We start from the raw sequence: 288358 nt of genomic DNA on the forward strand, positions 1-288358 counted from the left end.
AAGAAAACTCTGGCGTGTTAGGGCTTGTTTTAGGGCCGTTCTTTAATCTCTGAGAACGAAGCCTGTCTAATTTCGATTAGAATTGCCTAGAAGCCACATCATTCCATCCCGGAATCCCTGGAATACTGGTTCCCAGGGGTACCCGCTGGCTTGCGCCGCCGTGCACTGACACCAGGCGCATCCTGCGCCAGCGCCCCCCTGGGGCCTCTTTAAGGGCGGGCCGCGGCCGACGTGATTCGTGACGTCAGGGCAGGAAGCGTTTGAGGAAGTGGCGCTCGGCTGGCAGGTTTAAGATTCCCGCATTTTAATGTCTTCAGGGTGGTACGAGAGCCCCCAGTTTTGCCGCCCCAGCCCCCGCATCCCCCACCCCGTGTCCCCGCCGACAGGTGAGTCTCCGGGCGGGCTGCGGGGCGCCGGGGTCCGGTGCCACCTGCCGACCCCTCCTTTGCCCAGGAGGGCTCGCACCTTCAGCCTCACTTGAGGCTCCCGAAGAAACTTATGTGGAGTTTAAAAGTCGGAGGAGAGGGCGGGGGGAGTTTCGGGCGTAGAAGCGTTTCTCTTGTGTGGTTGGCATTTGGAGGCCCAACCACCGGGGTAGTTCCAGGTGGCTGCTTCGAGGTGGGTGGCTTTGGGAGAGAGCTGTGATTCATTTAGACCATGTGAAGACACACGTGACCGTGGAGAAACTCAGATTCTCTCCCTTCCACCTTGGGCAGGGCGAGTAGTGCTGGCGTACAGGCTGGGGATCCCTTTTCAAGCCCATGGGGTGTGTGGCATCATCTCCTTGGAGTGACTTTCCTCCCTCCTTGCTTACACAATGGTTGTGGTGGGGGCGGGGAAGGTGAGAAAGACAAAAGTTTGCCACTAAAACCAAAAACAAACCCAACTGGTTTATTTACAAAATGAAAACCAGCTCAGTTTTTCCTTTTCTTACATTGAAGGGCTGTGGTATCTCTTACCTTCCCCATCTCCTTGAGTTCCATTTTTTCTTAACCATAAACTTTTGTCCCCCACCCCAAATTGCTTACAGAGTTATCACAGCATCAGTATGAGCTGGTCACCTTCCCTGCCAACCCAGACATGTGGGGCCTGGGAAATGAAAGAACGACTTGGGACAGGGGGATTTGGAAACGTCATTCGATGGCACAATCAGGTAGGGCCTCTGTGCTACTGGGAAGAGCCATGGGTGGCTGGGATGGGGGCTGGGGGAAGACAGGCCTCCCTGTCACTGCTTCTACCTCAAAATGTGCTGAATGGGTGAATGGGACTCACTTTTGTTCATGGGCTTCTTGGGAGAGAATGAGAAAGGGGACTGAGAAGGGAGCTTCAGGGCTGCAGAGCTGTCTCTAAGCTTTATCGACTATGCTACCTAAATAAATAGGAAAAAAAAATTTAAGTTTTCAGCCTCAATTACATATTTTTAAAATTATGTATCTGCTAACATAAGAATATCATGTACTCATACATTGTATACAGATATATCAGATGTTATAAAACGTACAAAAATAGAAGAACTTTAAAGGATGAGAATAATTAAAATTTTTAAATGTTTTAAAATGAAAAAATAAATATTTACCAATTATGATATCTTCCCAGCATTGTTTGTGGTGCTTCACAGCACAGAATACACAGATCCATGTGAAAGTGAGAATTACCATTAAGAATACTGGATAAAAATCTGTATCTCAAATAATTTTTGTAATTATGAATTATTTGGACAGTTTTTCCTTTAGATCTGATTACAGCCTTATTGTTTTTATTCCTTATGTGTTTGACATGAGTTTCTCACATTAGAAGTGTTAATTCTTCCATCTTTCTGTTTGCTGCGTAGGTGTTACATATGCTGAAATTCACAGGCAGAATCTCTTTAAGCCTTTTGTCCATTTTATGAGAGTTATTTTATTAATATTGGATAATACAATGCATAATTCTACCTAAGCAAAGTACACATAACCTGCAACATAGGTCCCTGTTCACTCCTGCCTGTTGAATGCCCATTTTCCTCAGGATACCTCTAGTACTAGAAGTGGCAAGTGACCTGACACATGGTCTGAAGAGAAATGTCATACAGTTAATAACAGAACAATTTAATTTCTTTTTTTTTTTTTTGTATTTTTGTATTCCAGTCTTGGGTAACCCCGAGAGTGCATTTATCCAATTTGGAGACTGCTGTTCTAGGAAACCCTCACTTACCAAAAGCTAAAATTAGCTTCCTGATCCAAAATTCAGACCCACTGAAGTCTTTGAAGAAAGGCACTGGGTTTTTACTCAAGGGCTCCTGAGCACCTTTTTGGACTGAAGGGATGGCAAATTGCACACCACTTCCCAGGAGCCATACTACAGCGAGCAGGGAGGGTCATCAGGGATACTGGCCAGCCAATACTGCACTCTGCCCTCCAGTGACATTGTCACACACAACTGGGAACCTAGGATTCCAGTGTACTCTATACCTTAAGGGGGCCTTAGAAACTAAATTGGCTCAAATTCGTTCTTGTCAGAGTATACCCAGGATCCTAGCATTTCAATGGAAGAGTCAGATCATTCTACAGCCCCACATATACCTGGGCAGGGCTGCTTCTAGACAGGCCAGGGCTTTTAGAGTCTTGACTGTGGCAAACCTTGCTGCAGCTGAGCTAGGGACGTGTTGGTTTCCTTCAAAAAGAGTTTTGTTCAGATGTGCCACTTGTCTGTCATCTGTAGCTCAAAATGACCCCCACCTGCTCTCTCGGTTTGGAAAGCTATTGTCAGATTAAATTCATTTCTGGCTTCATAGTTATGGGCCTACGAGAGAGAGAGAGAGAGAGAGAGAGAGAGAGAGAGAGAGAGAGAGAGAGAGAGAGAGAAAATTAGTTTTCTAGAATTACTGCTTTCACGTTCCTTCCCTTGTTCAAAAACCTTATTTTTTATTTTGAAAAAGCCAAAAGCCAAACTCTTCATCCTACCTTTTGAGGCTCCCCTGCGATCTGGCCTCCCCCTGTCGTTGTACTCCTTGTTGGCTCCCAATAGGTTTGTTGGCTGAGCCCTCTCTTGGACAAGCCTCTTTCTCATAGATAGCTGTGTATAAATTCTACCCATTTCTCCAGGTTGCTCTAGACCATGTCCTCCTTAAACCCATCACGGACTTCTTCATTCTATGGGAATTAGTTCTCCTATTGAATTTCTTCAGCTCCACTCAGTCGGCATGCCTCATGTAATGGCTTTTGGTCTAGGTGTAGGAGTGTGTCTTGTTAAGGCTCTAAGTTCTTGGTCATCCTGGGCTCTGTCTGGCTTTGGATTTCTTTCTATTCCCCCATAGCAACTATCTTTATGTTATACATGTATTAGGTGCATAAAATCATTCACTCAGTCAACCCTTAAATACTATTTATTATGGATACAGTGGTGAGTAAAACCTTTTTGGCTTTTGATAAAACCTTTTTGGAAAAAAGAAAGCCATTAATCAAAAATTATAAATGTAAACTCCCAAATAATATAAGTACAACACAGGAGAGGGGCCCAGTGCAACGAGACCTTACAGCAGGGAATCAGCGAAGGCTTTCCCAAGGAAGTGGCACTCCAGCAGAGACCTGAGGGATTGATAGAAGTTAGCCAGGCAGAGAAGGTAGGAAGATATTTCCGGGCAGAGGGAGCAGTCTGTTCAGAGGCCGTGTGGAAGGGTAAGTCATGGCCAGCAGGTGAAACTGAAAGATGAGTGTGACAGGAAGGGAGGATGAGGAGAAGGTGAGAGTCAGGCCCTGCCAAGGAGATTTTATTTTGATATTAAGAGTGACAGGAAGCCTTTGAAGGTAGTCTACTCTGAGCACAGGGACAGATTGGAAGGGACCCAAGCAATGGTATACTGGGAAATCGGCTCTCTGCAAAGATGTCCTGATTGGTAGCAGTTACCAATATGCACAGCATAACTATTCCCACCATGGCTTATTTCAAACCACTGACAGTTTAACAACCAGTTCTCACTGAATTCCTGAATATTTATTTAACAATCAGATCTGAGGAGGTGGTACAAGACACCACTGGCATTGCTCTGTCATGTGGGAACATCAGTTATGAGGCTTTTGGAGTATTCCAGGTGAGAGATTCAACTGAGCTGATGGTGGTGGAGATAGAGAGGAGCGGGCAGATTTAAGAGCTAATTTAGTGGTAAAATTGGCAGGACTTAGTGATGGAATAGAGAGTGGAGGGGCTCAGGGAGTCGAGTATTCACAAATACTTAGTGAATGTTTGCTAATGAGCCTGGCTTAGTGCCAGGAAGCTCTCCACCATCCTCCTGGGGTCTCAGTTGAAGAAATCCCTAGGGCTGCTTTGGGTGCTTAGGGGAGGTCCTTTAATTGATGTTCAGGATCAGAACATGAGTAGTGTGTTCTCTGGTGAAGACCCCTCTGTTCAGAGCCTCATGACAAAAGCAGCCAGGGTAGGGTGGTGTCAATTACTTAACTCCAGTCAGGTATAATGATTATACTTAACATAACCATGTATGGTTTCCTAATACTCCATGTTTATCTTGTCTACAAAAGAGACTATTTTTACTTTATTACAAGAAAAATTGCATGAAAGAGCCTAAACATTGACATCCTCAGTCAGCTAAATGATGCCTAATAACAGACCCATTGTTTGTTGAGAACCTACTACATGCTGGCACTGGGCTAGGTATTTTAGATGCTTTATCTCCAATCTGCACAATAACCCCAGGAGTCTTTAATCCCATATTCCAGCTGCAGAAACTGAAGTGAGAAGCCGTCATTTATCCAAAGAGACTTAGTAACTGAAGGCGCTAGAATCTGAACTTACATCTCTGTGAATCCTAGCCTCATGTTTTCTCCACTGTGGTTTGTACCTTCTCCGTGGTGAGAGAGGCCAAGGTGGGGGATGCCCCAAGAGCATTCTCAGTTTGCCATAATCCGTCTAAACCATTTCAAAGCACTAAGGGAAAAACCTCCATTAAAGGACAAAATATATGTCTTTCTTGACAAATATTTATTTTAGAGTTCTGTTAAGAACTCTAAAATAAATATTCCCTAGTGAGGAAGGGCAATGTAACAATTACCACATGCTTGTTTTCCTGGTTTTTTTGATTCTGTTGCTAAGCATGGGCCTTCACAATCCTGGCTGCACCAGTACTCCCTTAAATCTTTACCCTAAGGTCATTACAGTCTGGATAGGCTGATATTTTCAATAAGATCTTTGTTAAATACAAAGGAAGAAGAAAAGGAGATGACCCGAGTGACCTCAGCTTACCACACCATTTGGAAAAAGGAAAAAAATACATGACTTGCAATCACACAGCCCTGGGTTCAAATCCTGGCTCTGTCATTGCTAGCTTCATGACTTTGGGCCACGACTCCCCCTGTGGATTTTGAGGATGCTAAGATACTGATTCCCTCGGCCCTCAGCATGTCCGTGCCCGACATGAGGCAGCTGCTTTCTGGAAGGCTCTGGAAACATCCTGGGTACCTTGTAAATGTTCTCTGTGCACTTTGATATGAAAGAGTCTGGAAAGTGCTACCTTGGGTTCCAAAAGATACTTGGGAGGATAAAATGGGATAATACACTGGCTGTTATACAGATATAAAAGGTGAAGTATTGTCAATCATCCTTTCTATGAAGTAATATTAACTTTTACTGGTCCCCTGACTGGAAAAGACTAAGCGCACTTTAGCTAATCTGTGTGTTTTGAAGTCTTAAAGATTCTAGTCAGTCAGTTTACTAAGAATATATTGAGCACTGACCCAGGCTCCATCAGGGATCCATCAGGGAAAAAATAAATTAAAAAAAGATGACTTTGTCTTTAATGTGCTTATCCTCTAATGGGGAAGATAAAATGAATACTTAAGATTATATCAAGAAAATCTAAATGTACACACCAAATAGTAATTGCTACTGTTTACCAAGAATGTCATGTGCTAGCTGGTCTAGGTGCTTTATCCATATTATTTCTCGAACGCTCAGAGGAGAGGGAAGGCTTCTTGAGGAAACTGAACTTAAGCAGAATCTTCAAAGGAGGTAGATGTAGATAGTCTGATGGGGGAAGAGAAGGCACTTCAGAGGGTAGAGCAACATTTACATAGAGCTAGAGAAAGGAAATGATACTACTGTAATTTACTCAAGGCTCACTACATATCAGACACCTGATCTCATCTTAACTGACAACACCGGAAAGGGTAGAGTCATCTCCATTTTATGGATAAAGACCCAGAAGCTAAATGGACTCAATGTCACATTTACTAGGTGAAGGATAAGGGAGTTACACCTTACCTACTTTACCTCTGAGCCCTGTAGGTGAGTTTGGAAGCCACTGTGTCTGTTGGATGTTTACACCGAAAGGAGTGGGTTGAAGTCAGAGCCCTCTCAGTGTAGATTGGTCAGTGTCCTTGAATTAGGGATGAAGCTGCAGCCAGACCCTGGACCTTTTGACTATCAGGCCTGGGTTCTGTCCCTAGGGTCTCTTTGGGTCCAGCTTTGCACCTTCTTTCTGAAACATTCATCTTGGAGGGCAAGTCCTAAGAAAGAATAAGGAGGTTATGACTACTTGCTCCCTTATATCACAATGGCCTATTGGATGGTTGCCATGGTAACAAGAGACTGGGCTTTATGTGGTAAGGGTTTGAATGTACCATTTGGTTTCCTGTGTTTCCCTAGTCATTAAAAGAAGGCTAACTTTGGGGAGCTTTGCCAGCTCCTGTATAGACTGGCCTTCCAGCTCACTTGTGCTATAGCACCTTTTGGTAGCTCTCAGAAGTCTGAGGATGTGTCTTACTCACAGCCCCACCCTCTTACCTTCTATGCTTTATAATAACTCCCATTTATATATGTTTTATGTTTTTATGTACAAAAAACAAAGACTCACAGAGACTCTTAACAACCTTCATAATGAACTACATTCAATATAGATAGATAACACTATTGGCTCCTTTCTCCATTTTCTCAAAATACAAACCAATTTTAAATTTTGTCCCACATTAATCCACTTACTGGACGTTGAATACTGAGATGGTTTGGATCAAATCTAGGTTTCTAGAGAACCAAGCTGAGACTCTAGGGTGTGCTGGGCCAAATACAGAAAGTCATCCACTGCTGGTTGAGTTTCACTTCTGGTGAGGAACAAACTCCCCAGAGTTTTAAAACCAGTATTCATAGTCTGTTTCTGTACTGAATTTTGCTTTCTAGAGCAGATATGGCTTTAGCAGTAGAAAATATTGTTTGGGTTTGTGTTTCAAATCACACACTACTTATGGTAAAAGTGAATGTCTTAGAATATTAGAAGAACTCTGTGTAAAAATAGTGTGTGTCTATACCTGTACAGGATATCCCCAGGCCTAGGAAGTTAGGGTTTCTCCTGCAACTGTAGGACTAAGGTGAGCTGTCCACAAGTAGAAAGTCAGTTTTGGTCTCCATGCCCAGTTATTTCGGTGTTTATATTGCTAAATTCACTCTTTAGTTTGAATTTAGATATTGAGGACAATATAAAATCTTCAATATTTAACATCAATCTTCAGTGTCAACATCTCTTCCCAGATTCTAAGTTGGGCCAGGTGATAGTTGTGTGTTAGGTCCAATGTTTGCATTGAGCAAATGACTGCAATTATCTACAGTTATCCAATGTATAGATAGGCAGAGTACCTAAAATATTTTGTAAGTCACTTAATAAATCTACCTTTTGGGTTTGATTTATCCGTCATTTTTCAGGAAGCATACTGTTTGTAGGCAGAATAATGGTCCTTCCCAAAGATGGCTACATCCTAATTCCCTGAACCTGTGAATATATGAGGTTTCATGGCAAAGGAGGATTAAGGTTGTAGATGAAATTAAAGTTGCTAATTAGTTAACTTTAGATGGGAAGATTATCCTGGATTATCTAGGTGGGCCTCATACAATCACAGGGTCCTTAAAAGTGAAAGAGGGAGGCAGGAAAGTCAGTGCCAGTGATGCAGTGTGACAAAACTCAACTGATTATTGCTGGCTTTGAGGATGGAAGGAGAGGCCCTGAGCAAAGCAAGGCAGGTAGCCTCTAGAAGTTGGAAAGGCCAAGGAAATGCATTCTCCTCTAGAGCCTCCAGAAAGGAACATGACCCTGCCGACATTCTTGATTTTAGCCCGGTGAGACCCATGCTAGAGTTCTGATCTCTAAACTATAAGTAAACAATTTGTATTGTTTTAAGCCACTAGTGGCAGTTTGTTGTAGCAGCAATATAAAACACACTATTGTGTATTGAAGTTAAAATAGGTGCAGATTTTTAAATATCTTGGTTTAAACTCTCAGAGTCATTCTGAGATAATAAACCACGAGTACTTTTGCTAAACTTTTGCTTATAAGACCGCATATCAAAATATCACATGCCAAGTGGACACTCTTCACACTATTACCTCATTTTACAGCTTGGCCCATCAATCTTCTCTCATTTGTAGAATTCTGCATTCCACAGTCTGAGTTTCTGTGGAAATCCCACTTTATTGGAGATAAACATCTGTAACGGTATGTCAGAGCCACTATTAATGAAGCTACCAGAAAACTGGGCAGTGTTTGAATCTGACTACTAATGGGAAGTGAAACTTGTAACCAAATTCAAATCAGTTAGAGAACAGACATAGAAATCAGTAAGTTCATCATGTAGAGGGTGTAACATTTTGTGAGATGTAACACAGTCTGTACATGGATTGAAGAAGTGACATTAGATAGACATATTCCCTATCTTTTAAAAAGTATTAGATGGACTTTTACCCAAGTTCACTTTTGCTAATTGCTTCAATATCAACAGGTTTTGCAATTTTTTAAAACATCTTCAGGGAAAGCCTTATAATCTAGGCCAAAGATCAGGATTCTAATAGCAAAGTAAGTGAACTTATGTAGATGATACTTATGGCACAATCTGGTTATCAACACCTATTGCCATGGGCTACGCTAGGGAGTCTGTTGTCGCAAAAGTCGGCATGTGGCTACAGCATGGGTAAGCCTTGGAAACATGCTAAATGAAAGATGCCATCACAGAAACCACTTATTATATGATTTCATCTATATGAAATATCCAGAACGGGCAGATCTGTAGAGTCAGAAAGTAGATTGGTGGTTGCCTAGGTTTGGGGGAATTGGAGGGAAAATAGGGAGCAACTGCTAATGGGTATGGAATTTCTTTGGGGACGATGGAAATGTTCTAAAATTGATTGTGTTTTGGTTGTACTACTCTGCATATACCTCAAATCATTAAATTGTATACTTTAAATTGATGAATTGTATGGTATATGAATGATCTCTCAATAGAACTGTTAGAAAAAAAAATAGGCATGTGAAGTAACTGTATGACGGAGTGCTTACCCACAGCAGGACTGAGATTTGATAAAAGTGACTTCTGAGGGTATCTTAGAAGTGTAAGTATCTGTTTTCTGGCATTGGAACTATAAGGAAGCTGTCAGAAGATGCTTCCACCTAATTTCTGAAGCTCGTAGTTCTTGAATGTCAGTTTTAGGGATTGGTTTATTGAGCAGTGATTCAGTGGTCTTATTAGATATCTTCTGCTCACATTCGAAGACTTCCATCTTTCCTCTTTTTTACCGGATAGGTCCTTGTTCCTGCAGGGATCCTGGCTAGTTTGGCAAATGTGTGGCCGTGATGCAGTTCTGCTGCCATAAGGGCAGCCACGTGCACACTGGGGGGCCTTGTCACAATCTTTGACATGTCCTTTTTATGTCCCATTCACCATATGAATTTCTGCACTTAGGAGGTTTATGATTCTTTTCAGTATGCATTTTCATAAAATGAGAAAACGGCCTGACAGGGCCTCTGGACATCCTTCAATTGGGCAACGGTAGGATTTTGGTACTGTTTTGAAATCTTTTCTTATTGTTGGATTACTGTACCATCCTGCTGGCTGTGGCTCTTTCCCAAGTATATGTCAAGTATGGGGCTGTTGGGGAGGTTCTGGCTGTAGGTGCACAGAACACAGAGGGTACTGGTGTAGGTCAACTTGTTCACTACTGGCACAACCAGTTCCCAGGCTGGCACCGCCAAAGCCACAACCAGGGGCAGCTGCTGTCCTGGAGGCCCCCACGGGCCTGAGGAAGTAGCAGCTGCATAGTGGTGACTCTCTTTGTGGCAGCCGGAGTGTCCAAGGCCAGAGCCACTGCCCCTGGGCTGCCAACGGGGTAGCCGTAGGGCCGTCCTCTTTTAGTCTGTCCCCCATGGCTCTGTGGTGCTTTCTAGAGCACCAAGGAAAATGGAAGAGTTAATAATCCTCAGGACCCAGGCAGTCAGTTAATTATTCACAAAAATTTTATCGATTGCCTTCTTTTCCATTCTCAAAACCTCAATTGAGGGCATTATGGTAGTTACTAGAGTAGAGATTAAAGTTCATGAGGATCGACAAGGCTATAATTTAACAAAGTAACCCTATGACCCTACAGAGAATAAGTCTTTGGTAGGGATGTGCAGGAGTTGCCTGTTTAGAGAGGCAGGCAAGCATCCCTTGCGGTGGGAAGACTGCAGTGCCTGTGCACCTACGACGCATAGACTAGAAAAGCGTAGGACTGAGACAGGTGGTCTAACCTAGCTGCAGTGTCAGTTTCCTGTAGAGATGTTGTGGGAGAACAGCTGGACAGGCAGGTTGGAGCCAAGCTTCGGAGGACTTTAAATGCCAGTAGTACCTGCGTGACATGGGTCTTCCCCCAGGAGTGTTATTGAACACCTGTTCAGGTCTGGACGCTGCTACGGGGTCAGCTTCATAACAGTCCTGAAAAGTGGGCACCTGGATTCCCATATTACAGATGAAGAAACGGAGTCAGACCAAGTGTTCTGCCCAAGGTTACACAGCTCGTAAATGGCTAAATTGGAATTTGAATCAGCCTGTGTTCCATCTACTGTGCAAGGCTTATATTCTCTCCGGAGAGACAAAACTGACTTCGGAGAGAGAAACATAAAGAAGAGAACATGAAACATGAAGACAGGGTGGCATTAACTGTTAGGTCGAACCATATGGAAGTGCCATTTGTGTAGGTCCGAATGGTCAAGACCAGCAGTGTCATATGGTTCAACCTAGTATGACAGGAATTGGGGTTCAGGGGAATGAGAAATCTCTGGGAGGAATGGCTACCGCTGGTTTCAAGGAGAAGGTGCGACCTGAGCAAGGCCTTGATACAGACTCTGGATGGATAGAAATGAGGAGAGAGAAAGGCGGGGTAAGAGGTGGGAATGGTGGAGACCAGCCTGATGGGCTGGCAGGCGACTTGAGGATATCAGTGGATACATATGCAGCCTTGGGAGCCCAGAGGTGATTAAGATGCATGTTTTGGGCCCTAGGGAGACAATTTCAGATTTGGCCTGTATATTCTCTGTGTGTTTGGTTGTTAGTTCTACTGATCCTGCCTGTGCATGCTCTCTTTGCAGGAGACAGGTGAGCAGATTGCTATCAAGCAGTGCCGGCAGGAGCTCAGCCCCCGGAATCGAGAACGATGGTGTCTGGAGATTCAGATCATGAGAAAGTGAGGGTCCAGTGCACCAAGCCAATGTGACAGAGCTGCCACTGGAGGGGAGGAAAAAGGGGACTGCAGAAGCTGAGGGGTCATGGGACATTGAAATGAGATCTAGAGAGAACCAGCTGAACTCTGGGATCTGGAGCAACAGCCCCATCTGCTGTGTATCTCAGTCCCTCAATCAGGATACCAGCCAGACTGTCCAGGTAGATGACTTCTAGAGGAAAGGCAGTTAGTGTTGACACTGGGCCTTGTCAAGGGCTTTTGGCCAATTTTATTTGTTATATTAAAGAATTTAATATAGCCATCCCAGTGAAATATGCTTTGTCAGCAGAAATCCTTTTTTCCCCCTATATTTTCAATTCCAAGTTAGTATGTGACTCTCCATCACTGTGAACCTATTGCTGATATTTATTCTTCCGATGTGGAGACAGCGTCTGTCAATCCCTAGATGGATGCTGTCTACCCAGCTAGTAAGGCATTTAAGTAAACTAGCAACCTGGTCACCTTAGAAGACCTCAAACAGGTGATTCTTCTACAAACCTCTTGAAGAGAGAGGTGTCGCCTTGTCTTCATCTGCATGCACACACACACACATCCCACCCCTACTCGAGTGGCATAAGATCGGAAGTCCCTCTACTTTCTCTGCTTTTAGAGGTAGTTTTGAAGTACAATGAGGACTTGATATGGAGCACTCTAAAGAAAATTCGGTTACACATGATGCACTCACAGAGTCATGAGTTCATGGTGCTGAAAGTAGACTGGGTGGATGCTAACTGACCAGGCACCGAGATGAGTCTCCAGTTTCTGATGTCCATCTTCCTACTTACTCCTGAATGCCCTCGGCTATTCCAGCCCTTTGTCGTAAGACAAGTTTTGCTGAGATATGGACAGAGAGGGAAATGGGTTTGAGCCAAAGCTTGGGTTCCTTCTTCATTCTTTCTCATCCTTCATAGGCTGAACCACCCCAATGTGGTGGCCGCCCGGGATGTCCCCGAGGGGATGCAGAACCTGGCTCCCAATGACTTGCCCCTGCTGGCCATGGAGTACTGCCAAGGAGGAGATCTCCGAAAGGTGAGGCTTCTGGGGAGGTGGGGGTACAGCCTGTCTCAGTGGGAGCAGCGGGGAGACCTTTCACTGCTTTTGCCATCGGAAGTTCAGGGAGCCACAGTGACTTCAGCAGGGTTGCTTTTTCCTTCTCAGATCTCCCTTTGATGCCCAGTATGGAGTGATGTGTGAGGTGTGAATCAAGAGACTTAATCAGAAGCTCTTACGAGAAAGCCAGGGAGGGCTCACTGTGCTTACTGTACAGCAATTACTAAAATGACAAGGAAACAATCACTAGATGTCTAGTACAGGGAAGGACTGGATATATTCCAAAACAAACTTTTCCTCCCTCAGCATGTCAGGGCCACTTCAGTCTTTCATGTCAGCATCACCTCTGTCCTTATTAGGAGGGATTTTTTTCTCCTACAGATGTGGCAGTGCCCTCAAGGTCACAGAGTAGAGCAGGAAGGTGGCTGGCTTAGTAATCGGGGAACCGGGCTGGGGTTCCAGAGCCACCACTGACTCATCTTTCGGACTCTGCTTTCTTCCTTCTCACCACATTAACTTCTCTTTATTAGAATGTACACTTCAAGGTGGGCAATGACAGTCCTTCCTAGTCTCAGGGACAGTGGTGTGTATCTACCTCCCTGATGTTCTCTAAAACAGCACTGCACAACCTACTTTTACACATTACCATGTTTGATTTTCAAAAACCCTGCAACATTGGTAAGGGTGGCTGTCATGGCCCAGAGCGGTTACACAGCTGCAGTGGCAGAGCTTGGGCCACAGCCCTCATGAGCCCAACTGGAGGCCACCTCTCCGTCTGTGAAATTGAATAATGCCCCATAGCGTGAGGAAAACTGAGAGCTGTGGACGAAAGATTTGTTTTTGTATTGAAAAAAGTTGTTCTGTTAGCTCTCATCTCCCTCAGTTCTTCACTCTAGAATATTGGGGAGAGGGGCTATCCAGCCATTTCTTCTGTCTTCTTATGGCAGTTTCCTGGATCCAGCATCATGTGCCGTTCTCATTATTCTTCTGGCCCCTTCCACCTCTTCTTTTTCACAAGGAAACTTTCCATGAGGGTTGATCCGCCCCAGTGGTTTTCTCCCACCGTGGGAGGTGGGCACATCCTGGGAGTGTCACAGCAGGATGTGAACACAGTCACTGGCATGACCGCAGGCAGGACACTGATAACGATGAGAAATGTGGAACTTGACAAGGCTTTGCTTTTCCTCTCTCTTTTCCTAACCTCTGACAATCATCTGATTACCAACTACAGTTATTTAAGGAGAGACAGCCATGTTGTAGTTGAGTAGATGGTTCTTAGGGGGGAGTGTAGGAGGTAGGTGGTATGTGACCAGATTGCAGAGGGCTCTGAAGCCAGGCAGAGGACTTTCGACGGGAACTTGTGGGCAGCAAAGAGCCAGTCAGCCAAGGAAGAAGATACGTACTTCAGCGTGATTGACCTGGTGTGGGCGCAGGGTGATCTGGGCAGGTGGGAAGCAGTTGTACCTTAAGGAGCCTCTGTCCATGCTGTCCCTAGGGCAGGGTGAGCTAGCAGCGGTGCTTATGCCCAGAGTGCTCAGGTCCTCTTTTTCCTCCAAATGAGGTGGCCTGTCCTTCTCTCCTTTCCACAGTTCAAAATATACACCCTGGGCATGGAGAGACAAGATTGGCTAGCACATGAGCAAGCATAAAAGCCAGAACTGATTGAAAAAGTGAAGTCCATGCACTTGGCTCAGGAAATAGACTCTTGGACATTTTCAGATATATATGTTAGTTCATGACTGTAGCCTCGGTTGGGAAGTGTTTTTCTCTAGTGTCTTCATTCAAGGCCATATTAAACCTCTTAATAAGTTAAGAGGGCCAGGAGGGCAAAGGGGTTAAGTGTTTGGGCTCGAGCCTCAGATACACATAGCTTCGTACTCCAGCTTGGCTCTGGAATGGCTGTATGAGCAGGGAGGTTGCTGACCTCCTCCAGTCTCAGGTTTCTTACGTCAAAAGGAAATTTCAACACTGCTTACCTCAGTGGCAGTGGGGAGGGTGAAATGACACAATGCAGGTAAAGCTTTATTGACCTAATCTGTGCATTAGCCCAGTGCCAGGCACGTAGTAAGTGCTCATTCAATATTCCCGCCTGTCATCATCACCCCACTGGCAAAGCAATGTTGGGAACTGGTCAGAAGGTGGTTTTCAGTGAGTGCCTTCCACCCTGCCCCCTGTGGGATTCTGTGGGGCAGTGGACTAATTGTGGCTAAGCTTAGACGTTGGCCTAAGAACTGCAGCACAGGTGAGAACAAAAATCCCTCATCCTAGAATGACTCAGACACCTCAGCTATACGTATGCGAGTGCTTCCCAGAGTTCTCAGTGCTGCTTCCTCCACAGGGCAGTTCCTGCCAGTCCTGCTGCCCAGGCTTCCTGTCAGCCCAGGTCCCCAAGCCCAGGGCCAGGGTCAGCACTCAGATGACTTCAGCTGGTAAAAGACACTTGTGGACTTGTTGGTGGTTGGTAACCAGTCACTCTGATGCTTCTTTTCATCTTCTTAACAGTACCTGAACCAGTTCGAGAACTGCTGTGGCCTACGGGAAGGAGCCATCCTCACTTTGCTAAGCGACATTGGTAAATCCCAGCCCTGGGTGTCAGGTCCAGCCCTACAGGGAGAGTACGTGGTGCCCCTGTGAGTCCCATGGAGCACAGAGTGGAGATATTTCAGTCCTCTGGTCTTTACAGAGGGTGGGGTTGAGGGGGGACAGAGAGAGTCAGGAGGTCAAGGGGCTAGTCAGGCAGGCACTGAACTCAAATAGATTACCCTTCCTTCCGGACTAAGTCACGAAGTGAATTATATATATAGAATAACAGAGTTCCTTTCCCATTAAAAAGCTCCACTCCCTACTTTCCTGGAATGGCCAGCAATGGAGTAGGTTGTCATTTGAATGAATTTCATCCCTTGGCAGCAAATTTTTCCACTTCCACATTGGCAGTTCTTTTGCCAACCACAAGCATAGGAAAAACTTCCCTTGTTTAATTCTTTGGTATGATTGGTGTCCTCAGATGAGGGTATCTGTGGCACACTCTGAGGCCTGGCTGGCTTTAAGGAGAAGAGTGACCCCAGACTGTAGAGGTCAGAAGCAATCCCCTAGACCAGTGGTCCCAAACCTTTTTGGCACCAGGGACTGGTGCTTCTATGAAAATCCAATGCCTCACAATCTGAGGTAGAGTTGAGGTGGTGATGCTAATGCTGGGGAGAGGCTGCAAATGCAGATGAAGCTTTGCTTACTCATAAGCTGTTCACTTCCTGCTGTGTGGCCCGGTTCCTAACAGGCCATGGACCAGTACCGGTATTGGTCTGCTGCCCCGGGGTTGGAGGGAATTTGGAGGAGGATCTCCACAAGTCAGCATGTGGCTCCAGCCTAGGGAAACAGACATCAGGAGTCAGAGAGAGATGGCTACGACTTCTTTTTATATTTTTTCTTGTTTTACTCTCCAAGGTTATTGGTACAAGTTGACAGTTTGAGATCTAAAGTTTAGAGTTATCCAGAATTTATCACTGAGCTTTGGGGAATGATAGCATTTTCATCCCTCTCTCACTGCAACCTTTTTGAAGCTGTCTGTTTTTTCTTTTTGTTTGCTCAAACTTTTTTAATTTTTAGAAAAACATCAAGCATATAGAAAAGTCGAAAGAGTAGTACAGTGAAACTCACATACCCTTTACCCAGATTCATCAGTTTGCCACATTTGTAGTTTTGTTCTCTAATACTTGTCCTGGAAGGATAAGTGGGCCTCCAGTCTCTAAAACACTTTGCCTTCCTAGTGTGAGTCTGCCTCTTCCTTACTCTGCCACCTTTCATAGGAGGTAGGCAAGAAGGAAATGAAGGGTGGGAAGTCAATCAATGACATTTAAGCTTAGGATCCAAACAGTCTGACATAGAAAATTCCATCTCCCTCTAAACCCTTAGTCTTTGTCCTTTGGATGGACTTCACAGTGAAGGCAAGGTGACATTGCACAATTTTATCTGACTTGAGTAGGCATCCACCACTGGCCAGAATGATTTCTTCATGCATTGGCTCATATGGGTCTCCTGGAAGGGGCCTGTCTGTCTATCTAGAGGGTCTAATCCATAGGTTAAGAATCTCATTTGTTTTCTTGACACCTTGCCACATGGCTCACCTGTCCACATTTTGCTTAGATATTTACTTGATTGTGTCTTTTTCTCAGTGGCCACATCATTAATTTATTCTCTATTGAGTTGAGCTGAAGGCAAGTTAGTAGGTTGGGGAATATTCTTTTGCTCTTCATGGCAACTTTTGTTTTTTTTTTCTCCATGGTTGGAGCTTTAAGTCATTTTTAAAATGTTATCTCTCAAATTTTTTTCTTTTACTCATTATTTGTTTATTCAGCAAATAGTTAAGAAAGTCTTTAAATTATTGGCTAAGGTACATAAAACTGTCTACTTCCTCAAATAACTTTTTACTTCCTCACGTGCTTCTCTAGTGATATTAATAGAAGAACCTCTGCTGGTCGTGTATTCTTTGTTCTGGGCATATTGTATGTCTAGTAACCATTGACTCGTATGATAGCTTTTGTATTATCTATTATCTGTTACCTACTCAGGTTGTATGTGTGTGTTTAAACTATATGTAAATCAGAATAACTAAGGGCTTATGTTATTTAGTTTTCCTAGAGGTGGATGAATATTAAAATTCTTTAGGTTGCTTATTCCCCATAGTTCTTCTCTGTGATCCCAAATTGGAAATAATGAGGTCTCGAAATACTAGTACACTAGAATTAAATTCTTAAAGGTGAAGACTAGTTGTCACTATATCTTCAACATCTAGAACAGTAGCTTTCTATAGCAGATTCCCTATAAATATTTGTCAAATGAATAAAATAATCCCAAAGGAAATTAAAATAAGTAGGATTTATTTTAAAAAAGAAAAAAGACAGATGTCCACATATATTTAACATACTCAGGTCAAATATCAGATCTTCTACTTATTGGCAGTGTAGCCTTAGGCATGTTACTTAATTTTTAAGAATATCAGTTTTGTTAGCTGTAAAATGGGACCATTACCCACCTTATTAGAATTGTTATAAGGACGAAATGAGATGATGTACATAAAGCTCCTGGCACAGTGCTTTGCTGCTGGCAGAATGTGCAGTCAGCAAACGTTAGTTCCTTTCTCATTTTCTTCCCTCTCTGGATTTGAATTTATACATGCCTTTTGAAAAAGCTCCATTACCCTTATTTGGATGTTGATCTGAGGTTGGGGATCAGGTGAGTAGGCAGATAGTTGTCTTATGAGATTTCTCTTCTTGGAAATGGTTAACCTCCCTCAGACCAATTCCTATCTCAGCCACTTTTAGATTCACTCATATCCTGTGACTTTGTACTTGCAATGGAGGTGGCTGATAAGCTTGTATTTTATTTCATTCCAATTTCTGACTGTGTACAAGATTTATCAAATTTATTTCTTTTGCAAGGATTTCGTCACTGAGCCAAAATTCAAGAGCTTTTCTTGGAGCTCATCTCACATAACTCTTTTGTATTTTGAAACATTTCCTGAGCATATTTTGTTCCAGTTTGTTCCAAGTGCTGGCCCCATGTTCCCTTTGTTGGAGTTGCCACCTCCGTTTTCTACCAGATTGACTTCAGATAAGCACCAGAGCCACACCCTTGACCGCTAGGTCCAGATGCATTGCCTTTTCTTCTGGGTTAAACCTGTTTACTCCTAACCTCTCTATGCCACTAACCTCCCAGAGATGCCCACTCAGAGAGCAGCACCAAGATAATAGATACAGTGAACTTTAAATTGCCTAAGAAGATACTGCAGTGTACCTATGAGAAAATGAGCAGATGCCTGGTGAGCACATGGGAGAGCCCTGTTTCCCATGTCAGGACAGGCCTGTTAGATCATTGCTCATATGCTGGTAGGCGATCCAGAAATAGGTGCAGAGGCAGCTGGAAATTATTTGTCTTCCACCTAATGTGATTTAAAAATAGCTCAAGGAAGTTGTATCTAAGTAGACTCTTGAAATAGTCTTGCTCATTATTCTTCGGAAAACATTTGGCATGTGTTTCCTTATGCCAGCAGAGGAGCAGACTCCTGGGCATTCAGGACTGAGGTACAGATTGCCATACTCGAGTCCAATGTCTCTGCTGAGGGTCCTGCCCATGCCCAGGCCAGCTAGGTGGGCCATCGTCATATAGGATCTTAGATCTGAATTGATCTTCCTTGATTCTCCAGGTGGCCAGTTTACTGTGGTGACTGACCATCCTATCCTCTGAGCCTTTAGGAATCCCACTCCCCATTTTTGTCTGCTTTACTTTCTCAGAGTCACCATCTCTGCCCCTATTAGAGTTGCTACTAGCAGGCAACCAGTACTTGAATGTTAAAGTGCAGAGAGGTTTCAAAGAGAACACAAGGCTTTATGGAAGAGAGCTCCATTCTAAGAATCAGAAAATGGGGCTATTTAGTGTTTCTCTAATTGTGGATTTATAACAAAAAAGGATTACTGGATCTCAGAAATTCAGATAATTTGTATATAAAGTATGTTGGGAAATGTAAGTAATCAGATGAATGAATATAATAACAAAAGAGAAGATAACTGGCTTTCAGTCCTGGCTTTTCTACTTCCCCAGCTCTGTCACCTTTGGCAAGGACCTTTTTGGCGCATTTTTTCTTTCTCTGTCTTCTTTGACAACTATGGTAGTTTTCGGGGCCTACATGTCCTCAACTTTAAAATGAGGGTTTTGGCGAGGTGACCTTAGAGAAGGTCCCTTCTAAATTTAAATATTCCACATTCATTATTTGCAGAATGGTTGCCCCAGAATGTCTGTGAAGTCCACTCCGCTGTCTCATCCTGACAAACTTGCTTCCCTCAGGTTTTTCTCATCCCTCCTTTAATGCATCATCTTTTGCCCAGAGCTTTGCTTGATGCTTTCTTTTTATTCCTGCTCCATCCTATTCATCCCTCTCTGCACCTGGACTGACTACCCACTGCTTCCCACTATTCTTTCTGCCAGCTCATTTTTGTGACATCTTCATCAACCATAGCTCCAAAATCTGTGTATTTAACTATGATTTCCATCCTCAATGCCATATCAACATCTGTACAATATTCTCCCAAAGTCAGTTCCAAATTGAAATCCTAGACTTCTTCTCTAAACTAGATCCATTCCTGACTCCTCTTTCTTGTGCTGCTAGCTCCATCTTTCTACTAGTTACCCAGAAAGAGGGCCACTTTTGGATTTCATTTCTTAGAATTCGCCCCTCTTCCTGCTCCACACCCTCCCATTTGAAAAGTCTTCAAATCCTTTCGACCTTCCTTTGTGTTGTATATCTCATTTTCCCTTTCTGTTCCCACTGCCTCCACTAATTCAACATCATAGCAAATTATTGTAATAACCTCTTATCTCACCTCTTTATTCCCATTTTCTTAATCCATCTTTCATTTGAAAGGATGCTTTCATCATTATTAATAATGATAAGCATCCTTTCACCTTGCATTTATTCCAATCCACTATAGCTAACTTTGCATATACATGGCCCTCAAACCCCATTTTTCAGTTATCATGCTAGCCTTTGCTCACGTTCCTCCTTTCAGAATGCTGCTCTAATACCTCCGCAACAATCCTAAGCCTTCTTATTTTTTGGCACTGCTTTAGACTTGCCCCCTGCAGGGGGACTGCCCTGACTCATCACTCACAGTGGTTCTCCCTCTCACGGGGTTTTCCTTATTGCTTCCTCCTCCACTCACCTGGTATCTCTGCTCTTGGTATGTGATCTCTGACTGTAGTAGTTCTCTGCCTTGACGATAAGAACTGACTTCTTGGTTTGGGGCCTGTTGACCAGACTTTGTGCAGTAAGTGAAGAAAACGCTTCAATTCCCTGGCACGTTTTCCACAAACCTAACAAATAGAAGACGTCACTTTATAAGTACTAATTGAATGAATGAGAGAATGATTTTGCACTTTGCTCTTAGCACTTAGTGTGACTGCCTTGCTACCTTCCTGATTAGTAATGGAGTTATTTTAGCCGAGAAACCTTAAGCTGGACTAAATCTTTCACCACATGTCCACGCTTGGCCTTCCAATCTTTTTTTTTTTTGGAAAGTCCAGTGACACCAAAATGACTGGCACATAGTAGGTACATGGTCACTCAATAGTGAACGAATAGCCTGTTGCCCTTCTTACTCAATGGTGACGTAAATCACCAAGTGGTGACTGTCTTTTCTTTTTCTTCTAATCTCCGTGTCAACTTTTTGGTCTATTTATCTTTCCATTTCTTCTCTATGGAATGTATCCTGAATAAAAATGTTCTTAAAAAGAGCTTAGTGGTTCCTCTGAATTTGGAGTGTACTAAGTAGGGATTCATGGACACTATAAAACTGCTTTTCTACAAGAAAGTGTAGCTCATCCTATCTGTTCCCTAATTTGTGGTTTGTAATATGAAAAAGGGCTGTAATTTGGAATTCTGGCTCATCAATAAGAACTCCAGGAGTGTTGTATTTTTTAGTTATATATTCGTGTCTATCTCACAAGATTGGGGAAAGCTGGGGTCAATATCTAGATGCTGCTCTTGACGAGGATAATAGGAGGAGCCAATTGTTTTCCTGTGATAGACCTTTTGCTTGGACCTCTCTGTGTAGTATCTGTCGTATGAAATGCCACTGCAGAGTTTAAAAGTTCACACAGAGTAGGTGCCTCTTATAATTCTTTTTTACAATTGGAATGTGAGAAATTTTGGGGCTTTAATGCTTTGTGGTATGGTTTTAATTTTTATACATTTGTATATCACTTACTAGGGGTTTAGATTTTTTTATAAATGTTCAGATGTGAAAGTGTTTTTCTTAATCTCAAATGCTCATTTTCTATCCCATTGAAATCAGATTAGGTTCTCTTGGCTTGAGATAATTTTGATTCATTTCATGATGCTCTTCAGGTACTATTTTGTAAAATGCAGTACAGTCAGGCCTATTTAGCTTTTGGAAGACTGCTTCAGTAAGGAGAGCTATTTAAGAGGTCTTGCCTATTAGAATTTTTACTCTTGCACTCAATCTAAGAAACTATATATAACAATACCTGTAGGATTCTTTAATTTTAGACTTTATTAAGTTGGCAAAAATATTTGAGAATAAATGACTGCCCCAAAATAAGTATTAAAGTTTGTTATATACAGTTGCTTAAGCATAATCATAGACAGCTATTAATAGTATAGTAGTCAGTGGATTAGTTACCAGTTTGCCATTCCATCTCACTAAAGATCTAGTGACAACTTTGAATCAGCATGGTGTAGAGAATAGTGCTTTCTGTATAATCCAAATGCTCTTAATCCTCACTGGGAGGCTACTTGGGACATCTCACCTGCTCGTCTTCCGTGTTATTTGTGCTGAGATGTTCACATCCAGCTTCAGAGGCCTTGTCTTAATCTGGACATATGTGCTTGTTCAAAATACAGTGAGTCTCAACTTTCATACACTCTCCTTTTGAATAAACTGACCCACACTTTTATGTATTATACTCTGACACTGTTGTCATATACCCACACAGGCCTTTTGCAAATCAGTCAATACACATTTTGAATTATTGTACAGTTATGTTCCCTGCCAGCCACTAGTTCAGGTTCAACAGTAATACCATCTCTGTGTGCAAGATTGTGTTTGTGCAATTATTATAGTGTTTTCTTATACTTTGATTCTTTAATAAAAGTAATACAATAATGAAAGTGCTGTGAGAAACATTGGTCCTTAAAAGTTAATACAATGGAGAACGAGATGGAGTGGAATTTTTTAGGCATTGAAAGCAACAAGTCTTTCGCTTCATTTGGACAGTCAATGGACCTATACCAATCTACTGTATTCACTTATGAAAGAAAAGAAAAATAAGGAGTAGGTATGAGATGATGGCACAACATGGTCAAAGGCTGGCTTTAAAAGGGCGGACGTAATTAGAAGTTTTCTAATATAATGTAATGTTCTGAGATGGAACTGCCCTAATCAGATGTTAGTGAATTGTTTACTGTCTCAATTTGACTTTCAAAGATGCTTTCAGAAAACATTCAGCATAAAAGTCTTTATGCACTGTGTCCGATTTTTCCTCCTTCTAGCCATGTAGTGAAGGGCCTTTTATTTCACATCTAAAATTCTTTCTGATTGAAGAGGTGAAAAAAAGCATTTCATTGTGCTTTTTAATATGCACTTTTTTGGACTACTCATTACCTCGAGCAGCTTTCTGCAGAATTGTTTACCATTTGCATTTCTTCGGTAAATTGCCCTTTTTCTACTGGGTTGCTTTCTTATTGATTTATAAGACTCTTTGTCTATTCACTCTTTGACATATGTGTTGCAGATATTTTTTTCCCAGCCCTTTTTGTCTTTCAACTATGTGAATGGTATCTTTTGCCATAAACTTTAAAAACCTTTCGATATTGTTCATATTGCTTGTCTTTATGCTATGTACTTTTCTTTACCTACCTACCTAAATATATATATATGTATTTAAATATATATATATATATTTTTTTTTTGCTAAATTTGTCCCTTGGTACTTTAGAGTTTTTGTTGCTAATGCGAATGGGATTTTTTTTTTTCCCAACTGAATATATCTGACATGGAGAAAAATTATTGATTTGTACATACTTCTTTGTTTCCAAATAACTTACTAAATTCTTTCTAGGTTTTAGTCTATTGAGTTTTCTAGCCATATCATCATATCATCTCCAAGCAGAGACACTTTTATCCCCTATTTCATTTTTTTCTTCTGTAGTACAATTAACTAGGACTTCTGTTAAAGTTATTAAACCTCTCATGAGTAAAAATCACATCCGTTGCTCTGTGCCATGACCTCCTGTATAACATCATCATATTTCCTCTTCACAGCAGAAGTTGTTGGTATCAAATGACTTCAAAGCCAGTAGTATCGTGCAGGCCTCTTCCTTCCCAACTAGTTTCTGAGCTCTTTAAAGTAAGGGATCATGTCCCTTATTTTTTGTCCCTCACAAAACTTAGCAGAGAACTGGACATATGATAAACACACATAGAACCGTCAGATGTGTTGAATGTTCTAACTGCGTTAGTGTTCCCCACTTCTTCCTTGAAGCCAGCTCTGACCTTATAGGACTCTAGATCAGATGTCCAAAGTGCTCTTTGCCCAGAGGGCCCTTCTTCCTTACCCATCCTGTAGAATTTAGATTTTTCAGCCTCTACACCAGACAGGTTCCTCTTTTCAAACTTGATTAGCATCAATATCACTTGGAGAGCTTGTTAAAACACAGATGGCAGGGTCACCCCCAAAGTTTCTGATTTCGCAGGTCTGGAGTGTGGGACCTGAGAATACTGCATTTCTGACAAGTTTGGATGCTTCAGGTTCAGGCAATGCAGTTCTAGAACCACTGCTCTATACTGTAGTTGGTGACCTCGTGGATGTGAAGCTATGGGTTCTTTGCATGAAAAAGCCAGATTCTCGTGGTGGTCCCAGTTCTGCTCACATAGCCAGGTCCTCTTCACCCAAGGGCATCTGCTCAGACCTTGTCCCTCTACCACAAGTCCGTGCACTGGCAGTCAGAATATGTGTCAGGGGCACACAATGTTCATCTTTCACAGCATAGGTGATTTTGAAATGAAAAGCATTTTTTAGGCTTAATGGAAATCCACTCCCCTTTCCACCTTCTCAGCCTCCGCACTTAGATACCTTCATGAAAACAGAATCATCCATCGGGATCTAAAGCCAGAAAACATCGTCCTGCAGCAAGGAGAGCAAAGAGTGAGTGACTACCCTGGGACTTGGAAAGTCCTGGAGATTGCCTCAGGGAAGCTGCTCTGGTAGAGAAGGAACAAACTTTGCATGTTTGTTTATATTTGCTTTGATTTTCTGGGAATGCTTTTTGATTTGGATCAAAATTCAGCAAAAAATTCTTGCTTTCAGATTGAAGCAAGTTTGAATGGATCACATTGTTAATTGCCCAAGTTGCAGGAATCTGATAAGGAAAATAATGTTTGTCTTCCCACCTTACCCCCAGCCTTTGGGACTAGCACTTCTTGGAAATAGACTTTTTGTTTTCCGTTTGTTTGAGAGCGTCCACTCTTGATGCTAACATGGAAACCAGCACTAAGTTGGTTCTGGGTGTGGCTGAGAAGAGGCATTTGGAGCTGACACCTGCCCGTGGAGCCTGGTCCAGCCTGCAGTTTCCCCAGAGCTCTCAGTGGCCTTCTTCAGTGGCCCTCCTTCCTAGGTGTGGTGGTAACATCCCATGGGGCTGAGCACTGTGCTCTTCCACAGACTTGTTTTTTTAGCTGGGGGGGATGAACGGGCTCAGCAGAGTGGACTGTAGTAACTCAACTCATGGGTCACTTAATCTCTCTGATGCACCTTCTGTCAGCATTCTAGGCTGGCCCATGATTATCACAGTGCTCACCTTTGTTTCAGTTCACTCATTCTTACCATTGGTTCTAAGAGTTGAGAACTAAAGGTATCCACTGAGAAGGGATTGGCTTGGTCTCTCACATCATGAAGTCCAGGTTTAGCAGTCTTGAGGTCTGATGCATGGCCTGTTAATGATGGCCTTCCTCTGGTGACTCGTCACAGAGCAAGGGAGAACATATGCCTTTTTTCAGCATTTTCACAGTGTGTGTTTCCTTTTGCCCTAAATCTACCATGTTGGAGGCATTCTGTGAATTTGGTAGTTCTGAGGAACTTATGATCTAATGCCACCTGGGATTTCAGAAATATCCTCTGCTCTATCAGCAAACGATCAGAATTTTCATAACCCTCAGATTTTTCTTCCTTCCATTTTTTTCCAGTTAATACACAAAATTATTGACCTAGGATATGCCAAGGAACTGGATCAGGGAAGTCTCTGTACTTCCTTTGTGGGGACCCTGCAGTACCTGGTAAGACATGGGATTTACATGTTTGCTGATCAGTTTCTGTCTGATGGCCATATCTCTGGGGCTCCTGTCTATCCTTGCCTTCTAGCATCTAAGTCTTGCCAGCTCTTTGGATGTTTCTTAGATGCATAAGGATTATTGTGTGAGGTCAGAGGCAGAATCTGTTCAAGTCAGCACTTTTTTTGCCAACAGAGGCCCTATGGAAGGATGTGATCCTCTTCTTTGGTGTCAAAAGAGCTCTTCTAGTGTGCTGTCACACAAATCCCATAACTGCTGAGCTTCAGTATTTTATCTGAAAACGAAGAGTTTAAATTAGATTCATGCTGGTCCGTAGAGGCCACAGTTTTCATGACGCATGTTGGGCCATTGAGGAGGAGCTGAGCTCTGAGATCCCACCCTTTATGTTATTTGGTCTGAATATTGGGGTTCTATTTGAGTCATTCATTCATTCATTCATTCATTCAAGAAATATTGTTCAAGTATGATCTATGTATGTGCCAGGCATTATGCTAGAAGCTGGTGATGCAGTGGGAAAGAAGACAAGCCTTTCTCTGGCTTTGGGAGCTTAGAGTTTAGCAAGGAAGCAGGCATTACTCCGACACACAAATGACTGAGAAAATGCAGTTGTGATAAGTGTGATAAGAATAGGAGGATCTAGGCTAGTGTGAGACCTGAATCGATGGATAAATGAAAAGGGGCTGGAGGAGGGTGGACTGAGAGGAAATTCCAGGCATAAGGATAATATATTAGGAGACCAGAAAGTATGGCTGGAACCTAGAGAAGAAGAGAGTATCTTGAGTTGAAGCTGGAGAGAGGGGTAGGAGAGAGAGAATACAGGGCATTTGGGGCTGGGTTAAAGATTTTAGACTTTATCCTAAAACCTCTGGAGAGACATTGAAGGGTTTTAAGTTGGTGGGGGATCAGGTTTACCTTTTGAAAAGACCACTTTTGGTACAATGGGGAGAATAAATTTCACTGAACAAAAATAAATCTGGTCAGGTAGTAAGGAGGCTGTTATGATAATCTAGAGCTGGTGGCAGCAGTAAGGACGTAGAGAATGATTCATGGAATGCTTAGCAAGAGACTCAGCAAAACTTGGTAATACATTGCTTGTAGGATGGTAACAGCCAGTAAAATGTTGATTGAATGAAGGAGTGTGCAGTTTAAAAAACAAATACAAAAAAAAAAAGGTTGAAAGACATTAAGCTACATGAGCTTAAGTATTCTATCTAGTTCTCAAAAAAAAAAAAAAAAGAAAACCATTTTGAGTGCATTTATACTTCCTACTTATCCCATCAACCATGGTCATGGGCTCCACCAGTTTATCACCTACTCTGAGGAATATAGGTTTCAGAGTGGCGACTCATGGATGGCTATGATTCAGGGGCCTGTGTCCTTATAACATAATCACGTAGGTCCTGCTGTGTGTCCCCTGGAATCCTCATTAATTCAGCCACAGTTAAGTGGGAGGAATCCCATGCTCTGACCAGGATGCTCAAGTCAAATCTTTCACTTGCAGGAGCTAAAACTTCTGTCCATAACCAGACACAGAGACTGACCTGACCATCCCCTAGTTTTTCCTCTTGTTTTGGACTCCTTGGCTCTTTCTTAACTGTCACACTTCTAACCAGACTGTGCACAGTCCTGTCTCTGTGCCTTTGCTTGTGATGGTCATTTCTAGAATGTTTCCTCTCGAACACTCATGTGAGGAGCTTTCTTCTGAGTCTGGTTCCAGTCCTACCTGTGCTTCAACAATTTCCTTGGTCACCCCAGCTCTTTCCACTTGGGCAACAGTCATGCATCTGGCTTTTACCCTGCCCGATTGTATATATTCCATCCCATTGTATGACCATGTCATTCACCACATCAGTTTAGGAGAGTTGGTCAGCATGTGATGCATTATTATGCATTCGGGGTGTATAGCCTGGGATCATTTTCCTTTGTTGTATGCAGCCTATCTTCCTGTCTCCTCACAGAGCCCAAGAGAAGGGTATGCAATATACTCTGGTCTACCTAAAAATACCCCTAAGGGCACTTATATCAGCATTAGGAATGAATGAGGTACAGAAAAGTCCTGTATACTACCACCTAAATGTGGCCACCTCCTCAGCCTTGAGTGGATGTGCCAGTGCCCCATGGTTAGAGCCAGGAAAGTGTGGGGCATGATTAGAAGGGCTGGTTGACCCTTCCTGTGGTGGCTCCTTAGAAGAGGGAGCAGCTCAGGTATGTCTACACCATGCGTCGTTTCAGGCCCCGGAACTGCTGGAGCAGCAGAAGTACACAGTGACCGTCGACTACTGGAGCTTTGGCACCTTGGCTTTCGAGTGCATCACGGGCTTCCGGCCTTTCCTCCCCAACTGGCAGCCTGTGCAGTGGTGAGTGAGAGACCACGGCCCTGGGGCTGGGCCCGGGTGGTCTCCTGAAGGAAGGAGTGTGTTCCTGTCTTTGCCATGTCGCTTCACCTGTTCCCACCTCACTGGACACTCTCAGGCTGAGCCGGAGACATCTGTGATTTGTCTTCCAGAGAGAAAAAGTCCTGTTGGAATGTAGCATGTGGACAGTCCGAGCTCCAAAGCCTAGAAAAGTAGAGCAGTTGTTAAGTATTAACATCTTTAAATGTAATACTATATAAATGACATTTGCCCTGTGTTCAGTAGCAGCAAGTCAGTACATTCACAGACTATTGCGTACATTTGTGCACTTACACTGCAAACGCTTGTGTTTTAGTAAATAAAAGATATGTACACATGACAAATAGGAAATATTTACATAAAAATTTATTGTTGACAAATTTTACTATACCAAAATATAAATTTTTGTTTTAAAAACATAAGAAAGTGGCTTAAAATGTGAACCAAATAAGTTACAAAAAAAGATTTTTTAAATATAAAATAACATGTTATTCCTTATATATATAAAAGTTAATCATTACTGGAATGTATAATTTAAATTTATATTCTCCTAAATTAGTTAGGTTTCATTCAGAATTGTTTCTTGAGAAGGCTATACACTAATTTAAACAATCCTACTGTTGTTCAAAATTTTTTTATTTTCAGGGTTTTTTTTTTTTCAGCAGTAATGGTTCACATGGTTCAAACTTCAAAAAGTATAAAAGAGTATATACAGTGACGAGTCATCTCATACTAGCTCCCAGCCTGGTTTTCTTTCCCACAGGGACCTTGAGTTTTTGGTGTGCTAAAGATGTTTCATACATGTCCAAGCACATTGGCATGTATTGATTTGTTATTTAATTTATGTGTCTCTCTTCTTCTTTACATTAATGGTAGCATAATATGAATTCTGTCCTGTATGTGCTCTTCAAGCATTTTAACACTGTGAGAATTTCTTTCACATATCCTGGAAATAATTATAACCATTTTTGTGTATCTCCAGGCTTTTCAGCATGTGTGTTATACTTAAAAAGACACAAATTACATATTCTCATATAATCTGCTTTTCATATTGATTATTGAAAAAACTTATTTTTTACCATATTGTTCGGTATTCCACCGAGTAAGTTACGCCCATTGTTGGAAACATGGGTGGTTTATAATTTTTACTTCTTAACACCAAGAATAACATCCTTGTAGGGAAATTCTTGTATATCTCATATATTTTTTTCAGGGATAAATTCCTAGAAATGGAATTAATAGATCAAAGATTAAGTACATTTTAAATGTTTTTAGGTGTATATTAACAAAATGCTCAAAAGAAAGGTTATATAAATAGTGTTTCCACCAGGAACATACACAGCTGTCCCTTTCAGCACCCCATTGCCAACACTGGCTGTTGTCATTTTTCTAAATACTTTTCTGGAAGTAGCAAAAACAATTAACTTTTTTCAAAAACAGGTATTAGTATCATGAGAATATTTATTTATAAGAATAAGATGTAGCTTTTGAAATCTGTTCCAGAGGAGTATTTTTATGTGATGGCTGTCCAGTTCAGTCAACATTTATACACCACGTGTTGGAAAAGCAAAGGTAAATGAGGCAAGCAAGGCCCTTGCTCTTGAAGTCTGGTGAAATGGTAAAGTATGGTGACTTATTTTAAAACAAGTGATGCTTATTGGCTTACATAGATTCTGGATATTGAGGAATTAGCTCATTAATTTATAATCATACCTTATAATGTAAGCATCGTAAAAATAACTAAATATCTGTAATCTATAGTGTTTTTAACTAACCAAGGAATTACAACATTTCTCAGTTCAAATGTTGGATTTTTCTGTTATTTATAACAAGAGTTAAAATCCATTAGACCTAGAAGAACACATACTATTAGAAAATATATTCCTACTGGCTCAGCATCTTCATAGTAAGTCTGTTATCTGCACAACCAGCTTCCTAGAGCTCCCCTCATCGGTTCTGGAAGGCCACATGACCACTATAAAGTGGACTTCTCTGATGCCCAATAAGGAGCTGTTTAGTGGACTAGTGTGGAAGAAGTGCCTGTCTCATCTGTCTTGTAATGCTTTAGACAACTTTTTAAAAATTTCACTCTCTCATCTCAAATGACAGTAATTTCAGAACAATGTCATTTCAGCTTTATAATTCTATTATAAAGCTATTTTGAAATATTTATAGGATCTAAGCAATAAGCATTTTATTTACTATGTCTTTTTATTTTTATAATTTCCCATCAACAGACTAAGTTTTCTATTAGAGGACCATCCCACTTGTATGTAATGGCAAAGTGTTAGTGCACCTGCCTTAAAGCTATCAGTTTTAGCCAGAGCCGTAACCCACTGGCCCCTGCCATCCATCCACTAGCTCTTCAGGGTTTGCCATGTGCTCCTGATAAGCCAGTTCACCTCTTACCAATGAGAATTGTGCAGGTGAACACTTTTTATTTGAATTTCCTAGGTGTTCTTGTAGCAGAAGGATTTGGACATTCAGGCAGAGTAGAAAGAACACCAGACTTTGGATTCGAGTCCCCGGTTCAGCCACTCTCTAGTTGTATAACCTTGGGAAAATCACCTGATCTTCATTTGCTTACTACTGATTGGGGGACTAAAGAAGTACATGTTCAGTGTCAAAGTAGTTGGTTATCTATGAAGCATTATTCAAATTATTATCCTTGTTACCAATAAGATTTGAAACCAGTTGGGTTTAAATTTTTTTTCCCTTTATTATTTCAGATGCATCAGTACTTTAAATTGGGAAATAAAAAATTTATTTACCTCTAGAAATAATATTTAACTGTATACATTAAGAAGAAAATGCATTTGTTTGTGCATGTATTGTGCATATTTCCTGTAAATGTGGTATGTATGCTACAATCATGGTTTGGAAGTCCTGATTTTATCCCTCATCTAAACATAAGAGTTTTATATTAGATAAAACAAAAGGTAGAATTAATGATAAGGACAAGATTGAGATAAGGAGTCAGCAAGCAATTCTCTCATTCAGGACTACTGTTCATTCTTAGACTCTCAAAGAACTTATCCTAGCAGGATACAAATGCACTCACTAACTGTTACCTCGAAAGAGTAAATAGTGACTGGGTATGTTGTATAAGTGATATGTTTCTATTTTAAGGGCTATAATTAACAAGAATACATGTCTGCAGGCATTCCAAAGTCCGGCATAAGAGTGAGATGGACATTGTTGTTTTTGAAGACTTGAATGGAGCAGTAAAGTTTTCAAGCTCTTTACCCTATCCCAATAATCTTAACAGGTAAGGCACAGTGATATTTCTCTTCTACATATTTTTCTTTTTTTAGAAACATGTCTGAGGTGACATCTATAGACTTTTTTCTAATAAAAAAATTTGTTTTTCATATTTCTGGAGGTTAAAAGTCCAAGATCAAGGTATCAGCAGGTTTTGTTTCTCTTGAATTCTCCTGCCTTGGCCACCTTCTCACTGTCCTCACATGGCCTTTCCTTTGTGCTACCCATAGACTTTTAAATAGGTTATCAGGTTATCATCCTATGACTAGGAACTTGACATAACCCATCTCAATCTTAGAATGGATTCCCATCACTCACCCTCATCTAGAAATCACCTCTTCTAAATTTACATAACAATTTATCTGTGCCTCTTATTACCCTTAGTAGCTTCTACCTTGTGTTACATTTGGTTTTGCATAGAGTTTATCTCCTACTCAAATGTAAGCATTTTAAGAGTAAGGAATTATACTTCTCTTTGCACTCCTTATGTAGCCTAATACTGTCATAGGCAACAAATAAACCTTTGGAATGGCATTACAATCTAATCCCAGAGCCAGAATACGAACCATTAAATAATAATATCAGAATTGGGTATTAGTACACAAGAAAGTTGCAAGGGAGTCACACAGTTGAGTAGCATGGATAATAATTACCATGAATATTTAGTAGAAAGATATTGAGGGGTCAGCTGAGAGTACTTATAGGAAGCAGGCTGTGGAAGGCCTAGAGTGTGACTTTTGTCATGTGAACCTACCCAGTGCCTTTGAGGAAGGTGATTAACAAAACAAGTCCAGCAGCCTGGGGTCTAGATTGTGTGTGAGTATCACCTAGAGGTCCAGCACACCTATAAAGTACAGTTAAAAAGCTTCACAGCAGCCAGTTGGAGATCAGTCTGCTGACCCATCTGTTGAGAAGTCCCTGATCTGAAGGGGTGTTTTAGCAGATCAGGAGAGGTGATAAGCACCTGAATAATTAATTTGGTTGGAAATGTTCACCCTTTCTCTCAGATTAATTCATTTTCAATAATCATTTATTGACCGCCACCTGTGCATATAATGGTGAAATGCATGTGGGTGTGCGCTTTTCAATTTGCACATTAAGGCAGCCTGAGATTGGCATTGAAAGTGTCTCCTCCTACACTGTGTTCCTCTTCTCAGTGTCCTGGCACAGCTGCTGGAGAAGTGGCTGCAGCTGATGCTGATGTGGCACCCCCGACAAAGGGGCACTGATCCTGCGTACGGACCCAATGGCTGCTTCAAGGCCCTGGATGACATCTTAAACTTAAAGGTGAGCATGGAGCCTTGAGGCAACAGGTCTGGTGCCTGTGGGACATGGCGGTTCTTATGAGAAAGAAATGCTCATTAAAAAGCAGATCATGGGCCACCTGACTGGGAAAATTTAGGTTGCTGTGAGAATATCCCTCTATCTCAGTAAGGGAATAAGACCCCTGTGCTGATTGACATTGGTCCTAAAGTTGTAGCTATGGACAAACGGGAATATTTAAGACTAGAGTATATAAACCACAGCACTCAGACTCCCTTCCTCAAGCTAGGCCCTTGCTTTGTGTGGCTGGGAGGTGTTGGGAGTGGCAGAGGATCGAGACAAAGAGATAGACATCTCTTTAAAGATGGGTTTTTTTTCCAATAACATCTGGGTTATGTTGCAGCTAGTTCATATATTGAACATGGTCACAGGAACCATTCACACCTACCCAGTTTCAGAGGACGAGAGTCTGCAGAGCTTAAAAGCCAGAATCTGTCACGACACAGGAATCCCTGAGGAGGACCAGGAGCTGCTGCAAGAAGCAGGTCTGGCATTGATCCCTGACAAGCCGGCCACTCAGTGTATTTCAGACGGCAAGGTGAGCCCCTGGCTTCTTACAGAATGGCCTGTTTTTCCCTAACTTTGCTTGCAAAGAAACTAATTATGCGTTCAGATTTCAGCTTTATTTTATCAGTTCTATTTATCACACACTACAGATACGTGCCTGTTTTTTTTAAGTCAGAATATAAGATCCTCTGTGTGGCCTAGTGGGACACATGAATCACTTCACTTGTTAGTTCAGACCACTCAGAGTGCCCTTTTTTTGGCTTCGTTGCCAAAGCAATGCTTCATTCTTCTGAGTCAACCAAAACTGTTTATGATGTACCTTTTGTATACAGAACTGAACTGACAATCCAAGCAATGCTAGTCATGGTTCCTGTCCCCAAAAGCTGATAAGGTTAACAGACAGGAAACAATCACTGGAGGGGAAAGGAGATGGCAAACATCTAAATTGTACATTAAAGACAATCAGAGGATAAAATAGAATGTAATAAGTTGTAAATAAGGTGTACATTCAGTTCATAAGTGGAACAGGAACAGGCCAGAGTCATCGAGGGAGGGTCATGGTTGCTCATTACTCACTGGCTGAAGATGCTTTTGGTGAACAGTGAGAAACGCTCTGAAATCTCTTTTTTATTAATTGGAAAGAGGAGGGGTTGGATCCACAAGATCTTATTTTGTTCTTGTCCCTTTGTAGCTAAATGAGGGCCGCACGTTGGACATGGATCTCGTTTTTCTCTTTGACAACAGCAAAATTGCCTATGAGACTCAGATCACCCCACGGCCCCAGCCTGAAAGTGTCAGCTGTATCCGTAAGAACATCATTGCTTAAAAAAAAAACCACTTATAAAGTACAGAATAAGGCCAGAAAGAGAGACGTGGACCAGGGGAGTGGTTCTCACCAAAGAGTTCAGTCCTTGGGGCATCCTTCTTTATAGGGACATGGGAGGGGTGGCCCAGCCCAGAAGGAGTGAAGGAAGTCTTCATTTCAACCTCATAGGTAGAACTTTAAACAGGGGACAGAAAATATACCTACAAGCTACTTACCTTGAATCGGATGACCGACCATTTTATTTATTTTCGAAGTTTTATTTATATTTTAATAATTAATGTATGCACGTGCTACCAAAAAATCAAAAGGTACAAAAGGGTATACAGTGAAAAATAAGCCATCCTCTCTACCCAGTTCCCTAGCATCTTCCAGAGAAACTGCTGCTATCAAATTCTTGGCTATACCTTCCCAGGGTATTCTATTCTATGTATTTATAAATTGTGTGTGTGTGTGTGTATGTGTGTGTGTGTGTGTGTGTGTGTGTATAAAATTTTCCCCCAAACAATTGGTAGCATATAATACATACTGTTCTTACTTGCCTTTTTCATTTCATTTAACAGTATATTTTGGAGATTTTTTTCCCCCTGTTGGTGCCTATGTTTAGATGGACATTTTTATGCATCTCGCACTCTTCTTTCCACACATACACACAGAATAAACAGATCAAGGGTCCAAAGGCTTAGCGATCTCCAGGCTTATTGCTTATTTAATCATCTTCCATTACTGCTGGTTGAAGCTACATTTTTAGATAACTTTGTATGACCTTAAATATTGTAAACATAAGAGTTTTTATTGAAAATATATGAGCCTGTGTACGTGTGACTGTCTCCACGTGGTTCACACAGCGTTACTTTAAATTAACAAGTATTTATTGACTGGTACATGCTTGTGCTATAATGTAGTACAAAAAAATGTATGAAACAGTAACCAGGTGTAGCACGCAAAAAAGTTATGTAATAGCATAGTAGTTACATAACTTTTAAAAACATAAAAGTGCCAGCGATGTCGCAAGGCAGGACGTGGTAATCACAGGGGAGTTGTTCTCTGACAATTGTGTATGTCTTTGTTCCAGTTCAAGAGCCCAAAAGGAACCTGTCCTTCTTCCAGCTGAGGAAAGTGTGGGGCCAGGTCTGGCACAGCATCCAAACCCTGAAGGAGGACTGTAACCGGCTGCAGCTGGGACAGCGGGCTGCCATGTATTGTGCCAGGCGGTTTGGGGATTAACTTATTTAAAATTGCTTGGTGGCTTTTGCCACAGAGAGGTGGTGGAGGCAGGGGCCCAGAAGCAACTGTTAGGAGAGACAAGAGGGAGACACTGGTTTGGATGGGCAGGAAGTGGTCAGCTGAGTTGGATGGAGGGAGCCTTTTTAGACCTGACAGTGTAAGTAAGGTCAGCACATGGAGCAGGAGTGTAAATGGAGGGTTTGGCTGGCTGAACTGGGGGCAGAATTTGGAACGTGGAGGTGCTCATTGCAATTTGGGTCAGCAACATTCCCCTGATTGTCATACCAGGGACTGGCTGACTCTTTCCCCATGGTATGACCAGTTTGGGTTATTGGCCCTTTGTGTAGTACTCTGTCTAGTTCCAAATTTGGTACAGAACATCATACATTACTGAGGGCTTGGAAATTGTCTTTATGGTTATAAGTGGCTGCTCCTATAATAATTATAGGAGGGACCTGCCTTGGCATTTGAGGTGGTTTTGTTATTGTACAGGAAATGGTATTTGGATCCCAAAGATGCCCCAAGGCTCTGTTTCTTGTGGTCCCTGCAGGATGAATCTCCTCCGGAATAACAGCTGCCTCTCCAAGATGAAGAATTCCATGGCTTCCATGTCTCAGCAGCTCAAAGCCAAGTTGGATTTCTTTAAGACTAGCATCCAGATTGACCTGGAGAAGTATAGTGAGCAAACTGAGTTTGGGATCAGTGAGTGTACTCTTTGTAATTAGTTTGGAGAGACCATTTCATTCTTATTTTCTCTTTCTGAGGTTTCTTTTTTTTTTTTTTTTTTTTTTTCTTTTTTTTTTTTTTTATAATTGACTTGGTTATTTCTGTTTTGGTTTTGTGGTGGTTTTGTTTTGTTTTTCATTTTTTTTTTCCTACTTTTTTTTTTCCAGCATCAGATAAATTGCTGCTGGCCTGGAGGGAAATGGAACAGGCTGTGGAGCTCTGTGGGCGGGTAGGAGACTCATTTTAGGTTTATATCTTTATGGGGAAGGAGTGGGGAGCGCGGAGAATGAGGCTTTTTTCTACCATTTTGCAGTTTCTTTTCAAACACTAGGTCAATCTTCTATTTCAGAATTCAAGTTTTCCTCACTGTGCTTTTGACTTTAACTAGGATTTTCTGGAAAGAGGCTGGGAGAGTAGTCAGTAAAGGGGGCCCCACTGTGGAGACCCAAGAACTACACAGATGGACAGAACTGGTCCAGATTTGAATAGGAGCAAAATGTGAAGTGTCCTTGGGTCAAGCCTAAACCTCTTCCTATTAGAAAGGGCCTTGGATGAATAAGCAACATTTCATCTAGTCAAAGGTTTTTGCCTAATTTTGTTGGGACACTAAATCCATAGGGAAGAAACAGTCTAAGCAGAGTCCAAGGACAGTGTAAATTCAGATGCCATTGAAAAATGCTAATTACAAAGGCAAGAGAAGTGTGATTTAGTGAACCTCAAACAAATTGAAGACTTTTGGCTCTGAGGCTTTTTTGTGGACTTTTTCACCATTTTTTCCCTGTGAACTTGGGCAAGGACCTTCACCTTCATGTTTTAATGCCTGTTTCTATCAATCAGCACTGAACACATGCTTTAAGGTGGCTATTATAGAGACAGTACCTGATTTAACTGTGGAGACAATGAGTGCTCCATGCCATCTTGGCGCTCATGTACATAATCTACGAAACAAAGGAGTCCAGGCCTTCCCACATGGGATGGCATTGGATGGCAAGAGAAGAAATATGCATAGGGCATCTTCTGTATGCCAAGTACCATGCCAGATACTTATAACTTTATCTTACCTAACTCCTAAAATGGCCCTATTAGAAGCCTATTTTGTAGTAGAAGAAACTACAGATAAAGGGTTAAACATTTTCCCAAGGGTCACACATCTAGAAAGTAGTAGACCCGAGATCCAAACCCAGGTCATTTTGACTCCAAAGTCCATATTCCTTCAAGCCAGGCAGTCATGAGCCTTGAGTGACTTTGGAGGGTTTGCCCTGAAAATCTGGCATCTCAGAATGCTCTTATTACGTCAGTTGACATTAGCACCGCTTTTTCATTAGGAGAATGAAGTGAAACATCTGGTGGAACGAATGATGGCGCTGCAGACCGATATCGTGGACTTGCAGAGGAGCCCGATGGGTCGGAAGCAGGGGGGGACTCTGGATGATCTGTGAGTACCAACCGGACAGGGAACCGCACGCTGTCCCCAGCACATGCAGAAGCCCTAACCAGAGTTTCCATATGTATTATGTTGAGATCAGGTGAGGTTATTTTGGAAACTCTGTGAGACCACTCTCCTCTAGAATCATTTTGGAATGTTCCAGAGATGAGCGAGGGCAAGTTACCATCACTCTGAACCTGAGTTTCTATATCTATTTAGTGGCCAGAAAAACTGTCTGACTTCCCAGAGTTGTAGGATCAGTTCAGATAATGCATAGAGAAGTGGTTCGTAAACAGTCAAGGCTGTATGGAATGCAAGGAGCCTTTACCATGTATTAGATATCACTGTTCAGCCAGCCCCCCTACCCAGGTGTGGCTCGAAGAGCGGAAAGTCAAGCAGAGAAATCTGGCAACTCCTAGAAGTTTGGACCTGGAAACTGTTCATTTGAATCTTTATCAGGACTTTGGCCTTGGCTCTGGGAGGGGACAAGGGGCCTAGGCAAAGCAGTCCTACTTGTAGGAAATCACACAGGTGTATGCAGCCCCTATGGTGAAGATGGAAGGGAGGCAAGCAAGTGCATCAGCCTCTCAGGAGCTGTCCTATTTGGGTTCATCAGTATCCTCTGATGCTTTTACCATGATTCTCAGGAACAGGAGCCCAAATGTCAGAAATCCGATTTATTTGTTTTCTATATTTTCTCAAATCATTTATTCTCCTGCAGTTTTCAGATGAAGGTCACTTCCGAAAATGTCAGCCAGTCTCACTGTGTTAAGGAGGGAAAGGGATAGGAGTTTGCGTCCACTCTGGGCCTGAGGGGAAGCCATGTTCTCCAGTCCAGCCTCAGGTCCAGTGCTGGCACCTGGAGTCACTGTTGCGGAAGCCAAGTGGATGGGAATTCCGGAAATCTGAGAGACAGAGTGGAAACTCCTTTCCTTAAGATTCTCTCTCATTAAACCTTGGAGATGTTTGATTTTTGATAATGAAGGCGCTCACTCCCTTATTATAGATATCACGTATAATATCACCAGAGATAATCATTTTCTTCAGTCAAGACATATTACCAGTCTTGCTTCTAGAAATTAGTAATTATGCTCGCAGGAATTAGCTCATCAGTGCTTCAAATGTGCTTATTTGGCCTCAGATCTAGACAGAGCTTCTTTTTTGTATATTTCAGAGAAGAGCAAGCGAGGGAGCTTTACAGGAGACTAAGGGAAAAACCAAGAGGTAAGTGGGCTTTTATGCCTGCCTCGGGTGCCTTGTTATCTCAAGTATGAGGCATTGGTACTCTCTGCCAGCCACCTGGAGGAACTGTGCAGCTCCTTTCCTCTTTTCAGACCAACGAACTGAAGGTGACAGTCAGGAAATGGTACGGCTGCTACTTCAGGCAATCCAAGGCTTTGAAAAGAAAGTGCGAGTGATTTATACCCAGCTCAGGTATAAGCCCTGACTTTCCTACTTGAGGTGGAATGTGGAGAAGCAGCGAGACTGTGTGAAGCCATTTCCTCACTCCCCTCTGATGTGCTTAAACCACCTGAAGAAAATTTATTTGCAGCTGCTGATTGGATGCATAATTGACAGAAATTATGTTCTCCTGCTTTCTCCAACCCAAATGCCACTGGAATTTGTCTTGTTTATTCTTTACAGTAAAACCGTGGTTTGCAAGCAGAAGGCTCTGGAATTGTTGCCCAAGGTGGAAGAGGTGGTGAGTTTAATGAATGAGGATGAGAAGACTGTTGTTCGGCTTCAGGAGAAGCGACAGAAGGAACTCTGGAATCTCCTGAAGATTGCTTGTGTGAGTGAGCCCCTGTAGCCCAGCCCACAGCCCTCTGTCTGCCAGTGCTCTGTGCCTTCCCACCTCTGTGCAGCTGTCACCACCCCACAAGGGACACCGCAAAGCCACAGACAAACCACTCAGCTGCCGCTGCTCAATTTTCTCTTCTCCATGACTTACAGTGAGCAGGGAGGGGCAGAGTTAGCGCCTGGGCCTGTTTTTATTTATGCATATATTCATTTCCTGTGGCTACTGTGATAAATTACCACAAAGTATTCTGTCCTAGTTCTGGGGGTCAGAAGTCTGAAATCAAGGTGTTGGCAGGGCTGGGCTGCTTCTGTAAGCTCTAGGGGAGAATCCCTTTCTGCTCCTCTAGCTTCTGGTGGCTCCAGGCATTCCTTGGCTTGTGACAGCATCACTCCATCCTTTGCCTATCTTCACATGGCCTTCTCTGTGTCTCTCTTCTGGGTATCTCTTATAAGACCACTTGTCATTGGATTTTGGTCACATCTGAATAGTCCAGGATGATGTCATCTGGGGATCCTTAACTATATCTGTAAAGACTATTTTTTCCAATAAGGTCACATTCCCAGGTTCCTAGAGTTAAATATAGACAGACCTTTTGAGGGTCCGCTTGTCAGCATAATGTGGTTGACCCTCATCTGTGTCTGCTGCTTAGTATTGTAACTCATACATCCTGTGCCCACCATCTCAGTGTAGCTGCGATTCCACTGAATGTTGCTCAGAAAGAAATGTAACACAAAAAAGAGAGCCCAGGACAGAGAAAGGAAAAGAGCCAGGCAAAAGCCATGGAAACCAAAGCCAATGGGAGAGTGACCCCCACTCTGAAGACTGCAGAAAGGTTAAAAAGGTTGAAAGGAGAGCTATGTAGTTATCGATAGCCTTTAAGAGCAAGGAATAGAATGGAAAGGAAGATAGTTGCTTAAGGTGGAAGCAGGACACACAGATGGTGTTTTTTCAGGTCATGAGATAAGCATATTTGTAGGCCGAGCAGAAGGAGACAGTGTACTGGGGGATTCATAGTATCAAAGAGATAGGAGACAGTGAGTTTCTAGTCCTGAGACCAGTGGAGAGATCCACATCATGAGCATGAGTGGAAGTCTTGGCCTTGGGAAGGGGTGAGTGACATTTCCTCCTGTAAGTAAGGAGGGAAAGAAGAGAGATGACAAAAACAGGGAAGGTTTAAGATGGAGAGAGAAGTCGAGCTATTCACAGGTGATGGCCTGACCTGCCTTGTCTATTTATTTGGTATTTTTTGAGTGTTGACTATGCCCAGCAGTGTGATGAAAACTAGAGATAAAGGAGGGAGAAAAAAGCATGGTGCCTGACCCAAGGAGCTCATACTCTAGTGAGGGGCACAGACAGGGACCTGAATGAGAACAATTTCGAATGGAAAGTGCTATATAGCAGCTGTAGGAAGCAGGAGCTAAAGCACGAATGCAGAGGAGGTATGCCAGCTTGTCTTAGAGGTGAGGGAACCATGGGAGATGTTCCCAAGGAGGTGCCGTTTCACCTGAAGAATGAATAGGAGGTAGGTGGCTAGGTGGCGATGAAGACAAAATTGGGTGCTGGAATAGCTGGTTGAGATTAGACCTTGACATTCAGATGGAAGAGAGGGCGTGGAGCCGGGATGGGTCCCCTAGCTTGAGAAGCTGAAAGGGATGAAGAACAGCAGGCTATAGTGAGGGCAAGAAAAGGGGTCAGTGAGCAGTAGGTGAGGCCAGCACATGAGAGTGTGTTGGGGACTCAACGAGGAGAGGTGGCTTGAGGTGCTGAGAAAATTGGCCATAGATCATGTCTGTGGGCTGCAGGCGTAAGGAAGTACAAGTAGCTGGAGCAGGAGCCATTAGTTTAGCATCTTGGCTTTGAGGCGGAGTGGTTACAGCATCCTAGGAGTGAGAATATCTTGGTTTTCTTCTCAGCTGCCCCACAGATGGGTGATTCAGTCACTGATAACTTTTTTGTGTGTTTCAGTCTTCTGCTTGGAAAAAAATAAAAACCTCTCCCTTTCAGTTTCCTTATAAGTGTTCACTAAGCAATCCAACTAATGAAATAAAGCCTACAAATACAGGCACTCAAATCTCTGTATTTAGAATCTTTTATCAAAAAGTACACCTGTAAATAGAGACACATTTACTAAACTTAAATGCAAACTATTAGCTATTGTCACAGATAGAGATGTTGACCAATATTCTCTAGGGATAGCATGTGTCTTATGGCCAGTTGTCTTGTGAGAAAATGCTATACTGTGAATGCACAATTTGAATCAGCCCTTTGCTCCAAAATTTTGTTGACTTTCTTTCTGGTTTTGTCCTTTAGAGCAAGGTCCGTGGCCCTGTCAGTGGAAGCCCGGATAGCATGAATGCGTCTCGCCTTAGTCACTCTGGTCAGCTGATGTCTCAGCCTCCCAATGCCCCCTACAGCTTGCCTGAGACAGTCAACAAAAGGTAAGTCAATGTCATCAGTAACAATGCCAAGTGTAATATTCAAGGGCACACTAGGAGGTCATGGGATAGAAATGCAGCAATGCACCATTTTGTCTGTCCGATGATCTTGTGCGTGTTTTTCCTTTGTGTTTGTTACATATGCTAGGCCCTGTGGGGACAAATGTCTCATAGTCCCTTGTAACTTGCTAACTAAAGTTTCCTTATCTTAGGGTTGGATTACTAATTGCTCAATAAGAATATTGAAAGTGCTAGTCAGTCACATGCTGTAATATAGTCCATCAATCATTGCCTGTTCTTCAAAACCAGCTTCCCTGCAGGGAGAGCCCTAGTCGTGCCCCCTGAGTTCTCTCCTCCTCCCTTTCACCCTCCATCCCTTTGGGTTACCATCTTCCCATCTTCCTCCCATGGCATCTCATCACCTCTCATTCATCCCTTCCTTCCCCTCCTGTCACCTGTACCGCTGCTGCAGAGGTAAACAGAACACTTCAGCCCTTTCTAGCAAGCCTTTTTACCTCCCTGCTTCATATCTTTACTTCCTTCAAGCCCTCTCTGATCAAATTAGTCTTCACGAAACGCCATTTGAAGTTATTCCTTGGTCAGTAACTAGCAATGGCTTCCCATTCCCTAGCGTATCCAGCCTGAGCCTTTTCAAGGCATTCACGGGCACCTCACAGTGGCTGTCCAAGAGGATCCACTGTTCCCACACAAGTTCTTGCTCGAGCTCAGTTTACCTTTAAGTCTGGTCCAGACCAGCAGCATCAACAGCATCTTGTTAGAAATGCAGATTCTGAATCACAAGCTCAGGGATGTGCACAGTGGCCCATGTTTCACTAGCCCTGGCAGATTCTGATGCACACTCAAGTTTGAGAGCCACTCTCTGGCCGATGCCCTTCCCTGGAGCAGTCCTGCCATCTGGAGGGCACATCTGCTTCCTGCCTCCTCCGAAGCCCTGAGCGCACATGCACACAGGGATTGTTTCTTTCTTGGATCACCTGTGAGGATTGTTTGTTTCTAATTCAGTCCCATACCTATTTATTCAGCACCTTCTATGTGCCAGGCCCTAGGCAGTGGAGGTATTCAGATCACTTCCTGTCTACGGCCATGCCACCCTGAACAAGCCCAATCCTGTCTGATCTTGGAAGATAAGCAGGGTAGGGCCTGGTTAGTACTTGGATGGGAGACCACCTAGGAAGACCAGGTACTGTAGGCATAAGAAAAAAAATTGTAAGCTGACAAGGTCCTTGAAATCTGTGAGGTCAACCAAGGGTTGCCTCGCCTGAAAAAAAAAAAATTCAGTTCCTGTAGGCGAATCTACAGACATAGAAAATAGATTAATGATTGCATATGGCAGGTAGGGAAGGAGGATGGGAAGTAGCTAATATTGGTACAAGATTTCTTTTTGGGTGATGAAAATGTTCTAAAAGTGGATTATCATGATGGTCGTATAACTCTGTAAATATGCTGAAACTATCAAATTGTATACTTTAAATGGGTGAACTTTATGTTATATAAATTTATCTCAATAAAACTGTTTTTAAAAAGTCCTGTTCCTGTATTTGAGGAGTTCATACCCTATACTGTTTTGGTATTTAATCATATATGGCCTTAGGTCCTTAATTCTCTCTCCAACCTACTGTGAGTTCTTTGAAGATAGTAACCAGGTCCTGTTCCTCTTACATTGCCCTCTGGAGATGGCATTGAGCCTTTAACCTGGTTAGTAGCCCCATAGAAGAGGCTAAGGAAAAAGATGTCCTCTGTGCCTACCATCAGAGTGTCACACTTTGCAAGGTGAGAGGAGTTTCAAGACACTGTCTTCCTGGATTTGTCACATTCCCTCTAATGATATCCTCAAAGCCTTAGAAAAGTCATCCTGGGAGCACAGGTTGCCAGTTGTCTTTCCATATCATAGAGCTGAGGTTAAAAAAGGACGAATAACTTATTATATTCTCCCCTATTTCACCATGGCCTGTTCTTGATAGGACACGTGCATTTCTTATTATAGAAAAGAGAGAACACAGGTTAATGAAATTAGTTCCCAGAACTTACTTTCTGCAGACCTCAAGGAACTGTGGAAATTGCTTGGTTTGTATATATTTTCTCCACTTCAAAAATTGAAAAACAGGTGATTTGGGAGGTTTCTTTAGATTTTGGTAGTTTGGAGAGAATTAATAAATTCAGCTGTCTAGTTAAGTCTGAAAGAACTCTTAATTTTTTATTAAGCAGGGATCTGTTTGCTTTTTCACATTGTGATGAGTGATACTTCTGGCTGGATTTGGGCTTCTGAAAATGCTTAATTAGATGCATGAAGTCAATAATCAATGACATGGTGTTTTAAGACATTCAGAACCAAAATAATTATTATTTAATTCTTAGAATCTTGCCAAAGCTATTTAAAAATATGCTAAACAGTAAGTTTATCTCTGAAAAAAATAATACTGACCACTTTCTAATAATTTGATCATTTTCTTTAGTGAAGAGTTGATGGCTGAAGCACATACCCTCTGCACGCAGCTAGAAAATGCAATGCAAGACACCATGAAAGAACAGGACCAGAGTTTACGGGTAATGGCCTCTGAATCTCAGCTGTCCCATTCCTTTCTACAACAGACTAGAAAAATAAAATGGAAAGGCAATCTAGCATTTTCTTGACCTCAGCATACACTTAGGATTTTCTAGTACAGCTGACCCTTGAAAAACGCAAGGGTTAGGGGGACCGACACCCTGCACAGTCAAAAATCCACATATAATTTTTTGGCTCCCTCAAAACTTAACTACTAATAACCTACTGTTGACAGGAAGCCTTACCAATAACATAAACAGTCAATTAACACATATTTTGTATGTTATATATACTACATACTGTATTCTTATAATAAAGTAAGCTAGAGAAAAGAAAATGTTATTAAGAAAGTTATAAGAGAAAATACATTCACTGTATTTATGGGAAAAAATTCACATGTAAGCGGACCCGCGCAAACTGTACATATTTATTCATCATCATCATCATAATGCTAACAATTATTGGATGGATACAAGTACTTTATGTGTACTATCTCATTTTATCCTTACAACACTTGATCCTTATGAAGAAGGTAACATTATTCTAAGGCCTTCCACCCTCCACCTGCCCCTGCAACTTTTGTACAATTGCTGAGCATCTGTAGGTGTGTGTGTGTGTGTGGTGGGGCGGGGCGGGGGGGCGGGTGCTGTTCTAGGCTTCAGAGATAAAACAAGAACCTGCCTTGGCCCTGCTTCCCAGGGACTCAGAGCTTAGCTTTAAGTAGTACTAGTTATAGGGAAGCTAACATAAAGGAAAACTAGTTACAATACATGTACGTTAACACAAAGCTAACATTGTGTGAGGATCTTAAGTCATTCCCTCAGCTCTTTAAATAGCCTTTTTCTGCAGATACAGTCACCTGCTAGCCTCCAATTTCTGAGTTTTTCAGAAGAATCAGAGGGGATACTGCTAATTATAATCACCTATTTATTCAGGTGTCTTCTCCAATACTTGGGGCTTTGCATATGTTTTGTTGCTGTTCTTCCCCTTCCTGGCACCGCAAAATTTAACTTTTTCATTGCTAATTTGCATTTCTGCCAGAGGAAAAGGAAGTCTAATCAGGCTATTTCATCTGGAAATCAATAGCTGAGATTTACTCTTGGTGCCACCTACGCACTGTGAGCATAAATAAGTGCTATGAGCACAAGTAATATTAAAATTGGCTTTCCAGTTTCCATAGTCACAGAATCTTAGGGACTCCAAGCTAGTCCAAAGAAAAGATCCTTTATGGTTTTGAATATGTTACTTCAGCTCAAGGGTACCGTGCAATAACAACACTATTATTAATGAGAGGATTTAAATTTTCTTCTAAATTGTACTGGTTGTCTCCTGAAAATGAAAAACAACTTGAAGTATATTGGTGGCCATTGTATTTTAACCTGCCTGTTGACTTTCAGTCTCTAGACTGGAGCTGGTTACAGATGGAAGAAGAGGAGCAGAATAGCCTGGAGCAGGCCTCCTGACTGCAGTGGGTGGCCTGGACCACCTGATGGGGCCGACTGGCCTGGAGCTCTCCCACGGTGGCCCCTGCTATAATGACATCCCAGCAGTCTTTGACACCTAGACATTCACCGTGGACCAAGGGCCGTCATGGGCACCGCCAACAACTTGTCTGCACACTGGAAATTCTCCACCAGAGGCCCAGCAAACGCTAATGTCAGGCACAAGCTTTTAAGGAGACCAAGCCACAGCAGCTACTTTCTCTGCTCTGAAAAAAAAGTGCTTCAAGTACAGTTGCCCCACAGACCACTGGACAAATGTCTAATCTGAATCTTTCAGGACAAAGTATGATCCACACTTGGTGCCAGCTTGTCTTCTCCTGACCCCTCCTGATCTCCAAAAGCCTTGATCTACCTGTTCTCACAGCTAGAATTCCATTGGATTTAGCTTCTCTTAAACAGACTTTTAAATCATGGACTTGATCTGGCCCCATCCTTACTCTTCCTGTTTTCATTTCACTGCTGCTAACATTTTCCTTTACCTACACTTTGGTGGTTGTCCTCCCTTGGGGAGTGTTGTAGATAAATGCTAAGGTCCCCCTGTATGTAGTCCTTTGAGCCACAGAATGACGCAGTAGAGCCAGCATGGAAGAGCAATTCCATTCCTTTGGATTCCAAAGATTACCTGAGAGTGAGTTGTTATGGAGAAGGAGAAAAGGTTATCTGTCAGCCACAGTGCCCACACGCCCTGTCCTTGTTCAGACACATCTGTGTGCAGTTGTGATGGGATGGGGAGGCCCTGCATCTCATATCATCTAGCAGTATTATTAAATTGATTTATTTAAAAGTTTCTATGTCTTGTAACATGAACCAAACACATATATTAGGTCCCACAATCCATTTTTACGATACTTATGGTTAAGACTCAAAATCCAGCTTCATAGAAATTTTATAAACTAGAATAGTGCCTAGATCAAACAATGTCACAGCACTAGCACTGCTTTTCTGACATTTCACAAAATTCACCTTTATATAAAATAAAGGAGGAATGCAAAACAAGTTCAAGGTAGCAGTGGTAGAGGTAGTGAGAAGTAATCCAGCTCGAATATATATTCTGGAGACAGATTAGACAAGATTTGCAAACAGACTGGATGTCTAGTGTGAAAAGAGCAATTAAGTATGACTCCTAGGGTTTTGGCCTGATGGCAGGGTGGATTAAAGCATCATTTAACTAAGATGGGGAAAAGTTAAGAAGCTAGTGGGGCAAGAGTTCTATTGGATATTTTATCTTCGAGGTGCCTATTAAGGACAACTAGAGATAATCCAGTGGGCAGTTTGATATATGGAACTAGAACTCAAGGGAGATAAGGAGTAGAAACATAGATTTAGGAGCCTTCAAACTAGATATGACATTTAAAAACTGAAACTGGACAAAGTGGAAAAGCTAGTTAGAAGATCAAGGCCTGAGGCATTTTCCCATAGAGGTTGAAGAGTAGAAGAGGAGCTGCGGAACCGGCCCACTCTCGAAACAACAAACTTGAGGAGTGGCTAGTAAGGAAGAAGGAAAACAGCATGTGCTATCTTAGAAGCCAATTGGATACCTTATTTCATGAAGAGAGCATTAAGTGGATCAGATGTTATTGATTAATCCAAGAAGATGAGGACAGAGAATTGATTATTTTCCATGGATTTTCTAGCACTGATTTTTTTTTTTTTGGATTAGTGTGATACTATAGAAAAATGATCTCACAATTCCCTAGAGTAACTTTCATTATTCAGAGGTAATAACGTTTTTTATTTAATGAGAGATGATGATTCTTCAGAACAAAATAATATGAAATTTTATTTTGCCTGGAATAGAGATTGGATGGGGAAAAAAACAAAAAAAGTAAGAAGACTCATCATATCTAAATGAAGGTAGACATCAAGGTGTTAAGCTGCGGAATAAAGTTAAAAGGCAAGGGATAAGGGAATATACAAATATTTTTAAAAATATACAAATGTGTAAAAAGGATTAGTAATATATTAAAAATCTAACAAATGACTATTCCACTAGAAAATGAACAAAGGATATAAATAGGAAATTCACACACAAAAAGAAATACAAATGTCCATAACTTAAAATGTACACTAATATTGTAAAAAAAATACAACCAGGTACAACCTAATTAAAGAAACTAATAGCTAAAGCATTATTCCATCATTGAAAAATAATGGGAATTTAAAGAGGACTGGATTAGAAGACTAAAAATATATGTCCCAAAATATTAACATTGGTTAAACTGGATGGTTTGATGATCATTGATTTCAATTTTCTCCTTTTATACATTTTTCAGATTTTTCTACAGCAACTATATCATTTTGTAATAAGTAATTTTATTTGCATAGCAAGCAATTGCCTGGAATTGGCAGCTTAGTGTAAACTCCAGGAGTTACACTTGGGAAAGAAAATTCTGCTAATGTCACATTTTCATTTCTCAAGCAGACCTGTAAATTTCCCAGATACAGGTCATCATGTTGTAATGATAGTTTGATTGCTAATTAGATGAAGCACTTCTCCCTCCCTAATGGTTTTTTCACTTTAGTCCATGCCGGAAAAGGCAAGAGGATAAAAAAATATATTTTGACATTGGTTGGCATATCTGCTTAAAAGTTTTGTATGGGAGGCTTTCCTCTTATTGGCATATTTCATTCCAGGCTCCTGCTGCACCTAGCACAGGAGAATGCCATTGAAGTTTGGACTGCGCTGTATTTTTACAGAAAGTTTTGACAGTATGACGCAGGTGTTGCCTCATATCACATAAAACACGCCATGCATTCAGTAACTATTATTGTGCACATATAATTCGTGCACTGAGCAGTTGTCAGTATTCTCTCACTCCAACCACCACCTTATATAACCCACCATCCGAGGTTGTGAAGTCAAAATCGGACTCCTGTACAAGGAAGAGGATTTCGGAGAAGCTCACTGGGAAAACCCATAATGTCTTAGGTTAGCAATCCAGGTCTTCCCATAGGAACCCCATCGGGATGTAATTCGGAGGTATCCACTTTCCAGCTGCCAAATTCAAGTTTCAGGTCCCCTCTACCCTCTCGGTTTCCTTTTCTCACACGCCGACGCGGCGCCGCTCAAGCCCGGCCGCCGGCACCGGCCCTGGCGTGACGTCACCACGCGCGCCGCGCGCCGCGCCTCCTGTCAGAGGCAGCCATTGTTCAGCGGCTCACGCTGTCCGTGCCGGGGCTGGGCTGGTCCAACCCGCCTCTCCAAGTCCCTGCCCCTCCTTAAAGCTGGGAGAGGGGGGCAGTCCCTGGCTCTGAGCACTCAGGGGTTTTTGGGTGCGGGCCACCATGAGCAAACGGAAGGCGCCACAGGAGACTCTCAACGGGGGAATCACCGATATGCTCACAGGTTAGCAGGGCGCCGGGGGCCGCTGGCTTCTCCTTTCCTCCCACCCTCTCTCTCCACCTTCTCTCGCGTCCCCGCAGCCCAGTGAATGGGATCGTCCCCTCGCAGCGGGTAGTCAGTCTTCTGTGCGGATCTTCCTTCCGCGCGGGTGGGAGGTGGCTGATTGTCAGTCCTGCTGAGGACTCATGTGTCATCGCTTGTAGAAGTGGGAAGTCATTGTTTTTTAAAAGGCTGTTAAGGCTCCTTCCGGGAAACTCAGTTCTCGTTTGTTTACTCACGGTTCTTGTTCACCAGAGCCTTTTGTTGCCTTTTCAGAACTCGCAAACTTTGAGAAGAACGTGAACCAGGCTATCCACAAGTACAATGCTTACAGGTGGGACGGTGTAGCATTCTCTGGTAGCATGCATTCTGGGATGTGCGGCAATTAAAAGGGCTGAGGGTCCAGTGGATATTTGGAACATCTGCACGGGAAGAAAAAAAGCAAGAACTGAGAGTGTTTGACCCTGCGGTGGTACTTTACTGCAACATTTGTGAGAGAACTTGGGCAGAGTTCTGTAGGATCAATTCTGACTCCCAGCTCTTGACTGAAAATAGGCTGATACATATTTTTCCCATCATCACACACAAATTACTGAAAATACAGTTTGATTTTAAGCCATAATGAAAGGCAATGGATGAGGTCTCTGCTGTGAAATAGAGGTGGTTCAAGGAATCAGCTCTTTCCATCTGGTTGGTCTGCGACAGATCCTGTCACCTTTTTGGATCCCATCCTTGTTCATCTAACCAGGGCCTTATCCTATACATTATTCTCACACCCACCTATTTCTGATCCTTAGCCTATAAACATGTCCCAATCCAAAGCAAAAACAACTAGCTAGCAACTACCATATGTCTTTCCTCCATTTTACTATGAACTTTCTTGAATACTCTGTATTCCTTGTCGGGACTCCCACATCTCTAGTCATGCCTTATCTCATTGCAGTATACTTTATGTTTTACTATTCCTCTGAAAATGTTATTGGACTCATCATATTGGACTCTCAGTAACATTCACTACTAGCTCATTCCATTCAAGTCTTACCCCTGACTTGTGGGATGGCACAACCTTCTGTCACCTCTTCCAGCTTATCTTTTCATGTTGGTAGTTCTAGAGGTCTGCCCTTAGCCATCTTTTCTTACTTTCATACTTTCTCTGGCAATCTTACCATCTTTGGCAGCTTTGGATACTGGTTATGTTAATGACTCCAAGTCTATATCTCGCTGGGCTTTTCTCCAGATTTTTAGGCCTACGTTCACTTTATCTCTGCGTTTCAAAATGAAACTAAACTTCCTCCTTCCCTTCCCAGTGAGCATAATTCAAAGATGATAACACTCCCTCCTCTCTTTACCTCCTGTGACTTCCTTTGTAAACTAATTGTATTATTAGCCGCACATTTGATGATCTAAAAATCAGAGAGATATTCAACCCTATAATTTGAGTCACAGTAGGTTTCAGAGAGTAGTTTAGTCTTGAAGGAGCCCATCGGGGGATAAGCGAGGGGAAGAACAATCTAGAGAAGCAATCTAAACATGCCAAGGCATTGAGACATAAAGGGATATAACATTTTCTGGGAAGTTATTAATTCAGTTTGCTTAAGGGGTATGGTCTGAGTTGGAAATAAGTCTGGAAAAAGCAGTAGCTTTGATTGTGGCCAAAGTATTCTTTTGAAAATAGCTATGTGACCTTGTCATTCTTCCATATCAAATAATTAAATATTTCCTCTTAACTTTTATAAAGTTCAAACATATAACATACAAAAGGCCTTCCATGAACTAATTCTTCCCTTTCAGGCTTTATCCTATAGTGTCAATTATCTGGAACTACTTGCCTTTACTGAAACTATTCCTTCCACAAACTGCCCTCAACCTACTTTTCCAGACTGATCATCAGTATTATGCTAATAAAGAAGTTGAAATCCAAGACTAAATATTTACATGTGTTAGAGTAGAATGAGAAACAAGAACTCTAAAGACTATCCAATATTTATGCTTTAGACTTAGATGTATTACTGGCTTTTTATCAGCATCAATGCTAAACCACATTTAGTATTGAAATTATAGACAAGATACCATCAGTGAGCTTCCAGGGTGTACTGAATCTGTCACCAGATTCCTGAGCTGGATATGTGTGGAGGTGGGCAACCATCACACATCAGTACCTTATGTGGAACTGAAATGAGAGCGGGGGGGGGGGGGGCAGAGAGGGGTGGGTAGGACTGGTATTAAGGGCATAGGAAAAAGCAGTTTAAACCATTAATTTAAAAATAGCCTTCCATGAGCCAATTGGGTTTCTAGTGGTCTGAATTCTACTAGGTGGCACATTTTTCTGAGAGTTATGAATAATTTTTATAAACTAGCTATTTTAAAAAAAGGCCCAATGATGTTTCCCACTTAATTCCAAAAAGGGAAGACAACTTGTTTCCTTTATCTCCCTGGTTTTAAATATACAGCTATCCTCAAATGTGACGATATTCCAAGAGATACTTTTAAAAATTAGAGACGTCGGTGGTCTGCCAGCTCATCTAAGTTTTTTATAAGTTTTACATGAATATGGAAAATTAATTTCTTGGTGAAAGTTTAAGTTGCATATTTGCTTGTATGTACATTCCAATTTAAGAAAAATTAAGACCTTCTTGGATTTCTAATTGGTTTTCCTTTGTTTTTCTTTTATAGAAAAGCAGCATCTGTGATAGCAAAGTACCCACACAAAATAAAGAGTGGAGCAGAAGCTAAGAAATTGGTAAGTTTAGTGAGAAAGCTGATTGAAGAATTCACATATGTACAAATTTGGTGGACTCCCACAGAACTAAATTTGCCTCTCTAAAGTTGCCTTGACCCACACAAGCAGATTGCACTGCTCCTCATTTCTTGGAATAATATTTATGCTGTTGCAAGCATAATTTTTCAAGCTCAAAGTATTTTGATTGGGAGATCAGGTAGATTTTTAAAAATTAAATAGACATAATTACAATTTTCTTTATATATAATGTACTCACTCTCATTTTCAGCTTGAGTGTAGAACTGAAGGAGAGTATGGTGACAGAGTGGTACAAGCATATCTGGTCCCCCGCTACTTTTTTCTGATCCCCAGGTATAGAAACTTATGTGAGTTATTGTTCCCGAAGAGATCTTACCCACTTATAAGCACATGATTAAACCCATTTCTGTATTATGGCATTTAGCCTTATCCTCTGCAAATTCCATAAAGTCCTGTATGGAAGTAGTGTCACAATTTCTAGAGGGTCTCCTCTCTTGGTAATTTGTAATAATATTGCTAAAAATATCCTGGGAAAGTTTACCTATTGATAATCAGATTATTCTCTTATCTAAATCCCACTAAAAGATTCTAAGTTCTTCAAAACTAAGGACCATATATATATATTTTTTTCCTTCAAAGATATCAAACTGACATGGCTTCGATTAGTCTAGGTCTCAATAGTTATTATCTTCTGTTGTTCTTTACCCACTTGTGTTTCACAAAAGTCCTCTAGAATTTAGGTATTAATATCTGATTGTCCTTAATTTTCTCATGAGAGCCTTCAGAATATAAATTATAACTGTCTTTGTATTTTCATCTTTCAGAGTCTTACCATTACTATAAATCTTATACTACTTATGATTACATGACAAATTATCCACATTAGTCATGTACTACATCTTCATCTTAAATTTATTACTCAATACAAATCATGCTCTGGTGTATAGGTTTTAATCCTTTGTGCCATAAATAGTTCTCAACATCAGTATATCTTCCCCAAATAGATTAGCCAAGCAAGTTATAAATACATTAGACTTTAATTCTGAATTTCTATATTGGCGAACTTACCCTCAGGAGCCACTAATACTTCCATTCTGTTCCCCTTTTATCACCATTGAATTTCCTAAGGAGCCACTAATACTTCCATTCTGTTCCCCTTTTATCACCATTGAATTTCCTTTTTTATGTTAATTGCAAATAGTCTGTTCATTGCCTCAAACTGAGGCAAACTTCTATCAAGCTCTGATGCACTTCATCTCCAATCTGAGTTTATGTTTATGATATATCCCAGAAAGAATACAAAAATACCCATAATTCCTTTTGCATAAGACTGGACTTAATATGAAAATGCCATCATTATTCTTTTTAACTATTGTTTTTAAAACAGCCCTACTTTCTAGTGCCTATGAGTGCTTCTTAATAATTCTAGAAATTTCCAGAATGAGTATTTTGCCTTTTATTCTTTAATGTTAGGTACGAAAAATAGCCTCACCTAAATTGCTTTAGATCAATGTATCTCTTCTGACATAGGAAATGAGAAACCTGAGCAGTTTCCCTTTTCAAACCTATTCTACTTACTAAATCTTATTTATACTATCTAGTATTTGCTATTTTCAAAACTTGAATATATATTCAATAGTCTTGGGATACTTATTAAATATAAAATAAAGCAAGACTATAAAAGGGTAAAAAAAAAAAAAAAGAAAAAAACAAAAAGAAAAGACCAAAACAAACAGAAAGAATATAGAAGGGTGAACTTAAGGCTAGGAGAGAATAGGAAATAACTGGCACCCATGTTATGCATGTTGAAACATTTAACTGTAAGCATGAGAAAAAAGTTCAACTTCACTAATCAGAGCTGCAAATTAAAGTAAGGTGCTACATAGTACCTGTTAAACTGTCAAGTATAATATGCTGTATGGATAAAGATGTGGGAAAAAAGACACTCATTTACTGCTGATCCAAAGAGTTAGTTGTTTACAACCTTTCTGAAAGATACTGTGGCAGAACGTTGTGGCAAAATGTATATATCCTTCATCTCAGCAATTCCACTTTGAGGAACATATCCTAAAGAAACCAGTAGAGCTATATGTATACAAGAATTCACTAGTTCATAATTTTTGAGCACTCATTTGCCAGGTATTCCTCCAGGTGTTGGGATAAAGCAGTGAAAAGACAGAACCTCTGCTCTCTTAGGGCTTATTTTCTAGAGCAGTGCTGTCTGTCTAATTCATAATGTAACCATAAGTCACATTTGGCTAGTGAGCTCTTGAAATGTGGTTAATGTGACTGAGGAAATGAATTTTAATTGTAATGTAAACTTAAATTGTCATAGCTGGTTGGCTGCTGTGCAGTTAGACTGTACAGTTCTAGGACAGTGGTGTTTCAAGTGTGTTACCTAGACCAGCAGCATCAGCATCACCTGGGAACTTGTTAGAAATGCAGTCTACTGAATCAGATATTCTAAGGTGGGACTTGACATTCTGTGTTTTAACATATCCTCCAGGTGATGCCGATATATGCAAAAGCTTGAGAATCTCTGTTCCAGATAAAATTCATGATAACATCGTTATAATATTAAAAAGTGGAAACCATCTAAATGTTCACCTGTAGGGTATTTAAGTAAATTACATTTATACAATGATATGCTGTGCAGCCATTAAAAATATTATAGTTGTATTTATTTATTGATGTGGAAATTTTTTTCAGGATGTATTTTTAAGTTGAAAAAAAGCACTTTACAAAGACGTATGATTCTGTTTTTGAAAGAAAAAAGTATGTGTATACATATGTAGTAATCTGCTTTTTTAGGTAAGCAGAAAAGAAGTCAATATATAGGAGATGTTAAACAATAGATTATAGTTTAATTTTCAGAGCGATGAAATTAACAAGTGATTTTTTAATATTTTTCTTTATGCAACTTATATTTTCTAATTTTTCTACAACCAAAGTTAATTTAAATTGCAGGAGTCACTTAGAATTGTTTAATAAGGCTTCTCTTTTGCCAATCATTTAAATATTTTATCTTTGGAAGACTATGTTGTTACTGGGGCTTGATTCTCTGTCCTTTGTTTCAGTACTGGCTATGTGATGATCATTTGTTTTTCATTTGTCATTTTGTACTTTTTAGTGATTCATTTAGTAAACATTATATTTATATGACTTTGTATTTTAAATTTTCTATGTAGCCTGGAGTAGGAACAAAAATTGCTGAAAAGATTGATGAGTTTTTAGCAACTGGAAAATTGCGTAAACTGGAAAAGGTAAAACTATAACTTATTTGTTTGCTTATTTGATTATAGCATCTGCCTTTATAGCAACTAACATAGAGCACCATTGCAATTCATTGATGTCACTCTAGGGAGACTCAGGAGGAAAAGAGAGGAAGGGAATTTACAGCTTTTAAGTGTTCTGTTTTAAAAATTTGAATATTGTTTTTATAAAATGTTTTCTTATTTTATGTGGCGTTTAAGAGGCTGTTAGCATATATGATAGAATTACCTCCTGTTTTCAGTACTATTCAGAAGGGAGATTATAAACTTTGACTAAAAGATTTTATCTTTTAAAATTCCTATATTTAAACTCTCCCAAGCATTTGTAAGGTTCTATTTCACCCATGATGATGCTGATTATATCACTTATAATCTTTTACAACTAAGTCTTTTAAAAGTATTAGATAAATTAGAAATGAGACCTCTTCAGAAACTCTGTTATTTACCTAGAACTGCCTAGATTATGTATAAATACTTCTGTATGGGTTATCCAAGCAAATGTAAATGGCTCTTCTGGTCCCTTAGCAGACTGCTACATTTCCAATAAGATCATTTGAGCCCTTAAAGCATTCCTAAATCATTGTTATGCTTCTTTTCCCCCCCTTAAAGATTCGGCAGGATGATACAAGTTCATCCATCAATTTCCTGACTCGAGTTACTGGCATTGGGTAAGAACTATTTTTAAAGAGATGCAATAGTAGAGTTGGTTTAATTTTTTTTTTGTCAACTGAACTAAAGTCCATGCTATTTCCTTTCAAACCCAATACCTTTCCACCTCTGTGCCTTTGCCCATGCAGTTCACTGGTCCTCCAGATGCTGCTTCTACTGTAAAAGCCCCATCTAAGGAAAATGTTACCTCCTTTATGAGACCAATTTGATTCCCCAGCCAGAAATAATCTCTCCTTCCTCTAAACTCCACTAACTCTTGCTCTTTGTACATCTTGTCACTCCCTCCAGATTATGTCTCTTTTGCTTCTCTGAGCGTAATATTTATCTTAAGCATTTATGCTTTTTTCCATAACACCAAGCATAGTACCTTATGAATTAGAAACAAACATTCAAGCATTTTTTAATGAAGGCATCTTTATCTTAAAATCTGAACTAGTATGAAAGGAGGCTACTTTCGCACTGGGCAAAGTAAAGATGAGCCTTGAACTATTAATAAGGCTGTAATGCTTTACTTAACTCATCTTCATGGAATTTTTTGAGGTATATGATGATCCTTTAAATGGCAACATTTTGATGAAAGTTACTCCAAAAATAGATTAAATTCCTAAATCTAGTATACTGAAAATGAACTTGACTCCTTGGGGACCCAAGGCTATTATAATGTTAGTTAGAAGGTGTTTTAAAGAGCATCTGTTATATTATCCTTTTTTTCCAGGCAAGAAAATAATACAGAAAGCAATAACTATGGCAGACTCAGAATTAGAACCCGTATCTCCTGACTCCCATTTCAGTTCTATTGTTTTATGCTATATTACCTTCTTGACATGAATATCAGTTTCTGTACCACACTGTTTCTGTACAAAGTCTCTTTGTTAAATATAATCTCAGGGGTCATCCCTCACCATCCAGTCTAAAGTAGGACCCAGCCACTCTGTCATATTACCCTATTTTAATTCATTTACATGATATTTTTCTTATTTGTTCATGTATCTATTTATTCTCTCTCTCTACCCACTAGACTGTAAATAGTTAAGGCCAGGTCCCTTATTTGTCTTATTTCTATTGTATTTTCAGCACCTAGAAGAGTATCTGACACATAAAAGGCCCTCAGTAAATCTCATGAAATGAATGAACAGTTTTCAGATACCTTTATGTCTGTTTTATGAATAAAGTACTGTGCACTATAACACCTAGCTATTTAGACATTTCTTTCATGTCCAAGTTCATGGTTGTCTTGATAGAGTTCAGTAATTTTTCCCTTTGAATAAAACTGAACATTACCAAAATAACTATGCAATTGTAGCAGGTCTTATTCAGCTCAATAGTAACTCTATATTTTTGACAAGAAAAGGCATTACTGGTTATTTGTTACAAGGATCCTGAGTTTCACTTAATATTGAAATAATGCTTTGCTTTCTTTCTAGTCCATCTGCTGCAAGGAAGTTCGTAGATGAAGGAATTAAAACATTAGAAGGTGAGTATGTAAAATAGATCACTAATTCCAGATTAAATATGGTTCTGAAGGACTGTTAATGCTCTAACAAATTAGAACTTGAAAAACCCTTTTTCTCAATTAGTAGATACAAACGGTAAGATTTCTTTTTAACTCTACAGTAGAGAGTAGATATAAAGAGTAGTTTGTATTTCCATCTTAAACATATTTAGGTTTGTAACTCAGAATAAAATCAAGACGAACAAGAAATTCCTTTTTGGTTTTAAGACAGTGATTTCACTTGCAGATTTTTAGATGATTTAAATTCCATTTGTTTCTTTAACAAAATTTTAGACAATAATAAAGTCCTACACATTCAGCTGAAAAGCTATTTTATATTTCGAGAAAGATTCTGTAAGAGGCTTGTAGTGCTTGTCGAATGAATTTTTGCTTTCAAAGAAGTGATAAAAATAGAGCCTAAGTAATTATGAAACACTTCTCTTCAACTTAATATAGCCATCCTTTAAATATAATTTATTTCTTCATACATTTCAAGATATACATATAGACTCATTATAGTACATCTGTGGCATTTGGGGTTTAATATTTGTAGTTTCAACTACGTGCAAGCAACCCAAAATGGTTAGTTGTCAGGTTTCAGAAACTGACCTGGGTTTGAATCCATTCTCGACCACTTTAATAGAACGAATGACTGTGGTGCCTTGGTTTGTATCTACAAAATGACATAATCATTTCTGCCTCATGATTTAATGAAATAATGTATGTAAAGCACTAAACAGAGTGCTTAGTATCTAGTAAATACTTAAAGATAGTAACTGACTCTTAAGGGGCATGATTAATTAGAATTTATGTGAGCCATGTGTCTAGAGAATGAACTCTGCTACATCTGCATCTCAGAGAGGGTTTGTGCTTTTCTGCTTGTGGCATATATAGTTTATCTGAGTGAAATATTGAATAAAGTGTTCAAGAATTTGTTTCTCAGAAGTATTCAGTTGCATCCCTTGGGAATGCTAAGGATCTACTGTAATGGTTTTTATATTATTTCACAGTTCAGAGATATGTAATGTAATAACTGTTGATACATCTGTGTATAACAAACTCAATATTCCTGTTTCATTTTCACTCATATACTTTAGTGTTTTCTGTGTACACACAACTATGAGAAATACTAAGTGCTCCATGCATCATAAAGATACTTATTTTTCTCCATTTTACATTTCTGGAGAGATGTGATTATAGGAATTACTTTTGAAGTATACTTACCTTGCTGTTTCTTTAACAAGGCTTACTCCTGTACTCGTGCCCAGTAAAGGAACATCCAAATGGACTAAGTCACTTTTAGATTTAACATATGATGTTATAATGTGACAGTTTTTTAATTAAAAAAATGAAGATTATACCTCTCCTTTCAACAGGATTTTTAGCACAGTGCCTATACAAATCGTACTCAACATATACTAACTGAATGAAGGAGTGAATAAACAAGCAAACAATATGAATGGACTTAGTTACTCATAATACATTCAGAAGTTATGGTTACTACTGCTGCTATTAACCATAAATTTAAGGAATATAGGTTCTTAGAGAGCTGCTCTTTGCTTTAGTTAGTGAAATTTGATGTGATTTTGGTATGTTTTATCTACTATTTCATGTAACTATAATTGAAACTTTGATTCGGTAAGTAAAAATGATCATGAAATAACTGTTAGGTTTTACTACATTAATTTGAAGAGTCATTTTTATCTAATTCTTAATATCTGAACATATTTTTTCATTGTTTTTTCAAAGTCATCTCAATGTATTTTCCAGGTAGTTCTTTGTAAAAAGGATCACTGAATTTAGCACTTTTTTCCAAAAATGTTTAAATTGGTACTTCAACTTTTTTAATCTTCTATACAGATCTCAGAAAAAATGAAGATAAATTGAACCATCATCAGCGAATTGGGCTGAAGTAAGATAGCAAGTTCTCTTTTGACACTTAAGATGTAAAAGTAAAAATGTGTAGCCATTGTCCATACATCATAATAGTTCTTCAAACTAGCTAAACACAATCATTTTTCTATTCAGATGTGCTAAGATTTGTGGCAGACTCCCATAGAGAATATGCCTATATTCATGTGTTTTATTATTGCTTTCTAGTTTGTTTGCCTGTTTTGAGTGTTTCCCTCATTCTGTTGACTTTAGGAGGGAAATGTCCTCTGAAAATACATAGAACTAAGTATGTCAGTCAACAGGTATTTATTTCATGCTTACATTGTACAAAGCACTGCATTAGGTCTGAGGTAAGGATATAAACAGGCACAGTGTAGCTCTTAAGTTTAGAGTCTACCTGAGGAGATAGGTCATAAACACAAAACGCTAAATTTAAATAAAAGAAAGAAGAAACATGCGCATAAGCTATGTACATGCATAAGCATGTATCTCTTCTAATCATACAGAGTCTTGTTGGCAATTCAGTCCTAATAACCTCTTGAACCTGATGCCTTACCATAATATTGTTAAACTTATACTTCCCATCCAAAACTTTGAGCCAGTAAGAGACCAGGATGGTAATAGTTCTCACTTTCCTTGTATTTACATAGTAAATAGGAATCTTCTAAAGAACTTGGTTGTTGTGAGAATTGGTTTTGAATGGTGCTTTATTCTTAGATGTTATTTCCTACTGAGGTACTATTTTTACAACAACCTTATTGAAGTATGAGTCATATACCGTAAAATTGACCCATTTAAAGTAAACAATTCAATGGCTTCAGGATAGTCAGAGTTGTACAACCATCACTGCAATCAATTTTGGAGCATTTTTGTTACCCTCAAAAGAGCCCATACCCATTGGCAATCACTCCTCATTTTTCTCCACCCCCCAGCTTCTGGAAAACCTGTAGATTTGCTTATTCTGGATATTTCATGTAAATGAAATTATGTAATATGTGGTCTTTTATGATTGGCTTCTTTCACTTAGCATAATGCTGTAGGGCCATGCTAGGATAACATTTTAAAAGAAAATAATTCTGCAAGATTTAAGAATAAGCTGTATCCCCTTGACTTGACAATAGGAAGCAGACTAATTTGGAAATATACTAACTTAAATGTATTTATTTACTCTTGGTATATGAATGAGAAATTTATTTATAAATAAGTTTAGATGGAGTATCTGAAATATCACAAAGGATGACACCTAATGAATTTTAATCTTGATTTTTGAACTTATGGTGTAAGGACACTTGATATGGCAGGAATTTAATTTTTAAGATTTAAATGTCACAAAAATTTTTTCCCTATTCTGTCTTTATAGATATTTTGAAGACTTTGAGAAAAGAATTCCTCGTGAAGAGATGTTACAAATGCAAGTAAGAATATGCTAAATTGTATTTGATTAGAATTGAGAATGTTACTTGGTGAAAGCTGTTTTTAGAATACTGACTTAATTTTTCTTCTATTAGGATATTGTACTAAACGAAGTTAAAAAAGTGGATTCTGAATACATTGCTACAGTCTGTGGCAGTTTCAGACGAGGTAATATGCTTCCTAACTTTGATCATTCATGCCTTGATGTTAAAATTGTATGAGAAACATGGATTAAAAAGATATAACTTGTGTTACTTCATAGACTTACTAAGATCCTGTAGTTTATTTGTTTATAGATGGAAATAAATATGTGTGAAAAATTAGAGGAAATTCGTATTGAATTTATTATAGAATAATATTTTAATGACTAATTTTAATGAAAATTTATAAAATAATTTTAGGTATGTTAAAATCCTAATAGTGGTTGTCTGGCTAGATGATTGTGAAGCTGTGGGTAGGTTTTTTTGTTTGTTTGTTTGTTTGTTTTATTTTTTGTATTTTCTAAGTTTTCCATAATGGATCTAAGAGTAATGTCTCAGAAGCACCAGTTCAAAACTAGTTCTCACAACAACCATATTCTGCAGATCTCCATTTACTATGTAAATACGAGCAAAGTGGGAACCACACAATCATGGTCTGCTATTGGCTCAAAACTTTGGAAGGGTGCTATAAGTTTTAAAATACTAGTTTTAAAAATTGACATAGAAAAACTTCATTTAAAATTTTTAGAATAGATATCTGACTGAACTTCCGGCCACCTTTGGAGTTTTGCTTAGGAAGTACATGATAGGCTATCAGAAATTCGCTGGGTAGCTGCTATAATAATCTAGTTGGGGAGAGAAAAGGACTAAATCCATAATTGCTGATAAGTAGAAAGAACATTGGATTGGGGCCAAAGGCCTGGGTTCTTTTTGACCTCGAGCCAAACCTATCACTATATGATTTTAAGTAGGTCTGTCTCTTCACATCCTATATTCCATATTTGCAAAATGAGAGGATTAAAGTTAACCAGGTGTTTAAGTCTGTCTGTGCATCAGAAATACCTTGTTTTTAAAAAATATACACATTACTGTACCCTACTATAAACTTACTAAATGAAAATCTTCTTTGATGGGGCTTTGGAATCTGTATTTTCAAAACATAGACTTTGATGCACAGCAAGCCACATGCCGTTGATTATGACAACCTTTCTGGATACAGACTCACACACATATATATATTTTTTTACTTTTATTATTGAGTAGGTTATATGGTTATGTGCTTTAATATAAAAAAGATATACACTAATAAGTCTCTCTTCTTACCCTGACCCTGTTTACTCTCTTCCCTCCCTCTCTCCCACCACTGTCCCATTAACAACCACTTTCTTGTATATTCTTCCAATGTACCTGCATGCAAATATAACTAAATGTGAATATATATTCTTGGCTTCCTCCTTTCTCTCTCTTTCACAAAGGTAATATAATATATACACAGTACTACTGGACCTTACTTTTTTCACTTAAAAATACATCCTGGAGACCTTTCCACATCAGTATATAGAAAGCTCCTTATTCTTTTTTGTAATCACATAACATTTGATCACATGAATGTTTCATAGTTTATCTAGTCCTCTATTAATGGACCTTCATGCTGTTTCCTGATTTTTTGCTCAAGTAATTTGTTTTCAAATGGATAGAGTAGTACATTTTTGGTGGTAGGTACACGGTGGAAGACATTCAAGCTTTTAGGAGAAAAAATGAGAAGAAAAGACAATTTTTTTTTGTTAAAATAGCTTCTATTAATGTCCTGGGATCAGCATACATTTGATCTAGTCTTCCTTATGTTTAAATATCTGATCAAAGATTATTAATATACAGGGCGATGATCCAAAGATACTGCAGGGTTTTCAGTGACTAACAGTATGTTTTACATATATTATACCTGTAACAATGAAAAGAGAGGCAACAATTATTTTATGCCAGCTGTGTGCCAGGTACGGTTCTAGATGCTTTTACATATGTTCTTATTTAGTTGTACAATGGCCTACAAAGTAGTATTTAGTAGTTTGTAGATAAGGAAACTGAGGTCTAATGGAATATTGTTTTATTTGCAATACTGAAAAAAAAAGACATTTAAAGTGGAAAAAAAATCCATCTAAATGGAGACAAAATTTCATGGTATTATAGCGAAAGGTTTAAACAATTATATGTAATCTACCTGAAGTTATGAGGTTTTAGAGTGGAGATCAAATGAAAGCCTAAGCCATTATAATGTGCTATGTAATTTTTACCAATATTTGTTAAATAAGTTCAGTCATAAGAATTGAATTGAGTTTTCTGATTAAACTTTATACAGTTAGAACATATTGTTTAATTTTAGATTTTTAGATATATAGTATATATAGATATATTTTAAAGCTATTTTTAAATGTTTTTACTCTTTTGAATACTTATGTACATTTTTAATAAATTAACCAAGTGTGTGCAATATCTAATGCCAGTTACTGTTCTTATTACCAGATTCTGATGACATCTTCAATTTCCTGGATAGTTGGGCAGAAAATTGAAATCTTTTAACTAATTGTGAATATGAAGCACAGTGAAATAGAAAGTTAGGCTATAAGTAAGGCTCTTCTATGTGTGTCATTACCTTGGTTCTATGTTTGCCTAATGGATAAATGTACATGAAGAATTCCATTCATTTTCTTTGTTGTCATAGGTGCAGAATCCAGTGGTGACATGGATGTTCTTCTGACCCATCCAAGCTTTACCTCTGAATCAACCAAACAGGTTCTTCAGAATTTGTAATCAATGTGATCAGTTGTACCTAGCAGTGAATATCATTTTCTACGTGATAGTTGAGTATATTCAGAATAAGTTTTTGTTTTAATCTTTCTGAGAAGTCAGTTTAAGTGTTTCATACTGATTAAATTCTGTGAAAGGCAAAGTAAGTTGTGAAAGGGGATGCACGTTGTTTTTCTGCAAGGAATTGGAAGGATAATCTAACATTTGAAAGAGGTAAAATTTAGTAAAATATTTCCAGAATTATTGCCTATCAGATATTTTTCTATTAAAATATATTAAGAAACTTTAAGTCTCTTAGAAAACTCATGAAAGCAAAATGTTTTTGATTTTGGAATATATACCTTTTAAAGATGAAGCAGTTAACTTTTTGATTTAATGAAACAGATAAACACAAATGATGTTTTTGGGCATATCATTATATTGATGAAAGATGGTGGTATCTAAAAATAAGTTTCATTTGAGAAGATAAATTTTCTATTAGAAGAAAAAAGTACTTACTCAGAACATAAGAAAACTTGGCAATTTCTCTGTAGATAATCAAAAAACATAAAAAATGTTTTTTTGCTGTAACAAAGTAATCGCTCTTTTTTTATTTCCCTTATTATGTTTCTACAGCCAAAGCTGTTACATCGTGTTGTGGAGCAGTTACAGAAAGTTCATTTTATTACAGATACTCTGTCAAAAGGTGAAACGAAGTTCATGGTAAGTACTCCTTTGAGTTTACACATCTGACTATTTAGTAACCATTCTGAATATGTGACTCACTGTAGCTTAATATTGCAGTCAATAAATATCCATTTAGACCTTAGAGAAGAATTACAGGATGCTAATCTCAAAATATTTTAGTAAAGAATTTTGTTTTAAATTTACCACTTGTAAATAATCTGTGCCAACAGAGTAGATCACTAGGCATAATCTGCTATTTTAAAAATATCCATAATGACTTTGACATATAAGCTTTTCCATAAAAAAGCAAATGTTTTTATATTCTGTGACTCTGAATTCTTAAATGAGATTAGAATTGTTTGAAGTGTATTAATATGTTATAACACTAAGGAAAAAAAGGAATCAAAGTATGTGATAGAAGGCACGGGGGAAGAAACACATGTGGAATGATAAGTAGAAGAGTTAATAGAGGGGGACACGTACAGAGATTTTCAAAGTGAAACCCATCATGATGAACTGTCAAAATCCTGTAGTCTTCCTAGGAATTAAGATTTGAAGATTCAAGACAAATGGCAAATGGATTAAGAACATATTAATAAATGGCCCTGTATAAAAACCGACAGGAAGGCAAATAGAAATCTAGAACTAAGGTAATAAAGGCTTTCCTTTATTCTACTGCTCACCTAAATATATCATTTGGATATCCTTTTCTCTGTGCCTCCCCCCTTTCCAAGATATATGATTAAAACGTGTTTTTAAAGAGTGGACATGCTAGAATTAGCAAGTCTCAGTGCATAAATTTGAGAGAAGTTTTAACCAAAAAGTAGAAGAAGATGGTTGAAATAATTGATGAAATATCATGTCATTCAGAGAGTAGAATGGTGATTGCCAGGGCCTGGGGGGAGTTAGTGTTTACTGGATACAGGATTTCATTTGGGGAAGATGAAGAATTTCTGGAGATGGATACTGGTAATAGTTGCACAACAATATGACTATACTTAGTGCCCCAGAACCACACATTTTAAAATGGTTAAAATGGTAAATTTTATGTTATGTATATTTAATCATAAAAAAAAAAAATCATGTCATTAAATTCAGCCTGGTGATTATAATGGGCTATGGAAGTATATTGCCTTAGTTGGTCAAACATGTGTGTTTTCAAAAGAACTTTGGGAAAGGTAAAAATAAAAATTCTAGTCAATCTTTGGATTAAATCTGTGGTCTTTTCTCCTGAATCTGACATATTTCAAGCCCATATTCTATGTCCAAAAGTATATACACATATGAGATCTTATTTAAAATAGGGTTTAAATGTCCCATGACACCCTTTTAAAATTTATATTGATTTTTAATTCTCTCAAAATGAGTATGTATAAATCTTACATTTAAAGAACATTCAATCAGATAAAATCCTAAAAATAATACGAGCTAGAAAAGTTGTTTGTTGGTTGGTTGGTTGGTTGGTTGGTTAGTTTCATAAGAGGAGAGCGTTCTTATAAGTCTGGGCATATTCTGGGTATCCCTTCTGGTCTTACTCTCCTCCAGTAGTTGTCTCTGTGAAAGGCACTGGGATTCCATACTGGGGAAGTGCATCAACTGTTTTCAGAATTAGCAACCAGGAAGGTGTTTGCACAGTACAATAGCAGAAGTATTTTTTTTAATTCTGAGCAGTATTTTGCTGGTACTCAACAGAGGCTGTAGTAATCCAGCTAGCAAGAATACAAGGAAAAATTAATAAGTTGTTGGGCCCAAAGTAACCTGAAAAGGAAAGATGGGTAGCCAAGTACGTGTGAACATGGAGTTGCTGACAGTGGTGAAACTAGGTTATCCTAGGAGCTGCTCAATCAAAAATGAGAAGACCTTTGCCTAGAAAGTACATGAGAGCCAAATCCTAGTGACTGCTCCAGACTAGGTCGGTCCAGACCTTGTCGTATGTGATATGAAAGAACAAAATGGTGAGAGTGAGTGTCAGTAGAACAAGAGGTGTACTCAGTCATTTCAAATATGTATTAAGCATGTACTACATTCTAGACACTGTTCTAGGAAGTTGGGCTATATTGGTGAATTTAAGTAGAACTTATATTTAAGGAGTGTAGGAAGGGACTGATAGTTATGAATGTAATAGGTAAAGTGTATGATATGTTAGGTTAATATAATAAGTACTAGTTTTAAAAAAGAAAGGGAGAGCAGGGTATGGGGAGATGGGCATGCAAGAGAAAGTATTAAATAGGATGGTCAGAGGCAGCCTTGTTGAGGAGATGAGACTTGGGGAGAGACTTGAGGTAAGGGATTCAGCCAAGCAGATACCTAGGGGAAGGGATGGGCAAGAGTCAAGAGCAATGGCCCTAAGTCCATGCACATTAGCAGATAGCCAAAGAAATTAAAATCTCTAGGTTTCTAAAAGGAAATTGGCTGCAAAATAAATTCAGTTTATAAGGTGGAATAAACCATTCTCACTCCATATATATTTGATTTCAAAACCTCTTGTTGGTATAACCACTGACTAAATAGTTTCAAAGATATGACCATTTGTGTATTTTTCAAGTTATCTTCAAAACATGAATTCCCTTAATAGTAATCAAACCTTAGGAAAGCCAGGGTTATCCAAATATTCTTATAAAATCATGGTCTTTAGGTAATTGAGCTATTTTTCCTGTGAATATAATAGTATTTCAAAGAAAAACACATTTTTCTCTACATTTAGATGGCAGTTTGCTTTATATATGCTTAGTACCATTCAAATTTTAGCATTTTGTGCAAGTTTGGCCTTGGATGATTTTCTGTGAACCATCTATAGTAAGAATTCAAGGGACAATAGAAGATACCTTGACTACCCTGAGGAAATGAGAGAGGCTTTATTTCAGACACACAGCATGAAGCTACCTAACTGAAATGCCAAACAAAACTAATCCACTCAATCAAATGAAAAATTTACAGTAATACAGAGAAATTCTTTAACATTAGCACTTAAGAAAAAGTACAGGAAATAAAATTAGCCTTGAGGAAAGGAACAAAGCCATTCGATGAAATCTTATTACTGATGTGTAAAACAGCAAGATCATTGCCTGTGGCATGCAAACAGCCATATCCCTAAGGTAATACCTCATGGTAATTCCAGATGGAATTAAATTCTGATCCATCTGAAGGTTGAGTTGGAACATGTTAATGCCTACGAAGGTAGTTTTCATATTTTGAAGATAAATAGGAATCATTAATCTTTCAGCTATAGGAACAGTTAAAGAAAATACCCATTTTAGATTTTAATTTTTCTAGGTTGCTGAGTAAAAAACAGTGGCTTTTAGTGATATGTGTATCAACTAGTCTGCTTTTTAGGACCAGAAGCCTGTCACTGTGTATTTTTCTTAGAATGTAGCACTTGAAACCTTTATTTTGAAATTTGGCAATATTTGTAGCTCTTTTTTATATATTAATGGGTTGCCCATTTTTCTGGAAAAGGAAAAGGTAACAAAACAGACTTTGATAATATCCGTTTGAAAACTATAGAAGTATAATGAAAACTCACCTGTAGAGAAGGAAGAAAATGATCCCCTAATTTTCTTGTCTTTTAAAATTTTCTTATTTTTCATCTGTCTTCTAATTTCTGGGAGATTTCCTCAATTTCAGACTCTTCTACTTTTGCTGTCATATATTTTATTTTGATTTCAACCTTTCATAGTATTCAGCTTTTCATGTTTGATACTTTCCTTGAATAGCTTGTTTTTTAGGATCACACAAATACCAAATCCTCGTAACTATAATTTCTACCTGCTGTTTCATGTAATTCTTTAATAATCATAAAGTATATAGGAAGGTAGTGATAATATATAGTACATAGAAAATCCACTAAGCTAAAGTGCTCCCAATTCAAAAACTGCCTCCATTAACACAAAAATAACCTCACATTAACATTTGATTAAAATTAAGCCTTAAGTTTAAAAACATATTTAAGCATTCTTTTAAATATCCATTTTAGGGTGTATGCCAGCTTCCCAATAAAAATGATGAAAAGGAGTATCCACACAGGAGAATCGATATCAGGTATTACCCAAAACTTGTTGCTGACCTGTTAACTATTTCTTCCCTTCTTTTCTCCTTCTCCCCCTTCCTCTGTATACCTTGGAATTCACAAAAATGTCTAGAATGTCTTTTCACTCTGAAGTGTCAGAAGTTCCTGCTACAGACAGTGTTTAGCCTGAAACTGTAAATAATGACTGTTTACAGAATCTAATTTATTTTCTCTAGATTTGCATCTCATCACAATGCCTTCCACAGCTCAAAGTAGTTTCCTGCATAAGGAAAGTTAGTTGTAATAAGTGATACTGCTTTTTCTCCACACCTTTTGCAGAGCTGAGTTTACTAAAATCTAAACTGCAAGATTGGAATAATATGAATGGTCTACCTAATGATAGTCTCCTCTTCAGGTTATTAGGCCACATAGACTTATTTTAGGTCTTTTGTGTCTTACTGATTTTAAGAGTCTTATTTTTGCTAAATTTGAAATGTATAGTAGAAGATTTATCTTTTTTTTTTTTTTTTTTTTTTAGATTGATACCCAAGGATCAATATTACTGTGGTGTTCTTTATTTCACGGGCAGTGATATTTTCAATAAGAATATGAGAGCTCATGCCCTAGAAAAGGGCTTCACGATCAATGAGTACACAATCCGTCCCTTGGGAGTCACTGGTGAGTATTTGTGTCCATTAGAGATAATAATCCCAGTCATCTGGAGAGGAAGTTATTTTCAGAGATACTTTGGTCTAGCAACTTTAATTTCTCTAAAAAGCTTTGAACTACGGCAGTTAATTGTAATTTCTTTGTAGTCACTCAGGCAACAAAAGGGGTTTCAGTCCATACATGCTCCCAGGCCCTCAGCTGAAGGCCTCTGATGACAAGAACTATTTCTAGTAGCCCCATCAGAATGGATTAAATTCTTTCTACCTATGATGGTCAGTGAAAAAAATATTACTGACCTAAAGTGTTTTTGTTTTTTTAAATGTATCTCTAAGACTTATGAAGAACCCAGGTATCATTGCTGTTAGTGCCAGGCCAAACCTGGTAGCTTCAGCCCCATGCTTTTCAAGTTTAAAGAGCAAGAATTGCTTAATCTCTGCTTTAGGGATCTTCTTAACATTACACAATATATTCTGTGGTTTACTATTCTCTGCTAGGAAAATGAAAATTTTGTCATTTTGTCCTATAAATGTAAAATAGGGTTTTTCATCCTTTGTAGACTACAGCAGTGCTTCACACATGTCAGAGGGCATATAAACCATGTGGAGACCTCATTAAATGCAGATTCTAATTCAGTGGGCTTTGTAATAGGGCCCCAGATTTCTGCATTTCTAGTGAGTTTCCAGGTGATACCAGTACTGCTAGTCCAAGGACCACATTTTTATTTGTAACTAACTAGAGTATATTTCATATAATACATGTTAGCTACAATGGAGATCCAGCAGAGAGAAAAATGAATTACAGTCACTTCAGTGGCCACTTCAGGTTCCTTTTGTAGCACTGGTACATATGTGACAAACACCAACCCGTGTAGGAGGATTAGGGCAGCCAATATCTTTTTTTCAGTGGCTTGGTTACCATTTTCTTTTTCTTCTGAAAGTGAATCCAGTACAACTCTCAATCCTGAACCGTCTGTAACCGAATCTTAAAACTGGTTCATAAGTTTCTTTTCTCCATTTATTTGCAGGAGTTGCCGGAGAACCCCTGCCAGTGGATAGTGAGAAAGACATCTTTGACTATATCCAGTGGAAATACCGAGAACCCAAGGATCGAAGTGAATGATGCCTATCCTTCCCCCCAGGCACAGCCAAACAGGAGTCTTAATTTATTTCTTAACCTTTGCTATGTAAGGGTCTTTGGTGTTTTTAAATGATTGTTTCTTCTTTATGCTTTAGCTTGCACTGTAGTCAATAAAACCTCTTGAATGATTATCGGATGGTCTTGTTCTTATTTTATTAGCAAATGTGTTTATATTTATGTTCATGATCACACTTTGCTAGGGGTTTAGTAGAATTGAGAGGTAAGATGATAGCAAATCTTTAATGGGAATTTTTATTTTCTCATTTACTACTCTTATGCTATAAACCACCTCACTCTACTACCTTTCTTCCTATTACTAGCCTCTGGAAAAATGTTTGATATTTTTTTAGAAACTAGTAAACTTCATAAATATATGTTTTTTTGGTTGGCCCATATTCAATTTTATAATATATACTTAAAACTTAAATAGAAGAACAAGTGTGTGGTTTACCTCTTGAAATTTGTAGCAACTGGTTATAATCCATCAGGGCTTCTCTAAGCAAAACCACTTTTAATTACACCCATATGTACAAAGTATGGCCTCTTAAACTTCAAACAAACAAAAATTGTACTACTTTGCCCTAGTTTTCCTCTAAGATAACTTTTAAGTTCAAATGGTAAAAATATATAACTAAAAACACTCACTGAAGTCCTAACTTTGAAATAAAAAATTATGTAAATATAAAAAGTTATCAAATGGTAAGTAAAGCTATTGCAAACAAAATATGAGAAAATGCTTTATAACTTGCAAAGGACTATACAAACAAGATAATACTACCTTTTGAATCTTATTTTTTTTATTAATAAAATTATTTTGTAGTGAGGTGCTATTTCCCTTCAAGAAATGAAAGAAAACAATAGGATTTTTAAGGAAAAATAATATTTGCTGTGATAATTTTTATTGGTAAGATATAAGAATTCATTGAACTGCAGATGCTATCACTTTTTTCCCCCAAGCTACTGTCAGTTGCCAGAATTTCACTAGAAATTACTTAAAAATTATTCAAACTAATTGAATCACTAGGTCAAAATTAATCTTTTTTGTTTAGAATCAAATCACTCTTGTGCAGAAATAGACAAAAGCTAGTTTCTATCACAAGGCAGCATCTCACACTTCTCCAGTCTAGTCTATTTCAATTACTATAAGCTTTGATTTTAAGATGTGTTTGTATGGAAAGATTTAAAAATTAATGTCTGCAATGTCTGTTTGAATGCAATAACGAGTCATTGCATTTTATTTCGAAATATTTACAGTTTTTTTAGATTTTTTGGCACACTCTTAACCGTGTGTGTTGTCGATTGCCAGTCGCTTGACTTCGACATAATAGTCCAGGACCACAGTCGCAGCGCTGGAAGATTTCTGGCGCTTGAGCAGTTTCTTTGTGCCCTCTCCTAGAGCAGACCTGTCCCTCCAATAGGACCGGTTTACAAATTTTAGTCCAAAAATGACGAGCACAACAAAGTCCGGGTCCACAGTCGAAAGTTCTAAGACAGCTTTCTCCCTCTTGTCCTGTAACGAGATTAACACGGGCCTTGGCGTGAATGGGGAAAGTGGCACAGGAGGTACTGCCACCGAGACAAAGGCAGGGGATAGAGGACAGAAGGCCACAACGAGTAAACACCGCATGCGCGTCTCCTGGGGCTCGGTCTTATGCCAAAAGCAAGAATGAAATGGAAATTTTAGCCCTACCTAACAGAATTAACTTTTTTATAAAGTTAAAATATTTATCAAAGAAAGATTTTCAATCTTGAGAAATCAAGTATCACTCATCGGTTAGTGTTTTCTTAAATGGGATTTATCCTGTCACAAAGAAAGACCATAATTTATAAAGGGACCAGTTAATCTGAAAACACAAACAAGAATGGCCAGTTTACCACCTTCAAACTTTCTAGCTATTTTATGTAAAAGATTGGAATTTGAGATCACAATTTGTTAAAAAGCATTTCAGTGAAGTTCATATTTTGTCTGAGAATGAAAGGGTAATACACCTACATTCATCTCTGTTTTGTATCATGAGGATCTAAAAAGGGAAACTGCCATTTCTTGAATTATAGACTGTAAAAAGAAGTGTATATAACATTTAATTAAACAATGAAATGTTTTCTTGCCTACCAGTCCATAATTAGGGCTATTCAAGGCCCCCTTGGCCTGCTGACTACTTTATGCTGTTCCCTACCTGATGATCTCTGCGGCTGCTTATGGAAAGATTAGAAAGAGGACATGCTCCCTATGTGTTTCCGGGGTGGAGAGAAGTAAAGTCAGTTTCAGCCTATCCTTGGAGGAGAAAATGTTTTTCTTTAAAAAAAAAAATTACTCAATGCTGCTCTTACCCTTACTGCCTTGTGATTTCTTAATATTTGGCTTCCTTTTGGGTTTGTTTTCCTGAATTGGAGGCTCTGTTGTTCCTTTTATATCTATGTCGTCGTGGACATCAATCTGCCTTTCCAGTAATGGGGTTGCATCTTCCATCGTAGTACAAACATCTGAGAGACAAATAGGTGTAGTTAGAGTGATTAACTTCAAGGATTAGAACAAAAGACATGCTAATTATCATAGTATTATATAGTTTGGCATTACCGCTGTCTTCAGTTTATATATAACTTTCTAGATTTCTGGGACATGTACAGTAAATATTTTCATGCTCACATATGGCAAAGAAGGTAGCTAAGTAATTAATGGAATTCAAGTGAAAACAGAAGAATTTGAAAGATTCCAACTTGAATTCTTCCTTTAAAATCATCTCCAAATTGCTGGCAGAGTTATTGCCAGGAAATAAAACTGTTTTAATTCATCAAGAAAAGGCAGCTGCATGAATTTACTTCAAGCATGAATCCAGGAAACCTTTAGAGAGTGCCTATCTTGGAATAGTCTGGTCTATAAAATTCAGATACTGTCTTCAGTTTAAAAATCACTGTTCATTGAGGCAAAGTAGTCCTGCAAGAGTTTATGATAGTTTACCATTCATGCAGTGCATTCCCGGACAGCACATGGCATTACGTTGGCACCTCCTCCGTAACCCACGACATGCAGCACAGAATGGCTTCTCGTGTTGGGGCTTGAGACAGAATTTTCTGGTATTGCAGTCACTGTCAGACAAGCACTGTGAACCCTGTGAAGAGAAAGAGCTGTCACAGGGCTAGAGGACTCATGCAAGCTGTGGGATGACTTTTTATTCAAGGCGGGAGGTAGAGGAAGCCAAATCATAGTGGCACTTTGAATGCTGTTGACAAACCTTAGGCAGCATCTTAACTTTTCAGTGTAATTGGTTTTCTCCCACAAAGGGGAGATCAAATCACCAATGTGCGGCAAAGGTTATATGTGTTTGAAAAATTGTCCTACTTTTAAAACTCAAAATTTAATTTTCTTATGCTCTTTGTGGAAATGAAAGATAATGTTTCCCATGAGGAAGAAAATGTTTTCAGATGATTATGAGATTTTTGATATGTATCTATTAACTCCACAAGCTATGCTACAGTTTAAATATAATGTTGGTGTTTGTGGCATTCCTATTCAATTTTTTATTCTAGTGAATCACATATCTGTGCATCCATTTGCCAAGCAGCACCACGATGAGCCTTACCCAAGTGAACTGTCCTTTGATTTTTAGGATGCTGTTCCCACAGAGAAACAGATACCAAAGACCGAATTTCCTCATCTACAGTGGATGCTTTCTCATATATACTTATATGAAAGAATCCCTAAAACAATTCTGTGAAGTGAGGCGGTGACAAAAAAATGCACTCGGCGTTAAAATTCTTATGCCTGTATTTCCTGTCTTTGTGGTCTTGGTTACATTTTTCAACATCTCTAAGTCTCATTTTCATCATCTGTAAATGCCTATTTCAAGTTGTGATGAAGGTAAAATAAGACGTGTAAAAGGTCTGGCACTTGGTAGAGATTTCTAAATGTTAGTTTCCTCCCTGATTTATAGGCATGTTCATAGCTAAGTGTCCTGAAATATTGCTTACTTAATATGCTAATACCTAAGGCCGTTGGATTCTACCAGGGTGTCTTCTCAACTCCTAAATTAATCCAATTGACCTTCTAGATAAGATATTTCAGACATAAATCTGAAAAACTCACTTAAACCCAAATCCAGCTCCCCCAGCCAGGAGTGCACGGCATCCCCTCCTCCCTAGCTGCCTTTTACCTTCCGCGCCCCTTGCAGGTCGGCAGAGCTCTTGATGTTGTTGAAGTCCAGCACCAGGGCCCCCAGGGGAGCAAAGAACCAGCTAAGCCCCAGCAAGGCCACCACCACCATCCTTCAATCTCCAAGTCTCCTAGGCCTCTTCAGGACTCTCCTCTGAAGCTGGGCTGCTCTAAACTCACAAGTGAGCTTTTGCCACTATGGGAACAGCAAGTTGTCTGTAAGTGCTTCCTTTAAAAGCAAATCTGTGTCTAAGTAAGATGTGCGAAATACAAGCAAGGTCAGACCAGCGGTTCTTTCTCAAACTATTTATAACCAGATATACCCCCTCATTTCTCTCCTCCTCCTTCTTCCATTTCCTTCTTTCTTACCCCACACAGGCTTCAACAAATCCCTTCAAAACCGTTTGATCGATAGTTCAAAACAAGGACTCCATAGAGGGAGAGGAGAGGTAGGGCACAGCAGCTTCTCCTCCAGGGGTTGAATCCCTCTTAATTATTGCATATCAAAGTTAGTTCAAAGGGCTAGCAGAGAGCAGGATGTCTATATCAAAGGCACACTCTGATAATCACCTGCATTTCCTACCTTCAATAATCCTTTGGGGGTGGAGGGAGTCCGTTCTAAGATCTGTTTTCACAGTTAATTGTGCTCAAAGAAAGAATGAATCATATTGGCCAATATGCTATAGAGGATGCCAAAAACTAATGAATTACAAAACATACTGAGAAGCTTTAAACGGTGCTTCACATAGTGAAGACAGAAAAGAGAAAACGCCTTCTGATTAGCTCTGGCATCCAGATGTATAAAAAAGGTAGCTTAAAAGCTGGAAACATAATAGCACCTGTTCTGACTAAATGTCAATTGGGAAATAATTCTCCTTAAAATGAAAATTGAACTGTTTGAAGTTAGAGTTATTTATTAGGAAAATCATGAGATTTATTTTTTAAATCTCCTTTTTTTGATGATTGGGACACAGAAAGTCCATTTTATACAGATTTATTCAATTCAGCAGGAAGCTTTAGATCCATTTTATGAGCAGTGCATTTTATTTGCATTGCATTATTTTAAATTGACTTACACTACCACCTCCATAACAACTATATTTTGAGGGTTCAGTGTGTAAATACATGTATAGGGGCTGGTGCAGAAACTGGCACTCATAAAACTCTAAATAAATGTGTCTCACCCACTGTCCAGTCCAGAACTTTCTATCATCATATAAACTTTACTACTAGCATAATGCATGGCCCTTCCATTGCCGGCTCTCAATAGTACATGTTTGGTCAATTCAATTCATCAAAGAAAAATTTCCCTAACCAGAAGCCTCATTTTCCAATAAGGCTATTTCTGTGTCTTCTAAAAAGCCAGAGCAATTCTGAGGAAAGTAAGTACGTGGAAAATGACTTTCGGTATATTTTCAAATCCACCAAGGCTGCTTGCCTGATAATAATCACAGCGTTCCTCAGCTAGGATGCCAACAACTGAAAAGCGATGTGATGCTCCCATGCTCCAGTGGCAGCATTAATCGCCCACCATATGGCTGTAACTCAATTATTTGGGGATTAGGGATGATGGGGAAGTGGAAAGAGGATGACAGGGAAGTAAAGGGGGAGAGGAAGTCTTTAAAATTGTTTCTGCTTAAAAGGTATTTTCTCTGCTCTTAGGTCAGGGTACCAAAGTTCACAATGCAGACTGCAGCAGCCAAGTATTTCAGAACCCACTGAACGAGCCCCCTCAAGCAGCCCCATGGGCTGAGGCTGTCCCTGTCAGACAGAACAAAGGAAGCCCTCACATGCAGTTTTGGCCCAGATGCTGCCATTTTGATGCCCCCCTGGCAAGGGATTATTGGTTAACTGAAAATCTCAAGCCGATCCTCTTAGTTCCATGTGTGTACCTGGGCCTAAGGAACACTAACATTGAGCAATATTGGCTGAGCTTAGGGGAAATGAAAATCCTCCCCACCAAGGACCCCAGGTTCGGCACTGTAGATCTGATGCCCCTCTCTGGGTGACTCATGACCCAGGGAAGAAATGCAGGCTGGTATGTGACAGCTGACACCTGTATCCTCCCGAATGACAGCTGCTATAGTTCAAGTCAAAGGCAGAGTGTCAGAACCCATGATTTATATTCACTTAGAAATGGAAATTTTTATTTGTTATGGCTCCTGTGTTGAAACCAGTTTGATTTCCATAAATTTTGCTTTTCTTAAAAGAAAAATCAAAGTAACTGAAACAAGCAGGTCTTTGGCAGAATCTCACAGGAAATATTCAGTAAAATAGAAGATGAGAAGGGGCATGTCTATGAGAGCAGACAAAAGACTGCAGGATATAATCACAGAGTTGATGTAAACCTTACTACTTCGTTTCCTGAGGTCAGAAGGTAAAGCAAGCTGTGTGCAAGGGCCGCGGAGGGGGTTGCCAGATGTCCTGCAAGGAAGCGTGGGGGCTGAATCTGGAAGCAGCATGGGTGGGAGCCAGGGAAACTGGGTTCCAGCCTCTTTCACGGACTGTGTGGCCTTGGCTAGGTCACCTCTCAGTGTTGGTCCCTCACGATCTCAAAGGCCTCTTACAGACCAGTTTTCTAGGAGGTCACGATGAGGTCAGCCCAGTCACCAGGCTGCGCAGCTCCAGGACGCGCCGTTCAGATGGCAGTCTCTGTGACTGGCCCCCACCGTGGAGCTGTGCCACCTGGTGGTACTGGGGACCCCTCTTTGCGAGTGGCAATAGCCCCAGGATTCTCCTGACTGCACCAGGTATCTAGCTCAGAACGGCCCCAGGAATCCCTAAACCTTCCTTCTTCAAGCATATGCTCTACCTTCTTTTTGCTTCAACGTTTAAATGTTGTTGTGTGTGATTTCATAAATCCCAAATGCCTTGACCATCCTACCCTATTTCTGGGCACTCTCCATACTTGTTTGAGTATGTTTAGGCTGCTGTAACAAAAATACCCCAGACCACATGGCTTATAAACAACAGAATGTATTTCTCACAGTCCCGGAAGCTTGAAGTCTGAGATCAGGGTGCCCGCGTGGTCAGGCTGTGTCTGGCGAAGACCTGCTCCCTGGTTCACAACGGCTGTCTTCTCACTGTCTCCTGACTCGGTGGAAGGGGCAGCGGAGCTCTCTGGGGTCTCTTCCACATGGACACTAATCCCATTCCTGAGGGCTCCACCCTTATGACCTAAGGTCCAACCCCCTAATAACATCACATTAGGGGGGTGGTTTCAACATATTAATTTTGGAAGGACATAAACACTTATACCATAGTTATATTCTTCCTCCGTTTCAAGCAATCACTGACATATTCACGTTACACAGAGGCTGGCATTAGGGAAGTGTGATGATGCTGCTATAAAAAGACAAGAAAACAAATGGTTGTTTTTTTAAAAAAAAAAAAACTGAATTATATTTACATTTCTAGGGTTTACAACTGACTCCTTGAGGCCCTCCCAGCCTTTTGATTCTATGAAATTCCAAGCAACTACTTGGAAAGAAAGGTATTTTCATAGCGTTTACTTTGTTTTATTCTCTCAACTGACCGTAATTTAATAGTAAATACAGTGCAGGGAGGTGGAGGGCATTAGAAGGAGGGAAGAACCTATAAAATTGAGTGGAGCCCAATCTGCATTCTTCTTTTCCATTAAATCCATTGTCTTCCTTTTACGCCTTTACGTCCCATATTCTTTTTCATCATTCGAGTCTTTCTCTTTTGCCTTTTTCTTCATTCTCATATTTCTTGGCATCTCCGGAACTAATCTCACTTATTCTCTTTCCCTTAATCCAAATGTCCTGTCAAATTTAATGGTGGCATGGTGGCATTCAGACCCTGAGGGCATGGTAAGCTCATGGTCTGCATCTGTCACCCTGTGGTAGCAATCTAATTTGGACAGTGACCTCTACCATCTAGGTTTGTTATCTGAAATGTCTCCTGGACACCATTTCTGGGCCTTTTTGTGGTATATCTGGTAAGTGGGAGGCTGGAAGGGTTGTGGAGGGAGAGGAAATAAGACTCTGCTGCAACACCGTGTCTGACTTTGGGGGACATGAGTGGGTGATCCAGGATGCCTGTTTCAGGGACGGAGAAAACAAAGGGGAATCCTACTTAGCCTTCAGCCTCTTCCCCAGGATAAAACAGGTTCCACCATCTGGACCCTAAGATGCAGGACAAACTAAGTCTGATTCTTTTTCCTCAAGAGTAGGGGATACATCCCATTGCATTAGGAGACCCCAATTTTGCCTGGCGTCCCAAGTCTGAAGAAACAAATTTTAAAAAATGAATTGGCCACTGTGACTATAGTTAACAATACTGTATTCTGTACTTGAAAGTTGCTATGAGAGTAAAGCTTTAATGTTCTCACCATAACAACAAAATGGTAATTATGTGAGGTAAAGGATGTGATAACTAACCTTACCCTGGTAAACATTTTGCAATAAATAATATATCAAGTCATTACATTGCACATCTTAAACTTACAAAACATTATATGTCAATTATTTATCAATTAAGCTGGGAATGGCTACCCATGCGCTCTGCATACATGAGCTCTGGAATCCCCTATTGTAGGGAATGCCTGCTTGCCTTGAATTTCCCTGGGGTATTCTCCAGAGGGGCCCACCTAGTTCTAGTATCTCTTCCCTTTAGAGCTACCACCGCCCTATCTACTTCCCCTTCAGGGTGAATCTTCATCTGGTTACTCCATCTTCCTTGGTGTTGCATCTGACTCACTGGGTGTGATCTGGCCTTCTCTGTCCCAGGCTCCTACTCTGGGTGTGTCCTTGGTGTGGTCCAAGTTTCCTTAGAACTTTGACCAAAGAAAGCTGTGTGTGGCTGGAGTACTCTGGGTGGGCCCCATCTTACCAGGAGTTTACTTCTGAAGCTCTCCATTTTAAAAACGAAGACTCAGAAAGTTCAAATAATTTGCCCAAGGTCACATGAGCAAATTACTTGCAAACCTAGATCTGAACATAAGTTTTCTGGTTTCAAAGTTTATTCTTTCCTCTATACCATACTATATAGTTCACTGAAATTCATTCCCAAACATATCAAGTTCCTTGAAAAATAGTTATATGTTCACTAAGAAATAAAATCACAGTGAACACTGCTCGTTGCCTATTTTTGAATTACATACAACTGTAGGAGTATGTCACCTTTTTTCTTAAATTATCTATCCTTTATGCAAATATCATTATAGTCCTTCACTCTCAAGTGGTTAAGGGTGAAATAATTTGCACGTTGTGTCAGTCAGGCTGTACCCTAATATACATAAGGTATACTGACAAAATTGGTTTTCTCATAAAAACAACTTGTAAATATTTGCCCTTTTGATATTCAACTTAGTGACTTTGGTAGAAAAGCTCCCAGACTCACCATCCAATCCTACAGGATTCATAACTGTGTTTGTAACCTTATGAATAACTTGGATGAGGCTGTGTGTGCAAGGTGAGACCAGGGGTCATAGCTCTGACTCCGAATCCCAAGCCCAGTACCCACCAGCGGGTTTAGCTTTCTTTTATCTTGGTTCTTAGCGCCCCCTTGTGGTCAAGAATAAAGTGAGCGCTCAGACAGCTCGCAAATTCCAGGCACTGGATTCCAGAGGCATTTCCCAATTTTTGATGGAAATTTCCCATGGAACAGCACTCCCCTTCTCATAAATGTAGGTACTTCCCCACCTAATGAAAGTGAACTTAGTTTTTCTAATTATAAAAGCAATGCAGGTCTCAAATTTTTAGAAATTGGAAAATACAGAAAAGCGTTAATAATAATATATACTTCTTGGCAGAGGTAGTAACTGTCAAATTTTGTTAAATTTTCCTAATTCTTTTCTATGCAGGTACATACATACATACATACATTGTACTTCTACTTATGTTTCCTATTTTTTTTCCCCACTGAGCCTTTCCTCCAGATCATCAAATACCATCAGAACACATGGCTGTACCATAACCCAGAATAAGGGTGTATTATAGTTTATTTAATGAATTCTCTGAATATTGGTCATGTTGGTTGTTTTTAATTTTTTGCTACTCTAAATCATTCAAGCTATTTAAGATAAATCTTTGGGCAAGTCTATGATTATTTCCTTGAGATGCATACTTAGACAAGGAATTTCAGAGTATGATGTTTTAATCTTTAATCACTCTGTCCCTCTGCATTGGAAGCCATTCTCCTCTTGTCCACCTGAATCATTCCAAGACATCACATTTTGGAGAAGCCTTCAGTCTCCTCCCTAGGGACAGCTGGGTGCTTTCACTGCTAGGTCTCTGTGCTCCGCTGCCTTCTTGTAGAAGCATAGGCACATGGCTTATACTTCTTCTCCTTAAAAGATGCCTTCAGCCACAGTTTCTGTCAATTTTTGGAGTCCTTAAAAATAAAAAAGTGGGCCCTTTTTCTTTAAAGAAATAAGGAATCAACACCACTGGCTTCAGAATCTTAATTCTTCTTATACCTAGGGTAATTGAGCTACCAATTCTTCACAGTGGGCCTTCTGTTCTCACATGCTTTTTCATTTTTGAAGATAAAAGTACGGTAAATCTAAGATTTTCTCTCAAAAAAGCAACATCGGCAGATCAGCAGGTCATCTTGACTAGAGCAGGTGACCTGTACTGGAAACTTGCTCAGTAGGTGACACCATCTTCATGGACTTCTGGACCCACACAGCACTGACACATTGGAGTGTTTCCTCATACACTGATTCCAAGCACGGTGCCCGATACATAATAAGCACTTAGCAAATGTCTCACAAATGAAGGAGTCTAAAGTCCCTTCCCTGCTCTAAAATTCTGATTCTAGAGATTTTAAAGAAGAATGTCATATTATTAGGTTTTGGACTGAGAATGTGCTGTCTACACTTCCTAGAGTTTAGATCCCAGTGTAGGTGGGGAAATGAGAACTGGCTGTAGTTCACAAGTGGCCAAGGCCAGAGTCTTGATATGGACTTTGGGTGTTAACCTGGATCTAGCTAAGTTGACAAGGCCAGAGGGACAGGAACCAAAGGAAGAATTCCCTCTGTAGCAGCTGTTTTCCTTAACGGTTTCTTTCATCACCTTCCTGAATCAAGTGTAGAGAGAGAGAGAGAGAGAGAGGAAGTCTCTCTGTATGACCTGGGACTGATGTTGTCAGGTCTTTTCACAAGACCTTTGGATGACAGAAGCTGAAAGAAGGAATGTTGCCAGATTCTGTAGAGCACTGTGAAGTGCTCTTTACAGCCTTTAATAGCCTGCTGTACCAACGAAAGTTAGGTCTGTGCCAAAGCACGAGCTGAAGTTGTGGCTCTAATATCTGTACACATATGAATAAATGTTTTGCTTATATAGCTTTTAAACTCGTAGTATATCAATTTTCACCTGTGTTATTAAGTAGTGAACATTTTCCATATGCCAGGTAGATTATATGCTATGGATACATTGTTTCATTTAATATCCACTACAATTCCCTGAAGTACATCTTATTTAGTTGTTTCACAGATGTAGAAACTGAGGCAGAGAGAGAGAGGTTAAGTTGCTTGCCTAAGACTACGGAGTTGGCAGATCTGAGATACAAACCACCTCTTTTAATTCTAAAGCTCATTTTATTTAGCCTACTAAGTTATACAGCTTTGCTTACGACGTTCATCATATTCTGCCTCATCTGGCAGGCATGTGTCCAAGTCCTGTATTGAATACTTTGGGAGCACTTCTGTTCTTAGACTGAAATGCTTACACACAGCAGGCAAACAGTGATATTTGCCTGTTGATTCAAGCATTAACCTGGTGTTATAGACTAAACATCACTGACTTTGTGTGTGAGGGTTCTCCCTTTCATTTTGAAAATTTTAAACTTACAGGAAAGTTTCAAGAATAATGCAATGAACACATATCTTGCCAATTATTAACATTTTGTGCATTTGTTTGTTTCTTTTTTTCTTGACCATTTTATTTGCAGACACATGCTATTTCACTCCTAAGTATTTTATTTAGCATGTATCTCCTAAAAACAATGCCCTGTCTGCATAACCAAGATACAATTATTAGTCTCATGAAATTTTACATTGCTGCAATACTAATATAGTCTACATTCTAATTTTCCCAATTGTTCCAATAATGTTTCTCAATAGCTGTTTATTATTATTATTATTTTTGAGCCAGGCTTCAGTTAGGAATTACATTACCTTTAGTAAAATATTTTCATCTCCTTTAATCTAGAACAGGTCACTAGCCTTTTTTTTTTTTTTAAATCTTTCATGAAATAGACATTTTTTGAGAGACTGAGCAGTTGTTTTGCAGAACTTCAAGAATAATTATCGTTGTATCCTCTGTGCATCACATCATGGAGCACATAATGTCAGTCTAATTTCTTCTTCCTCTTTAGTAAATAATCTGTGGGGCGATACTTTGAAACCGTATGAATATCCTCAATCGTCCTGCATCCATTGACGATATTTGCCTGACTCAATTACTGGTGGTTCCAGAGTGGTTATTTTCTATTTCTATAATTTCTTCTACATTTATTAGTTGGTATTCTTCTCTAAAGAGGAGCTTTCCCCTCCTCTTTCTCTTTGAATGACAATCTGCCGCTACCTGTGCGATATGGAATAAGTGACATCACTTACCCCCCGGGGACCCATGTTTTCTCATCTTTAAGATGAGATGACCTAAGGGTCACATTCCTGAATTTTAGTCAGTCGGAGACCTTCTCTTAAGAATAATGCAATGAACACATAATGCAAGAAATCCGCCAGAGAATGACACGGCTCGGATCTGCAGCACTAGGCCACAGCTTCCATCTGCTGAAGAGTCACACGGCCCCTCCCACGGCAACAGTCGCTAGTAGCTCCGGGCGTTCTCGCGAGAGTGAGCCCCTTCGGGGACAGAGGGGCCATCCCTCAGGCTTCTCCCGCCTCACGTCAACCCCCGCCCTGGCCACCTGCGCTCCGGACCCAGCTGCGCACGCGCGCATCCAGAGCCAGACAGTTGGTGGTGTTGGTACGCCGCAGCTGTTCCTCTCCGCACGCAGCCCCGCGTCGCGCGACCCCGGTGTGACACCACGGCGCAAACGCAGCGCGGGGGGAGGCAGGGGCGCGCAGGCGCCGCGGGGGGAGTGAGGCCGCGCAGGCGCGGACGGCGTTGGTTGAAGAAGACCTTCAGCGTTGCCCTGGCGGAGCGGAGACCGGCTCTCTCTGGGTGGAGGTGAGGCGAGCTGAGGCAGCCGGCCGGGTGAGGGGGCGGTGGGCCGCCACCGAGCTGGGAACCTCACGGGAGGCGGGCCTAACGGAGGAGTCGGGAGGGAGAGAGCAGTCGAACGGGGCGCGGGTCGGGCCGCGGAGGGCAGAGGGGACCTTGCTCCCCTGGCCGCTTCAGGTGATGGAGCTGCAGCGCCGGCGGGGACAGGCGGTGCTCCGAGCGCCGACCTGCGACCTTCCCTACGCCTAGTGTGCCCACGAGACTTTGTTTTCAGGTGTCAGGCCAGAAGGGAGGTTGGTTTCTAGGGAAGTTGGATCCTCGAACCCCAGACCCACTCCCCGCCCCCCAGCTTCCTCCTTGGAATTGCTGTCGAGCATCGGGGAAGCTCTTCCCCTCCTTACCGCCAAAGGGAGGATGCTGTATGTGCAGCTTCAAAAGGAGAAAGGAGAAACTAAACGGGTTATTTACTGACTAATTAGTTATTGTGTAAAGCAGTGTCCCCTCCCACTTCTGTCGGCATCTCATGCAACCTCGGTACATTGTCCATATCTCCAAACAACAACTACATTTTGTAGAGCTAATAAAAATATGATATCTTTACCCTAGAGTAACACGGAGTCTCTGTGTCTTCTTGATTTTTGCTTGATCATACCAGCTGTGCATTTACCATAAGAATCATGGGCCTGAAAAAGTAAGCTTGAACTAGGCAGAATTAAGAGCAGTTAGTAAACTAAACCAACTACATTAATTTTGCAAAGTGGCAGTGGTTTTGAAAAAGAAAGCAAAAGGCTCAAAGACTGTAATGAGTTCCTAGATAGATGTTTGTAAACATTTAAGTATACCTTTTCTTTTGTCAGTAGATGAAAAACCAGACTGTAAAGCCTTAGCATTTATATTTGAATGTATACTGCCTGCTTTTCTGTACTTAGCTCCCCAAGTTGTAGACTTCTGGCAAAATTTCAACAGATATCACCATCAGTTGTGATCAGAAAGAGTAATTTCAGATTGCAATTGGAAATGTGTAGAAAGTATAGAATTGATCACTTGAATACAAGCAACTGAATTGTAAATTAATTGCTCTGGAAGTGAACTCCGAAACCCTGTGGCTTAGAATAAAGTTTTATTATGGTATAAATCAGTACATTTATCCTGACCCTTTCATGTTTGCTATACCTTTTTGTCTTTATTTTCATTCTACACTTCATTTTCTTAATATATAATGTCTGTCATATTTGACAGGTTTAGACTTAAGGAGCAAATTTTAAGTGAATTCACTATTAAGTGCATCATACATGTCTGTTATGTTCAGGTATGATGGTATGGACAGAAACTTAACAGAAAGCCAGATTAAGAGCTACACTAAATAAATATTATTTTGAATGTGTAGATAGTTCAGGCATAGTAATTACAAGGGCTAGGTGGTGGTCTGGATTTTTCTGGGATAGTAAGTGGGCTAATGGGGCTGCTTGAAGTGGTTTTACAATAGGTTACACATGGTTTTTGAGACTGCTGCAGGAAAAGATTTTCTATTATACAAAGAGAGCAAAGGAATGGTATGTTTAACATTATTGATTGACCTGAGAATTTCCATGTGAGGGTCAAACTGGTAGTAGAAAGGATGGGTGAACACTAAATAGGCAAGATGAAAAGTTGAGGCACCTTGGAATTTTGAAGGCTTTAACTTTAGAGTGTACACCAATTTTTAGTAAGCAGGTTACAGCAGGTAGAATTTATCCTATTTTTGTTTAATGGGTAAGGTTATAGCACTTTAAGAAGAACTTTGAGAGAGAGCATAGGCATATTCAGGATGAATACATTTCACTTGGTAATGTGGTAACTTTTAAGAGCTAAATTTCAGAGTGTCAGAATATTAACGTCAAAGATTTTTAATGCATCTATTCTTACAGTTCCTTTTCAAATTTACCTTGTAGCCTTATACAGCTATTTGGCTTTATAACAGTCCAATAAATGTTTTTCTAATGTAAAAGTTTCTTTTAAGTAAAATGTCAAATTAACATATTTCTCTTTTAGCTGGTGAGAAATTTATTTTCCTTGAAATGCAATCAGAAAGATGACCTCTGTGAATCTCATGAAAAAACTCTTTTCTCCAGTGTTCTGGAAAGCTCTTTTTAAAGGCGCAGAATGCCTTCTTTCCTTGTAAGCATTAATGAAGCAAAAGAAGGAAGACCATATATCTCTTCTCATAGCACAAAATAGTAGGACTATGGATGAATAAATACTAAATGGTTATTTTTATTCCATTGTCCCATTTTTCTTTATAAGATATGTGTAACACACCGACTTACTGTGACCTAGGAAAGGCTGCCAAGGATGTCTTCAACAAAGGATATGGTAAGTATGCTATTGTAAATTTCCAGTTTGGGTAAGGAAGGGTTAGTGTTGAATGCCCTCAATACTGTGCTAGTAAAAGTTAACATTAATTTCCCTCATAAGATTTAAGGGGATAACTATTAACAGGTTCTGGACTTCATTCTTTAGCTGTAGAGTCCCATTAAAAGCAATTGTATACATATACATACATAAACACACACATATACATATACACATATGTATAGTTAATATTATTTGTAAGAACAAATAATGTAAATCTGTAATAGTTATGCCTCCTCTGGCTAGCCCTGAGAATATTTAAAACTGGGTATGGTTTTTCCTTCTCTAGGTAATGGCATTGTTTTTATGAGAGTGAAATCACAACTTTTTACTTCTTTGGAGTAACATATTCTTTGATCCTAAATAAACATTGTGTATTTTAAGCTTGTATATATATCTGCAGAGTATTTTCTAATAATTTTGGTCCTTAGAATAGTACTTATTTTTTTCATTCATTTGTTCTTTAACATATTTTTAAAATATATTTTTATTATTTTGAGGGGCTTAAAATTTTGTAATTCAGTTTTTTATGGAACTCACTTAATAAGAATACTATGTATTTTCCATATGGAAGGTACTGTGGACTATTTTCACAATTTCTAAGTTGCAAAAACAGGCCTGAATGTCTCATTTTATACATACTGTGTTTCTGTGTCTGTGTTCAGGGTTTGGCATGGTCAAAATAGATCTGAGAACCAAGTCATGTAGTGGAGTGGTAAGTACCTAATATATTTTCAATAGATATGGCATAATGACCTTAAAGGAACCTGTTTAAAAATCAGTGTTTAGTTGTGTGAAACAGCACACTTTTGCCACTGTGCTCTCTTCCCTACTCAGATTTCAGTAAGAATCCTCTACTTATGCCCATAGACAATCAGGTTGAATTTTTAGAGGGACCCTTTCCTTTTGTCATAATAAGTCTATTCTGTCTTATTCTTCGAAGATAGAGAATATGTTACATTTATATTTTTTTGACCCATGCCATATCATTAAACTTTTATGAATACGTATATGGGCACTAAAAACTTTACTTGTGTTGGGTTCTTGCAACTTTTAGTGCCCCTTTACAAATTAATTTTAGTCTCTGTCCCTTTATGTTGAAGCGAATGTAGATATAAAATGCATGCATAAGGTTAGTTTACAGTTTTTACTGATGTTCATAAAGTCTTTTTTACTGAAAGTTAAGAATACAGCAAAGGATATGTGGGCATATTTTCAAAGCATCATTCATTAATCAGAGCTTTTATTCAGTAAGTCTCAGCAACGAAATTAACTTTACAGTTACCTTATTGTTTGATTTCTCATTATTGGCTGCATCTTTTTTTGCCATTTACCAATCCAAAGGAGTGCAAGTTTTTGTCCAAGATATAATGATTTAATTAGAAGAGCAAGAGGCATGTGGGATTCTTACTGATTTGATACTTTGTCTCATATTCTGTATAATTCTGGTTTGTCACTGTCATTTTTTTCTCTGGGTTTTCTGGTAGTAAATAAATATATATGCAACTACCCTACTAGGATAGGCATAGTGTTATGATTCTGTTAAAATAGAAAAATTGCACTCATTTTTAGTAGGGTTTCGGAATTTGCTCCAGTTAGGTTTGTGTTGCAAAAACTATCAACTAAAATTTTATCCCCCTTTCATGCTGCTGTGGTGTGGGAATATTCATTCAGATGGTAAGAAAAACAGACGTATTTGTGCGTTTGTTTTTATGGCTGCTTTTGGTCTCTTGTGCTGATTTAGGATAAATTGCATTCATTGTTCCAAATCTTAGATGTATATTGACATTTATATTATGTGTCATCAAATTAACAGTAACATTTTTAAGATTGTTTTGTTGCTTTCCAGCATTTAATGTAGAGCTGTAGATATTATATGCATGTTAGAAATACATTTTGCACTGTTTGATCTAATTATGAAATTTGACAAACACTGAAACAATTATGAGCCTGGAACTCAAAAAAAAAAAATTCCAATCTTCTCTTTGAGTTTTGTAGCTCTGATATTTTAGATTTTTGACAGAGTTTAAGCTAAGAAATGATGGTGATAACAAGGAAGAAAAATAGACTACTCTTTCACCTTAATTTTGTGCACCAAAATTAAGGTATATATTTGCTACACTTCAAATTTATGAAACGTCAATGTAAAAAATAAACTGGGTACTTGGATCTATTAAAAGAAAGTGATGGTCAAATTAAATAACTGTATGAACTGTTAAACATGATTAGCATGTTATCGTTTTTTACTAAGGCCTTGCCCTAAATGTGAAGCATGATATTCTCTTTGAAAACTTTCTGCATGGTGTTGATAAACAGATCACAGTTTTCCCAGTTGTTTCATCAGCCCTTAGAACCACAGTGAGACAGTCAGGGTATTTGATAAAGGGAGGATTCATATTATGAGCAGTGAAACATGACTGGCCAGGGTTGGCAGTATTTCAGAAATGTTCTTTAAAAACAGGGCCAATCAGAATGCTTTTTTCGTGACTGTTCGTAGATTGTCAGTGACAGGTGTTGACTGTTTGCTTTCCCCCAGAAGGAGATCTGTTTCTAATTGCTCGCTGTCATATGACTGAAATGACACCTAACCAGGGAGGAGGATCTATTTTAAGGCACATAGTAACTATTTGATAGAAAGCACTTTAAAAGGAAGATGGAGAGAAGGGAGAATGAGGAATAAATTATAACCTTCCGTTTTGTCATAAAAATGTATATACACTTTCAAATGTTAAAATTATACTGAAAGTTTTACAGTTTTGTAGACAAAAATAATAGTTTTAATAATAGCGTAAATGTATTTAATACCACTGAACTGTAACTTAAAAGTGGTTAAAATAGTTTTACATTAAGTGTATTTTAGCACAATAAAAGTAAAAAAGTTTTTTAAATGCAATAAAGTTCTGATCCTATTAGAAGGGGAGGGGGAGGCTAGTGTTTCCACTGTTCGGGGATTTTTAAGAACTTTGAAATTAACTAATAGTTTGAAAGATGATAGAGAACTGATAATCTTTACATGCCATGAAAGTAAAATGTTTAATATTCTATATTTTTGTTTTTTTAGTAAAGGCATTTATTTTCAGTTAAGATATTTCTCTTTTAAAAAAGAGAATTCAGGATTCCCATTCAGTATAAGAATATATGGAACAAGAAATATCAAGAGGTGAAATAGTGTGTAGATCTAAAACTGATTAGAATATTTAGAGATGAGAAAGAAAGGAGGAAAGCAAGAAATATGTTTCTGTAGAGTAGGGCTGGTAAAAAGCTAATTGTATTTGTGTCTGATGCATTGAACACTGCTTTCTTAAATGAATGCATTCTGTTTGAAGAGCTCCTTTTAAAGTAACTATCTTTTATTATTTATCAGGAATTTTCTACTTCTGGTCATGCTTACACTGATACAGGGAAAGCGTCAGGCAACCTAGAGACCAAATATAAGGTCTGTAACTATGGACTTACCTTCACCCAAAAATGGAACACAGACAATACTCTTGGAACAGAAATCTCTTGGGAGAATAAGGTAAGAGAAAGCAGTACAAGTTATTTGTAGGTTACTAAATTTAACTTGCAGATAAAATAATGAACAATCTGAACGAGGTCTTACAGCCTATCCAGTAGCCATATTTTTCTTTGCATTTGGCCTTCTTTGTTATGTCTTATGTTTCTAGAAAGTAAAGCTTGGTTTGTGAGTACATAATTATCACTTTATATCTTTGTTGTGAACTGTTCTACTTATATAGCTGAGCCTCTCCTGGGTAGATGGAACTGTTTGCAAAGATTTAATTTTGTAGTCATCGTAAAATTGGCTCCAGAGAAAAATGTTTCTAAAATTCTATAATGTTTTTAAAGAGAAAAATATATTGTCAAGGGCCTGCTATGTATAGGGCATTATTTTTTGAGGTATGTCCATATGCACATTGCTGTATGTAGGTAATCTGTATAGCTGAATAATTACTTAAGTTGGCTTGTTAAATATCATGTTGTCTTATAATTTCAAGAGAGTATCAAGATTATTTTGTTGTATTGGGATTTTGTTTGTTTGTTTTTTGTACTGTGATTTACATTATTGGCTGGAAGAGGACTTGACCTTTACATTTTAACCTGTTTTTTTGGCGAGACAATCATAATGAAGCCTGGAGTGAGGGGAGAGGAGTAAAAAGGGACAGAGGAGGTTTAAGAGATAATTTATTAAATAATTTAATATTTGGCTTTCTTTAATGACACCCTTTTCTTAGAGAAGAAGTTAGAAGAAACTTTAGAATTGGTTTCTTGGGTCAAAATAAGAATTGAAAATTGCTGATTACTAATTTTAAATCTTTATTTTTCAGTTGGCCGAAGGGTTGAAACTGACTCTTGATACCATCTTTGTACCAAACACAGGGTAATTATTCAAACCCCATTTTCTGAAATGTGTTTGTAGCCTGTAAGGGTAGAGGTGTAGAACAGGGAGTTGGAATGAAAAGTTTGGATGGAGGAAGATCTTAGGAGGTTGCTTAGGAATTCTATAGCTCTTGTATATGGAGCACAGAGAAAGGAAAACTCCTGGAGGCAGGGTAAAATCCTGATTTGTAGATTGAACAGATAAACAAAAATATAAATCTAGTCCACAGAGACACATAGTAGAAAAAGTGTATGCACTAAAAGTGTTTGCGATTAGGTGTTTCTTAAGCTATTCTAAAGATTCATAGATGTGGTATTTTGCTGAGAAGTTAATTTTTTAAGAAAACTATAATTTCCTAACTATAGAACGGTAATGAGTAGTCTGCTATTGTCTTGCTTTCTTAGCCTTTATAAATTCCCCAATTTCTCTGCTTCAATATCTTAATGTAAAAAAATGGAGATTGTGTTGTTTCCTATCTGCCTATCATGAGCCAGGGCTCTCAGAAGGACAAAGATAATAAAAACAAAGTGGCACTTCTTCTCAGCTGTAACAATAGGTGTGTTCTTTTTTGCCATGCACTTTAGTAATCTTCAGGACACACATTCTCATAAGAGGCCTTGTTGGAATAGAACAGGGATTATTAAGAACTACTTTTAAATTTATTCTGAAAAAAAAGGCACACTTCTCTTTCATCCATCTCTCATTGTCCATGGAGAAAACAATGACCCTAAGGAAAATAAATATACTTACTCAAGGGCTGTACCCATTAAGAAAAGAAGTACACAAAGGTGGCTCCATAGTGTAGTGGTTAGCACATCTGCTTTACACGCAGAAGGTCCTGGCTTTGCGCCCCAGGTGAAGCCACAGAACATACATACCCTGGGTGCACCAGGCCCTGGGTGCATGCTGTGAACGGGTGGAAGGAGATGTCCCGTCTTCAGAGATACAGTTCTTAAGGGGAAACAGCAACATCTATTGCTCAGGGGTAGAAGTGGCAGGGGGGCGGCGGGGGTGGGGGGAGAAAAAATGAAAAAGAAAAAAAAAAGTACACTTCTCTCCATGATAGGCTAATTTAGAAATTCATAATGTTGGGTATTAACTTCTATGTGTTACTTTTTGTAGCATTTGGGCATTTGCAAACATTTAAAGAATTTTGGCTTCTCGTAAGTCTTTGTACATAAGTATTCAGATTATTAATTTCATACTGAAATACTTTCTTTTTTATACTTTTGTTCGTGCCTTCAAAAAGTTAATCATGAAATACCCTATCTTTTGAATTTATAGTGAGGAATAGGTAAAAATACTATATATATTTTTAATTCTAACAAAATTACATTTTTAGAGCTAAGTAATTGGTAACATTTTTGCTATATGTATGCCATCTACCAAAATGATATTTATATTGGGGGAGAGAGGGGATCTTACTCTAAGATTCCTGGACAGTGATAGAAACTCATGTCGTTTTCATTGTATTGTTTTTTGTTTTTCACAGGAAGAAGAGTGGGAAATTGAAGGCTTCCTATAAACGGGATTGTTTCAGTCTTGGCAGCAATGTTGATATAGATTTTTCTGGACCAACCATCTATGGCTGGGCTGTGTTAGCCCTTGAAGGTTGGCTTGCTGGCTATCAGATGAGTTTTGACACAGCCAAATCTAAACTGTCACAGAATAATTTCGCCCTGGGTTATAAGGCTGCAGATTTCCAGCTGCACACTCATGTGTGAGTGTTTATAATTCATTCTTCCTTTAGTGCCAGTGCAGTCACCCAAAAAGTTGATACCCATTAGCATTTTGAGAAGGTTAGAAGTGATGGTACTTGCATTTAATACCTCGCTGTACTGTTTTTATAGTCAGCAAAATATTGCCAGAGATCAGTGCACTTGGTACATTCTGCTATGTTACTGATAGTTACTGGCCTCAAACTTGATAAAGCTCTAGAATCTGTACAAGGAGCACTGGGATAGAGCCCAGGGCATGCATCACCTCTTGATAGAAGGGATCCTTTGGCGATGTTTCTGCTTTCTCTGGTACCCTACTAACTTGGCAGTATCTGGAAGCAGGTCTGTTTGGATCATGAAGGACAATCACCTAATTGATCTCCGCACCCTGGAGCATCCCCAGTAATTCTTTGAAGGTTATCAGATACCCTTAGAAAGAACCCAGCCACCCCTACTGCATTCACAGATTCTTAGAGCAATTCTGGATTTAGTTCTATAGGCTGCACGCTGTTGGTGAAATGAATTTGAACTTTAAATTGTATTTTATATCTTGGGTTACTGGACACTGCCACTATACCAGGAAGGGAAAGCAAAGGGTGAGAGGTATGTGATTTTGAAGCGATGCAGATTACTCTTTGCCAGACATTCTAATCCACTTATGATGACTAAAAGTCAAGCAGTGGTATAGACAGTGGCATTAAAATGGGTGAACAGTACTATTAGAAAAACCATGGAAACTCAGGGACTGACTTCTGGGATGCTTTGAAGCAATAATTAAGGTACTCCTCTGAAGCAATGTACCCTAGGTATTGTAGGGAGAGTGCTTTCTAAGTCTAGGACTCTTGTTTTAGTTGAAATCAGAATTGGCTTTATTCCCTTACTTGTACACTTTGTGGAATCTTGATTAAACTCAGCTTTTAAGTTTCTAAATTCTGTGAACATCTCAAAGAGACTTGTAGGTCATATTTATCTAGGTGTCAGCCTTGGTGCATAATTTGTGTCTAAGAAATTTATGTCATGTGGAGGAACCAAGTAAATAAATGAAGTGTTAACTACATTTTAATTAGGTGGTTAAATTATATAACTGGATTTAGTTCCTTGTTTGGTAATTTATGCTAGAAGTTTTCTGAAACCTGTAGTTGCAAAATGAGATCCTTAGTTAGATAATTTTAGAATTTGTTTCCATATCATAACAATGGCAAAAACTAGATATTTGTGACTTTTTCTTTTATGATGAAAACAGGAATGATGGCACTGAATTTGGAGGGTCTATCTACCAGAAGGTTAATGAAAAGATTGAAACATCAATAAACCTCGCTTGGACAGCTGGCAGTAACAACACCCGTTTCGGCATCGCTGCTAAATACAAGCTGGATTGTAGAACTTCTTTATCTGTAAGAATGTGGTGCCAGATTGTGTCTATGCTTAGAGTTTCATCTAAGTTGTTGATGCTGTGGTATGGAGGTAGCTTGCATGTTCATTAACTATAATGAGCTAGTCATTGTGTAGTGAAAAGAATATTACACCTGAAATCAGGAAATCTGGGTTCTAGTCCTAGTTCCTCCTGTATTTGGCTGTTGTCTGACCTTCTCAAGTCATTTTCTCTCTTTGGCCTCAAAATTTTCTTATCTATAAATTCATGGGATTTGATTACTATTCCTGTTGGTATTAGTAATTCTTATTAATAATAACACTAATTGAGCTCTTAAATTTCAGGTACTGTGCTAAGGGCTTTACGTGTATTATCTCATTTAATCCTCACAACTACTATAGGTGGTGAGTAGTATCCTCATCCCCATTTTACAGATGAGGGAACCGAGGCTTAGAGAGGTCAGGTAACTTGCCCAAGGTCACACAAAATGGCTGTGCCAAGATTTTGAACCCAGATCTCTCTTACATCAGAGTTCATGCTCTAACCACTGTAAGAGGTTGTAAACTGGTATCGTAAAGAATTCAGTACACATGAGTATTCGGCTACACAGTGTTTTGAAAATATTTGCTTGAGGCCTTTAGGCATGCATTCTCAAGGTCCCTACTGTCCCTATGAGTCCTCTTAACTTCTTAAAAGATATGTCTTTTTATTAATTAAATTTTCAGTTTCAGTCATTCTAGAGTGGCCCTAAGGTGCCTTAGCTTTGGAAATCTGATGCATGAAGTGGTGATTGTACTGGACTTATATATTATGAAATTGATTGTTTTCTTACTGTTTTATTTCCTCTCCTAATCTTAGGCTAAAGTAAATAATGCAAGCCTGATTGGACTTGGTTATACTCAGACCCTTCGACCAGGTGAGTAAAGGAATTAATAACAATGGGGTTGGGCTGGAAGGTGATAGAAAAATGATGAAAATAACCTACGAAACAACCTGTAATCACTGTAGGTTGCTTCACACCATTCAGTAACATTCATTGGTTCATACAAACTAAAACACATCAAGTCCTTTTGCTTAAAAATATGTATTTCTAACTATAGTTTAGTCACTCTGGCTTGTGAATTTGGTCGATCACTCATTATTATTAATTCTGAACTCCAAATAAAGTTTGCCATGGTTATGCTTCACTCATTACAGATCAGATGATTGTAGTTAACTCTCTGTCAAGCTAGTAATGGTTGTATGCTTATAAGTCTTACACCCATCTGTAATCCATACCATTGATTCTATCCATTGTTTCTAGAAAATGTAGGTCTGATTGTAATACTTGTTACAAGTGATTGTGATATTTTCTTCTTCTAGGAGTCAAACTGACCCTGTCAGCTTTAGTCGATGGAAAGAACTTCAATGCAGGCGGTCACAAGGTTGGGTTGGGATTCGAACTAGAAGCTTAATGTGGTTTTGAATAAAGCATCAAATTTGTTCCTGGAGGTGAAGAGAAGTGAATCCACTATGTTTTGGCCTTAAAATTCTTCTCTGAAATTTCAAAAGTGTGAACTTTTTATTCTTCCAAAGAGTCGTAATCCTCCCCACGCTGAAGTCTAGACATCGCAAGTCCACCCTAAGGGAGGTGCTTAAAGGCATGCCTGGAAGTTGTTATGTTTGTGCCACATTTCAGTTCCGCAGTATTATTTTAAATGTGTTCCTCGGTGACAATGTAGTGTCATGTTAAAGGAAATGACTCAATCCTCCAGTTTGTACATCACGTCCTGCATGTCCCACACCACTTTTTCATGACCGTTTAATATATTGGTCTGTGTGCTATAGTGGAATCTTTGGTTTTGCATCAGGGTAAAATAAAATAAACCCATCACATTTGAACATAATTGCTTATCTGAGTTGCTAGTACTGGTTTCCTTCTATTTGGCGTGATTTGCTTTGAAAAGTACTCTCATATGTGAGAGTATATGCCTAAAGTGGTACGTCTGAAACATCTGTGCTGTGGCCTTTCTGTCCTTTGCACTTTAGTGTACCTCACTCTTACTGCTGCTCTGCAGTTGGGCCGAGGAGTGAAACTGAGTTTTGTTCTGCTGAGCAGAAGCACCTCTCTTGTGGTACCTGCTTCCTATTGCAGTGTGATAGAGTACTTTTGTAAAGCTGCTGAGAAAGAGTGAGGGTGTGAGTGGGCAAAAGACAGGCAAAGGAAAGAGTATAATTGGGGGAAATACTGTGTGGAAGAGAGGTGGAAGGAAGAAGGCAGAGCTGGAGGATGGCACATCTGTGGCTCTCTCAGGCCTCAGGAAAATGGTTTTGATTGCTGAGTCTAGAAAAATAACCAAAGGATGAAAATGCCAGTTTAGGAAAAAAATGAGTAGACTATGATACCTTCATGACTTATTGGGAAATCACCTTTCTTCCTAAAAGTAGAACTCTTTAAAAAAAAAAATGTTTTAAATAGAGACTATATGCTGGTTGCAACGAATTCAGTCAGTTTAGATGTAAATAAAAGTGAAAATTGACATTTCTTTCTCCAAACCTTATTTCTTCTAATACTAACAGTTTGATATAATTCTTTGCAGATATTTTTTCAGTGTCTTTAGAGATTGCATGAATATATATTTATATATATATGATGTTAAAATGCATATCTTGTTTTGCAGTATACTCTTAAATTGAACAGAGTCCTTTTTTTGTTTGTTCATATAGAACTGCCTCATATTTTTTATTTTACACTTTAGTATAAATGTGACATTATTTAACTATTCTGTTTTGCTATATTCATTTTTTTTACTTTGCAAACAATGCTGCATTGAATATCTTTGTCCATTTATTTTTGTCTGCTTCTGTGAATATTTCCGTAGCAGCACTGCCTAGTAGAACTTTCTGTGATGATGAACATGATCTGTCTGTGCTGTCCCATGTAGTCACTTAGCCTCATGTGGCTGTCGAGCAATTGAAATGTAACTAGGTCAGTGAAGAACTCAGTTTTTAATTGTTTCATTTAAATTAATTTAAATAGCCACATGTGGCTAGTAGCTGTTGTATTAGTACAGTTCTACAAGATAGGTTTCTGGAGGAGAGACTGCTGAATCACAGGGCATATACATTTGATACATAGTACAAATTTGCCTTTCAGAATTGCCTTTTAGAAATTTTCCACCAATTTGTATTTCTACCAATGCTGGTTAAGAGTGCCTATTTCCCCAACGTTCTCAGTAACACTGAATGTTATCAAACTTTAAAATTTTACCAGTTTTAGAGGTAAAAAAAAAAAAAGGTATCTCGTTTAAATTTGTATTTCCCTCATTGCCAGGGAGATGGAGCTGTTTTCATATGTTTATGTATCATTTATAATTCTCTGATTTGCCTGTTCAAATTCCTTGCTCGGTTTTCAAATGAGTCACCTTGAAAACATGTAGACACGGTTGGTTTTTGAAAAATTGCAGTGCTGCAAGGATGTCCCCCAACCACCATGAACAGTTATCTTTACTAGAACCCAAATTCCAACCACTTCTATAAGAAAATATCTGTGATACCAACCACATGATATAATTTTATTTTCTCATTGCCTTTTGTGGGTCGAACCATCATTACAGGAGATAAAGCATAACAGGAAAGGAAGAAGGAGCGAGGGGGGCAAGCAACAAATTCATTCTGTCCTGTTGACACCTGCATCTAGGTAACTAGCTTTACTGGAAGAATGTTATATACAGCATGCGTGGTTGGGATGCTGGAGTGGGCTGACCAGTGCTACACACGGGGATAGCTTTAGGATATCTATGCCGCCTGGAGCAGAGGAATAAGCCCCGTGAGATGGAGGAGGCTAACTGCTGTGTGTTAGAAGAATGTTGCTGTGGGGCGTTTCTCTTCAGTCTAGTGCTGTTAAGGCTAGGGGCTAGAAATGATGGGGGCGGCAGTGAGGAGATGGACCTCTAATTAATGTGCTAGTTATCTGATGAAGTTAGTTGTATTTATGCCCGAATTAAATGGTAAGGAGATTCCTATAAGTTAGTTGTTTTTTTCCTTTCTTGTGCTGTTATCCCTTTTAAATTATTTGTTATTGCCGAGCCGAATTTTGTGTGTTATTGTAATCCACGTATGAACATAGGTAGTTTGAATTCAGCCTTTATGCAGTAGTTAATTGAATCCTGGCTGGCTAGGCTGTGTCAAGTACCCTCATCTTTGTGGGAGTCAGTAAGTTGTAGCAGAAAGGAAAGCACGTTTCTTGAGCTTGTGCACCAGACAATGTGTTGGTCGTCTTACATGATCTAATGCTCACAACCATAATTAAACATCTTGGTGTCCAGCAGTCCAGGAAAGAAAGCCGTGAAAATATCCTAGAATAGAGTAGTTCCTTGTGGTTTTTCATAATGGAAATTTTCAGTAGCTCCCTTCTCCCCCATAAAAAGCACGCAGGCACCTCTTCCCCTTCCACTTCCCCACCTTTCTCCTTCCCTATTCCCCTTCCCATTTCTCTCCAATTTAGTTTTATAACTCCCATGGCCACTCATTTGATTTTATTTAATTTTTAACTCTCAAGATAACCTATATGGCATTCACTACGGCCTACGAGCTTTGAACTTGGGAGCAGAGAACTGACATTTTAGTATATGTGTGATATCAGTGAATTCATTGATTCGGTGACTCCACTCCTGGGAATTTGCCCTAAGGAAATCAGATGCACTGACATTTATGTACCAGGTTTCTTGTAAGAGAAAAATTGATAGCTATCCAAATGTGCAAAAATAGGGAAATATAATGATAGTATATATAGTCATTAAGTGAAATATTCACCCATTAAAAATCATATTTTTGAAGAACAGTAACCCAAGGATTGTTCACAGTGTTAATGTAGAAAAAGCAAAGCAAAAAACTAATCTCGATTTTATTTTTTTTAAAAATACCTGCAAATACTGGAGAAAATGCTCCAAAGTGTTAAAAATATTATCTCAGGAAGGTGGAGTCATAATTTTATTTTATACTTTACCATATTTTTCTCTTTCCTAAAGTGAATATTTCTGTCATTAGGGGAAACTAATATTACTGTTTGAAAACGGCAGCGTGCCCCTTGCAGCAGCACAGCAGGCAGCATGTCTCGCTGGCGGTGAGCGTGTCCGTGGTTCCGCAGGTGACATGCGCACTAGTCCGAGAGGGCAGTGAGTCCTCAGGCACTGGCCAAGGCAAGAAACATCAGTGGTTTTAATTGCCACCCTTAGAAAAATTACTCAAATAGATGGATCAAAGTACTGGTGTCACTTGTGATAAACTAATAAGCATGAGGCTTTTGTTAAATTTTGTAATAAGATTAAAGTTCACACATTATATTTTAAATATGAATACCAGGGAGACATCATGATATATTGCTAATCCATCATTACACCACTGCTCAAGGGACTAGGGGGACAATAAAGTTCCCAAAGTTTCATCATGATACTAAATGTTCATCCTTGGAAGCTCACTGCCCGTTTGGCCACGCCTCAGGCTCTAGAACCTTGGACAGGAGGAGCCGAAGCCATTTCTGGGCCACCGCACCGCACCCAGATGCAAGAAGACTCCTGTTCTCTGCACACGACCATCCTTCAAGACCATAGCCACTGATCGTGCATGTTTTATGTCCTCTGTTTAGTTCCCTCAGCTTGTTTTCATTTCCGCTTTTTTTTGTCCTCCAGTTAAATGTTGACATTCAGGTTCTGTGCTCAACCTTCTCTAACTCTGGTGATATATTTATGTAAGGAGCTTTTCAAATTACATCTGCCTGTCGTTAGAGATTCTGATATGCCTCAGGGGTATTCTTAGAATAAGGGTGGTCTGATAATAGCACCATTCTACCTCACTTAGATTTTAAACAAATTGCCAGGAGGTGTCAGTGGTTAGAGGCCAAAAGTTTCATCTGTACCACTGAAGTCTCCATATTCTTGCTCAGGGTGAGAGTGATAGCAATGTTGGGCCAGGGCAGACCTCCTCTCCTGCCCAGCTTGGGTGGTGTGGAGGAGTGAGGAATTCTTGTGCTCTGAGGTCAGTCTCCCTCCCAAGAGGAAGGGGAGGAACTGATTCCAACACTCCCAATTCATTCTTCCCAGATGTACCAATCAGATGCACTCCTGTCCTCTGGTGGAAGGACTAAAAGGGTAGAGGCCAGAGTATGATGCTAAAGGTGGTTCAATCCCGTGGAGATGGGATTGAATGGAGTCCAGGTTCATAGTGTGTGTACTTTTAATCCATAGCCACCTACCTCCTCCCAGAGATTTGGCTTGTCCACTTAGGAAATATATCCAAACCTTGAGGTTGTGGTTTGGGGAATATGTGCTTCTACATGTCTTCCTGGTGATTCTCATATACCTATTCTGCCCTGTCTTTGAACACCACCACTGTTGTCTGCCTAGGTAGCCACCTCCTAAAGCTCATTACTCCCAAAGCTTATCTCCATCTAAAAAGTCTCTCCTGACCTGTGAATCTTTACTGCCAACTGTCTGTCAGACGACTTCTTGGATATGCCGCAGGCATCTAAGACTCCCCATTTCCCAACCTAAACCAATGCTCTTACTGTCTACTTTGCACCTGGAGTCTTGGCCAAATGTCCGCTCCTTCTGTGAAAGCTTCCCTGATAATCTCGACAGCCACTTAACGCCCCCTCTCCCCAGGGTTCCTCCTACTTTGTGTAAACATCCTTATGGTGGCAGCAATCACAGTATAGCAATTTAGTTTACTCATCTCCCTCTTGCCTATGAATTCCTAGAGGCCTATCTTTTTGTCTTCCTACCTCCAGTGGCCAGTCCAGCACTTGGCACATGGTAGGCACCCAATGGAAGTTTGCTGATTGAATGACAATGGGTCAGGTAGGTGGGTCTGTTAGGCTTTGGAGTCATGAGGGTTTCTGTATATGGACTGAGGTTCTGCTTCAGCAAGTACTCATTTCTCCTTTTTCTTCTGTCCTCCACTTAAATGTTCTCTGGGGTCATCAGAGAAGCACAGATAATCTTTGGCATTTCTAGCAACCCTCTGAATTAACATTTTGTGAGGTGATTTCACTGCTCCAATTTTAAAAGTTTCTGGGAAGATGGTCATAATTGCAATTACACTTGACCCCACTGGGTGCCGCTGTTGTTGCTGCCAAGGGAAGGTGATAGCCGGGCTGTGGGTTCCCTGCTGCTCTTGAAGTCAGTCTATCTCCTTTTTGACCTCCTCCTTCCCTTCCTCAACACCTACATATTCATAGTTTGGAATCTCTACGTTCAGTGTTTGGTTTAAGTTCTAAATGTCAAGCTTTGGAGAAAGGCAAGAAAATTCTCCATTCTACTCTGGCCCCAATCCCTTTTGTTCTGTTCAGGGGTTTGTTCTTAGCCAGTGGAGACGGAGAACAGTTGACCACTCTTGTTGAGTCTGAAATTTCTTACTTTAAAATCAGATTTATCATATTTCCTTTATAAAACCAGACAGAATAAACCTCACCCTTTCTTTCTAGGCTTCCTTCTCAAGTTCTTAATCACCTATCAATATTCCTTTTCTGAATCCTCCTCCTAGGCCCACAGCACAATCCTCCTTTTTCTAGAGACTACAATTGTGGACACAGTCTGACAGCCACTGAACAGGAAGAGACTGAGGTAAGGTCGGAACTGGGGCCTACTCTGTCATCACTTGGCTGCCTAAACTTTATCTCATTCTGTGTCCTAGTTCCCCAGTGCCTGGCCAGCTCCAGATGTTTCAAAGACCATTGTTTCATAAAGGATGATAATGGGATGATAGAGTATAGGTGACATTTTCCTTTTCTCAGAATATGCTTCAGGGTTGTTTCATTGTCTTTTCAATAGTAAAGGATGATGTGCTACGAAAACATTTGAGGGTGACGATCCAAGAACAGGGCTATATGTTTCACTAACCACGTCTTTTTTTTTTTTGCCCACCAAATTCTGTTTTTCTTCATCATCTAATTTAATGCTCTCCTTTAAGCAGTCCTCCTGAGGGGAATCACCCATCAAAAGTGAGGTGAATAAACCCTTCATCCACAAGGGAAGGAAACCTACCTGTTTATGGAGCACTATTCTGGGCCAGGCCTGGAGTGGTCCCTTTCACTACACTGTTCCCCAGAATTCCTTATGGCCCCATGTGATGGTCTCACTATCCCTATGCAAGGAAATCGGAGCTAATTGGGTTAAGAAAGTTGCTGAAATCTGAGCCCAGTTGCCCGGGACTCCAGGAATCACTCCCTCAGGAGCACTTCCAGGCAGGTGAGTAGAGAGAGACAACCTCATGCAGAGGACTCAACAATAACAGCCGCTTAATCTTCTTAAATTATCCTTTTTCCTGCCTCACTGATGCCATAGATCTCTACATGATGGGACGGTTTTTAATTTTTATTCCACAGGGCAGCATTTGGTATCTTGCTCTCTGGCATATGTCGTCAGTTTGGCTCAGATAAACTCTTGAAATTTCAAAAATAATTTTTTAAAATTCTACAGCTTATTTTGAGATGGGAGGACTGATTTTAAAAATTATCTTGCTGAAAATGAATAAATGTTTATATATTTGCTCAAAGATCAGTCCTTCTGGAAAGGTAGAAATGGAAGTAAAAGAACACTGTCTCTGGAGCTCAAGCACCTTCTGACAGCCTGTGCTCCACTCCATGCAGACTTTGCCACTGCGATCACAGCCCAGACACAGGGCAGGCAGCAGTCTCCAGGGTGCTGCTCTGGGCCCCAGACAGATGCCAGAGATGCAGGCGTTACCCTTATCCAGGAATATTTTGCATTTTTAGGGGAAGAGGCCAATTCACTCAAGAGGAGAGTCTCAGGTGGCCTGGACAGGGAAGCCCTTTACCAACATCCCTTCCCTGTCTGAGGTGACCCATCCTCTGCCTGAGTTCACCTACCTGCCCATATGGGCACTGGAAGGTGGGAGCCACCTCTGTAGAATAACTGAGAGGCTAGGAAGGGGTGCAGTGGGCAAAGCTGCCCTCTGCACATTGCCGGTGCCATGCTGGGTTCTTAGTCATTTGAAAGCTCACTGTGGGTCTGACCTTTGTTCCACTTTGCTTCCTGGGCCTCTGCCTCTGCCACCCTGGCTTCTTGGGGCTATGCTGGGGCTGAGACGGCAGCTCTTCTCCCAGGTCACGGCTTGCAAAAACTGGCACTGTGTTGTGCCTGTTATTTTTCTTAGAAATAAATTTAGGAGGAAATTGAACAACTTCTTTAATCTATGGTTTGATCAAAAGTAAGGAAACAAAAGGCCTAAAATGCCATTTTAAACATTGGAAAGGGCAAGTTTGTTTGTTGAGAGGAAGTTTTTATACCTGGCCAGTTTTCTTCAACTCTGTTATCTTCCTGGCTCCAGGAGGACCTGGAGCTTGTGACTCCTGCTGCAGGGGCTGAAGGAGTTTCCATCTGAAGCTCCAAGTAGGTGTGTTTTTGTTTTGTTGTTTTTGGCTGCTTAAGCCATGAAGAAAGGATGTGCATTTTCCTGTTAGGTCCTTAGGCCTGAAATCTGGCCAATTTCAGAGTGAAGTGGGAAAGGCTGGGCACAGAAGTGTGATTCTCCTTTTAACAAAATTCCCAACCAGGGACAAACCCTTTCATCGGATAGTTCATTATCTGATGAAGGATAAATGTATATGTATATTGGCAGTGAGGACTTTTAGATGCTGGAGCTGTGTGGGTCATTCTTTCCTTTTCCCGCTCATGTGTATCTTCTGCACAAATACATAATGGTAGTAAATTAAAGGAAAAAAGTATTTGAAAATAGAAGTAACCAAATTATATAGCTTTTATATTTGTGTAAATAACAAAATACATTCAGAAAAAGACTTCAGAGGCAAACTTTTCAGGGGCATTTTTTTAATTATAAATTTAATATGGTAGATTAATGAAAAATCACAATGAAGTACCAAGAAAATGTCTGTCAATATAAAAATTTTAGCAGCATTTCCATAGTTTCAGGCTCTAACATTAGTCAGACTTCTTCCCTCCCGCTATCCAAGAATCCGATGGGACTACATCAGGTAGAGCATCATGACGTTCCGCTTAGTAAAGGCCTCAAGGAAATCCTCAAATCCAGTGTACTCTCTGATATTTCAACCTCCCCCTCCCGAATTTCTAGAATGTCAAAGCACTCGCCTCAATGTTTGGGACAAGAATTCCTTTCTTCCAGCTGCAGGGGAGAATAGGGGTGAAAATTTTAAACTGGACTTGATATGTAGCACTTGATCACGTGTCCTTAGCGTCTATACAGTCTCTACAATGATGACAATGAAGGGCCACTGTGGGGTTGACCAGTATCTGACACGTGGCAGCAGTGGTGGGGGCGGGGGGAGAGGAGCCCAAAGTGGGACGTGCACATGACGGGCAGTTGGGTGGGGCCTTACCGCGCACGCTGCTCAGACAGGTAGGTCCGAGCATGGCGGTCTGGCTACATTCCGGGTTAATGGTGGGATTATGAGGAGGGGAGACAGACGATATGAAAATATAATACTGGCAAACTATTCCCCTGCTTCTTTGGTACTTTCCAAAATTCTCTGATCAAAAAAGTATAAGGGAAGCACACCATTAAAAAATTACAGTTTTAAATATTTACAGAAGCAATTATATTACAGTATATGAACAAATTCTTCAGTGAAAGCACTTGTGAACTCTGACACACGTATACCTCCCCACATTTGTATCATCCATCCTACATCTCACTTATCTTACAGTATATTTTAAATGGGAAAAAATATCATTTTCCAATCTACATGTTTCTTTTAAAAAGTTCTTAAAATCTGCCACTGAAATCATTATGTACAAAGATTTGTTGAAATTTGAATTCTAGACAATCATCCCCACTCCCGTTTTGAATATGTTTGAAATGACACTACCTATTCTATGTATACAATAGATATTTATTTAATATATAAGTAACTGCACCACGTTATATCACCACGATACCAGTTTAATGCACATTATTATGTACAGTAGTTAAGTTAGCTGTGGAGGATGACTCCCTACCGCCTAGGTGAACAGTGTGGTTTGGAACCACTGACGGGGCATGGAGAAGCTGGCGCCCGGGCACGGGCGGGACGGGCGTATGAATGCGAAGTGGGGCAGACGCCTCCCACACATCCCCACACCAGAACGCTCCTCGTTTACTGGTTGGAAGATGACAGATCACACATATGGAAGGATCCCATACATGAGGAGAGCCATGACAGCAGCACTGAACAATCCAGCCACAGGGACAGTCACAAACCAGGCCACAAAGATGTTCCGGAAGAGGCGCCAGTCCACGGCCTTCCGGGAGCGGATCCAGCCCACAGCCACCACGGAGCCCACCTGCAGGTGCACAAACATTTTAAAGTAAAAAGAGGCCCACAAATTGAAAGGTGAGACACAAAATCTACATTCACCCGGTGTAAACTGACTAATCTCAAATATACTGCATTATGAAATGATCAATTCTTTGCCGTAAATTTGCTAAAAGGTTTTAAAATGTTTAGATTAGATTTCAGGTATAATTGTTTTACGATTATCCTATTTGGTATATAGATCCGATGCACTTCGCACCTAAATTCTGCTCTACTCGAGTGGAACTTTGCCAATTAAATGTTTTCTAATCTCTTTGCACTATGAATGCCCCTGCTTTAAATATTAGCCATATAGGATATTGCCTACTACTGTATGTGAACCTACTTTAATTACATAATGGAATGGCAATAATGTATCCTTCTCTTAGAATATCAGCATCATAAAATGTTGGAGCTGGAGAAGACCTCTGAGAATACGAGCCCTTCCGGCTCATTTTACAGAGAATGAAACAGAGCCCTGGAGGGCTCAGGGGCAACTAAATCGCGGCAGAATCAAGGCTAGAACTCAGGCCTCTTGACTTCAAACTGGTTTTCTCCATCATCTCAAACTGCCTTGCAGGGCTTGTACTTTAGCTAATTAAAGAATAATAATAACAAAATGGGGAATATATGTTACTGGATCTAAAATATCTATCGTCCCTCACAAATGACAGAGATACCTGAAAATCAGAATATTAACACTGATTCATATATTTTTCTAAACAGCCTCAGTTCATTTTATGGTTTGTTGAAAGTTTAAAAAGGAAAAAAGACACTTTAAATATCCTACAAATCCTAAGGAAGTTCAGTGCCTGTAACTTCTCACGCCTCATGCAGACTCTGGGGAAGCACAGTTCAACAGGGTGTCCTTGGCCACCTGTGGCTCTTGAAGATCTCCGTAACATGGGCTCTGTCTCTACTGACCCTCAAATACTTCAGAATCAGCAGTGGCCAGTGAGGTTCAAATAGCAACCAGGGTGTAACCACAGAAAAAATAAAATCCAACACTTTAAATCGTTTAAAGAAGCAAAGGGGAATACCAAAAACGGCAGCATATTTAAAGGCAGTTAATCTGATATTTTGTCAACTCGAGCCATCAAATCTACAAACACTTGTTTCTGAGACTGAATTCTTCCTGTTACTGTCTCCCCAGAGCGGGTCCCCTGCAGTGCGCTCTCAGTTGTGCTGGGCTGTTTAACAGAGAGCGCGTCGTTTCGATGTTATCCATGCCCTCTTCCTTTCTTAGAGCACCTTTCTCAAAAGCATAAGGGTACTATTATAGCAAGTTTATGTAATAGGAGTGATGGACAATTACCCAGAACCCAACTACTGTCATATTTACATATCCCTTTCTAATATTTTTTGTAAATATACACTTTTTCCTTTTTTTTTTTTTTTTTTGATTAATGTTATAAGCATCTTCCCATAGTGCTCACAGCCTTTATGATTATCATGTAGAATGATACACCCTTTAGGGGGTGTACTTTATGTAACCATTTCCAATTTGCTTCCAATTTTTTCCTATTAGAAGTAGTTTCATTATTAACATATTCACTCATACAGCTTATATGTAGGCTTTAAAAATAATATTCCCTTAAATAGATTATCAGTTAAAGGAGGCCCTTAAAAACACCTTGAAATAATCTGAAATTTAGAGAAAAGTTACACCCTTTATCCAAATTTATCAATTTTTAACATTTTGCCACAATGTATAAAGAAATATTTTAATACTATTAAAACATCTTGCTCCTCATCAACCTCCCCCTCCCCTTCTGCTAAAGATTTAACAACCCAATCTTTATTGCAATGACTGCATTGCAACGGTGATTTACCAACTCCTTCCTAAGCATCAGAGGGAATGTGACTTTTTGCTTTTTCGGGGAGAAGAATCATTTTTCTCAACTTTTTCCCACCTTAATGGAGGTGGTTCTAAGCAAAAAACCTGACAAGTAGATAGAGAGAAAGCAGAGAGCTAGAAAAATCAAGCACAGAGTATAAATTATTCTTAAAAAGCTGAAAGGATTGTTATGATTTTATGTGGATGACAACACCCTCTGGAATTGTCCAGATTCACAGCTTTGCTCACATGGGGCCTCATTCTTAACGCCATCCCAATTCTCTCATAGTTCATCCCACATTTGCCATTTGGGACGGCTGTATGCAGAAGAAGCATGTGGTATAAGAGAATAAGTGTTATAGGGTGAGCTCTTCTTAGCGCATTCCTATTATCTGAACTTTGATGAACATTACCTGCTCTCTTTGTCCACTGCAAGTTCTTAATAGACAGGACTCTGTCCTGTAACTATTGCAGTGACTAGCACTGGTCTTTGTCCAGAAGTCCATGATCAGTGAGTGATACTGGAAAAACTGACTAGACTCCAAGCTGAGTTCTGTCTCAAGTCTACTTGATAGATGACACTGTGTTCCCATGTTAAGGAGACTTGTTTAAGTGCCAACAAACTATCCTGACACTAATCAACAGCTCCAAGGAAACAAAACCTATCATATAATTTGTATAGATATTTTAGGGTAATGATAACACATACTTATGTCCATTAAGGTCCTGTACAAATTGGATATAAATCTCTTAGTAGCATCTCCTTATTATAGTATAAATGTAAACATTGGGAAACAAGACATTTAAAGATAAGAACACAAGAGTGTAGTTCTTTTTTATAGGCATTTTATACTTTTAATCTATTTCTATAAGTTGTATTATCAAGTTTAGTGTTATTACCCAATTAGTATTCTCAGTTATAACACTTAATATGTTAGTATAGGTTAGAATGCTAATGTAGTTTGTTAAGTAACAATAACAACCAAACTTTTGATTTTCCAGAGATCTCTTTCAACTGGTATGAAAGAGTCTGCCTTTACTAGGCTTGCTTATGTGTATGTCATTAAAAGACAGTGTAACATTTATTTTAAAGCAGCCCCAAAGCCTATTTACACCTACAGAAACATTCAAAACCTACTTCTTTGGGAAGGAACATGCATTTCCTCCAGGCTCCCGCACATCATGGTGAATTGAAGTTGAAGGGGAGAGTAAAGAGGGAGATGATCTTTTCATTCCATATAATTTTGTAGTGTTTGAAATACTTCAGTGAACATGTGCTTCTTTACATGTGTAATTTTTAAATAACCTAAACTAGAAAAATAGCAACAAATGAATGGCAGGAGTGCACCGCACTTTCTCTGCTGTCCGGCTTTGCACTTGGGAGGCGCATGGGCAGACACAGGGCTCGGACCACACCGCCCACATGGCACCTCAGTGTGGCCACTCACTAGTGGTGTGACCTTGGGCAAGTTACTTAACCCTCCTATACTCCAGTCTCCACACTGGTAAAACTGGAGTAATATCAGCACTCACCTCAATAAGTTCTTGGGAGACTGAACAAGAAAACAGTCACAGCGCATTTACAGGGGTGCCAGCATCTGCCCCATGACTTCTGAGGCTGGTCACCACGGCTGTGATTCCTGTGACTACAATCAGGAGGTGCAGGTCTGAATCCTGGTCCTTTCACAGGATACATGTTACAATTGTAGGAAAGTAACCCAACTCTGGAAGTTGTGGTTTTCTCATCTCTAAACTGGGAACCCCGGCACCCATTTCATAGGGTTGCTGGGAGCTTAAATGACGTGTGGTGCATGCATAAAGCACTAACACACAGTGCCTGGAAGTCTGTATGTATTCAGTAAGTGGAATTAATTCTTACAATAAAAATTTTTGGAAACTGAAGTTTTTCTAGATTCTACAGCAAAAGAAGAAACAAGAAAACAAAAAAACTCCTTTCTAATGAGGCTGATTCTCCACGCTGTGGAACTCCACTCTATCAGCTGGCCCCCTGAAAAGTCTTCCATTAAGTGCTGTCTGGCCTTGATATCTGGAGCACCAAGCCATTCTTATCCAGTGATATTTGTTCATAAAACACATTCATTACAGTTTTTAAATTGTGTGCAAATGCAGAGGGCCATCTCTAACTTGTTTGCTCTGGTGCCTAGAATGGTACCTTACATACAGCAGGTACAAATGAGTTTTTATTGAATGACACGAACAAATGAACCTAGGAAAAATCTGGAGGCACCTTTTGCTTTGTTGAAGTTAGTGAATATTTTTGTCTATAGGAGACACATTGAAGATATTTTGGAATTCTCTCCAGAGACTGGGCAGACCTGGGTTATCAGACTTGAGTTCTAGTTCTGGGTCCACCGTGAGTGACCTCAGATAACTCCCTGAAGCTCACAGAGCCTGTCTCCTCTTTATTAATCTTTAAGGTTCCTTACAGCTCCAACATTCCACCACTACAAGGAATTCCCTCTGGCACATTCCTGAGTTTCAGAGCACTTGACAGTGAGCAGTATTAGACATTCACCCTCACTTGGAATTTACTCTAAGGCAATACAGTAACTTTGACCATCAGATAAGGAAAAAGAACCGAAACAACTGTGTCTTACAATTCCATTGAGATGATTTCTGCTTATTTCTAGTTCCACTGTCAACTCCCAGTCCCCTGCAATGGGTCGGACCTGAGTGGCATGCCCCCATTTGAGCCTACGAATATGGTTTAGTGCACACATGACTTCAATGCAAAGTTCACTGTGGAAACAATGAAAGAGAAACAGGACAAATGGAAAGTGTGACGCACACATCGAAGGAGATAAAGATCTTGCCAGGCATGCGCTGAAAAAGCAGTCCTTATGACAGCGGGCATCACACCGCTGAGCAGGAAAGGTCAAGAGGGACAGTCTGAAGAAAGCGAACGCCCACATCCAACAATGCTCCAGCAGACCCGGCAAACCTTGAGATGATTTTTTTTCACAAACAACCATATACAAAGCTCTAGTAGCTCTTCTCAGATTCACTTGGTGACTCTGGACTGATCCTAGCAGCCCTATGAAAGGACAGCGCTGGCAGGGGCCCTACCTTGCAGTGTGTGGTGCTGACAGGAAGTCCGATGTTGGAGGCGATCACCACTGTGAAAGCTGAGGCCAGTTCAATGGTGAAGCCGCTGTGGGAGGGAGCACAAGAGACACATCATAGGGGCCCTTTGTACTGGCCTCACTGACGCCCCAGGGGTGCCAAAGTCTCACCAGAACATTCTTTGAATCGACTGTTGACTGTTGACTGGGCCAGATGGCATTAATAGAACAAGAAACTGCTGTATAATGGCAACAATTCACACTAAGGCCTTGCATTACACTGTTAGTAGCCCTAAGTAGCCTTGTTTTCCTGATATGTTTTCAAAAAGCACACACTGTAGTAACTGGGTCAGAAATTCCTGCTGTGTAAAAAAAAAAAAAATGGTAACTTAGTTATTTCTTAAGTGGTATAGGAAAAACTATACTCTCATTTTAAAAACGTGTACTTATTACAAAAAAGGGATTTTTTCAGATTGCTAATTTTTCTTCAAATCAACTTAATAAAAGAATTATTAAAATTAATTTTGAGAGAGAAACGATTTCTTACAACAATTTCTTCTAAAGTTCTCTTGCAAGTTCGTTATTTAACCCCTAGTCTAGCTAAAGGATACACAGTAGAAGGACCACACAGAAACCCCTGTGGGAGAGTCTCCGGACCCCACCTTGGATGGCAGAGGCACCCTCCAACCTGGCTGACACACAAAGTAACTAACTTCCAAAGGGTGGCAGGTGAAGAGCTGCTTCCACCCAGCAGGTGAAGCTAGTGTGGCAGAGAACTCTGGGCACAGGCAGGCCCCAGGCCATGGGTGCGGCGGGCAGCCTCTCCCTCCCCACTGGCTGGCCTCACCGGCCTCACCCTCACCGAGGCTCCCGCTGGGTAAGACCACCAGTGGGAGTGTGCGGGGGCTGCAGGGAGAGTTCCTTTCTCTCTTCCCTCCTGCTCTGCTTCAGCCTCTCCTCCTGCCTTCCCGCCCCTCTCATTTTCTCTCTCTTATCTCAGTGCCACTGTGGATGGGGCGAAAGAGTGCATGAGGGGGGGTGATGATGGCTGGCCAGCAAAGGTGGGGTCTGCTTGCTCTCTGCCCTTATTGTGACCCCAGCTGCAGAGTAGCTGTGCCAACGGGGTCAGGGCATAACTGCAGCATGAGAGGACTTTCAGACATATCCACTGTGCAGGCCTCAGAGGACCAGCCCTGTCAGCCCAGCCTGCACCCTCTGGCTTACCTGGACGGTGTGATGGGAGTGAGGTCTTTCCCCATGGTCTGGATCACTCTTCTCCCCCAAACCCAAAGCCCCATACAGATGCCAACTCCTCCATAAAACAGCAGCCAGACGGGAGTAGCTGCTTCTTGTAGGACTGCACCTTGTTCATAAATCAGCCACAAAGCTACCAGGGGACCAATGGCATTACTGGGGAAATAAAAAAGTACATGAATTATACAAACATTGTATGTACAAACAGCACCCACACACAACGCGCAGTGACTTCTCAGTTTTGAGAACAGCCCATCTTACTGTACTTGTGGCTTGCTTATATAATCTATTGATGATAAAAAATGGTTTATTAATTTTTTTTTTGCTGTGGTAAAAAAAAGGACAAATTTACCATTTTAGCTATTTTTAAGTGTACAGTCAGAAGTGTTAAGTATATTCACTTTGTTGTGAAACAGTTATTCAAACTTTATCATCCAGCAAATCTGAAACTCTTTAGCCCTTAAACAGTAACCTCCCTGCCCCCAGCGCCTAGTAACCACCATCTGACTTGCTGATTCTGTGAATCTGACTACTCTAGGCACTTCATATAAATGGAATCATACAGTATTTGTCTTTTGAGACTGGCTTATTTAATGTAGCATAAATATCCTCGAGATCCATCCATGTTGTAGTATGGGTCAGAATTTCCTTCCCTCTTAAGGCTGAATATTCCACTATATGCATATATCACATTTTCTATATCCATTCATCCATTTCTTGGCTATCAAATAATGATGCAATAAACATGGCTGTACAACACAAATATCTTCTTTGAGACCCTGCTTTCAATTTTGGGGTAAATAACCAGAGTGGGATTGCTGGGTCATAAGGTAGTTCTATTTTTAACCTTTTGAGGAAACTCCAGACTGTTTTTCATAGTGGCTGTGCCATGTAACATTCCACTAACAGTGCACAGGAGCTCCAATTTCTCCACATCCTCATCGACACTTACCTTCTGTTCTTTTTAACGCAGCCATCTAAATAGACATGTGATTTCTTAATTTTTTAGAAGTACTGAAAAATCACAAGAAGTGGACACGAAAACCAATTTCTTCTCTTTCTTATCGATTTCTTTCCACTTTTTCACTGCCAGCGCCACTACTGATATTAGCTACCAGTTTTGGGGCAGCCATGTTAGGCCCACACTGTTGGGGTGACCAACCCAACGTTGCTAATCACTAGTTCTCACGCCTAACCTGCAAACGAGGTACCATTTTACTGGGAATGAAATCAGTGCCGAAAGCAATGTCACTAGGAGGAGGCAGGATTGGGACACAAGCAGAGGACTCGCTCAGGGGCTCACATTCTTTCCCTTAAACCTATCATCACTCAGGCCCTTGGCAGCCACACATGGACTATTTTGGGGGGGATGCCACAGCTGTTTTTTTTTTTCTTTCAAATTTTTATTTAAGACTTTGGTCCTTTAGAGCAATTTAATGTTTACGGCAAAACTGAGGGGAAGGTGCAGATTTCCCATACAACCTCTGCCCCGCCCCCCACCACCCCATGCATTTCCTCTCTCATTATCAACATCCCCAAGATGGGAAGAACTGACATCTTGACAATACTGAGTCTTCCTTTCCTTGAACATGGAAACTCTCTCCATTTATTCAGTTCTTTGATTTCATTAATCAGTTATGTAGTTCTCAAAATATCGATCTTACATGTTTCGTTAGATTTATACCTAAGTATTTCATTTTTAGAAGTGCTAATATAAACAGTATTTTGTTTTAAATTTCAAAGTCCACCTGTTTAATGATTAACTTCTGTGTATTAACTTTATATCCTGCAATCTTGCTATAAGTGCGTATTCGTTCCAGGAGTTTTTTTTTTAATTGATTTTTTCAGATTTTCCACATAGACGATCATGTCATCTACAAAGACAGTTTTATTTCTTCCTTCTCAATCAGTATAATTTTATTTCCTTTTCTTATCCTATTGCATTAGCTAGAACTTCAGTGTTGAAAAGGAGTGGTGGAAGGGAGCATCCTTGCCTTGCTCCTGATTTTTGAGGGAAAGTTTTGAGTTTCTTACCATTAAGTATGATGGTAGCTGCAGGCTTTTTGTAGACAATCTTTATTAAGCTGAAGAAGCGTCCCTTTATTCCTAGTTTACTCGGAGTTGTTTGTTATTGTTGTTGTTTTAAATCATGACTAGGTGGTAGATTCTGATAAATGCTTTTTTTTTTTTTTGTACCTATTGATATGATCATTTGATTTTCCTTTTTTAGCCTATTGATATGATGGATTTCATTAATTGATTTCTGCTGAACTAGCCTTGCATACCTATGATAAATCCCACTTGGTCATGGTATATAATTCTTTGAATACATTGTGGGATTCAATTTGCTAATATTTTGTCAAGGATTTTTACCTCTACATTCATGAGAGGTACTGGTCTCTAGTTTTCTCTTCCTGTAATATCTTTGTCTGGTTTTAGTAATAGAGTAATGCTGGCCTTACAGGATGATTATGGAAGTATATCCTCTGCTTCTATCCTCTGAAAGAGATTGTAAAGAATTGGTATAATTTCTTCCTTAAATGTTGGTATGATTCACCCATGAACCCATATGGGCCTTGTGCTGTTTTGGAAGGTTATTATTGTTTAATTTCTTTAACAAAGTATAAGCCTATTCAGATATTCTATTTCTTCTTGTGTGAGTTTTTGAAAATTGGTCCAATTCATTTACGTTATCAAATTTGTGGGGACATCATTGCTCATAGTACTGCTTTATGCTTTACCCTTTTTTAATGTCCATAGGACCTACAGTGATGTCTCTTCCTTCATTCCTTATAATTCGTAATTTCTGTCTTCTCTTTTTCCTTATTTAGCCGGGCTAGAAGCTTATCAACTTTACTGATCTTTTTCAAGAATGAGCTTTTTGTTTCATCAGTTTTCTCTATTGATTTCCTGATTTCAATTTCATTGATTTCTGTTCTATTTCCTTGTATTTGTTTACTTCTGCTCACTTTGGATTTAATTTGCTCTTCCTTTTCTAGTTTCCTAGGGTGAATATTTATTGATTTTTTTTTTGTTCTTTACTAATACATGTGTTCAATGCTATACATGTCCCTCTAAGTACTTTTTTCACTGTATCCCCAAATACTGATATGTTTTCATTCAGTTTAAAATATTTAAAAGTTTCTCTTGACATTTCTTTTTTGGTCCAGGGGTTATTTAGAAGTGTGTTGTATAATCTCCACGTATTTGGGGATTTTCTAGTACTCTTTCTGTTATTAATTTCTAGTGTAATTTCATTGTGGTCTGAGAGCAGCCATTGTATTGGTTCTGTTCTTTTAAATGTGTTAAGATGTGTTTCACGGTTCAGAATGTGGCCTGCTCTGCTGAACGTTCCACGTGCGCTGAGAAGAGTAGAAACTCTTCTACTGTTAGAGAAGTCCATAGTTGTAAATGATATCCAGCTGTTTTGTTCGATTGTTTCCTTCTTGATTTTCTGACTGCTAGATCTGTCCACTTTTGCTCTGTCTGAAATTAACAGAACTACTCCTACTTTCTTTTGATTAGTGTTAGCATGGTATATTTTCCTCCTTCCATTTACTTTTAACCTGTATATATCTTTATATTTAAAGTGAGTTTCTAACAGACAACATATAGTTTGGTCTTGTTTTTTGATCTAGTTTGACAATCTCTGTCCTTTAACTGGTGCATTTAAACTGCTAACATTCAAAGTGACGACTGATATATCTATCATATTCGTTACTCTTTTCTATTTGGTGCCCTTGTTCCTTGTTCCAATTCTGTCTTCTACTTTTTATTTTTACTTTTTGTTGTTTTAATTGAGCATTTATATGATTCCATTTTCTCTCTTTTCTAAGCATATTGGTTATACTTCTTTTTTTTTTTTTTTTAACTGTTTCTACCACTGGGTCTCCCTAGAGTCTTCATTCAACTCTCAGAGTTATTTCCACTGAGCCTCCAGGAATTCATCATTACAGTTCAGGTTTTCCTACAGTGCACTGCAGTTTCCTCTTGTGAGCCTCTCTTCTACGTCTCTATATTAGACTGTCTCTCCAGTCTTGGGGGCAGTCGTTTGGCCCATGTTCTCCTCATTCTTATTGATCCACAAAGAGCTGTTGATTTTTCATTTGGTTCAGGTTTTCTCGTTTTTAGGATGTAGTGACAACTTCCAAACTCCTTACATAAAGAACCACACATAGGCTTTTAACGGCTTCTATAGTTCCGGTCTACACTCTGTGTAGACGAAATGTGGGTTGAGAGTCACAAAGAACTGGCTCTCAGGCCTAATTCTCTCTAACTGTGATATCCTGGGCAAGAAATGTCACAGGAGCTTCTGGTTCCCTATCTTTGATGGATACCATGTATGACCTTAAAGGTTTGTTTTGAAGATTAGAATAAGTTACAAATGGTTCAGCACCGAGGCCTGATACAAACTTAATAACCTTTTGTTGAATAAACAGAAGCACCCACCCCTCCTCTCATTGTCACATTTTTATTTCTAGAACCTTGCTTTTATCAGACCACATCCCTACTCAGAAGCCTCAAAACCAGTCCTAAAACTGCGAGCAACTGCTCTAAACTCTGGTCATCTGCACGGTTATTGCCTAAACTCTTCCTTTGGCCTTGAAATACTATTTGGGGGTGGTCTGTTACTTTTCCATCTGTATGTATTTCTTATCTCCCTAACTGGAATTTCAACTCCTAAAAAACAGGGACCCAGTTCATAACACTTTGCAAATACCGGGCCTTCAATAAAGGATTCTTGATAAAGAGGAAGTGGAAGTGCGGTGGGTCTGGGGAGGGAGGGCAGGCAAAACCTACGGTAAGACAGAACATGGCGCCTTAAATAAAATAACGTGGCAACACCTATATAACACTGAGCAGAACAAAAGATATCCAGGCCTCTTATCTGGTGGGGAGGTTTCTTTTAAAGAGAACAGGAATGCACATGGGTAGACAGTGTACGGAAACCCAGAGCTGTAAAAGAGAGTCATATAACTGGGCAATAAAAAATGCAATAGCATGTTTTCCTGATTTGGGCAAAAACATTAGCTCTACGTGATAATTATAATACTAATAATAGTGAAAATGTATAGGTACTGCTTATGGGAGGAGCATTGTCCTAAACACCTTATATAGAGCATCTCACTTAATCCTTATGGAAACCTCATAAGGTTAGTCTTAGCCCCAGTTTACAGATTGGGACACCGAGGTTTTGGTAAAGTCAAGTGACATCACTTACCAACTATCCAGCCAGTAAGAAGAGAATAGAGACTCTCTACATATTCCTACATATTTCCTGCATATTCCAGGCCTCTGCGATCTGTGACCTTCCAGTCCACACTCTCCCTCTGTGGCCTCCGTGCTATACCTAGAATGCACCAGGCACACTCCTGCCTCAGGCCTTTGCATCTGCTGTTCCCTCTTCTGGAAATGCTCTTCCCACAGATGCTTACATGCCTGACTCCCTTCACCCCTTCAGATCTCGCTCAGTGAGCCCTCACCTGAGTGGCCTAGTCAACACAGTAATGCCCCAGATGCTCCCGTCACCCTTTCCACCGTATTTTAACCTTTGACATTTATCACTCTCTAGCCTATTACACGTACTACTTTATTTGTTTGTTTACTGTCTGTGCCTCACCCTCACCTTTACTGGCAGGGATTTTTGTCCATGTTGTTCGCTGCTGTATCCCAGCTCCCAGGCACATGGCAGACCTTCAATCCATACTTGAATGAAGGAATGCACTTACCTCACGTCATTGCCACCATGAGCAAAGGATCCGAAACAGGCGGTAAGGACTTGCAGAAAATGGAACAGCAGGTGGACCTCAGCTGTGTCTTTCTCCTCCTTTTCTTCTTCTGCAGGGTCAACTCGAGGCTGGTCAGGATCTGTCAGCTCAGATGCCAGCTTCATTTCCACACCGCCCTCCTCTGCCTCTATCTCAGCTTCTGCGACTGCGTTGCAGTAGCTTGAGTAGCTGTCATAGCGTAGTCTCTTTTTAGAATAGGCTACCGTGTCACCCACCAGCTTTTCGCTATCCTCTGGTGCAGATGACAAGTCAGCAGCTTTAAAAGTCGAGTGGACTGGCATTCCACAAATGGCTGCTGTGTAGCAAGTGTAACTGTTATTTCGACGCAGCAACCTGTAGTTGTTTTCCTGGGCAGGCTTCTCCTCAGGACCCCTGTCTGTGTGAATTTTATGCAGCAAGTCTTTGTAGAGCCCCGAATCTTTGTGCACAGTGTGATACACGTGACCATCACTCCTCGTGTGGCCATCAAAGCCAAACGTGCCATTGGAGATGGGCGACTTTATGGAGCCATGAGTCATGGAAAGTGCCCGTCCTGAAAGGGTTAAAAAAAAAGGTCTTATTTTCTAGACTTTTAATTATAAATCATGTCTGGAAGAAAAAATGCTCCCCACTGTTTCGAGATGGTAATCTCTGGAAGGTTGGATTATGGGTGATTTAAAATTTTTTCCATAGGCCTTATTTTCTAAATTGACTATAAAGGACATATAATATGGTTAAAATAAAAAGGAAACTTGGAAACATACTACAAAAGGCTAAAACTAATACTATGTTATTTTAAAAGTAATGTTATTTGAGTTATCCTAAAACGTGTCTTCCAGAAATGACTACAACATTCTTTCCTATTTCTAGTAACCAATAAAGGGGGAATCTTTATAAGGAACTTGTTTTAGAAAACCTTCATACACAAGGGGCAAAACCCGGCTGACTGTGAAACAGATTTTCTAGGTGCTCCTTAAAAGGCCAGTCATGACTGTTCAAATGCAGTATCTGTCAGATCATTGGGGCAAAATTAATTTGCTTTCTTTGGGCCAAATCTGAGGCTGCATCTGTTGAGAGCGGGTGCCAGGGCCCCACCTTGCAGGGAGGCGGGAAGCTGCCCTGACAGGCCTGGCAGAAGTTAGTGCTCACCTATCATTGTCCACAAACATTATGCGACAAATGGACACTCTCAGGATGCTCTTAATGTTTTCTGAGGTTTCTATGATTCTAAGGTGGGATGACCACTTGGTTCCAATTTTATCTTTTTGTGCACATCCTTATTAACCGGATGAGCCAATCTTCAGTATTATGGTAACTCGACATGGAGCATATGCACATGCAGCTGAGCAAGCTGCACACAGGCCCCATGTGTGCACCCTTGGCACCACTGATAAGACTATAAATAGCTCTTGGAAGAAAAGCACAGGACAAGAGTAAGCCTGCTTGTTAGCTGCACAGTCTCCCGAGGCCTCTTTAGCCCCTGGGTTTTCTCAAAACATAAAACTGGGGACACTTTTGTGCATTAAAACCTAACTGCCCATGTGCAGGCCCAACTGGTTACCCCAGAGGGACTGCTCTCTGCCACCATGCAAACCCAAGCCTTCCATCTTACCATAGGAAGCCCGGGGGTGGTTTCCTGCTGATATGCCTTCTGAGGTCCCAGGTGTCTCCCCAGCTGACCCTGTGAGAGGGACAGTGCTGTCGTCATTAGCCTTGGCACCTGGCAGCTCTTTAAATACTGGGGACTCCACTTCCTGAATTTTATTGAGGCTTTCATCAGAGACTCGTGGTAAAGCACCTTCTTTTTGTAATTTACCTAAAGAAAATATAGTCATAACTGAGAACTTTGGAAGAGAACTCTTATTATTGACAAACAAATATTTAAAAAATGAATATTTATCTTTACACTTTGGTACTTACTTTGGAAATGAAACAAAAATGTTATATATAATAAAGAAAATGGAGAGTTCAATCAATTATATGGGAAATTCAAGCCAGAAAATTCAGCTATTAAGGAAAAGATGGGGGCATAAGGCCTGAGTAATTTCATCCAAAATCAACAAAAAAGAGAGGGTTAGGTCTGATCCCCAGGGTCGCTTCCAGGACTTACATTCTATAATTCTACAACCATCTGGCCTTCTATTTTCTTACACTAACCTCAGAATCTAACCACTGAAATGCTGATCCTTTTTGTCTTCAAAGATATAGTCTGTTTGGTTTTTCTTCTGTTCAATAAATTATTGGTCTCAGATTTCTTCAGGTCACCAAATCTTATGAAACAAGTAAATCATTTTCCTCAAAAGGAACAGAGAAATCCTATTTAGTTTTAAAAATCTTTTACTTTCCAAAGAAACAAAGGATTTTTTAAAAGTGGTTTTTAAAGCTCGATAGCACTCATTTTAATCAAATCTTATATGTGGTGCTGCTGATTTAATGATCTTACTGCTTGCAAATTTTCCTGAGCAAATTTCTAAGCTCTCACCTATAGAAGTGAAATTGAAACGCTCTTCTCAGTTCCTCTGCTGGATATACTCACACCTATTCTCCATCTCTATCACCTCTCTATCTCTGTATCTACCCTGTCAGATATATAGCTTGTTTTAACTGTTATGTTCTTCAGAAAACAAGAAATATACATAGATAGCTCTGACCTTAAGCTCCTTCTACATTAGATGTGAGAAGATAATATTATAATAAAGATTATAATAATTACAACAAAAATTGTTAACACATGAGACAGGTATTATTTTCTATATTTTACTAATGAGCAAAATGAGGCAAAGAGATTAAGTCATTTGCCCAAGGTAAAATTCAGGCAGTTTAGCTCTATGTTCCATGCCCTTAACTACTACTCTGTACTTAAAATAACAGAACAAGAAATGTAAATTGAAACATAAAAATATATGGCATTGACAAAAAAATCTCCTGAGAAACCAAAATGTGAAGCAATGTCAGTTCCTGTTGTGACATTATAGCCTAAAGCTGGAAAGCAAAGATTTTTATGGTCCATTTGACATTAAGGTTCAGCTATTAGGAAAAGCCTTTAAAAATCAGAGCATTTCAGTATAGTTTATCACTCCAATGGGGTTAAATCAGACAAACAGTATGTGTAAGGGGGGCTCATCATAGACTAGCACTTTGTATAAATGAAGGAGACATTTATTCTCTGCAAGAAGCAGCTACATGAGAGGGAGAAGCAGCTGGTTATCAATCTATCATTGATATGGCTTCACTATTTTGTTTCTAGTTACATGTATTAATGTTTTTTTTTTTTTAATGTTAGTTTTTAAATTTACATGCAGTGGATTGACTGTGTGAGTGTATAATCCTGACTCTAACCTGTCTAGATTCCTGTAACCCCACCATAATCAGGCTAGAGAAAGGTTCCATCACCTTCAAAGTTTCCCATGTGGTTAGAACCTCTGCCTTGCCCTAACCCTTGACAACCACTGACCTGGTCTCTGTCCCTAGTTTTGTCTTTTTCAGAATGGCATATAAATGAAACCATAGATGTAATTTTTTGAGACTGGCTTCCTTTACTTGGCATAATGCCTTTGAGATTCATCAATGTTATAGGTGTCAATAGTTCATTCTTTTTTATTGCTGGGTAGTATCCAATACATGGATGTTCCAGTTTGTTTACTCATTCTGTGGATAAGCCAGGTTGTTTCTTATTTTGGGTAATCACAAATAAAACTATAATTTACATATCCATATTTTTGTATAAATTTAAATTTCATTTGTCTAGGGTAAATACCCAGGAGCTGGCAAGTGTGCATTTAATCTTATAAGAAACTGCCGAGCTGCTTTCCCAAGTGGCTGCACCATGTTGCTGTCCCACCAGCAGTGTGAGACTTCCAGCTGATCCTCATCCTCATCCTCTTCAGCACCTAGCACTGCCTGTATTTTCCAAGCTGTTCAAATAGGTGTGTGATGATATCTCATTGTGATTTTAATTTGCATTTCCCTGATGGCTAGCGATGGTGTGCACCTTTTCATGGACTTATTTGCCATTCATATATCTTTTTTGGCAAAGTGTCTGTTCAAATTTTTGCTCATTTTTTAAACTGGGTTGCTTCCTGAGATTTCTTTATATATTCTGACTGTAAGGCTTTGGTCAGGGAATTTGCAAACACTGTCTCCCAGTCTGTAGCTTGTCTTTCATTTCCTTAACAGTGTTTCTTATAGAGCAATAGTTTTTGATTTTGATGAAGTGCAGTTTACTAACTTCTTTTCTGAATCGTGTTTTTGGTGTCATATCTAAAAACCCTTAACCCAAGGTCGCATAAGTTTTCCCCTTATTTGTTTTCCCTTATTGTTTTTCTATTTTATATTTAGATCTATGATGCATTTTGAGTTAATTTTTTTACAAGGTGTAAGGCTTAGGTCAAGGTTCTTTTTTTTTTTTTTTTTTGGCATATAGCTGTCCAATTGTTCTGATACCATTTGTTGTAAAGAGTATTCTTGCTCCATTGAACTGCCTTTATACTTTGTTGAGAATCAATTTGCCATATTTATGTGGATCTATTTCTGGACTCTATTCTGTTCTATTAATTTAGATGTCTATGTTCACTAATACCACCCTGTCTTATAACTTTAAGTAAGTCTTAAAGTCAAGAAGTATGAAGCCTTCAACTTTATTCTTTTTAAAAATTGTTTTGGCTTTCTATATAAATTTTAAAAGTACCTTATCTAAATCTACAAAATATCCTGCTGGGATTTTTATTTAAGTTGTATTAAATCTTTAGATCAATTTGAGAAAAAAGGACATCATTTCTATACTGAGTATTCCAGTTTATGAACATGAGATGTCTCATTTTTTTCATCATGTTTGAAATATGGGTTTTTGAATTCAAATATATCTATATTGAAACAATTCTAAGGTACACTCTGAGGCCAAAAGTAAATACTTCTTTTCCTTTGAGAGCCCTGTAAAAACATGTGGCCTCATGGCTTGGAATTCAATTATTTTGCTAATGACAGGAAAATAGCTCTGGCAACTTTCTACACCATACTATTCTTTCTTTAAAAATTGTGTGGTTTTTTTTTTTTAGGTATAATTTACATATAATAAATTCATACATTTTAAGTGTGCAGGTGAATGACCTGTGACAACAAATGAGTACACCCTATAACTATTCCCCCAGTTAAGACAGAGTACATTTCCATGTCCCTGAAAAGTTCCCTTGTGGTCCCTTTGCAGTCAGTCTTCTGCAACTGGCCCCAGCAACCAATGATTTCTACCACTAGAGATTTTCTCTGGAATCATATAGTATGTGCTCTTTTGTGTCTGGCTTCCTTCACTCAACATAAAGTCTGTGAAATTTGTTATGTTGTTTGCTACCGGTAGTTCATTTTCTGTATTGCTAAGTAGCATTCTATTGCATGAATATACTACAATTTGGTTATCTATTCACCTGTTAATAGCATTTGGGTTGTTTCCAGTTTTTGGCTATTATGACCAAACAATTTGTGCACAAGTCTTGCTATGACCTTGTCGTTGCTCTTGGAATTGCATTGCAAGCGGAATTACTAGGTCATATGGTAAATTTATGCTTAACTACTAATTTCCAAAGTTGTACCATTTTACATTTCGCCATAAATAAATATATATGAATTCCAGTTATTCTGCTTCTTCACCAACACTTGATATTGCTAGTCTTTTTACTTTTAGCCATTCTTGATTCTTACAGGTGTGAAATGGCATTTTATTGTGGTGTTAATTTGCTTTTCCCTAAAGACTAATACTTTTCACCAGGCTGGTTGAACTTAACTGCATAGTTAACTTCCAGGTATCCATGGCAACTAGGCCCTTACTCCTCACCTGGGTCACAAGTTATCAACAAAAAGTTTGAGCCAGAATGCAGTAAGGAACCAAGAGACAAGGGCTGGGCATGTACCTCAATGTATGTTCTAGAGTTATCTAGACTTCCATTTCCCTCTGTTGGTAAGGAGAATTGTGGATTACATCTGAAGTCTCAGAAATTGGGAGCATTTTTGTAAATCAGAAGAATAAAAAAAGCCCTTACCTGCTATTTTCCTCCGCATCCATGGACACACAAAGAGCCACACAAAAAAGGCAAACAGCAGCGCTACACCGAATGAGATGAGTGCTATCGCCCACATGGGAAGGACCAGACCGAGCACTGGGAAATGAAGACGACAGCAGTGGTGTCAGACGATATTCTCTGCAAGGTCAAGCCTCTTGTCGACATACTTCCCATTCCCCAAATCTAAAACTAATCGCCTGAATTTGGTATTTAATAAAACTCTCAACCAAAAAAAAAAAAAATGTGCTATGGGGAGAAGCAGAAGAGGATAAAGGGGAGGTCAGATATATGGTGACAGAGGGGCCCCGACTTGGGTGGCGAACACACAGCGCAGTATACAGATGAGGTATAGTGGAACTGTACACTTGAAACTTATGTAATCTTATTAGCCAATGTCACCCCAATAAGTTTAATTTTTAAAACTGTGCCACACTTTTGGGATAGAAAGCAGTGTATTTAAGACACACCTCACCTTGTGAATATGTGGTTAAACCGGTATAATTAGTAACCTAATTATAACATTTTACCAATAGGGCACAAGCGGCATATTAAGCTGTCCATAAAACCATTTACATATTATCTTAATATCTGAATTTCCGAGTGGACAGATGTGTCTCAGAAAGGAGCCCGGCACCTGTGCCCAAAGGCCGGCCCCTCTCACAGCGTCAGAGGCTGCGGTCTGGACGCCGCAGGGCACCGCTCGCTGCTGCCTTTTTTGGTTTCTCAAGAGTCGGCCTCTCTGCTTAAAAACGGACATGACACTCTGACCACATACACGAAACTTTTTTGAAATCGGCTTAGAAATAAAAATTTTTTATAAGGACACTGACGTACACACACAACTTTTTCCAGTGTCTCCAGTGTCAACTCATGGAATTACAATATAGAAAAACCTTTCATTAAAAATCCCATAATGTCCACTAAGTTTCAATTATATTAGCCAAAAAAAAAAGGGGGGGGGGGGAGAAGTGTGCATGGTTTAGGAACATTGCATTTTCCTAGCACTGTAATGTCTCCAGAGCTCATCAGTCTGAATTTTGTATATCTTGTCACTGGTGGCAACAGGCACATTGCATGCACATTCACAGGTGTACAACTTAAATATGCATGCTGACATAGGAACACGAGACACACATACAAGGATACCTACTATAGCATTACTTGTAATAGTAAGAATTTGTAAGACAATTAATACATGCATCATTATGAAAATGTAAAATAATTATTGTCTGCAGTCATAAAAATAAGGTAGATCTACAGGTACTGGTAAGGAAAGATGCCCACGAGCTAGTCAAGAAAGGCTGGTTGGATGACGGTATGAGCAACATGATCCAGCTAATGTTTTAAAAAGATAAGAACCTCACATTTACACTCCTACCGTATGCATGAATATTTAGAAAAAGTTCTAAAAAGATACAATGGTTACTCCTGTGGAGAGATGGGAAATTAGAGGGGGCTTTCACGTAATACATATATTTTTATACTGTTAACTTTTAAAATATATCATAAGCACCTCACTTTTGTAAACTGTTGTAAGTTTTTAAAAAGTGTTAGAAGAGTGAACTATTTAAAACTCTGCCCTTTGATAAAATAAATCTTTAATGATGTAAGCTTAGTACGTCATTATCCATTTTATACATATAAACCAACTCAGTTTTTCAATTAAGATATTATTAAACATTTTGGTAATTGTAAGAAGTAGAATAGGTAGTTACTACTATAAATGGAGAGTCAGAAGTAACATATATAAACATGAAAACCAAAAAAAAAAAAAAAAAACCAGAATTGCCCAACTTAATTATGACTCAGGGCTCACTGGTGGGAGTACAGACACTTAGGGACTAGACTGTTCCACTTCCAAACTTCCGGGTACATCAGAAAGCTGGGGACCTACATGAGACTGCGCCATGTGAGCTGACAGCAAGCTCCAGCCCCGGCTTTGACCTAGAATCTGAAGGTTGGAGCTGCTTATAAGCCTGGGGCTGACCTCACTGGGCCATCCATGCCTCTGGGCCGTGGCTTCCTGGCTTCTGCTTTCTGTCTTCATGTCACTGTCTTAATACATGTGATAAAGAAATCACTCCAAAGCTGTTTCTTGCCAAAGTGGTGATTGTTAATTACCAACATCAAACTGACCAACTAACATCAATGCCAATCACTCTTACAGCTTAAAAATATTTGGTTTTTGAAGAGGTTTCCCATTTCTTTTGTGGCTCTTGGTTTGGTTGATGGTAAAATTGCTAACTGAGCTACTTTTGGCTTTGCTGTGTTAACCTGATCTAAGAGAAGCAAGCCCTGGATAGTGTGGGGAGAGAGGCAATTTGTGAGATACACAAATAAGTGAACCCTTTTGTGCTCATGCCTTGCCCCGCCCCCGCCATCCATGCTGAACAGAACCCACAACAAAAGCAGAGAAGGGTTGCTCTATGGGCTCCTTCCAAGCCCATCTCCATACTCTGCTAGGGTCAAGTGGGATTCCAGAGGGTGTCAGGACCAACATCCAGAGAGAGAGAAAAAGAGTTCAGTTATAAGGACTTTTGGTCCTTTGCTTAGACAATAAGCTACAACAATCATCTGCTCCTTGAACCTTTACTATCAGAACTGCCATTGCCCTTGGTCTGACTTGGGACATGGCCACAAAGCTCTGAAGTCACCCTTCCAGTCATAAGGAACTGGAAGGGAGGGTAGGAGCGAAACACATCACTGAGGGTGGGAGGGGGTGGGGCAGAGTAAAACATTAAGAAGGAAAAAGAGTAAAGAAATACAGGAAAATAGGGGAAGGTCATTGATAGTGAGTAAAATAAGAGAGAGGAACAGAATGGGGCAATGTTTGGATCTTACCAAGTTATCCCAGGAAGTTAGTAATGTAATAGAGCATCAAAAGAACACGAGGATATATTTTTAAAGCCTACATATGAGAAATCCAAACCGATAGTCACGTTATAAATGATTCTAAATTGTATTAAATATATAAAACTGTTTCATGGGTAAAAATAATTAAATACAAAAATTCAGCATAGAAAAATACTTGGATCAACATACATCCAAGTGAAAACTTTTTCTTCTGAAAATTTTCAGGTTTATTTATATATAAGAAAATTTTTGACAAAAATACTTTGTATTAAATTGTCTGCTTGTGAGGATCTCAAAATGTTTTCCAATAATTACACCTTAAGAGGACCATAAAGCATGGTGTGCCACTTCACTCTGTGGACAGGCAAAGTAGGACATGGCTTGAATTGCTCCAGTTCCCCCAGCCAACAGCGGCTGCCAGGAACCAGCACTGGGCGCTCTCAACCCGTCCTCTGCTCCAGCCACTCAACAGCCTTTCATCTCTCGCTCCTTCTATTTTCTGAATAGCAGCGATATGATGACTAGTGATTTAGCTCTAACCGCAAGCATCTTTACAATTCTATTCCAAATCCCCCACAGATCAGAAGATTCAAGTAACTCAGAAAAGAAATAAATAGAACGTTTTTGAAGCACTTATGATCTTCCAGAGTCATCACTTTGTTACACCTCTTGATTTCATATACAATGATCATTATTAGAATCTCTAAATTAAATACAACTCCTCCACAAGAACCATGATCAGGTAATAGTGTTTATGGCAAAAGGTCCTGGAAAAAAGAGATGATTGGAACAGTGGTTCTCCAACTGTACCAGGTATCAAGATCACCCAGAGGGCTCCCTGGTAAACACAGATCCCCTCTGCAGTATTTCCAACTCAATGGGTCCATGGTTGGGCCTGAGAATCTGCATTTTTACAAATTACCATCAGAAGTCGATGCTGCTGGTCTAGAGACCACACTTAGACTTAGAAGTTACATATAACTACCAGAGGCTTAATTAGGTGATCTGTTCTGACTACTCAAAGAGGCACGCAATGTATTTCAGCATTCATTCTTTAAAAACTGAACAAAAACCAGGCCCCATACAACTGAAGACTTTCTCATTAAAAATAAACTTCAGGCTTGTATCCAACCCAAGTGAGCACTATATTTCCTAAAGCTATTTTTAGTTCTTGCAAATTATTTTTTAAAGGACAAAAAAAAATGCAAGGGCAATTTTTTAAAGTGCTACTTCAGTCTTGAAGTGTAAGGATGACTTTTATTTGAGAAAAGTCATGTCAAATGCAAAGTAAAACAAATTGAAAGAAACCAAAGATATAAACAACTTCAAAATAATTTAAAGTGGGTGAACAGAAAAAATCAAAACAAAACATTAACTCAACATCCAGTGGATCCCCACTGAATTAATCTCTTCCCTGCATAAAAATGCTATTTATCAAAATCTCTTAAAGTTGAAACCAGGTAAGATTAATGCCATCATTCATTTCTGTTAGAGAATTTCATTCTTTCCTTCCATCTCTGAGGCCCCTATGTGCTGAATAAAAATGTTCTAAGAAAGAAAGGGACACAGGAAGACTAAGTTCCAGATTGGCAGAATGGCAGACATATCCTGAAAGAAGCAGACTGACTAAGCCATTGTTGAAGTGACTCTTCTCAGCCTTATCACTGAATGACACCATGGCTATTTATGATACAGCTGGACAGGCAGAGAGGCCCCATAAGAGGAATTAGTATATATAATTAAAGTCTAGCTTGAAGGGCAAAAGTTAACCTTTAATGTTTAAATAACAATAAGATTTGGACTCACCTACTGGAGATTCTAGAAACATGAACCAAAATATCAACAAAGTCCTTTTCTGATTTAGTGGAGGAACAAAATGGTGGGTCCTTGAGAGTCATGACCTTCTCCTTCTTTCTCCTCTAAGCTAGCCCCCCAGAAAACTGCAAGTAAGAAATTTTCTACATCAACATGTGTGGAAAAAATAGAAATATGGGATGACTCAGGATATGCTGGCAACTTAAGGCTGAAAAAATGAGGCTACTTATGATCGATGGTAATAAAATATCACCAACATGTGTTAAGAGTTATTATGTGCCAGGCTCTGTGCTAAGCACCCTGCCCACATTACCTCACAGAGTTCCTACTACTATCCTTACTTATGATAACAGGAGGAAAGGAAATACGATGTTCTTGACAGTACAGTCATCCAACCAAAGTGCTTAACATTAACTCCAACACTGGGAATATTCTTTGTACTTTCAACTGAGTAATGATCTCCAAGATTCTTGTACAGATATTTTTATATTCCTAATTAAAGAGGTAGCTACCCTCTTCATACTGCTTGTATATTAAATATATACAAAAGACATATAGCCAGGTTTCCAAATACACTGAAAGCCATTTTTAAAGAGAGTAATAAGGGAAAGAACATAGTAATTAATGACTTAAATTAATGGTGAAATTAGGAACCAGGTATCATACATTAGGTGGTACCTGCCATGTTATACATCAGTGTAATGTTAACCAAGAGCCTGAGGCAGACTACACCGTCTGCCTCAAATTTTGGTTCTTCACCTTAGTAGTTATATGACCTCAGGTACTCAGTATTGCTGTCTCAGTTTCTCATCTGTAAAGTGGAGTTCGCAAAGCAATATTACCAATTTCCTAGAGGAGTTTGGAGGGCTAAAAGAATTCATCCATGCAAAACTAGGCTCAACAGAACTTAGCATTTATATTATTTATTTCTCACAACCTCTCCATAAGTATTTATGTTATCCTTAGTATCTTATCCAGTATACAGATTAATTTTTTCTAGAATAAAATTTACTCTCCTAGTAAAATGATTCTTTTAGCAAATTTGCAGTAAAAAATATAGCAAAGGATGAGGAAAAGAAAAAGAAGAGGTGGAAAAATCAGGAGTATAATAAAAGTCAAATTTGAATGAAAAATCACATTGACAAAAACTAACATTCAAAAGAATGAGGCAGCAAGAAGAATAGAGGGTAGTAAGAAATAAAATTAAAAAAAAAAAAAACAGAAAATAAATCATCCTTATTCTTGCCAATTCCCATTTTTCAGGACACGACCCTACAAAAGCATCCCAGCTCAGTCTCATTCAATCACTAAGCTAGAGGTGTCTGGCTACAGACATCCACTTAGCTTTTGGTTCAGTTGACTTGGGCTCCAAGAGCCTGAACAATATTAAGAACAAGGACTCATGAGCAAGAAGACGATGGACAAAAAATTTCCTTGGCCACAGTTTCCTCTCAGCTTGGCACCCAGGCCTGCCCAGCACTGTGTGAAAGCTCTGGGAGAGCCACAGACTTGGTGGTAGGGTTAACGCTGCCTCTGATTTTTTTTTTTTTATAGCTCATGAAAACGGTCTGTGACAAACATATTTCATAACCTATGAGTTATAAAACCTGAAGGTCCATCAGGCCACTGCTGTCTGAGGCTACAGTTTCATCTTTCTCATCAGCATGACCTTCAGCTTTGGGCTTTTTTTTAACATAAAGCAGCTGTGATGCTTCACAGCCCGCTGTCACCCAAAGTCTGGAAGTCCTTCTTACGAGTACTCAACCCTTTAAGATCAATGTTTTGAATGATGCAGAGATTCCAAAGCAGAAGGTTATAGAATGTTAAGAATAATCCAGAAATAGTTTTTTATTTTTAGTACTGAAGTACACGAACATAATTTTATATGGTTATTAAAATTTGAAAAAAATTGCCTTAATAAAACCTAGTCTGAGAAATTCATAAGGATTTTCCTCCATTTTGGAAGAGGGCACTTTTCAACTGTAATATGACATGCCATTTAGAGAAATTTTATCTTCTGATCAGAGAGGGCGATTTTTGTCAGATATGGCCAATAACTGAATCTTAATCCATAAAGGACATTAACGAGAAGGAAAACAATACAAACTAATACGTCTACTGACTTCATATAGTTCTGCAATAATGAGTGTATTCAGGATCTGGCGGTAGGAGGCACCTCTCACAAAGGAGGAATCCTCTCTACCAGAACATGTACAGAAATACTCAATTAGAATATTACCAGTTGATCAATATTGAAATATGTGTGTTAAAGAGTACTGTACGTAAGTTTTTCTTTATCCATTGAGAATTTTTTAAAAAAACACTGAACTTTTAACGCTGCCCCCTCCCCCAAAAACCCTTGTTAAAAAAAAAAAAAGAACATGAGCCATCAGAATAGGAAGAAAAAGAGTAATTCTGAAAAGAAAACCACCACTGGTTTCACTATCCAAAAAAAAAAAAAGAAAAGAAAAAGAAAGCATAGTTGCTAGTCACTGGATCCCTGGCCTGACAATTTCCAGCGAGTTCCGTGTTTGTGCTATCGGCCACATCAGAGCGCTCCCTGGTGTGTCACCAGTCTGTGGACCATACTGCTCACAGGCTCCACTCCCCTCCCCGGCTCCGTGAGGCATGAGGAGTTAGATCATCTTCTGAGACTCTGAGAACACAAGGAAGCTGCTAAGGCAAAGCAGCTGGGTAAACACAGTGGAATGGGAACTTTATTTTTTCTTTTTTTAAACCTGAAAGTCTGTTGCATTTGTACCTCACATATCTCCTGAGTATTTAAAGCACACAAATGCATTTACCACTTTTTACTGCTTCATAATGACCACAGGTAATGCTTTTCACTGTCAGTCTACAAGAGTCCAGCACCAAATAAACCAGACTGTTAGACTGTAACATGCCCTGCCTGCTGGATGTAAGCTTCCAAGGAATGCTTACCTGGTGCTCCTGTGTACATGATGGAAAACACATTTATTGCTATTGTAGCAGCATAGAACACTGGAAGTGCCCGGAGGCCATTGGGAACAGGGTCCTCCTGCGTGATAATGACAGAAAGTGGAAGGTCAGGATTCAAGAAGCATCTGGAGCCAACACAGGCAACATGATATAAAACACTGTTGCAAGAAAGTCTTCCCAAACACCAGCATGGCCAAAACAGTTGGCCGAGTCATTGCCGTGTGACAAGCTTCACATCTACAGAAACAGCATCAGCTTGGGCTGTCTCTCCTACACAAATACTATTTCAAAGAGTCCACTATTATGCCCAGCAGATGCGTTAAAGCATTAGAATCACATGAGCTGATGTCAGATTTAGAAATAGAGAAAAACTATTAGGTTAGGTCAGTTTATAGGGACAGAAGTCCAGAGCTTGGCCTCTACTTCAAAACTTGGGGCACTCACTATTCTAGCTAAGTTCAGGTCTGGCCCTAAAAATCTGCTTTCAATAAACATTTTGAGACTCAACCTTCTAAGAATGCCCTATGACAGTCAAATGACTTAAACAACACTGCATTACTACTCGATTTTATATCACTCTATTGCACAATAAATTTTAGCTCTATTAAAATTATATAAAGCAAATATATTACCATGTACTGTGATTTTCACAATCTTCTCATAGGGCATAATATTTAAACTTCAACTATTAAAAGTTAAAAAGACTATGGGTTCTTTATCTAATAAAACATTTATTTACAACTTCAGGCTTCTGGTACAACATTCCTTAAATCTAATACTTCAACAAGAAAGGTACTACACATGTTTTAGGCTAAATAATATCTCAGAAAATATCAGAAATTTAGAGTTTTAAGAAAATCTACATAGGACTTTATTTACTTACTTATTTTCTACAAAGGACTCTGAAATAAAAATATAGACTGGGAACTCCTCCATGCAGCACTGACCCATAGATGTTGCTTAAATAATTCAGAAAAGAACTAATTTCTAATAACCATGTAAGACATTTGGACATTTATATGAATCTGCTACCTTCCCCCATGATAAAATGAAAATTAGGTATAAACACTGATGTGAGCTACAGGAGTAAGGATAAGTAGAGACTATGTCAAAGATTTCTACTGTCAAATGCAAACATGTATGGAAATTGAGTTTGTTTGCATAACAGTACAACTTATTCTGGAATGACTCAAGTAGCCATCAGCACTTGCCAAAAGGCTTAAGTTGAACTGGTGGTGAGGTGTAAGGAACAGAGAACCAGTGGTAGGAAGTGATTCAACTGCATGAGAGTCATAGCCAAATCCGGCAGGGGAGGTGAAGAGCAGCAAGTATGAAGAACTAATGGGCGGAAGCTGGCATGAGGCACAGCAATCTCCTAATTTGTCATGTACCTTGAGAAAAGAACCCTGGCTAAACCGAAAACAAAACGTTAGGATGTTCGAATGCCTGCTGCCTCTGGTTTTCAAAATGTTTTCTCAGGGATCATAGTTGCTAAAGAAAGACTCCCAACCAATGACTTCTGAAAGTGTGTAAGGCCTGAACTTATGTTTTTACTTAAATCACCTTGTACTTTTCTCAAATAATCTATTCTTAAAACTCAAATGACAACTGTCTCATTGAAATCTATCTTCTTTCCTCCCTCCTGCTTCTCTTCTCCTCTCCTCGCCCCTGCCCTCCTCTCCTGCCTTTCTTCCTTCTGTCTATGGTCATTCGGCCACCTACCCAAGCATCCATCATTCCCTCTTAACAAACATTCAACCTGTGTCTCTGAAGTGTTAAGCATAGTGCTGGGCACTGGAACAGACCAGTGAACAAGACAGTCATGGTTTCTACTTTCACAGATCTTATAGTAAAATAGCAAACAAGCCACTAAGCCAGAAATAAAACAATGTACAACAAAAGAGAGTAGAACGATGAGAAGATACAGAGTGTTGTGGGTATAAAAGAAAGGAAGCAACCAGAACTTGGGGTGGGAGAAGAAAGGCTTCCTAGGAAGTAACACCTGGAAGCTGAGTAGGAGCAGGAGTCTGCCAGGCAAGGATGGATTCCAGATAGAGGAAATAAAAAGGGCAAAGGCTAGCAGGCAAGTGGGGGTGGCACCTTCCAAGATATAAACTAATACTAGTATGGCAGGAGCCCAGGATGAGTCCTTCAATGGACTGCTAGGCAATGACAGGAACACACAGCTGCATCTTTAAGTAAGGATACAGCTGAAGAAAGGTACGTTCCTGGCATGCTGAAAGGCAATGATCCAAGCCTACTTTATGGCTTATAAAGTACTGCAACAACCCTATGACAGTCAGATAAAAAACATACAATCAAGTTTTTTTCCCTAGAATACTGATCTCAGTAAGTTTTAATTTTAATCTCATTTTATTTTTGATAAGCCACACCCCCAATAGGTATATTTCCTTCTTTTTATCTTTTTAAGGATAGGAAAAAGTCAGTGTCTCAAGCTTGATTTCTTCATTAAAAAATAGAAAACATATCTAGATAAAGAAATTCTCCGGCTGTTTTTAGTGATAGTCAATTTCAAAATCTTAATACTAACTCACTCTATTCTGTTTAACATTCAGGAAATAATTACCTTTCCTTTTTGAGGCCATAGTGCAATGTCTGAGAGTGTCGACTAAAGAACTCAGTCATAGGGCAAGAAACAGTATGTACAATGCTGGGTTCTGGGCACTCCTGGGGACTCTACCTGGAACCTTTCTTCCTACTTAGTAATGAAGTCTGATTCTAACTCCAGGGTGCTGGGCCTTTAAAATGTAAAAATACTGTTATTCCTCTGACCCCTCTCACAATTGTCCTACAATTGAGTAGGACAAAAATTAGTTCTAAACCTTAATAATAAAAAACAGCCTCACTTACCTTTTTTAAGATGAAAATTCTGATCAGTACAAACAGCACACCAGACATGAAACCAGACAATAGTGGAGATATAAACCAAGAAGCAACTGAATAATTAAAAAAAAAAAAAAGTCTAATGAATGTTAAAGTTCTATATACTTCAAGTCATTTATATAATACAATGATAACCAACATCCGATACATATATTAATAAATTATCCTGGAATTATTCACCTTAACTCAAACCCTACTGCCCTGGCAGAGCTGACCTTCACACATGTACAGCTCTACACACACGCACGCACACATGTGCGCACACACACACGGTCCCGGAGAACTGAGCACACTTGCAGCACACAGTCAAGTAGGGGATCCCTGAGCTCTGGCCTCAGAAGACAGATTTGATTTCCACTGAGCCCCTTTCACCTGTCCTTCTTATTAATCTATATGGAGACCTGGTCCTTGTTCCAACAGTAAGGGTGATTTAAAAGATGGGCCACCTTCCATTTCATTTTCTAAGCCTAGGCTGGTACTGTCATCCTGACACTTTTAGCCTCTAATGTAGTAGGTCCCAACCCTGGCTGCACTCTAGAAATACACCTGGGAAATTTTTGAAAACTACTTACACTCTGGCTCTGCCCCAGAATTCTGATTTAAAAGGCTTAGAGTGGGGTCTGGGCATTGATATTTTAAAATTGCTCCGCCAGGTAATTCTAAAGTACAGCCGGAGTTAAGAATGACTGTTCTAGAAGCCTGAGACTGAAGGTGATTTTCCTGGCCATCTGTGTGTCCCTGTTTGGCAGCTCAGGGATCCATTTGACCTAGAGGCTCCTGAGGCCACTGTGATTCTTAAAAGGGGAGCTACCCAGAGGAGGGAGATGGGGCAGAGAGCATTTTTTACAACAGGCGAGTTGGTATTTATTGGGCTGAATGGATTTCCCATGTACTAAAAGCCAGAGCCAGGAAGCAGGTTGTCAGACTCTGACTCCCTGCTGCGCAGCCTACAACAGTCCAGAAGGAACACTAGAAAGCCTCCTCTGTGGGGGGCAGACTGGGTGATCTCTTAAATGCAGTGAGGTAAGTAACACTGGGCTCATTTACAGGCCTCCCCATGACCATGAACTCTGATTCCTGGACATCACAGGTATCTTCCTCATTTGGGCCTAGTTTTTCTCTGACTATAAACTGATTTCAATTAGATAAATTTCTTTCTGCCTGGGAACAACAAATAAATACCAATTTTCAAAACTAGATGACAGTGTAACAGTTGTAAAGAGTGAAGGTAGAAAAAAAAATTCTCTAACACATAACAGTTCACAATCTCTGTTAACAGAGATTTTAAGCAAAAATGTATTACCCGTATAGGTCTTCTACATCTTAACTCTTAAGGGAAAAGATATATTATAATGGTAGCTTTTAATACAAATTACTCTAGAGAATGTAAACTTTCCTTCTTATAGGTAAAAGAAAATGGAAATTACCAATCTTGACAAGTTCCATCCACTGCACACCCTTTGTACCAATCGCGACAAGTGAGAATCCTATAGTAGAACCAACAATGCAGTGTGTTCCTGAGATGGGAAGTCTCAGGAAGGATGCAATCAGTTGCCAAACAGCTGAACCTATAGGTTGAAAGATTAAAAAAAAAAAAAAAAAAAAAAAGTTAGATAAAAAGTACAGCGGCTTAAACAGCCATGAAAGGAAGAAATACAAATTACTGTTCTCTATACCAACACTCCCTGGGGTTAATTTCCTGTGGGTTTTCTTTATAAAGCGCTAATGTCCTGACAAAAATCATTCCCTTAACTTTAGTCAAAGAAACAGTCTTCAACAGTGAAGGAATAATGAGGATTTATTTAAAGAAAAGTATTTAAAGAAAAGTCTCTTGATGCCAATTATTAACTGCTCTTGTCCCGTTTAGGTAAAGGAGCTGATGATGAACTTGCTCTGATGTGAAGAGTGGCCAAGACCACGGGAGAGATGAGGACACAAATGACGCACGGAAACAAGAAAGGCTGCATACCGGAAAAGCCTTCGTTGTACTTGTGCCTCAGAGTCACTCAGCGAGGAGGGCTAGCTTTCTGCTCTGTCATATTAGGCTGTACAAGGGAGAGTGTGGTATCACGTTGCTTTTTTATTTTTGCCTCTAATATCAGAAGAAACAAAGATATTCAACCCCAAACTGGGCATCTGCTCTCAGCCCCCTCCTAGATGGTGGACCTTTTTGTCTGTTCCCTCAAGGCTTCTAGTTCTTAGGAGTTAAGAGGATCCCTTAGTATTGGCTTTGTGTCCTTTTGCCTTGATTTCACCACTCTTTTCCAGGCTTATTGTTTTTCTAGGCTATAGTTCACTTTAGATATTTTCATAAGCAGATCAAATTTTGCAGTGAGTATTAAAAGCATCAGCTGGGAGCGATCACTTTCAGACACAGTTGTTGAAAAGTTCATATAGAGCTGGAAGAGAACAAAAGGTTTGGCTGATAAGCAGGGCCCATTATTAACCCCAAAAGTTAATTCTGGAAATCTGGTTGCCTGGCAGCAGGAGCACTTTTAAGTAGACTCTTGGCATTTTCTTCAAAAATGTCTGAGTTACAATGGATCAGGAAAGGCTGTCCAGGTCGCAGTTTGTGAAGCAACGCTGACAGCTGCTCCATGAGCCCTGGGCGTGCTGACCTTTGAGCTGCAGTGGGCTATGACCCTGTGTCTATCCCTGAAGCGTGTGCTGGATGGAAAAGAGGCCAGGCCTGTGCTGCCAAACCGGTGACAGACGCCTTGGAGTACCCAGGCCTCCCGGTGGACAATTCTTTAAGCCTTCGCTTCTAATCCCTGGGCTCCTCAGGGACTACATACTTGTTTTAAAAATAAAGCCAGAGTTTGGCACATGTTTCATAGCATAGAACCATAACTTAAAAAACAAACTTTATGATTTATATTCTTTCAAAAATTAATCTTCTGACGTTAAGAGAATGGTATAAACTCACCTAGGTGAATTCAGACCATGAGATTTTCTTTCTTGAAAGCTACTACTCTTTCTCTGACTGACTTTATAACTGTATCTGAGAGCAGGAAGGCTTGTCAGAAAAGGTAGGGAGGATGGGGGCTGCCTGAGAGAGGGAAGAAGGGAACTGGGAGGAGTGAAGGACATGCTGAGGAGGGGAGAAAGGGGGCAGGTATTTGCAGGGGACCTTGCAAAGTCAGAGTGGGTGAGAGGCTGCCTTAACCTCAGGTATTTCTAAAGGCGAATGGGATTAAATCAATGTTAAGAAAAAACAGTGGGAAAAACAGATAGTTTAACCTAAGATAGTGATAACCTACAAAGAGGAACAGGATTAAGTACAGGATAAGGGTATAAGACAAAACCTAGGGAAAGAGACGGAAAGATAGGCATCTTCTGAGGCAACTGGTTCCTGGGACAATGAGAGAATAGCAAAGCAAAGGTTCAGGGTTACAGGAGGCAGACAGGCAGGTATGAGTGAGTGCGGGGTGGGGCGAAGGCTCAGGATTTATAGGTAAAGAGGGAGCTTTAAGGAGACTGTGCACTTCTTGGCATGGTTCAAGGAGACGGCTTCTTCATGCTATTTTGTGTATTTCTGTAAGAAATTGGTGAGTTTTAAATTCTCGGTAGATTTTTGGGACCATTGGTGGTTTCATACTTGATTGACTATTTAGTGCTGAGCTACAGTCCCAAAAGACAACCTGTTTAGGAAGTTTAGCTGGCATGAAAATTTCTTTTATCCAAGCAACTTAACGCTACCAGAACTCTATCAGAAAGAACAGAGATTCATGGGCTTAGGGAGAAGTTTCTAAAGACAAAAGAGAAAAATAAAACAGAATATAATAAAAGGATGGGAGGAGAGACAAAGAAAAGAAATGGATGTAGAATTTAGAAGAGGAAGATTGGGAGAATTCAGGCATCTGAACAGAATCAGTTTTGGTTTTGGCCAATAATGATTATACTACCAACTTAAATTTACATAGTTCCCACTTGCAAGGAATCTAGTTTCGAAAATCTAGGTAACCCATACAAATTCCCAACAAAACAGGCTTTGAGGTTCATCTAACCGCACACAGACACAAGAAGAAAAAGAAAAAAGAAACCAAAGCAAACAAAATCAAGTTATTCAAGCAAAACCCCAAATTGCTTTGGTTAACCTAAATTCTAGTTGAGGTAAGTATTCTTCATTCTTTCAGTAAAGAGCCAAAGGCCAGGGGTGGGAAAACTGAAAAATTGGACAAGTTACACTGTCCACACAGAAAGTTAGCAGTGACATGAAGCTCAGCTCACAAGGCTTTCTGTTAAACTGAGGGTCTCAGTGTGGCCTCAGTAACAAATCTCTTTAATAAGCACCACCACTCCTCAAAAGGTCATCCATTAAAAAGAGAAACCTCTGTTAAGATTTAATTTTATCAGTGTTGTTCTTTATTTCACCCTACTTCTCTCATCATCTTGCCCTCATCATCCTAACTGGAAAAATCATAATTTCAGCTTGATATGATTATGTCTTAGATATTTATCATAAGGCTATAGGAACGCGGATTTTACAAGTAATTGTTGTATTTCTAAAGGAAATTTCTGTTATATCTAACGATGATGGAAAATATATGCTCAGTGAAGAAAGTAAAATTTGGTAATTACCATAGCTGTTGGAATTAAAGCAACATGAACCTTACATTTTTAAAACACAAAACGTTGAGACGTCTGAACTTCTTAGCATATATATCACCAGCCTATTACGCTTAGTAGCAGTTAATACGTTAGCACATCCGTCTGCTTCGGATCAGATGCCTCAACACTTTCTCAATCTAACTTGCTATAATAAAAAGATGATGGGCCATCTTAAAATTGGCAAATAATGTCCACATTCCAGTTAAGAAGTGCCAGTGACAGTAAACAACTAGGGGCCTGTGGAATGCAGCTGTGTGCCTGGGACACCAGCATCTTACCTCCTACTGCAGGACTCTCCCCACAAAAGGATATGTCCTGTTGAAAGCAGAAGGTGGCAGAATTCTCTCTAACCCTCTTCTCCCTAACCAAATTACCCGTATAGATCAGCTGTCTGCTGTGACGTCATCTCTACCTAGAGGCAAGCAGAGAAAGAGTCCTGTCAGCTGCACTTCAGGGATTCCTGCCTGACTTTCGGCTGCAGCAAGGGCAGTGCTGCAAGTCTGTGGTCGTCTTGAGCAATGGCGAAAGCACACTGACCAGTCAACCTGTGTGTTAATATACTTCACTGCCTTCGACACTTCTCTTTCACCTAGACAACTTGAAACTACCAATAAAGGTTGTACAATAAACGGGTGACATAAAAATGATCTTTTGGCCTGAAAACAAAAACATACCAAATGTAGGTCTCAGAGGTAGAATGAGAAAATCAAAACAGAAGCCAACAAAAGAATTTCAAATAATGTGAAAGACCACAATTTCTTGAAACATAAACAACATTCATTTGGTAACTGCTCTAAAACTTAAATTGAGAATACAAAAAGTTAAATTAGTAAGTATTGTTTTTTGGCTTCCAAGTTTCCAAAACACTGTAGTCTAATTGATGAAAAATCTATGACAAAATAGAAACAAACCTTAAAGGAACTTTCATAAGTAAACCTTTCCAACATATTCACTTAGACATGCTATTTCTTTAATAACTTTCAAACAACTTTAAAATGACAAAGAGCTATTTTATAAATACTTCCATACTTCATGAAAAGTACTCACTTAGCCAAATCTATTTTAACAACCGAGTTTGCTAAAGTCTCAAGAAAATACGTGTTTGCTTGATATCTGAACACTAAAAAAATTATACTTAAATTAAAATGCAGAAAGCAAAAATAAGATAGAGTAAATATGAAACATCAAACCAGTTTTTCAAAGTTAAAGTGAAAATCACATTTATGATATGACAGGAGCACTACAGGGAAGAAAGGTCAGTAAACACATTTCCGACCAGCATAAAAAAGAATACTACTTACCAACCATGGCACTAACTTCCCCAGCCATTAGTGTTTTTACTGTCTCGTTGTATAGGTTCACATCAATGATACCTTTCCGAATGGTCTCTCCTACTTTGGCTCCCAGTAACACTGAGCCTGTGGTTTCAAATATTGAAGCCAAAATGCACGCCTGCCTCAAGGTTACCACGCCAGAGCCCACGGCCGTTCCAAATGAATTGGCGACATCATTTGCACCAACAGAAAATGCCAAGATAAAAGCTATGATAAAACCCAGAATGACCATCCACAAATACTCATCCATGGCCATTCTGGAAAGTGGGCTCTGGGTACTTCTCTTTTGCAGAAATATTTTAAATAAACAAAGCTTGAGGTTATAAGCGTCGTAAGGCTCAGAGTTCTTGTAAACAGTGAGTTTGCTCTGGAAAGCGCTGGACAATGTTAGAGCCTGAACAAACTGCTAACTGCTGGTTTTCAAACTACTGTCAGTACAGTTCATTTGGTTGTGTTCAGTCAGCGGTAAAACACATTCCATATTTTTCCTTCCAATCTGGGAAAGCTGTGATGTCTCCTCCTGTAACAGAAAGAAAACAAAAGAAATCAATTACCTTAAGCAACCTGTAACAGTTTGTTCTTTCAGAAATAAATGTTGTAAGCCTACTAATGGGATCTAACTTTGGCATGTGACAGATCTAACCATAAAGCAACTCAAGGAAGATTATAATTAGGTTAGCTAACCTCCCCCCTAAAAAGGCTGGTTTCTATAATGTCAGAGGTTGAAGTATGCTGCATAATTAAAAAACTGACAGTAAGCCTTAATAGAATACGTTTATGCAATTTGGAAAACATGTTAGTTCATTATTTTCAGAAAGAAAAAACTGCCTCAAATGAACAAAAGATAAATGAGAAATTCAGAATTATAAGTTTTTCAAATATGTGGAATGTGCCAAATTTCTTGGAACAGTGACTACCAAATCTGATTCTGTGACACCACAAGGTGCGGCTAATGACCTACCTGCACATTTACATATAAGGCACAAGCACTTTACATTATGACTACATCACGAGCATTTGAAAGGAAGTTTACGGGTTCTGGTATAGTGACTCATCCAAAGGGTGACAAAGGCAAGAAATGATGGGCCTCACAAAAGTAACAGAGAAAGCTAGAAAATGAAGCCATCCTATTAAAGCGCGAGTCAGATCGTGTCACTGGTCCATTACTTGCCATCTCACTCAGAGGAAAAGCCAGAGGCCTTATTATGGCCTGTAAGACCCTCCAAGACCTTCTCAGGGCTCTGCCCAGCTCACCAACCCCAGCTCCTGTTCACCCCCTTCCCTCACTGGCTCCTTGCTTTTCCTTACAAATACCACTCGCCTCAGGGCCTTTGTACCTGCTGGTCCTCTGCCAGGAAAAAACTCCCTGACAGCTGTACCACTCACTCCTCACTCTATTTAGGTCTCTGCTCAAATGTCACCATCAGAGAGCCATTCCTGACCTTGTGAAAGGGCAACCCCTCCCCCATGCCATTATCCATCTCTCTCGCCTTACTTTAAAAATTTTCTACTTATCATTTCATTCGTTCACTCCCTTTTTCATTCATTCTTGTCTGTCTTCTCTTACTAGGGACTTGGTTGGATTCACTGCTGTATCTTCAGTAAATATAATAGTGCCTGGCATGTGGTAAGCCCTAATAAATTTGTTGAATAAATGAAGAAAGAAGCTATTAAACACATGGAGAAAAGTCTTGCATATTCCTGATTCTGGAATGACGAGGAGGTATCACAAAATTAATATATCTGTGAAGTAAAAATGTCACTAAAAGCTTTGGAGCTATGGTATAAAGTATCGAATCCATATATTTTCTTTGAATGATATTTGGGCACACAGAAAGTTGCCTAGCACAGAATGGTTCTTAATAAATGCTTACTGAACTGAATCAATTAGGCTTGTATACAGTAAAATAATCAATCAACATTATGTTACTTATGGAAATAAAAGCAGGATACAAAATTTTATATAAACTGTGATTATGGCAATGTTAAAAATGCATATAAAAAGAGCAAAAGGCAATATACTAAGTTTGTAACAGTGGTTGAATCTGAGTGGTAGCGATATAATTTTTTTCTTTCCTCCAAAAACTGTATACTGTGGTTATATGCTCTTCAAATTAAAATAATTTATAATAAACAAAATAAACACATATTGAACCCCATCTATGTATGCAATGGTATAGGCATACAATGAAGTAGAAAATGTACACTGATAGATCTGATCATATTCCGAGATTTGTAGCCAACGCAATTCCAGAGAGTCAGATCCCAAGTGAGACAAATGAAAAGACCTAACTCTAGAGGCCAAAGACAATATTCCACTAAATGTATTTTATTAACATAATAGGCACATCAAATCTATAAATGAAAATACAAGATAAAAGATATTTTGGACAACAGTATTTATCTTAAAAAATAAAGAATTCTTGAGCCAATCTTATTTGTCAGGTTAGGCTGCCAAAGGGCAAAGGAACCACATTCGACAAATACTTATTGAGAACCTTCTTTGTGACAGTCGCTAGGAATATAATGATGAGTAAAAATGGATGTGGTCCTGGCACATATGCGGCTTATGTGAGGGAAACAGACAGTAATCAAACAAAACCTGTGACAAATGCTACAAAGGAAGGAGGCACGCATCACACAGTGTCATGAAAGCACAGATGTGGGGCAGAAAGGCTTGCCTGAAATCTAAGGGTGGTGGGAGTTAACTCTGGGACTAGAGGAGGCATTCCAGGCATTTCCCAGGATGCAAGGAGCAGAATGAGGAGAGGAGACTGGAGAAAATCACAATGAAAGTTGAGGTGGGCATACTAAAGACCCCATGTAAACAATGGGGTGACAGTGAAGCGTTTTACTCAGAGAGGTGCTGTCATGATCAGACTTTCATTTTTAAAAGCCCGTTCTGGCTGCAACATGGAAAATGGACCAGAGAGAAGGCAAGAGTGAATGTGGAAAGACTAATTATGAGGCTACTGCCTCGTTTGGGCACAAGAGGAAGTCCTTTGGAGCTAGGGTGGTGATGGTGAGGAAGGGAAGAGAAATTACTTAAGGAAGTATTTCAGTGGCTAAGTCAACAGAACTTGGTGATGATCTGTATATGGGTGTTGAGAGGGGATAGGTGGTCACTGCCTGGTGGAACTGGACTGAGTGGTTTCTCTCTCTCTCTTTCTCTTGCCTTGTTTTTAGGTGTCAAGAAGGGGTCTGACCACAAATTCACTTTGGGCATGTTGAATGCATGCAGAGGCAAATCACAGGAGCACAGAAGAGAAGTGTGGCTGCTCGAGGCACCAGAGCAGTAAGGTATGCCCTCAGCCCAGTTTCACTTGGGGAGAGTTTTAATTGTCTTTATGATTCCCAAGGCACCATGTCAGACCAGGGATTGCCTCTCCTAGTTAGATAATCTTAGATAACTTATTTCCATAGTTGTGCCTGTATTCTTTGTCTTTTCTGCTTCACTTCATACCCTCAGCAACCAGCTCAAGTCCAATAAACATCTGGCTGAGGAGAAAGGCTTGTCACATTTTTAAGAACTACATTATTCTATCTTGCATTATATATACAAGGCCTGTTTTGTATTGCAAGTACCCGCACCTTGATTTTCTCTCCTTTCCATTGATTTTTTATCAAACACAAGGAAAACAAAGCGCTACAACAGCTACGAAACTGCTGCACAGAAAAAGATGACAGTGCTGCTGACTACCGCACAGGAGGCCAGAATGGTAATTTGTTAAGAGTACAGAAAGCCCATATTCGGAGTGGCTGAGGTCTGACCAGGTGGGACGCCGGAAAGTACTGATTGTTTGAAAGTAGAATTTTAAAGGCAGGTGATCCAATCGGTGAGAAAAGAATGACTTATTCAATAAATAATGTTGGGTCAACTTGCTAACGGCTAACTATCTGAAAAAAAAAGAAAACAGATCCCTATCTCATGCCAAAATAAATGAGATTTGGATGTAAAAATTGAAACCCAAAGAGAATAAGAAAAAAAATGTAGAAAAACTTAAATATTTAAGTAATTTAAGTAAATTAAATATTTAATTAATATCGGGATGGGGAAGTCTAGACATGACATCCAGGCAGTTACATGACATCAAGTAGCTGGGAGACAGAGAGGTCTGAAGTGCGAATTGCCTCTTCTCTGCCTCAGCAATGATTCTCGACAGGAGTGCAATGCTCTTTAGAATTTCCAGCTACTGCCATGGTTTTTTCTAATTCTCCTAAAGGGCTTTTCTGCAAGAGGTCAGAACATAAAGGAGGGTTAGAACAAGCTTTCTAACTCTCCTTCCCCTCGTATGAAAGCCCCTATGTGGCTGAGATTCACAGGACTCGAGCTTACAAGTTATTCTTCAATTTTCAAATGTTGCTGACCTCTTGCCTCAGCAGAACGGAGACCGGAGAATGTTCTGAATGAGTGCAGGAGGTACTGAGGGGTTTCATAAGTTCTGTCTCCCAAACCTGTAATGTTCCAAGATCTTCACTTTCTTTTCTAACTACCCTAATGCCTACTGAACAAGGTTCTCAACTTTGTTCTGTCTGCTGCCACTTCTGTTCCTTGATCGTTGAACCAGCTCTACTTCTTTCACCAGCCCAAAGAGCGCCTTGGCAGGACTCAAGTGCTTATAGATTCTTTTCCTATCATTTCCTCTATGAGCATCTCCTTCAACTTTATCCTCTTATCCACACTAGAAATCTGAATGTTAAAGTGAAAACTAACATTCTCAGAATGTTTCTCGGCAGATAGATATGCACAGTGTTTAAAAGCAGGAATGTTGCTGAACTGTAGCACTTAATAGACATTTATGCCAAAAGAAGTTCGGGCAGGAGAATCTCTTGCTCTGGAATGCTGCCAAAGGTAACATCAGGATGACCTCTCCGAGCAAACACGCTAAGGAGACGTCTGCTCCAGTTCTCCCACCAGCATTCCTCTCTTCGCTCAGCCTTAGAGCCTAATCGTTTCCTCAGTCAGCAAACTGCTCCCAGACAACCAGGTTTATAGTGGACTGTGGCTTAAGTTCCCAGAGGACTTGAAGTTTTATAGGACTGGCCCAGAGCCAAATTCCTTTCCACGTGTGTGCTTCTGGCCTATGAGGACCTGTTCCCTGAGATTTCATGGACTGCACCCAGACCAACCTCCCCTCCAAAAGATGCAGGAAAGGAGCCAGGTACCTCACACAGAGGACCTGGTGCTCGGAAGTAAATTTCCAATACCTCCCAAGAAAACCCTAAGTGCATTACACCTACTCTCTAAAAACACAAAACCTACTTTCTTGGAAGCTAGAGTTCAATCTTGAATTCTGACACTTAGGTAGGAATATGAAGACACAGATATCTCTTCGATAGTACAATGCAAAATCGGGGTTACCCTGACTACTCAGACATAAAAATTACTAGCTTTTCCTGATAATATTTAAACTAACTGGAAGATTCATTTTTAGAATTTTATTATTTGCATAGTACAACAGAAACATTTTTTCTTTCAACATTCAAGTTATAGATCTTGTCATAAAGTTTCTCTTAACATCATTCTTGAATAGCTCATGAAAATATCTACTGTACACTCAAATTTTAAGCAATAATTTAAAAATTGCATGTTTATGTTAGAAAATATCAAGTTTCATATTTTCACACCAATTATAAAATATCAAAGCATTACTAGAATAGCTCCGAAACTTGCCTACACTACCTTTAAATGGCATATTCACAAATATGCAAAGCAGCCTATGGGAACGCAGGAGCCTGGAGAAGGGCCGATGATATTTTGAGAGAGGATCAAGGAAGAAAGCAAGAAAGAAAAGAAGGGAGGGGTAGAAATGATGACAAGGGAAAGAAAAAGGGAAAGAGGGAGAGAGGGCGAGAGAAGGGGGAAGAAAATGATGTCAGGAAGAAAGACAATCAAGACAAATGTCAGACCCAGCTTAGAGCACAAGAAACGCAGAGGCAAAGAATGCAGATAACAGAAGCAGGGAGAAGGTTTACTCACTGGGCACAAACGGCATGAACTTGTAAAGCCTGATAATGAAGATGTTAGACATCAAAAGGCAACAAGCTGCAGATAAAAACGCAATGTAAACTGGAAAAGAAGAGGCAAGCACAATTTGCTAACAAACTATGGCGCATGCCCAGCATCGAATGTCTTTTGCCTTCCCCTTTTCTCTTTTCTCTGCTGTTAAAACAAAACAAAACAAAACAAAACAAAACAAAACAAAACAAAACAAAACAAAACAAAACAAAACAAAAAACATTTGTTTCTCCTGCATGGAAAAAGGGAAAGAGCACAGGACCTGCAGGCAGAGCCCCTGGGTCCATTCTAGTCCAGCCAGCTATTGACTACACCGCCTTGGGTAAGTCACTTAAATGACTCATTTGAAGAATGAGAACAATGGTACCTAGAGGTGGGTTGTGTAAAGGTGCTAGCTCAGATTCAGAAATCAGTACACAGTGACTATTATCACTACTAGCAGATAAAGCACTGGGGCAATGGTCAGAAACCTGAGGCCTCATCCCAGCTCAGCTACTAACTAGCGACTGCATCACCTTGGGTATGTCATGTACACTTTCTGAATCCCGTTTCGTCATCTGTAAAATAGGGACAGTAATAACACATGTACTTTACAGAATTATTGTTAGGCTCAAATCTGATGTATATGATGTATACTACATCTGTGTAAGATGTAGTCAGCATCAAGCAGCTGGAAGTTATTGGTATCACTGTAGACACAGGAAAAACAATGTGAGGTTCCAAAATCTTCCTAGAAAGATCTTATGCTCCCACCTCCTCTAGTCATCTGTGGATATGTTCCACCCACCTCCCTCTAGTCTTGCTCTTCTTCCTCAATGGAAAACTCTGGCCTTGTCTTTGGGCAGAGACTGACATGTGTTATAAGGCACAGAAACTTTTTTGAGGGATGGAAGGAAGTGAAAAGGAACTCTAAAAGGTGCTAAGGCAAACAAACAAAAATCACGCAAAATGGCAAAGACATTTTGGAAAACAGTTCGGCAGTTCTTAGAAACCATACACTTACCACATAAGTTAGCAGTCCCATTCTGAAGTAAATTTACCCAAGAGAAATGAAAACATGTCTACACAGGAAACTTTTTGTTCTATACCTTGAGTACAGTGGTGGTTAACTGCTGTGTATGGGGGTCGAAACTCATGAAACTGTACACTTGCTACTGGCAAACTTTATCATATATAAATTATACCTCAATAAAACTGATGAGAAAAAACACTGGTATATATAAATATGTGGGGTGACAGATGTGTTAACTAGATGGAAGGAATTCTTTTGCAATGTATACATGTATCAAATCATCATGGTATGTATTTTAAATATTTTACAGTTTTGCCAATTATACCTCGATAAAGCTGAGGGATTAAAAGAAAACAATACTGATCATAAAATGTAATATTCACTTTTGATATTTTTCCTTTCCTATACTCCCAGCATTGTCCCCCTCTACTCTCAAGTCCCCTAGGATAAGTTATATAAGTAGCTTTTTAAAAAGACAGAAATACGAGCTCTCTTATTCAATGAAAGAAAGAACAGTCCTCTGGGACAGGTTGTCATACCTTATTTAAAACAATGGCTTAAGAAGCAAAGAGCAAATACAGATCAGCTAGAGGAGGTGGCTGACTTAGCCTTGCAAATAGAAATTTCCACAGAAAGGGACTCAGACACAAATCTTTGGGGTCAGAGACGAGAGAGAAAAGACCTGCTGCTGGGACAGACTACCGACCACTATTCGAAGCAGCCATTTACTTCTACGGAGAAAAGGAAAGCCAGGCCTTCCTGTGGAGACGAGTCTTCGGCATCACTTCTACAGACTCCGAAAGGTAAAAACCCACTTAGTAGTATTAAAGTTTTGGGCAAATATAAACATTACAGCTGAAAAACACTTCTGTGGATGACCACAGATACTTTAAATCTGGACTTGTGGACACTTCATACACCAAAAGCTTCAAGGAGGTCAATTAGAGCATAAGCAAGTAATAATGGTCTGTAACTCCAATACCATCTCTAAAAGCAGTTCTGTAATGTTATCTCCCATAAGTACAGTTTGAAATTACTTAAACGGTTCTAAGTAACAGCACTTATTTTCGCAGGGAAAATGGTGCTTGTAAACTTGCCAGGCGGGGTCAGATGCATGGCAACCCCAGTATTCTATCTTGAACAGGAGCACTCAGGTAGGGTATGGGTGTTCTTAAGACATTAATCTCAGAAGTTCAAGAAAATAAGAAAGTACTTTGAAATGTGAACAAATAATGATGTGCAAAGATGTTTATTACAGCGTCATTTATTATGATAATGAAAAAAGAAGAAACTGTCTTACTGTTTCCAGACAGAGGAATGGTTGAGGAAATATTGGTGACTTCAAAAAAAATTATTACATAGTCACTATGTAATTTTAAGAGTTTTTCCTGACATTGAAATATAATAGTGCTAAATGAAAAATCTGTACACAAAATGGATATGATTTCAATTATGTTTATGAATGCACTGGCAATAAGAATTTTAAAAAATATGCCCAAGATTTAGTGGCTCACTCTAGATACTCTTCACATTTTTAAATATTATACAAAATTTTCTACCATGAGTAATTACCACTTTTTTTTTTTAGGCGAAGCAACCCTTGGTTGACCTCACAGATTGCAAGGACCTTGTCAGCTTACAATCTCTTATTTATGTTTTATTTTTTATGCCTACAGCACCTGATCTTCCTAGGTTGTCTTCTATCCAAGTACTAACCAGGCCCGACCCTGTTTAGTTTCTGAAAAGTAATTAGCACTTTTAACAGTAGAAAAACCCTTCAAAATATCACAAAGTACATATATTTTTAAAGTTAAAAATGTTCACCAAAATATGCTTAGTTTTTACTAATAAGCAAAATGAATTTCACATGAATCTGTTTCCAGCCTAGGCCTCTCAATTCCTTATTCAAGCTTACTACCTATGATTTAAGACATAAAATACATCTTTTATTCTCTTTATCTTGTTTTTCACTTTAAGAATATCCCTCTGTTTTGATATACAACCATGTGGTCTCTCCATGGTTTTAGGGCCTTCTATTACATTCTCATTGGCAGGATTCTAAAGATTCATCCTCAGTCAAATCTGGTCTTTCTCTAGGATTCTTCCTTCATCTTATGCTTCTCTTGAGGGTTGGCCATCAGCATTGAACTTTACCCAAAGAATATGTCCTGATGGAGCTAAGTACTTTGCAGTCCTTTTTTACTGAAAGTGTTTGAGGTTGATGCTTATAAAAAAAAACCTATAATTTTTTAAATTCCTACTTTGGTTCACAGAACTAGAGAATCACAATATATTAGAGTTTGAAGAGACTTAGAAGTCTTCTAGCCCAATTTTGGTAATTTTGAAAATGTGACTGTCATAACTGAAAGTATAAGTTAGATAACAATTCTCTAAATGTATTATCTAGTTGCTACATAAAAGGTACTCAAATAAAAACACTGTGAAGACACTAGGAAGTGATGCTCCTGGTTGACACTCATCAGGCCTTCTTACTGATACCAGCTTCTATTTTGGGAGTTGAAATTCCTTGAGCCCTGGCCTAAGCTAGGGACGGAAAAGCAGAGATAACAGAAAAAGAGGAAAGGGTGATAAAGAAAATAGATTACTAAGAACGCTCCAGAGCCTTCATCTTTGAACCTTTTCAAGATCAGATGATATCTTTGGTAAGTTCTGTCTAATTCTATTAGTCTACATCTACCAGAGACCACAGGACTAGGAAGAGGCAGTTTAGCCTGGAACAATGAACTACCAGATTATTCTGTGGGCAGAGGGGGTAGAAATTTCTGACCCTTTCTTGAGCAAGTGCAATCAATAGCCTTCATGAATTTATGGAACATGAGCAAACGTATTTTGGTTTTCTATCTAAAGTTTCCACTGCAGATCCTGTGGGCTTAGCCCTTCAAAACATTTTTTTTTTTTTTAATCTCCAGGCCTCATTCCTGTTATAATCACTCTCCCCTCTGCATTTTTGTCATTCTGACATTTAAATACATTTTAGCTCATAAAACATTTGTGTTATTTAGATGTTTTCCAGCCTTTTACTCTCTCAGAAGGCATTATATAAATCTGTTAATATAGCTATAAAACAATAAAGGAATAAAAGGCAAAGTAATTAAAATGAGATAAAGTCAAAAGAGAATGACTTAGAGCCTGAAAAAGATTTAGAAGGGCCTACATGAAAAATATTTTTTAAAACCTGAAAGACTGCCTCAGAATGTGTTAAGTGCCATTTTCTTGAAGGTGTTCAAATGAAATCTTAATGACTGTATGATGAGTTATAGTAAGAAAGTTATTTATTGTTTCTATTTTAAATATATAATTCAATAATTCCATGAAAAAGTTACTATATGGAAATACCAGCCATTCTTTATCTAAAGATATAGCAAACAGTCTATATATAAAGATATAGCAAACGTTGTAACTGTGAATGGGTTGTTGCACACTGAGATGAGCTCCCACTGGAAATGTGGAACTAACTGCAGTAGAGATTTTAAAAATAGATTATTGTCAGCTTGCTGGAGTGTTTTAGGTGAAATACTGCAAGGAATAAGAACAGCTGGCCTTTATACATTTATTCCCACTCCATGATACAAATGGCTGATAAATATTTTCCCTTTCTGTATGCACTATAGATGGATTGCCCCTCCCCAGATATTCTAGGTAATTTTCTTCTTCTCTCATAACCAAAAATAGATTAGTTTTCACGAGTAAATCACTTAAGATCAATTCTATCAAATGGCAAGCCTAGAATGACTTGTTCCAATTCTGTGGCCTGAAGTGTTGGACTATTTGGCTAGGTTCCAAGAGTTATATTAGGGAAATACTTTCCCTTCAGCCACAGTTTAAAATGGAACTGTATGTCAATAGATATCTTGGTTCTTACATATTTGCTAATTTTGTTCCGATTATAGTGGAAACTCGATAAAAATATGAATGATACTTATAGAAACATTTATTCCTGAAACTATTATATATTCTTTCTGATAGAACATTAACATAAATAGAAGACTTGATAGATGAAGATTATTATCTTAACTATTTTCCATGCTTAACTTATTGCCCCATATTTCTTGTTCTCATTCCAGAGGTCCTTAAGCAATACTTCTTAGGCAGAAGAAAAAGCAACATAGGACAAATAATTATTAAAATTTAGTCAGACTTTTCCTTTTTGCAATGTAGAAAAGTCTAAGTTTTTCAAAGTGCTTCATCAAAAATCTGTAAACCTGATTCAGTTTCACCAACGACCTGCCAAATCGTCAGTGTAAACAGTCTAAACTAGGCAATAAGTCCAAAAAATTGTTGATCTGATCTGGTAAGTCAGGTGAAAATTTAGCAGTTCTGCATATTTCCCCCTGAGACTAATGAAATTGAAATCCTTTTACTAAATTAAGAAACCACAACCATTTGCTTGATATTATCTTCAAAGAACCATGAAGACAGAAGTTAAAAATATGAGAGATAAGATAGTTTATAAAATTTCTTTGAAAATGATTTCCTAATTCTGAGAGTGCTCCTGGCACTGAATTCTCTATGCATGATAAACTTTTTTGGGCAAGTCACTAGCTCCCTTTGCCCACTTTTCCTTAGGAAACTTAGAACTACGGAGGATGCTTTAATGAGAGCACTAAAAAACTTTTTTATAACTAGAAAGCAACCAGACATAAGCTGCTCTCTAGCGATGTTTGAAATCAGTGAAGAGAAGAAAAAAAAAAAAGAAGTATGTAATTATACTGTCTTTTATCATTATCTAATTAATTACCTTTACTGGAACTTTTATGTGTGTGTATAGTCAAATTATTTTCTAGTGTCACTTCTTTTCAGTCTAACTTCTTTCAGTATTTCTTGTAAGGCAGATTTGTTAGTAATGGATTCTTGCAGTTTTTATTTACTTGACAATGTTTTTATGTTGCCTTCACTTTTGAAAGGTAGCTTTGTGGGATATAAAATTCTTTCAGTACTTTGTCTTCTCACTGCCTTCTGTTATCCGCTGTTTCTGACAAGTCAGCTGTTCATCTTACTCGGGTTTCCTTATCCTTGGCTAGTCACCTCTCTCTTGCTGCTTTCCAGATTTTCTGTCTTTCAGACTTTTGACTGTATGTCTGAGTGTGGATTTCTTTGTGTTTACCCCCACTGGAGTTTGTCAGGTGTTTTGGATGTGTACATTAGTGTTTTGCATCACAATGACCCGCTTCTCTCTCTTCCACTTCTAGTATTCTTAATAGCGGCCTATATTTTTTGGAGGTTCTGTTCATTTTTCTTCCTTCTTTATTCTTTCTGTTCTTCAGACTGCATAAGCTCTAATTCTCTGTCTTTGATTTCACTGATTCCTTCTTCTGACAACTCAGATCTATTGTTGAGACCCTCTAGTGAATTTTTTATTTTGGTTATTGTGCTTTTCGAGTCTAGAATTTCTTTTAAAAAATGTAATTGTGGTAAAATAAACATAAAATTTACCATTTAACCATTTTTAAGTCTATAGTTCAGTGGCATTAAGTACATTCACATTGTGTAAACATCACCACCATCTAGCTATAGAATTCTTTTCATTTTATAAAACTGACACTTTGTACCCATTAAACAATAATTCCCCATTCTTCTCCTCACTCCAGCCCCTGACAACCACCATTTTACTCCTGTCTTTGTGAATTTGACTACCCTAAGTACATCATATGAGTAAAATCATACTGTATTTGTCTTTTCATGGCTGCCTTATTTCACTTAGCATAATGCCTTCAAAGTTTATCCATATTGTAGCATGAGTCAAAATTTCCTTCCTTTTTTAGGTTAAATAATATTCCACTGTATGGATATACCACATTGTGTTTATCTGTTCATCTGTTGATGGATATGTGGGTTGCTTCCACTTTGGGGCTAGTGTGAATATTGCTATTAAAATGGGTGTCCACATATCTCTTTGAATTCCTGCTTTCAATTTATTTGGGTATAATATACCCAGAAGTGGAATTTCTGGGTCATACGGTACTTGTTTTTAAGTTTTTGAGGAACTGCCATACTGTTTTACACATTTTACATTCCTACCAACACTCACAAAGGTTCTGATTTCTCTTCATCCTCACTAACATTTGTTATTTTCTGTTTTGTTTTTAATAGTAGCCATCTTAATGGGTCTGAAGTGATATCTTATTGTGGTTTCAATTTGCATTTCTCTAATAATTACTGATGGTAAGCAGCTTTTCATGTACTTGTTGGCCATTTGTATATCTATTTGAGTCCTTTGTCCATTTTAATCAGGTTGTTTTCTTGCTATTGTGTTGTAGCAGTTCTTTATACATATTATGTATACAAACACCTTATCAGATATATGATTTGCAAATATTTACCATTCAATAGGCCCCTTTTCATTCTATTGTGTCCTTTGATGTATGGATGCTTTTAATTTTGATGTAGTCCAATTTATCTATTTTTACTTTAGTTGCTTGTGCTTTTGGTGTCCTGGCAGCATTTGGTTCTTTTTTTTTTTTTTTTTTAATCATTTTTATCTCTTTAAAGATAGCCTTTATTTGATGAATCACTGCTACCACATCTTCCTTTAATTCTTTAAGAATACTTTCTTTTAGTCTTTGAACATATTTATAATAGTTGCTTTGAAGTCCTTGTCTGCTAAGTTCAGTATGAGTCCCCTCAAAAGGAGTCTCTACTGTTTGCTTCATTTCTCCTGTGTATGTATCACACATTCCAATTTCTTTATATGTCTCCTTTGTTGAAAACTGGACATTTTAGATATATTGTAGCAACTGTTACCGATATTTCCACTCCCCAGAGATTTGTTGTTGTCATTTGGCTGGTTGGTTATTTGGCTGAACTAATTCTGTGAAGTCTTTCTCTACAGTGTGTAGTTGTTGATGTGCCCACTCAGATTTTTCCCTCTTGTATTTATATTTTAGTCTGGCTTGCTAGGGATCACCCATGAGACAGCATACACTCATAATGGTCAAAGGTTGTGCTTAAGTGCCCTTAGCTAGTTAGATCTTTGCCCTTTACCATGGATGAGTGTGGGGATAGAGACTGCTTCCATGGTTCAGGGAGTATGGGGCAGAGGGAAGGTCTAAGTATACAAGGGCTGCACAAGGGTGGTCTCTAGGGAGCTGGGATTATTGCAGGCCCTGTCTGTGTTGGCAGTGATAAAACCCTGAGTATATGTGACAACTTGTAGAGCTGTATACCAGAAAAAGTGCATTTTATTGTACATCATTTTTTTAAGTGACCAAGATTTGCCTTTTATAAAAAGGCACCTTTACATCTGTATTACTCTTACATAGCTGGATCCGATTTGATCACGGAGTTCTTAGAAGTTCACTATTTAATATTTAATGGGCATAAGGAAAACAAAATCTTTCTTATTGTACTCTTGCCTACTAAGAGTCATTTCCTCTCAGAACACAATAAAGATTACACTTTAAAAAAATGTATCATTCTAATACTTAAAAACATATTGTACAATAAGTTGAAAGCTAGGACTCTTGCACCAAACAGTTATGAGTGAAAACAAAAGTTCTTGAAGGAAATTAAAAGTGCTACTTTTAATAAGAAAGCAAAACAGCCTTATTACTGATATGGAGAAAGTTTTAGTTGTCTGGCTGGATAGATCAAATCAGCCACAACATTCCCTTAAGCCCAGGCCTAATCTAGAGCAAGGCCCTAATGTTCTTCAATTCTATGAAGGCTGAGAGAGGTGAGGAAGCTTCAGAAAAAAGGTTTGAAGCTACCAGGGGTTGAGTCATGAGGTTAAGAAAAGAAGCCATCTCTATACATAAAAGTGCCAAGTAAAGCAGCAAGTGCTAATACAGAAGCAGCAGCAAGTTACCCAGAAAATCTAGCTATGATTAATGAAGGTTGCTATACCGAACAGCAGATTTTCAGTGTAAATGAAACGGCCTTATATTAAAAAAAGATCCCATCTCTAACCATCTATAACTTCGAGAGGAAAAGTCAATGCCTGGCTTTAAAGCTTCAAAGGATAGGCAGACTCTCTTCTTAGGGACTAAAATAGCTGGTGGCTTTACCTTGAAGCCAATGCTTGTTTACCATTCCAAAAATCTGAGGGTCCTTCAGAATTATGCTAAATTTACTCTGCCTGTGCTCTATAAATGGAAGAGCAAAGCCTGGGTGACAGCACATTTGTTTACAAGATGGCTTACTGACGCTTTTAAATCCGCTGTTGAGACCTACTCACTGCTCAGAAAAAAGGATTCCTTTCAAAATATTACTGCTCAGTGACAATGCACCCAAGAGCTCTGATGGAGAGGCACAAGATTAGTATTTTCATACCCACTAACACAACATCCATTCTTCAGCCCATAGAGCAACAAGCAACTTCAACTTTCAAGTCTTATTATTTAATAAATACCTTTCATAAAGCCATAGTTGCCAAAGACAGTGATTCCTCTGATGTATCTGGGCAGAATAAATCAAAAACCTCCCGGAAAGGGCTCTATTCTTGATGCCATTAAGAACATATGTGATGCATGGGATGAGATCAAAGTATCAACATTAGCAGGAATTTGGAAGGGCTGATCTCAACCCTAATGCATGACTTTGAGGAATTCAAGATTTTAGTGGAGGAATTAACTGCAAATGTGGTGGAAATAGCAAGAGAACTGGAATTAGAAGTGGAGCCCAAAGATGTGATGGAATTGCTACAATCTCATAACACTTTAATAGATGAGAAGTTGCTTCTTACAGATGACCAAAGTGGTTTTTTGAGATGGTCTTGGTGAAGATGCTGTGACCATTGTTGAAATGACAATGAAGGATTTACAATAGTATATAAGCTTAGCTGATAAAGCAGTGGCAGGGTTTGAGAGGACTGACTCCAATTTTGAAAGTTCTACTGTGGGTAAAATGCTTTCAAATAACGCTGCATCTTACAGAGAAATAGTTCATGAAAGAAAGAGCCGATCAAGGTGGCAAACTTTATTTTTGTCTCATTTTAAGAAATTGCCACGGCCACCCCAACCTTCAGCAACCACTACCCTTATTAGTCAGCAGCCATCAATACTGAGGCAAGACTCACCATCAGCAAAAAGCTTATGACTCACTCAAGGCTCAGATAATGGTTAGACGTTTTTAGCAATAAAGTATTTTTAATTAAGGCACGCACATATTTTTTCTCTAGACATAATGCTATTACACATTAATAGACTACAGTATAGTGTAAACATAACTTTTATATGCACTGGGAAACCAAAAACTTCACGTGGCTCTCTTTATTGTGATACTTGTTTTACTAAAGTGGTCTGGAACTGAACCCACAGTATCTCCAATGTATGCCTGTGCCTGATCTTTAAGTTTCCTTTGGATTAGGTTTCAAGTCATTCTTCTTCAAGTAAAAATTCTGGATTTATTTGTTACTGACAAGTCTCACAGAGCCTGAAGACACTATGACTTAAAGATCAAGGAAAAATCAAACAAATGTAAACAAAAGTAGAGATGAGAAAAATCAGGCCTGACAGAAAGAGATGTGTAGCTGGATGCTCTACCTTCTAAGTCCCTAGGGATACTTAACTGCACAGTAGTCTTAGGCAGGAAGTGACAGAACATCACAGCGATTCTCTCCTCTTGCTCCAGCCACCACTTTAATCTCAAGTCAAATCTAAAGAAACGATTCTTTTTAAAACCTTTGTAATAACAGATGAGTTCATTTATAACTCCCAACTACCTCACAATATTGAGTACATTCACATCCTCTTACTTTTGCTGTTGTTAGTCTTCAGGGTAAAGGCAAAAACAAAATAAAAACAAATGAGCAAACATAAAAACAAAAAGAAAAATAAACTCAGTCTAAATCTTAAACTGAGATTAATTTTCTCCTTGCTCTTACAAAAGCCACCTTGTTCCTTGACAATCACCAGTTTTTCTACCTTTTCTTAGTCTATAGTCTCAGGAAATAATTTTATCTGCTCCATCTCTTTTGGAAATATGTTATCTTTCTTTGAGCCACACAACTTGTAAAACATTCTATTAATTAAACTGTAACCACCTACTTATTCCATCTCGATGTGGCATGTGGCATTTCATACATCTGTGCTCACACTGTGTGCAGGAGAGCTTTGTGACTCGCCTACGTTGAAACTGCTTGGCACCTAGGACATGCTGATGTGGCTACCACAGTTCTCACTGTTAAGAGTACTCTACTCATTGAATATCTGACAATTTGGGTTAAACGGTTCACCCACATCTTTCCCTCTCCCACACCCAGACAAAATGAAGATGAACCCGTGTCAGATGATTCTTTATTTCCGCAAAGAGACAACAATGTTGAGAGGAATTACATAATTATTCCTCTGATATAACTGCAGGAGAACAAGGCGAGATGGCAAAGAAAGAAAGGAGAGGGTCAAAAGATGAGCACTTCTTGTTAGGATGAAAAATAGTAAGAAGGAAACATGAAAAACCAGCTTTCTTAGTTTCAAATATTCCCAGAAACACTCTTCTATGAGCAACAAAGATTCTGAACCAAAGACTAGGCCAAAATATGGTAGTACATGAGACTAGATTCCTTTCGGTTTCTCAAGGAACTTTGGCTTTAAATTAAGTTTAAGGTATCAGTGCTTCTAACAGTGGATACAATTCAGTCACAATGCAAACCTCTGTCCCCAGGTAAACCTGGTGACAATTCCACTCATTTAGGCCCAGGCTTAGGAAGAGAGACCAAAGAAAAACCATACTTCTAAGTGAAGGGAACTGTTAACCATCAAGAGTACTTACTCTCATGTGTCACTAGATAAAATGGGTTGAAAGGAAGGCCTACTGTTTTTGCTCAAGATTTACTTAAAATCAACCACCACCAGTACCAGTTATTCAAAATAACTTTCTGATTAAGGTCACAAAGACATCCTAGCAGCATTTGGCAGAAATAACTGAGGGAACTAGTACTCTGTTAAAGTGCTATCACTTTTAGTAAACACTGGTGAGGTACACTTTGACACTACAAAAATAAGATGCTTTGGAAATACTAGCTAGGGGACTAGTTCTTTCCATTATCCCTCATCACTATCACTCAAAATAGTATCTGAGGTCTATGGCATAGGGTTTCACCATTTACTTACTACTTTATCTAAGATCTAGAATGACAGTCCCTTACAAAATTTAAATGAATAATTCTAACACCAGAAGTATTATTTTAATGATTTAAAAATATGCTGGATTCCTCAGCTCCCTTTCTTTGCTAAACTTGATATTCTTGCCAGTTTGAGTTCACTGAACATCCAGAGCAGTGAGTAATGAAAGCAGACCCTTGCTGAATATCTTTCACACTGCAGAATTAATAGAATTAACCATTATCAATAACTGCTAGAAATCAGTTTGTGTGGCTCTCTTCCCAAGAGCCTAGATCTCAAGTCTCTGCCCTAAAAATAAGTCAAATTCTTCCATCACAAAAATAATATGCATGTATATAAAAAAACAAGGAAAAATGCTGTTGGCCTACCACTGCAACGTAACCATTGTTTATGTGCACATTTTGGTGTACTAGTTTTTTCTGTTGGGGTAGGCATTACTCACTAAACCACTGAGGGGCCACTGCCAAATTAAATAAAATGTAAAAGTTGTAACAAAAATGAATTACAATTCTTTTTTGAAATGAAAGTTTTTTCATTATTATATAAATATATTCTTATTGAAGAAAAAAAATCTAAAATATGTAACCATAAAGAACGTGGAAAACATTGCATGTCAGCTCATGTGCTAGAGCTAACTACTACTTAATATTTGGTTCACAGCATTCTTTTTGCATGTACATACAAGTGACACCTTTTGAAAAAGGAAAGCAAGCCATGAAGCCCTTAAAAATGCCTTCCATTAAAAAAGAATGGGGTCACATACACACATTTTGTAATCTGCTAATTTTACTCAAAATAGATCTAGCATCATCATTTTAAATGGCTGCATAGTGTTGCATTATATGGCAACACCATAAATTAACTAGTACTTTATTAGGTTGTTTCTGGGGATATTTTACTGAATTAGGTCAGTGATTCTTATGTCGTCTAATAATAATCAAAGGAGGGCTCCCCCCCTTATTTCTCTTCAAGTTAAATTTTTTTTGACTGAACAACTATAATGAGACAAAAGTGATCCCAAACCACTTAACTACTCTCATTTTTAATGACACAAATGTGGACCAGATAGATATAAGATTGACTTTAGAAACAAAATTACTTTTGCCAGAGCTAAATACCCAAAAGAACGACTATTTAGTAATTTCTATTTATATAAAAATGAAAACAGCCTTTGCCTGCTATCATTAAGAACCAAATCGACCAACCATTTGGAATTTTCGTTATTGGATATATAGCTACTAGGAGTCCACAGGTTTTTATGAAAATATTTTACATTCAGAGACTAATTCAGGGTGTTAAAAATCAGCTTTCTCTGGCCCCTGGATCAGTGAGATGTATCTATCTTATCAGTGTACAAGCATCATGTTCGCTGGGCCTCAAATACTCTATAAATAGACACAGAGGTAGAAAATAACAGGCATGCAACATAATGTCCGAGTGGTCCGTTTTTTCAAACATAACAAGGTCCCAAGATTGTGTAACAACATCAGGTGCTTCCTGTAGATACAAAAATGTCAAGATGAAATAGGTCCTTATGCTCCGCCTCTACTGGAGACCCATAGAGGTGACCCATGAAGTTGATAGCGCATCATCCTGCACTTGCATTCTCTTGAGCCCCTCCTACTTCCAGGGTGCCTGATGGAATTCCCCACAGCAGAGATGAGAAATGGCATTTCTGCAGGTAGTGAGACAGCTCACCCGCCACCTTCTCCTATGGAAGTGAGCTGGGAAAATAGGGTAGAGTCAGGCTTTCCCTACGGCCACTTTTCTGCAATGGCATTGTGAAGACACTGAACCACCTAGCCAGTGATTTGACATGAAATCACCATGGGCTAACATCAAGGTGCTCCTGGTTTTGACCTCTGCCCAAATTTCCCTTCGGGGGGCTTTGAAGAAGTCACATGAAGAAGAGGGATACTATTTATTAACACTATGATAAAGGTGGATACATCTGATAACATTACTAACATCGCATTATCTCATTTGATCCTCATTTGAAATGGGCACTATCTTAATCACTGAGTTCAGAAAAGTAATTGCAAAAATTTCCTGGTTGATGATTAATCTTCTCTAAGTGACAGAAGAAATCCAGAGCAAAGTCAAAGCGAGAAGGGACTTTGAGAGGTCATCTAGCTCCTGATTTTAGAGAGAAAACTGAAAATGCTACAAACAAATACAAGGCCATTTTAAGATAAATTCAGGGAAAAAGTTTACATTTTCAGCACTCAAATTTCTCATTTTACGGTATCTTTATGTCTTATCTAGTGGTCCTCAAATTTTAATGTGTATCAGTACCACGGGGGCTAAGGGGACAGAGGCTTGTTAAAACACAAATTGTTGGGTATCACCCCCACAGTTTCTAGTGGATGGGGCCTGAGGATGCACATTTCTCAGAAGTTCCCAGGTGGTGCTGATGCTCAGGGTTCTGGGACTGTATTGTGAGGCTCACGGTTCTAACCTAACCTTTACTGTCCTGAACCCTTATATTCTCAATGGAAATAGATACTAGTTAGTCATTATTTCTTGGTAGTGAAGCATACATATCCTTGCATAACAATTCAAGAGTCCCCTTGCCCTTTTTTCCCCCTTCAGGCTAAATAATAGAAGTTCCCTAACATCTTATTATAGGTACCATTTTCAACCCTTTAATCATTTTTTGAGGTTCTTTGTTGAGCCTTCTCCAAGTCTTTTTTAGTTGTGGAGACATGAACTAGACCCAGATCCTTAGTCAGAGACTGGCTGAGACTGAGGATAAAGGGAAAAATGACTCACAGATTCATACGATATACTCCTGTTTATTAATCTCCAATACCCAAGCTTGCCTTGTTCGCTCCCTTCTGATTCATGTTCTTCTGACTCCTTTATGAGCTACAGTAATGCTTACTTGATTTTCGTAATGCCTTTCTTCTGAGATGTTCAAAGCCCTTCTCTAATTTAACAGTTGAATCAGCATCCTAAACCAGTGCAGGGTCAAGTAACTTGCTCAACTGCCTATCAGTTCAGGAGGGGAGAAAATATCTGGAATCCAAATTCAGAGTTCTGTCCAAATATCATTATATGGAGAAAGATGCTTCTTACATTTATTGGACTTTATATAAGGATTATGTCTTCCACATAATAACAGTTCCAGGTGCAGGTAAAACTACTGAACGTCCTTCCTTTGTGGGGCACTATAACAGAGAATGGGAGCTGTGGATAAAGCTCCTCGGGTCAGTCTTTTCTTTCATCTCTGTAACTTCCCCAGCTGCTAGAACATAGGGTAACAGCACCCCGGGTGGCACTGCAGTCTGTCCTAATCCTATTTGGAAAAGTCCAGAGGAACTGAAAACTAGCCCACGAGCTACCCTTGCTTGACCCTCCCCACACCATCTTGTTTTCCTTTTTTTTTTTTTTTTTTTAATTTCTATATTCTTTTTCCTGTCAATGTACTCAGTGTGTATGTCAAGGGCCCAGCCTCTGTGTACTGCCTAATTTTAGCATGTGAGTTCTTTGAGAGTGGGAACTATGCTTTCTTTGTGCATTGTATGTGCTCTGGGGGGTGCTTAATGCATGCTAAATAATAACAACAGTCCCAGTATTTCCAGGAGAAATCAGATAAGGCAGGCAAAGCTGAAGGCATCCCTCTACTCACTGTTCTTTTAATTTTAGATAAAACAGTTGAAATTCAATATAACAAAGCCTATTCCTATGAAATTTCCTTTTGAAAGAGAACATCCTAGAGATGTGATCACTGAGCACTTACTTGCACTTGGCTCCAAACCAAAAGACAACCTGTTAGATAATGTAAGTTCCATATAGCTATGTAGACAAGTTACCTATTAAAAACCTCATGTGGATGAAGGAGACCCAGAGAAAAGATTCCTCTCTTTTCCTGAAAAATCCCTCAAAGCTTCAGAGAAGAAAGCTAGTCTCTAGGAATAAAGTAAGAGTAAAATAAATCTACTGAAGTCAGGAGCCACTCTGTCAGATCCTCTTGGTCTGTGAATGTTAAGAGGTAGAGCACTAGGACGAGAGGCCCGGCCACCAGAAAGACAGACTTGCACAAAGTTAATGGCAGTGAGGGCGAGGGGGATGGAAGGTGCAGGCGTGCACAGCACAGGGTTGAAACCACGGGCTCGTGGACATTTCTATATGTCACAAAGCTAGCTGCCCACTGTCTCTCAGCATGCGGACCCCCCTTTGTGACTCTGAGTCATGCTCAATGTGATCTGTCATGGCCAAGGTCATAACTAGTCGATATAAACTCTACTCGTGAGGGAACCACAACCAGCATCACTGTCAGGCACACAGGATAAGAACTAGCGAAGAGAATCACAGCACGAGCAAGCAGGAGAAATTCCAACACTGACACATAATAAAAATGACTCCTCTTTCATTCACCTATATCACCCTCTCACAGCACATAAATCATTAAAACAAATACTCTAAAAGTGTTATGAGCATTTTTTGCAACTCCTAACAGAACACATACTTCCTAGTAGTAAAAGCACCTATGGAAACTTCTATTAAATTAAAAACATTTCTTTAAAAGCACTCCACTGAGATTCTGGTGCCTTATTAACAATTAAAAGAAAGAATAAGAATAGTTACTTTCTTTGGATAAAAGTATATATTATGAAGCATATATTGGAACAGTCTTTTACTGCTACAGACGTTTCTGTTATAATTACAATTAATCTGAACTGCAAATTTCTCTTCTGCTCAATAAAAAAAGTTTTAAAAAAACCTCTCCAAAAATAGCTCAAGAACTCAGTTCTGTTTTCCCTTCTTACATTCTTTTCCTACTAAATGTACCACTGAAACATTTCCTTTCATTGTTGACACTTTAGGTCATTTGGATTTAAAATCACACAATACATAATAACAAAGAAGTCTTTAAATAAAGCTTTCAAAATGGGAAAATGGCATTTGAGGGCACGCTTCCCTCCTTGCCCATAGAGATGACAGAGAGACAGGGAAGGCTAGTAAGCAGTTACTACACTGCCTATTAGAATTGTTTCATTGAAATCAATATTCCTAGAGGGGATATAATTTATGTGTTAATTGATAAAGAAATTCCTGCCTGGTTATGTGTTACAAGCAAGTTGTTTGGCTTGAGGTCAGTGTACTCCAAACACACTTCAAACTAAGCAAGGTGATTCAGATTTAATTTTAAATGTTCAATATTAAAATCTCTGATTTTCTTCAATCAAATTTAAGTTGGTGATGACTTATTAAATTAAGGGCAGTTAAAAATTAGAGAATTTCATGGCCTTTGGTTAATTCTGATAACTAACTCAATCTTCCAGAGGATGCTTTCAATTACTTTTAAAACCTTTCTCCTAAAAGTATTTTATTTTTTTGAGGGCTTCTCCTTAGGAGTATATGGGTCTATTTTTAAACACAAAATCCTCCTTTAAAAAAATGAAAACATCTATCTATATAAATTTTACAAAATTACATTTGACACTCCATTATTTCTGGAGCATAAGCTTGTAGTTTAGGGTAAGTGTAATAGAACAGGAACCCACTTTTAACTTTTATAAGGGTTAGGTTACCATAGAAAATAAAGCTCAATGGCACGACCATTTCCATTAACCAAATATTTTAACAGGTAAAATAAATAACAACCTACACATTGCTTGGCAAAGATAAAAATAGTAAGAATCAAATACTTTTTTGAGGGGAAACTGAATAAAGCAGGTTTCTTGCAGTAGGATATATTTAAAAAAAAAAAAACCTTTGGCCACCCTTCTTTAATCCTCTAAAGTACACATCCCAAAGTTTCCAGTTTTCCCCAGATATAAAAAATTACTATGATAGTACCATCAGGAAGATTTAAAGAGAAAAGAACAAAGAGAAATCTTAAAAATTCACCCAGTACTTACAAGTACTTTCAAAGGAAATCTGAGCCGCAATTCTTCAGAAGATTGCTCTCCCGATCATGAACACAATCTGAAGTCTAAAATAGATATCCTATCACAGTAGGTCGAGAAGTGACATTTCAGCTTAGTAACTTCTACTAGGGTAAGCAGCCTTACAACTCATAGAACAAACCCTGGCTAAAATTAACTGCACCGGCGAAGCAGGCAGGAACTCGCTGATCTGCATCGTGTGTGCCGGGATTTATTCACTAAGACAACATTGGTGTCCTCTTAATGGGAAAGTTGGCCAAGGGGCGTGCTCTGGCGAACAGTACACAGCATCATGATTATGCTAATTACTGAATTCAGTCCAATAATACTAACTTCTTTTAGCAAGTACTGACAAAGAAAAAGAGTAAGCTTTTTCACAACAGGCATTCACTTGAATTTTTATGCACATTCAAATCAGACAAAACTTTGGCAACAAGGTGGCAGTGCTGTATGCTCTTCACAAGGAAAAGCCAAGTAAAAGGACATTCTGTCAGATTTTCAACAATATGACTAGATGTACTACTGTGTAAAATTAAATAGGCATCAAATACACATACTAGTAAGTCCATCAAGAAGTCGCCTTGAATGAGAGCTTTTTTTCCTTGACGTCTAATGAACTAAAATTTCATTTACTTGCTTTCTGGCTTTGTCTTCTGCACCTCCCAAGGAGTTGCTATGAGGACACAGGTTCACTAATAAATTATAACTAAAAACAAACATCTCAAATATTTGCAAAAGGTATCATCCTTGGCAAGAAGCATTTTGAAGTGTATTTAACTACCTGGCTGGCCAGAACTAGTAAATTGTCCTTTGTAGGTAACTGACCATCTATAAAGCATGGTGAAGCTCCAGTTGACACCTAAAGACCCCAAACATATAGCTGATATTCAAAAGAAAGTTAGAAAACATGGAACTTCTTTTAAAAAATATAAACTCCTTTACTAAGTACAACTTTGATATATGTCAGAGACACGAACTGCTTAATATCTACTCAAGATATTAAGGTTCAGGCTAGTTTGTTTTTAGGCATTTAAGTTTTGATGACATATTTGGCTCTTACTGGACATTTTATGAAAAATACCAAGTCATGTTAAAATATCATTCAAATCTCTAAATATCTCTGGGAGACGTCATTTTCCCAATTTTTAAACGGATGAGTAAACAACGACATTCAGTGATTGTCCAAGGCTCCTCTCTGAATCAACAGTAGATTACCCCAATCCCCCTCCTAACCTCTCTATGACGTCTTCCATATTAACCATTTAACTATAATCCTATAGATCTTTCCAGAACTGTTTGTTTTCCTAATTTTAAAATGTCACGTCAGTTTAGATTTCAAGAGATTCATTCTACTCAGTTCTCAATTCCCAGGTCTGAGCTCAGGGGCTCACTCTTTAACTTACTATTGCTGGCAGGTATCTTGTAACATAGACATGACCATGTCCTTACAAAGCAATGCCCACCTGTAGCCTGTGTAACTAAAGTGGCAAATGGGTTGCTTTTCATTGGCACGAGCTGGTAACCATCAGAACAATCCCTCTCCCAGTTGTTTACAAAAACTGCTAGCTGCTAGGCTGGGATTCCACCCCCACTGCCCAATCTTAGGCAGCTGTAGCCAGCACTTGCTCCACCCGTACGAGATGGTAGCTGCTCTGCATTTAGTATCACCCCAATCCAAAGTCACCAGAGGCAGGCATTTCCCACACCATGCCAAAAGGAAAAAGGTTAGCAATTATCAAAGATGGCTGACCTCTGATTAATATAATTAATTTTCAGTGATCGACAGAAAACTTACTCGGAAATTCCTAAAGCCAAAAGAGGACACTGTGAGGCTATTTTTGACACAATTATCTTTATCCTATTATGTCACAGATCGGTATCTAAGCCAAAACATTATTTCTTCCCTAAACCAGAAAGAAAAAGCGAATACACCAAGCACAATTATGCATCAGAGTTTTCATTAGAGAATATGATAGATCCATTATACTGATGGCAGGGGATTCTGTGCACTTTTCCAGTTCCTCATATGTTCATGCTAAGTATGATTCCACAGTTTCTTTCAACAGTGACCACACCTATCCAAAAAGTAAGAACCAAAACATTCCAAAGAAAATAGTGTGTCTTCCAATTTACATTAGTCACTCTGCTACCTTCTTTTCATTAGTGAAAATAGTTTGAGTCAACTATACTTTTGTTTCAGGCATACTTATGTAGAGAAAAATCTGTGTGCATCATTAAAAGCAAGATAAATTTTTCCCATTGGTGGGAGAAGGCCAGGAAGCACTATGGCCGTGGAAGGTAGTGATCTATGGGATTTTTAGTCTAATAGATCTAGAAAATTAAAACAAAAACAAAAGAAAAAACAATTGTTTTTAGGAACCTGGATATATAACCTCTAGAACATCTACATTTGTAATTTTAAATTTTCTAGTAGTCACATTAAAAAAGTAAAAATAAACAAGTTAAATAAATTTATTTTATTCAATATATCCAAGATATTGCCATTTCAATATGTAATGAATATAAAAATTCCTAATGAGATGGTGGGAGAAATGGAAAGCTGAAGAACTGAGACAGACTGAGGAGGAAAAATGATTTAGAAAGAAGAACTAAAATGAGGGCAAAGAGACCAAAGGAGGGGAAAAGAAAAGAATTTGTTCCTAGGCATGCTTTCACTTATAAAATCATGTCACAAATATTGGAATATTCTCATTCCAGGACGAAATGCTGGGGGCACAGAGAGGAAAGACAAGTTTTATTCCATGAGCTCATATGCTGGTGACCACCCAGGCAAATACACTCCAGGAGGTATGAAGATGCAGTTATTTGCTATGTGCTACAGGAGCACACATGAGGATGGGAAGAGGAGAGCAGCACGGTTTATTTTTTAAATAGAGGTTATTTTCTAATGAAATTTAAATATATGTTCTGGAATATCTCATGATTCTTAAGTTTATTTTGGAACCTTAGAAAAGTCATAGATAGATCATGGAGAGATCAGTTATTCCAAAATATTTAAAAATTATATCTGGAACCAGCAGGAACGTTTCCATTCTGAGCTATTTGTTATCTTCGGATTGAACCTGGTTATGTGGTCCAACTAATAAAGGAGGTAGGGGAGGGAAAAAATAGAAAGAGGAAAAAAATTCACATTTCACCACGATTCCCAGCTTTTCAGAGGATGACACAAAAATACTCAAAAGCTTCATGCTAAAAAAAAAAAATTACAAACCCATTAGGGAAGAAACTCTTCTTTGGATTGTAGCTGTGGAGTCAGAAAGCCCAAGGTTCAAAATGCAGTTCCCCACCTTCCAAGCTATATGACCACAGGCAACTTAACCAGCTCCTGTGAGTCTGTTCCTCACTTGTAAAACAGTGTTAACACTGACATCAAGTGTTAGAACTCACGGACGGCACACAGCCCTGATGCAGGAGCTCTCCAAAAAGGGCCACAGCCTTATCGCACCCTTCCTACCATTAGTATAGTCCTTGCTAAAGATCAACTTGAGATATTTACTGAGTGAGGATTAAAGGCTCCCTACTTTTATAGCCTAAAAGATCAAAAAATTAAAAAGTTGAAAGGGGCTTCAAATGATTAAGTATTTCTGGGAAATCTATCTCTTTGAAAACTCTGTATTATTGACAACCTGATCAATTTTCTCAATTATATCACCTCTTGTTGCTAGCCTACGGTTGAATCAGAATTTAGGGTCACTGACTAGTAAATATGTATAATTTCCATACCTTGGTTGATGGTGCGGTAATAACCTCTATTTGTTCCCACTTCCCTGTATTTGTATCTTTGGATAGTTCCTTCCCACAATGCCTTTGGGTTATTACATACAGCACAATGCCACTGGCATAATTCACAGCTACTCAGTCTGTCTTAATACTTCAAAAATGGATTAAGAGTACCAATTTACACAGATATGAACAGAGAAATCTAGCTCAAAGAATAAACCATTGTTTCTTCAGCATTTTTTTTGGTAAACTAAAAGATATACATAGTAACAGACCCTTCAAAAGTTATTTTTAAGATTTCGATAAACAGCTAATTCAGCATAATTTTATAACATAATTTATATCAGGACTATAAGAGTATGACTGGCCATTGTTTAAAGACTTATTATAACAGAGTTGAATTTTTAAAGTATCTTAGAATTCTACTGGGCAATTTTTCCCTTTCAATGCATTCCCAATAGTCGTCCATTTAACAAACATTTGTTAAACAGTTGCTTCCTGCCCTTACGAAACTCCCAAGCATGTGCAAGATTTGTATGAATGGCAGGATGCCCATAACAATAGCAGAAAATGGTATAATTGACAGTTCTGTCTTCAAGAGGCTTATTATCTGATAGGAAATGTGGCAGTATACTGTATTTTCCATTCAACGTTAGGACAGACTTAAGTTAGATGTGGATTTTCTACTCCACAAAGTTGGTGCCCTGACCCCTACGTTGTTCAAGGATCGACTGTATATGAACTTTCTATCATATAAGAGATTAGTAAGTCAGCAGTCCAAAGAGTAAAAATTCATTCCAGTAGAAATCTAAGAAAAGAAGAGGCTTCCAGTTGTGGTAATCAAGAAAGGCATCTTGGAGAAAATGACATCTGAACTGAGCCTTTGCATGCTGACAGGCTTTCAACAGCAAAAGGACTGGATAGAACATTATATGGAACGAATAACATAAGCAAAGATACATAAAAAGGAAAAATATAATGTCTGGAGAATAGCTTGGATTCAGATTTCAGCTCTATGAATTAAAAGCTGTTTGACTACTAATGAAATTCCTTAATTTCTCCAAATCTATGCTATAAAGTACCAGTGAGAGTATGGAGTCTATGGCAAGATTGCATGGGTTCAAATTCTAGCTTCATTACCTACTAGTTATTAATCTTGGGCAATTACTCTCTCTGTACCTTAGTTTCATCATCTTTAAAATGGAGATAATAACATACATAGTTCATAATATTATTAGTAAGACTAAATTAGTTTATACTTGTAAAGCATGTAGAACAGTGAACAGAAGCTAATTTATTTTACTAAATAAATTAGTAAACTCAGGTTTATGCATATATGGAAAGATAGACAGATATGTATGAATATAGATAAATAAATATAGCTTTATCTCCAAGCAAAGCACCTGGTATGTAGCAGGTGCTAAATATATTTTTAATATTTACCCCTTTGTCTGGAATTCACAGAGAGTTACACTAGCACACAAGGGTAAAACATGTTTTCATGTGCCCCAACATTAGCAGTCACTCAAGTTAAAAGAACAGAGATCGTCCCTCCTCTGCTTTAAAACTGGGGGCTTCCTCCTTTCTCTTGGAGATAACAATTCTGTACTTGGTAATATAAGAAACTGCTACACAGACATAGATAGCATGACTGCCAGATACAAAGGAGTATTAATAGCTTATATAATAAATATACCTTAAATGGAAAAATACACATAGGTTTATTAAGTACCATTTGAATCTCTGTAATTTATTTATAATTTATTAGTATAGAAGCTAATCCAAAACAAGAAACCTTAAATATCCCATAAATTGAGATTTTAGGGAAAAGAAAACATTAGATTTAGAACCACAATAATTCAAAAGGTAGGTTAATAAAATCTTACTAATTCCAGCTTAATTTGGCTTCAAGTAGTAATGTATTCAAACTGAAAATACTTTTAAATAGTTTTATTACTTGAATCTATTAATAAAATGTTAAATTGGGTTCTCTCCATTTTTAAGATAAAAGTACTAAAGATAGTTAACAGATTATATTTTTTAAAAAAGACTGCTAAAAGTACTTGAAAATATTCTCCTATGTAGAAATAAGTAAAATGTTCTTGTAACCTTATTCTATTTATTTGTTTAGAAACCTCTTTTTCACAGATAATGGAAAGGTAAATTTCACCCATCAAAAATCAAACTTTATTGCCAATTCTGTGTTGGTGACTAGCATCTGAATTAATGAGTCGTGCTAATTATAAATACCTACTTCTTGGTTTACTCATTCCAATTATAGAAAAACTATTAAGAATCAGGTGGCAAGTTTTAAATTCCAAAATCTTTTGGTATATTAGCACCAAATATTAATTTGTTATTTCAATCCACACTGCTTCACAAGCAATCAAGTCTACTTCAAAAGCATCTACAATCTTTTTAGGGTAAGGGCTACCCTACTTCTAACTTGAAATCTAAGGCTTTCTGAAGAAAAGAGAGCTGTAGGAGAGTATTTTCATAGAATCATCAAATGGTTTCATTCAAATCCCAACTCCACCACTTACTACTAACTTTGCAACTACAGGCAAGTTAGAATACGCTCTGCCCATCTCTAAAATTAAGATAAGAACCCATCTCCTAGAATTGTCATAAAAATGAGTTAACACACATACAGCACTAAGATTTGGCACAGACTTTTAATATATATATTTTATCTATATAAAATAAAAATGAAGGGGAATTCCTGGTTGAACCACCTGTATGTGGCAATTAGAGAATCTATTTCAGGGTTCTGGGTTCCCTCTCTCTCTTATTTCAGATGAATAGAGAACTTGCCCCAAGTTGCACGACAGCCCAAAGCCACCAGTTTTACTTTTAATAATTTCAAATATATTCTTATGGCTCCTGCTATCCCACTAAGTCTTGGAGCATTTTTAAGATTTGTTTGAAGGGTAGATGCCCAAGTGTACGGTAGAACACAACACTTGGTACCAATTTACAAAGAGACTTGGGAAATCAAAACTTTATTCTCTTTTAATAGTATTGCTATAAATGGATATAGTCTGTTCCCAACCAGATAAACTGAGAAGTGGTCCCTTTTAGGGTAAGCAGTTTAAAATCAACCTCATACTAAAATAGATGAAATATTTATGAGAGATTCTAATTTCACTTGACTACAAGAATCCAGTAGGTAACTAGTTTCTTCAGGGGGTACGGCCTAGTGTCTTGATGATAAACGTATACAATTCATTTTCCAAAGTGAGTGCTCATTTTTCAAAGTTGCAGTGATAAGCAAAAAAACCAGAAGGATTAAAAACTCAGCTCTAAGAACTATAAGAGCCCAGTTATTATAATAATCCAAGAGGCCATTCTCGGAAACACCCGAGACCAGTTCCTTTACAGAGGACCTGGTTCACAAAATGAGAAAACAAACAGTACTGGGATATCTGTGGTTGATTATAGACTAAAATAACAGACAACTATCCATTTTTGACCTTGATGCTCCCTTGTAAGAATTGGTTTCTCCTTTTTCTTTACGTCATATTCCTATCTCTCCAATTGCTAAAAGCAGGAGCCATTTCCCAGATCTTTGACTCAGACCCGTTTTTAAAAATCCTTTTAAAAATAACTAAAAATTACTCTTTTTAGTTTTGCAGATTGAGACTCTTTCATGTAAATCACATCTAAGAAGGAGCTCTTAAGAGATCCAGATTTCTTTAAAGCTTAAAAAAAAACTTTTTAAAATTAAGATGGGTAAGGGTAAAAAGGTAGTATATTAATAAATTCTAACTATCATTCTAATTTTGAATAAGAGAAATACTGTCCTCTTTATTCAAGCTTATAAGATACAAGAGTACATAATAATAAGCAGCCATGTAGACAAAGGGTATTCTATTTGTTCACACACAGCATATTCACGATGTATACCCAAATCGCAACATCAAACTAGTATTCACTGTTTTTTCTATGTGTCAAATAAGCCATCTCTTTTCATAAAAGTATAGAGGTGAGTCTGTGTCTGGGAAAAATAATTAAGATAAAGGGCAAACGACCCAAAACACCCCCCAAATAATATCCAAAAGAATCTCTCTGAGATCATTTACTAAAGTAATACCTTTCAAAATCATCTTTAACTTATATTAATTCTAGGTATTGAAGAAACAAGAATAATAAATCACATTTAGAATGTGTTGGACAATTCTGAGACACACTAGGAAAAAAAGCATTAAAAATAACCAAGAGAAGGACTACGCAGCAGCTAAAACACAAAGGCCAGGGGTGAGATCAAAATTAGAAACATATAATGTCTGGAGAACTGTCCTTATAAGGATATCTTTAAATCAGTAACTAAGTAAGGATAATCCACTGGGCAAAATAAACAGCTGCCATCATCATAATGGCTGATTCTCCATCTCTCATTCAGAAATCTCTGGAGAGTCTCAGGAGACAAATATAACATGACTTTACACTATTATGTTCAAGAATATTCAACAGTGTTTTGAAGTGTTTTTAAAGCTAGTCTCAACTTTCCTGGTCCCAGATGAGAAATTTCGTATACTTTTATTTCTCCTTTTTATAAAAGTATGAAAAAGCAGTAACAGAGGATAAAACTTCTGCTGAACATTTCTCACCACCTAGTATACCATATTTACTCACATTCCCCCACCTCATGGATTTCCTGATTCCGCCACAGTAGGCTGCTGTTCATTCTCATTTATTCATTGGACTCGCAGGGAGCTTCTTAACCTGGTGCCATGCACCAGAGAAATGAAATACGGATTCTACTCTAGAAGTTTAGAGTAATGTGGAAGACAGATACACAAATAACTATAATACAGTGTAGCGCCAAAACAGAAGTTTGTACAAGAGTAAGGGCTGCGATTCTCTGGTGCTTTGGGAAGGTTTTGCGATAGAAATGCCCAGGCAGAGAAAAGGTGAAAGCCATTTTATGGAGAGCAATCAGTACAGGCAAGAACTCAAGAGGCAGGAAACACAGCATGTTTTGAAAATAGCAAAAAAGCTATATGTGTCCAGACTGCAAGTGATGGGATATGAAAGGGAGAAAAGGTAGAAGATTAGACTGAAAAAGTAGATTGGCATGAAGTTGCTGAGGTCCTTCTGTGCCATGTCAACACACTACATTAGTCCATTATCCTGTAGCCCTGAGGCTCTCAACTCTGGCTGCATGTTAAAATCTCCCAGGATGCTTTATAATAAAGTACGGACGCCTGATATTTGTTAGTATCTTTTTTTTTTTGGGGGGGGGGTCAGGATGAGGCCTGGGCATCAGTATTTTTTAAAACTCTTCCTATATAAATTCTAGCATGTGGTCAGGGGCAAGAACCACCATTGTAAGCAGCAGGGAGGTAACACAATCATATAAGTAGGATGGTGATGTAAACATATTTTTTTAAAAAGCTGGGCAAGTGTGAACAGTAGACTAGAAGCACAGAGACTAAGAAGGAACATCAGTTTACAGGTTACTGAATACAGGTAAGAAGTAAAAGTCTAATAGTTATTAACCTTTTCTGGGTCACTGACCTGCGTGAAGGTCAATGTAAAAGGCTAAAAGTACTTTCTTTAGTAAAAAAGCACGTCAAAAAATGTACATCTAACTTCAGGGGATCATGAACTTCTTTGAGAAATGGACTCAAATTAAGAAACCCTGGCCTAAAGGCAGCGATGAGAAAGGAGAGAGACTTCTGAGGTAGAACCAATAGCATTGATGACTTTCAGGTGAGGGGAAAGAGGAGGCATGAAGGATGGCACTACCATTTCTAGCTTGAGAGTTATAGATAATAAACATGTATTGTGCACTTACTTAAATGTCAGGGACCATACTAACCACTTAACATGCATTACTTCATTGAATTTTCCCAATTCTGTAAGACAGATTGCTATTACACCTATTTCATAATTGAAGAAACTGAGATTTAGAGACATTAAGTAGCTTGTCCAAGGTTACACGACAGTAAGTGGTGGAGCAGTATGACTCCAGAGCTTGTGGTATTAACCTCTTTTTGTTCTACCTCTGGTGAGTGGTCCCCATTAATTAAAGAGGAGACAGGAGGATAAAGCAGGAGTAGGCTTAAGATGAAAGGAGGGCATGGTTGGGGTAGGGTATAAAAAATTGCTTTTAGATGTGCTGTGTTCAAGATAGTACAAGACATAGATGATGATATCTGTTAATCAGAAAAAATTATAGAAAGGAGCTCAAAAAGTGAGAGCAGAAGTACAGTATTAGGTTTACTGAAGTCTCTCCATGTGTCTGGCACCCTGCTCAGTGCTTCCTCACGGTGGTGTGAGCCCCATCTTCATCTTCCCTTTACAAGTAAACAGGCATGGGAGATCAGGGTCACCCAGCCAATAAATAATGGAGTCTGTCTTCTTAACCCCTAACCTAGTCCTCTCTAGCAGTACAAAGGAGTGGAAACCATGTAAGTGGCAGCATCTCCCAACCTGTTCGAAGATAGACTTTTGTTTTCCTTTGAAAGCGTTACAGAAAAAATTTTTGACATTTATTCATTTTTATAACCTAAAGAATTTTTATATTATTTCAATTATTTGAGAAGAAACAGATATATCTAACTCAAACAATTTCAACAAATATTAGAGATACGTTTTCACAGGAAATATGCAAACTTGGGTGCAAACCTATGTAAATGACAAAGCATGACACAAATTCCATACAGTATTATAATCATCTGAGTCAGAATTCAGAACAATAGTTTAGTGGAGATAGTGTCCTGTGTTTCCTGAGTCCACAAACAAGCCAGGAAGTGGTGAAATTTCCTTTTTCACTCTCTTTTTATAGCTTGAAAGAATGATCTTTCTCCTCTCTAAAGTGACAAAAATAAAATCTTGAACCACACTCCACAAGTCTAAACTAGTTACTTCAGATTTAACAGTGGAAATAACTTAGGCACTGCAGTTTCAGATAAAGACCTGTTATACTTCAACGTTTCAGCACCTTTGAAACACCTGTACCGACAATCATATAGCCTGTGAGTCAAAAACATTCCTTCTATAAAAGTACTTCTGTTCTATGGCCATGCCACCCTGAACATGCCCAATCCCGTCTGATCTTGGAAGATAAGCAGGGTTGGGCCTGGTTAGTACTTGGATGGGAGACCACCTAGGACGACCAGGTGCTGTAGGCGTAAAAAAAAAAAAACCAAAAAACTTCTGAAGAGCCTATATTATCCTAGAATTTACTCGTTTTTAGAATTAAAGTACCTAAGAAATATAAAATTCCAATTATAAGAGTTTTGAAGTCCTATTTTACAACCTTTCACTTAGAGCAAGAATTCTTTCTACACCCTATGCCAGTCACCTGTCACTATGCTTGAAGGGCTTAACTAATTAGAAATCATTACTTTGTAGGGCAGTCCACCGCATTACTGGAGCATTCTCAAGTCAAAATCCTTTGCCTTGTAATATTCACTCATTCATTCAAACACTAACTGAGCATTTCCGTGTCCTGCAATGAACAAGTTCTACATAGCACCCTCTGGTCTTCCTATTCCCTAATCTATAGGGTTGTTACCATTGTTCTTTTATACCTTCTCCTTCAGATCAAACGACCAAACTCCTTCAGCAGTGGTTCCTTTTGTGACATCACATCTCAATTCATCACTATAATTGTCTCCCTCCTTTGCTAATGTCTCACCTAAAATGTGGTTTCATAGACGTAAACATAATTCATCAAATGCGGTCTAACTAGGTCATATTTTTAGCAACCACATCAGAGAGATGGCTCACATAAGCCAGCAGTCATATAAACACCTAGCTCTTTTTATCTCAGGTGCAGCTGAGATTGTCCATCACCCCCAAGTATTCTTCAACCCCTGGAGAAAGTCTGTCTTTAGTGTATTTCATCTTGCTAATTTTAGAACATTATTACAACATATTAAGATTATTCTGAATCTAGAATCTACTATTTATGGTATTCATCACCTCTCCGAGGTTTATGTCATCTGCAAGTTAAGTAAACTTATTTCTTCTACATCTTTAAAGAAAGAGGACGTTATTTAAAAATGTGCTATTGAGGAAAACTCAAAGTACTTTACGGGTTATCTAAACCAAATACTACTCTCTGATATGTATATTATCAATTTTTAACATTTTTAGGGGGCAAAAGCCCCTTTGAAAATCTGATGAAAGCCATAAAATGTATACTTGTACCCAATTTTATAATATCAGATGGTTCATGGACCCCCATGAAGCCCATCCATTAGCCTCCTTAAGATATCCTACCTCAGAGATTCTAGAACCTATGAAAAACATTTCTGGTCGCTAGGATTCATTAATACCCATTTTAAAAAATAATTGACTTTCCTATCTAATGCTCAACTTAGTACCCAAGAGAAGCCAATTAGCTGGAAACCAACTGACAATAATTCACTAATTCTCACCATCAGACCAGCTATCCAGAAAATAAAAAATCTGACCAAAACCAAACCATGGATTATAATACTTTAGAAACCAAGCACAAGTACCTAAGGTTATACAGACAAAGATATGTTACACACTGTAGTGGCAAAAAAAAGGTAACATTCTGAATGTCTATCCACAGGGAAATGATTATATAAATTACGGTATACTGAAATTTTTAATTTTTAATTTTTTTTTTGAAAATAAGAGTTAGACCTGTATCTATTGATCTGGAGAAATATCAGTGCCATATTAAGGAGGAATGACAAACTTCGGAATAATGTATAGAGTATGATCCTATTTTAAAAAGAAAAACTCACAAATCTTATATCATTAAAACTACTTTTTATGAATACAGAAAAAGGTGTGGAAAGAATTCACATCAGGCTGTCAACATGAGTGGGGGATTCTTTTTTATTGCATACTTTCACTTAATACAAGTATTAATACTGCATTTATAAAGTAAAACATTAAAATAAAAAAGGAAAACTAAATAAGGCTAACAATACAATCTATCAGTAAAGACTCAGATCTATTACTGCAACACTTCACGCAGGTTTTCTAAATAATTTCCCCAAAAGTTTCCCACCCATAGTATGTCCTGGAAGAAACCTAACTTCATTTTTGACTTGCAGTGATTCTGAGTTTCTCACTGTCTGGGGTATTTAATTCCACTTCATAGGCATTCTTTTGTTATACATATTAAAGTTGTATAATATATTTTAATTGTGCCCACAATTTACAAGTGTGATTTTTCCCACCTTAGGAAAATATGCATATCAGCAGAACCATAAAAAGGTATGTGGAATCCACATTAGTCCAATACATGGGAGATGAATTACTGTAACACAAACACTATCAAACTCTAAGGTGAAGAAATATGAGCATAAAAGCCATTTCTATCAGTTCAGCAGTTCTCAACCTTGGCTGAACATTAGAATTACCTGGAAGCATTTTTTAAAATATCAATGCTTGGGCACCACATTCAGAGAGTCTAATTTAATTGGTCTTGAGCATTGGTGCTTATTTTGTTTTAAAAGTTATTTACATTATTCAAATGAGCAGTCAGAATTAAGAACCACTACTTTTTATATTTCATCTTTTTCCTTACTTCCAATTTTTCACAAGGAACTTTTCCTTTATCAGTTAAGACTAGCAGATACATTTGGGAAAGCCAAAACCAATCAATCAGCTAATGCCTGCCCACCATCCATAATATATACTGTCCTTACTTACATTGACTTTTGATGCCCCACTTAAATCTATGGCTATCATAATTAGGGGCCCTTTATATATCAAGAGTATTTATTGCCTTACCTTAATAATGATTTATCATTTGTTATTAACCTTAGAGAAAAAGATTTTATAAAATATTTTAGGACTCCAACCATTATACCACAGTTTTACCATTTGTCCATTGGAAGGACATTTGAGTTGTTTCTGGTTTTGGGCTGTTACTAATAAAGCTGCTGTGAACATCTGTGTACAGGTTTTTTTTGTGTGGACTTAAGCTTTAACTTCACTAGGATAAATGCACAGGGGTACAATTCCTGGAATGTCATAAGCTTCTTTGAAAATATGTGCTTTTGTTTTGTTGTAAAAGTGTCAACACTGCTCTATCAATTACTTTAAATATTGCCGAACATTAGTCGATTAATAGACTTTCTGATTTTTTATGCTAATCTTAATATTTAAAAAATTCAACATCACACTGTAAAGGATTTAAAAAATCATTATTTGAAATATCTCTCCCACTATGAACAGTAATATACCTCACGAAAAAAATACCAATATGAAAGAATTCATTAACAAAATGAAATTATTAATACATGTTATATTAGTTGAAAAAGGCAGGATTCTATACTTTGAACTTATATTGCAAATGATAGATATATTAAATCAAAGGACAATCAATATACAATTATTTATAATGCTTGGCATTAAGAAATAACTGCCCTTATATGTGCACACAGCATTAGCATATATTTTCAAAGAAGCTTACAAAAGTCCAGGAATTGTACTCCTATGCATTTATCCTAGTGAAAAGAAAGCTTAAGTCCACATGTAAAAATCTGTATACAAATGTTCACAGCAGCTTTATCAGTAATAGCCCCAAATCAGAAACAACTCAAGTGTCCTTCCAATGGACAAATGGTTAAACTGTGGTACATTATACCATGAAAGAATACTTAACAAACTACTGATACACACAACAATTTGAGTGGATCTCACAGGCACTATGCTGAGAAAAACAGCTATCTCAAAAGGTCACATACTACATGATTTCATTTGAATATTCTCAAATGACAAAAGTATAAAGGTGGAGAACAGATTAGTGGTTACCAAGTGTTGGGAGGTGGTTTAAAAAGGGGTAGTAAGAAGCCTTGGGTTGATGGGTTGAGTCTAAATTTTGATCAGGTGGTAGTTACACAAATTTATACATGATCAAACTACACAGAATTATACACCTCACGCCCACCCCACCCCCTCCAACACACACACACTGCATGTAAAACTGGAGAAATCTGAATTGGCTCTGTGGATTGTACCTATGTCAATTTTCTGGTTTTGATCCTGTACTACACCTACCTTTGAGGGAAACTGGGTGGAGGATGTCTGCACCTCTCTATATTTTTGTACTTTCCTGTGAATCTATAGTCATATCAAAACATTTTTTAAGTTTGAGGAAAATGTGAAGTTGGTCCTTATTTAAGATACATAAACCATTATTCTTAATCTAAGTGAAGGTATAAACAAGTAAAGAGTAAATACCTAATAAATGGCTGAGGAGAAAAAGGTGGCTGAACAATATATACAATGCATTTATTATGTGCCAGGTAATACATTTAGCAAACAATTCAATGGGGTGACTGCTAATTAATATCCTCACTTTTCAGATGAGGAAACTCAAAGTGAAGACAAGAAAAGAAAGGTCAAATCTGGCAAGTAGCAAAGATGTCAAAGTTAAGACAATTTCAAAGCAAATGTATCATTATTTTATCAAGAAGGAGTTTAAAAAGTAGCTTAAAATATGCAAAGTAGGTGAAATGCTACAGAGGTAAATCACAGCACATCATGCAAATACTATGTACCCTTGAAACACTGTGATGAAAATGGCATTTTGCCTCTGTGGTCTCCCTCTGCAAAACATAAAACCCTAGTCTAACCATGAGGAAAACATCAGACAAATCCCAGGTGGTGGGGGGGAGGGGCGCGGCTTTCTACAATATCTGACCGGTACTCCTCAAAATTGTCATAAAAAAAGGAAAATCTGAGAAACTGTCACAGCCAAGAATAGCCTGAGACATGGTGACTAAATGTAGTGTGGAATCCTGGATAGGACTCTAGAACAGAAAAAAATATGAAGTAAAAACTAAGGAAATATGAATAAGTAGGGCTTTTGTTAATAATAATGTATTAATATTGGTTCATTAACTGTGACAAATGTATCATACAAATGTAAGATGTTAATGACAAGGCAGACTGGGAACTCTGTACTACCTTTGCAATTTTCATGTAAATCCAAAACTGTTCTAAAATAAAAAGGCTATTTATAAAAAATGAAAAGGAAAATTTTAAATGTTATACACTTAAATGATATAGAATGATGATCCATGTATGTTATTAAACAACACACATTATGAACACATCTGTGTTTTAAATACATATGCATATATGTATATATATCCCAAAAAGTCTGGAAAACTATAAATCAAAATCTTAATGTCTTGGTGGTAGAGTTACTAGTGATTTTTACCACTCTCTTTTATACTTTTCTGTTATCTGGTTTTGTTTTTCCACTAAGGACTGATTACTTTTAATATTGAGCCCTATTACATCTTCAATCAGGAAGAGAGTTAATTTAGTTAGGAAAAAAATTAGGTGTACAGCATTGGATTAACTCAAATTAATATGCATTTATAAAACCACTAAATTTTACTTTTTCAAGGGGAAATATTTTTAAAGGTAACACAGAAAAGTGATTTAATCACACCTAGAATAAAATCCTGATTTCACCATTTACTATCTGTGTGACTTCTGGCAGTTCAATAACCTCCTTCGATTTCCTCATTTTTATCGTGAGGAAAATGTAATGCTCCAAATTAACGTACTGATCTGTAGAATGGCCAGAACATTTATTTACTTATCAATATAAACATATGTTATATACTATATATGAATGTTACATAAAATACATTATGTAACATCAAATTTTATTTGAAAATTATATAGTAGCAAAAAGATCGGTAGGTTACCTTTGTAGCCTACCGAGGCTACAAAGGTAACTGTTATTGATAACAAAAGTGATCAAAATCCAAGAAAAATAAAACAGTATCAAAAAAAACTTTAGTTTCTCAAAGATATAAGAGGTAGCAGTGAAAGACAAAACCAGTACCTCAGCTTATTCTACATCTGCAGCATTTCCCAAACATCTCTGCTAACTAGACATTCATTATGGCAATTAAACATGTTGCTAACATGCCCTCAGGACTACTAATTTTCCAGAAAACAGAAGTGAAAGCCACTTTTCTAATCACAACCAACTTTAACTAAGCTTTGAAATATTAATGCATCATCTTCCTGTCTACGGAAATAGTTTCCCTATCTATCAATGTAATATCAATACAAATTAATGCCAGCCATAAAATACAAACTAAGCTTATTTAAATCTCTTGATTATAAATAATGAACTTTAATAAAGAGGTTTTACACAAGACATATTTACATCTCTATCTGCGAGATCTTTCTCAATACTACTTTTTAAAAATTATGCCAAATACAACCTTTATAACATATAAAATCACAACAGACAAGTCTAATCATACTACGAATTAGTGGACTTTTATAACAAAGTCGAACAACCAAGATCAAAAGAATCCATTTGTTTCAAATGAAAAGTTTACCCAACCTAATTTATCATATGGTCTAGGACACAGACCCATATTTTAAAGACATGCTAATTTAGATAGAAATTAATCAACCATAAATGAAATAATATTAAATCACTGTGCCAATTTTTCTACCAAATGAGGATATTCACACTGTTTAGTGTGGTTCTCTTAAATGAAGTTAACTTAAAAACCTTTTAAAATAAGAGAAACACAGATATAATCCAGGAACTATATTTGAGTTGGTCTATATAACCCAGTGTTAGCATTACAACTATACAAAGACTAATTTTTAATGTACTCCAAAGCTTCATATTCAGTAAGTCTTACACTAACTTACCTGAAAGCAGTTATTATTACCAAGATTATTCCAATGACATCATTTTTGCTGAACATTTTAGAAGCCTAGGGCACATTTTTGTCAAATATGCTTAAGTGTAGCAAATTTTAAATTCTCTGAGAACAGATATGATTTATGGGAAGAGACAATAGTCATTAAGAACTACATCTGGCAAACAGATTAAGCTAAAAAATACTCTAGTTAAAAAGAGAAGACTGACTATAAGGTTTTTAATAAGGTTAGTTTTCTTAAAAACTGTAAAAGCAAATTTAAAATAAGAATTCCAAGCATTTTGAACAGCAATAACATTTCTGTAATGAGTATATTCCTATACCATGTTCTCTACCAGTTGAGTTCTTTGTAATCCCAAAACAGTCCTGTACTTACCAAATCTACATAAATTTCTCATTAGTTAACTTCACTGTAATTCTTATGTTTTTACTAGCTGCTCATTAGTGATGAATATTAGACTATCACTAGCCATTCCTTAGCTTCAAGATAGATACACAACTACCACCATCACAATTAGGGAAGGCTCATTTTGTAGGGTTTTTCTTAAAATCTTACTTAGACACTACATTTTGCGACGTACAGGGTCTTTCTTAAGTTTAATAAAGCTGCATCTGCCCTCACATTAGTCTACCTCCAGTAGTTCATACACTTTGCAAAAAAAAATAAATTACGAAGAGCAACACATTCATAGTATATATAATAAAGGAAAAATGTAAGACAATGTAAATCATCAACAGCATAAATAAAATGCCAAAAAGCTACCTTTTACATTACACCAGGACTAGAGTCCAGAGGTGAAAGACCATAAAATTTATATGCTTTCTCCCACAAGAAACTAACATGGTTGGTTGTCAATGGCATTTTGAGAATGTTACAGTAAAACTCCAAAATGACACATGTTAATATTTAAGGAGACATCAGTCCTCTCAAAATAAAATGAGTATTTATAAGATTAAGTTTGTTTTGTTAAACATTAAAAAAAGGTCTTAGAACTTGAAATATAAAATACCTACTTAAATATAAGATGACCTACTTAACAGAATTCCTGATACTTTTTATTCTTTTAGCGGACCTTTTACCTAAAAATGTTAAAACATGTGGTTTGTGGTTGCAGTTTTCTTTCTGGTTCTAGAAACTGACTGAGTCCTTTTATAGTATTTACTTTTCTCTTCCCAGCCTCCACCCACCTGACAAGGGAGTAAATTCAAATGTCATAAATTCTTGAATAAAGAGTTAAATGACAGTATCATATACCTATCCTGGCTCTTTAAAGTAATATTAATCTTCTAGAATATCAATCTAATTCTTGGAAGCAGAAAACACAGGGAGCTCAATGTTCTAAGAAAAGTTAATAATAATTGATTCATCCTGGCTACCCAGGAAATACACAGCAAAGATCTGTGTTCTATGCAAATACTGAAAACAAATCCATCTAGTAATTCCTACCACCCGGGGACAGGAAAATGGAAAAAAAAAAAAAAAGCTCACAAAACAAATGCACAATAACTAAAAAGTTCAGGAACAAAGCAACATAAATTTGGAAATGAGAAAGAATTAGAGCTAGATGAAACACATGATAGATCAGTGAGCTACACAGACAGTAGACCAAGGTGGAGAAAGCGATCACCACTGACAGGAGATGAGAGTGGAATGCGGGTGGACGAGAAGTGACACAGTCAGAGGTGAAGCAGGAGTCAGAGATGACAGGAACTGAATTACAAGAGATTACAACAACAAAAGTTAGAAGGTGGCAGATTAGAAGGAGGCACGCCCAAGGAAATAGAGGGCAGAGAGAATGGAAAGCGTTTTCAATGGGAGGCTGAATCATGGAAAAGGCAGGAAGTAGGCAAAATATAGACATCAAACAAGAAATTCTGGACGGATGAGAAAAAAATGTAAGAGACCAGATGATAAGTGGATAGGGGAGAAAGGACGGAATGAAAGAAAATGAAATAAAACAGGCCTATGGGAAAAGAAAATATTTTTTAAAAAATTGTTTCTGGAATTTCATTTCATTAAATTTAAAACCCTATTATTTTCCTTGCATTTCTGTTTAGTAAAATTAATACATAAGAATAAAGGTTTCCTTCAACCTCTAGGAGAAAATTTTTGATGAAATCAACTTAGTCACAAAAAACTGCAAACAATAACATTTACATGTCAATTAATTATCTTAGCTCTCACAAACTAATTTTCATACCAACAATGTGTACATACACATTAATGACCTTAATTACCAATTGTTTCATTTAATTATAAAACTTCTCTCTCTCTCTCTCTTTCATCTCCACACTCTCCGCCCCCCCCCCCGCCCCTCCCTTTGCTTATTAGCATTTGGAAAAATCCTGCTAAAAAAGAAATTTAATGCAGACTTAAAATAAGGTTATAATAATTAAATAATTAAATAATTTGACATTTTTAAATTATAAATAATTAAATGGAGATTTAAAATAAGGTTAAAGAGATGCTATAAATGTTCTATATATTTCTACTACTCGTGTTATTCTGGTTTCCTAGATAACTCAAAACAGAACATAGCTGAACTGTTCTGAAAATTTCTCCTAGTTCATCTTTCATTTCCCTCTAGAAAATTAGAGGAAGACAAAACATTAAACGAACACATAAAAACAGTAAAGAAAAACAACTCTGAAAAAGAATGGCAATTATTCTACTCTTGATCCTAGAAAATAACCTGTGGTAGAAGAACCATAGCAAAGGTCTATTTATGAAGATATAATCCTTATTTTTACACTGAAAAAAATATGGTCATCAGATCCTCAGTCCAAAAAATTGTGCAAGAAAAAGGAGGCACATACACTGGCTGAGAGTAGATAAAAATAAATCTAAAGTCGCAAATATTGTGACAGCAATACATCATTTTGGAAAAGTAATTCATCAACATCCTCCACCTTCGGTGATTATTCAGTGAAAGTCTATTTCTAAAGGCCAACATCCTAGTGAATTCTTCCTTTTTCTCCCGTATTTACTATTCATCCACACAGAATAAAACTCTGATCATAAGTAAATTCCCAGCTATTTCAGTAGAGGAAAATAATTCAAATATTATACACCAAAGCAGAAAGATTAACAATGTATGGAGCATGTAAAGAAATATGCTACAGTCTTGTCACTCATATTTTCAGAACTATCTTCTTTCAGCTACTTAAAAAACTCAAATAGCATGTGGGTTGCTTCTTGAAATTTGCCTTTTCTTCCGTTTTTTTTTTTAACATTCTTCCATGAATATCCTAATGAGTCACTTGGCCATACTGTCCATTCACAGGCATCCGACGTTATTATTCCCTTCTGGAATGGCTGCTGCTCCAGGCTTTAGGAGATGTCTTGAAGAAACAAACCTGGTTCACTGGTCTCCACTGAGGATATGCTGAAACTAGAATTTTCTTTCATACTCAAAGATAACCAAATTGTACTGTTTCCAAGGTAAGATGCCTTAAAAAAAAAAAAAGTTAAAAATCAACCAGATTTACAAACACAACATTCTAAAAAAGCAGTGCAAATTTTCACACATTTCTCTCTTACATTTAGGCTAAGATTAAAAAAATGAATAATTCAAATACAAAATTTTAAATCTTTCACTTCAGCTTTAAATATATTTTCTCCAAAATGTAAGAGGCCATCGCAGGGTATACAATAAAAATACTGCAAATAACTGACGATTGCTGAAATTAATAAAAAACATCAATTAAAATTCTGATGATTGGCATTTTAATCCTTACCATGGCCAGGACAGAAGACAGGCTTTAAGAGAACACTATTTCTCTGCATTCATATCTTATTTGGAAATGGTGTGAACAAGCATGGCTTATACTTGGCTATAAAATGAGCTACTAAACTAATGATCTGGAAAATTTCTCCCAGCCATAAAATTCTGAAATTATATAATATCTGGTGATAAAATCTTGGTACCACTGAACCAGCTATAGTTTACCCAATTTTCTTATCTGTAAAATACAGGGCTTGTCCTTCTTATAGGGGGAGGTGGTTTAAAATACAGATAGCTAGGCTATGCCCCCCCCTGAGGTTAGGCTACGTCTGTTACTTTTATAATAAATTCTGGGTCATTCTGATGTACACTCCTACTTAAAGAACCACCAGACTAGAACATGTTCAGGATCAAGCTCTACAATCCTGAAATTCATAAAATGGGGCAGTAGAGTTTTCATTAAATTATCCAACTTGATAGGCTTAAAATAAATGAATCAATTTATCACTTCCTCTTTCCCTAAAACCCCCATTCAGAGAAGAGCATGAAATTAAGGCTAACATGCCAACTGGATAAAAACTCCAATACAGATTTTAACTCGAATTTTCGAAATTATTATTTTTTTGGATATTTAAATAGAACATGACTGTGGGACAATATTCATGGTTATAAGTTACTTCTATGATAAGCCATCCCAAAATATGTGATGTTAAAATACAGCAGCATGTCATTCTTCACTGACTCAAATTACAAGGCCACCCCAAGACAAAATCACATGACCTCCTACCCAGCAGAAACAATCTGTAACACGGAATACTATACCTGCAGAGTGTCATGTGTCCTCCCTGGCTGCTAACCAGGTTTACAGCCCATGCTTCATTCAAGAGCGCTTCCTCCTCTGATTCCTGGGAAGTAGGTTTGTTGATGTATGTACTCCCCTATCTGTGGAGTCCCTTAGATTCAGTGACTCTGTTGATGCATCCCCAAAATAATATTGTTGGCTCTTGACAAAGGGATACAAAACGGCTTTCTGAGAATACCATTTTTCTTCATCTTGCTGGATTTTGTTTGTAGGCCCTCATCTAATTCCACATGGCTTCAAAATGACTTCGGTCTAGGTTTGTCACCAAATCAACAGCACAATTTTACTGTTTATTCCACCAAAGAAATATTACTTGGTTTGAAGAGGCCTCCTGGCCCCAGTAGGGTTCTCTATTGCTCAAGACAAGCTGAAAAAGTGGATCAAGATTTTACATAAGAACAAAGTAAATGGACAGAGTATACAACAGGGTATACAGGAAATCCTCATAACACTCATATTCTAGGAAATTACCACTGTTAGGAGTTTAAATCTAGTTAATTATTAAATAGAAAAGTAGTAAGATGTCAAGCATCATTCAATATTATTTCACATTAGTTTTCTAACACTAAATTATTGTCTTAAACAGTTATTGTCCTATGTCCTAGTGAATCACTGTCCCAGAATTGAATACCTTCAAAAGTTACATATAATCCTCACTCAGTTTTGAAATTAAAAATTCAGTTTCTCTCCCCTCACCTTCAGTCATTTCAAAATACAGTGCACCCTTAACCATTTCATTATCCACCTCTTCTATATGGAAAATCCCGAATTGTTTCTGCAGCTCAGAATCAGTGCGATCTTCTACACTACTTTGAAATTTTAAAAAGAGCACCTTTTATAGCTGAGAAAACAGTGTCAACTTTTAGATCTCTCTTGTCTTCAACGAAGTAAAACTCCCTAGAGAAACCACCCTGACACAAGAGCTAGACTGCCTGGCTTCAGATCCTGTGTCTCCCTACTTATCATTTGTGATGTGATTTTTGTCAAGTAACTTAATTATCTTACTGTACCTTAGTTTCCCCGTGTGAAAAATGAAACTACAATTGTATCTACTTCAAAAGACTGTTGTAACAGTCAAATAAATTAACATGTAAAAGCATCTGTGACAGCATCTGGCACACTTTAAGCACTACATAAATATTGACTATTATTATTAGTTTTATTTAGCTCTAAATTCTCATACCGTTTCATGTGTGTCCACAATACTTGCCCAATTAATATACTACCTACCTGAGAGCTGAGACCACATTTGAATATCTCTGATCTCTGAGTATCTAATATTCACTCAATAGGTAAATATAAACCTACTCAATGTATATTATTATACTGAATGAACAAGGAAATTCTCAAACAGTACTGCATAAATACATATTCCCTGCCGCTAGCAGCCTGTATTTGGGGGGTGGGAGGCGGGCCTGGAGGGGAGGAACAAAACACACAAAACACAGGTAACAATATACAGCCAGAAAAGATTAAATGCCAAAGTATGTGGTATAGACAGCTAACAGTCAAAGAGCTCATCATGGGCTGCAGACACTGTGAAAAGTGTAAGCCAGGAGTGGCCCTGCCCCTAAAGGTTAGGTGAGATCTTCACCAGTGGAAAGAAGAGAGAACTTCTGTTCATTTCACAAATATTTACTGAGCACCTTCCTTATGTCAGGCTCTGTTCTAGGCTCCAGGGATATACGGTTATGAGTGACACGGAAAAGGTCTTGGCACTCTGGAAGCTAAAAGGGCACTCCACGTGAGAGCCAAGTTTTAAAGTATGGAATGAGAATGACTAGTCTTCCAATCTACTGAAACACATCACTTAAACACCTTACAAGCAGGAGCCAATGTTAGCATTATGGGTCACCCAGCTTTCTAAGAATGACAAACATACAGAAATGACTACCATGAAAAATTCAAAACTTTCCATATACTGTATTTTAAATGTTCCTTTGTTTCTAAACCATATTAAAGGGATATTCTCCATGTTCCTGGATACAAACAACTTATAAGAGATTTACAAACATACACAATCAATGTTTTTGGAATGGTTTTCATAATAGAGACTGTGATGGCCCAGTTCCTAAATTTTGTCCAAATAAAACCAATTAATGCTTTGCTGTATATACCCTTGTCCTTTGTACACCCCCTACCCCCACCTTTCCCTTCTTTACTTCATCTGGCTACCTACATATATCAAATATCTACTAGGAAAGTGCCTCGAGTTGCACATGATGTACAAGGATCAGTTAGTTACGATGGGTGCATCTTTTTCTTCTTATATCCTCCCACTGACATCTCCACTCATCCCCTCTCCAAAGAGAATGACCTTAGGTAAAGGAATCCTCTTAATATTGATTGTGAAACATTCTCAATCTTTTCCTCTCCAATAATGGACTAGCATAGAAGAAAGGTTAAATCCAATATACTCTAATCACAAATAAGACACATTTCCAAGCACTTCCCTCATCCTCTCCAGTCCTTTCAACTACTTCTACTCTCACGAGATGCAAACTGTTAGATCTCACCATCATTCTAATCATGGTTGTGCTTACACAAATTGTTAAATTGTATCTGTGAAAATACAGTCAAAATAGACTTCTTAAGGAAATCAAAACTACTTCATTAAATCCAATCAAAAACATAACTTCATAATACACAAAGTACTGACTTGACACCAAATGTTTAAGATATTCACAGGCAAACTGAAAACAGGTAGACTCCTACAATGTAGATATTCTAAAGTTCTTAACATTCCTATATCCATCAATGTTAGATTTATCAACAAATAACCAATGTACTATTTTTTATTTCCTTGGTTTGGTACTGAAAAATTACTCTTCTTGTTTCATTGTCACTTGTTAACCCTTAGTTAGGAATGTCAGTTAGAAACTAAATATGGAAAGAGTGAGCCTTTCAAAAAGGGCCATTAAGTCTTTTCCAACATTTACCTTTTTCCAGTGTCCAAGCATAGCCTGTTCATTGGGTGACAGTAATATGTAATAGGAACTTAAGATAAACAAGAGACATAAGGCTTTGGAAACTACTGAATAACCCTTCAAAAAGGGAGGAGGGAGACTAACTGTAGTACTATGCTATTTTAAAGCCACCTTCCAACTTGAAAAACACATTATTCTGTGTTGTTTTATATTGCCAATATCTTTAATTTACAAAAGCGGAAACAGAAGTGGTAATTAACGTACATATTCCACATTTGGACACATTCGAATCAAACTCGTGTGTTCAAAATTTTTGAACTTACGCTTATACAAAAAGTTATCCTGGAAGATTAAATAAGATAAAGCATGCTGACTGGCACAAACCTGGCAAACAATCAGTACTCAACATTGCCCATTAATATTGTTCCCAATTTTCCAACTTTACAAACTAAACGGTTATAAAATGATATACATAATTACGTATACATCACATAGGTACGCTAACATATATTAACACTATAAAGTCAGTATGTTATTGTACCAAGTAATGTTCTTCATCTAGACAGAGTTTAATTGTAACAGAATGATCCACAGAGAACACTTGAAAAGGGGTAGTGTTAACTTCTAGCTATTCTCTTTTTATCAATTAAGAATACAACCTCTGCATGGTCTAGCATGAATTATAATTAGGTACTCAGCTGATCCTAGAGAACTGACTCAAAAAGAATAGTTAAGACCTCAAGCACGTGTACAATGATCATTTATTTGCAAGGCTGCACCAACCACTGAAATCTGATTACTTCAATTCCGATGTTGAAATCCTAAATTCATTACCTGTCTCATGCTTGAAAATATTTGTTCAAGTCCCTACACAAAATTTTTTTAAATACCCAAAAGTCACTTAAACTGACAATTTTACAGATTCCAAGGCACAGTTTTTTAAAAACTTCCAAGAGTCTCAACCACGCATCATTTATGAGAGAGAAAATGGAAAGGCAGTTCGGAGAGCAAGTGCTTTCTTAAGTAGTTATTAAAAGTAACCTTACGCCCTCATTATGAAAAAAGAAAATCTCTTGTTTCCCAACTTAATCTCGATTCGTGGAACAATGTACATTCTCCCCCCTCCCACGCCGAGAGTCACGCCCGGAGAGCGCCGAAGTGGGGCGGGGAAGAGAAATGAACTCCCGGGTAATGATGACCTGTCCCTGCTACTTCCCGCCGGGTTTTGGCACACAACAGCTACATCCACGTGGACCTCCACGTGGGAGGCGAGACCCGTCGCCACCAGAAGACCCGGCCGGCCCTGACCGGCCCCGACCGGCCCCGACCGGCCCCGCCCTCCCGCGGGGGCGCCGGGCTCGGTGCAGCGGGCTTGGAGCCGGGGGCTCGCAAAGGGCGGCGCGCAAGGCCCGGGCGGGGGTCGGGGGCGGGGCGCGGCTGTGACGCGCCGCAGGGGAGGGGAAGGGAGCCCGGCTCCACTCACGCGCCCGGGGGCGGCAACGGGGCCGTCGCTGCGTCTCTCCCGTTCGAAAACTGAAAGGGGGCGGAGGGGGGGAGGGAAAGACCTGGCTCCTCGTCTCATCCGGAAACCGACGGGTCGGCAGGAAATGACGAAGGCAGAGGTCTTCCAGGTCCGCGCGGTAACCGGTTCCCGCGAATCCGGCGCCGACTCCGGGGGAAAGAGCCCCGAGTGCAGCAGCCCGGTCGTCTGCCGCCTCCGGAGCGAGCAGCGTGAGTGGACCCGCGTCCCTGCGCCTCCCGGGCTTCGATCTCGCGTCACCCGGCCCCGCCTTCCGCCCGCGCGCCGCCCCGCCCCAGGCTCGCGGGGAGGGGAGTTGAGGGGGCGGGGGGTGTCGCCCGCCTGGCGCTCCCAGCCCGGGACTTGGAGGCTCCTTCTCCTTGCCTCGCTCTTGCTCGGAGTCTCTCGGGGTCGTAGGAAATAGTGAGGCTCCGAGTTCCAGAAACGCAGACGGAAAAGTTGAAGCAGCCACCTCTGCCGCGTGAACTCAGAGCGGGCGCGGCGGCCCCGGGGCGGATGGGGTTTAGCAGGAGTGTCAGATTGAATCACTCGCTGGCAACCTGCGGCAGCGGAAACGCATACGATCTCTTGGCCGCTCTGGAGGCTCCTGCCTGTGGCCACTTCCAAGAAAAGGATTATATTTCATACCCACTCGACTGGATTTCTTTCTGGTAGGAGCAGGTCTCACAAGATCGGGGTCAGGGTTGGAAGAGTTAAGGTTTGGAAGTCACATGCATGTGACAGCCCTACCCCTGCATTCTCTAGACTGTGCGACCATCACCACCTTACCAGTCGTTTCTGTAAAATGGAGCTTCCCAGGCAGGGAGGTTGTGAAGATTAAATAAATATGTCGGCTTCCCAGCACTTAAACCCTCACACGATAATTGCCTTACTCCTGTTGGTTCCTTCCTCCTGAAGGCCTATTAGATTGTACCCTTCTGCGTCAGGAACCCAAACCTTTAGTGTTTCAGAGGACTGAGAGAAAGAAAATCACATTTATGCAGTGGGTTGTATTATTAAGGAGCTCTTGGACCTGTATAAGTGACTCTAATCAATTTGCATCAAAATAACAATTTCAAATGAGACAAAAATGATAATATTCAAGACACAATGGCAAGTGATCTTTAATTTTAGAGCCACTTAAACATGGTATCAGGAACCCAAAATCAGGAAACTTGATCCTAGAAAAGTTCTAGTTTTCAGCCTAAACGTTTATCAGACTAAAACCAAACCCTAGTTGTCATATTTTGGCAACTTTATCTCTGGATACTAATATTTACTAATACGCACATTATAGCATCTCCTCACTGAAGTTTTCCCAACATTACTATACAGGAAAAATATGTGAAGAAAAAAGTTCAGTTTTCTCAAATGACCAGTTTGAGAAATTGGTGAATCACGATCCAAGCACATGACTAGCTACATTAGTGATCTTACTGAAACATTAACTTGCCAGGAATGAAACATTGTAATGCCCCTGGGCATTTTGCTTTAGACTCAAGAGGAAGGCTGTGTGTGGCGTGTGCAGTAACCACTCAGCAGGTGTGTGTACACTTCGTTAGACTTTGGCATGCCGAAAGGGAATGGTCACAGTTCAGGCCACGTGTGAGCCATCCATCTGTACTGTTGGACAAGACCACTCCTTATCCTATCAGTCTTACAAAGTCATGCTATTGGTCATGACGGAGGACAGGGAAGGAAAGGCCTACCTTTAGTGCAATTCTTTCACAACACTACTAAAAATAACTCCAGTGCATGTCCCTAGAACTGTGGAACAGTAGTAGTGTCAATGCATACCAATGATGTTGTATAATGTATGTTATATAATTCACATTAAAATTTTACCATTCTGGGTCAGCAGTAATTTGAAATCCTCTGTAATTAAAGGCTGGTATATTTGTAGCAGGAGGAAGACAAGTTCTGTAGGAATGTACCATTTATTGAGTGGCACATGAACAGAATTTTATGAAAAATTGAAGCCAGAAATTAACTTGGCTCACATCTGATTGATTGTTAGAAAACAGGCAGGAAACACTTCCATAATTCGTCAAATAAATGGCACCTGCAAAATCTTGTAGTGGCCATTGCTGTTATGTTTCATGTTTCTTCCCTATTTTGTTAATAACTCCCAATCCTGAAAGCTACCACCCTTGTTCCATAATTGTCCAGGGCCTTCTGTAACATCTCACATCAGACATCTAAAGTTATCTCTTTTGCCAAACACAGTTGTTATTTTACATTTTGGCACCAAGAAAATTCTATATTCCATAAATCATAAAGACAATTATTAGTCTCTGGTCTTTCCAAAGTTTCCATTCTACAGTAGGTTGATGCGTTACTATAAATAAATGTTATATTCAGAGAAACTCTGGCGTTCAGTTTTAAGGAATGAGAATTGAAAATTGAAAATTGAGAATTTTGCATATGCCAAATTCCCCTGTGCCTCTTAGAAAAGAAAAAATGCACAGCCAGACTTTAATATATAGGAATTAGATATGGTCTAATGTTTAAATCATATTTAGCTCTTGTATCTATAAATTTTTATAATTTAAAGTAAGTTCTGTTTTTATTATTCCCTGGCTAATTTTTACAAGACCAGTCTTTATATTTATCAGACATCAATAGATGTTTTAGAGGAATTAATTATTCTTGCCTTCAGTGTCTAGAGTTTAAGTTAAATGATCATTCACATTATTGGTAATGAGTACAATATGCCCCCAAATGGTCTGACAAAGACATCAGATGTCAGAAAGGGGCAGCAGGCCTCTGGGGAAATTTCAATTATTTTATGCAGAGGCAAACTATGAGAAAGAAAACACTCTGTCCTTAATACACAATTGTTAACTTTCTGAGCAAAATCTACATTTAAAGAACATTTTGGAGACATACTGACTGCAAGATATTTCAGTGGAAGAATTTCTGCAATGTCTTCATTGTTGTAGAATGTCTAAAAAATTGCAAAACAGTTTCTTGGACATTTCAGGTACTCTTTCATGGTATTAAAAATGGCTGTCTTATTCTTAGAAACTACAGTACAGTTTTCATATCATTTGTTCAGTTTTTCTCCTTTTTATAGAATGTCTAACTCTTCTGGATTTCTTTTACATATTAGGTCATTTTACTTAGACTTACCTTTTATGTCCAACACAAGGGAGGAACTTTCTGTTTAAGGAAAAATTCAATTACCTTCACAAACACAAATAAGAAACCATTACTCTTTTACTTGCTATTTGATACACTTGCTATTATCACTCATTTTTCTGTGGGAATGTCCAAAGAATGCATTTCCTTGAATAAAAGTCACAGCTGTGTAAATAGCAAAAAGTAACTTTTTACCCCATAAGTTACTTCTTTCAACCACATTTTGCCAATAGGCCAAAACTAGATTAAGCTCCAAACGTTTTCCAGTTGCATAGATAGGCATGTGGGAAAGCATTGTTATGGCTTTCACATCTTTTCTAGGCTGCTGTCACGAGTGCAGCACTATTCTCAGCATCACAGTCAGTTGTTTAGGTCTGTGTTTCAGAGTATTCAGTTGCTTTAATCTGGGTGATAGTTACAGTTTGGAAACTGTCTGACATTTCAACCTGGATCCTTTTAGTAATGTGATTTTTTAATCCCAAATTTTAACCTTTTGTAGGAATCGTAATATTTCAAAGTTCGAAAATAAGGAAAAATATGTTACATTCATGCCTTAGTTAGCTTGACCAGGGGTTGGCCAACTTGTCCGCAAAGGACTCAATTGTAAATATTTGGAGCTTTGAGGGCTATGGGACAAAAATCAAAGATATTATGTAGGTACTTTTAACCATATAAAATGTATCTATTTAGAAACATAAAATTTTTCTTGGCTGCTGGACCATACAAAAACAGGTGTTGGTCTGGAGTTGGTCAGCAAGCCATCTGTTTGCCCGCCCTTCTCCACAGTCATACCATCACTCACTAAAAGAAACCCTGCTCTCTTTTCTCTCTTATAGGCCCATGCCTGGGGGTTACGGAGTGATGAGTGATGATGGCTCTATTGATTACAGCGTACATGAGGCCTGGAACGAAGCCACCAACGTTTACTTGGTAGTGATCCTCGTTAGCTTTGGTCTCTTCATGTATGCCAAGAGGTAAATCTTTGAGTATCTTAGGGGAGATAAGAAACTGGGCATTTAAAAGCTTCGTGGGTGCGTGGGTTGGTTTGTTGGTTTTATATGAATTAAATGCACAGAAACAATTGTATCAGCATTTGTTCCTGCTATGAAAGCACCATCTTCTCAGGTTTGTCCTGGAGCACTGAACACCAAGGTTTGGCTTTGAAAACTCCGTTTCTTTGAAAGATGGAAATTTAAGTGCAGCTCTTGGCACGCAGACCAGCTGTCCTGTACTCCCATTTTACCATTTCTAATACAGCTCAATTTTATCATCCAGGCTGTGTTCACTGGCGCCCTTGGATGCTCGCGTTTCTTTTGGCTCACATCCCTGAAATGCAGAAACACTAATTAATGCCTTTGTGTTGAGCCATTCTCTCTTTGCACATTTTAAGCTTTCTCTTCTGTTTCTTGTGCATGACTATATCATACCGCTTTTTGAGCAATATTGGTATTATCCGATTGCTTGTCTGTTCCACAAAAACTTCAGTCCCTTGAGAACAAGTACCTTTAACTTTTGTATCCCTGGTGTGCCACATGGTATAAATCTTCAGTAAATATTTCCAATGTTAATTCTAGATGTTGTAGTATAATTTAACTTTTTCCCCATACTTGCTGTCTCCTTTAAGTACAGTTTAAAAAAAAAAAGGGAAGGGGTCTTTGAAGATCAAAAGCAGTATTAGTTGGACTGAGTTGCTTCTGCTTATAGTTACGTGCTTCACGATGTCCTCTACCAACGTGAAAAAGACATTAGATCATTGAAAATAATTAGTAATCCAAAAATAATTGATGTTCAGCCTGGGGAATAGTTCAGAGCCTACACTTGCTCTCAGACACTGCAGTCTCCCCCTTTTAACCCCTAGAGCAGCTGGTTCATTGGCCACTTGGCTGTAGGGGGTGGGTGAGAGAAGGCTCCACTTACCACTGGGTCCACTTGCAGGAAACAGCTTTCCTCTAAAAATAGCCTCTGCCCCCCAAAGCAGAGGCACACTGCTGTTAATTTTAAATAGATGGCACCACTAAGGCCATTGTATTTATTCACTATTTTCCAAAATGAAAGTCTGCTCGCATTCTCTTTATTGGTGAATCGAGACATTTAGTTTTATTTAGATGATGTGAGAAAAAGGGGGGAAATCAGATGTTTTCTTGTTGCATTTTTCTATGCATTTTTCCATACAGTGTTTGGCTTTTGGCGGAGGGAGGGAGTAGAGGCACAATGGAGGTACATCACTTTGTTGTGTTAAGTGGATGTGTTCAGCTACTTTGTTTTCTTTCTTGAATAGCTGTGACTGTACATGTACAGTTTTGCACTTTTTAGTGAAAGAAAGAATACTTGAGCCAAGAAGGCATCTCACAGAGGACAGATTCCTTGCCATTTAAGTCCTTTTAATGTAGCTTCTGATTACAACGATCATGAGAATGTTACAATCCTATAGATTTCTCTTCCTCATTGGTTTTGTGTTTTAGGAATAAAAGGAAAATTATGAGGATATTCAGTGTGCCACCTACAGCAGAAACTTTGTCAGAGCCCAACTTTTATGACACAATAAGCAAAATTCGTTTAAGACAGCAACTGGAAATGTATTCTATTTGTAAGTATATTCTTTGCTTAACTAATATACATGAGCATGTTTAAAATAGATTTTTTCCCCCAATGAGTCAAGCTAGCAAAAGGCTATTAGAAATAATTGATAATGAAAACGTAATGCCTTTTTTAGATGCTCAATACAGTATCAGCAAAGGCAGATTTGTATGAATGAGCTTATTGTTTCCATAGTAAATCATTAAGTGAGAAAAGCAAGATATATAATATATACTAGGATGCCACTCTTAAATCAAATGACCAAAACATCCTTTGTATTATCTATGTGTAATATAAATGTTTTATGTAATCATGCAAGCCTGGAGGAAGGCTCAAAGAGATATGCATCAAATTATTATCATTCATTACCTGATGTGGATGCTATGGGATTTAAGGAAAATATGACTGGATATTTTTAAAAGAAAGATCTCTACAGTAAGGACTTAAATATGAACATGTGTGTATGTGCATACAAAGAAGCAAGGAATGAAATTGTAGGTGAAAAGTAAAAAAATATACATACATATATTTTTTACACAAGTAGAACCTCTAAAAAATTGAGCACAAATTTTATCCTAAGAAGTGGTAATAGTTTCCTTTCGGGAAGGAAACTGGGTACGTAGCTATAGGACTGATCAGATATAAAAAAGATACACCTTTCACTGATTTTTTTTGTTCCTTCTGCGTTTTGTACCAGTTTATGCATGAGTTACCAGTTCAAAATAAAAAGTAAAATTAACATAGCAGCATAATTCACAAACCAAAAGGTAGAAATAATTCAAGTGTCCTTGATGGATGAATGGATACGCAAAATGTGGTACATAAATACAGTAGAATATTATTCAGTCTTTAAGAGGAAGGAAATTTTGACACATGCTACAACATAGATGAACCTTGAAGACGATGCTTTATAATTATTTTCTTATAATAAAGTGAATTAAGCCAGTCACAAAAGAACAAATGTATATGATTCCGCTTACATGAGGCAAATTCATAAAGACAGAAAGTAGAATGGTGGTTGCCAGGGACTAGGGGAGGAAATAATGGGGAGTTATTGTTTAATGGATAGAGTTCAGTCTGGGATGATCAAGAATTCTGTGTATAAATGGTGGTGATAGTTGCACAACAATGTGAATGTAGTTCATGCCATTGAACTGTATACTTAGAAATAGTTAAGATGGCAAATTTTATGTGTATTTTACCACCACATACACACACACACACAAAATACTTGAAAAAATTTGAAGTATTAAAGTATTGGGCCAAAGCTCTGTATGGAAGATTGTAAGGAAAGAATAAAATTTCATCAATGCCTGACCAAAACAAAAGCTATCTCATATCAGTAATAATTTCAGTAGTATAGCATATACAATTATAAAAACAGTGTACGGTTTTTTTCTTCTTTGCTGAGAATGGCATAAAATAAAATTTATCACAATTTCTGTGTTTGTAAGGTATGTTAGTTTTCTCTTGCTGTGGTAATTACCACAAATTCGGTGGCTTAAAACAACCCAGATATATTATTTTACAGTTTTGTAGATTAAAAGTCCTATGACAGTCTCACTGGGATAAAGTTAGATGTCAACAGGGTTCCCTTTCTGCTCTGGAGGGGAATCTGGGTTTTTTTGCCCTTTGTAGCTTTTAGAGGCTACCCACACTCCTTGCTTTGTGGCCCCATTCCTCTCTCTTCAAAGCCAACAGCATTGCATCTTTCTGATCATTCTTCAATTTTTATATCACCTTGTTTCTCTGAAATGAGCCAGGAAAGGTTTTCTGATTTTTAAGGGCCCATATAATTAGGTTGGGCCAGATAATCCAGGGTAATCTCCACCTTCCAATTTCCTAATCTTAATCACATCTTCAAAGTCCCTTTACCCTATAATGTAACATGTTCACAGATTATGGGGATTAGTATGTGGACATCTTTGGAAGCTGTTATTCTTATAAACAGTGAGTATATGTGTACATTTGCACACTTAATGAATCCTATCACATTGGTTCATTCTCAGTGTTTGTGACATATCTAGTTGTGACAAAGTCTGGTGGTTCAAGAAGTAGCAGCAAACAAAATGCTTTTTCTTAAAGAGGACCCCTAAAGCTTTATAAGCTTTATGCCACAAAAATATGGATTCACCCTGAATAGCATAAACAAATAGTGTCTCTTTCTTGTCTAGGAAAAATTTAATGAACAGACTGAAAGTTTTGAAACTAAGCAGTGAATGATATTCATAAAGATTTTAGCCCTGTACTTTCCCTAGTTTCAAGTTAAGACTATTCAATGAACATTTCTCAGAAGTACAGAGAGAATACAGAATTGCATGTATGTTTTTTCTTCTAGTTTATATTAATGACAGTGTTCAATAATAGGTCTCATAGACTTATAAGTTAAAATATAGTCAAATTCCTTAATGATGTGGACAAAAGTATTATTTTATCTTAAGGTAGAAATGGGGGACAAGAAAGAAGGAAGTTATAAAATGTTAATTTAATTTTAATAACAATGTTTTCCCTATATTTTAAAGTTCTGAGTACTGATATACACATAATAATAAACATATACAAATGGGTATCAGGAGGAGCATTTGAGATTTTGCTTCCATGCAACTGTTGGCAGTTTTAGTTCAAATAAACTTATGAAAATTCTCCAAAAGAAAATGGATATCAGCATTGTTGAGAAATTAGAGGATCACAAAGTATAATAAATTTCCTCTTTAAAAAAAAAAATTCAGTTCTAAAGTAATTCTGTACTTTGAATTATGACTTGAGTGTGATTTAATAATGTTAGCTAATAATTATTTTGTTATTTTATTAATTTTATCTTTTTTCCTTGTTTTATGTTTTGTTTTGTTTTTAATAGCAAGGAAGTATGACTATCAGCAGCCGCAAAACCAAGCTGACAGTGTGCAACTCTCATTGGAATAAAACCTCAGAAAATGAGCAACATAAATAATTGTTAAACTGTATGATAGCAAGCTCCTAATTCTACTAAATCATGAACAGCATTTTCAAAATCATTTTACTTGTGATTTTTCCTGAATGTTTTGTTTTGCTTTTTTAAATTGTATCTTGAGTCATTTGTTACACAAATAAAAAATGGCTAAAAGACCTGCACATACCTAAAAGATAGACTGTAACTAGAGATGGTGATTTTTACCTTGTGAAGACCTTTGCTTTCTTCAGGATATAATCAATCAGGAATGACAACCCATCTTTGGAAGCGAGAATCTTTGATTTGAACATTTTTACAAAATAAGAAAATGAAAATCCAGTCATTGGGATAATTTCCTCTCAGATTATATTCTGTGATAAATGTAATATGGACAATGAACTGTGTTCTTATTGCTGTTGTTACCACCCTTTAATTGAATTAACTATTAGCTTCTTCAGAACTTGTACAGTACATTGTCTTTTCTGCATCATGAAGCATAACCATCTACTAATCGTGGAAGCTTTCTATGAATGGAATTGTTTTAATCCCACGGTTTCATTTCTACAAGTCTTTTTTAGGCCATACTGAGGCCATGCCGCTGAATAAGAGGGCACCTCCATACTGGTGCTAGCAACTTGCTTTTTGGTCATATGACTATCAGTGTTTAATATAACTGTCTGGTTTCTTATGCTTTTTTTAGCATAATAAGCTTCCCTGAAGACTCTCATATTGTACCATTTTGTACTGTACATTGAAAATGTTTTTACCTAACTTTTCATATTTATTTAAATAAAATCTGATTGGAGGTAGTGGCAGGGAAGTTTAACTGTCCATGTAACTGGCCAGGAATTAGTTTTTGAATCAAAGCTAGTCTTAATTTTAAGATTTAGAGTTAATGTTTAAACATATTTTCTTTTCCCTTTATAATTGTGAAGTAGAAGAATATAAATTTTAAATGAAAAGCTTTAGACCAAATAAAATCATTCAGGGAAATTGCATTTACTTTATTTGTTTTTTTAATTTTATTTTATTATTAGTTTTGAGTATACAGTACATTGGTTAGACATTTATATAGTTTATAAAATGATCCCCCTCACTGCTCTTTCTCTCCTCTGGCTCTCCACCTAGCCATCACATTAATGCTAACTGCATTCACTATGCCATGCTTCCCATCCCTATGACCATCTATCAACTACTAATTTGTCCTTCTTTAACCCTTTTAAATTTTAATTATATCACTAAAAATGTATATATTTTACAAGGTAAATTATTGACCAAATGCAATAATTCATTCGTAACTTACAAATGAGTGAATGTATGACCTACATATAGAATGAAAAACTATGAATAACTAAAAGGATTGTAAACAGTGACAGTTGCAGGCTGGAGATAACATAGCAAGGAGATAATCTTAAACTTTACTTTGCTCGTAGGAGAACCACTGTATATTTCCATGAGCAGAGAATGTAATCAGGAGCAGAGCAGTTTATTTGCTGTCACTGATGTGTGGCACAATCTGGACAAATTACAAAAACTGGGTATCAGATGATCTGTAAAATTAGTGTACATAAAAATTATAAATCAATGAAACAGACTTTTTATTCGTATCCACTAGATAGATAGTCATAACTAAAAACGGGTAAATCATTTGGTGAACATCAAACCTTGGCAAATAAGAAAGGATGAATTCCTCATTTTTTTCTCTAAAGCTAACTGATGGGAATCACTCACCCCCACTGGCAGGAATAATAGCAGATCTGCCTTTGAAGTTTCTTTGCTTCATCAGCTGATCCGGGAAAGGAGTGGAATCCTGCAGCCACACTTCAAAGCGACACCAGCTGATTGTTCTGCTTCTGCCTCCCAAATACCCAGTCCACCAAGGATTCGATGAAACTATTTTCTTTGGAAGAAAAATGGAATGACTAATAAACTGGTAACTAACACTCATGTTCTCCTTTTCCTCTTCTTTTTTTTAATGCATAAGCTATTCAGCAGTAAGCAACAGTCAGCCTCTTGCTGCACAGCTTGTGTTAAATAATTGACGTTTAGCTGATGCACTAAGGGAAGAAGTTGGCTTCTAAAGGGCACAGATGTTTGCTATTGACCCCACACTGTTTCAGGTGGAATTATTTATATGATTCATCAGAAAATGAAATGCAGAGTCTATGGTAAAATTGGTGTATGTCAGAAATATTTTCAGTATCGACGAGCAATAACATAAAGTAGCGGTAATAGAAATTCAGATATTAAGAACAAATGTATCTTAGAAAATACAAAGAGAAGGGACAAAAGTATATTCTATGAAACGAAGTAACAAAAAATAGTTATAAAATATGTACTCTTGTGTGCTAGCCATATGTGATCTATAGGATATTCCGTTCTAATACTTGGAATAGGAATAGAAATAGGTACTGGAGAACTAAATGGAAATAAGGGCAATTATTTGCATACCTCTAACTTGTATGCAAAATAAGATCATAGAGATTGGAGCTTAGTCTTAATCTTTTCCCCACTTGATTCCTTAATAAAAAGCCAGAGCCAAACTTACATAAAACTATAAAGCAAGAAAAATTTCCCACCTCTTCTTGTCCCTCTTCAATCTTCTGTAAGTCTATATGAGTGAGACAGGTCTTGAATGAGGATTTAAAAGTAAGGATAAGAAAGTAAGCTGAGAATTAAGGTGGTAAACCCTACTAACTTCTGTAGCACACCTGGGAACTTTTCAGTAGTAGGTCATGTTTCTCCTATCGTTGACCTCTCACCCCGAAATGAATGAATGCCATTTAGCATTGGATTCTGTAACTGATGGAGTTTTCTACCTTTATTTTATTTAGCTACAGTGAAAATAAAGCTGTTTATGTAGATTAACAACAATCCACATTCTAGGTAGGAAGATGGGATAAATATAAGGGGAGGCCACTTAACAGTCCATGTTCATTAGTAATAGTTCAGCCTCAAATTTAATACCAAAAGAAGATTGTATTGTTCACTTCTTTTATTTTTTATGTTTTTAGGTTCAGAATTTCTTGAAAGAGTAGCTTCATCATAGGGAATTAAAAATATTTTGACATTTCAAAGTAGCTGAAGAAAGTTGGGGATTTTTTTCACTGCAACCAACTGTTGGTGTTGTTAAACATAACTGCAAATGCTTCTGGCCTCAGAAATCTTGAGTTTTTTGGGAAAAAAAATGCTCCACATAAATAAGAAGCATTTATGACAGAACAGGTAAATATGTTTATTGTGTGTATATATATATATAAATTTTTTTTTTTTTTGGAAGGGATTGCAAGCATCTCTAGATAACATTTAATTTTGAGGTTTAAAATCCAGGTCCATTTAAGTTGACTAAAATCTAATAGTCTTACATCTGAAAGGTGTTCTAGTAACTAGTATTAGCATAGTAACTAGCCCAAAGTAAATCCTTGGTAAATACTTATTGATTTAATTAATTTACTAGTAATAATTTTTAGAATCAATGTTTTTTATGTTTTAAAAAAATACTTGTGGGTTCTGCTCCTGGTAATAAAACAGTTATCATGTCAGACAAACACTTTTACAGGTGATTATGATTTCAGAACAAAACATAAAAAACAGCTATTTGAAGGTAACCATAAGCAGACAAACCAGAAGGAGGAGGACCCTTGAGAGAGGAGGCTGCACTGGTTGAGATTTGTGTTTATATGGTTCTTTGAAGATATTTCTCTGTCCGCCAATTAAGAGTAGCTAGAACTCAAGGAGAAAGCTACAGTGAAATTGGTTCGAGGAACAGGACAGTGTTCACTGCTCTACAGAGACTGAGAAGTGAGGAAAAACATCACAGGTGGGGAACCCCTAAAAATGCATATAAATTCTGCCAACGCCAAGGCTGATCCTTGAACTGTGAATCTACAGAGACTCTTAGGAATTTGTCAGGGGGAAAAAAAGTAGCCGAAAAGATGAAAGAACTAGGCAGAATTTTCAGCTGCTGCCTACCATAGAAGATAGAGTTTGAGTCCTGCCAATTAATTGTCTGTTAGAACAAAAATCAACACTTTTCAGAGAAAGACTACAGAATCTAGAATCTTAATACCACATCATAACAATGTCCAATATATGATCAGAAAATAGATGAACGGAAAAAACAGGAAAGTAAGATTCATAGTCAAAAGAAGAAATGAGGAAATGTGGTCCATAATCAAGAGAAAAAAAAGTTGATATAAATTGATTCCAAGATGATCTAGATGTTGAATTAGCAGACAAGGACTTTAAAATGTTTATTACAAATATGTTCGATAAATGAAATACTTTCAGATTAATGATAATTGAAAGGCTTTATCAGTAGCAGATCTGTTATACAAGAAATACTAAAGGAAGTTCTTTGGGCAAAAAAAAAAAAATAGCAAATAGAAATTCAAATCTAAACAAACTGTAGGCATAATGAATGACCAGGTGGAGAGAGACAATGACAGAGTGAGTAGGGACTTTTACCAAATGGAGATAAAGACCGTATAGGAGTTTCTCATACTATAATAACTTTTCCATAAACTTGAAATTATGTTTTTAAAGTTACAGAAAAAGTATCTAAATCAATTTCTTAGTAAAACAGATTCTTTTTTTTTTTGTATCATACCAGTCGTTGGCAAAACTAAAAAACAGGCAGGGTGTCTGAAGGTGTTTAGACAACATTATGCCTCCTTCTTCTGTCCTTCATCCCGCAGTATCCAGTATCATTCTGTTCTCTATAAAAATCTACGTCCAAGAAAGAATCTAAAACACACTTCCACAAAAGTATAAATGACTGATAACAATTCAAGTGTTACTTCTCACAGGGTGTTTGTTCTACATTTTAACAGAGAGAACCTTTACTTGGAAAGATATTAAATTTTCAGATAAGAGCATCTTAATGGCCTCTGAAATCATATCAGGTAAGCAATTAACTAAACATCTAATCTTTCGGCTACCACTTCCAATTCTTCCTTTCTGTACCATCTGAGTTTACATTAGCAATCAGAATGTCACCTCTGCCCCATAAAAATTATTAAATGCATTGGAACGCCTAAAAAATAAGAGTGATTCTATAGTTTTATATCTGTTTTAAACAGGGCACAGCGAGCTCTGCTTTTATTGTCTCTGTGAGGTAGGAAGGTAGACAATAACAGATAATCGTCTTTTGGTTACCATTTTACAAATAAGTAAAAGTGAACAATGTGAATGATGAAGTCTTGAAACTTTTGCAGTGTTGGGAAATGTGAATATTAGATGGAAAGAAATGTCTCCAGGGAAAAACAGAGTGGTACAAATGCACGTATATAAAAAAGTGATTTCTGAAAAACATATAGTAAATAACATACCATATTTATTAATGCATTTTGGACTTAGGACTGGTATTTTTAAAAACACACACGAGTAATAATGATTGATTTCTTTTTGTCTGGTGTTAAGTTTTTTATTTATTGTAGTACCTTGCAATTACTAGATGTTTAGCAAATTAAATCAGGTTGAATTCAGTGTTGTACTATCCCAGAAAGCAGTCAGACCTATGAAATTAAGCTATTTTGCTAGTTTCATTCCTTTCTCCTTTCCCCCACTGAAACAGAGAGCTACAGTAATTCTACAATTCTTGGAGCTTTTGCTGGCTGTCCAGTATACTTTATGAAAGTGGTTACCATATTATATTTAATTTAATTATTTTTTTAGTGGCTTAAAACAATGAACATTTCACAGCTGGAGAAATCAAGAGCAGTGTAGCTGGGTGGCTCAGGGTCTCTCAGGAGGTTGCAGTAAAGATGTCATCTGTCAGCTGGAGGAGCTGCTTTCAAGATGACTCCCTCACATAGCTTTGGCAGGAAACCTCAGTTCCTTGCCTTGTAGACGGTATCATATTAATACCCTTCAAAAAGTGGGGAGAAAATAGAGGATGACTTTTTCCCAAAAAATATTCCAGAGCACAGTATACTACATATTTTAAGGTATATTTTTTAAATGTACATATAATTATTCTTCAAAAATTTTTTTTAACAAATCCCAACTCATTATATCAAGGAAAGTGGTTGCAAAGGAAAACCCAAAAAGCAAATAGTCCAAAAATGTTAATTTTTCTTCATGTTGTTATATGCTTGCCTTTCCAAATTAGTTTTGCTATATCAATATTTTAATCATTTGCAATTTCTTAAACTCATTACATCTAATGATGATTGCCAGCAAAGGCAAAGCTATTTGAATTCTGAAGCGAAGAAATTTGCCTGGGGCCTGGAAAGAGGTTGCAGGTAATCTACAAATTTGACACTTGGTATTCAAGCAAACTTGAGTGCACCAATTCCATTTTTTAAAAGAGTAGTCATGGACTACCTTATGAACCAGCAATTCCACTTCTGGGTATTTATCAAAGAAATCCAAAACACTGATTCAAAAAGATATATGCACCCCTATATTCATTGCAGCATTATTTACAATAGCCAAGATATGGAGGCAGCCTAAGTGCCCATCAATAGACAATTGGATATGTGGAATCTAAAGAATAAAGTAAACAAATAAATAAAATAGAAACACACTCATGGATATGGAGAACAAACTGACGGTTGCCAGATGGGAGGGGGCTTGGGGAATAGGTGAAAAAGGTGAAGGGATTAAGAAGTAATAAATTGGTAGCACAAAATAGTTGAGGGCATATAAAGTACAGCATAAGGAACATAGTCAATAACTATAGTGCCAGGTGGGAACTAGACTAATCGAGGGATTGCGGGTAGGCGGGGGCGGGGGGGCGGCGGTGGATAGGGTGGATTACTTTATAAATTATATAAATGTCTAACCACTATGCTGTACACTTGAAAGTAGGATAAAATAATATTGAATGTCAATTGTAAATGAAAATTAAAAAATAAAAAATAAAAGAATAGTTGGTACAAGTGATTGCTTTTACAAATTAATTTCTCCATCGTTACATTCAGATTTAGCAAATTATTGTAGCATCACATTCTGAATTTATTTAAGGAACTACCTTTCATTATTTATAATTCTTAAGCAAAATATAAGATGTCATTACTGTCTTGTATATCAGCAAAACATCAATCAATAAAATGTTGATTGCAAACCAACTTTGAGGAAATATGTCAATAGTCTAGAACATGGGAGGGAATGGCTGGCCTGGCTAATTGTAAACAAACTATATGTGCACTCTTTTGAGGCTGTCAAGGCTTTTATTAGCAAATCTTTTTGAGAAAGGAGTTGCTCCCTTTCTTCCTTGAGATTTTTGATCATCAGAGTTGGCTTTCTCTTTTCATCTTCAAGATCTGTGATGTATTCTGCAAGGACTGGAGATTGGGCTTTAGCATCGCCAATTCAAAGGACAGATATCATTTATCTACAAGTTATAAAAATGGTTGAAAACTTAATTACTCAAAATTTCCTCATTTAGTTGCATTCTAACTTTACTTAAGGTTCTGGATATTTTGTCTACTTCTTAGGTGCCCTACTTAATGGCCTGTGGCCCATTGCCATGGTGAAATAGAATTAACAACAATTCTCACTTATGCTAAGTTAATACTTGTAAAATGTACTCTTTCTTTGTGTGTGTGTGTGTGTATACATATGTATGTGTGTGTGTGTATATATGTATATATACATATGTGTGTGTGTGTGTATAAAAGGACCCTAGCAAATCTAGTATGCTCCAAAAGGATTATAAAATTTTTAGAAACACTAGTCCTTAATTTAGCTATAGAGAAATCTGAACTGAATGTATTAACCAACATGTGACAAATGTAGACATTTGCAGTTCCACTAGCTGATCGTTTTGCCTGAAGCTTGTCGTTTGCTTTTTCAAGCTGTTTGAGAATAAATTTAGCTTGAAACAACTCTGAATGGAGGAAAGTCACTTTATGATCCAAATAATCTTTTTTCTCTTGAACTCTATTATAACTTGTCATTTTTTGCCAATCAAAAAGATGTAGTTCATCTTCTCCTAAGCCATTAAATAAAATTCGAATTTGGTTTAGTTTTTATAAAGTCACATTTAATACAATCAAAGGTGACATTTCTGTATGTTTCAGGACAATCTTGAAAGCACCAATATAGATAAAAAATGAACTAGTTAATGGTTTAGTTAATAGAATATAGAATTTGAAATCTGAGTTCCAGTATGTTTCTATCTGTGCTGTATCATTTGGAACTTGAGTATATCATTAATCTTACTAGGCCTCAATTTTTTCATATATTAAATGGGAATAAGACTGCTTGTACCCCAGGGATGGTCAGATTCTGAATGACATACCACCTGAGCCCCTTGGAAGGAAATGTAATGATGCTTGGTGATGTTGTAGTTTAATATTATTTTACTGTAAAACCAATTTATATATTTAAGAGTTCTAAAGGGAAAAATCAGACATAAATGGAGTCTCTAATTCTCTAGGCAACTAGAGTATTCTTTAGCTTTCTCTGCAGTCTCAGGAAAAACAGCTAACTAACGAAAACTTGTAAATTACACAAATCAAGTCATCTAAACAAAATTGCCATCTATGAACATATAGTAAGGTATCACTCACTGTGACTACATTTTTAAAAACCTTAAGTCATTTGTGTCATCTTTCAAGTAACAATTATATCTCCATTTTTTGGGTGGAAATATGGGCACAGAGAAATTAGGGGAGAGACTCAATGTTAAAAAACAGAATTATGTTATCTCTTGAGATCCTTTCCACAATGATTCTGTGGGTTCTCATAATAGAAAAAAAATGGTTTGGAAGTTCAAGTTGTTTCCAGTAGGAAATAACGTAGACATTATTGCTGGGAAATATGTGGCTTGCCTAATTTATCAGCCTTATTCAAGTTTCATTGAGATAAAGAAAAGGCGAGCAAATCTAAGTTTTTCTTATATTTTTAAAGTTTAATTGCCAAACACTCAAATATAGAGGATTTTTTTCCTATGGATTCATTTGATTACTCCATAGTTTATAAATCACATGTCTGTTTTGTACACTTAATACCAGACAAGTCTGGGCACGCAAAGACTACCGAGTTCACTAAAGCCACTTAACATATTTGGTTGTCATTTAACTATGACTTTGAAAACAAAAGAAGACAAGCCCTTGTACAGTGATAGGCAGGTTTACGTAAATTGCAACACAAACTAAATTTAAAATAACTTCAGTTCATATTGAAAAAGTTATTCTTTCATTGCCACTTACCATAACACTCTCTGACATTTTAAAAAATATCCACAGTAATTAATAAATGTAACAGGAAAGTTTCAGTGCTTCTTCTCCTGTGTATCCTCTTTGTTAAGTCCCAGCAACTGCAGCCACCAGGGCTTTCTATTGATGATTAAATGGAATCTAGCTTTTCCTCCACAGTACTTATCTTGACACATTATAAATCAGAGAAAGAAAGCCAAGAAACATAAATAGTCTTAGGAGCACATACAAAATTTGGGGTTTGTTCATTTGCTTCGTCTAGTATCTCTTTTTGCTACAGTTTCAGTTCAATGACTCAAGAATATCCAAGTTAAAAAAGACTTCTGCAGTTCAGATGTCATCAGTGACCCAGTGGATGTGGAAGTCAGTAGGTGTATTCTGTGGGCATGTGTCAGAGGGGCTAGCTAGCACTGCGAACTGTGGCCAGAGAAAGACCTCGTTTCCATCCCAGCTCTTTTCCTTACCAGCAGCGCTCTGTGCCCTCATCTATAAAACGGAGATAGTAACTCCCACCTCAAAGTTTTATTTTCAAGGTTAAATGAAATTCCCCATGTTAACTGCTTAACATAGTGTCCCACAGAATATGTATCCATAAGTTGTTATTATTGTATACTCTCTTTGAGCCAATCTATGTGATTTATACTAAAAGTAAAGTGAAGCATTGCTAAGATAACCCAAGAAAAAAATACCATTCTCAGGTGTGAAATATTTGTATTATATAATTTAAAAAATAATAAAGTTTTTTACTTTTAATAACATACAATAACAGAACTATAGAACATATCATACAGAATTATGTGCATAAATTATGGCAAATCTGCTTTAATTAGCAAATAAGAACCATTTAGAATTATAATAGCAGGATATACTGGAAAGGAGTGTTAGACAAGTCTGCTTGATTTCAATCCTAGCTTTGTCCCTTGAGCAAATTTCTTTATCTTTGATATTTGGCTTTCTCATCTGGTAAATTAACACCTTGCAAGGTGCAGCGAGGGTAATATACCAGAATTATATACATGTCTATCTATTTATCTATCTACCTACCTATCTAATCTATCTATAAAAAGAGAGTATGCAATATACTATGGTGAGTAGTGATTATTCCAATATTATGCAAATAGAATTTAAAAATTATTTTAAGTGCTATAAAGTAGTCTGATATATATAAACATCTCTTTGAGATTATTTGCACTATTGTTTACCTAAACCTTTTGTCATTTGTATAATTAAAAATTAACCGCAAGGGGGTTGTGATTGTGATGGGGCCCGGGTAGCAGCTTCTGGAGCGAGTGGCGAAGTTCTATTTCTTGATCTGGGTGTTTATTACAAGAGTGTGTCTGCCTTTTAATCACTCATCAAGCTGTATACATGTTTTATGTGGGTTTTGGTGTCTTTGTTTTATTAAAATTTTTAAATAAAAAAAAATTTACTCAATCCAGTTACGGTATGAACAAAGATGAAATCTTAGAAGACTGATTTAGTGAGGTTTTATTATGTTTTTAAAAGACATAAAATAGAACTAACAGGCTAATACATGAGTGAGCTTGCTTTCTACCTGTTTTGAGGTCCTTCTAACCAAGGCACCAAACTGCTATCAGAGATTTCCATTTTCATGTGAAAAATTTTGGATGCTAAATTCTAATAAAGTACAGTTAATGCCATCTGAGATGGTAACAGTTTATATGATAATGTACATAATCAACATCATTAATTTAAAAAGGTGAATCAGATTACAATGCCTCATGATTTCAGTCACCGTAAGCATTGTAGTGCTCACTTAAAGAATAAAAAGTGTAGACAATCAGTGGGTGACAAGTTGAACATGAGTCCACTTTTGTGTAGCTATTAAAAGAATAAAAAAGATGCTTCAGCTATAATATTAATTGAACAAGTTACTATTATCACTAATTAAAGATGTGAAAATTGTAATTATTCTGTCACTTTGGAGAAAACATATGAATAGATATTTTTGGAATACTTTACTTATCTAGAGAAAGCCTAGATAAAGGAATATAGAGGTACCTTATGATATCTAAAGCTTGAGAGAGAGGAAGCAGAAAATCTGTCAAGAATCAAGGAAAACCTGGTCTCTCATCTTGCCCCCATGAGCTCTCTTTTCTCTGTAGACCACCTCTCACTTCTTGATGATCAGCATATGTGCCTCTGAATGGCTGCCTTATGTTTCCAAATATCTTGGGGCCAGCATCTGATGCTAAAGGACTCATTCTATCTAACCACCAATTCCAAATAACTATGGGCAGAAGAGACCATGGGCGTGTTGGTGGTGGAAGAATCTCTGCTCAGGCACTGCAGGGGTAAAAGAAAATGACTTACTAAAATTCAACCTAGACAAGGACATAACCAATAAAATGACTCATTGATTCATTCATTCCACTAACACTGCAATACCATGAGTCAGTCTGTGCTGAGGATTCAAGGTTGAATAATGGCCAGTCCCTACCCTTAAGAAGGTCAGACTTCAGAAAACATGACAGAACATCTAAAGAAATTCTTTATAGAGGACAAAATAAAAGAGGTATAAATGAAGTCTTTCAGGATCTGATATCCTGGTGATGATTGATTTTACAGAGGAGATTATAATAGGACAATCTTGAAACAAGAGTATTAAAACTCTTGTATCAAAGCACAGTCAAACAAAAAAAGTGTTAATATACTTATATCAAAGTTAGGAATCTCTCTTCAATGAAGGAAACTATGGATAAAGTTTTGATAGACCCTAGAGAAGATTTTTGCAATATCTAAAACTGAGAAGGATCTAATTCAAATCAGTAGGAAAAAATGATGGGTGCTCCAATAGAAGATGGACAAGCATAGAGAAGAAGCAATTATCAGAGGAGAAAACCAAAAACTTCACGCATCATTCATCCATAATCATTTATACCAGTTAGACCAGCAAAATCAACAAGCTGGATAGCTCAAAATATGAGCAGGGGCTGTGGGGCTATAGGCTCTGGTATGGGAGTACTGCTCTATCCAGCACTCATTAAAATCTGCATTAACACTCTGCATCCAGTGCAGGAGGAAACAAAGTGGAGAGGCCAGCTTGGAAGGGTTCTTTGTGTGATTCTAAAGACAACGGAGAACCGAAACAAGATTCTAAGCAGGTCAGTGACAGAGCCAGAACAAAACTGATGGCAGTGTGGAGTTCAAAATAGAGGGAGAGGAAAATGGCAGCTTAGAAAATGAGTTCAGGGGCATGTATATCTAAATAACATACAGCGAGTAAAACAATACCAAATAGTGTACAGCCACAAGCCATTACTATGTAAGAATAGCAGAGTAGATTTACAAAAGAATTAAGCACAACAAATTTAAATTAACATTCATAGGTTTCTTTTTCCCATGCAGCAGCTTGTTTATGATTTTTTAATTGTATTGTTTAGAATTCTGGAGTCTAAATATTGAAAGTGTTACTTTTTAAAAGAAACATACACGGAGATTTAAGAATAGAGTCATTATCTTTTATTCCTATCTGGAAGGTGAAGTCTTGGCAGCTTTTGATTTCAGACAGTTCATTTTTACACAACTATTATGAAAATTTAGAGCATAGTTATACATAAATTACTTTTTAAAGAATGTAGCTACACTGAGTTTCTGGGATTATGAATGATTTTTCAAAATGTGTTTTATATTTTCTATGGTTTCTACCATGAGATTGTACCCTCATAATTTACCATTTTTCCAACTAAATTCTGAATTTTAATTTAGCTGAATTTAACATTTGTTTTAGGTAGAGGTGAAATGGAATTGCAAACCTTTAAGCTGAACCTAGTTTCTCCTGCGAAATTAATTGGTCGGTCCAGCTGGTAAATGATGTCACTGCTGCCTCAGCCGATGGGCAAAGCAGCCGTCCCTCACCCTGAGGAGTGTGGGCAGGTCTGGCCTGGCCAACTCAGATTCCATGCGATGAGGTAACCTACAGAGAACCCGTGATATTGAAGGCATGAAACTCACCAATCCAACAAAGCAGATGGTCAATAAATGCTTGTTAGCCTCTCTTTGTATGTGCAGAGTTAATTATCTCAACTTTTAGAAACTGTTCATTTTGGCTTCTGTAACCTGAATGTTAATTAGCATCCCTTTCTCTTTCCTGTACATCTACCCATCTCAGGGCAATGCCAATGCTGAGAATACACAAAGTGCTTTTTCTTACTTGCTTCTGGTTTTCTAACTGCTTTTTCCCTCTGCCTCTCTCCTTGTTTTTTTTTCTTTTCCTCAGCTCCAGTCTGTCGCGTTTTCTTTTGTACCCCGTGTCCTAGTCTTAATGGCTCGTTTTTTCATTCATCCCTGAAAAGGCTGTATTGAGACCAAGGCACAATCTAGACAGACTCTGGGCAGAATATCTTCTCCAGTAGGACTTCACAGAGACTTATTTGGGAGGACTTAATTCTCATCTGGCAGTGATGTGGTCTAAATCCAAAGAACCATGTAATCATTATGCTTCTTGCTAGAATTTTTTTTTTTTTAATACTTAGGATGCAGGTTAGCTCTTCATTTCTTTATTTTATTGAAAATATCATTCATCTACTAGAAATGGTATGCACCTATGCCAGGGATTATGATATGTGCCATATTCTGTTAGGCCTAATCTCCTTAGTGGTCTTAAATGAAACATGTTTAAAGAATTGCTTCATACTTTTTGGCTACTATAACACGATTTATTATGTTAAAGTAATAGATGAATAATAAATAATTAACACAACTGTACTCTACTTAGTGCAATAGGTGAGCTCCTGGAAAGTAGCACGTAAATAGAATTGTGACTACAAAAATATAATTTTAAATTAGTAAGCTCTGTGAATAAATTCTATTGTTAATTGCTTAAAAATTAAGGAATCTTGTAATAAGAAGGCAGCATTTTTAAGTGGGAAAATAATGGAATTTGAAGTAATAAGAGCTGGGTTTCTGTTCCAATTCTGCAAAGTATGAGGTATATTATTCAAACCACTCTTAGCCACAGTTTTCATTTATAAAACAGGCATTATTTCACAATGTTCTTAGCAAATTATAAAGGACTATACAGGTGTGAGCTATTGCTATGATTACCTGCAGAGCCTTTTAATTCACACGTTCTTGTGTGATTCTCCTGCAACCTGTGGTTAAGACACAGATGATTTTTATTATATTTTGATATACAGGTGGAGAAACTAAGCATCAGAAAAGTTTAGCGATTGATCTAAGGTAACATCACCAAAGGTGGCAGAGGCAAAACTAAAATTCAAATTTTCTGACTCCTAAATCTGTAGATTTTCTACTACATCATTACTACCTCAGACTTTGGGAGTGGGGAAGGGGAGGGGGAAGGAAAGAGAAGATGAATAATTATGCACTCATATACTTTTCTCCACTATAGCGGAAAGAGAAAAGTTATGGGAAACAGTCTTGGTTGAAATTTTAGATCTACTTCTTATAAGCTGTGTGAACTTGGATATAATACTTAACCTCACTGAGTCTCTATTTATAAAACAAAGGTAATAATATCTAATTTGAGTGTGGCTTGGATTAAATAAAATGATACATAAAATGATATATAGTATATAAAAAGCATTTATTAAAGAAAATATTAGTACCAAATTCAAGCCTACATATGGAAGAAAAGAAACCAAATACATCTAAAGTGGCTTGGAGACAGTTGATAGTTTGCCTGTCCTGATCCTTTAAGGGGCCTTTCTGGGGATCAGGAGAAGAGAAATATTATCATCATCCATGAATTTCCTCCCCTCTAGTTATTCTTGCCATCAAAATTGCCTGCGGTTCAGAACATCCTTTCCATTTCTTTCTGAGAAGCAACAATGAAATTAATTCTTGATTACTAAAGGAAATGGAAAATTTTCGGTCGCAGACTGAGTACATAAATTTATAAATTCTGTTAACAAATATTTTTAAAACTCCGACAATAAAGAATAGGAAGCCGTCATCAACAAATAGGGGAATTCAACAAATTTCTGTAAAACAAAAAGTGTGTAGAAGGGGGTCAACTGATGAAGTAGACCCCAGGAAGCCTGGACTATTGAGTGGGACTGTACTGCAAACATTGAATGAAGTGGGGCTGAACTCAGGAGGCTTTGTTAAAGACCTGTACATTAAAATCAATCCTGACTCCATAACCCTCCCCCACTTCCCTATTCAAAGTGTCTTGTAGCCAGTTTAATCCTCAAGCAAAGAAAAACCATATTTTCTGAGGGAATCAAAAGAACCCTCCAGGGAGAACTGAAGTAGCCAGCATGGTATTGATGATTCAGGCAAAACCATCTCTTTTCAGCACTCTGCCTAATGATGCCTCTCCCCTGCCTGTCTGCCAAGTCCAAAGCAAAGCATGCCCAGATGACAACTCCCTCCTTTGTACCCAGTACTCTCTATCAATCTTTCAATTTTCTTATTTTCAAATAGAAACAGACACCCAAAGAACATCAAACCTACAAAATGGAACAAAAAGGACAAGTAAACAAAGAGAAAAACTGCCCCTAGAAGAGACTAATGAAACGGAATAAAATACTTTAATTAATAAAACAGATGTAACACTTTAAATAATATAATTAGTACCACCGTAGAGGAATGAATATATCCATGAAACAAAGATAGGATTCTGTGGAAAAGAAGTAGTCAAAAATAGAAAGGGCTCATGGAAATAAAATAAAGAAAAAGAAAAATGTCACTGAAATCACAAATTTGACAGAAGGGTAGGAAGATAAAATTAATCATTCAGAAATTAAACCAATGACAAACTTACAGAAAACAGAACCAAAAAATAAGAGACACAGAGGCTTGATTAGGAGGTCCAACATACAACTAATAAGTATTCCACAATAAAAGAAGCAAGAAAACAGAAGAGATGAGTTTATAAAAAAAAATAATAATAACATGCATTCCATAAGTTGTAGAGAAAGAGATTGTAGGATGTCTACAAAGATGAGTGAAAAAAAGAGCCATACCAGGAAATGTCACTGTGAAATTTGAGAACGCCAGGCATTAAAAAATTCTAAAAGCCTCAAAAGAGCTGAATAGAAAGGAAGAAGTCTAGAAGACATTCTTCCAGAATGAAGGCAGAATAAAGGCACTTTCAGACAGGCAGATCTACAGAAAATTTACTTCCTATCTGCCCCTTTTCTGGAAGCACATGGGAAGGTTTTCGGGTAAAATGAGGAGGAGAACCTAAGAAAGAGAGGATACGAGCCAGGGGAGTAAGGAAGCGCCATGATGACAGCCGTGTGGCAGTCTCAGAATGAGCAGGTCCAGATCAGAGCATGGGGGCTCTGGAGGGAAGGTCCCTGGAAGAAAAGTGGTACGACTGTTTAGTTAGACCAAAATAGAATGACCGTGCGCTCAGAAAAATAAATAAATAAAGGTATAATAAAGGCACTGGATCCAAGAAGCTAACCAGAAACTCCAGGAAAAACAAAAAGCTGTATCAGAAAACCACGGTCTAAGTTCAAAAACCTGGAGTTTCAAAAAGAAAAACGGAATAGTTTTCGAGCAACGGAGAACATGCACGAGAACCTGGAAGACAGAAGGGTTATGGTCAAGAAGACATATTATGTTAACGCTATGTTCCTTCTTACAATAACAACAAAAAGTAATGAAAAACTCCAGAAAAAAAGTATAAGAAAGGTATTTTCCCAATGCCAGGCAAGCTGAAAGGTGACGTGCTTGAATGTTATGTTAGGACCATGCATATTTGAGTGGTGCGAGTCCTCAGGGAAAAAGCATTGTGTTTTTAGAAACTATTTGACTATTCAATGAACAATTTTTACAATCATAATAATGTAAATGCCATTCATTGTTTTTAATATTTAGAATCAGCGTATAGACAAATAGCAGAAAAATTTGTTATGGTCGCAAAGCATACTATAAATGTGATGTTTTAAAATAAAGGTTTAGCTCAGAAAGGTTGAGATGGAGAGAATGAGCTGAGTTACTAACATGATACAAAATGGGGACTTGGGAAACAGTGTCGGGGAGCTAAATTCTTAAATAGCATAGCAGGAAGTGAATAGGGAACATTTAAAGTTGATAAATCCATAGTGGTATAAATTTATAACTTATATATGTGGTGCTAACTACTAGAATAGGAGGCAAAAATGACAAAACTGAAGTTGCCCTACTTCAGGCCCATCATGAGAAGTCAGGGTTTTAAAGAAAAGATTATACCGTTGGGAAAAAAAGAAGGCAGAAGGAAGAGAGGAAGACCAAATATGAGATGGATAGACTCCACAAAAAAAAAGCCATAGGCATGAGTCTACAGGAGCTGAACAGGGCTATTCAGGACAAGACATTGTGGATATCACTCATTCATAGGGATACCAGGACTCAGAGCAAACCCAACAGACATAACACACACACTAAAACAAATGAAAATAGAATGTAGCTAAAAGTGATGACTATCGTGGGAGGAAAGGAAACAGTGAGGAATAGGGCAGAGGATTATTTGCTGCATGATGATCCCTTTCTAACTTATTTTATATCTGATAAAAATTCTAATTTTTGTTTAGTTTAAATTAATTAAAGCCTAGTATGCATTGAATATTATGTTAATACTTTTTACATGCTTCTATTTTGACATGTTAAGTGCTTTGGTAAGTACTATTATTATTCTTATCTTACAGCTGGAATACTGAGGCTTATAGATGTTAATAAATTACTCAATGCTACACAGCTCTTAAGAGCAGAACTGAAATTCCAGCCCAGGTCAAGGTCAAAGAAGCTCTTCTTATTCATGATGTGATATCATAATTTGAGTGTGTAAGGTAAATGCGTGACATGCGGGAGAAGTTTTAAAAGCAAGCCTTTATTGGGAGAGCGCTCCTGGGCGAGGTTCACTGGCTAGAAGAGGAGAGGGCGCAGAGGAGTCATGCCCTGGGACGGGAGGGCATAGTTTTTATAGGGTTATGTTGGGGTAGGGTATAGAATGGGGAATGTCTGTTGAGCATCCGAATTAGGGTGGTGGCGCCTGGGCTTTAGGGTGGGCCGGATTGCAATGTCAAGCTGAGAGAGAAGGCTCCAGGCAGGCTCCCCCCACCTCCACTGACCTAACAGAGTGATTTTCAACTCATTTCCCCAATGCTCAGATGAGGTCTGCATCATCTGAAATAGTGCTAGGAATGGTGGAAGGAGAAGGTTTTTTTCTACAACTCTGAAGAGTATAAGGTTAGACATCAAAGAGTCAGAAGAAACGAATCAAACTAAATATGGGACTGTTTTAAAGAAGGCAATATCTGTGGTGAGATGAATTTCTAAGAGTTCTCAATGAGGACTTAAAGAATTTTTAGAAAAATTATTGTGGTGCAATCTAATCCAAGACCCACGGAGCCAATTGAGATGAATCGTGAGCCTTTATTAGCCGGCCGGCAACTGACTCTCCACCACGCAGGGTTAGAGCGGATCAGCCTTGAGATCCCAGAAAAGGCAGTTTATATAGCCACCAGCACATCCCTGAGCAGATCACCACACCCTGGTTAACAGAATCAGAAGTAAATCCTTAATGCTGGCTTACTGGAAAATTGTCCACCCATAACAAAATGATCTGCATAAACCCATAATTTAGCTCTGAGGGACTCTCTACCCCACTCCCCAGAACATATGTCCACACACACCCATGCCCAAGTAGTAAGTACTGTTAAAACGATAAGTTTTTGGTCTTGAACTTCCATTTTGTGACTTCCATTTTGCATAGTTGATTGCCTCATTCTCTAATTTTCTTTGACAAACCATGAAATATATTGCTCTATTTAATTTTAATCTAACCCTGACCACCTCCTAAAGGCATCACCTCCAAATATCATCATATTGGGAGTTAGGGTTTCAAGATATGAATTTGGGGTGGGGCACACACAAATATTCAGTCTATAAATCAAAATTATCCAAGCTTCCACTGGAACTAGAAAAAGAAAAGCTAATTAAACTCAAAGCAAGCAGTAAGAAGAAAATAAAAAATGATAAGAGCTGAGATCGATAAAACTGAAAATAAAAACAACAAAAGTCAGTGAAACCAAAAGCTGGTTACTTGATAAGTAGATGGGACAGCACTTGTAAATTCTTAATCTTTTAGCAGGGAATGAAATGGGACATCTCTTGCAGAGTTAATCTTTTTAGTAAGCCTAGTTGTTTTCTTCCCTCCTTTCTTTGGAAAAAAAGGCCCCCTTCCTCAAATCCTAATAATTGCCCTGGCAACTCAGATCCTCTGGCTATTGATAAGGGTCATCAGCCCATTGTTAAGCAGAAATAGTGTTAAGCCAGACTTTAAGCCAAAGGTCTTTCTTTTTACTCTTTAAGAAATATATTAATCAAGCCTGTTTCCCTTTACTCACTTAATAGGCAAATCAATAATAGAAATTAACAGATGTATGATTTAAATAACGAATTTGTACCTTCTTTTTCTTGTCTAGGGACTAAAGTGGCACTTCAGCAGGAAACTCTAAACCCCACCTTGACTGAGGCAGGAAGGAAAGAGCTCCATTAAACCCCTGAAGGCAAGAAGTAGGCCTATTCTCAGCAGGAAGCAGATGCAGAAGAAGAGACCTCCTGTCTTTCAACATCCATACTAATAATGAGGGGGTTTATTAGAAAAGAGGTGGGCAGGAAAGTTAGTTAGGGGGTTTCAGGTCTGTCTGTAGATACTGAGTTCATCCTATTTTAGAAGCATCCGCCCTAATCTGCCCAGAAGACATTTTTTTAAACTCACGCAAAGAAACCTGTAGGCAGAGATTTAGGTACCAGTTTAAACTAGTCACTCACACCTGCGCAATGAAGACCCCAACGACCTTCAACTCACCTAAGTCTCATTATATCATCATTGTAATATGATGTGTATGCTCAGAAGTTCATTAATATCATTATAACAGACTGAATTCTGGGAACAAATATGTGCAGAAAGCAAAATGATGAATCACTGAGTCCTATCGATCTTAGTTGTCAATCAAGGAAGCCCATTCCTCTAATAAAAGTAATCACCCACAGCAAAAAAGGGATAAAAACTCTAAAGTCTTTGTTACCAGTCCCTTTGAGCCACTCTTTTCTTGCTCAGTCTCACTTGCACGTTTGGAAGTATACTTTCCTTTCTAATTAAACTTTTCTTTTCTACTATATTTCAGTGTCTTGCTCAATTCTTTGTTCGAGACAGCAAGTACCTGGACAATGCACTGGGAGAGGACCCCACTCTCCGGTAACAATAAGATTTTAAAAACTTGAAAAACCTCTAGCCACACTGACTAAGCAAAAAAAGAGAGAAGTCACAAAATACCACTATTACTACAGAACCTACAGACATTAAAATATTAATTAGGGAATATTACATGTCCCTATATATTCAACAACTTAGATAAAATTAACCAATTCTTTGAAAGACAAAAATAAAAACTTCCTGGGCTGAAGAAAACCTATGTAGTCAATTAAAAGTGTTCATCCAGTTTAAGACAACATTTATTTTAAAAAGTTTATATCAAACCATAATCTTGAATTATATAATCCAGCAAATTTTGAATTACATGAATATTTTCTTCTTTAGTCTATTAATATGGTAAATTACATTGACTAATTTTTAAATGTTGAAATGGTTTTGCATTCCTGGGATAAACTCCACTTGATTGTGATATATTATCATTTTTACATATTTCTGGGCTCAATTTGCTAATATTTTGCTGGATAGTTTTGTATTATATGTTCATGAGAAATGCTGGTCTGTAGTTTTCTTGTAAGATCTTTATTTAGTTTTGGTATCGGCATAGTGCTGGCCTCAGAAAACATGTTGGCATGTTTGGTAAAATTTGTTAGTGAAATCATTTGAGTCTGAAGTTTTCTTCATGAGAAAATTTTTATTTTATACAAATTCAATTTATTCAATAGATACTAGACTATTTCAGGTTATCTGTTTTTTCATGACTGAGGTTTTGTTGTAAAAAGTTAATTGATGATATTAAGATGGGAATTTGCATATTTTTTATAATATTTAGAAATATGAGGAATAGAAATACATGAAGACATAGCTAGAAGAATTGAAAGTAGTTCCCTCTAGGAAGACTAGGAATTAGTGGACAAAGGTCTCGCTCTGCCATGTGTGGACATAACCAGGAAGAGAGCCCTCACCAAGAACCCAATCGTGGGGCACTGGAACCCTAATCTCAGACTTACATCCTTCAGAACTCTAAGAAATAAACATTTGTTGTTGAAACCACCCAATCTATGGTAATTTTTTACAGCAGTTTGAACTGACTGAGACAGTATAAGACCTTTCTTTCTTTTTTTCTTCTCTCTTTTTTTTTTTTAATATGAGCATTTAGTGCTATAAATTTCCCATAAACTAATTCAGGTGTATTCTATAAATTTTGTTATGTTGACTTTTTATTTTCATTTAGTTCAAAATATTTTCTAATTACCTTTTAAACTTATTTGACCTACAGGCTATATCTATGTTATTTAATATTTTGAGTTTTTAGGGAGTATCTTTCTATTATTTTTTTGTCTTATTTTGTTATGGTCAAGGAACATATCTAATGTGATTTCAGTTTTTTAAAATTTGTCAAAATTTATTTTATAGCCAAGAATATAGCATCTAGTAATGAGATAATAACTTTTTTGTTGTTTAAGAAAAAGTAGGTTATTATTTGCAGGCAAGAACATCCCAGCCGATATACCATTTTACTCTTAGCTTTGACTGAAATCAGAAAACAAGATAATAGAAGTAGTTCCAAACAAATTATAGCATATCTTGTTCATTGCTTCTGCCTACTGTGAAGTATCCCATAGTGTACATCTATTCCCTCCGTGATGGACACCTAGGTTATCTCCAAATCCCCGCTATAACAACCAATGTAAAAATGGAAAATTCTCCAGTAAGCTAGTCACAAAGACAAGACAGGGAGTGATATCTTCAAGCGCCAGCTCCCAAGAAAAAAAAAAACAAAACACATCACCGCCAGGATGCAGATAACAGAACTGTCTACCAGGCCCTATTTGCTATAAGATTTAAGAGTCCCCCAGAAACAATATATTTTTGTACTAGACGATAACAGTCAACTTCTGCTTCTATGATCTGCTTAATGTTTAACCAGGGTGTAGTTCTAGGAGATATTCTGTGCAAAGATATACTAATGGCTAACTTCTGCTTCTGTAAACCTGCTTGCTTGTTAGATGTAGTTTTAGGATTTATAAGCTACCTCCTCTGGAAGCTTGGGGCTGATTCTCTAGTGGGGAGAGTCAGTCGCTGGCCAGCTAATAAAGGCTCATAATTAATCTCAACTGGCTCCATGGGTCTTAGATTTGAACGTGCCACAACACCAATGCTGCAATGAACATATTCATACATGTTCCCTTGTGGGCCAGTGGGCTCTTTTGGAGGGGAACTGCTGAGTACAGCTAAGAGACTATCTACCTGATTTGATTAAGTGTCACCAGATGGCTCTCTAGAATCCACACTATCCAGACTCCCATCTCAGTCGCTACATCACCATCGACTCTCAGCATCATAAGCTTCCTGCTTTCTGCCAATCCAGTAAGTATAAAGGGATATCTTTTTGTTGTTTGGTCTCATTCCTGTCATTACCATGGAGACTGAGCATATTTTCGTATGCTAATTAACCTTTTGGGCTTCCCCTCTTAAATGCTGTTGTTACTGTTATCTGGATTTGCACTTCCCCCTTTTGTCAGTTGAAATTCTTGTTTGTTTGTTTTCTTTCCCTATGTGTCTACATATTAGACCATGTTTGGTGTAAGATACTGCAAAAATCCTCTCTCAATCTGATTTCGCTGTTACTTCTTTCCCATAGTCTCTCATTCTCCATGTAATTAGAAAATTCAAATTGCTTGCACCCAAGGCCAGTGCCAGTCAACTGCCCAGTGTTCCCTCAAGTAGATACTGTCTGCCCCAGACACTCTCACCAGCAGAGCACAAAGTGGGAGAGGCGCCTGGTTCCTGCCACAGCTGATGCTCTGCTCCTCTCTGGCTTTACTGTGGCAACTGCTATGACTCAGCCCTGCGCTCCTAATGACTGAAAACCGAAGGGGACTTGGACACCCAGTGAGGTAGTAAGGGTGGAGAACCCTCACGCGGACTGTGTGTGGGAGTGGGGTGGGGAAGGGGCAGAGAGCTAAGGCCCTGGGAAAATTTTGCGTTGGTGCAGTAGGCACAAACACTCCACTAGGCTTTCAAATACAAAAGGCTTTAGCATAGGTAAAAATTGGTTTCTAAGTAAAAGACTCCCAGGAAAAATGTGGTATTGGGCTACTGGTGAGAATTTCCTCTCCCCAGGAAGGGAAGCTAATAATCTGCTATGAGTCAGCAAAGGAGGCCCTTGAGCCTCACTCAGACCATAGGCCCTCTGAGGGTGAGGCTTAAATCAGACTCAAAGGCTTTTAACTAGAATGAACCAGTAAAGTGACAGACTCCAGTTGAAGTGGCTTGGCTGTAAACAACAATAAAAAACAAAGCCAAATATTTGAAAATGCTGAGATCTAGTCTCACGATCACGTCAAATTACAATAACTAAATTTTATGTGTTGCTTCCACCTCTATTGCTAAGGTTTAAGCCCTGAGAGTTGGAGTCTGGCAGTTGCAATGGGGGCGTATGGTAGGAGTGTGAACTACTAGGAAACCCAAACTCCTAGGCTTCGTTGGAGCATATCTTGCCATACGCTGCTGCTGGGCAAAGGCGGACAGGCTTCCTTTTTGAAAACTCTTTGAATAATAGAATTGAAATGCAGCATAAGCAGATGTTTATACAAAGGATATATCCCTTCTGCAACCTCCCCAGTCTATTTTTCCTATCCATAACCATAGACAACGAAATTTTAGTGGGAAGCAGAGCTTAGTCTACTCTTTCCATCAAAAACACTAGAGAGATGTGGTCTAACTCCAACTGTTTAACTAACTGGTAAAGTTATTCATGGAGCTGCTCAACCCGCATGACAAAATGACAACCTCTATGTTGGGTTTTGGCAAATAAAGTGATCAAAAATCACATTGACAGGCAGCCTGCTAAAGTGCCATGGATTTATGTCACCAGGACAAAAAGAGTCTGTTAAGTGGGGCCTGTGGTTAACTTAACATCCAGTGTACCTATCTGAAAATGAGAACCACACAGAAATAAGCAGAGCCAAAGCATAGAGAGACAAAAAATTTAAGACATAGTATGAATCCATGAATTTAGCCATAATGGAAGCAACTTGTCTATTTTGGTACTTTCATTTCTTGCTTAAGACAGTTTAAATTGGATTTCTACTGAGGGCAACCAAAATGTTCTAAGTGTAGTAAGAAGGAAAGAAAGAGTAAAGTTTTCACTAGTTACACTAACTACCTGGAGAACCCCAGAATATCAGCTGAAATCTTATTCAAACAAATAAGAGAAAAGATGAATTCTTTTTTCAGTAAGTGATGTTGGGACATTAGATCTCTACCTTATACCAAAATAAATTTCAGAAAGATAAAAGATTTAATTAAGCTATAAAATAAATAGAAAAAAATAAAGACAAATTTATTATCTAATTTGGGAGTAAGAAAAGCCTTCCTTAGCATTCAAGCAAAAGCAGAAAACAAGCAAACCAAAAATATAGACTTGTAAAAATTAACTTGTGTTTTAATAACAGTAAATAATAATAAAGCACCATAAAAAATTCACTAAGATAAATGACTTGGGAGTATGATCAGGTTTGGTGCTTCCAGGGGCCACCTCAGGAAGTGGGGAAGGTGATTAATTTGATTTTAGACATGTTGATACTTGTGAGAACAACTCTCTCTGTCCAAATGAACAGATATAAATGTGGAAAACTGAAGGGTGACCACAGGTTAGAGACATGTGTTTGGGACAATTCGGCATATAGATGCAAGTTAAATCGACTAGAGTGGATGGGATTACCCAGAAATGAGAAAAGAAGTGGTCCCCAGAACCCTGCAAAACACTGATATTTAAGGAACATTGAAGAAGAAAACCCAGGAAGACTCTGAGTTCTTTCAAGGCAAGAGGTATTAGGATTTATTTTGTGGCCTAGATAATGCCGAGCACTGCACAAGGTGCATATTTGATATTCAATACACATCCTTTTGATTGTTCGCATTTGCTTCTTAAATTTAATTAATTTTAAAACATGTCAATATGTATAATTCAAAATTCAATAGGTGTGAAAGGATATTTTCTTGGTACCCCTGTCTCACTCTTTTCTCTCCTTGGTATCAATAAATATCAATATTTTCTTGTGTATCCTTTCACAAATATTTTATGTATATGAGAGCAAATAAGAATACTTTTTCTTTATTTAAACCCCTGGTTTCAACTCCCTTTTTTAATCAACACAATATTTTAGAGATTGTGTCATGTCAGTAAATAAAGAGCTTTTTCCTTCTTTTCATGACTATAGCATTTCAATTTATAGATTACCATAATTTGTTTAACTACCTCCTTTGTGATAGCAATGTAGGTTTATTACAATATTTTGCTTTGACCTACAATGCTGGAATAGAAAAACTTGATTGCATGTCATTTGATGGTAGTGGTTTTAAAATATGTCACTTTGATTAGGCTCAACCACAGGCCTCACAATTCTCTTCCCTGTATATTTCCTGCCAGGGTGAGACACGTTTTTGTCACATGAGATTAGAAGGCAGAAGTGAAGATGCAGCCATATTGTTTTTACCTCGGAAGGTCAAGATGGGATTACCAGGTGCTTTTGTAGCTCACAAGCATTGTTGCTTAGCTGATGGCTCATCTCCTTAGAGTGGAGCAGTGGGCTATACCTACTCTAAGTTTAGAAAAAAAATCCTAATATGGTTTCTCATCTGCTTTTACAGCTTACTTTTCTGTATTTAAATATGTAGACCCTTTGGAATTTGTCCATGTATTTACGCAGAAGGTTTACAACCGTTTATTGAGTATTCCGTTTCTTTCCCCATTAATTTTAATGTCATTCTCAGCATATTATACATTCCTATATGTATTTTGGTCTATTTCTGGACTTTCTCATCCTTTCCACTGATTTTTATGTAATACATTCTTTTATTTATTGAAATTTATAATATTTAAAAATATCTTATTGGTCCAATCCTTAATTACTCTTCTTTTTCAGAATTTTACTGAAAATCTTACTGTTATTTTTTATATAAAGTTTAGAGTCGACTTCTCTAATTTAAAAATCCACTAAATCCATTAAATTTATCAATTGCTTTAGGGAGACTTGATATTTTTATAATATTGAGTCTTAGTAGCAAGAACACTGTATACTTTTCACTAAATCAGTTTTTCTTTTGCTTCCAAAACCAAATTTAAAGTTTTTTGGTAGAAACTGCACATTTATTAGTAAGCTTATTTCTCGTTATTTTAGTGAGACAATTGAAATATGTTTTTTCTTCCACTAGATTTTCAAATTGGCTATAATTTATATGGTTGCTTTTTTCTCCTCATTATGCTTTTAAGTGGGACACACCTGAACTGTCGTAGGCTCGTTACTGTTGGTCCTTTTTTGTTCCCCTCGTTAGGTTTTCTAGGCAGTCTTAAAAACAGAAAATTAAATCCTGCAGCTCTCTCACAAATTTCTCTTAGCCACTCAGTTCCAAAATTCCTTGGAAAGGTCACAGATGGTGTCCCTCTCTGCTGGTATTTTAGTCAAATCGAGGTTTTTGTTTGTGCTTCCCTCTCCCCTTCCCCCCGTGGGCCAAATAGTGGAGATATTTTTGGTTAAAATTGGAGTTTGATCTCATCAAGTCTCCAAACTAAGCACTCAGGATGCTGGCCAGCAGTGCTGTTATTTGTTCTGAGGACCCTACTGGTGTGAATAATTGTGCAAGTCTGTACAAATTGCTAAGGAGGTATTTTCATACCCTCTTGTGAACTGATACAATTTTGCAGAGCCAAGAGTATAAAAGTCACCGATTTCATCACATAAATAATTAATTAGAAATAGAACAGCAAGGGATTTGAGATCACATATCTAGTCTAAAGCTTTCATTTTACGACAAACACAGCTATGGTGAAGAGACTAGTTAAAAAGTGATGACTTAAAACTAAAGGTTTCAGATGCCATGGCAGGTACTGTCTCTTCTAACTTAAACTGTCCTTTCTCCTTTAACTTAAAATGTCTCAACATTTCAAAGGAGCTTTCTACAACAGTCATTGCTTTACACTGTAAGCACCAGAATGAAAAACATCTAGTCACCTACAAAATGTACTCATTGTTAAGTCAGGCCAAGTGGCTGTGTTTGACTCTATGTGCCTATCTCTGGACGTTTTTGCTAATCTTGCATTTTTCAAAATGTAGTCTGGGGCCCCCTGTGAGTTGGTAAGACCCTTTCAAGGAAGTGTGCAAGGTCTTATAAAAACTATTTTTATAATAATATTAAAACATCAGTAGTCTTTTGTATTCTCATTTGCTCAGAAATGTTTTCTAGAATTTTCCAAGAAAGTAGGTTAAGGATACAGGTATGTGCATTTTCAGAGATTAACTATGTTTATTCTCAGTACTTTTACTGACCTCTTGCTGCCTTTAGTTATGCTTGTTATAATCTCTTTAACTTTATAAATAAATAAAATAATTGTCTAATAAATTGTTATTTTGAAATTCCGAAGTTTGCCTTGAGCCTATATGGAAACCCAAGCAGTAAGCACATTTTGTTACCTTGATTTACAATTACTATTTTTAAATTTTTAAAAACTTTTCTAAAATTGCTCTAAAAATAAAGCGTGTTAATTTTTTTAAAAAAAGAAAGCATTATGGTTCAGTTAACTTGTGGTATCACTTTGAGATTAGTCACTGAGAAATTTCTATAAATTTCTTTTATAGAAAAAGGAATTAAATATTTTAAATGTGGGTGTGATGAGCTCTTTAAAGGCTAAAAATTATTTGTTACGGCTTTTCATATTAGAAATGATAAAACCTCCAGCGTGACTTATAGAGTAAGTTGTTTTATTATGTTGGATGAAAAAGTGCACACAGCAGTTGAAAGACTTAACCAAACCTTTAGTTCACATTGCTAGTGCCTGCTGGATGAAAAGTCAGTAAAGGAAATGATGGCAGTCCTACTTTTCGGTAACTTGTTGCATGAAAGATTTGGCTATAAATATGATAACTGAGTTAACGTCTCATCTGCAGAAATTGTACTTTTGCTTTTCTGGTGGGACAAATCTACTGATATGGCTGGCTTGCTGTTTCCCATGATTCATCTGTTTCTAGCCCCAATTGATAATCATCGAAGATCTTTGATGGGAACACTTGACAACAAACACAAAGAGCTGAATAGCTTTTTTTCACAACAAATCTGATGCTTGGCAAGAAACACAAAGTGTTGAATAACTTTTTTGACTCTCACAGTTTATACTGGAACAGGTCTGTTGACATTTACGTAGGTGACGCAAAAGACAAGGTGAGTAAAACTGCTGGCACCCTAGCGTGAATCAAGGCGGTGGCATTAAATTATACTAACAGTCTTTATATTCTTCACTGCACAGTTAAAACAACAACGAACACTCAGTTTCACTTAGGAGTATCCTTGATGAAGCTTTATTAAATCTCAACTCCTTGAATACACATCTTTTTAATATTTCTACACGACAAAATGGGAAGCACTTGTGCTACATACTGAAGTATGATGGTTTTCTCAAAGAAAAGCACCTTTGCAATTTTTACGGCTGTGAGCTAAACAAGCTGATTCTGTCATAGAACATTATTTTTACTTGAAAGAGCATCAGACAGACAAATTATGATTATTCAGACTTGGGCATTTGTCAGACGTTGTGTTGAAAATGGACAAAATGAACATTTTCTTTCGAGGTAAATAATTCATAGTTTTTCTTGACTATGATGAATTTGAAATTTCAGGCATAAATTACAATACAGCAAAACATGAATTCACCACTATGAGTTTGACAGCTTCCCGATACTTTCCTTACAGGACAGGTGGTGATATTAATTAATTCTTTTGTATCGTATAAAGCATATCAACATGTAGATCTGTACAACTCAGTAACCCAATATTTTCCAAGCGAAAAACATGTAATCTTATTGAAACATTTATAAGTAAAATATTTATTCAAAGTGTCAAATAGACTAAAAGATTTTAATGTAAAAAAGTATGAAAAGTTTATTATTTTGGTTTCTGATTCCACATTGCAGCTAACCATGAAATTCAACCACTTGTCAAGTTTTGGTATAGTATCAAAGAATACCCACAATTATCTGAAAAACTATTAAAATACTCATCCTTTTCCCAACTATCTATCTGTATGAGGCTGGATTTTCTTCATAGTCTTCAACCAAACTAACACATCACAACAGATTGTATAAAGAAGCAAATATGAGAGCTGTCTTTTATTAACTCGGACATTAAAGAGATTCGTAAAAATGTAAAATGAGGCCACTCTTCTAATGAAATTTTCTTCTGGAAAATACAGTTTAGGAAATGTCATTTCTATTACCACATAGTGGGTTTATTATTGTTATTTTTAAACAAATAAACACATAACAAACATTTGAGAACTACTGTGCCGATATGTTCCTCTGCACACCAATTATCATATACCTACCAACCCAATAAAATCAAGTCATGAATATTCAAGGCTGTTTGAATCGCCTAAGCTTTCCTCATTTATTCATACTAATTCTCATTCCAACTCCACCTCTGACCAATTTCAAACTATCGGCTCCATTTTCTACAGCCCACTCTGAACTTAAATGTGGCAGCCATTCCCTACCTTCTTTCTTGCTAAGAGAATGCATTTTGTTCTCCTCTCCTCTGAATGGCCTTGACCTTTCAAGCAGTCTAGAGCTCTTAGTGCCAAGGGAAAATCAAGTTTTGTCTAACCCAGTCATGGTGATCTCATTCCCTTTGCGAAGTTGTAAAACTATGGTTAAATCTAATTTCTGACCCACGAGATGTGAAAAGTAAGGAGCCTTGGGAAGGTTTTCTTCCATCTTAAAATGAGACACAAGGCGGGGTTGATTACCTCTTTCTGCATGGATATTGTTGTTGGCATGTAATACCAGGAACCACTGAGCCCTTTAGGGCCTATGGGGAGAACTAGTCTAGTGGATAATCCAGTTTATGGAGGATGGCAGAACATAGAGGCAGCTTGGCCCTTGATAGCATTGTTATTCTATAAAACTAGCCCTGCCACTGCCCAATCTCTAGATTTCTTATCTGATAGCCAATACATTTCCTATGGCTTAAGCCATTTTACCAAAGGTTTACCTTTACTTTTAGCTGAAAATGTCCAAACCCCTTTGGATAGTCATACAAATTATTTTTCCTTGCCCCCACCCACTCCATGTGGCTCTCTATTCTCTGGTTTCCTTGGTCGAGAAGACAGTAGGAAAAAACAGGCTTTCAACCCAAATTGCCCAGGCCCAAAGCTGGGCTCAGTCACATGCTAGCTGGTAAGACAAGAGTTAATTACAGAATCTGCTGGGCCTTTTTACTCATTTGTGAAAGGTGGCTAATAAGGGGCTAAATTTCATGCGGTTATGGTGAGGATTAAAGGAGCTAATGCATTTAAAGCACTTGGAATAGTTTCCACCTTCTCCCCAGTCCATAGAAGGAGGACTCAAACAAGGTGAACTTTCAGTGAATGGCGTCTTCAGGCCCAGACTTTGTTTTGATCAAAACTATTAGGTTGACCACCTGAAGTTATCAATAACCCAACATTTCTGACTTACAAAAAGGCAATTTCACTTAGTTTCAATCTACTACCCCAGAGGTTGCGCTTCAGGGCTGAAAGAAAGCTTTCTTTCTTTCTTTCTTTTTTTTTTTTTCTGGAAAAGTAGAGCAGCTCCAGGAACAGCTTCACAAAGCAAAGGACATTGGAGATTAAACACAGGCCACCAGGGAGTCAACTTCTGCACAGACAGACTTACACACATGCAGCTAGAGCCAAAAATCAAAACAAGCAAATGAGATTATGTGTATATCATTTGAAAACGGTAAAGTGCTGTCCAAATATTACTATAAAAATGATCATTTGTCATATAAGCAGTCTTTGGTGTCTCGTCCATGAAAAAGATACATTTCGAAAGTATTATTTGACATTTTAGTGTTTCACCTGAAAATACCAAAATGTAAAGTAATTAACTGGCAGTACCACTGACACTGAATTTTATTCGTCTCATGATCCTGGGTGGGTCACATGGATTGGAACAGAATATATTTTCTTAAGCTTTTAAGAGTCAGATAACTCAGGTGTCTTTTTCGCTAAATTGGTTTAAATTTAAATTAGAGGATAATTCCATAGTAAAAAATGTGGCCTTTGACACCCCTCTCCATGGGATAACATACCAGCCATCAGCTGAAATGAACTTGAGTTTTTTAAAACACAAGAATTTGGCAAATGCTGTGCTGACCCACTCACCACCACAATCGGTGAAGGCCGAGTGTTGGAGCTCCCTTGTTACCACTCTGCCCCATTTCGTAAGCCCAAGTGTCACAAATTGGAGCTAGACAAGATGGGCCAGAAGAAGGTGGTGGCCTCACATTCACTCACAGTACATTTCCTCTTAGGACGAGGACTATGTGCCATTAGGTTTCCAGAGGCAACGCCCCTCCCATTTGATGCTAATGAGGAGGAGAGAGTAGGCTCCAGGTGTGGTCTCCCTTCTGGTAAGCAAACCTGGAGGTGATGAGAGGTTTGCTTCTGTGTGTGGCCCAGGGATGGGGGATGGGTGAAGAGATGTGAACACTCAAAGGTTCACACTCTGTGCAGAGGGTCATTTTCTGTTTGGAATCCGCGTGTGTGCTCTGGAATTCTGATGTGGGCCTATTCATGCCCATGGAAACCACCCCGCAGGGCCCTGGCGTGAGGCCACGATGTGAACTACACTTGTACCAGGAAAGGAGCCAGCTCAGTAGCTCCCCAGTGGTCTGAGTCTCAACTCAAATCTCTCTTTTGTTTCACAAATGGCTTTTATCCCAAGCTTTGGGAAACTAATATAAGCAATGTTAAATGAGAAATGATCATGAGGTCTGTAGAGACCCCATGCATTGACTCAAAGCCTGGCCTTTAGGACTGGCATCTTAAGCCCAGTGTCAAGGTACCCTGGCTCCTTCTGAAGCAGTATTGGACCGAATGGCCTGCAATGAGACTGCCCAAAGCCTGGCTTTCTTGCTGGCTGGCTGTTTAGGATTCTCTGCTCACCTTCCTTCTTCTGTCCTCCTCCTACCTGACCCTCCCCTATAATAGTAGTTACCTTTGGCAAGGGGAGGGAACAGAACTGGGGAAAGGCAAAAGGGTCTTTGGCTTTTATTTGCAATCTTCTATTTCTCTTATAAAATTAAAGGTCTCTGCAAAGATTTTATGACAAAATATTAATGTGATATTTTGGGGGTGGTAATTTAGTTATTTGTTTCTGAATCTTTAAACTCGATACAGTACTTCAAATGTTGATTGGTAAAATTAGTAGCAATGCGTTTTCTCTCCTTTTATGTAATTCTCATGTTTCTTCTAATGAGCATATTTTCCTTTTCTAACCAGAAAAAAATCTTTTTGAAAGTGCAAGTTGAGCAATTGTTTATAAAAGGCGCACTGAGATAGGTGCTATGTGGAGAGCCATTTGGACATGCGCCCTGTGCTTTATAAAGTGTTGACACTGGAGGGTACAAATTCTATGTACAGAGTCATTTGGGGAGCAGAATAAAAACATTTAACATTATAGCAAAGAAGGAGACTATAACGTATTGAACTCCTGACCAGATCAAAGGTAAGTACATAAGCAACATGAAGGGAGGGCACCATTTTCAGCTTGTACTTTAATCGGAAAGTTAGTCTATCATCCAAAAGAAGATTGTAATGGCCCCTCCTATGCTGGAGACCCACAAGGGAGGAAGCAGAGCAACGGTGCTGAACCGGAAGAGAAGCTCTTCCCAGGACAGGCAGTAAGAAGGCACTTGGTATACAGCATCAGCTGATGGACAGTGCAAGAAGCTTTGAGTCAGATCAAATCAGAAGCAGAGCTCTTTGTTTAGTGATTAAGGGACTATCATGCACTCAGCGAGGAGCAGGGAGGGTTGTAGTAAAGCTTCATGGTATAGTTTTTTTTATGTATATATAAGAGTATCTGAGTTGTGTACAAGAAAAATGTCATTCCTTAGATCTCAGAGTTTAAGTTCACTTTCAGCAAATACTTTTGTTACTTTTAGTTTCAAGTTAAAAATCTAGCCAGGTATTGTTGAAGGTTTTGACTTCCCCTGTCAAAATTCAACTTCTGTGAATGAATAAAACCAGATAATTGGTCCTGCCTTCCTGATTTACAGAATGTTACTTTGATAAACCTTACTTCTCTCAGCTATGGTATATGTTACTAAAGCATCTAGCACACCTTCTCATTCCACCAGTCCACACGTACAGATTGAGCACAAATTGTATTTGGCAGGCAATGGGTCAGACACTAGGGTGCTATAACAACTAAAACAAAAACAGCCCCTGCCATCCTAGAGGCATTCCCTAAATGAACAGTGCTGTTCTTTCCTTTATAAACATTCTACCTGGCCCGTACCAAGAACTCAGAAGAATCTTGGCATTGTTGAGAACAAATTTTTTTCTCCATTATAACTTACTTCTAGGTAAAACCAGACGATACACGTTGTGATGGTTAATTTTACGCGTCAACTTGGCTAGGCCATGGTGCCAGATATTTGGTTAAACATTATGAATGTTTCTGTGGTGTTTTTTGGATGAGATTAACATTTCAATCAGTGGACTTCGAGGAAAGCAGATTACTCTCCATAATGTGAGTGAGACTCATCCAATCAGTTGAAAGCCTTGATAGAACAAAGACAGACCAGACCTCCCCTGAGCAAGAAGGAAATCTGCCTTTAGACTTGAACTACAACATTGGCTCTACCTAGGTTTTCAGCCTACTGAACTATCCTGCAAATTTTGATTTGGACCTCCACAATTATGTGGGCTGATTTCTCAAAATCAATCAATCAATCAATTTCTCTCTCTCTCTCTCTCTCTCCCTCTCTCTGTCACTCACACACATAAATATACATATAGTATAATATATATGTATGGTTGTTTTTCTAGGGAACCCTGATCAATACACATCCGCACCTACTAAATACACTTAGCACACAATAAAGACAGTGAGATGTCAAAGAGAGTGGGGATGGGAGAGGGTCCATAGCTACCAGTACTTTCTATTGTCAGTGAAAATATATGGGTTTTAGTTGCTAAAGCTGAAATAATCTGGATCTGTAGCACTCAAACTTCTGTTTTCCAAACAAAATCTTACACAGAATTCCAATATACCAAAATGAGGTAAAAGAATCCACTTATTTCAACTGGCTTATTCCCCTTCATATCCCTCTTCCCAAGGCACCCCTGGAGGCATATCTCCTGAACTTGAATGTTCCAGTTCATTGTTTATAAACATAATTAATATATGTGTTCCTCAGTAATGTTATTCTTGCATGTCCCAAGTTTTATGTTTATTGTGGTGCTACTCAAGTCTGCACCAATATTATTATAGATATAAATTCCTTATTCTTATAGCTCTTGACTACAATAAAACAGTTACAAATTCAATAAAAGCATTATGACCGAAATAATAAAATTTAACTTAATAACCTTAATTTAATTTGCCAAGTTACATTGTTTTGCTCAAACTAAATTGCTATTGGTAACATGAATATGATAATGGCTTCTATAGAGGAGGTTTTTGTATGTCAAACTGCTTTCTTCATTAAAATTCCTGGGCAACCTTCATTTCTATGGGGCCCCATGATATCATTGGCTTTCACTCGATGTGAACATTGTTGAGATCCCTTCAATTACTTTCTGAGTATCTCATGGAAATTAAAGTTTGATGTCTGATGCCAAAGAAAAGATAAGCACAAACAGATACCGGGCTCCGGTGCTGGGCAGCAGCCCTTGGTTAAAGGGAGACAGCTGAAGGGTTCAGATCCAAGCTTGTATACGAGTTTTCGTCAACATGAAAAACTAATAGAGGAGAACAGGCTAATAAATAATTAGTGCGTCTAAGTGAAATATATATATGGATGTTCTTATCTTTTTCTCGTGACTTTTTTGCAGGTTTGAAATTTTTAAAATTACAATGTTGGGGGAAAAAAAGAAAGTCTCATAGGAAATATGTAGCTCTCGAGAATATGTCTAATCCCCTCGATGTGAGAAACACTGATCTACTTCAACACTTGATTTTATGTATTAGAAGACCGAGGCCCAGAGAGCAGATATGACTTGCGGAGATACTACCAAGTAGTAGAGAGTCAGAATTAGAGCCTCAGTCCCTTCACCATACAGACTATGAATTGTAGGGTTTAAAATTCTACAGTTCTCACAGGGTTATATTCCACTGTAAGAAACTGGTGAAGATTTCACAATAGACCTGTGTTTCAAGCACATTACTAAGCTGACCTTTGAGAAGATAACAGCTTGTACACCCCAAACATCATAAGCATAATAAAGAGTCCAGCTTGTGGGAAGAAGGAGTTGAGACTTCACTCTGCTGGACATTTCATTTTTAAACAAGAAAAAAATCTTTGTTCTTGTACTCCAGTGACTATGAAATCCTCCAGTCAGTAATACCTGAGGCTGGGCAGGGCTGGGGGACATGACCTGGGGCCACGCCCATGCCCAGATCCAGACCGGCCTGAAGGCATTTTCTAGGCTCTAAGTCCTAACTCAAAGCCCTGCCCTTTAATTTTTCATCAGTAAAAAGGGAAAATATAAAGCTTAAAGAAGGAAGCAAAAACTACTACACATAAAAACACTTCAAAAATGAGAGATTAAATAAAATGCAAAATGTTTTAGGAAATGCTCATTGTTTAAATCATCATTTTCCCCAAGGGACAGGATTCTGATTCCAGGATTAAATAGCTGAAAGATTGAATGATGTGATTACTGCCCAAAAAACTAAAAAGTCTAAGGAGTTAAAAAGAATTTGTAAAGCATTCAAACAAGTATTGTCTTTAGCATACTAAGAGAGTCAAGTTCATGGGAAAAAGCCAGGGGAAAAGTCAAGTCATATTTAATGTGAAGTACAGGTATTCATCAGAGGAAATTACACGCAGAGAAGGTTATTCAAAGAAAACCTTATTCCCCCTATTGCAAATATACAGAACTGCAAATATGTGGCCCAAATTTGGTTTTCAATAAACAGTCAACAACTTCTGTAAGCTATAATTTAGTTCTTAAGAGTCTTCATTTAGGATTAAGTTGTGGATGAACCCATTGACCACAAACCTTAGAAGTTGCACAATGTTTGCCGCAAATGTTAGGTTCACTGTTCATTAGCAGAGTGTTGGATCCTGGGCTAGGATGCCAGTTAGCCTTGTGGTGCCTTTGGGAAAGTCCGATGGTGAGAAATAAAAGTCTGTAAACTAGGCAATTGAAAAACAAAATTTTATAAGCTGCCTGAGCAATTCCACTCATTGTTCTTATTTAATGTCCCTTTAGAACACAACGGATGATTTCCTGGCTGTGTGGGCTGGTGTAACAAGCGTCTGAAAGTCTTAGAATGGGTTTCGGTGGAATGGCTGGACTGGCCAAGAAGGTTTCTGGAGAGAGGGGGTTCTTTAATATTTGCTGTTCCCTAAAACTGTCACCCTGCTGAACCCATTCCTCTTACCCACACCCCTCGGGTGATGTCACCCAACCCCAGGGTTGCATTTGCCCTCCCTATGTTCCTAATGCACATTTTCTAACTTGGATCTCTAACCCAGATCTCCATCCCTGATTTGTCCATACTGAGTAACTTCACTTGGAGTCCTGCTGGCACCTCAGGCTCATGTCCCAGGTGGAGCTCAACAGCTCCCCAGCCCCAGGCCTGCTCCTCCTTCTGTGTTTGCTGTCTCATGGGAAGGCATCACTGGAGATCTGAGAGTGTTTTTGGACTCTTGCTGAAATTCTCATAAATACTTCTTGACTCTCTACTCTGTCCAAAGCCAGCTGTTTCATCCCCTCTTCCCACCCTACTGCATGATCACAACTTGGTGCTCCTGCCTTGAATTGATTCTCCTTGATGTAATCCTTCAGTGGTTCCCTATTGACCACAGGAATAAATTCAGAGATGGTAGTGCAGGCTTTTAGTCTAATGTCTGTCTCTCTCCCACCCAACCCTTACATTCCACCAACACCAGAATATTGGTACTCACTGCATCGAGGCCGCTTGCTTCTTTCATGTGTCCCCTTACACCTGAGATGTTCCTGCTCAGCCTCACCAACTCACTTTGTCCGGCTAACTGCTGACTCGTTCTCTTAGAAGTTGTTCAGCGGTCCGCTCTTCCCGGAAATGGTCCTTGCCTTCCCTTGTGGGGTTGGGTATGGACCCTGGGTACAACCTTAGCACCCACAATGTGCCTCAGTCATTTCATGGATTATAGTGATCTCTTGATGTCTCGCCTTACACTCATCTGTTCACTTTGTAACGAGCAGAGACTTTGTATCCTCAGTATTCAACAAAAGCACCTCAAAAACATTTGCTAGATAAGTGAATAATGATCTAAATTTACTTTTCTGGTTCTGAAGGAACTATTTCCAAAACAAATATTCACAGTATGATACCCCATCCCCAACAAGGGACCTGTTGGGCGCCTCTGAGGGAGGCGAGCTGGAAGCTCTGCTACTTGGATCATGGTAAACAACAGCCCTGGGAGGGCTGCACGGCTGATGCTATAGGCCACAAATCTGAAAAACAGTGTAATAAAGGCCTTGAACGATTCGGGAAATGGAGCCATAATCATGGTTCACTAGTCCTATGAATTGAGCACCCTTCTGGGTCTTAACCTCTAAACCCCTGGGCCATGGACCGGTACTGGTTCCTGACCTGCTAGGAACCGGGCTGCACAGCAGGAGGTGAGCGGCAGCTCTGCAAGGGAAGCTTCTGTATCTGCAGCCGCTCCCCAGCGCCAGCATCGCCACCTCAGGTCCACCTCAGATTGTCAGGCATTAGATTCTCATAGGAGCACCAGTACCTGGTGACAGAAAGTTTGGGAACTGACGCCCTAGGGCAGTAGGAGACACTTGAGAATGCTGGAGACAGTTTGTTTGTCCTGACCGGGGCATGTGGGGGGAGGGGCGCTGCTAGCATTTTGTGGGCAAAAGCCAGGGAAGCCACTAGACAGCCTAAACTGTCTACAATGCACAGGAGATCCTCCCACAGAAAAAAAATAACCTGGCCCCCAATGTGCTGAGGTGAAGAAACACTGCCTAGAGCTTGAGCACGTCACCTTTGCCTCAGAATGTACGATAGACCCAGGTAGAGTAGCTCCATACAAAACAGATCATCATATACACCTGTGTCTGGGAACGGTCACCATCACTGGACCACCAAAGAAATCCTTTTGAAGTTGTGTGTGTGTGTGTGTGTGTGTGTGTGTGTGTGTGTGTGTGTGTGTTTTCAGGCAAAATATTAAGGCTTCACCTAGGCCAATTTACCCAGATTGACACATTCCAATGTCTTAACTAAATGAGGTGGAGATATGCAAGGTTGATTCTGGACAACATTGTACCATAGTCAAACTTATAATATACCCCAGCTATTCCCAGTGAACTGTCCATTGTCATGTTGGTTCCCGCCATCTAGTCTAGTGAAGGATGTGACGCTTTAGTGGCCACTTGCCCTTCACCTTGGAAACATTTCCATGAAGCCTTCCCAGGATACCAGGAAGCCCTCTTTGATTCCTTTCTCTTTAATTCCATAGTTCTTGTGGTTTCTACTGCACAGCCTAATGCTTAGTTACGTATGATTTGGTGTTTATCCATTGAAGGTACCTGTCACCATAACCTTATCCTGAACTGGACTGCAAGCCCTTCCAGGGGTTTTCATGGTCCCTTAGGGCCTACCACACCATGGAATCTGTACAGAAATTCATTAAAAACGTGTTTGATTGATTTCTACCTTTGAAGGAGATAATTAGCTAATTGCAATAAATTAAATCCTCCTAATGAGGAAACTCTGGCCCCATCAAATTCGCTCTTAATGATTCCTTTTCTCTGTACATTCCTCTTCTTATTGCAACCCTCAGACTGGATAAGAGGAGGTACAAAGAGGGGAAGATGTTGGGGCCACCAAAAATTGGAAGGCTCCTTTCCTTCAAACCTGGCTAAGATGGGAAGTTGATAGAAGAATACTTCCTAGACTCTTCTCATGGTCCCATGGGAAGATGCCTGGGCTTTGCTCCTTTTTGCCTCATTTCCAAACTTCTAGTTGAAATAGAAGCCGAAAGTATGTGTAGACACAGAGAAGTGGTAGCAGCACCATCGATGGGAATAGGATTTGTGGTACCCTCCCTCCTTTCTGTGTCTCATCTTCCCATTCAAGTCTTTCAAAGCAGCCGTGTGAGTTATTGCTCCCGTCTGCTTAGGTTAAGACTTGGAATTGTAGCAACTGGATATTTTCATGGTTATAACATATAATGCTCCTACATTTCCAATGATCCTGGCAATACTTGTTACTGTCAGATACACTTGCATTAGGAGAATATAGAAAATTTTCAGGACCACTACCTAATTTCCAAGTCTGTGAACACAGAATAGGAAATACTTTCAGCAACCCTCTGGTTAGACCTTTTGGACTGTACTAGTCAAAATATGGACATTAAAATGATTATTTTCTATAATTGTATTAGGTAGTCACTTTTGAATACTGGCTCATCAAAGCATAACTGAGCAGGTAGCAATTAATGTCAGATTCCTGCCTTCAAATCTTCATTAAACACATGTGCTAATTAAGATACTTATACATAATTCTAAGTCTCGATGAAATGAATCCTTGACTAAGAGTCAGGAGAGTTTGTCACTGACCTTTAGTAAGTCACTTTACCTCTCTAGTCCCTTTTTCTAAAACACATATAATCGCATCTGCTCTACCTGCCTCCCAGGTTTGCTGTGAGGGTGAGCTCAGTATACGGCCATGCTCCATCCATTTTTATCCCCTATAAAAAAAAAAAAAAAAAAAAACCCTCTTAGAACCCTCTGGCTCTTTTCATCTTGTAAAGAGAGCCCCTCACCTTAATATGTTCTGCAAAATTACACAAGAGCAGCTGGAGGAAAGTGCTGAGGTGGGCTCAGCAGGCAACGAAGGAAGGCCTAGAGCCAGGCTGCACCTCTTCACTCCTTTCTGGTCCGAATGCCTTTCGCTTGTAGGCTTCCCTTTCTAGTCACCGGTCCCCAGACTCCTCTGGAGAGCCGGAGACTTAGCACCTCACAGATGCTGGCTGTTAGCAGCCAATGTCCTATGTTCTCAGGGTGGCAGAGTGAGGGGGAGTAATGCCTATCCTGAGTATCTCCCGCCCAGCAGCCCCTGTACCTTCCCAGGTGGCTCAGTGCTTCTATTGCATGCTGGGGAACTAGACAAGCAAATGTGGGCTTCCAGGTTCCCGCAGAAGTGGAGTCTTCTTCCCACCCCCAGGCTCTCTCACGGCATTGCCTGCCAGCCTGGCTGGGATCCTGCACTGTGCTGAGGAGTAAAGAACTAAATGTTGGTGGGAAATACTGTGAAATTCCAAGGGATTATGGTAATGTGTATTCATCCTCAATTTAATCATAAGTAGAGACAACTAAACACTAGATTATAGACATCAGGAATTGTCGATTGTTTACTAAAACCCAGTGTGATCCAAGAGTACATATTCATTAAGGGAAAAAAAGGAAATGCTTTTAAACATCCCTACTACATATAATTTACTCTGATGAATACCCACAGAGTATGTGTTTCATATCAAATACAAGTTAATTTTCTCTCTGGCTCTTTCCCATGAACTTGCCACTAGGCCATGACTATTTAATCTCACTAGCCCTGAAGTTCTAGAAAATCCTTACTAAATTATAATACCACAATACCTCCCTTTCACTTTATCCCTGTTCCTTATCTCAATCTATCAGAACCTATCTTTGGCTCTGTTAGTTCCTCCACCTTTTATTATACCTTTCCTGGGGTCCTGCACACGAGACATCCTCAGAGTCATCTCTCTGTGCTATTATCTCCTCAACCACCTCCTTCCGTGAGTCTTCTGACTGACCTCCAGAGAACCCATTCTTATTTCCATGTCATATGCATAACCAGCAATGAACCCAGACATGTTTGTTTCGATGCTTTAACATGCAATTTTTGGGATTACCATCAAACCCTATTCGTCAACCTTTTCCTGTTGCATGGGATCCCTCTGATTTACATCTTATACAAGAATTCTCACCTTTCAAGTGGGGATCCCAAGTCTCATTAGCAGATCCATGACATCTACTCTAAAAGAGTAAAGAACTACTCCTTTTAGGAACAGAATTTAAGTTTACGATGTTTAACTGAATCATTAAAATATAGCAAGATGCCACCGATGCTCTGTCAAAAGCCACCCCTTTACCCACCACGTGTGCTCCAGGACCTGTCTTCTCAAAACCTTCACTCTTGCAGCTTCCTCTCTCTACTTTGCAACTTCATTTCCTCTCTCTCTATTGGATCATACACATAAACAAACATGCTTCAGTATCTTTCATCTTGAAAAAAGCAAAACTGCCCCTTGACTCCAGGCCCCCCGCTAGCTGTTGCCCCTTACCTCTTCTTGGTGGTTTGTCTTTAGTCCCTGTCTTAGATCCCTCACTTCCCATTCTCTCCTTAATCTGCTCCAGTTGGGTAACGTAAAAAGTAGTCCAGCTGAATGGCCATGTGCCCAGTTAAAGTGTGAGGATGGAATTCTGTTACTAGAAAGAAGGGGAGGACATATTCTGGGGGGACAGTTATAGTCTGCCATTTTATGCTGCTCCAGAATACTGCAAGGACTTCAGAATGTTGTAGCTTGATTTAGAGTAAACTTGCTTTTTTCTTTTTTCTTTTTTTTTTTAACTGAAAATATCTTTTTTGTCTTTCTTCTTGAATGAAAAGCTGTCTAGCTTATCTAGGTTGACAGTTATTTTTTCATAAAATAGTATTCCTCTGTCTCATTTTGCAGCTAAGAAGTTGGTTGATAGTATAATTGTTATTCCTTTATACATAAACTATATTTTGTCCTTGGCTGCTTTTAATATCTTCTTTTTGTCTTTGGTGATTTTCAGTTTCATGATGTTGTGGCTTGGGGTTGACTTCTTATTATTTAGCTTGATATTCACTTAATTTCTAAATCTGGGGATTTATAGTTTTCATCAACCCTGGAAAATTTCTTGTTTTTTAGTGTTTGATAATTCATTTTCCTTTTTACAGAATTCCAATTCACTGTGATTTAAACCTTCTCATTTGATCCTTTATCACATCTCTTTTTTTCTCTTCCATATTTTTCATTTCCTTGTCTATCTGTGCTACATTCTGAGTAAGATCTTTTGGTATTTTTCTGTTCATAAGTCTTCCCATCCCTTATATTTACAACAAAATTAAGTATTCTATTAAAACACAGTATAGTCTTATTTAAAATTTCAGACACATACAGACACACACGCTATTATCCTTGAGCAGATTTCAGCATTAAACGGTGACACGAATCAAGATCGAGATGTTTATTTATTAATAAATTAGTCCCAAAATATATTCCCAAATGATTTCTGTGCTGTTAGAAAATATCATCTCATGTCTAAGTAGAAAGTTGTGCGGATGCCTTCTGAAAACGTTTATTCTAAGTAGCTTTACAAAAGGAAACTTTTCATTTAGAAGTCCCAGGCTTCCTTCCTCACTTTGCTGCAATCTATAAGCATTGAGTAGGATTTACACTAGTCAGTGGAAGTTTCAGGGTTAGAACTTTTTCTTTTAGTCCGACCTGACAAAAGGATTGAATGTTCCTCCTGTCCCATATGTTATACAGTGCTGCTCCAGTACTCAACTCCAAGGGAGACAGATTTAGTTGATGCTTATTTATGGCCTGAACACACACAAAGACAGAAAATAGATTTTCCAGGCCCAGGAAATGATTGTCTTTTCCAATTCTTTCAGTTTTGTCTAATCTGCCTTTTAATTTATCCATTGTGTTTTAATTTCCATTATTATTATTATTATTATTATTATTATTATTATTATTATTTTATTTTTAGAAGTAGTTTCTTTTTTCAAGTCTGTCTTATCTTTTGATAGTATCTTATTTCTTGCTTCTGTTTTTAATTCCTTGTTTTATTTATTAAAACCTTGTAAGATGCTCGTTTTAGAGTCTAAAAGGGATAATTCTAATATCTGATATCCTTGGGAGATCTAACTCTGCTTTTGCTGTTTCTGCTGACTCTTGCTCATGGTAGCTTATTCACTCGTGTGTTTTATAATTGGGATTGTGAGCTCAAATCCTACTTATTGAGCCATATTTTGTGGAATCTTGGGAACTTTGGTTAAGTGTGCAAAACTTCATAATGGTTTTACTTTTAATTCTGCCAGGTGCCCTCAACCTAAGACCTCTGTAAGTTAAAGTTCTCAGCTCTTGGGTTTCCGGATAGCCCACATGATTTAAATTCATTCCCCAAATCCATGTGAGGAAAGGTCATGGCTATATGTTTTCAGGAATTTTTTTCCTCACATCTAAAGTCAAGGTCAGAGCAAATAAGTTTCTTTGTCATGCCTTTGTTGGTGTGAAGAGCTTTTCAGGTCCCCCTGTACGCTAAGGGTTACATATATATATGTCCAGGCCTTATTTCCAACTTCCTAATCTGTATGGAACCAAGGCCTTATCTCCTTACTCCATGAGGCCATTAAAATCCATGGCTCTTAGAAACTGAGATTGATAAACTCCTTCATGGTGGTTTATGTATAGAAGCTGCCAGAAACCTGCTTACCACTGTGGTTTCCTGGTCTCTCTTTATTTTTGACTCCTGAGAATCTCCCCTAAAAGTACAGTCACTTGCAGCTTCTTCATAATCGCCGAGACATGGAAACAATCTAAGTGTCCCTTGACAGATGAATGGATAAAGAAAATGTGAGATAGATAGATAGGTAGATAGATAGACATAGATATAAATACTATTCAGCCATAAAAAAAGAAGGAAATCCTGCTATTCGTGACAACATGGATGGACTTTGAAGACATTATCCTATGTGGAATGTCAGGCAGAGAAAGACAAATAATGTATAATCTCACTTATATGTGGCGTCTAAACAAAACAAAACAAACTCATAGAAAAAGAAGTCATATTTGTCATTACCAAAGGTGGGGGCAGATGGTGGGGAAACAGTGAAGGTGGTCAAAAGGTATAAATTTCTGATTCTAAGATAAATAAGTTCCTGTGTGTAATGTACAGCATGATGATTATAGTTGACTGTATGGTATATTTGAAAGTCGCTAAGAGAATAAATTTTGAAAGTTCTCATCACAAGGAAAAAACATTTTTCTCTCTTTTTATTATTTTTTTTGTAACTATATGAGGAAATGGATGATAACTAAACTTATTGTGGCAATCCAATGCACAATACATAAAAATTGAATCATTATGCTGTACACATTAAACTTATACAGTACTGTATGTCAGTTATATCTCAATAAAATGGAAAGAAAAACATTTTTTAAAAAGAAAATGTAGTCACATATCTAAAAGAAAAGCTTTAAAAATTATTGTAGCCAATATTTTTAGTTGTTGTATTTAGCATTGTTTTTGCTACTCCACCATAATGCTAGGAAAGGAAGTTTTCTTAATTCAAAATCATGTTTTCCTTAGGGGAAAAAGTCTTTGGTAGAAAAAAAAATATTACCATTACTAAAACAAACAAACAAACAAACAACCTTAGAAGTCAAAGTACCTACATATGTAGATGTTGGTTACATCTTAGATTGAGTTACAAACCCAGACATGGTAATAGGGAAATGCCTAAATTAGGCTGCACTCTATTTAGGCAACTTTACTTTACATAATTTCATTTAAATATATATAGATGTAATTTCATTTAAATCTATCCGTCTGTCTATCTATCTATCTATCTATCTATCTATCTATCTATCTATCTATCTATTTATCTATCATCTATCTATTTATCTATCTCCATCCTTGCCTCTCTAACATGAGTTCCTTTCTAGCATTAGTATAATTATGTGAGCCAAAGGAGAGACTGGTTAAGAAATATACAGGATCACAGAACAAAAATGATATTGCTAAGTAAGAGAATGAGTTGCATTAAATGCCTCAGAAATCCCTGGTAAGTGTAATGTCACTGTTATGCAGGACATGGGCACCCGGATACTAGATGCTAACTAGGTCAGACTCACTCTTAGTCAAGTTTAATTGTCACCTGGAAGAATGATTTGCACGACAGCACTTGCAATTGCTGGTGCATGATTGTCCCACCACAAATAAGACCCTGTGGTTGCCCAGGCATAGATAGCTACCTTGGTAAATACACCTCTCAATTTCCATTGTACACATTTACTTAAACAGCTAGTTCCTAAAACCTGATCCATTGGCCTTGCAAAATAGAAACTGCTTCAAGTGTAAGATCAGCAATGATGTTCTGTAGAACAGCTCTAAATTATCTGATGGAAAACTCCTTTACCTTGGCTGGTTAGAGCATAAGCTTAGATGCTGTGGCAGGGCCTTGGGGGAACATTTTCAACACTCATTGTTCATTAGATTTGCTCCTTTCACTCCTAAGTGGCTCAAAGTGTGTGTGTGTGTATGTGTGTGCGCGCCTGCCATTTTCATACCACCTTTCCCCTGTCGATATTGGCAATAGTCTTGGGAAGCAGAAGAAAGCAGTAGTTGGGCTTTGATATCACACAGTCTGAGTAAAAATCCTAGGGCTGACACTTACCAGCTATGTGAACTTAGAAAATGACTTAACCTCACTGAGCTCAAGTCCCTCAAATGGAAAACGTGGATAATAATAGTGAATATCTCATACAAGGACTCAGTAAGATAAGACAAAACCTTGAACACATTTCTTGGCACATGTTAAGCACTCGAGAAATGTAAGCCTCTCGTTTTATGGGTGGTGGTGCGAGTAAGGGTAGAACAGCTGTGGAAAAAGTGAGCAAGAGAAACTGCCCCAGGCTCTGGTTTCACTTGACCTAGCACTCTTGTTTTCTTTTTCCTTCTTCCTAATTAATTCCTTGTCCACAGCACAAGACGTGGAGCTGTCCTGTATCCTGCTTATATCCTGGTCCTGCCATTTACGAGTTGAGTGACCTTAGAGAAGTGTATTGCTTAGAATGGGTCATAAAGTATCACATCTCTTGGTCTGACACCTGAAAGTTTATCTTGCTCTCATGCCTGGCTGGCTGTGGGTCCAAGAAAGTAGCCTTCTCTGCAGTTGGCTAAGCAGTACAGGCTGCTCACATTTCACGGCTCCCAACATGAAGTCTCCACAAATGGCCATGGTAGAGGAAGAGGGAGCCTAGAGAGCCCACCCCGGTCATCTGTGTGCCCACACAGTGCTTCCTCTAGCAACCCATAGGCCAGAACTAGTCTCAAAATCTTGCCTATGGCCAAGGCACTGGGATGGGAATGTGGGAGCATTATAATTGATAAGCATTAATGTTTCTGTCACAGCAAGTCTCAGATCTCTGTGCCTCGTCGTCCTTACCTACAAAATGGAAATAATACCTCCCAAGGCTGTCATGAGAATTAATAGTACATACAGAGGACGGATAGTACCTTTGTCAGGGTCCCGACAGAAAAGAGATGGCACTCTGACAAAATTTATTGCTCAAGAAGACAATGAGTGATGGGACGAGATACAGAGTTGTGGGCAGAGGTAAAGGAACAATTAAAGGATGGTGTCTAAGGTCCAGTTTTTTAGAAGCATGCTAAACCCAAGTCTAAATCAGAGAGCAAGGATGATGTAGCATTCTGAACACAGAGCAGGGCAGATCTGAGAGGGAGTGAGGGTTGGCAAATAGAGAATAACCAGCACAGTATATGACAAACATTCATTGAAACACAGTCTACATCACCATTCAGTTAGGTTTGCAGGGCGTTGGTGATTTACCATTACCCAACATTAAACTGGCTTCGTTCTCTGATCTTTCTCTCTTGCTTCACTGAAACATCTAGTAGAAAGAAATGTGACTGCAGACTCCATGTTTTAGCACAAATCCAGAGAGATGTAGATCTGTGACGACTGTCACAGTCACAACACACGTGTCCCTTGGATGGTGCTTGGGTCCAGTATTCATCTTGTTATGGAACCTTAGGATTTCAATCCCCATGGTTCAGGGATTCATTGCCTCTCTCCTGGACTCTCGTAGTAGCCTCCTAATTGGCCTCCCTGCTCTGTGCTGACTCCATTGTAAAGGTGTTACTCCTATTAAAAAACCTTCAACGCTCCCTCTTTCACAAATAAGTCCAAACTCCTCAGTTACCCAAAGTTACTATTCTCTCTCACATCCCATTACACCGTCCACCTAAGGACCATTCCAGCCACACCTAAATAGTCATGATTTCTAACATTTTCCTTCCCACACCCATGGTCACTTGCTGAAGTCCTACCCTCCCTCTGAGGACCAAGTTAATGCCAAAGTCCCTCTCTTGAACTTCTTTGCAGGAAAAAGTCTTTTTTTTCTCCCCTCCATGTTCTTGTATGACTGTTGTCTGTCTGATGCTTGTAATGTATGTATGTTTTGTGTAATGTATGTATGTTTTCATCTCCTTTACTAGATCACAAGCATTACTGAGGTCACCTTGATTCCTGTAACCTTCTCATGATGCTCAGCATGGCATTTTGCATGCAGTAGATACTTAATAAGTATTGGTGAAATCGAAGTAAACCCATTTTGAATCTTTTTCAAAAGTAACTCTGATAACAGCTGTGAAAAGCAAATGTTCATTGGCGGCCCTTAATTTACATCTCTCTTAAAAAAAAAAAAAATCCAGAACCTCAAACTTATAACAACAGAGGGATATGCAGCCATAGAAATCATAACTTGGGATATGAGGGTTGGTTTATGAGGCAGGTAGGTCTTTCTCCCGCCTGCATGAGAATCGTTAAAAGAACGTGAAGAAGGCTACACTGCTTTTGTCTGCACTAGAGTCAGGGTTCTGGGAGGTGGCCCTCTCCTTTCACCTTTTGCTTTGCACAGCAAAGGCAACAGTCTGATTCTTGCATTGGCTTGTGACCTTCCATGTCAAAATCAGCATGGCACGGAGACAGAAGGGCTGGCTCTCCCTAAGGTGCCTGTCAAGATGGACTCATAGGTTCCCTTCAGGAAGTTTACACACACAGGACTCCCAGCAGGAATGTGTGTGCTGCCAGGATCCCTGCCTCCCTCCTGCGAGCCTTCTAGCTAACAACATATTTGCAAAGCTGTCTTTATCTTTATAGCTGAATTGCCAAGGAGGCTTTGCTTCCCTCCAATAGAGTCTGGGAAATGTGGACAGCCTCCTTTACTGAGACAGTTCAAAGCCTCAGCCCCCTACTGCTTTGTTCTCTCAAGGGTCATTTCCTGTTCCCCTGACCTGCCCCCTGCTGTTGGCCCAGAATATTAGAAGACAGATCATCCCTGTCTCTTCTTTAAGCAGCAGCTTAGAACTAATATCCTGTGTTTGTGTAACATGTTCCAGCCAAGATTTCCAAAGCCCTTTGCAAACATCAGCTCATCATTATTGCATCTCTCCCTTTTCTCACCATGTCATGTCAAGAAAACTGTTGAAAGGGCACAATGTATTACGAATTGGGGAAAATAGCATTTGAAATTTAAAATAGGAGGTTAAAAGATGAGAAAGGTCAGAAAGCCTAAACTCCCAAATAAAATTAACTCTGGTTCTAAATCAAAATTTTCCCTTATTTGACATTCCAACCACCTGCTGCTTTCTTGGTGACATTTCGGTATGGTGCAACTGTTTTATAACACTGTTTTGGGGGGTGGCAGTCTCACTGTGTTTTGCTAGCCTGTTAATATCATTGAAAACATGACTCAATTTTTTTGTAGAACAGATTCCATGCATTCGTGAAGCCTGTTACAATTCTGACTCAGCTGGTAGGAACTAAGCACCTACTACTTTTATATACTTTAACTCATTAATCTTCCTAGGAAACTATCCATTCTACAGATGAAAAACTGAGGTCTTGGAGCCCGATTCCTGAGTCCACAGCCCTTTCTGCTGGTCTAGGTTCTGTCGAATTTGATGGGATTCGTGAAAGGCTTTGCAGACTGCATAGGTTCCCATTTGCCTCTCTACCTCAATTGCTTGTTTTGGGGGCTGCAAACAGTTAAGTGGACTACTTTAGCTTCTAGCTGTTTTGCCTTCTTCCTTGGCCTTGGTCTTTGAGCATCTCTGAAGATTAAGTCCAGACCTTCATTCTCCCCCTTCGGCCATTACTCCCTCTGGGCTCATCCTATCTTAGAATTTAGAAGTTCACCTGGCTTTTATCTCAAACTCCATTTGTCCTGCCCAGCCCAGCCAGATAAATCCTATTAAGGGTAAGCTCAGATCACCATACAAACCTGCCCAAAGCACGGGCCTGGCCCCCTCCCACAACCTACCAAAATGAGGAAACGTCACCTTCAGCTCTTTACAATATCACCTCGATGTACCCCGAGCTTAATTTCCCACTGCTCCTTTATACATAGCCTGTGCTCACATTCCAGCCAGGCTTCACACTAGCACAAGAGACACTCCAAACCTTGCCAGTCCATGCGTTAGTATCCACTTACCCTACTTCCTCTCCCTGGAATGCTTTTCCCATCTCCCATTTCCACCAGCCAAATCCAAGTCTTTCTTCAAAGCCTATTTCCAGTGCCACTTCCTTCATAAGGCCTCCCCCCGAGGCCTCAATCCTACAGGTGTTCTTTGGAGATCCTTCCCCATATTCTCTTACACAATTCATCTTATGCTATCCTGTAGCATAACTCTTGTTGTCTAATCCAAATGCTACTCGTATCATAAATTCTTAAAAACAAGTCTGTGTCTCCTTTATTTTTGTATCTTCCACAGTATATAGTATGATACTTGACATAATAGATGCTAAATAAATGGACAAATATTTGCACTACTAAGTATTCAATCGATATCTGTTGAAACTATTTGTCAGTGATCCCCAGCTCTAATTTTCTATCTAAGCTCCAGGTTTGTATATGATAACATTTTACCTAAACCTGGAACATAGTAGGTCAAAAACTAAACTAACTCTTCCCCCGTCCCACCCCTGGCCCCAGCTTTATTACTTTTTTTCCTTTTTGTCTCACAAACCCTCCCAGCTTGTATTTTGTAAGAGTTATTTCATATAGGCTGGATGAGCATCAGTAACTTGATCAGATAGCCAAGTTCCCAGCACCTAATATCCATGGATTAATCCACTTCACAAAATTATAGGATGTCAGAACTGGAAGCAACTTTGCTCCAACCCTTTCATTATAGATGAAGAAACCAAACTCCCAATAGGGATTTACAAAAACTAGAGGCAGAACTATCACAAGACTCCAATCTTCTTACTCTTGGCCTAGCTCTCTGTCCTCATTAGATATGACGTGACCTTCCTAAGTTCTTTTGTTTTTCCAGGTGCTGCAGGTGGTTATTTTTCAAGTGACTGCATGTTCCAGCATCGCTTCTTCTCTGACTCCCACAGAGCGATATTTGACAATACAGGCCTTTGGAATCTGTGGCACAGAGCTTAGACAAAGCTGTTGCCTTTACCAGAATGGGCTGCTGTACTGTAAAGCTCATTAACTCTGCCCCAGTGGCTCATAAGCCTGTTTCTCTAGAAACTTCCTAGTAGTTAGCTAGTAGGAACTTTCCACTACTACCCAGCACTAAACTCGAATTCTCTTCATTTTATCTAATATCCCCTACAAAGCTAAAGATAACCCAAGATACTTTAGGGCTTTGAATAGTTAATCAACTGAAAAAGAGTTATTTCAAGCATAATTAGAAATGACCAAAAGCCCATTGAACACAGTTTGAACCAAACAATATGCACTGCACTTGTGATAAATGATCTAAACTCGCAGACAGCCTCAGTGTGACACTGGTTAGAAATTACTCGTGTACATCTGGTCTTCTGAGCTGAACGAAGCCAGAGAGCTCTTCCAGCTGGCCCTTCTCTCTCCTGGGCAGGAAGAGGGGAGAAAAATATCACTTTGAGCACTAGTTATGTAATTTACATATGTGAGCTCATTGAATTTGATACTGTCAATAACTCTATGTGGTAGTATTATCATTTCACTAATAATAGAAGTGATACAGTAAAAAATGTAGTCATTTCTCAGGCTGACGTAACTAGAAGCAGAGCCAGACTTTAAGCCTAGCTATCCCTCTGGCTCCAGAATATTTTCTTTCTTCCTTTCTTCCTTTCTTTCTCCTTTCCTTCTTTTTATTTTTTTAGAAGCCAAATGCCTTTTTCAACTGAAACAATATACAAATCTAAATATATAAGACATAAGAGCAGAGCCGCTTTTGTCAATTTATTCAGAATTGACAAAAACCGGAAACACCTTAAATGACCGTCAATAGGTGAATAAATGAGCCAGCTGTGGGCCATCCATACAATGGAACATAACTCAGCAACAAAAAGAAATGAAGTACTGGTATATGCAGACCATGGATAAACCTCAAATAACTATGCTGAGTCAAAGAAGCCAGATACAAAAGAGTATATACTGTATTATGTATATATTCACATGGAAATTTGGAAAAGGCAAAACCAATCAACCTATGGTGACAGAGAACAAATTGGTGATTGGCTGGTGTGGGGGCCAGAGTGGCTAAGAGAAGCTTAGTCTGCTTTGAGGTAATGGACAACTTTATGTTGATTGTGGTGGTGATGTATACGTTTGTCAAAACTCACTGGACTTCACACTCAAAACAGGTACAATTTATTGCATGTAAATTATGCAATAACATTAGCTTGTTTGTTCTGTACTTTAATTGAGGAGAGGATGACCGATCCCTCCCAGCCCCCTTAGTGATCTTTCGACCCCAAAGGGAACTTGGTTGTGTTTTATGGAAATTTATAACTTCGGGAAGCCTTTGAGCACACCACCATAAATATTGCCCAGGCAGTTGAAACTATATAAAGGGCATAAGATCTGTTCATTTTCCAGTAAACCACTTTAGCATTCTTACTGAGGGCTGCATAGTTCTAACTATATCAATGACAAGCCCTATCCATGACAAGAAGAGGCTTCTGTTTCAGCTTTATTCTCTGTATTTTGAAAAGAATGATATTGTGGAATTAGGAATTAATAAATGAAGCAGGAATTTCACGAGTGCGTATGTGTATGGTGTGTGTGTAATGGGTATAAATTTGCTTCACACATGCGGGTACAGGAAATGTTAGATTTTATATTTCTAAATGAAATTATATGTAGCTCAATTCTACTGACCAGAGGGATGACAGTGTCAGTTTTTAGTGCCTCAGGGCCATGCAGGAGTCTGGAGTGTTTATCAGTCCAGAGGATTTGAGGAAGTAGCTCTATCCTTGAGTCCACCGTGGTATCAGCTACGTGTTCAGTGCCTAACTTCTAGGGGTCCATTTTAAAGGTCAATGGCTTTGATCCCCCTCCTCTCCCTGGGGCAAAGGGATCTTGCACCAGGCCCCCAAATGGACACACTTAGTATTCTGCCTCCCCAAGCCACCCTGAAATCAGGAGTGCTAGGCAAGAAGGGCTTGGTCACTTCTACCTCCAGAGAGTGGCCTTCAACATCCTTCGCTTCCCCATCTCTGTCCCCCAGCCAGGCTGCTTAGATCTCCTCTGGTCTTTGGAGCCCTCTACAGGACAATTCACCCTAATCCCCTTGACGGGTCTGAAACGCCAAAGCTGGCAATAGCCGGGTAAGGGAGTGGAGCGGAAAGGTAGGAGGGGAGGACAGGACGTCCCTGTGCTTCCTTCATCTGAAGGGAGACTATAAAGAAGAGGGTTTTTTGCTCTTTCTTGGTGAATCCACAGCAGGAAAAGAAAGCCGAGATGGGAGTTTCTTTAGGATAACTTAACTAATTGTGTATGAGAGTTTATATCTATGCAAGATTCATGAAGAGCCACATTGGTCTCATTCACAATTGTGTCCCCTGCACTAAGCTTGAAATAGTATAGGCGATCAATAAATATTGGCTATTCATGAATGAATAAATGAATGAATGGAATGAATAAATAAATGAATAGAAAATGGCCCAAAGGACACATACCACACAAGAATTGTTCTTTGGAAAGTGGAATTCTGTGGCAGGGGTTTCATTAGTACTTAAACTTCTGTATTGTTTGTACTGCATAAAATTGTATTTAGTGTTTGTATAGTTTACATTGAAAAACTGTTCAGATTGTAAGTAATAAGCATATGTAAAAGTTTTCTTAGAATCTCGCTGTGAAAGGGAAGCTGTCTGGCAGCCATGATTCGCATTTCGTAGGGTTATATTATTGGATGATGTAAGGGCAGAAAAAGTTTCCTTCTACTCTTCTAGATTCTTTGGCTGGTCTAATAATTAAATTGACATATGACAGATTAACAGGAGAAAAACAAATTTAATTTCATATGTACAAGTGCTCCAAAGCTATGAGTGCAAGTCAGGCAATTGAGGCTTCTATGCCATCCTGAGATAAGGAACAGGATAAGGGTCTCAGTTTCAAAGGGGAAGAGGGTAATTCGCAAGAGGAAAGAAGAGCAGATCTTTGGTAATTAGAAATTTGTACTGCCACAGATAGCTCTTATAGGTAATAAATTATCTTTGATAATAGCTCTCTTTCTGAGCCAGACCTATCTAAATTATTCTAGATAGTTAAGGAAGAAGTAAAAGTTTTCCTGACTATGTTGGGTCTCAACTGTCTTCAGTTCAAAATAATCCACATGGCAAAGTGGCATGTTTTAGTGTGGCATATTCTGTTTCCCTTCAATGAGAAAATGTTAAGATAACCAATGTTAGGCCAGAGTCAGAAGGGTCAGAGTGTTTGGTTAGAAGTCACTAGATATGTATGTGACTGACAGTTGAGTGAGTGACTGGTTTCTTAGAACACAATTTAATCATTGTCAATTTAATGAGAAATTATTTAAACTTTTTATCAGGAATAAATTATATTCTCAGGAGGTGTGAATTATATCAATATAAATTATATCTCTTACAGACCAGGTAGAGAAAAATCGTTCTACATTTGTGTAACTTTTAGTCACCCTGTGGAGTTCAGAAGAGAAAAAAAAAGTATGCAAGCTAAAATCCATACACATCAAAGGAATCTCTTGGAAGCTATGGGTGCTTCGAATGACCTCGTCATGAAAACATTTTATTTCCTCTTAACTCATTAGACTATTATTAGAAGAAGATATTTGGTTTCTCTGAAACCCCCAGAGAAAAATCATGCTGAAGCACCAAGAAGTGATGGAGCTGACCAAAGCCAGACCAGCAGGGAGCAGCAGCTCTCCACCCACTGGAATTACCTGGGACCGACCTTTCTCATTGCATGAGGACTCTAACTCAGGTGAATGAGAGCAGAACACCTGGGTGGGTCTAAGCACTCTGCATTTTTAAAAATGAGTGGTTCTCAGACTCTAGCATGCATCAGAATCATCTGCAGGGCTTTCCTCACAAGAGGCAAGAAGAGCAGAATGCTGGACCACTTCCAAGATGTGTGATTCCTAGTTCTGGGGCAGAGCCTGAGAACTGGTGTTTCTAACAGGGTCCCAGGTTAGAATATTCTAACCTTCACATAATTCTTGTAGATTCTAATACTGGCATAAAACGGTGGTTCTCTACTTGGGTTTGCACACTGGAATCACCAGGGCACTTGTTAACTAATACTAAAATCAAAAATGGAACATGACATTATTTGTTTACGCCATGAGCAATCTTTACTAAAATTGAACTGGACTTTCAAAGAACAACAATGAAAAGCTTATCCATTGCTGCTCATGATTGAACATTGCACATAGGATGTTTATTGAAAGGCAAAGGTGCAGGTAGAGGAGAAGAATGTCATCCCAGGACAAAATCGGCAGGGGAGTGTGGAGCAGGTGGATGTGTTATGGGCCACAGTCTTTATGACCAGCCTAGGAAATAAGCTAAAGTTTCTGTAAGTTCACTGAGTGAAGTGGGCTTCTTGGTCCCTGTTCCCCATTATTTTGAGAGCTGTACTTATGACAGAATAAGCACAGCCCGAACAGAGGCAGGCAAGTGAGGCACTTACCTTGGGCTCAAAACTGAATGGGGTGCCAAAAAATTCAGTGATTTATCCAAATAATTATCTTCAAAAATTTTAATTTTTAAATAATTATAGATTCACAGGAATTTGCAGCAATGGTATTCCCTTAATGTTAACATCTTATGTAGTTATAATACAGTATCAAAACCAAAAAGTTGACACCAGAACGTTACTGCTAACTAGGCTATAGATGGCCATTTTTTAAACCCGTATTCATTTGTGTGTATAGCTATATAGTTTATGTGTATACCTGAATGCAATTTAAGATGAATAATATTTTAATGCAATAATTCTAAAGCTCAAAATTAATGCCGAAAATCCGTGGTGAGCAAAAATTTTGATAAAGACAGAATCAGTAATAATAGCTCTGCTAACCACACCAGAGGCTGAGGCAAAATAAAAACCAGTAACACTTTGTTCATCATGGATTTTTTTCCCCATTAATTTTTATTTTTTAATATATTGAATTAAAAGATGATTTATCTTGACTGCTCAGGCCCCCTTAGATTTTGCGCTCGGGGTGAGTGCTTCCCTCTGGTCGCTCTGCCCCAGCCCTTGGAGTTGAGAGTGCCCTGGTGATGCAAGACCGCTGAAGACAGGAAAGGAGGGAAGGAGTTTCTTCCTGCTGCTCTTCTCTGAAGCCATCTGCTCTGCTTTGGGGGCCAAGCAGGGTAGCGCTCATACTATGATTCAGCCCTAATTACATTTTGCCAGATACAGGGCTTCTTTCTTGAAGCCAGGCGGATCACAGTAGTCAATGGCTCTGTCCCCTTCCTCTAGCCTCCTGGCCAACTCTGGCACAGGGCACAGCTCTGCACCCAGCTAAGCCATTACCAGCCAAGTCAGGCAGCCCAATATCTTTACTTCTTCTCCACCCCTCCTCTTCTGTGGTATTAACCAAAAGCAGACACCATACACGCTCCTCTAAAAGCAGGCTGTCTACCTACTTTAGCATGAGGGTGGAAGTGAAAGATGGAATTCTAACTTTAAGTGAAGTCTGAAGCATTTGATTAATACATTAGGCTGAGAACCTATAGTGACTACAGGGCTGTCTTTTATCTAAGAGTGATCAGAGAAGTCAGGGGTCTGCCCAATTTTCCATCCAAGGCCAAGGACAATTACCTTCAAGGAATACATTTAAAAAGACAATGGGAGAGAAAACAGGTTTGTTTTGAGCACATCCCATGTGTCATTAGTTAACCAAAGGTTCTAATGTAATGATGGTTAGAGCTAAATACCAAAAACTAAGTACAATGGAAGTAGCTCTTACTCAACATAAGGCACTTCCTGAGTGCTGCTGTGGGCAAAGCACTGTCTGCGACTACAAATATTTATAAAAGGTAGTCTTTGACTCCCGGGGCTGGCAACCTAAAGAAGGAAGACTACCTTGGGAGGAAAAATTTTGCTCCTTTCTTTCCAGGTTTTTTGACTGGTGCAATAATTAAATTATCATAAGGCTGATGAACAGGAGAAAAACAAATTTAGTTACATATGTATGGGAGCCCTATAAAAATATGAGACACAAAAGGCAGCCAGATAATCAAGGCTTATATACCATTCTGAGCTAAGGAAAGGGGTAGGAATCTGAAGATACAAAGGAGAGGAAGACCTTTCACAGGAAGGCAGAGAAGGTATTTGTAAAACAGAAGTTGCCATGTTATATAGGTAAGTTTCTTAGGTGAAAAGGTACCCCTGATAGTATTTCTCATCCTGGTACAGACCCCCTTTCCAATGTAAATTTAAGCAATTGAAGGAGAGGTACAGAGCTTTCCTGAATCTGCTGGGTTTTGATTGCCTTTGTTAAGGGTGGAAAATTTTCAAATGGCCAACTTCTGCTTCTGTAATGTTTAGCCAGGGTGTGGTTCTAGGCGATGTCCTGTGTGCAAAGATATGCTAATGGACAACTTCTGCTTCTGTAAACCTGCTTGCTTATGTTTATACAACATGTGACTAGAATGAGAGGATACGGGCAGGATCTGACTAGAATTCCGAGCGAAATAAAGAAGAGTCTAAATGCAATTGGTAGTCATGGGGATGCAAAATACAACGTAGGGAATACAGTCAGTAATATCGTAATAACGATATATGGTGTCAGGTGGGTACTAGACTGATTGGGGTGCTTGTTTCGTAAGTTATATAAATATCTAATCACTATACTGTACACATGAAACTAACATTGTATGTCAACCGTAATTGAAAAAAATTAAAAATATAAATAAGTAAGTTGTTGTAGCCTCCAGCCCCTGAAAGACACACGGACCACTGGAACTCAGTGAGTTATAGGAAATACTCTTTATTCAGCCAGCTGGGTCTGCCAGGGGTACACAGACCCCAAATTAAGCAGCCCCGAAATGTAGAGGTACAGGGTTTTTAAGCTCAAAATCTCATTCTTCATTCTGTCTAAACACGAAGGGCTATCTTTCTTCTATTCACTACCTGTCAACTTATAGGTCAAATGCATAAGCGGGGTTACAGAAGCAGAAAGCTTGTTTAGAATGTTATGTTCCTATGGGTAACAGCCTATGTTCCCATGGACATAGCCATATTCCCATGGGCATAGCCAAGCAGTAATTTTCCTGCAAATAATAAATTTCTAGCAGTCATTTTTTAGCCATGACAAAGTAAGCGAGTAAGTAAATAAGTGAGTAAATAAGTAAGTTAGTAAGTAAGTAAGTAAATAAATAAATAAATACAATCAGTAAAATTTCCCACCTGAGAAACTCCAGAGACAGTCTGTTCTGGAAATTCATGACTGTGGAGATTTAATAAAAGTACTTCGATTGTATTGAATGAAGAAAGGAAAAGTTAGCATAAGGGGTGGGTCCCGCCTGAAAGGGCGCTGCGGCCCCGGCTCTGTGCAGTGAGGTGACGTAATCAGTTAACAAGAGCAGTACGATGGCTTTGGCAAGTAGAACCACATAACGAAGCTGACTATTTGGGCTTCCAGGACAGGAACCACCAGCCAGTCACACTGCACAGATTCACTTGGCCCCGTGTGTTAGTTTCCTGTGGCTGCTATAACAAATAATCAGCAATCGAATGGCATGAAACAACAGAAATTTATTTTCTCGCAGTTCTGGAGGCTACGAGTCAGAAATCAAAGTGTCAGCAGGGCAGTGCTTCCTCTGAAGACTCTAGGAGACACTCCTTCCTTGCCTTTTCTACTTTCTGGTGGTTTCAGGTATTCCTTGGCTCGTAGCCGAATCACCCCCATCTCTGCCTCTATCTTTATATGACCTTCTTCTTTGTGTTGTTTCTTTACTGTCTCTCTCTGTGACCTTTCCTCTTCTTATAAAGACACAAATATTAGATTTAGGCCCTACCCTAATCCAGTATGACCTCATTTTAACTTAATCACATCTGCAAAGACTATTTCCAAATAAGGCCACATTCTGAGGTTCTAGCAGACATGAATTCGGAGGGACATTATTTATTCTGATCCCATATTCGCTGAGCAATATTCTGATTTTGATTCATAGAGAGGACTACACATCGATCTATCACATGGTAATTATGATTGACACAAACTTCAAGTATGATTCCGGCTTTATGCAATAGATGCATTTTACTAAACCTCTGCAGTCACGCATTCTGAGAAGAGACTCTCTGGAGTTGCTCAGATGGAAACTTTCACTCTTGCATTTATTATTTCCTTGGAAGCAATAATAAGGGCTTTATGAAGACAGGTACGCCATGTTAGTTTTATTTACTGATATATATCCTGACACCCACCACAGTGCCTGTTATACGGTAGTTGTTCAATTATTTTATTAAATACATAAATTATAATAATTGACATTGTAAGAGAGTGTCTCTATATCTCTCGATCCTTTCTATCACCTCCATCTGGTTCCCTTAATCACCCTCTTTTCTTTTCTTCAATTTCTCGCTCCCTTTAGTCAACAAATACTCTCGAATCTTCCCACCCTAAAAGAAATTCTTCCTTGCCCTTGCTACACTCTCCAGATGTCATTTCTTCTTTCCTTTTCCTGACAGAAGAGTGCTTGTTGCTGCTGTAAAGGAGGAGGAAGCCCCAGTCTGGCGTGAAACCTCATCTGTGTGGCTGGAGAAGGGATCGTGAAGGTGGAGGCAGAGAGGGAACACCCAGAAGGCAAGAGCGCTCATTTAACCCTCCGTTCTGACTCCACCCATATTTGGCTTTCACCCTGACCCCTATTTATACTCCTCCTCAGTGGTAGAGGGTATCCTAGAAAGTAACATTTACTACCCACTTACCCCTTTAGTCTGGCTTTTCCCGCACCAATCTTTCATTGATGTCATTGCTAGTGTCATAAACATCAATGTCTGTTGGAACCATTATGGTATATTGATTGCTTCTCCAATTCATGGTTTGGTAGAGAAGAGACACTACATCGGTTGGGAGTTCATCTCATTGCAAGTAATAGAGTGTGCAACTTAATAGTGTCTTCAATGTAGGAACATTCGTTGTTTACCTAACAGAGGTAGGCTGCTTAGGGCTTGTTTAGAAGTTCAGGAATATCATCAAGGACCCAAGTACTTTTAAATACCCTCAGTGTGTTGTCTTTTTGTCCTCATGCTTGTTGGCTACTAGTCACAAGATGGCTATAGTTGTGCCGAATATCATAGCCTCGACACTGTATTCAAAAGCAAGAAGCAGCAAGGAAGGAAGTGGGCAGAACGGACTTTCTTTTAGCAGACAGAAAATGTCATTAGCCAGAACTGAGTTATAGCTACCTGTCTCAGATTCACTTTTTCCCTCTGGCCTCCTAAACATAAGCATTTCTCTTAATTCTTCGGGCAAACTTAAAATGATAATTTATATGATTATAAACTTTATAATCAACTTTACCTCCCTGAGATCATCAAGACCCCTGGCAATGCAGCCAATTCCACATCCCATATCTAGATGCTTCTTGGAGAAAAGGCAGCTGGGGGATGGAGAGTAGAAGCTGAGCATTTGTTCAAGAGATCAAATCATCTCAAAGAGCCCAAGATGCTTTCCTGTTACCAGGAGAGTGAGGCTTCACTTGAAAATCCAGATTGGTTATAGAGAAATAAAGAGGATGTATTTTCTTTACACATCAGCATAGGAGTGCGAGTAAATCTGTGGTGCTTTCCTTTTTTGATTTTCTTATTTCTCTCAATGGCATAACCATTCTCCTCATCCAGATGGGAAATTTCAGGGTTATCTTTGCACCCTCTCCTTCACACTCCTCATCCAATCAGCCACCAAGGCCTGTAGGTTCCATTTTCACAACATCTCCATGTTTTCCAGGATAACAGATCAGCAGGACCTCTAAGATCTACCTATGTGGTCCCACCGGCACCCAGATGTAATTTTCAAAAGAAACACATTCTTTCCAGAGCCAACTCCATGTATGTACACACACACATACTCTTCTAACCATTTAATTTTAACCAATTAACTTTAGTGGGTAAAATACACCAAACTCCCATCACGGTCTCATCTGTTCACTGCACAGCATAAATACGGATGCTGTCCATTGTATGATTTAAGAACAAAACAGTGTACCTTCTGCAGACTGGGGCAAGTCACAATTAAAAATCCTTTTTCTGTGGGCTGCAGACAGATCTCTCTTTAATAAATGTCTGTACACATATTCAGAGATGAAAAACTAGTGTGTTCTTTGTAGAAACTTTTTTTAGAATCTAAAAATACTATCAGATTCTACTCCTAAATGTATAACAAGAGTACTCAGCACATGTGTTTAGCAAAAGACATGTATAGGAATGTTTATAGCAGCTTTAGTCATAATAACTCCAAATTGCAAAAAACCCAAATGTCCATCAGCGAGTGAATGGATAAATAAATTGGTGTGTGCTCCTTCAATGAAATGCTACACAGCAATAAAGGAATCTAACTACTGCAAAATGCATCAATATAGATGACTTGCAGACATGAGTATGAGTCAAAGGAGCAGACAAGAAAAAAAGGTACATACTACTTAGCTCCATTTTTATGAAATTAAAGACGACTCAAGACACCACTTATGATGACAAAATCAAAACAATAGTTGTGGAAGGGAATATAGTCTGGGAAGCGGCGCTCAAGAATCTTCTGGGGGGTTGGAGATGTTTTATATCTTCATATGAGTGGTGATTATCTGATTGTGCAGCCATGCAAAAATTCATTGAGTATTTAAGATTTGTATGCTTTCCTTGATGCATGCTATACTAAAAAACAAAAAAAAATCTCAGATAACCTCCCCTCCCAATTCCCAAAGACAGCAAACTTCTCTAAAATCCCTGCACCCCCAAATACCTGGCACAGGAAAAGCTATGTTTTCACACACCGGTCACAGACCTACTTGTATTCATTCCATGCAATGGTGCCCCTTGGAGTACAAAATAGATCTACATTTTACATTCGGTTAAAATGGAATTTCTCAGCTTTTCATTTCCCTTCTACCCCAACACCATGTGAGTGAGGGAAATATGGCTCAATTTATGGACTACGAACATGGTAGAGATTGGAACTCCCATAAAAGAAAATACAAGTTCTCCTGGCAAGCACATAGCTGACTTCACAGACAAACATCATCCTATGCATTATTTTCTTCTTCCAGCCTTTAGCACTGTGACTTTCCTGAACACAGTAGAAAATCAGAATAAATGAACAAATGAATGGTTGGATAGAGAGAACCTCACATCCTCAGTAACACATTTTAATTATCATTCCTAAATGCATATTTTCTTTGTGGGAAGTCCTCAGGGCACCACGATTAGAACAAGCCTCTCTCATCTCCTCCCACTCCAGTTCTAATGTGTCTTTGGTGAAATATAATTATATCTAAGTGGTATTTTTCTCAGTATTCTTCCTTGCGGAAATACATCTTGTTCTCATGATTTGTGTTCCATGGAGAAATTTTCCAGTGATAAGAGCTTGCTTATAATCTCACATTTTCCTTTCATGGGAATTAAAACATTAACAAGTAGAGTCAAGTTGGTTTAAAATACACAAAACATATGGATATTGGGATTTCTCATCAAAGGCTTAATGTGAAAATCAAACTGTTGACCATTTCCACCTGAGAAAAATGAACTTCTCTTTGAGATCCAGCGGTGCCAGCCTGTGACCAGGACAAGTCCAGGCCCTGCAACCCAGGGAAGGGGTGTGAGATAACTAGGATTTTCCAGCCTGGTTTTTTGGAAGAGTTTGTGAAGAATAGGTATTAAATTTTCTTTGAATGTTTGGTAGAATTCACTGGTGAAGCCATCTGGTCCTGGACTTTTACTTTTTGGTAGATTTTTGATGATTATTTCAATTTCCATACTGCTGATTGGTCTATTTAGATTTTCTAGTTTTTCTTGATTTAGTCTAGGAAGGTTGTATTTTTCTAAATACTTGTCCATTTCTTCTAGGTTATTAAATTTGGTGTTATATACTTTTTCATGGTATTCTTGTATGATCCTTTGTATTTCTGCAGTGTCTGTCATAATTTCCCCTCTTTCATCCTTGATCTTGTTTATTTGTGCCCTTTCTCTTTTTTCTTTAGTGAGTCTAGCCAGGGGTTTGTCAATTTTATTAAACTTTTCAAAGAACCAGCTCTTTGCTGCTTTATTTTTTCTATTTTTTTCTATTTCATTTATTTGCTCTAATTTTGATTATTTCTTTCTTTCTGCTGACTTTAGGCTTCATTTGTTCTTCCTTTTCTAGTTTTTAAGATGAAGCACTAGGCTGTTTATTTGGGCTCATTCTTGTTTTTGGAGAAAGGCCTGAAATGATATGAACTTTCCTCTTATGACCGCTTTTACTATGTCCCAAAAGTTTTGATATGTTGTACTACCATTATCATTTGTTTTTATGGATTTCTTGACCTCTCTTTTTATTTCGTCTCTGATCCAGTTATTCTTCAATAGCATTTCGTTTAATCTCCATGTATTTGTAGTTCTTTCCACTTTCTTTTTACAGTTGATCTCCAGTTTCAAAGCATTATGATCAGAGAATACGGTTGGTATGATTTCAATCCTATTATATTTGTTGAGGCTGTCTCTGTGTCCCAGTATGTAGTCAATCCTTAAGAATGTTCCATGTGCACTAGAGAAGAATGTATAAGCAACTGTTTGGGGATGAAAGGCTATATAAATGTCAATTATGTCCAGCTGGTCTAATGTATCATTTAAGGATGTTATTTCTTTACTGATTTTCTGTTTAGATGATCTGTCCATATCTGACAGTGGGGAATTTAGGTCCCCTACTATGATAGTTTTTTGGTCTGTTTCTCCCTTTAGTTCTGTTAGTAATTGCTTTATATATTTCGGGACTCCCTGATTGGGAGCACAGACATTAATAAGTGTTATGTCTTCTTGGTTCCTGATTCCCTTTATCATTATAGAGTGTCCCTCAGTATTCTTTACATTTTTTATTTTGAAGTCTATTTCATCTGATAATAGTACTATTACTCCTGCTTTTCTTGAATGCCATTTGCTTGAAATATCATTTTTACTTTGAGTCCATATTTGCCTTTGGAACTGAGATGTGTCTCCTGGAGGCAGTATATGATCAGTTTTTGTTTTTTGATCCAATATGCAACTCTGCGCCCTTTTATTGGTGAGTTCAGTCCATTTACATTTAGGGTGATTATTGAAATATGAGGTCTTCTTATAGCTCAAAGCTTTCTAAATTTAACCTAAGAGTGTTAGCATCTCCTTTGTAGTCACTCTGATGTAGAAAGAAGGGAACCCAGGACTCCTTGATTAAGTGTTTTCTGTGATTAAGTTTCTGGATTTCAAAGACTCCCCAGTGTTTCTGCGATGCCCGAGTAGCCAAAGAGCCACAGTGGGATGTGGTAGTGGTGAGCATGCGCATCCAGGCTAGGAGATGACCTTTAACCCTGTATCAATTGCATGCTTGCTTGGCCCAGGATGGCATGCTTTCACACTTGCTTCATGTCCAGGAGTCTCATCTTGCCAGAATGACTATGGAGTGGCTTGATTTTGTCTGACGCTGCACTAGAATGATAGAAGTGGGAGTAGTTAGAAGGGATAGGTTTTGAAATTCAGGATATGCCTTGAAGATAGTAGAAATACGACTTGGTGGTGGATTGGATGCAGGGTGGAGAAGAATAAGAGGTAGAGGTTGAATAGACCCTTATTGAATAAATGAATGTCTTTTACAATTGTTCTGCTCTTAATCTTTCTTCATTTTACTAGAGTCAGAAAGGGGGGGGGGGGAACTGTGCTTTTTCAAAGTATCAGGTTGGAAATCAGGAAACAGGCTAAGGTAGTTGATATAATCTTTAGAAATCTGTGCAAGACTAGTTTTACCCAAATGTGTACTTAAGTGTAACATGCAATTATGTAGCAGGTGATAGGTCTGGTGAAGTCGCACACAAAACTCATGCACATAAATACACACCCAGAGAGTTCTGAGCAGCTCTGTTTCTTTTTTCTTTTTCCTTCTTCCTTCCTTTCTTTTTTTTTCTTTTCCTTTTTTTTTTTCTTTTTTTGGTGCTGATATCAGAAGGGGATGATATGAAATGTGTTCCACGACTGAGGAATTTTGAGATCAGGAGACTTTCAGTTTTTAAACTGGGACAGTCCCAGACTTGGGTGGTCACCATGGTTATAAGAGAGACTCAGAATTTTCAAACCCAAAGGGAGCACATAGTTCATCTTGTCTATGGTTCACGGTCTGGCTACAGGTTAGGATTATCTGGAAAGGTTAGAATTATTTGGAAAGCTTTAAAAATATATGATTCCTGAGCCTCAGAGGATATCAGTTAAAATCAGTATCTCTGGGGGCAATACCCAGGCATCAGTATTTTTTAAAATTTTGCTCCCAAGGTAGCATAGAGAACAATTGATCTAATCCAACTCTTTACTCAATAGATGAGGAATCTGACACCACAAAAAAACTTATTTATTCAAGGTCACACAATTAATCAGAGGCAAAACTCAGTGTTTCTGACTCATAGGGCAGTGTTCTCTCTACACATCATAATCCTTTTATAGATAATAATTACCAATTTTTTATGTGCAGTCAACTCCCTGCCCAGTGCTGCTAGGGCAAATCACCCACACACCACCTGTCTGGCCCTCATTAAAACAGACTCTTGAGCTTCTGCCATGTGTACTCATGGTTGAAATCCAGGATTCTCTTTTCTTCCTTCCAACTTCCCTTCCTACCACCTGCTTTGTTCCTAAGTACCCTCGGCTCCTGAGAAATTCAGATACAGCCCCTATTTCTTGCCCAGGGATCCTCATTATTCCTGTTTACAGATTTGGCCTTAACTGTTTTGACCCCAGTACTCCCTCATTTCAGCTTCTGGTGGTCCCTTAGCCTATCTGCGGTAGGCACCTAGGATCACTCACCTGGGTCCAGGAGCCCACCTCAGCGGCAGCCTGTTTGGCCAGCACCCCCACCAGGAAAGCTAAGATAAAGCTCCTTTAATTATAGAGATTGTTCTATCATTTTTGTCGGGAGCCATTTTGAGACATGATGGGAGCCATTATGAGGCACTGAAGAAGTCACATAGCTGATAGCCATGAAGCAGTTGCTGAGACTGCTTATACAATGGTTCTAGGAAGCAGGTTGTGGAGTCAAACGTTACTGACCTTGGAGGGGAGGTTTGCCTCCTAAAGAAATCCTTTCGTGATAGTGGAATGTTTTACAGCCCAGAAAAGGATGTTTGTACCCTGAGGGAAGGATATATAGGAACTTATGTAAATGTCAGCGTTCTTATAGTATGTACTCTGTGCTTTGCTATTGTACTCTGTGCTTTGCTATTGTACTCTGTGCTTTGCTATTGTATTCAAAAAGATATATAAAGGCTATGCTAGATGAACTCGAGGCTGCAGCATTGACTGTATGTCCTCTCAAAAGTTCTTTCCTGTCTTCTTTTTTCTTAGGCTTCACCCTCCTTTTTCAGGTACTCATCGACTTTAGCCGGTTGGCTCCGGCAAATTTTATAGAACAAGCAAAATCTGAAGCAGCTTTTAATATAACCCCCACTGCTCCCCTAGCCTCCCCACCCCCATTTTCTATGCCAGGGTGAGCCTGGCTGTCTGACCACTTGCTATATAACACTAAACAAGCACCACTCCTGAAAATGTAGAATCTAGAGCAAAATAAAATGCCTCTGAAAAGTTAAGGTTGGAAACCCAAACCTTAGGCCTGGCAAATCTGACCAGGAATGGCTCACCGGTTACCTTGACCAGGAAAAAGTGCTGAAAAATAATGGGGGCAATGATGGCAATAGTGAAGGAAGTTTGCCTCATTCAAATAAGAGGAAGTAAAGTCTTAGAAAATAAATAGAAAAAGAACAAGTGAAGAATGAAATGAAAAGTATTAAAATAAACTTCTAGGTCCAAGATGGAACCATTCCTGACTGGGGAGCCACCATCAGCAAACTGAAACTGAGGTAGCTTTTATGTTCCTGAAAATGTTCTGCTCAACCGGACACACAGTATATTCAGCAGCCAATCCCTAAACGCCAAGCTACTGTGGGCCTTCGACCCCCAAACAAGGCCCACTCTGTGGCCCCAGATGATCAGATGTTTTCTATTTGTTTCTTTCTTGTTCATTCTTTATCCTATAAAAACTTCCTGCCTCCTCACTCCGGTTTTATGGTTCTCTAAAAGGAGAGGGTCTACTTCATGAAGCATTTAATAAAGTTTGTGTTACCGAAATTGTCTTCTTTAATCATATTTTTTAACAGAAAAATAATGAGAAACCGCTCCTCAACGAGGAGTCTCCATGCGGGATCCCATGGCCTTCTCCTTTCCAATGTCACAGATGCCTTCCTGAGGACACTGCCATTCCAAGGCTTTCTGGAACTTCGGGCCATCCACGGTCATGGGCACCCTCGTGGCCCCTTCTCCTTGTTTGCAGTAGTTTAATGTGGTTTGTTGCACTGTCATTGAGTGTTTTCTTCTGGTCCTTGTGGTAGCTTAACTTGGAAGAGGATACCGGTCAGTGGTCTGTGGTCTGTAAACTTGACTTCTCTTTAAAACCACGTGGGCCCAGTTCCAGACTCATGGAACCAGAATTCCTGGGGAATCTATCCGAGGATTTGTGTTTCTCAAAAGCTCCCTGAGATGATTGGGAAGTACAGCTAGGTTTAGAAAATGCTACTGTGTGACAAGTTTAGAGACGGTCTCTCTCTGTTAAAACTCTCCTTTCTGCAGTAAACGCCAGTGTCCCGATGGTGGGTGCTTCCGACTCTATGACTTGTTTGATTCCAGTGCTTTTATGGGCATCGATTCATTTACCTTAGTAAGTTTCCCAGGCTGTGAGTCTGGAGCTACTACCAGTTTGCATTCCCTTCCTTGGATAGAGCTGTGTGCGGATGGCTGGGGCTGTTAGACCAACAACTCATTGCCTTCTAGTGCTTAGTTTTGGATTTTGGGAGTCCGTTTTTATTTTTAATTTAAAATTTGAGGAACAAATAAATTCCGAAGCATACTTCTTTAAAAAGAAGCCTGCCGGCATAAGTCTGCAGTATGATCGACAATCCACCAGGGGCCCCCCAAACCTCATGCCACACCTTCAGCAATGCTCAGTCCTTTCTCGGGCCCTGGTCCCTGCTAATCCCAGGCCTGGGGACATCGCCAAGCACTCTCAGGAGGCCTTGGCTTTCTAGGTTTGATCTCAGAAAAGAATTTGACACTTATTATTTAGAAGCCATGATTTTCATCTCTCTACGGATAATGAGAAATTTTACTATTGGGAGGATTTTGTACTTGTGAAAAAGGGTTGGGAGACTTTGGGTGAAAGTGCTCTCCTTCCCAGAGTACTCGGATTTAATGAGTTTTATACCGAATTAAAGAATTAACTTATTAAAATTAATTTAAGTAAGTTTTAAGCCAAATTAAGAATGATCTTCAGGGTGAAATGTTAGCTCTCAAAGGATAGGAGGTTATTTTGAAGGGCAGTGAGACTTTCAAGTTCAGACACTGAAATTCCAGATCTTCTGACACCTTTGAACACTAACACTCATCACTAATTCCTCCCACAAACCATCCCCACTGGTGGTAAGAAAAAGATATGAGTATCTGGAACTCTAGTAATGCTAGCTAGGCATAGAGGTAGACAGGCTGGAGCAGAGATGGCTGAGGTAAGACATAAGAATAGACCCGGAGAATAGAGTATAAATCCTCGATGGATGGCTGAGGAAGGATAGAGTTGATGAGCCTTTAGAAGATGGGGTGTCCTCTCCACTGTCATTTCTCTATAAATCGATACACTCTGGTTAATAGAGCAACTTGTTAGTCAGTATGGTACGTGATTCTGGCCTCGATGGATTCTGCCACCGTCTAGTTGTGTGACACTCACAACGACGACTTCACTTCCTGGAGTTCAGTTTCCTCACTTGTAAAAAGGTGTTGGTGTGGAGGGGTTAAGTGTCGCGTGTAAACTTTTCATAGCAAAAGGACAGTTTCATGAGACTTCTTCTTTCCTAATCCAGATTTCTGGCTTTTTAATCATGTCTCATAAAACCTCCTTTCTGGACCCTAGGTCTCTTGACTTGCCCTCAATGGACATACTTAAGTTTCTCAAAACACATGACCCTAAACAAAGACGGTTCTCCAGGTAGTGCTCCTCTGGTAGGTCAGAGCTGCTGCTCTGGTTGCCATTCATACAGTCACCAAGACACTCTCAATACTTCGTAACTGTAGTCTTTGTGATAAGATAATTAATTAAGTGAATGCCCCAATATGATTTAGTTTTCTAATTTTATAAGATTTTTTTGTAGAAATGAAATCATGAATAAGAAAGACATATTTCGACCAAAGTCACGCAAATGTGGTCACCCTAAGCTATTCCACCTTCCAAGTATTGGCCCAATCTCCCGGCCTTTTGAAGTTGTTCTGGATCTTGATGGTAAGTAAGGCTGTATAGTTTGGTATTGGAAGAGACTTTGACAATCAAGCTGATGCTCTTATTTTTGTGTCATTTGAAAATCTAGTGAGCACATCTTCCATGCCTTTAAGAAAGTACTTGAGAGATGTTAAATGTGTCAGAGCCATGATGCCATCGGGGAAAATGCCACTACAGACATGCTTCCAGGTTGACATCTATTTATTAATCAACATCCTTGTTTATGATTGCTAAATTAGCTCTGAATTTACTTGATTGTGTTATGGAACCATCTATAAATCCTTTTATCACCATAGAGATGATAAAATAATTTCTCAAAGTTTGTTCTTTCTCAGAGTTGATATTAAAACATTCTCCGCTTTAATGGTGTCAAGTATTATATCAGTGATTAACAACAGTTCAGCTGAAGGATAAACTTGTGTGCGAACTAGATAACAACTATGTGATTTTGTATGTGTGTGCATGTGCATGCACACATTTGGGCAAGTACCTTGGAAGGAAGTAAACCAAAACCTTGATGGTGGTTAGATTACGAAGATGGATTATAAGTCTTCTTAAAATTTATTGTTAGGATTCTACTTCCTTCACAGTTTGAAAGCTACTAATCAGAACTTTAAGAACCTTTAATTGAAAGGACATGTTGTCTCTCACCTTCGTGGCTATCCTAAGTACATCTATCATGGAAGTAGTCTGGGCAGTGTTCCGGAGTCAGCAGGATGGGTGCACTCACTCTTCACAGGGGGTGCATTTGGTCAGTGATAGATTAGCAGAGGTTTTTCTCAGGATCCTATAATGCAAACTTATCCTTTTTCGACAATGGAGACCTGCTCGTTTCTGCTTTGATGGACACAATATTATACTTCGGGCAGCTGCCCGGCTAATGTTCATTATTGGTTATAGAACAGGAGAGGGAAAGCACACACACTGACTCAGAACAGGATGATATTTTTGAGATGTGAGTCTGTGTTTTGTTCTCTGTGTGTTTCCCCCACTACATTTGCCAAAAGAGGAGCGAAGCTCCTTGTGTTTTTAGAGACTAAAAGCAGAAGCTGCTTGAAGACAATCTCTCTTTCTGTTTGTTTGATGTCTGCTTTCACCAAAAGTCTAAACTCATGGACGAGATTATTTGAGGTTTCTAGAGTGGGATGGAGACAAATAGTTTTTTTATTTGGGGGGGGGGGGTTGGGCAGGGCGGGCAAAGGGGTTGTAAAGAGAGGTAGGCAAGAAATTCCCAGAGGCTGGCTGGTTCCTTCAGCAGCCAGAATCACTCCCCTGAAGTGGCAGCAACCTGTGGAGGTGGCCTCCTCAGAGGACAGTGGCTGTGTGGGGGCTCAGAAATAGAGGGATCCTATCACCCAGACTTCCAGTCCTGTCAGAGTCCTGGGCATTCAACCAGCCAAAGAGTATCACAACTGCTACTTCCAAGGGACCACGTGATCTGGCCACCGACTCATCACTGTGATCAAAATGGATTGGAGGCTACAGGGCGTGACCTGTATTTTAGGGGTCACCGAAGCCTTCCCAATTATTTTGCTACCCTAGGCAAGGGACTGGAACTCCTATAATGATTGAGACTGGATTGCCTGCCAGCTCAGAGGAATGACAAGCTTTATTTTAATTGATTTATTGAAAATAAAGAAAGGTGATACTTCTTGCATGCCTGCGTTAATGATTAATTTATTCCTGAGACAGTGTAGATTCACAGTGGGCCTGGAACACAATTCAGATGGTTAGGAAATCAATGTCTGATTGTTTCCTTCCTCCTTTAATTCAAGCAACATTCTTAAGCCTTTGTATGTGATAGATATAGTGGAGATACGGCGATAGGAGAACACAGCCCCCAACCTCAGGAGTCCATGGTCCAGTAAGGGAGATAGGCAGGTAAGCAGCCAGGTGATGTATGGGGTTCTCTGAGGTGGGAACATGGAGAGGGAGACGTGGGGAGAGGATGGAGCCCTGCCTCCTAGGCCAGGGCCCTTTTCATTACCACGTTGGTATCCTACTGAGTACCATCTGGTGTTTGAAAGTTGCTAATGGCACACAGTGGGGGCTTAATGAGCAATCATAGAGAAATTTCAAATTTGAATTAAATCAGCGGCACTAAAGTTGAATTCATCAGTGCCCTGAAGCAGTACATTGCTCCAGCACTCAGTCTCCATCCAGTTAACTGCTCCCACCTGGCCCTCTCTTCTGTGTAGCCCTAACTTTCACTTATTCATTAGATTTGCATGTATTAGGAGCTCTCTGGGTATAGGCAGCACTGAACTGGATGAGAATCTGATCAACTGTGAAGAGGGCGAATCAAATTAATGGTGGCATTAATGGTTCCAACAAGGGAAATAAGACAAAACTTCCCCCCTCCTTTCTCCTGTAAGGAGAATAAGGTAGACCCTGTAGGCCCAAGGGAACCACCGAGGATGCTCTGACACCAAGACACTAGAGAACCATTAGACAAGGGAGGTAAAGGGCACACTCATTATTCTCTCTTTTTTAATTGAGATATGATTGGCATATAACATTATATTAATGTCAAGACAACAAGCCCCAAATGGGGTCAGTGATGCTAAGCTCCATGTCACCAAACCAAGATTTAACTTAATTATAGTTTCGGCTCTCCCAGAAATGGAATCTTAAATCAGCCATCAGGAATCACCTAGTCAGTACTAGTTAAGTAATCTGTCTGATAGACCCTGTCATCTGGTAAAGGAAAGTGACTTTGCCACCACCAAGTCACTTTGCTAGTACAACTTCCTTGTTCTGGCTCCATTCTGCTTATAAAAGTATTTCATTTTATATAGCAACTTGAAATTCCTTTCTATCTGCTAGATTGGATGCTGCTTGATTTGTGAATCGTTAAACAAAGCCAATAAGAGCTTTAAAATTTACTCAGTTGAATTTTGTTTTTTAACATTAGTATAAAGTATAAAACATAATAATTCGATATTTGTACATATGGCAAAATGATTACCACAATAATTCTACTTAACATCTATTGCTGTAAATAATTACAAACTTTTTAACTTATGATGAGAACTTCTAAGAATCTGTTCTTTTAGCAACTTTCAAATATACAATATAGTTTTACTAAGGTTACCATCTTGTATATTATCTTGACAGGAATTATTTGATAACTGGAAGTTTGTATTTTTTTAGTACCTTGTATTCATATTCTTAAGCTCCAAGTCCAAAACGAAGAGATAACAGAGGAATAATCTGTATGAGAAACTTTTCACTAACTCCCGTGATGTAGACTATAAAATGCAGTTTTTCTCCTTTACACAGACCTCCAACCATAAGAAAAATACCATAGAATATTCGGAAGTTGTCTAGCTTCATCCTTTCTCTATTGCCCTGCATCTCTTTGCAAGAAAGTAAATTAATAAGTCAGGAGTTAGGACCCAGAGATATTGTTTTAGACTTACACGATCTGACAGCTGACTGGAAATCAATGAAGTGTAGTTTAAGAAACATCACACTGATGCGAGATAGTTTGAGACTATTTATCCCACTCCAGGTGTCCACTTTCCCCTCAGGTTTCGCTTCGGACTTTGAGTCACTGCATTTCCTTCCTGAAGCCTCCTTTTCCGATGGAAATACCCTATTGTTAAGAAGGAAGAAAGTATCTTTCTGAAACCGACATCATGATGCCGGCAGATTTTATCCTGGCGCTCCTCGTCCTTGGTGTCACTCCCTCAGGTAAGCTCAGCTTAAACGAAATTAAAACTTCACAACTGCGGAATTCTTTAAGCAAGGAAGGTGACACTATGCTGTTGACAAAGTTAGAATGAGAAAATGTAGTGTATCTTTAGCATAACCTTTAAAATGTGGCTTCCATGAATAATTCTGTGAAGTCTGTATATTGCTAAAGAAATCATATTTATGAATTTCATAATGTCTATGCTTTTTTGCATTATTCCTTTTGAATCATTATGAATTTGGTAGGAAGATACAAAAGCAGGAAAAATGTTATCAAATGCACTGAATGCTACTCAGAGAATTGTTAAAATATTTGGCACAGAAATTTATTCGATCAATACTTTTATATCATATCTACTAATAATCATTACATCTGTGTATAGATACTTTTATCCAATATATCCTCTAGACTTCTATAAACACTTCAATAAATTTACATATGTAAGTATATTTAGCATGTTTGTACATCACAATTAAAAATGTGTATCAAATGTCTATAGACATGTGTGAATTTTATGTGACTGTTACCCACCTGAAAATAGAGGAATTCTTAATAAAGAAGGAAGGCAAATGAAAGGAGAGAGAGGGAAAGAGAGAAGATAAAAGGAAAAAGGAAACTGAAAACTTTAGGAGAAAGTGGTCATTTGCACCTGCCAGTTTTCTGGGTTTTAAAATCATTTCACTTTTTACATAACCAAAGAACAGAAAGCTTTTCCCACTGTGCCAGAAACCAGTTAGAGACAGGAACCAGGTGGTGAGAAAACAGTGTCATTCCATTAGCAACTTGTATCTATTTGTTACTAGCATTTTTGCCACACTTGATTATTGCAGTTTTCAGATGGAGAACCAGAGGCACTGTGATAGATGTGCTCTTCCTGAAATAAATCCTAGATTTAAAAATCATAGAACTGTGAGACACACACACCTGAACATTATCATATCTTCAAAAATGTAGCCTTTACTTATACTGGAGACTCGAAAACAGAGTAATTTCTAAGTGCAGAGAGCATCAAACCCACTTTCAAGTATCACTAAATTTGGTCTCTGCAGAGTCTTAAATGCAATTTGCCAAACATAAAAATAACTTCGGTGTATTTTAGCAGACAATTAGTACACATGTATTTAATGTTTTTTTTTTTTTGCCTTAACTTACTAGAATATTCTATTTACTAAGAAAAAATTGATTCTTATCATTCTTTCTTCAGAGAAATCATCTCACTGGTTAGCAAGGGTGTTTAGCAGAAAACTTCTCGGTTCACCTACGTATCCTGCTCTATGCACAGTAACAGTTATATAAGAAAATTGGAACTGGAGGAGAACTTGGTATTCATTCTCCATTGTGTAGGCTGCAAGAGTTTGGGAGTGTATCCTGAGCTGCATCTGTCGTAGATCTATGATGAATCTGTCATAATGTGTAGTAACTCATATTTGTGAATATTTCTAGATCCATTGAAGTCTATTTCGATTTTTAGATTTATGTCGCCTTTCCTTGATTCCTTTAACTTCTATGCATTATAAAGAAAATGGTTTTCTTTTGCCACATAAAACTACCTTTTTCAAATTACGAGGGGCAACCCCTGATTTGTATATTTCTGGTTTTGGTAAAAAAGGATAAATGTGTATGGCCATGTGACAGCTCCTGTATTGTTAATTCATGCTCTGCGTGTCTGTGTCTGCTCCCAGAAATAGGGACTGTATCTTATTTATCGTCCCGTCACATGATGACACGTGTTTATTCATTTAGTAAATATTTATCGAGGATCTCTTATATCCTAGGGATGGTTCCAGCATGTGGGGTGCCAGAGGGAATGAAACAAGGCCATTCTAATAACCTTTCATGCTAGCAAGAATTCATTAAATATTTATTATTCGATTCCACTCTGTGAGATTGCTCTATGTGTTGACATAAAAGACTACTATACTTACAATATGATTGTTTTGGAAAAAAGGAGGTGATAAGGGAAGATAAAACCAAAATATACCAAAAGGTGTCAAAACAAAAAAGAATGCCTCTCCCAACCATAGCTGCTGAGGTTTGAAATTCCTCAAGTATTTTGTTACTCTCCCAGCTGAGGTCAAGCACCACTGTTGTCTTCAATAAAACCATACATAATCATGGAAAGTTTCATCTATTAAGTCTTCTCAGTTACTTATACCTTAGTGTGAGTGAGTATCAAAATGCTGCTGAAGGTGAGTGTTGCTATGGGGGTAAGGAGAGAGCAGAGGGTCTCAGAGCCTGAAGAAAGGAAAGGAAATCAAGAAGATGATCAAGAAAAATAAAGAGACCAGAAGGTCACGTCGTAGTTTCCAAAGAAAATTTCTTGTCTCAAGCTGGTACTGGGCGCTGCATCCAAGGCTCTCATGATTCCACGTGCCGGGGCTGAGAGATCCCTGACTCCTTACAGGGAGTGAGTCCTGATTAGTCCTTTGACAGCTCTAGTCACCTTCTCCTGGATGCCTTCTCTGTGGCAGTAAATAATCAGCCAGGAGTGAAGGGCTCTTCCCCAATCAGTGATGCACATTAAACTTTAGTACTCTTTTGTATCTTTGGAACAGCAAATCTTTTACATTAATAGGTCACATACTATGGCTGTTTTGTGGACGTAAAGATCCTAGAGGCAGGTGACCTGCAAGTTACAAAGGCCTTACCCGTCACCCACTCCCTATTTCTTTCTTTCTTTCTTTTTTTTTTTTTTTTTTATGGGGTAAAATGCCTTGCTTAAAATCACATGGCTTAGAATTAGGACCAGAACTCATATCTCTGAATTTGAGTCCAGAGCCTCTCAATATTAAATAAATATTTGCTGGATTCTCATTCTAACGAATGACAAGTTTGGCAACAGACTCAGTATCCTGAGCCAAGAGTCGCGTGCCCTCCTGGAGCACTTTTCCAGCCTGAGTTTCACACGGAGGAGATAACTGGAATCAGGCAGGGCACTCTCCATCTCTGTCTGTCCGAATCGCTTACATGTTCTCTCTCTGCTTCTCCCTCTTCTTGCCCTCTACCTCTGGAGTTGTCTGTCTAGTCTCAAGGGAAATATTTTGACAAAGAAAAATGAGACAAAAAATAATCAGCGGGGCGGGGGGTGGGGAGCTGGAGTTTAAGTGAGAAACAAATTTTTTTTAACCAAAAGAAATGGTGAAAAGCTTTAACAGGCAGGCAGCACACATCCTCTGATGCGTGGGTGTTGGGGGTGGGGAATGTGTGCAAAGCAGGACTCAAAGCAAAGAAATTTGGGAAGATCACGGTCAGGTCTGAAGCAGAATTGCTCTCTCACTGTAAAGCGTTGGCTGTCCACCTCCAAGGAGAGTGACCACGGAGTAGTTCCCATCAAGAGTCCCCAACCCCCACCCTAGGCAAAGCAGTCTGCCGGATGCCAACTGCAGCAGAGGGAGATTCAAGTAGGATTACAAAACACCATCGCCAGGGCTGAATCTCTCCCTAAGACCAAACAAATATTATCTGTGACCTGGTTTAAAAATGTCATACTTCCCAGGAATAGATTGCTTTAAACAACGGTAAAGTATTTTGGAAAATACAATGCTAAAAACAACACAACAACAAAAATAGCAGTAACAACAAACATATGTTCTCAGAAGTGAATCGTTGAAATTATTTCTATGTGGCAGTAAGGAGACCATAGTGGAGGAAACAGTCTTTTGCCTCATTAATCCTCAATGAATCTCATGGGCTGGCGGGAAAACCTTTGACTTGGGAGTCAGAAGACCACATCTGCCACTTCCTAACTGGGTGACCCTGGGCAAGCCACTTTCCCCCCTCGATACCCCAGGATCTTCACCTGCTCAGTGAGAGACTTAGATGATCTTGAAGGTCCTTCCCAGCTCCATTACCTTTGCTTCTTTGTCATTTCCCTTTTCCTTCCTCTTTAGTTAATGCTGGAATTATCTATGAATACAAATGCTCTCCTATCCCTCCCCTTCAGGAAGCCGACTTTGAGAATCACAAGCACCCGCACTGGGGGTGGGGCCGGAGCGGGGAGTGTCACTCATCCTCTAAGAGCAGTTTCCTGACTTGCCAATGAAACGTTGAGATGTTTCTTAGACTATTGGTCTTGACTAATTAATTTAAAATATAAGCCCCTTTGCAAAAATCTGGTTTACACCTATCTTTTCAGATATCCATTTATTCTATAAAACTGGGACCCTCTGTCCTGGAAACCCCGAATATATCTGTAGTTCTACATCCTCTGGGTTCACTCTGCCTCCTTCCCCTGTGCACAGAAAGTGCGTTATGGCCTTTTGTGTAATTATGCATTAATTTGTTCATTCACCAAATGTCATCAAATATTTATTGAGGCTCTGGCCTCAAAGAATCAATGGTAGAAGCAAAAAGAACAACCAGAAATATTTCCAGGCCTGTGCTCTATGTCTACTCCAATAACATCAAGGACTTGGGCTTCTATTTTGGGAAGGTTAAGGAAGCTTGAAGATATTAGGCAGGAAGCATTAAACCTTTGGTCTATCTCTCTCTCTCTTTTTTTTAAATAAGGTCTGTTTTGGTTAATACAGATTTGTAGTTGTTAGCTCAGGCTGCCATAACAAAAGACGATACTACAGATGGGGTGGCTTAACGAAAATTTATTTTCTCAAAGTTCTGGAGGCCAGAAATCCATAATCAAGGTGCCAAAAAATTCCATTTCCAGTGAGAACTCTTCCTAGCTTGTAAATAGCTGCCTTCTGGCTGTGTCCTCAAGTGGCTATTTCTCAGTGCTTGTGTGGAGAGAGATCCCGGTGTCTCTTCCTCTTCTTAGGAAGACACCAATCCTGTCTGGTTAGGATCCCACCCTGATGACCTCACTTAGCTTTAATGACTTCCTTATGGGCCCTTTCTCCAAATACAATCACATTGGGGGTTAGGGCTTCAAAATACGAATTCGAAGGGACACATTCAGCCCATAATGTTCAATACGGATTTATGCTTTTTCTTCCTTGATTCAGCAGCTCACCCTCTGACATTGGCAACATGGATTGAAACACATACAGGTCCTAAAAGGGCTGATCTGCTCGTTTCCCTTTAGATCCTAGTGAAGAATGGGATCCAACTATCCTCACAGAGGCCATGGCTTTGGGAGTGGCAAATGGTGGGAATGTCAAGCTCCTAATACGTAATTCCACTTTCCTTCAAAATGACAGTAAAATTTTCCTTCCAGGAAAAGAAGTTTAAAAGTACAGTCGCTGCTCTTCTTACAATCCCTTTCATGTCCAAAATTATAATAACTCAGGGTTGCCTGAGCTAAGAAGCGCGCGTGTGTGTGTGCGTGTGTGTGTGTGTGCGTGCGTGCGTGTGTGTGTGTGTGTGTGTGTGTGTGTGTGTGTTGGTTGGTTCAGACATGATTCAGTGTTCTCAGCCTCCCTGGAACGTGTCTATCTGTTGTGAGATGGTGTTTTAAGTAATGTGTACTCATTGGGCTGAACTGGGACACAAGGACTCTCAGGGAGAGTCAGTAACCTGGCACTCTCGGCAGCTGGGACTGCACTCAGATGCACGTAACAGTGGCTACAGCAGCTTAGCCAACTAGGGAGATTGTTTTTCTCACACACCACAAAATTTGGAGGCAGGCTGTCTGGGGCTGGTATGGTAGTCTTGTAATACTAACAGGGACCCTGGTTCTGTCTGTCTTTCTATTCCGCCATCTTATGTGTGTAGCTTTCATCAGGCTTGCTTGCATACTTGAGTGGCCAAATCTTTAGATAGCGCATCCAAATTCTAGGCAGGAAGAAGAAAGGGCAAACGGTAAAAGATAAAAGGTGAAAAGGCGCGTATCAGATTGAGCCCATCCTCTTCAACAATACTTCCAGTAAACATCACTTAGTGGCTTCTGTTAGTATTTTAATTGGCCACACATGTATCACATGGACATTCCTAGCTGTAAGGGAGCCTGAGAGGGAAACATTTTAAGTTGGCAACATGCAATCCTGAATAAATTTAGCATCTGTTGCAAGGAAGAAAGAGCAAATGGCTGTTGGGCAGGGAACTAGCGGTGTCTGCCACAACAATATTCTCCTCCTTAGAGGAGGGGGTTGCCTGCACAGGGAAGGCCAGAGAAGGAAGACAGCCGTGGCCTCCCTGCTACTCTCCTCTCCCAAACAATTCAGCTCCAGCCCAAATGCTCCAAGCACCACTTGGCAGACAAAAGCCAAGCAGCTAACTGCATTGCTGCTCAAGTGCTCCATAGCTTAGCAGCTACTGTGTCCCGTGCACTGCCCTCGGAGCTGGTGAGAAAGCAGTGAAGAAGGCTTCCTCGAGCTGGCATTTTCTAGTGGGGCAGACAGACAATAAAGAAGTAAACACAATCTGATCAAGTGCTCTGATGCAAGATGAGGTACCATAAGGAGAGAGAGTGTGGGAAGACATTTTTAGATCATATAGCCTGGAATGACCTCTTCAAGGAGTTATCATTTGAGCAAAGAGGGACAAAGTGAAGGAATGAGCATGCGGCAAGAGCCTTCCCAGAGTGGAAGCATACTGGGCTGTTCTGGAAACAGCAGGTGAGCCTGAGGCACTGAAGGAGGGGTAGGTGCGGGGTGGCGAAGGGCAGGCGGCCACATAGGAAACCGTGACGAGAACTTGCGATGTTTTTTCTAAGGTTGATGAGAAGCTATTTGGAGGGCTGGAGCAGAGAATTGCTTTTAAGAGTTGGCTCTAGCTGCTGGGTGGATGATGGACTGTGAAAGGGGCAATAGGTGAAGAAATTGGGAAGCAGCACACGAATTTAAGAGATAGATGATGGAGTTTGTGATGGGATGGTACCAGGGGAGACGATGGAAGGCATGCAGAGTTGTGACATATTTTGAAGGAAGTTAAGACCAGATGTGAGGTAGGGAGATTCTTGAAGTTCAGACTGAGGAATTGAACACCCTTCCCCTCAAAAGCCTTCGGAGAATTTTAATTCCCTTCCTCCCCCTCCACTTCCAGTAAGGTTTTAGGGCCTTTCCAGAGTGCTGCCCTGGCAGCCACTCAGCCGACCTGCTCCTTAAAACAGCTCTGCTTGCTCAGAATAATTGAAGCATCAAAGTGTGAGAACCATTAGCTTTCTGAATAAATAAGCTCAAATGTAAGGTTAAGTCTCTCTCTATCACTCATTTGCATTTCACTATGCTTTCTGAAACGGAAGGTGAATGGGTGGCGTCAGACAGGGCAAGTAGCCTGTCTTATCCACACCTTTGTGCACCCCAGGAGTGTTAGGTGTGCATTTCGAATTGCTACTTCCTTAGTAAAGTGAAAGTCTCACGTATGTACAGAGAATGTGTGCCGTCATGCATTTCTTCTCGCCAAGATCTTAGGGTTTTGATCCGGTGAACTTGGAGGGTATCTTGCATTTGATCATTGCCCGTCCTGTGTGTCGTTCGGTGAGAAAAAAAGGTTTTGTATGGTAAAGCATACCGTGCAGAATGAGTTGCCGTAGTATATTAACAGGGTGCAGAATATACGAAGGGAGGGGCTATATTTAAAAAAAAAAAAAACAATAACAAAGAGCTTCCTTGTTTTAAATTTGATAGCATAGCATGGAAAGAAACAAAAAATGTATCCTTAGACTGCATTCCTGAACCATTTCCTCAGCCTGAGGTTTAAAGTTCGAGCTCGGGGTATTTCTTGGCTCTCACATATTTAGGGGCGGAGGAGTGTAAGAACCTGGTTGTTGACCAGAGAAGGCCCTCGCAAGGGACGACTTCCTCAGGAGGAAGGCACGAGGACACTGCAGGACACGTGGCAAGGATTCGGCGGATATGCCGAACGCATGGAAAATCGCCCTGACGTGTTCCCTGCGTTGGTTCGTTCATACAGATATAAAATGAGCACCTGCTGTGGGCCAGGCATTGTTCCAGGTTCTAAATAAACGCCATCAAATAATACCGTGCCTGTCATCCTGGAGCCCAAAGGAAGGACAAACAGTGACAAATACACAACAAATTATGATAAGGTTTATGAAGGAGCCAAAGAGGTGCTGTGATGGATACTAAATTATGCCTGGAAGGGGGTGGTCTCTCAAGTGAGATGGGAGGTAGAGAGTAAGGGTGTGGCTGTAGGTGATCCTTTGGGGTCAAGGAGTTGACCTCATGATGAGAAAATCCCATGAGAGTAAAAGTTTGGATAAAGAATAATCTACCTTTAGCTTTGTGTTTTGGGCATGGAGAATAGTTAAAGAGAACCCCTGTACCCTCAAAACTGACTTTGCTGAATTAGGCAGTTTAGAATTATATGGAGGTCCAGGCCACAGGATGCAAAAGCAGCCGTTATTTCTCTCCTGTTAATTCAGATTCCCTCATGATTCTTACAGCTGCTGCGGAGCTCAGCTCAATAGCCGAGAATGAAGATGCTCTCCTCAGACATTTATTCCAAGGTTATCAGAAATGGGTTCGCCCTGTATTAAATTCTAATGACACCATAAAAGTATTCTTTGGATTGAAAATATCTCAGCTCGTGGATGTGGTGAGTAATCCTTGGCACTACGCTGAAAAGAACATGCATTCCTTAAACTGTTTGCGAGTAAAAGTTTTATTTTGTTTTCTTCCCCATGTCTGCCTTTCAGTTTTAAAAATAACTTACTGTGAGAGAAAATCTGCCCCAAGAAGCTAGTGAAATGACCCGAGGAAAGGATGAGAAGTGTCATGGAGTACATTTTTATTGCAACACTGTTAGTGTAGAACCTTTTTGCTGGAGGGTGAATATGGTTGCTAGGACTGGCATTGCCCCTGGCAGGTTTGCTATACCCAGCAAGGGCACCCAGGGTGAGGAGAAAAGGGAGAACTGAGCCCAGGGCTGATCCAGCTATGGGAGGGCTGGCAGGGGTGACTGTAGGGAGAGAGGGCAGCACCAGAGTGAATGCCTGGGTGACCCCATCGTTGTCCTGGATCCTTTTGGGTCCCCATACCTTTCCCTGACCTCACCCATACTTTAACATTCTCTGTTAATTTTCTTGCTGGTCCGTTGCTTCTGCCGTGATTGCGTTCCTGGAAAATCAGTGACCTGTAAGAACCCAAATTCTGTAAAATCATCCTGCCGTGGTCCTCATGGTCCCAGAAAAATCCTTCCACGTTGCTCAAATCCCTACCCCACCACACATGCACACACACTCACCCACCCCAGCTGACTCAACATCCCAGGATTTCTCCTAGAAAATCGTGCAAAGCATCTCCAGTTTACTTAGTATTTCACCCTAGTTTGCACCCTCAAAGTGCTTTCTTGGTTATGTAACTTTATATAAATATCACCACGATGATCTGCTACAGGCTTGAATTATTATTTTTTATTTTAAGCAAAGTATGAATAATATTTAGAATCCCATGCCATTTAACTGTTCTTAAGTTGAGAATCCTTTACACTTTGAATACCTCAAAGGTAAGACTCAGAGAGGTCTTTCTGACCAAAAAAAAAAAAAAAAATTTCCAAAACACCACTTATCTTAAGTTGAATTTATATCTTTTTAATTGTTATTTTCTTAGGATGAAAAGAACCAGCTGATGACAACAAATGTGTGGCTCAAACAGGTAAATGTAAAGCCAAGGATTGTATCTCTCACCTTAGTTATTTCTGTTCTTTTCTATTTATAAAGGCTCCTATTTGAAAACGAATTATTTCGGAGAACACATTGGGATCCTTAGGGAGATATGTGGTCATATTGGGTCTATTATTTCTGTTTTATTTTCCAAGAGTCAGATAGCAGGTCATGGAGGTCCACAGGCGTGCCTTGTTCTGTATTGTTGCTCTGGAGTGGACTGTCCACGGGGCAGGTGAGAGGGTGTCTCTGACAGTGAGGTGTGGGCGCCAGTCCCAAAGCTACTTGGAGAAAAGGAGGGAAAGGCTCCAGGGTACAACTTTTTCCTCTTAACAGTACTGCAACTGGATGAGAAAATCAGTGATGTTCAGTTCTCCCTCACCCCACTGGCCCTCTGCAAGAATATACATTCCCTTTGCAGGGGAAAGAAGAAAAATGTATTTCCTTTAAAGTGTAAATAGGCAGAGGAAGTCAAGAAAAAGAAAACAAAAACCAAAAAACCTCTCACTGCTTCACAAACAACTCCTCCTCCAATTGCTCCTTGGGATTAAGCTCGTGTTAGTCTCTTGCAGTGATCCGGGAACCTATGGTCTGTGATACTGAGACAATAGGTGCTTTTCACTTTCTTGAGATTTTGAAAACAAGAAATCATTTCAGCCAAAGAGAACAAGGTTAGACGTGAAGGGAAGAAGCCATGGGCTCCTCGGGCCTTAACTAAAGCTTTTAACTCCCAGCAAAGTTATGCCACCAGAATCATAGAGGCCTTGTGAATGCCTCTAGGTCAAGATAGAATCAAAACGTAAAATTCTCCAACACCAAAACAGAACAAGAGAAATCTGCAGGAGCAGGGTAGTCTGACACTCGGAAAAGCCAGACTGCTGACGTAGGTTCTCATTTCATCGAAGTGATGAAAATAATAGACTTTCATTGCATTCAGTCTGCAAAGAGTTGTCAAATCTTTCATCTTGTTTAATTTCTTAGTCATTCTGGATTAGAGATAGAAAAGTCTAGTAACCCATCTGGATGGAATCTGATTTCTCAGGTTCTGGCCTCCTCTGCCACATCCAGCCTTGGCACTAAACATCCAGACCTGTTTTTAAATTATAGGAGGAGCCAAAGTAGGGAAACAGCCGTGTATTTCATAGAACCGCAGAGAATATTATCAACGCTGCTCTACTCACACAGATTGGATTTGGGATGGGAATGTCACAATAGGTATTAGTCAATAAGTGCTATATTATGGCACAAGCAATATGGAAGCAGGAAAACAGGATGAATTCTATGGCATGGGTGGCAGGCAGGGAAGACTTCATGGAATAGGAAGCATTTAAATTTCACGATGATGTTAATTTATACTTCAGCTATTTAAAACTAAAAAGGTGAAAGAAAGTTAAAAGATAAAAGAACATGGATGATAAAAACACAATAAAATGGATGCTTAAAAAAAGCTGTGTTTTACACAGATCTCAATTTCATAGCAGCTAATAAATGCCTAAGATTTTTTGAGCACTTACTAAGTGTTTAGACTCTATGCAGAGTGTTTCATGGGAATGGACTCATTTCATTCTCAAGTCACATTATAAAGTAAGTTATATTATTATTTGCACTTTGGAGATGATAAAACTGAGGATCGGAGAACTGAAATGACTTGTCCAACGTTGCACACTGTTAAGGGAAGTTTGGCTTATGTGAAGAAAACTTTTCCTTTTCAGACTGGAGCAAGCTGATGGGAGATGTCCAATTCTCCTCTCAGTATTGTTTCTGTATAGCCTGCTTCCTAACCCCGATCTTCTAAGGTTTTGATTCCTCATCTTGTGGAACCTCTCATAAAGTTGGTCTAGAAAGAGATTTGGAGAGAATGCAGTGAAGATTCACTCTATTTTCCATTCATTCTAAGGAGTTATTGAGAGCCTACTAAGTGCCTGCCAGATCCTGGATATACAAAGAGTAAAACAAAATCCTGCCTTCAAGGAAAAGATATAATGTCAATTGCATAAAAAATAACTACTGTAATATAATAAACACCTTAAACAAAATATACATAAGGTACTGAGTTGCTACAAAAAAGTAAATGAGACAAGAGAAAATCAGGAAAACCTTCCAGGGGGAGGAGATATTTAAATTGGGTCTTACAGAATCAACAGAGGCTGTGCAAACCAAAAAATGAAGTTATGAATGTATAGAATTCCCAGTAACATGACTTCTCAAAGCTCTCATACCAGAACAAACCTATGGGAAACTCCAATCAGCCTGTATAACTCGTCAAAATAAGAGTAAAATGATCACAACCACCTCTTTTCTCATTTCCCTCCCAGACACTGAAAAATGCTCCCTAATTTATATATACAGAGAGAATAAATTTCCACCTACACGGAACAAAAGTATGTTCCATGGTAGCATACACAACTGAGATGCTTGGGTGTTTGTTTTGTTTTGTTTTGTTTTTTACCCAATTTTGCGGTCGTATTGTCTATTTCCGTAGTTCTCCTTTGTCATATTTAGACATTCCTTTTTAATATTCTCAACCAAAGACATTTATCAAGTATAAATTTAGTGACGTCCTGAGAAAGTCCTCTATATGGAGCTATTTTTATTTTATCGATTTTATTTTGCAAACTCATTTGTCTTCCTCCTTTGTACTTCCTGAGAGTAATCAAAACCCTATAAATCATAAATAGATTATTAACGTAGAGTAACTAAAACTTCAGGAGAAGGTACTCAATGCTCTCAGCCGCTCAGATTGTTTTGTCATATTCAAGACTAGGAAACTGCATTGCAAGCACCTTAAAGGTCATGGGAAATGAAACTGATCTTTCATTAATGACCCAGAGTTGGACCCTTGCCAGATGTTATCATGTGGATAATTACTATGACAACAAATGTCAAATTTCTTCCTTTAATAACCATTTACAGAGTAAGTGCACCTACTCTGCCCCAGGCACTGTGTAAGGCATTGGACTAGGCACTGTTAGGTGTAAACACCGATAAGACAATAAGATGCTAAGTGAGCCAGTTTCACTGTCTCTGAGAGCAGTTTGCTTTCCTCTCCCCATGACAATCCTGAGGAAAATAAAGGTGCCTGAATGTCTGCCAAGGCCCACATCTGAAACTAGTGCTGTTCCTCCAACAGCCGATTTCTGTTTTAGATCAACAAAAAGTTCAGCATACATAATGAAGTTCTCATTGGATAGATCTCTGGAGCTGGTTTTAGAGGATAAATAAAAGAACCTCCTAAGGAAGGGACAGCCTTGCTGTAAAGGTCTGGGTGAGCTCCCCAAAGCCTAATTACCCTGTACAACCTGCAGTGACACAAGCCCGTGAATTTTTCGCAGACCTTTACTCACCATCTTATTTTTCTGCCTTTTCTACAACTTCACTCTGACCTTAGCAAAGGAGGCCAGTTTGGTCTCTGATTCAAGCAGACCCTGAGTAAGAATTGAGCAGAGTGAGTTAGTCAAAAAGGCCTGCTACGTAAACTTGGGCAAGTCATTTCACCTCTGTTACTCTCAATCTCTTCATCTATAAAATAGAAGCAATGCCTAGCTCACAGTGTTGTTGGGAGATTAAACAAGATCATGTGTGTGAATGTGACTTGTGCATTATCTGGCATGTAGTAGGGACTTAATAAATGTCATTTCCTGGTGCCACCTTTATAGACTTTCTCATCCTTAATGATAAATCCCATCTCTTAGCACTGGCAACTCATGGATCTAATGGGAATATCAGACATATAATATGTCATGTTGCTACCTGTGAGATTAAAATAAATCAACATTAATTTGGTTTTAACAATTTCTCATCTGGCCTTAAGATAACTGAAGTTCCCAGGGATGTCCCAGAGGCTGTGAATCAAAACAATAGCAAGGTATATTTGTTCCATACTATCTATTGGTTTTAATATTAAACTAAGATTAATTTGAAGAATTTATTTATAGTAAAAAAGTCTTATGATTGGGTTTAAATGAAATTTGGTTCTGAATTGTAATAACTAGACATTTATGAGTGATATTTCAGGTAATCTATGTAAGAAAAGACAATTTTAAAGGAATATATATGGCATGGATTTGAAATTGCATTTTTCAGAATTAAGAAACCTAGACTTGGAGTGCTTTCCCATTCTTTTCTTAGTCGTAGATTAACCTTGACATTTGGCCCTGACATACCCTGTGCTCTTCTGTTTCCTGCTGTCACACCCCTCTCCACCTGGGAGCTGCTGCAAAGTGGAGCTGATATTTGTAAAGGGCTTTGAGAGTTTTGGCTAGCACACGCTACACGGATTCTGGATATGATTCCTAACCTCTTACTCATTTATGCCTTCGCATATTTCTGCCTTCCATCCACAGCAGATCTCCTTGCTCCATGCCACCTCCCACTGCTCCCTTTTAACCTTCATGTCTCAGTTTAAATGTCGTTTCCTCAAAACTGCCTTCTTTTTCCATAACACTCTTCTGTATCATTATACCCAAACCGCCTCGCCACTTCCTAGCAAGGACCACAGGTGTAGTTGTTATTTGTTTGTTAGTTTACTTGTTTATTGTCTGAGGCAACTCCAGGCTAGGAGTAGGTTTTATCCAGAATATATAAAGAACTTTAAAAATTCGATAATAAGAAAACTAACAACCCAATTAAAAATATGCAAAGATTTAACAGCCACTTCACCAAAAAAGATATATGGATGGCAGGTAAGCACGTGAAAAGATGCTCAACATCATTAGTCATTAGGAAAATGCATATTAAAAACCATAGCGAGATAACCACTTTATAACTATTATAATGTAGTTAAAAATGCGACAATACCAGGTAGCAGAGAAGATATCAAACAACTGAAACTCTCATCCATTGCCGTTTAGAATGTAAAATGCCACAGACACTCTGGAATGCAGTTTGGCAGTTTCATATAAAGTTAAACATATACTCACCATATGACCTAACTATCTCACTCCTACTTATTTTCCCAAGAGGAAAAAAAAAATGTTTTTTATCCAAAATATGGTACAAAATGTTAATCGTGGCTTTATTTATAACAATTAAAAACTGGAAAGAATCCAAATATTTTACCTGGCAAATGAATAAACTGTGGTATAGTTATACAATGGAATATTAGTCACTAATAAAAATGAACAAACTACTGATACAACGATAAAAGAATCCAAAATCCATAAGATAAATGGAAGAAATCATGATCGAAAGGCTATCATCTACTGTATGATTCCATCTATACGACATTCTAGAAAATGTGGAAAATAGATTAACGGTTGCCAGGAGTTGAAGTTGCGGGAGGGGTTGATTACAAATGGCAAATTTTAGTGGCAGCAGAGTTGTTCTGGTATCTTGATGGTGTTAGTGATGATACAACTGCTTGCATATAGGGCTGTACACAAAAAGAGTGGATTTAATGTGAGTAAATTATGAAACATAAGTGAAGCGAAAGTAAAACAAAAAGTGCTTCTCTGAGGTCCCTTCAGCATTTCTGACATTCAGACCTGCTGCTGATAGCAAAAGTCTCCTTAGTAGGAGACAAATTATTCATAGGAAGAAAATTATGTTCACTTTTCAAAATAGGCAGAGGAAGAGGGGAAAAAAGAGAGAGAGAGAGAGAGAGAGAGAGAGAGAGAGAGAGAGAGAGAGAGAGAAGCTTGTGAGTACCAAGTAAATGTGGTAAATACTTTATTAGTTTGGGCTCTTAAACTGCCAGCCTTCATATACATGGTTTTCCATAAATAGTCATGCAATTTTTTATTCTTTAGATTGTACCTTTTTAAATACGCTTATCTTTTAGCCTTTGTTTTTCAAGGATCGAGCTTCACGAATATTGTCTAAAATAGATAATGTCTTATCTAGAGTGTATAGTTCGCTCATTTCTCAGGCATCATGCATATTTTAATATTTTACCATCTAGTAAAGTCATCCATCATCTGACTTCTGATTTTTTAATGACACAGTTGGCATCACTAGATTCCAGGAAGCCTCATACTGGGCATACCCTTCCGACTTTCTGAAATGTCATTCAATATTATCCTACATCATTATTCAACTGTCCACATGAGGGACAGTGGAATAGAAGAATTTAATTTTCAGGTCAGATTTCATAAGATGCTGGATCCAAAATCTTTTTAAGAGCGTCTACTTCTACTATAATTGGGTCATCCATACATCATCCTTTTAAGCTTCATAATCCAATCAATTAATGGTAGGGTTTGTTCATCTGGATCCATCAGCCCCTAAATGATTTCATTCTGTTATGAAGAAAAATATGTAAGCACCTAGAAGCTAATAATATTAGGAATATAATTTAAAACCGGTGCTTACAAAATAAATTCAGATTATAACTTAAAAAATTCTTGGAAAGTATTTTTTTCATTGGATAAAAGTTATAATATCATTAGGAGTAGTCAGCAGATACTGGGTATTTTATATTAATATACTGGTGGATGTTTGTTCAGGACTCTTAAATGATATTCAAAATAATTTGTACCCTTTATCATAAGATTAAAATATCACTAGGCCAAGTCTCCCAGAATAAACTGAGTTAGATCTATCATTCATTGTTTTTTTGTTTTTTTAAGAGAAAATAGGCTGAAAAAATTTATTATGAATCAGTGGTGTTTGTTGCTGAGTCTCTTCATTGTGATGTAGATGTGGCAATTTTGGAAATCCCAGGTAGGACAGGTGTGAGGGCCTGGGCAAGAACAGAGACCAGGCTGGCTCAAGCTGTATATTTTGAACTACCACAGATCGGGCCATAAGCTCTAAAGCAGATGAATTTCCCTTTTTAAATAAAACACTGAATTAGAGGATTAACATAAACTTAAAGATTCCAAAGTCTAATACATTGAATGTTCAGAATAAAATTACAGTATACCAATTTTGTGCAGGAATGGACAGACCACAAATTACGCTGGAATCCTGATGAATATGGTGGAATTCATTCAATTAAAGTTCCATCGGAAGCTCTCTGGCTTCCTGACATAGTTCTCTTCGAAAAGTAAGTATCACAGAAGAAAAGGACATTGGGCGGATTAGGACTAGAAATAGAAAAGCTTGGCTTTGGTAACATAATTAAGAAAAATGTACAACCTTAAGTAAGGAGAGAATTATTCCTCTTTAAAATATTGTTTGACACCGTAGTAGGAAAGTAATAAAATGCAAATAGTACAGAGCTAAAAACAAACAAACAAACAAACAAACTCTCCAAAACCTAACTAATAAGTAAAGTTTTCAACTAACCATTAAAGTGAAACTCCTTTTGCTACAGTGCTGATGGACGTTTCGAAGGCTCCCTCATGACCAAAGTCATAGTGAAATCTAATGGAACCGTCATTTGGACCCCTCCTGCCAGTTATAAAAGTTCATGCACCATGGATGTCACGTTTTTCCCATTTGACCGGCAGAACTGCTCCATGAAGTTCGGGTCCTGGACTTACGATGGTACCATGGTTGACCTCGTTTTGATAAATGAAAATGTCGACAGAAAAGACTTCTTTGATAATGGAGAATGGGAAATATTAAATGCAAAAGGGATGAAGGGAAACAGAAGAGATGGCTTATATTCGTATCCATTCATCACTTACTCCTTTGTCCTGCGACGCCTGCCTCTGTTCTACACTCTGTTCCTGATAATCCCCTGCCTGGGGCTCTCTTTTCTAACAGTTCTTGTGTTCTACTTACCTTCCGATGAAGGAGAAAAACTTTCCTTATCAACATCTGTTTTGGTTTCCTTGACAGTTTTTCTTTTAGTAATTGAGGAAATAATCCCATCTTCTTCAAAGGTCATTCCTCTCATTGGAGAGTACCTTTTGTTCATTATGATTTTTGTTACTCTATCGATTATTGTTACTGTGTTTGTCATTAATGTTCACCACAGATCTTCTTCAACTTACCATCCCATGGCCCCTTGGGTTAAGAGGCTATTTCTGCAAAAACTTCCTAAATTACTTTGCATGAAGGACCACGTGGATCGCTACTCTTTCTCTGATAAAGATGAGATTAAGCCAGTAGTGAAAGGTAAAGTCCTAGAAAAAAAGAAACAACAACAGATTAGTGATGGAGAAAAAGTTCTGGTTGCTTTCTTGGAAAAGGCTGCTGATTCCATTAGATACATCTCACAGCATGTGAAGAAAGAACATTTTATCAGCCAGGTGAGTAAACTCATATTCGTAATAATGCCACTGCAGAGTGCAAGAACAAATATTTTCATATCTATTTGCAACAAAATGCTGCCATTGTTTAAAATGTCACATTATTAGCAATCTGCTTTGCATATATAAAATTTAAAACAAGCACTGACATAAATTAGGGATTTTGGTATGAATTTTTAGGAAGAAGTTCACAAAAACAGAATAAGCAAAAGTGAAGCAACTATAAAGTACAATTCCTTGTGATTAGACTTAATTTTATTTAAAATAATTTAATTCTATATTTTAAATTGGTTATTCTGGTCTCTGGTAATTTATCCCTTCTTTTTTGTGGGTTGTGGATATTTCTATCTCTATCCGTAGTATTTGGAAATAAAGAAACAAAGAATCAGATATTTAACTTTATATTAAAATACAGTTTTACAACAAAGGGTGTATGTAGTTATTTAGCTTACAGATTAAAAAAAAGCTGTGGCAAGAGTGTAAATTTCAGACTCAAAATAGTCCT

The 288358-nt window shown here is 38.6% G+C and overlaps 7 protein-coding genes, 1 long non-coding RNA gene and 2 other non-coding genes across 19 annotated transcripts in view; 8 read left to right on the plus strand and 2 right to left on the minus strand.

Annotated features, from left to right (window-relative positions):
- The first annotated feature begins 254 nt into the window (after positions 1 to 254).
- Positions 255 to 46183, plus strand: IKBKB (inhibitor of nuclear factor kappa B kinase subunit beta). Of its 3 annotated transcripts, none has more exons than XM_016127423.2 (22): positions 255 to 386; positions 1031 to 1153; positions 11372 to 11466; positions 12414 to 12531; positions 15055 to 15124; positions 24179 to 24267; positions 25305 to 25394; positions 27642 to 27766; positions 30963 to 31070; positions 32221 to 32350; positions 32730 to 32924; positions 33585 to 33699; positions 34792 to 34915; positions 35494 to 35645; positions 35837 to 35898; positions 36995 to 37104; positions 38270 to 38319; positions 38430 to 38529; positions 38740 to 38887; positions 41207 to 41334; positions 43806 to 43896; positions 45292 to 46183. In XM_016127423.2, the coding sequence occupies exons 2-22, from the start codon at positions 1049 to 1051 to the stop codon at positions 45355 to 45357; spliced, it is 2271 nt and encodes a 756-aa protein (XP_015982909.1). In that variant the 5' UTR covers positions 255 to 386; positions 1031 to 1048; the 3' UTR covers positions 45358 to 46183. The 3 variants fall into 3 exon arrangements, with proteins under 3 accessions (XP_015982909.1, XP_036084644.1, XP_015982910.1); XM_036228751.1 differs by lacking the exon at positions 255 to 386 and adding an exon at positions 564 to 766; XM_016127424.2 differs by lacking the exon at positions 255 to 386 and having other exon boundaries at positions 1101 to 1153; positions 11372 to 11663.
- On the plus strand, positions 42426 to 42544 carry LOC118609584. Its single transcript, XR_004953472.1, has one exon. It is a non-coding gene; the product is annotated as a 5S ribosomal RNA (ribosomal RNA).
- Positions 46184 to 48512: 2329 nt separating the features above from the next.
- Positions 48513 to 69670, plus strand: POLB (DNA polymerase beta). The gene is made up of 14 exons (XM_016127425.2): positions 48513 to 48742; positions 49055 to 49112; positions 51452 to 51518; positions 54725 to 54799; positions 55418 to 55476; positions 56902 to 56951; positions 58830 to 58881; positions 60223 to 60277; positions 60371 to 60443; positions 62976 to 63046; positions 63677 to 63763; positions 67701 to 67765; positions 68272 to 68411; positions 69427 to 69670. The coding sequence occupies exons 1-14, from the start codon at positions 48682 to 48684 to the stop codon at positions 69519 to 69521; spliced, it is 1008 nt and encodes a 335-aa protein (XP_015982911.1). The 5' UTR covers positions 48513 to 48681; the 3' UTR covers positions 69522 to 69670.
- Positions 69671 to 70772: 1102 nt separating this feature from the next.
- Positions 70773 to 73804, minus strand: DKK4 (dickkopf WNT signaling pathway inhibitor 4). The gene is made up of 4 exons (XM_016127366.2): positions 73691 to 73804; positions 72499 to 72649; positions 71871 to 72023; positions 70773 to 71049 (listed from the first exon to the last, which is right to left on the minus strand). Exons 1-4 carry the CDS (start codon positions 73799 to 73801, stop codon positions 70799 to 70801), a joined length of 666 nt encoding a protein of 221 aa, XP_015982852.2. The 5' UTR covers positions 73802 to 73804; the 3' UTR covers positions 70773 to 70798.
- Positions 73805 to 82708: 8904 nt separating this feature from the next.
- VDAC3 (voltage dependent anion channel 3) lies at positions 82709 to 94589 on the plus strand. 2 transcript variants are annotated; one of them, XM_016127412.2, is made up of 10 exons: positions 82709 to 82850; positions 85128 to 85196; positions 85901 to 85950; positions 86910 to 86912; positions 88600 to 88752; positions 89561 to 89613; positions 91106 to 91333; positions 92575 to 92725; positions 93562 to 93619; positions 94066 to 94589. In XM_016127412.2, exons 2-10 carry the CDS (start codon positions 85130 to 85132, stop codon positions 94155 to 94157), a joined length of 855 nt encoding a protein of 284 aa, XP_015982898.1. In that variant the 5' UTR covers positions 82709 to 82850; positions 85128 to 85129; the 3' UTR covers positions 94158 to 94589. The 2 variants fall into 2 exon arrangements, with proteins under 2 accessions (XP_015982898.1, XP_015982899.1); XM_016127413.2 differs by lacking the exon at positions 86910 to 86912.
- Positions 94590 to 102510: 7921 nt separating this feature from the next.
- Positions 102511 to 189082, minus strand: SLC20A2 (solute carrier family 20 member 2). 4 transcript variants are annotated; one of them, XM_016127409.2, is made up of 11 exons: positions 188957 to 189082; positions 138446 to 138998; positions 133961 to 134101; positions 132501 to 132586; positions 129612 to 129708; positions 121983 to 122099; positions 117566 to 117769; positions 115915 to 116506; positions 110156 to 110341; positions 108936 to 109020; positions 102511 to 104000 (listed from the first exon to the last, which is right to left on the minus strand). In XM_016127409.2, the coding sequence occupies exons 2-11, from the start codon at positions 138732 to 138734 to the stop codon at positions 103836 to 103838; spliced, it is 1962 nt and encodes a 653-aa protein (XP_015982895.2). In that variant the 5' UTR covers positions 138735 to 138998; positions 188957 to 189082; the 3' UTR covers positions 102511 to 103835. The 4 variants fall into 4 exon arrangements, with proteins under 4 accessions (XP_015982895.2, XP_015982896.2, XP_015982897.2 ...); XM_016127410.2 differs by having other exon boundaries at positions 188875 to 188975; XM_016127411.2 differs by lacking the exon at positions 188957 to 189082 and adding an exon at positions 137423 to 137556 and having other exon boundaries at positions 138446 to 138563.
- On the plus strand, positions 173246 to 173364 carry LOC118609695. Its single transcript, XR_004953483.1, has one exon. It is a non-coding gene; the product is annotated as a 5S ribosomal RNA (ribosomal RNA).
- Positions 188999 to 197750, plus strand: SMIM19 (small integral membrane protein 19). Of its 2 annotated transcripts, none has more exons than XM_016127415.2 (4): positions 188999 to 189122; positions 192888 to 193025; positions 194514 to 194638; positions 197486 to 197750. In XM_016127415.2, the coding sequence occupies exons 2-4, from the start codon at positions 192892 to 192894 to the stop codon at positions 197548 to 197550; spliced, it is 324 nt and encodes a 107-aa protein (XP_015982901.2). In that variant the 5' UTR covers positions 188999 to 189122; positions 192888 to 192891; the 3' UTR covers positions 197551 to 197750. The 2 variants fall into 2 exon arrangements, with proteins under 2 accessions (XP_015982901.2, XP_015982900.2); XM_016127414.2 differs by lacking the exon at positions 188999 to 189122 and adding an exon at positions 189254 to 189581.
- A 959-nt stretch (positions 197751 to 198709) lies between these two features.
- LOC107501362 lies at positions 198710 to 219635 on the plus strand. 3 transcript variants are annotated; one of them, XR_004953365.1, is made up of 5 exons: positions 198710 to 199490; positions 200572 to 200782; positions 202390 to 202461; positions 210476 to 215489; positions 217128 to 219635. It is a non-coding gene; the product is annotated as an uncharacterized LOC107501362 (long non-coding RNA). The 3 variants fall into 3 exon arrangements; XR_001594733.2 differs by lacking the exon at positions 217128 to 219635 and having other exon boundaries at positions 210476 to 210656; positions 215349 to 216986; XR_001594732.2 differs by lacking the exon at positions 217128 to 219635 and having other exon boundaries at positions 210476 to 216986.
- Positions 219636 to 270029: 50394 nt separating this feature from the next.
- The window catches only part of CHRNB3 (cholinergic receptor nicotinic beta 3 subunit), a 19255-nt gene continuing 926 nt past the window's right edge, over positions 270030 to 288358 (plus strand). Inside the window, exons 1-5 of the mRNA XM_016127365.2 lie at positions 270030 to 270197; positions 278498 to 278649; positions 279663 to 279707; positions 286591 to 286700; positions 286971 to 287853. Of these exons, the coding sequence (XP_015982851.2) occupies positions 270143 to 270197; positions 278498 to 278649; positions 279663 to 279707; positions 286591 to 286700; positions 286971 to 287853 (1245 nt within the window). The 5' untranslated portion in view covers positions 270030 to 270142. The remainder of the gene's footprint in view (positions 270198 to 278497; positions 278650 to 279662; positions 279708 to 286590; positions 286701 to 286970; positions 287854 to 288358) is intronic.

The sequence above is a fragment of the Rousettus aegyptiacus genome, unplaced genomic scaffold (genome assembly GCF_014176215.1).
Source record: "Rousettus aegyptiacus isolate mRouAeg1 unplaced genomic scaffold, mRouAeg1.p scaffold_m13_p_11, whole genome shotgun sequence".
NCBI lineage: Eukaryota > Metazoa > Chordata > Mammalia > Chiroptera > Pteropodidae > Rousettus > Rousettus aegyptiacus.

Bases quoted from the DNA above. Each gene is read 5' to 3' on its own strand.
- SMIM19 (XM_016127414.2), top strand. From the start codon at position 189,427: ATGGGGTTTAGCAGGAGTGTCAGATTGAATCACTCGCTGGCAACCTGC. The intron at 189,582-192,887 runs GTAGGAGCAGGT...TCTCTCTTATAG, and splicing joins CTCGACTGGATTTCTTTCTG to GCCCATGCCTGGGGGTTACG. The intron at 193,026-194,513 runs GTAAATCTTTGA...TTTGTGTTTTAG, and splicing joins CTCTTCATGTATGCCAAGAG to GAATAAAAGGAAAATTATGA.
- VDAC3 (XM_016127412.2), top strand. From the start codon at position 85,130: ATGTGTAACACACCGACTTACTGTGACCTAGGAAAGGCTGCCAAGGAT. The intron at 88,753-89,560 runs GTAAGAGAAAGC...TTTATTTTTCAG, and splicing joins AAATCTCTTGGGAGAATAAG to TTGGCCGAAGGGTTGAAACT. The intron at 93,620-94,065 runs GTGAGTAAAGGA...TTCTTCTTCTAG, and splicing joins TACTCAGACCCTTCGACCAG to GAGTCAAACTGACCCTGTCA.
- SLC20A2 (XM_016127409.2), bottom strand. From the start codon at position 138,734: ATGGCCATGGATGAGTATTTGTGGATGGTCATTCTGGGTTTTATCATA. The intron at 122,100-129,611 runs GTAAGCATTCCT...TTCATTTCCCAG, and splicing joins CATGTACACAGGAGCACCAG to TGCTCGGTCTGGTCCTTCCC. The intron at 109,021-110,155 runs GTAAGCCAGAGG...TCCCTCCCACAG, and splicing joins ACTCCCATCACACCGTCCAG to CGGCTTCACCATTGAACTGG.
- DKK4 (XM_016127366.2), bottom strand. From the start codon at position 73,801: ATGGTGGTGGTGGCCTTGCTGGGGCTTAGCTGGTTCTTTGCTCCCCTG. The intron at 72,650-73,690 runs GTAAAAGGCAGC...TTCTCTTCACAG, and splicing joins ACCTGCAAGGGGCGCGGAAG to GGTTCACAGTGCTTGTCTGA. The intron at 72,024-72,498 runs GTAAACTATCAT...TTTGTCTCTCAG, and splicing joins GGGAATGCACTGCATGAATG to ATGTTTGTACTACGATGGAA.
- IKBKB (XM_016127423.2), top strand. From the start codon at position 1,049: ATGAGCTGGTCACCTTCCCTGCCAACCCAGACATGTGGGGCCTGGGAA. The intron at 31,071-32,220 runs GTAAGGCACAGT...TCCTCTTCTCAG, and splicing joins TATCCCAATAATCTTAACAG to TGTCCTGGCACAGCTGCTGG. The intron at 33,700-34,791 runs GTAAGAACATCA...TCTTTGTTCCAG, and splicing joins TGAAAGTGTCAGCTGTATCC to TTCAAGAGCCCAAAAGGAAC.
- POLB (XM_016127425.2), top strand. From the start codon at position 48,682: ATGAGCAAACGGAAGGCGCCACAGGAGACTCTCAACGGGGGAATCACC. The intron at 63,764-67,700 runs GTAAGTACTCCT...TATCCATTTTAG, and splicing joins AAGGTGAAACGAAGTTCATG to GGTGTATGCCAGCTTCCCAA. The intron at 68,412-69,426 runs GTGAGTATTTGT...ATTTATTTGCAG, and splicing joins CCGTCCCTTGGGAGTCACTG to GAGTTGCCGGAGAACCCCTG.